Source organism: Brienomyrus brachyistius, chromosome 1 (genome assembly GCF_023856365.1).
Source record: "Brienomyrus brachyistius isolate T26 chromosome 1, BBRACH_0.4, whole genome shotgun sequence".
In the NCBI taxonomy this organism is placed as follows: Eukaryota; Metazoa; Chordata; class Actinopteri; order Osteoglossiformes; family Mormyridae; genus Brienomyrus; species Brienomyrus brachyistius.
Genome location: NC_064533.1, coordinates 43054266 through 43311772, shown reverse-complemented (window position 1 = coordinate 43311772; position 257507 = coordinate 43054266). Strand labels below are relative to the sequence as shown.

The 257507-nt window shown below is 46.2% G+C and overlaps 10 protein-coding genes and 2 long non-coding RNA genes across 34 annotated transcripts; 4 read left to right on the top strand and 8 right to left on the bottom strand.

Annotated features, from left to right (window-relative positions):
- Window positions 1–2438: 2438 nt before the first annotated feature.
- cmklr2 (chemerin chemokine-like receptor 2) lies at window positions 2439–6815 on the top strand. Its single transcript, XM_049002241.1, has 2 exons — window positions 2439–2710; window positions 3752–6815. Exon 2 carries the CDS (start codon window positions 3828–3830, stop codon window positions 4896–4898), a length of 1071 nt encoding a protein of 356 aa, XP_048858198.1. The 5' UTR covers window positions 2439–2710; window positions 3752–3827; the 3' UTR covers window positions 4899–6815.
- A 1239-nt stretch (window positions 6816–8054) lies between these two features.
- On the bottom strand, window positions 8055–10030 carry eef1b2 (eukaryotic translation elongation factor 1 beta 2). Its single transcript, XM_049002361.1, has 6 exons — window positions 9872–10030; window positions 9235–9357; window positions 8928–9048; window positions 8784–8850; window positions 8560–8685; window positions 8055–8252 (listed from the first exon to the last, which is right to left on the bottom strand). The coding sequence occupies exons 1-6, from the start codon at window positions 9949–9951 to the stop codon at window positions 8098–8100; spliced, it is 672 nt and encodes a 223-aa protein (XP_048858318.1). The 5' UTR covers window positions 9952–10030; the 3' UTR covers window positions 8055–8097.
- A 20-nt stretch (window positions 10031–10050) lies between these two features.
- Window positions 10051–22887, top strand: LOC125725124 (INO80 complex subunit D-like). Of its 4 annotated transcripts, none has more exons than XM_049002022.1 (10): window positions 10051–10257; window positions 14337–14583; window positions 14815–15581; window positions 15802–15904; window positions 16699–16902; window positions 17284–17393; window positions 17725–17858; window positions 17945–18192; window positions 18953–19101; window positions 19910–22887. In XM_049002022.1, exons 2-10 carry the CDS (start codon window positions 14366–14368, stop codon window positions 20764–20766), a joined length of 2790 nt encoding a protein of 929 aa, XP_048857979.1. In that variant the 5' UTR covers window positions 10051–10257; window positions 14337–14365; the 3' UTR covers window positions 20767–22887. The 4 variants fall into 4 exon arrangements, with proteins under 4 accessions (XP_048857979.1, XP_048857818.1, XP_048857719.1 ...); XM_049001861.1 differs by lacking the exon at window positions 10051–10257 and adding an exon at window positions 11711–12058; XM_049001762.1 differs by lacking the exon at window positions 10051–10257 and adding an exon at window positions 12080–12469.
- A 636-nt stretch (window positions 22888–23523) lies between these two features.
- LOC125725289 (serine/threonine-protein kinase 24-like) lies at window positions 23524–36018 on the bottom strand. The gene is made up of 11 exons (XM_049002134.1): window positions 35321–36018; window positions 30666–30896; window positions 29054–29110; window positions 28796–28904; window positions 28518–28675; window positions 28186–28371; window positions 27832–27977; window positions 27289–27421; window positions 26260–26328; window positions 26042–26169; window positions 23524–25280 (listed from the first exon to the last, which is right to left on the bottom strand). The coding sequence occupies exons 1-11, from the start codon at window positions 35360–35362 to the stop codon at window positions 25244–25246; spliced, it is 1296 nt and encodes a 431-aa protein (XP_048858091.1). The 5' UTR covers window positions 35363–36018; the 3' UTR covers window positions 23524–25243.
- A 1343-nt stretch (window positions 36019–37361) lies between these two features.
- slc15a1a (solute carrier family 15 member 1a) lies at window positions 37362–44866 on the bottom strand. Its single transcript, XM_048969666.1, has 23 exons — window positions 44612–44866; window positions 44266–44300; window positions 43768–43852; window positions 43510–43651; window positions 43301–43420; window positions 43014–43113; window positions 42834–42924; window positions 42579–42659; window positions 42410–42492; window positions 42121–42207; window positions 41946–42035; window positions 41746–41790; window positions 41624–41656; window positions 41419–41507; window positions 41156–41237; window positions 40807–40926; window positions 40113–40250; window positions 39728–39774; window positions 39507–39611; window positions 39234–39336; window positions 39003–39140; window positions 38692–38799; window positions 37362–38442 (listed from the first exon to the last, which is right to left on the bottom strand). Exons 1-23 carry the CDS (start codon window positions 44616–44618, stop codon window positions 38230–38232), a joined length of 2142 nt encoding a protein of 713 aa, XP_048825623.1. The 5' UTR covers window positions 44619–44866; the 3' UTR covers window positions 37362–38229.
- Window positions 44867–47193: 2327 nt separating this feature from the next.
- LOC125704684 (dedicator of cytokinesis protein 9-like) lies at window positions 47194–131101 on the bottom strand. Of its 6 annotated transcripts, none has more exons than XM_048970635.1 (55): window positions 130509–131101; window positions 125148–125198; window positions 94192–94308; window positions 87680–87769; window positions 85489–85571; window positions 84797–84866; window positions 83330–83425; window positions 83055–83189; window positions 80989–81163; window positions 79902–79954; window positions 79151–79225; window positions 78869–79009; window positions 78167–78379; window positions 77475–77597; window positions 77051–77133; window positions 76177–76299; window positions 75707–75786; window positions 75429–75613; window positions 75087–75152; window positions 74914–75006; window positions 74502–74625; window positions 73829–73947; window positions 73227–73313; window positions 73039–73128; window positions 72587–72702; window positions 72012–72081; window positions 71771–71896; window positions 71109–71180; window positions 70426–70572; window positions 70181–70264; window positions 69991–70102; window positions 69248–69280; window positions 68090–68268; window positions 67904–67987; window positions 67642–67753; window positions 67413–67546; window positions 61286–61400; window positions 61114–61180; window positions 60694–60741; window positions 59539–59675; window positions 59216–59331; window positions 58993–59130; window positions 58530–58712; window positions 58310–58423; window positions 57516–57731; window positions 57383–57440; window positions 55763–55869; window positions 54530–54652; window positions 54117–54230; window positions 50888–51034; window positions 50007–50217; window positions 49104–49294; window positions 48864–48964; window positions 48655–48793; window positions 47194–48427 (listed from the first exon to the last, which is right to left on the bottom strand). In XM_048970635.1, the coding sequence occupies exons 1-55, from the start codon at window positions 130623–130625 to the stop codon at window positions 48302–48304; spliced, it is 6309 nt and encodes a 2102-aa protein (XP_048826592.1). In that variant the 5' UTR covers window positions 130626–131101; the 3' UTR covers window positions 47194–48301. The 6 variants fall into 6 exon arrangements, with proteins under 6 accessions (XP_048826592.1, XP_048826583.1, XP_048826574.1 ...); XM_048970626.1 differs by lacking the exon at window positions 130509–131101 and adding an exon at window positions 128893–129377 and having other exon boundaries at window positions 59539–59606; XM_048970617.1 differs by lacking the exon at window positions 130509–131101 and adding an exon at window positions 128893–129376.
- Window positions 51128–52287, top strand: LOC125704738 (uncharacterized). Its single transcript, XR_007381225.1, has 3 exons — window positions 51128–51259; window positions 51304–51422; window positions 52237–52287. It is a non-coding gene; the product is annotated as an uncharacterized LOC125704738 (long non-coding RNA).
- Window positions 131102–131695: 594 nt separating the features above from the next.
- Window positions 131696–185444, bottom strand: LOC125704707 (FERM, ARHGEF and pleckstrin domain-containing protein 1-like). 3 transcript variants are annotated; one of them, XM_048970670.1, is made up of 27 exons: window positions 185170–185444; window positions 176340–176516; window positions 155320–155424; window positions 154943–154985; window positions 154355–154433; window positions 152182–152279; window positions 151471–151585; window positions 150380–150527; window positions 149592–149687; window positions 148553–148719; window positions 148372–148440; window positions 147868–147940; window positions 147406–147610; window positions 143395–143585; window positions 143141–143230; window positions 142570–142703; window positions 141292–141373; window positions 139785–140022; window positions 139529–139659; window positions 139338–139406; window positions 138212–138301; window positions 137690–137772; window positions 137347–137459; window positions 136946–137106; window positions 134486–134593; window positions 133594–133745; window positions 131696–132879 (listed from the first exon to the last, which is right to left on the bottom strand). In XM_048970670.1, the coding sequence occupies exons 2-27, from the start codon at window positions 176505–176507 to the stop codon at window positions 132798–132800; spliced, it is 3090 nt and encodes a 1029-aa protein (XP_048826627.1). In that variant the 5' UTR covers window positions 176508–176516; window positions 185170–185444; the 3' UTR covers window positions 131696–132797. The 3 variants fall into 3 exon arrangements, with proteins under 3 accessions (XP_048826627.1, XP_048826636.1, XP_048826644.1); XM_048970679.1 differs by having other exon boundaries at window positions 143395–143582; window positions 185170–185407; XM_048970687.1 differs by lacking the exon at window positions 131696–132879 and adding an exon at window positions 132892–133093 and having other exon boundaries at window positions 185170–185409.
- Window positions 185445–185890: 446 nt separating this feature from the next.
- Window positions 185891–190670, bottom strand: LOC125704728 (C->U-editing enzyme APOBEC-2-like). Of its 3 annotated transcripts, none has more exons than XM_048970705.1 (4): window positions 190459–190670; window positions 188775–189384; window positions 188014–188050; window positions 185891–187769 (listed from the first exon to the last, which is right to left on the bottom strand). In XM_048970705.1, the coding sequence occupies exons 2-4, from the start codon at window positions 189375–189377 to the stop codon at window positions 187585–187587; spliced, it is 825 nt and encodes a 274-aa protein (XP_048826662.1). In that variant the 5' UTR covers window positions 189378–189384; window positions 190459–190670; the 3' UTR covers window positions 185891–187584. The 3 variants fall into 3 exon arrangements, with proteins under 3 accessions (XP_048826662.1, XP_048826652.1, XP_048826669.1); XM_048970695.1 differs by lacking the exon at window positions 190459–190670 and adding an exon at window positions 189771–190440; XM_048970712.1 differs by lacking the exon at window positions 190459–190670 and adding an exon at window positions 189771–190437 and having other exon boundaries at window positions 185891–187739.
- A 5127-nt stretch (window positions 190671–195797) lies between these two features.
- On the bottom strand, window positions 195798–207844 carry LOC125751895 (ras-related protein Rap-2a-like). Its single transcript, XM_049031346.1, has 2 exons — window positions 206752–207844; window positions 195798–197743 (listed from the first exon to the last, which is right to left on the bottom strand). Exons 1-2 carry the CDS (start codon window positions 207063–207065, stop codon window positions 197506–197508), a joined length of 552 nt encoding a protein of 183 aa, XP_048887303.1. The 5' UTR covers window positions 207066–207844; the 3' UTR covers window positions 195798–197505.
- Window positions 207845–207931: 87 nt separating this feature from the next.
- Window positions 207932–211164, top strand: LOC125751960 (uncharacterized). Its single transcript, XR_007400823.1, has 2 exons — window positions 207932–208044; window positions 209203–211164. It is a non-coding gene; the product is annotated as an uncharacterized LOC125751960 (long non-coding RNA).
- LOC125751489 (muscleblind-like protein 2a) lies at window positions 210171–257243 on the bottom strand. 11 transcript variants are annotated; one of them, XM_049030631.1, is made up of 11 exons: window positions 257225–257243; window positions 256901–256997; window positions 240650–241247; window positions 228468–228632; window positions 227660–227860; window positions 227300–227554; window positions 223971–224024; window positions 223509–223662; window positions 220610–220645; window positions 219673–219767; window positions 210171–213528 (listed from the first exon to the last, which is right to left on the bottom strand). In XM_049030631.1, the coding sequence occupies exons 3-11, from the start codon at window positions 240821–240823 to the stop codon at window positions 213514–213516; spliced, it is 1149 nt and encodes a 382-aa protein (XP_048886588.1). In that variant the 5' UTR covers window positions 240824–241247; window positions 256901–256997; window positions 257225–257243; the 3' UTR covers window positions 210171–213513. The 11 variants fall into 11 exon arrangements, with proteins under 11 accessions (XP_048886588.1, XP_048886436.1, XP_048886345.1 ...); XM_049030479.1 differs by lacking the exon at window positions 257225–257243 and having other exon boundaries at window positions 256901–257140; XM_049030388.1 differs by lacking the exons at window positions 256901–256997; window positions 257225–257243 and adding an exon at window positions 249617–249834.
- Window positions 257244–257507: the final 264 nt, after the last annotated feature.

Below are 257507 nucleotides of genomic sequence, written 5' to 3'. Positions count from 1 at the left end.
GTAGGAGTTACACTAGAGGCCACTTGTGCATTAAAAATGAAGACTGTTTGTACTATCACACAATCAATCAACACAAGAAACAGGGATATTGTACATTGTCCCCTAAGTGATGAGACTGTGTGCCAAAATCAGTCAGCTGCCCAGATAAGCTTTCACTTCCGGGTTTGTGGAGCTGTGCGCTGAACTGGAATCATTTCCCAGCACCAGACCAGGCTGCTGCCAGGGGCGGCTGCTGCAGCTGAGCAGTGGTCAGCACTGGCAAACGCTGACAGCGGGATGAAGCTTTGGCAGGAAAAACAGCCTTTAGCAGCATCATCTGCACCAGCAGTCTTAGCTGGGCACCTTTGGAAGACCTTTCCTCATAGCCCCTGCAGATTTATACAATACCGTTTCTCGTGCTGGTGCTTAAGACTTGGCGCAGCCTTTGATTACATGTGTTGATGCTGTTGCCAGGATAATGAAAAAGTTATTTTGGAAACCAGCAGCTGCAGAAAAGACACAGTATGAGCTGAAAATGCGCCAAACCAAGGGTAATGCGTGAGGCATCGGATGAAAATGTGAGTGTGTCAGTGGGTGCCCCACCGGGAACATCCCATGACGTCACCCTCTCCGATGCCTTCATGTGTCTCTCAGCAAGGGAAGAAGGGGCCTGCGCTAGCCAGTATAAACAATGATGATATTTTAAAAGCTTGAATTAAACTTAATTTTCAAAACTTTGAGGAAAAATATTCCTTGCTCACAGAAGAATAACAACTGCAGTCAGGGACGTACTTTGAAATTCTGGTCTCCGTGACAAAATGCCCCCGTCACTCACCCTCCCATCTCCTCCCTGGCGTGGCCCTAACGTGCCACACCGTCACTCACCCTCCCATCTCCTCCCTGGCGTGGCCCTAACGTGCCACACCGTCACTCACCCTCCCATCTCCTCCCTGGCGTGGCCCTAACGTGCCACACCGTCACTCACCCTCCCATCTCTGTTCTGATCATATGCAATAGTGTTCATTTCCAGTTGTTCTTTTTAGTTTAATAAAACCCCTTTTGCTTGGCCATAATGCCTGCCTCTGTGTCCTTCATCACCTCAGACACGACACCCTGCCTATAGTTTTACATTTAATATTGCATATTCACAGGCCTCAGTCAAGTGCTTGTCCCCCAGTACCTGCCAGGAAATCCATGTCCCCACAATGTCCCTCAATATAACTGTTCTAGCTGTTTAAGTTTTTCTCTGTCAAACATCAGCGCGTTCTTGAGAAAAACAGAAAGATTTTTTCTTCCTTCCTTTTTTCATGTGTCGAGAGTAGTGATTTCCCTTGCAGACGGCCAATCATTACATCATAACTACACTGACCTGAAATAGGGGAAGTTAAGTGAATTAGCCCCCTCTTAAACATTTTTGTGTGCATATCATCCATAGCACAGGCCCACCATAAGCGACACCCTGCCATGGGTGCCCATCTCATGCTCCATGTATGGGAGCCTGAACGTCCTAATATAACCCCCTCCATAGGGTAAGAGCCTGTTTCTCAGGCAAATAGTGTAGAAGAATTGTCTGAGTTACAGAAGCCTGACTTTTTTTCTGAGGAAAACTATATGTAATGTGATACGGCTTCAGTACTGTTATTAAGTGGGGTCAGAAACAAAAAACTCCACATTTATGTTCCTTTGTACAAACAAAGTTTCACATTTCATTGTCACATGTGGTCCAAGGAACACAGTGAAACTCTTGTGCTACTGTTGCAGATTTGGGCATCAGGAGAATAGGACAAACAATGGTACAATACAGGAGAGTGCAGGACAAACAGCAGTGTAGCATAAGACAAGACAGTGAAAGAAAAAGTGCAATGGGACCTCTGCTACGCCTGCTAAGTCAGGGTGGGAATTCAAACTGGCTGTACAAATAAAGCTGGCCTGTAATAAAATAACTAGTTGCACAGGGTCCCCCCTAGACTACAAAGCAGCAATTAATAAAAAATAAAACTAACTGAACTGCAGAGATCTGCAGGACACACACACACACACACTGTTTAACCACCTGTTGACATTTGAACAACAGTTGGATTTCTCAGATTTTGGTGGAAGGCTTGTACAGAAATTGAAATTCATTGTGTTTATAAATTGGTAGCAGTAGGCCTAATTCACTGCTACTTTAACCAAATAATAGGTATACCCTAATGCTACAGGCCTACAGCGATTACATTCACAATACTGAGATATTCAGCTCTATTGCTTGAATAGAACAGTCCACACAATTTAAAGTTTGGAGATCAAGCCAAGCTTTCCATTCCTCGCTCCCTTCTGCATCCATCTTCTAACCACGTACCCTGATTGGGGGGTGCAGCCTATCCCAGGCAGTGACTATGAGATAATGTCCCTAAATCAACTCCTTATAAGGGCGCTTTCTTTCAACCACACCTTTCCCCAGTTCAACATAATGTTACTATTTTTCCCTTTTCACAACCTAATGTTGGTGGATAGCAACGGGACATTCAAGAGAAGCTATCTGTACAAAGAGCGATATCCACAGTATCCTGCCCATCGCCCAGCAGCTAGAATGCCCCCCCTTGGTATCTTACCCCAAAACCAGTTTCCAGAGCACCCCCCCCCCGATCGGTGACGCCGGCCGGAGGGACGAGCTCACCGACCGCAGGACTGGTCATCATTACGGACTGAAAACAACTTCATACTTCAGAGGAGGGTAGCCGGCTGATCGGTAAGTATATGGACGCCTGGGCGTTAGGCTTCTTATCAATCAACTGGTACATAATGTACAATATAAAACAGGCACATCGCCGTTCCATTACTTTGTGCGTTTGTCACGTTACTTGTCTCTCGGGCTTGGAAAATGCAGCGAAAATGCTGTATACTTGGAAGACTGTACAGCGGTAGTTGAATTTTTGTGAGCTGGTTGTGCTGTAGCCTCAGCTATTTTGGAGTTTTTTCGTTCTTTTATTCCATTAGCAGACTGTCTGACACTGGAGCATTTTATAAAATAACACTCTCAACTCGTCTCAGTTTGGTTGATTTCTAAACGCAATAGATCATGTTTTTAAGTGTCCGACTTCATGTGAAAGTTTTTTTTTTGTGCTTGATAGTTATTTTCACAGCTGTTTTTAAATTCATTTATGATTTTATCTTTGTTTTGCACTTAAACGTGTAGTATTATGTACCGTTTGCAGCTTGACGGATAATATTACTTTACGTGTTAATATAGTCGGGGTATGGATTATCTAATCGGACTGTTAAATTGTATCGGTGAGACGGGTACTGATTTCATTGGAAAATCAGTATCCAACCCTTGAATTGAGAATCTGAATTTTAAAATAGAAACGCCAATGCCTTGCGTAACGAAAAAGAGGAAAACAAGACGGGAGCCTGATTATACAAGCAGCCCTGTTCCACCGCCCAGCTAGTTCTTGCACGGAAAGACATGCACGCAACAAAATCGTGTGTTCTTAAAGCGGTGTCCTGGCTGTTTCGGTTTATGTTAATTACTGGCAAGAAAAGAATCAGCCCCAAGTCAAACCATCAGAATACAACACGGAGTAAGGGGTGCATTGCCGGGCGTAGGGAAAACTTGCCGGTGTTGCGGAAAAGCCGCTTGACACGTACGAGGTTAGCAGCTGCGCAGGAGCAGTAGGCGTATTCATAGTAAGCACTTAATTTTGATTAAAAATAGAATTAACTAGGAATATAAGTAAGGATAATGTACCACGGAAGTTTTAAATATGCCTATATAATCTTAATTTTCTAGGTTTTTCAGGTTCTCTGGATACGCCATAGCAACAACAATAACAAATACTTTTAAAAAATCAGAAACAAGAGAAGTGATGGAAAGCGTGACAGATTTTTTTGACAATTACAGCTACATTGACTATGAGTATGGCGGGTTTGAAGATCTGCCAGATCATGACTACAGTCAAAGGGAGGTAACACACATCATCTCGGTGGTGGTCTACTGCACCGCCTTTGTGCTTGGGGTTTTTGGCAATGCAGTTGTGATCTGGGTGACGACGTGCAAAAGTAGGCCGTCGGTGAACTCGGTGTGGCTGCTTAACCTGGCCGTGGCAGACTTCATCTTCGTGCTTTCTCTGCCCATCACCATTGACTATGTGCTGAGGGACTTCCATTGGGGCTTTGGTGTGACCATGTGCAAACTCACCTCCTTTGTGTCTGTGGTGAACATGTATGCCAGTGTGCTGTTCGTCACGGTGCTCAGTCTCGACCGCTACATTTCTCTGGTGCACCACACCTGGTCTCAGAGGCACCGCACTGTGTGCAGGGCATGGATTGTGTGTGGGGGGTTGTGGTTTATCGCCACCTGCCTCAGCATGCCCGCCCTGGTGTTCCGAGACACCATTGATGTGCACGGGAAAACTATATGCTTCAACAACTTCCACGACCATGATCCACACAAGGCTGCCACAAGACACATCATCATAGTTGTTGTCCGCACCACGGTCGGCTTCCTGCTGCCTTTCACCGCCATCACAGTCACCAGCGTGCTTCTCGCAGTCCAGGCCAGTCGCCCGCACGCTACGCACCAGTCCAACTTCTCCCAGCTGGTGTTGGCAATCATCTTGGCTTTTTTCTTCTGCTGGGCTCCCTTCCACATCTTCTGCCTGATGGAGCTGTCCATGCACATCACCTTTCACCTGAGTGAAGTTCTGAAGGTGGGTTTTCCACTCGTCACCAGCCTGGGCTTCTTCAACAGCTGTGTCAACCCCGTGCTGTACGTGCTGCTTGGTCAGAAGGTGCGGAAACTCCTGAAGCGATCCTGCCTCCGGCTCACTAAGCACTCGCTTCGGGAGCTCAGCCACTCTGTCTCTGCCACGGAGTCCGTACTGGCTAGCGGTGCCATTGCAGAGCCGCTTGAGCTGACGCTGGTTCAGAACAACTGACATTATTTTGTTTTCCCATTATTGAGCTGTACCAACGTGCACCAAGAAAGTGTTCTGATCACCATGGTTTTCTGTAAGGTCACAAAATAATTGTCAAATGTTCCTGCTTCGCTTTGTGCGAGGTCAGCCCGGGACAGAGAGTGCCTGCGGTTCACTTCCTGTCTACATGCTGTTGTATCTGGTTATATGATGCTTTTTTCACAGCACAGTCAACTCCAGAATTATTGGCACCTTTCATGAAAATGAGCGAAAATTAATATATAAAAAGAACCACACATGTAATGAGTGACATTTTGTGCTTTAACACAAATAGGTTAACCCTCCTGCGTTATTTCCAAACAGACTTTTGAGACAAAATACATTTTTCCTTTAGTCACACATTTTCATAAGAATGCGGATTCCAAAAATATTGCCCCCTCCCAATTGTCTGTATCTGGTGGAGCCTCCCCTGGTGAGAATGGCAGCACTCTGCCTCTTACTGTAGCGTTTAACAAGACGAACAAGCAGAACACTTGTGAAGCGATCTCGGACCACTTTTGCATGCAGAACATTTCCAACTCATCGAGGATCTTTGGTTTTCTCTTGTGAACTACCCTCTTCAACTGAGGTCACAGATCTGCAGTTGGGATCAGGTCTGCAGACTGAGAGGGTCACTGCAGAACCTTGGCTTTGTTTTGCTGCAACCATTTCTTTGTTGATTTTGATGTATGGAAACCCAATCGTGGCCCGGTTTCATTCTTCTCACAGAGGTAACCAGATTTTTTGCTAAAATGTTCTGGTATTGAATGGAATTCATTATGCAGCTCATCTTAACAAGAGCCCGTGGACCACTGGCAGCAAAATAGCCCCAAAGACCCGCCACCTTAATGCACCGCAGGTGTGAGGTGCTCATCTTTGTATACGGCCCCCTTACTTCACCAAACGTCATCATGGTGTATTGTGGTGGCGTCTGTTTTGATTTTGATATGGTGAAACTCCCAAGATTCAACTAAACTTTGTGGTTGTGACAGTGATCTTTGGGGTCCCCTGTGGCTCCCTTAAAACGCTTTCTAGTATGTGCAGGACTTGGGGGGGGGGGGGGGGCAGTATGCAGATGTATCCCCTTCCTGACACATTTTCACCAGCCCCATGCTTAAAGTTTACTGTAGCCCTGACTGTGCTTACTGGCAGTGTCAGCTAAATAACATGTTTGTAGCCATTCCCCAAACTATGCAGCTCTACAGCTTTTTTTCCCCTTCATTGGAGTTGAGTGCTCTTTGACTTGACCCATGTCGATAGATGGCAAAATGATTTTATCTGTGCGTTACCTCATATTTATACCCCAGGGAAACAGGAAATGTTCATAGGTTACAAGAGTTCCTAAACACTGAAGCACTATCAACACACATTTCCCCCCAAATATGCACATTCCTTTGGTTTGAATTGTAGGATTCTCCAAGAGTGCCTGTAATTTTGCCACATGTTTTTGACAGAGCTATTTTAAAGACAAAACCACACTTTTGCAGGAATTATTTTTATTAGATTTAGGTAGTGATTTCTCCAAACATTTGAGGGAAATTGGAATCATTGTATGCATTATCTATATTAATGTCTTTGCTCACTTTTTGAGTCGTGCCAATATTTCTGCAGTTGACTGTAAATGCTATATTGCGCCACTTATATGGACTTGTATCACTTCTACAAAAATTACGCACATAAATGCATTTATATTTAACTAATATACATGATCAATTAATTTTTCCACATTTGCAGTCTGTACTTTTCTATTTTAGGGCCTGACACTGAAAACATTACTTATATAATTCATACATTAAAATGCTTTAGTTATACTAAGCCTGTCAATTTTATTCGGTCTACTTTTAATCTGGTTAGTACTGTTTATGATATTTATACAAAAATAAAGGTGTTTATGCTGTTTACTGCTTTTCTAATTGCTTACATAAGCGACATTGGCTGCTCTACTGTCAATCACAGTCACTGTAGTGCGTGTGAAACTGCCGCCTTGTTCGGTGACCAGGGTTTCTGACAAAAAAAAAAAAAAACGGAATTAAACCGGCGAATGGCCCACTGGGAAATGAGTGTCCATCCAGTAAATATGCAAATCAAATGAATAATCTCTGCAGGGTTTTGTGTAGCACCATCTCAAACCTGTTTCCCTCCTGCAGAATCGGATATTCCAGCTGCACGGCGGCTCCATCCTGCATTTATCATTCGTTCCAACTGGCCTGTGCAAATTCTGCAAGCAGAAACACAAGCTACCTCCCAGGGCCCATTAAGTACCATCAGGAACATTTTAAAACGGGATCAGATCCACACCTTAAATGGTGAAATGAAATTGACGGCAGTCGGCCCAAACACATTACAACCCCTTCTGCAGAGGTGGGCTTGGCAGGCATATTGACATTTTACAGAATTCCCAATACAACAGTATTGCAGCAAAACATGTCACATCAATAGCAAATCGGATAACATCGAAACACATGGGCCCCACATGTAACCTTCCACTCGCCACACCAGGGAAAATGACCCACTGTTCTCATCCAGTTCATTTTCACCAATTCCCTCCAGGTCCTCCGGTTCCACTCAAAACCAACAAGTATGTAGTTAAGGGGTGTCCAAATTGCCCTACTGCACATAATGATCCACCCTACAGCGTGCTGCTTCCAGCCCAGGCTGCCACCTGCACGGCACCTTGGGCTCTAAGCTCACCATAATAATGTACCCTGAACATGCAGTCGGGAAGGACAGACAGCTGGATGAAGGCAGGAGATGGGCGCTGAAGGGGAACTTCGCTGATGGAAGTCTGATGTTGATTAGCTGTGCAGAGCCCACCAGTATGAAGTCTGAGGTGCCTGTTGTAAATCACATTGGCACGGACACCCCCCCCCCCACATTCTTTCATGCTCGCCATTTTGTCTGACTCCACCCACCAGTTTCCCCATCAACAGTAATTGCACAGCTGAAGTCCCTCCACTTCCAAAGCTTAATTTACCCTAAACTGGGTGGTTATCCAGTAATAAAACCCAATTTCCCTATCCGAATATTGGATTATTCCGTTCAGTCCTGACCAGAGAGGAAAGACTCCACTGTAATATTTAGCCGGAAAGGTAGACAGGTGAATTTCAGATGGAAAAACCACCAGCAAACTGGATGGGGTGTTTGCAATCCAAGTGCCTTTATTAATATGCCCAGTACATTTTCAGATCTTGTTGAAGGCAGCCACATCCATGGACTGTACATAATCCTCGAAGGCTGTGATCTCCTCCTCCAGTTGGTCTACACCAACCTTGTCATCCTCCACCACACACTGGATCTGCAGCTTCTTGATGCCGTAGCCCACAGGCACCAGTTTGGCTAAAGGCAGAAGGTCAGTGGTTATTCCCATCTCACACTTCCAGTCCATCTCTTCCCCAGTTTCAGGAATTTGGACCAGACTGAAACCCTTTTAGGGGACGATGAAATTCACATTCCATCCCGGGCAGGCCTGGCCTACTCAAAGGTGGGAAAATGCCAGCCCAACACAACCTGACCGACTAGGAACCCCCCCCCCCCCCCCCAGATTCCTCTCCCCCTATTCATTATTGTTGGGCTGTGCCCTCTGATTCTGTGACTGACATAACCCCCAGCAGACCCCCCCCCCCCATCCACACAGATGACTTACAGCTCCCCCACAGCAGCCCATCCATCTGGATGCTGCGGACACTTTCCTCCAGCTTTGTCATGTCCGTCTCGTCATCCCACGGTTTCACGTCTAACAAAATGGACGACTTTGCTATCAGCGCTGGTTCTGTGGATCAGGGAAGGAAAGACGCACAGGAGTAGAGGTGCAGCCCCGTTCAGCAACAGTCACACTCCTACAGAGTAATCTGCAAACTGACGCCTTACTTTTAGCCTTCTTTGCATTATAGGCTGCTAGTCGTTCTTCCTTCAACCTCGCGGCTTCTTCGCTTTCCTGCAAGACGACCATGTTAGGCTCGCTGCACATATAACCAACACGAGGATTGCATCCACACGGAAACCTGTCATCACCTCCTCGTCATCAGAGCCGAACAGGTCGATGTCATCATCGTCGTCCTTGGAATCTGCACTGGTGGTGTCCTCCACCCCAGCAGGACCGTACTGGCCGAGGGCCTTCTTCACCCCTGGAAGGCTGTATAGAGGAAGAGACCCTCAATTTGCAAACTTCCAAAAGGTCCTTTATGCAAGCTACTGAGGACAGTAAGGGATTACAAGTTGTGCATCATACTTCAGAGGAAAGATGGTGAGGTAGATCATCACTCATCCTGGAAAACCATTTCTACTGCATGGCAAACATGAGCATTCTCTAGGCAAATACCTTAATTTCTCTGACTGATAGGACTTGATATGGTTGTACCAGCGGAGCGCATGGCATAAGTCTGCAGGGGGAGCAGCAGAGAGGGCCTCAAATACCACAACGTCAGCCTGAGAGGGAACGAACCTGCAAAAGTAAAAAAAAAAAAAAAAGTAAAAAATTTAAAGAGATTCACCAAAATAGGATGAATATTGCTCTTTGTACACCTCTGGGGTCTTAACTTAAGCTCTGTTCTTGAGCTTTGAAGAACTCTGTGTTAAGTTATTAGAATAATGAAGTGTGAATGTAACACTTCAAAAGTTGTCCCAGTTTACCCCCAATATTCCACTCCATAGCTTGTGATTTCTGTCGCGCATGCGCTCAAAATCAACGTCAAGTTACAGGCCTTCATCCAAATGTCTTAAATTTATAAGTAAACGTTTAAATGCGCAGATGTAACCACGAGTTCTACAAAACTTTTAGTTTAATCTAGTCTTCGGAATACAAAAATGGATCTTGTAGAACGCACAACGTGAATAGGTTTGCTCATTTACAGCAGCTAGCCGTGGGCTAACATGTTAGCGTCTAGCAAATAAAACTGCGGAATAACACGCTGACTACAATAAACGATGCAACCAATTTACATTCGCAAAATACTCACCCCTCGATGTAGCTTTTATCGGCTAAAAAGTCATTCAAAACTTTAAGACCAGCGGGGGTTTTAAGATCGCCAAAGCCCATTGTGAAAGGCGTGCAGAGACCTCGTGTGAACAGGCTGAGGAAAAGAGCGCAGAGCCGCGCGGTCCGGGGATTTGTAATGGCAGCGGACTCCTCCTCCTTTTCCTGCGTATAATGAACGCAAGAGGTAGTGGGGATAATTTAAATAGTGAAAGTGCGAACTAGGAATTCCAACTTCTCTGTTATATGGAGAGGATCTGCACAAAGGCAGTATTTTTATTTTTTTTATCATAGATCATCCCTAGAGAATAAAAGTTGCACGACATCATAACTTGCACAGTAACTGCGTCGAATGTGTCGTCGAGATCGGTAAGCTACAGTAAGAACTATCTATCATGAGAGTAATTGTAGACTTTTATGGAATGTTTAACTCACCTGCATTATATTACACTTACTTATCCTGGGCTCTATTAAGGGCGACTGATTCGTCAGCCACTCGGACGTTTTCGGCTGAAAGACGGAAATGTACGAAGCAGCCTAATGTATTGACGTTGACCACTTTGAAAATGCTGCCCCCGTGATGTGTTGGTGGTAATGCAGTTGAGTAAATCTGAAATTATTTATGCTATTGGCAAGCCTTTGAATTTGCAACTTGTTTGACCTACAGTGACGGTGCTAATGTACTGTTGAAGGTGTGCGCATAGACTTATGAGTTTTAAAGCAAATTCGCCTAGAGTGGTTGTAGATTGAGCAAAGGTGGTGAATTTATATTTAAATTATTTTTCATATTATTTTTTGTCATTGTGATTGTAAATCAGCTGTTCTTTGTAGAACTTCTAGCTCCTCCTTAGCTGACTGCGAGAGACGCTCACATACAGAAATGGCTATAACGTACTGTACCTCCTCCCTGTCAGCGGCTGCCACCATCGCGTCAGACCTCCTGAAGCACAGGCAATCACGCTGAAGCACAGGCAATCACGCTGAAGCACAGACAATCACGCTGAAGCAGTGACCAAGAGTGGGTGGCGCTTAAGATGTGTCAGTTACCTTAAGCCCCTCCTACATACTCAGGAAAGGTTTCTTTTTTCCCCAGGGGGCTTACAAATAATAATAATAATAATAATAATAATAATAAAAGATAAAAATCCACAAAATCCATTATCAAAGAAATATATGAATACACAAAAACTATAAAGTAAATAGTAAAGGTCATACAAATTATAGAAATGGTAAAAACATACCTTGAAAGGCATAATCGATATTATTCTTTCTTATCCAAACCTAATTTGATCTGTATTGAACAGAACTTTTACTGCTACACGACTGAGGAGAGTGGAAATATTTGTTGAAGTTGGATGTGCAATGAAAAACAACACGAAAGGATGTAGGACATAATGGAGATCACTAACAACGCCCACTGTAGCCAACCTCAAATGTACAATAAGTTGCGTACTGAATATGAACTAAATGCAGAACAGTTGCTCCGTTAATATAAACATTTGGCTTAGGTCAAACAGATTACGGAAAAATATTTTGCCAGTATGTGATGCATCATACCATATATTTAGGTAGTTTTTAATAGAAAAACATAAAATGCACAAGAAATATTGCAGAATACTTTAGTTTTATTCACAAACACGCCAGCTGCTGTGAATTTAAAAACCCAGAAGTATTGTCGTTAATAAACAGATTTATAGTTGTCATTCTCGGGAGACGTGTCTTCATTTGATGGTAAATGATCATAAGCCTTGAAGTGAATACATCGTTAGCTCACTTGACATGGTCACTGGCTTATCCTGAAAAAGTCACTGATAGATTGGGGGGTGGGGTGGAAAGGAGGGAACTGTGGAGGAAGCGGGGAGGTGTAGGGCAATGAGGATGGAGAAGAAGGAGATCGCCGCCTTCTCTGCAGGAAGGACAGTGGAGTTTACCACTTATCTGGACTTATATCCTTGAGGCAATTTGGACATTTTAAGACAAAAAGAGTGTTCCAGATTGCAGTCTTTGATCCTAAACAAAGGCAGAGTTGATCGGATAAATCTCATCTGAGCACAAGCTTCCCCGCAGACAATTTGTCTTTAATTTTATTTTCTTCATAAAAGGCGGTGCTGCCCGCGAAGACTGAAGAAATATGACGTTAAACGCCGTCCTCTCCTTCAGCATGATGCAGGTTAACAAAAATCCACATGAGACTTTTTGCTGCGCATCACAGAACTATTAAAACACGAAATAGTGCTGCTTGACACACTGATAAGTGAAATTTTCCAATATGGTAGCGGAGGTTGTTGTTGTGCTGTTGGCTGTTGTCATGTCCCCGCAGTGCCGGTAGTGGTGCTGTAAGGGAAAGTCTGCTGATGACCGAACTAAAAACCCCAACAGCTCTTTAGTGTATTTTTATATTTGCTTGCAGATAAACCTCATTTATGTACATCAGGGAACAAAACTTAATTATCCATCGATAGAAAAACGATTATTTGCGTAGAGGGTAGTGAAATACTGTGCAGCAAGTCGCGCGCCGTTTATAATAAGCATTTCCAGACTGCCGGGAGTAAATACCGTGTACGGCACATACCAAGTGAAGGTAAGCGGACCTCCCCTGTAAGCCTAGGGCTCGAGTGTAAGAGGAAGCGGGGCTAATGTGTGACACTTAGCTGCCACGCCCGCTACGCGATGACCGGGATCACAAGAACTGTTAGGCCGCAATGAACCCTTCGATTTTTTTCGAGTTTAATTGGAGTTATCTCCAAGATCTTTTTTTGAAAATCGTTTTTACCGAAAGAAAAGTATAATTAAACATTAGGGAGCGAAAATAATACATCGGCTGCTGGCCAAAGCAGGTTTTCCACACGGTTTTGTTTTGAAGGCCTGTTTAAAGAATGGCCCATTCGGCATTCCGGTTGGTTCAAATCGATATTTTAAAATAAAAAATGTGTTATTTCTGAATTGCGTTACTGAGTCTCAAATGACGATTTTACATTATTTGTTTTAGGATAATGTAGCTAGTATTTATGCATTTTTAATTTGTATTATGCCGTATTGTATTTCCGTTTCCTGGCTGATGGCTGCTTTCTGTTTTTAGCCCTTCCCCGGTTGCTAGGGTATTAGCTTTCCACTAAAATGTAGTTTAATATTGTTATCGCTTTTGATTTTTCAGTTTTAAACGTTTTGTGGAAACTAAACAACATGACAAGCACTCCCTTAGTTTAAAGATTATTTAATATTAATCTGACAAGTTGAAAAATTAACCACCCAACTATTTTCTGTCCGTGCTGAAATAGTTCAGTATAGATTTCGGTATAAAATGTACAGGTAGCCAACTATTAATGAAGTCTATAATTTGTTGTAACTTAGCGTTGACGGTAACATCGTGTATTATTATTATTAAACATTTGCTGTAAACCCACGCAGTATTTCGCTTACTTCATGCACATCACTATTTCCCTGTATCCATTAAAAATGTTAAATCAGTATTAATCGGCTGCCTTTTTGGAAATTTGTCGTTTGTCGATGATAAAATAGCGAATTATCCGTAAAAATAAGCGAGTAGGAGAGAAGCATCTATATTCCGGAATAGCACTGCGGAGCTGCCTGTCCGGTGACCCTCACAGGCTTGTATCCCGATGCACATGTAAAGCCGGACCGGCTGTCATTCGCGGACATTATTAATGGCCGCATGACTCTTGTTATCATTTCTATTAGTGGCACCTGGATATTGTTTTATTTTGAACTTAAGTAACGCTATGAAATGTCAGGCGTTAAAAATCGGAAGCTAGGGAATTATGTGAATGTTGGTTGCAAGAAATGGCCGTCAGCCAGCATGTTGAATGTTTGTGGGATTGTGCCGCACAAGCAATGCATACAGTGTAGTAGGTACGTAGTAGTTCAGTCCCCAGCCCACCCTCCTCGTAACCTTTCGAATGCATTGATTCTCAGTTTTAGGTTATAATAGGGGCTGTAACGCTGTACTGTCATAGGACACTGAACCTCCGTCATTGCCCTGTGACACGTTTCTCTCAATAAGGGTGTGTGTTGTCTAATTTATCTGATTGTTGACCATGTCTTGTGTATTCTTGGTGTCTTAGCAGTGAAGAAATATAATAAAATTCCTAAAAGCATGTGACTAATTAAATTTTAATTGAGAGGTCCCTTCCTTATGTGGCACAGTGCGATAAATCACTTGTATTACTTAGTTTCAGTGAAAAGTTCATTAACTGTCATTTAGTCATTGTGGATTCTGAGGCACCTAGCTCGTTACAGAAAAAGCATAATTATGGAACTCGGAACCCAGAGTAAATGACTTAAAACTATAAGTCTGTGTAAAGGATCTTGCACATCTTTCATTTGACTTCTGGACCTGACTCTGTACACAGTTCCATGTAGGGTACTTTAGGCTTTGTGGTATACTGCCTGTGATATTACACTCAACTCCCTTTTTTATCTCCTGTCAGCTGATGTTCTCAAGGACCAGAGTCACGTGATGTTTGAAGGCAAACACATACACTTCTCGGAGGTGGACAATAAGCCACTGTGCTCATACAGCCCCAAACTGTGCAAGCAGCGCAGGCTCAACGGCTACGCCTTCTGTATTCGCCATGTCCTGGAGGACAAGACCGCCCCCTTCAAGCAGTGCGAGTATGTGGCCAAGTACAACAGCCAGAGGTGCACCAACCCCATCCCCAAATCTGAGGACCGCAGGTCGGTTGCTTGTGCCTCTACCTGTACCTGGAAGGTTGCTGTTTCACTGTTGGCCCTTAACCCTAGAAACTGCTCTAGGGTTGTAGGAAAAAATGGCTGCCCCCATATATATATACAGTATATGCAAATACTGAATTTCATAGTGCCTGCTACCTTTAAAATTACAATAGAAGCATTTTCTTCTGTCCTGTTCTGTTCTTTATTTGCCTGTGTCCCTTCAAAATGCCTCAGGTACTGCAACAGCCACCTGCAGGTCCTGGGCTTCATCCCCAAAAAGGAGCGTAAGAAAAAGCAGGAGGTCGTGGATGAGGTGCGCCTGAAGCCTCGCCTGGAGTCAGTGGCCCTTAATATCGTGGTTCCTTCTCTGGCCCTGAAGGCCCCCAATGGGCTGGACACACTGGCCCACTGCCTGCCCAGCGGGCATCCGCTGGAGGCCAGCTTGCTGGACCCCTTTGCTTTCTGTGAGGACGAGACAGATGGCGAAGAGGGGAGTCCGCAGAAAAGCTCAGTTTTAGGGAAGGAGCTACAGAGGCGACCAGCGCTCAACCAGCCGCAGAAGCTGAGTGACTTCAACCGCCTCTTATCGCCAACCGAGCACTTTAACCCCTCCCCTCCCCCCTCTCAGGGTCCGCCCTCACCCCAAAACTCTCAGCTTCCTCCCCAGCAGCAGGGGCTCCATCCACAGCCTCAAAGCTTCAGCCACCTGTCTCCTTCCAACCTCCCTGGACTGCAACAGGGACAGTTATGCAAACCAGCGCTGCCTGATAGCCCGCCCCAGCCAAACCTGGGGAGCTACCACAGCCCAGAAGAGGCTACTGGCCATGTCGTCACCCAGAAGGCCACGCTCGTGTCTGGGAGCGGCGCCCCCGCTCCTCACATTGTGGTGCTGCGCCCCTCCACCTTCCTTCCATCGGCCGCCTGCCTTGTGCGTCTGAGACGCCTGACCCACCTGTGCTGTCAGCGGCGACAGCTGTATGGGGACCTCTTCCCACATCTAGGTGCAGCTTCAGATTCCTTCAGTTATTTTCCGCATCCCTTACACTTCATTTGTATTTCAGATGCTTTTGTGTAATAGCTTAGGGGCGTTTCAGAGAACCTATCAGGTTTGAGATTACTTAGGGATTACTTAAAATGATCCAGTAGGTTATTGGATAATGGCTGGGATGGGAAGCCTCCTATTGGTTGCTACTGGACACCCGTACACCTGTGTATTCATAGGGTTGGACTGGTCTGAGGACAGTGAGAATGAGGAGGATGAGAGCAAGCGGCCGCTGCCTTCCGGCTGCACCCTGAGGCTGCGTGAGAGATGCTTGCAGGACAGGTGAGTAGCAGCATCTGCAGTCTTAGGCTTTGTGTGCATGGATTGACTTTTTAAAAACATTTGGAAATTTTATTTTATTGATGTAAATACTTGCTGCCGCGATCGGAGTAAACTGAGAAAAAATACAGCGATATACCATGAAACCACAAGATTCAAATAAATAAATAATACCGTTATATCACCCGCACTTGTCTGTCTGTCTCTGTGTTAGTTTGTGTCTCTCCCTGTCTGTCTCTGTGTCTGTCTCTGTGTGTCTCTGTGTCTGTCTGTTGGTGCCTGTGTCTGTCTCTGTGTCTGTCTCTGTGTCTGTCTGTGTCTGTCTCTGTGTCTGTCTGTTGGTGCCTGTGTCTGTCTCTGTGTCTGTCTCTGTGTCTGTCTCTATGTCTGTCTGTCTGGTGCCTGTGTCTGTCTCTGTGTCTGTCTCTGTCTGTCTCTATGTCTGTCTGTCTGGTGCCTGTGTCTGTCTCTGTGTCTGTCTCTGTCTGTCTCTATGTCTGTCTGTCTGGTGCCTGTGTCTGTCTCTGTGTCTGTCTCTGTCTGTCTCTATGTCTGTCTGTCTGGTGCCTGTATGTGTCTCACCTTCTTCCAATGTTTGTGTTGGTCTTTCTGAGTGATTCACTTTCTCCCCCCAATGCAGAGGTGACTGTCTTCTCTTGGGTGCCCCCCCCCCCCCCCCCCCCACCCTTTTATGCTCTTGACTTTCTGGGATGAAGGATGATGATGGACGGATGTGTGCGTGTATGGAACATATCCTGTGCGATGCTGAGCCTCCTTCGCTGCTGACCCCCCCTCAGGTCTGATGCGCAGGCACCCCCCGACTCCCGGAGCTCCCGCCTGGCCCGGCTCTGCGCTCACCTGCGGCTCAAATACAGGCAGGACCAGGCAGCCACACGCCACCGCAGTGACCAGCGCGCCCTCCGGGTTGCGCTACTGCGCGCCGCCTGCCGGGACCCCCACTGCGCCGGGCAGCTGCTGCAGGAGCTGCGGGGGCCTTCCAGGTATGCCAGGCATGGGAGTGTGGCCTCTTTGCACTTCACCCGACTCCTAGCCACTTTTCTTGGGGAGGCGGGGGGGTTAATTTAGAGTTCCAAGCCCTCCATGGTCTGGGCATTCAGTTTATTACAATACACTGCCTGTGGAACTCGCTGGGTTTAGATATTTATTACTGCTTAATAAGTCTGTATTATTTTCATTGTATTCATTGTCATTCATTGTATTATTATTTAAAATGAAAACATTGTAACGTTATATTCTTTAAATTGTTTAGCTCCCTATTTCCTTTTATGCAGTAAGATATGAAGATATATATTTGGTGTAGCTGAGCAGGGGAAAGGTCTAATTTAGCTCCGTTCTGAATTGTTGGCTTTGCTCGCCCCCAGTACACAGTCGCCGCAGAGGGAGGACGCGGTCCCAGGATCCTGTGCGGGCGGCTCCGGGGGACAGGCCTGCCACAGTCGCGCTCTGCCCTTCACTCGCCACTGCTTCCAGCGTATCCCTCTGCCGGGCCGCAGCACCATCTGCTGGGACGCCTGCACAATGAGTCACGCGTGTTTATTTTCCTCAGTTGTTGTTTTTGAGAGTTTAACTGTGTGATATTTTCCTAGGGGAATTGTGGAATGTTATAAAGATGCTAATCCGCCTGCAGAGTGTAAGACTTGGCAAGTTAGACTGTTCCTTTTTGAAGCATTTTGTCGTGCCTGGGGTATTAAGGTATAATTAGTGCAGACAACAGACTGTTACTAGGCGGAGCGTGCTGGTTGAGTTCGATGCATGGCACTCGTGCACGTCTGTGTGTGCTCCCATCCTTGACCTTCACCCAGACATCCTGCAGAATCGTTCCCAGCAGCTGTTCTCCAGCTGTACAGCCCGATTCGCGGATGGCCAGCAATGCTCCGTTCCTGTCTTCGACATCACGCACCAGACACCCCTGTGCCAGGAACACGCCAAGAAGATGGTGAGAGCCCGTCCTGCTGCCGCTCCTCGCCCCCGGGGGGGGCGCTGATGGGCTCCTCCGTGACGCTGCGTGTCTACTTTCGGCAGGATGATTTCCTGCGTGGCGACAGTAACCGCAGGATGATGCAGCAGCAACAGCAACAGCAGCAGCAGCAGCAGCAGCAGCAACAGCACAAGCCTCGCAAGATCAAGCAGCCCGCGCTCGGCAAGAAACAGAAGAAGAAGCACAGGCAGGCCCCTCGGCAGCCCCAGAAGCCCATCCCACCCGCGCTGCCCCAGGGCCACCTGGCGATGCCCACCTGCCTGTCGCTGCCCACTCCAGCCGCTAGTCTGCGGTCAGTCCTGCCGGGTGACATGAGAGGCACGAGGGGAACCTGCACGCACTCGAGGCTTCACTTTACCCTGTGTGGGCGGCTCTCTCAAGCAGCCGTGGGGTCCTGATACGCCATGGCTTTCCTGCTTATTGGCTTCTGTTTTCCTTTAAACTGAGTGTATCAGGCTCCTCTGTTTGTGTCTGCTAAGGCTAGTTCATACTTCTCCATCGAGCGTTTCTGTCTCATTTGATGTCATTGTCCGCCTTCGTGGATGAATGCTTGCTGCACTCCAGCACTGTAAGCGCAGTTCTGGACTCACTGCACATGATCGATTCACTGGCGTCCACTTTAAATACTAACATGGATGCTTTTGAGCGCTGGGGTAGTTTGCAAACCCTACAGAATAATAAAATCCCACAGAGGTCACAAAACTGTTGCATACATGTAAATGCGTGCGTATGTGAGTGCGGACTCATCTCAAATTGGAAACCTCGCGCCAGGCAGCTGGCCGAAATTGGCAACCCTGTGAGCTGGCTCTCTGGATTTGTAAAACAAACTGCCGTGGTACGTGTGCAGGGAATATCAGAATAATAATTAATATTATTAATAATAATATAAATGACGTGCGCATGTCCAAAGTATGTGGCTTGACCAGACAGCTATGAGCGTTTCCGTGTCCGCATGCGCAGAGTCCATACACACGTGTGGAGAAGTTTGGACCAGCCTTTAGTGTTCACATGGCATAGGAGACACTCACCATCACATCCTTTCCTGCTGGCAGGAGTCCTGAGCTGAGCACTGGCCAGCTTCACGATGACATCACCAGTGACATCACAGACATTCCCCACGATCTAGAGCTCAACCAGGAGGACTTCTCAGACGTGTTACCCAGACTTCCTGATGACCTGCAGGACTTCGATCTCTTCGAAGGTACTGTGCCCATGCCGTAATTGTCTAAAAGACGGTAAAGATTCAGCTGGGATCTCAAGTTCTGGCATTTCCTGTAGCGTGTTCTCCTTGTTGAATGACAGTCTTATCTACTAAATGAATATTTCAGAGAGCAAAGAATAAATATGGATGCCGTCATAAATCAGATATTTGCAGGATGTGTTGATCTAATTGGTGCTGGAAAGCATAAGGTCTGTTTGTGTTCTAATGGTATTTGTGTATGTATGTGTCGTCTGTACGTCTGTGTGTGTATGTGTCGCCTGTCTGTGTGTCTGTATGTCTGTGTGTGTCTGTGTCGCCTGTCTGTGTGTCTGTACGTCTGCGTGTGTATGTGTCGCCTGTCTGTGTGTCTGTACGTCTGCGTGTGTATGTGTCGCCTGTCTGTGTGTCTGTACGTCTGCGTGTGTGTGTGTCGCCTGTCTGTGTGTCTGTACGTCTGCGTGTGTGTGTGTCGCCTGTCTGTGTGTCGCCTGTCTGTGTGTCGCCTGTCTGTGTGTCGCCTGTCTGTGTGTCGCCTGTCTGTGTGTCGCCTGTCTGTGTGTCGCCTTGTCTGTGTGTCGCCTGTCTGTGTGTCTGTACGTCTGTGTGTGTATGTCGCCTGTCTGTCTGTACGTCTGTACGTCTGTCTGTCTGTCTGTACGTCTGTCTGTCTGTCTGTACGTCTGTGTGTCGCGCGTCTGTGTGTCGCGCGTCTGTGTGTCGCGCGTCTGTGTGTCTGTACGTCGCCTGTCTGTCTGTACGTCTGTGTGTCTGTATGTCTGTGTGTGTTTTTGTGCCTGTGTGTGTGTAGGAAAGAACGGGGACCTTCTGCCCACTACAGAGGAGGCGGAGGAGCTGGTGCGTGCTCTCCAAGCCATGGGCTCCTACCCTGACTCCCTGGCGTGTTTGGGCTCAATAGGGGAGCTGGCTCAGCCAGACACAGTGGACTCGCGGCCCATGTCTGTGTTTTCTGGCTCGGGAGGGCAGGCTGGGGCCATGGGGGACCTGCTGAACGGCCACATCGCCACTGAGAGCTTCCCTGGCCTGGACCTGGAGGACAGCCTGCTGCAGTCCCCGGCAGTGCCCCCCCATGGCCCGGCGCAGAGCCCCCTGGCCGAGCAGCCATTTCAGCCCCACCTGCTGGCCGACTCAGAGCCGGCACACTCCTCGCCACACGGCAGACACTACAGCACTGAGCCCGTGCCGTCCCCCTACAGCGAGCACATGGCGTCCCCCCGCCCCGTCCCGTGCCCGGCAAGGTCCTCCTGGAGCAGCCTTCCCCTGTCCCTCACGGACCCCCAGTTCAGTAACCTTGTCGTTCCTGATGGCCACCTGATATCCACTTCTCTGTCTACGCCCCCTTCCACCGTGCACCTGGTTAGCCTCCCTGTGCTGCCCCCTGGTGGTCTGACCAGCCTCCCCATGCCACCAGCCTGCAACTCCTCGTCATCTTCCTCCTTTTCCGTCTTGGGACATGGTCTCCCAACCTCCAGCCAGCCCAAGCTGCAGCTGCCTCAGTTCAGTGCTGCCTTTGGACACCAGCTGGCCTCGCACTGCGGAATCCCCAAGGACATACAGCCCAGCCACAGCTCCACTGCTCCCCCTACTGGCTTCTCCACTGCCAGTGCAGCAGCAGGCGGCTCTGTCCATCCATTCTCCCCTCAGTGAACTGGCGGCACGCATTTCTGAGTCATTCGTGTGGGGTGTCAGGCATGTGGATGTACGTCGTCACTCTTCTGTGAGTGTCGGGTGAGCAGGCTCCTCCACGCCCAATCAGAAAATGCCCTAATGTGAATCTGATTGGCTGCTAGCAGCAGGATTTTGCCAGTGATGAGTGACTGTCAGGGTTTGCAGATTACAGGAAGTGTAGTGTGCACTGGTGTGTGAAAGGGGGTGTGCTGCATACTGAGCAGGGCCCCGCTCCATCTGCATTTCCTCTTCAGGCCTGGCCTGCGGTCTCCGCCTCTCCATTCACCATCTGTATGTATGTGTATGATAAGCTGCTTCCTGTCATCACTGAACTGGACGTTTTTAAGCCTGAATCTGTGTGTATGCGACTCCTTCAGGGTCCCCGGCCTGAAACTTTCCCCAGTTGAGTGTCTGCATTACACAGGGACACCTTGCCAAATTGCTTTTTAATTTTTTTTAAATCAGGTGACTCGAATTTGAGATTCAATGATCTCTGTGTTGCTGTGAATCCACTGCAGCTGCATATTAAACTCAGAATGCTGGTTATTTTAAGCAATAACCTATAACAGGATCATTATAACCCCCAGCCCCAACTGCATGTTAACATGCAGCTGTACTTATGTACCATGTCACCATTTGAAGCAGTTTCAGTGACGAGGGTGATTTTTTTTAAAGATTATTTATTTATTTTTTTAATGCAAGGGCCCATCAGGGTCCTGGTTGAGACTCAGGTTCTCCAGGGTCATAGTGCCTGCTCTTTCCTACCCCTAATAAGTTTAGCAGGGTGGCCCCCGCCTGCAGACAGGGGTCCCAGGGTCAGTCGCCACAATCATCGGTGCTCTATACTTGCTAACGTTGCCTTTAAATCGGACCTTTTGATAATGACAAGGTCATTTCTCAGCAGGAACACCTAAGCAATTTCATGTCCCCCCCCCCCCACTTTTTTGTACTTGATTTGTCTTTACAAAAGCCCGATTCCATGAGACTTGACTCCCAGAGGTAATGAAACGGACGCAACCAAAATGCTGGGGCGGATGGGGTGCGCCGTCTCACTGTAGCCAAGTCCTGCAGTTACAGGGTAGCTGGCCGGTTTCTCCATTGCAGTAGACAAGATGGTATTTGTTTTTGGGTTTCTCTGTAGCTGACCTGAACTGGAAAGGAGCTGAAGACCAGTGCTACGAAATCGCTTTTAGGAAGAGTTTTACAGAAACACTAAAACCTGTTTTCTTTTAACAGCCTAATCGTGTCTCGTTAAAAGTATTTAATATTTATACTGTCTTCTGTATATTGGGTTTTTTGGTGAACTCAAGTGACGATGGAGAGAACTTTCTCCCGATAGTGGCACAGTTTTAACGGGTTTCCATCCCAGTGACCGTGTCATGGCCCGCCAGGCGTCCGCACATCACAGATTGTCTTCTTTACATATCCTTGGACAAACATGGCATCTAAGAATCACTTGTTTGCCATTTGGTCCCTTGCGGACAGCTGTGGTTGGCACTGTCCCAAAGGTGAAGTGGACCTTCAGTGAACACACTGCCCCCCCCCCCCGCGCTGCCACCTAAGCTCAGCCCCCGGTGGTTTGTAGGGGGAAAGCTGGCCTTGGTGATTGGGGCAGCCCCCGCTCAGACCCTGCACTCAAATCTGCCTTCACCTCAGGCCTGTTTGACCTTTAAGATGCAGCCAGACAAAAAAGCAATTATTCTGTCCGAGTAGCTCGAATAGTAAGGGGAGGGATAGGGGTATGTTCCATTGACTGCGAACTATGAAGCACTGTCCTATTCAGAGAACTGTGGAAGCACAGGTTAAAAGCACCCCCACCCTCGGATCAAGCATAAAAAGGGGGCTTTTAAGCAGGCGCTGAAATTCCTGTACTCACTGAATGTACTGTATTACTGTTTTTAAGATGGGGTGAGGAAGATGGTCACCTTTTGTCTTCGTCTCTTGGTTTAAAGTATTTTTTGTATCAAAGGTTTACATTTTTATGTATATTTGTGTACAAATTATGTAATATGTGTACAAACTGTATGTAATGTATATATAGTGTGGCCAATTGATCTTTGTTTTTGGATGTATGAATAAAAGTTGCAGTGAGGATTTTGACCGGCCCACTTTTAAATGGGAATTGTTTAGCACAAATATTGGTAAATTGTTAAGGGGAGAGTATTTAACGATGGATTAGAGTTTTTTTCTGGTAAAAAGATCAAGGTTGCAATCTTAAAGTTTTGTTTTTTCCCCTGACCAGCTGGAGCTGACAAACAGATGTGCTCTAGAGGGCAGCAGAATCCTCCGGAGGGTGGCAGCATGAAAGGCGTTAGTTTAAGGTTCAAATCCATCGCTTCAGGCACAGCAATAGATGCCTGGTATAAAAGGCTGTTAAATAATAGCGTTGAAGTTCCGGCGCTAGAGCTGAGCATCACTGAGCATTTCACGTTGCAAACCTACAGCAAATGCATACTGGGGTGGTGTGTGCCGTACTGGGGTGGGATAGTGCTTATTAGGACACATTAAGACACATTCAGACCATTAAATCATAGTAATAGACACTTGATGTGAGCCTGTTGTTTTGCTCAGTGTCCTATCTTGACAATTAAAATGTTTCTTTTCCTCTGCCTGTAGAATATCAGGCCAAAAGAATGGTAGGTTGGTGGCACAGCGACTCACTGCCGTCTCACATCCCAGGGACCAGGGTTCACGTCCATAGACCGAAATTCATTCTATCACCTGAAAACGTCAGTGTAAATAGCTCAGCATTTTAATATCAGAAGTAAGGATTATATACAGGACTGTAAACAGTGTTACAGAAGTGAAATTTACAATTTCTACCTGCAGTGTTTCCTCATAACTTACAATAAAGAGGTCTTCCGTAATAATCAGATTTTAAAATTTATTCTGTACTACAATACTTGCTCTTTATAGTTAGAAAAATATTGGATTTTGATTTCATACAACATAAGGGTCCTGAAGAACATCCAGTGAACACTGCATTATTGCCATACTTGCAAAGGTACAGTAGCAACTGTAAGAAATAAAAGACAAGACCTCTGGTACCTTTAAATCATTAAATACTAATAATAGACATTTGACAAAGTGCAACCGAGAAATGGAAACGAGCAGGATGTGATAAACCAGGAGGGCAGGTGACATGGCACTTAAACCACTGTGTCAGTGGATGACAGGATCAGAACCAGATCCAGTGGATGGCCCGGTTCTGCTGGAGGGCACACAAAGACAGGACAGGGATTTAAGGAGAATAATTTTTAAAAAGCCTCACATACACACACCTGTGCAAATCCTGCAGTGCCCCCAACTGAGGATTTGAGAGCTGATGTAGGCTGCTGGCAGCCAGTCTGTACAGTGAGAGTGCAAATCAGACTGCTGGGTAGCAGATGCCGGCACCACTGGAAGGTGCAGCTGGAAGACTTGGGCACCGCACTGGCACAGTGAGGCCTGCGGGGAGCGGTGCAGGGCAGGGAAGCCGGGTTGGAAAATGAAAATGACTCCCCTGGGCCAGCAGAAGCTAGGGGTATCACGCTGCCTTCCCAGGACCATATAGGGCCACGCTCTGACAACATCGACCTGCCACCACTTAGTCTCTAACGTCCAGGGAGAACCACAAAAAAAACGATGGTGATCATGACCATCATCATCCCATCTAGACACAGAGTACAGATTAAAACATTTTAGTGATCAGAAATAAAATCAGATCAAAATTTAAAAAATATATAAAAACACTAACATTGATAACGATGAGGTTTTATCTCCCCCCTTTTTAAAACTGCGGCCATTTTTATTAGGACTGCAGTTATCCTAAGAGGCAGTCGTGTGTGCACAGCGATCGCCTTCTGCAGACCCCCATGCACCATACCCGTACCCTGTGGAGCTATCCTTAAAGCAGGATACCTGAGCTTATGAAAAGACACTTCGTCCCTCCAAGCGAGGCTTCCCCAATGTGCACGGGATTCTTACGCATGTACACATGTACGTGTGAGATCAGCCATATACAAAAAACACACGTTTGAGAATTCACACTTGCACATGTGAAATGGGACCTTTGACTCGGCACGCGCGTGTGGGACGCCCTCTTGTGGAGACACGGCTGCTTCTGAGAGTCTCCACGAAGGGAGCTCTGTGGTCAGCTGCGTGTGTCTCACGCCGTTACGGGTGGAGGGGCAGCCGGATCAAGGGGCACAGACACTCAGCTGCGACTCACAGGTATGTTACAGTAGGTGCGGGGATGGGAGGGGGCCAGACGTATTGGCAAGACCCTTCACCCCCACCACAAGGATAATAAAAATGAACCCGCCGGTTATACCCCTCTCTCATATGTGCACTAGGACAAAAACAGGATGGGAAGAACGTTGGTTCCTAGCAGCTGAGGGGTTGAACACGGCTCCTGGGGGGGGGGGGGGAACCTCACCCAGGCTGTCCAATGTCTGTCTGGTGGCCCCCGCTGGTCTCACTGGGATGAGGATGCTGCCCCAGTTATGGAGAACCTGGAAGGATTTTATTATTCATGATATAATAACAATAATAAATAATTATATTATTAATAATAATAATAATAATAATAAAATTATTATTATATAACTGCAAAAACAGACAACAGTATCAGCCGCCTACCACACAAACATGGCATACTGACTAGTGTAGCTACAGGTGGTGAGCTGATCTGGCCCAGCTGGTGGGCCATCGTCATTTTACCCAAATGCTTCAAAACATCTACATATGAACACCAGCCTTTGCGGTCTGGGACTGAGAGGCTCCTTCCATTCCAAATGATCACAGGATGAATACGAAGTAGAGAGAGTCAGATGATGGGTACCAGCTGAGGCGGAGGCCGCTCTACTGCTCAGTCATGTGCCTGCACCCCAACCCAAGCCTGGATGTGTAACAGGTCAGCTGCACCTGCAGTCTGCTGAAGCTCAAGCATTACAGACAGAGGAGACCTTCTGCATCATGCACACCAGTGTCTGTCTTGTCATGAATGTTGTACCGTGGCTTCAGTGAATAGTGTACATGGCTGGGGTGAATATAAAGCTTTGACTTGGGTGACACTGGTATGGATTCCAGGCCAACAGGAACCTCTGGGAGACCAGTTCACGGCTCTGGGAGACCAGCTCACGGCTCTGGGAGACCAGCTCACGGCTCTGGGAGACCAGCTCACGGCTCTGGGAGACCAGCTCACGGCTCTGGGAGACCAGCTCACGGCTCTGGGAGACCAGCTCACGGCTCTGGGCTGCAGGGCGGGGCTCACCTCTGAAGCAGCTGGGACACCATGCTGTCCAAAATGCCGGGACAGGACTCCTCTGCGAGGAAGACGGCATCCCTCAGCTCGTCCACGGCGCCTGACGTCTGCCCGACCGCTGTGATGCTCTCCTTCAGCTACGACACAGACACATGTCACTCTCTCAGGTCTGGGTTCACCCACGGCCCCCGTGGCTGGGTGCAGAGAGCACAGCTGCCCTTTCCTACCTCCTCAAACAGTGGCGTCAATATCGCGGACAAACTCTCTGATGAGGGTCTCCTTGGAGTGTCTTCCACCTTTGGGCCAGGCAGGGAGAAAACACAAAAACAGAGAGATAAACAAACAAACAAACAGGTGCAGGAGGGACAGGTGTCAGAGTTGTGGGTGACGAAGTGAGCACCCTGAATGTGTGACCTTCACATCATTATCAGTCAGCAAGAGAATGCTGCCCCCTGCAGGACAGGCAGGCTCCCAGGCCGACAGCACACACTGCTACATGCATCTACATTCAAACACCCCGCTGCAGTTTCAAACGCCCGAGAGGCTTAGAATGCAGTACGTCTCTGTTTGCATTTCAGAGTAAGGCTGCGCATCCGGCTGGGCCTCGAGTCGGGCTGTCGAGTTGATGGTTCTCTGGAAACCTGTCAGAGCCACCAGACTGTGAAGAGGAACTCAACACTCTCGTATCCTGTTGTGAGGGGTGTTGCCCGGAGTTACCACTTCCTGAGAAAGCCTGAACACAAACCGAGCGATCAACGGAAATAACCAAACCTCCTGTCTGCTGAAACTGCATGATGCAACACAGGAAAGGAGCCCAAAAACATCAGAGAAACCGTGAAAGACAGTGCATCTCTCACCATGACACAGCTGAACATGCACTGCATTAAAGTACTGATGACTGGCCTGATTTCTAGAAGCCAGCGAAGATGTTTATCAGACACAAACAGCAGGATATTAACCTGGAAAACCCAGTGCTTTGGGGGGGGAGATGTGAAATCCGACCTTTAACATAATATGGCAAGTTTTTAAAGTGGAGCCTAAACTGGATCAAGTTGCTCAGGAATCGTTTCATAATTAATTGGAAAATTGAGGATGGATGAATAAATTAAGTGTTCTAATTAAAGATCCCATCAATGCGTGACCTTGCGCTTCACAACCTTTTCCTGTGTCCTTCAGCGCCCTCTGCCTATTCTTCCTGTCACCCACACGTTGCGGATCGAGCGCAGGGTCTCTCCCACAGGAAGCGGGCCCCTTACCCGGGTGCCCGGTAGCTCCTTGGACTGGACCATCCCGTTATGCAGCCGCTTGGGATCCTTCTCTCGGATGGTGTTGAAGATCCAGTCGTCGCCAGCCGAGCCGTCGCTGCCCGAGGCCTGGCCATCCTGCTCCCTGGAGACGAGAAACGGCATCATCAGCGGAGTTTACGTGGGAAGCACACGATATGGGGAACGGTGCCATGTGGGTGTACCAGAGGGCTGGGGGGGGAATAGCCTCAAGCACTGCCGACCCTCATCTTGTAGGCGCGTTCTCCTGGATTGGTGGGCCAAGGCTTTTGATTAAAGGTTTAAGTTCATCACCCAAACACAGTGCTACCAAATACTATTTTCTTCTGCCTCCAAACAAACGGGCTTCCTTTTCTTCCTCGGACATCACTGCTACGTAATTTTGACAATGACTGAAACCCAAAGCTCTGAATGTGGTCTGAAGGTTCTGAAGGTTCAGACCCCCCCTCCCCCCCCCAGACACACACACACACACACACACACACACACGGCAAGGAGGAGGTAGACGAGACTTACGAATCAGACTCCTCCGAACTGGACTCATCCTTGGACCGCTCCGCCTTCCACCGCTTGTACTTGTCGATGAGCTCGGTCAAGTAGGACGTCTTCTTGGCATATCTCACGATCAGCTTGTGCCTCAGGAGTTCTTTGGCTGTGGGTCTCTGGGGGGTAAGATTAGTGACGGTTACAGCACAGTCTGGTCAGGGCAGCTCTGTTCCCCTTTTCACCCCCCATGCTTCCAGAACCTTCCAGCCGATTACCATTTGGCTTGAAGATACCTTCGATACAGCTGGAAGGTCAATCACTTTCTCGTGGTGTGCCGTTGACAGCCCTGACTGAGTGGTAGAAGGGGCAGTAAGATGCACTCACAAAGCTGGGGTCCTTGTTCAAGCAGGCCTCCACAAACTCCTTGAGCGGCTTGCTGTAGTTCCCCTCCAGCGTGGGCGGGTTGTTCTTTGGGATGAGGAACAGTACCTTCATGGGGTGCAGTTCGGAGTGCGGTGGCTCGCCCTTGGACAGCTCGATGGCCGTGATCCCCAAGGACCAAATGTCTGCCTGCGGCAGAGCGAGGCAGGGATGATTCAGCAGGGATGATTCAGCAGGGCTTGCGGATGCAAGGGGCGCGCGGCTTTGCGGCCACCAAGTCCTCCTACACGACTCACGGCCATTTCAGTGCAAACCCCTGGTGAGCCGCTACTTACTTTGGAATCATATGCAGACTGCTTGATGACCTCCGGCGCCATCCAGAATGGGGTGCCCACAAATGTGTTCCTCTTGATCTGTGTGTCTGTCAGCTGACCTGCCACACCGAAGTCGGCCAGCTTCACGTCCCCTTGCTCCGAGAGCAGGACATTGGCAGCTACGGAACAGCCCGGAGCAGGGCAGGTCAGAGGCTGCTGCAGAATTAAGACTACTACAGTTAGAGCATAGCAGAAATGTACAGCCTACATAATCCCCCAAGGTGCATTCTGGATGGTACCTTTAATATCTCTGTGGATTTTCTTTTCTGAGTGCAGGTAGTCTAGTCCCTTGAGTATCTCCCGTAGGATTGTGGCTATCTGTGTCTCATCCAAGGCTCCAGGCTCAAGCTGAAAGGGCAGACAAGTTCACACCAAAAATGTAACCCACACTGGTTTGAAAATGAACAATTAAAAAAACCCACTAGCCTTTAAATCGCATGGCCCCCGGGATGGCCTATTTTACATTGTCCCTGCGAGGGGACAGAAAGCACACTCACCAAGTCCAGAGCCGATCCCCCACCTAAATATTCCATGATGATCCATAATTTTGTGTCCTGAAAGAGTGAAAAACATCAACAAGATTGGAGGATGACACCAGGAGGACTCCAACATGTGCAGGGCAGACGGGGGCAGACCTGCTATTTGCAAAGCCGCATCCTGTTTTGAATGAAGTTTAATGTGTGCATCTGATTCACAACTGTAGTTCTGTTACAGGTCAAATCAGGGTACTAAAATAGATGAACAATATAAGCACCTCCACTGCTGCACTATATGCATAAAACTCCAGACTCTGCAGCCCTTCGCAAAAGTGACAGACTGATACACCGGCCTACCAAGCAGCCTGTTTCGGATCCTACTGGACACCCAAGCCCAAGCTGGACCAAATGCAGAGCCAGATCTACAAGCACAAGGAGGACAGCTAGAAGCTGTGAAGAACCAGCTGTTAACGGAACTGTGACTGAGTGTTACTGCTTAATAACAGCAGTGACAGGGAGACCACTGGCCAATCTGAAGCGCAAAGATACAAGACCTCCCAGGAAGATGGTCGCTGCTGACGCCTAAAGGATGCTAAAGGTCTCGGGGGCGGGGGGGGGGGGGGAAGCACCCAACAAGCCAGCAACATACACCTCAGGCACCAGCGCAGGAAAATCGGTGCAACTGGCAGTGATACTCACTGCATCAGCGTGACAGACACCAGACACGACTAGTTGCAAAGAGGCATTTTGCTCAAAACTTGTCTGCATTGTCTTTACATTAGTCAGATGAAAGCAACACCTTCTACTGAGCTCTTAGGCTTTCATCTTCTTTATTTCCTTAATTAAAGGAAACCTACAGCACAAAGGCCAGGCCGGCTTCAATAGACCGCTACATCTCCTGTTCCTCCCATGAGAGGAGCACATGGGTTAAGCTTACTATTGAAAAGGCAAGACCTCAGGAGAACATTCTCCTTCCTAAAACCGAACTGTCCTTATTGGTAAGATATGGCAACCACTTCCATCTGTATTCTCCTCGAACGCCAAGGACCTGGGGTGTGCAGACTTATGCCCCAGCAATTCAGGGCCAAAATCCTAAATTCAAAATGACAAAAGTCGAGAGGTATACATGATACAATGGAAGGTATAGTACTGTGCTGAAGTCTAAAGAAAATGCTTAAAGCTATTCACTGGGACAGTATTTGTGTTTGATCAGAAAAAAAAAACAGTTTAACAACAGAACATATGCACATTAAAAAAAGCACAAACACTAACAAGTATTTCTTCCGTTCCCCAAAAATTTACTGACATCTTGCTGGATGGATGGATGGATGGATGGAAGATGGATTGGAGGGTTGTGACTATAGGAGAGGTTTTGAAATGCTAATACTTTGCCAGACACATCATCATAGTTTTACTCCAACATGAACATCATTAAATTACCATTGTCTTTGATTGCCTTAGACTTTTGCACAGTACTGTAGAAGGTCCATTTTTTTGGTGTGGAGACCATGAACAAGCTCATCTCAGAGGATGGGTTCGGGTCCTGCGTATTTGCAGAGCCCTTGGGGAAGCAGATGAGCATCACCGAGAGACCTGACCTGGAGGTTGCGTCTCGGGTGGGAAGGGTTCTCACCTTTAGATATGATCCATAGTACTTGGTTACAAAGGGACTGTCACATTGGCTCAGCACCGTGATCTCCTGCTGAATGTCTTCTATTTCATCCTCTGCCTCCTCAAGGTCGATGATTTTAATAGCCACTACTTTCTGAGTTCGATTGTCGATGCCTTTGAAGACTTCCCCAAATGAGCCCTTTCCAATCTTCTCCAGTTTAGTAAACAGCTGTTCAGGATCCGCTTTTAGGTTCTGTGGGAACAGGATGAATGTGGGGGGAAGGGTCATGACTACCAAGAGTGCAGAAAAGCACTCCTTTCTAAATCAGACAAATGTATTCTACAAAGCAAAAGACTAAATTATTACCGTGGTCATGTGGCAGGTAAAATTGAGCAGTGTACAAAAATTGCCTTTAATGCTAGGTCTCGGACAGCAAAGCATTGTGGGAACATTGCCGGAGGTCGTGAGCTCATGGCAATGGAGCATAAACTGCCGCAGGTTCGTCTAATATTTGCTCCCCTTTAACCAGGGGTGGACATTTTGGCCGACAATAACTGATGTCTTTGTTGAATATCTTGATAACCAAAACCAATAACCAGGTAACATCAGAGTTCCACAAATCTGTAGTGAAACAGAAGTCAATTATTTCTGACATTATTTCTTAAGGTCCCGTGAATGTGTATAGCGACCACACTATATAAGACAGGCAGCGAGAAATCAGTGAAACAGCACCGGCTGAAGCAAGACTCTAGGAGGGGAAGCTGCTGCTACTAACTCTGAGTATCAGTTTGTTAAAAATAAAATATTAACAATCACCAGCAGATATTGATACTGAAACTGATGCTTCTTGTTCACTGTTCGAGAGTAAAATATAAAAAAAGTCTCTGAAGTCCTTACAGTAACTGCTGCAGTAACTGCTGCAGTAACTGTACAGACTTCTAGTGTCTAGTGAACTAAGATCTTACCATAACAATCCAAAATTGTACATTACCTTTAATACATAAAGACATTACCAAGCAATGCTCATATAAATCATATACATGATCTTTTCCTACAACATCTATAGTAATAGATTCTCAAAAGACATGAATTAAATACTTCCAGCTGAAGAGTTTACCTAAAGACCTTGCAAAGACAAGCACTGTACAGCCCCACAAGGCCTGGGGAAACAGTATTCTCAATTTCATGCTACATAACTAATTAATTAAAAGTTCCCTAAAACTAGCACACGCCTACATGTTCAAGCCTGATTATTGGCATAAGGGGAGCACCTAAGATTCTCAGCACAGTGCAAGAAGCACTGCAGAACGCTCAACCAACCTGACTCTGCTGCAATGTGCAAAGAATTAACAGGAAGCCATGTTATGAGTTTTAATCTGGGCCGAGGACATTGTGTTCAGCCTTATATTTAACATTTCTAGTTTATAAACTAACAGATGCTTGCGGAGAGCGTGACGTCCAAAAACCACAGGAATCTATGGCCTTAGTTTCCCCACTGCCAGGACCTTGAGGGCCACCATCTAAAAGTACAATGCAGAGGGAGGCAGACGCAGTTCAGCCTCGACAGGGAGACTGTCCTTCACAGGGTGCCACTGTGCCCCAGTTACCACAGAAACTATCCCCAGCCCCCCTGCAGGAGACAAGCAGCACAGCGGAATCAAAGCTGACACACAACCCCCAGTCGCACATAAATGCGAAGTCTTGGTGATATATTTGGCCAGACACATTCCAGTGAGACTGGAATAAACAAGCAGATTCATAAATAGCTCAGTATGGAAACACACATGGACCACTTCTCCCACAGCCAAAATATGCATTTAAGAGCATTAATGCCACACAAACATCCGGCTAATTTTCTCATGCTACACAACTAAAATATGAGTGAAGCTTAAACCTTTAAGATTAAATCTCCAATTAAGAATCTGACACACAAAAGCCTGTACAGCGGTATGTGAAGCTTAGGAGGGGTTTGTCAGGTTAGATCTCAGGTCATCCATGGGGGGCCTAGAGACAGAATGCTGCTCAAAGGCCTCCACGCAAAGTGAAGCGGGTTAAGGGGTTGTGAGGGGGTTACTATGGCCTGCAGAGATGGAAGAGAAGCCAGCACCTTGGGAAAGCCACGTTCTCTCACAAGCCCGTACCATCTAGTATGGCTATTCCAGCGCACAGAAGTCCTGCACACTCTGTCAAGTATGGGGGACTGTGGAGGGTAGGGGGAGGATGTCAATAAACAAAGGGGGGGGGGGAGTGATTTCCCTTCCAAAACAAGAGGAGAACATACACACTGCGAATGAGCAGAGCTGGACCGGGTGATGAGACACCAGCCACAGAACTGCAATACCGCCCACGTGTGCTCATTCGAAGCATAAGGTTCGCTGTTAAAATTTGACCATTTTTAACCACGTCAAATCAAACATTCAGAAACAATGAGAATTAGCTGGGGTTAAAAATAATAATAATAAAAAGAGCGTGAGGACGTGTCAGCCAATCAGTCCTCTAATTAGTGACCTAATCAGGGAGTTGCAGCGAAAACCCACACACACACCGGCCCTTTGCGGATAAGACTGGCCACCCCCGATCTAGAAGTAGAAGTCTAGAATCCCATAACAGATTCCAGAAAATAAAACTAACATTTTCTTCAAACATGCACATATTTAAACAGTTCTAGTGTTCTAATTATGTAGAATCACATTGTGTTTTACAAGGAAAACCATGTACAGTCCTTTAGATATCCCCATAAATAGTATTTCCATATTTAGTATATTTCACTCAGAATAAGAACGCCAATCCATCAAACAAACATCACCGACTAAGCATGCGTCAAGTAAGTATGTTGTTCTAGTTGCACTTGATGTCGCAACCATTAACTACACTGCCAACGGCAGCTCAAAGCATGCTGGGATATGCACTGTGCACAGCGTTAGTTCCCTTCAGAGAAAACAGGCCAGCCACTGGCTCCTATGTGAGTGACAAAGGTTTTAAATAACCAGCCAGCTATGATAACCCTAAGACACCTTATTTCCAAATTACATTCGTTAGCAGGACAATTGTTTGACAACTTCCTTTTGGTAAGTAAACCTTCCTGACCCCACTCTTATCTAGCGGACCCTTAGAGACAAATCCTTTGTTAAGAAGCCAAACTAAAAAATACCCAGTAATGGCACCCTAACCAAAAATGTAGTCAGACATATCTGAGGAGCGACAGGGGAAAGATTACAGTACTGTGCCTGTCTTCATAGATAAGACAGATTTACAGCACATGCAACAGAACATTCAATTTACTCCCTAAAGATTATAAACCCCTGTGAGGCCTATGCTGTGAGGGCGTGGGGTCAAGTAAAACCCTTTAAGGTATCAGAATGAAATCTTGGTGTGTTACAACTACTATGCCCCCAGCGAGACATGCTGAGGCATCCCCAGACAACATGCCTGAGAAAGAAAGCTCATCAGCGCCGGTTAGCGGCAGGAACAGTGGCACCGGTGAAAATCGGGGGGCTAAAGGTTTTCATAGGGTGGCACAAAAATAAAAATATCATTATTATTATGCTCAGCTTGTTCAGTTAACAGTTATCTAAATAAAATCTGTACAGCTGCATCCATGCCTGGCTACCTCCTGGGGGTGCCCTAGGGCACAGACTCCCACAGCAATTGGTGGCCTCACTGCCCAGGGCAGCCCCCGATCGACCATCCCACACTGACCCTTGTGCAGTTGTAACTGGAAGAGCTTTGTTTTCCAGCCATCTTGTCCTCCTCTTACTGTTTATAGTAAACCAAGTAGGCCATCTCATTCTGCTGCCTAACCTGACCATGATGCCCATCTCAAACAAACGTATTAGCGGGATTTCAGCAGGGAGGTTCAGGGCCCAGACAGAAGGTTCTCCGAGAAATTGCCAAAACACCCAGCATTTACCTGTACAGTGGTCAGCTGCATCAGATACAAACACACTAATGATTAAGGCAGATATCTCAGATAAACAATAACGCGATATTCTACTGGTATCACAGTCCATATGATGTCCATACATGGCTGCCTGAATGATCTCAGAAAGATGTGAGACAATTCAAATTATTAAATGATGCTAATGTAAAATACATCCATTGCCAGGGGGTAAATGGCGTGGGAACGGGGACAGGGCGGAGGGGGTCTGATGGAATGGGACCTGGGAGGACCAGGCCGGGGGGTCTGATGGAACGGGACTGGTCCGGACCAGGGGGGGTCTGATGGAACAGGACAGGGCCGGGACAGAATGAACGGGACCGAGGCGGGCCGGGGGGATCTGAATGAACGGGACCGGGGCGGGGCTGCTCCCTTTCACGGAAGCACTTCCCGGGACTCGACTACCGGCCTAAATGCACGCACTCAAAAGCACTGTTCGGGAAGCACAGTTAGTTGGTCGATTGGTTAACTAATCCTCCATCCCTCACGTTCGCAGGCATGTAACAAAGGTGCAGAAGCTCAGACATGATAGCAAACAACGCGGGTGTAATGCTACAGCTCATGTGGCCGCGGACCGGCGGACTCGCTACGGTCACCGTACACTGTCAACACGCCGGCAACCGGCACCCGACACCGCCTAACGGGCCGGAGGCAGGAGCGGGCGCCGTAAGGCTATAATAACTATAATAAAGAGCCCTGGCGGGCTGGGGGAGCGGAGCAGAAGGACAAGGCGCCTTACCTGCATCCCCGGGAGGCCGCCCTGCACCGGGGAGAGAGCCATGTCCACCTGAGCAAAGTGGCCAGATAAAAAGAAAAGCAAAAAACGCCCTCAAATCACGCCCCCCAACGGTCCCGTGGCGTTTGCTTGGATGTCCAGTCTTGTTAGTCCGTCAAAGCAAAAAAAGAGGCTCTTTTGTAAATTACTTGGAGCCGGGGGGGTCGGAACAGCGCGTCCCGAGCGTCTCTCTCCGGATTCGGACCAAGGCGCCGATGCGCTGCGAGAAATAACGTGCAAAACGACAGGAGGGCAAAGAACAAAAAAAGAGGGGAAACAAGGGAAAGGAGCGGCGGGCAGCAGCCGCCTGTCGCCTAGGCGGGGACGGAATATCCCGGAGTTGTTAAGTTTCGCAGCATTTCGCTCTAATTCCTTGATGAAGCCAAACGGGCGCTTTGCTCCACCGCAAAACAGCCGCTTAGCGAGTCTCTCCCAGCCTGTCCTCCGCCGACGCTCGGCCCTGAGCCGCTCCGCGCTGCCCACAACCCGGGACCGCCTGGCAGCAGGCGGCTTGCGGCACCCAGGGGGTCCTGTCCAATTCTTGCTGCGTTTCCAGCGCTATAATGTGGCGCCGTGCTCCTCACTTCCCTGCGATGCCCTCCGCCATCTTGTCAGCGCTGTCACTCCGACATCGGGGCGGGTCCGAGTCTAGTAGCGCCGCGGAAACTGCAGGGGGCACAAAACCCACAGGGGCCCGAGTGGCGCACATGGGGCCACAGATCACACGGATTAACCTTTAGCTCAGGGGTCACCAACATGGTGCCCTCGGGCACCAGGACGCCCCCAAGGACCACAGGAGTCGCCTGCGGAGGCGTCCTAAAAATAGCACAACTCACAAGTGATCAACGTCTAACATTTAATTTTATCCTGTTGCTATTCTTCTTTAATCACATTTGCATTTATATAGATTTGAAAATGACAATATCTTTTTTTTTTTTTTTTTTTAAGAAAAAGCATTTAAAACATGTTTATTATACATGAAGTTTTGATAAGTTTTGGAGAGCGTTTCAAACTAGCAGCCCTTCGTATGGCTCAGTACCCGTGAAGTAGCTCTCAGTTTCAAAAAGGTTGGTGAGCCCTGCTTTATCTAGCATGAAGTCATAGACTGAAGAGAAAAATGTTTTAATGAGACTAACCTTAAATGGTGAGATTTTCTAAGTAGAGAGATCAAAAAGGGGGTGTCTGCACTTGTAATAAAAGCGTTAGGAGAGATTTTGATGATGGACAGTATTGCCTGCTTAATGTTAATTGGACCCCCCAAAAAAAAAAAAATTATAATAATCTGATATTATATCTATAGTAAAAGTCAATGACTAGAAATTAAATTTCTATCATTTATTAAACAGCACATCCTTTGTGTTGTAAAGTATTAATCTCCGAAGGAGCACACAAGTCATACATACTGGCTTTAAACCATGAATAGTAAAGCTCTGTGGAGGTGAACGAGCAGAAACATAGTCGGTTTAGCCGGCAGTAGCCGAATCTCATAAAAGGGGAGGGTCTCCTTTCTCTGGCCACCAGACCGAATGCCTAAGCGGGGCCTTTCAAAAGCGCCACGGTCAGTAGGTAAATAATGTGCTGCATCACTGAGATGGACATTGCAGGATGGTGAGAGGAGCTGTATGAGAAAAGAGCTACGTAAATGTTTTGTCATTTTAAACTGTCTATTTCACTAACTGCTTGTCCTTTACAGGTTTGCAGTGAGGCTGGAATTTATTTCAGGAAGCACAGGATATTATAAATATCATTTTTATAATATGTTTAGTGATGTATTCCAGCTCTACAAAATGTACTACTTAGCTTCTAAATATTTTGTGCACAGTCAGATGCTCACTTCAACCATGGAATCACCTTGGAAACATACTGTATACCCAGTGCTGGCCCAGTGTCTTGTATAGTTGGACACATCTTGGCTTATACCAAAGAAAACAGAGACGGGGGTGGTTATGACAGCAACACCTGTTCTTTATTCAGATAGCCAGTGCTGGCCCAGTGTCTTATATAGTTGGACACATCTTGGCTTATTCCAAAGAAAACAGAGACGGGGGTGGTTATTACAGCAACACCTGTTCTTTATTCAGAGCTCTGTTTTATCTTTCAACAAGCTACACAACCTTATGTATCCATTGTATTTACATGTACCAATACCATGATTTTTAATGTGAATTGTTTCCCTGTGAGAAAAATGTCAATTTATTTTGTTATACTGTGAGTTGGAGTAATTTCCAGTCATATTAAAGCCAGACACCATTATACATAAGACAACAATTTGTACTAGCTCTGATTAACAGACTGGAATGCGATTCGTGAAAGTTACTTGGCACGGCGAAGCAGGATAACACATCTTCTTATGGGAATTTGGGCTGTGCACAGGGTTACTTTCTAATAAAAATTAGTTTTACTTGGCTAATAAAAATATTAGAATATTACTCAAATTTGTAAATACAAACCTTATAAATGCTGTAACTATAACAGGAACCCAGCCTTGCTGCTGCTACATGGTGCAAGATTCTATTGTAAAAAATTACAATGTTTTTAACCAGTGAAGGTGAAATAGGAGATTAAAGCCAGAAGACCTGGGATAGAAAGTTTCATACAGTGAAATTAAATTCCTGCTCCCATCTGCCTTCTCCTTAAACTGGAGCAACTGGTTCTTAAGTCCTGTATTTTAATACATGTGAACCCCCCAGGAAATACCATTAACTGTTGTATGACATCTTAACTCCTTTACTTTCTTCAGGCGAGCTTAAACACAATGAGTCTTCTACCTCAGTTGTTCAAAAGTAGACTTCCTGGGCGGAGCTGCACATATTCAAGCCAACATGAAGAACACAGAGACGAGGTCGGGTGAGAAGCAAAGTGTGGTTTGCTGGTTATATTTTGGTTTTCTTCTCATCATTGTTCAGCTCAATGGAGTCCATGTGCCACCCATCCTTTTCTTTATTCTTGTCTTTCTCGTCGTCCTCCCCTGAGAGCAACTTGGCCTCTATCTCTACAGGGTCCACGTAGATGTAGAAGTAGCCCATGATGGCAAAAATGACGCACACCAGCATCAGGAGGCAGGCAAAGAGCACGTATTCGGCCCACTGTTGGATCACACACACAGAGAAAGTGATTATTGCAAGTCTGTTGTGAAAATTATCGCTCATCTTTCCCAAGCAGGAAACTATACAACCATACATTGCTCATATCACAGTTAATATGAAATGCTGGGTTTACTGGGTGTTAGTCAGGAGGGAACATCATAATTCCATACACAGAATGCCATGATACAGCGATCCGGGTTTCTGCTTGGTGAGAGGGCAGATGAAACAGTTGGCTGTGGTGACACCCACCTGCTCGGAAACTGCACCCGCCTCTGCCACAATCAGCACGATGATGTTACCCACGGCCACGGTGAACAGCCAACCTGCCTGCAGGACTGATTTCATGTTGCTAGGAGCCTGGAAGAAGAGACGATCGCACCTAAGGAGGCTTCAATATGCTGTTAGAGTTTGTGAATGTTTGTGTTTTTTAGGTGTGTGTTCAACAGCACCTCTACACACACGCTGCTCTGCTTGAGTGAAGGCATCCAAGACGCAGCCCATCGCGTGTCCTCAGGAAGGACGGGGGCACAGGACTACGAGTGAAACTAGTAAGACTGTACCTGCGAGTAGGAAAACTCCAGACCCGTGACAGAAAAGACCACCTCCCCGGTGGTCAAGATGAAGTACTGGGGGATCAGCCAGGCCATGTGGACGCTGTTGGGCTCGATGTCCTCTACAGCAACAATGGTCTCCTGGCACTGTTGAGCAGGCGTGAACCACAGGGTGAGTGGTGCATATTGTAGACCGGCTGCGTGCCCGGACTGAGAAAGGGTACAGAAACACAAACTCACACTGCTCGACTTGCTGGATATAAGGAAGGTGTAAGAGCTTCCAAAACCGAAATCCTTGGAATAAGTGCAATTCATTCTCTCAGAAGTGATGGTGAATGTCGACCTGTGAACAAGAACATCTACATGTAACTCAGAATACATACCAGGAAAAACTAAAGAGGGCACCATACAAAGCCAAAATGAAAATTCTGGAATGTTCTCATAAGATGACAAATCTGATAAAGAGCTACTTCCCCTCATCAGTCTCATTCCTAAATTCACAGCAGCACTTACTTTCCTTGTGATACCAGCGTGTAATTCGACACGCCAGCAGGTTCCATAACTTCGAGGAAGTCTCCCTTGGACACAGTGACTTTAGTAGCCAAGCCATTGACAAACCTGTGCAGGAAGAGAGGGAAACGTGAGAAGTGACCTAATAATGCACACAGTTTGACCAGATATGAGGACATCCTGCAGATTTTGGCTCTTAATGAAGACGCAGCAGAGTAACACACCTGATCTCATTTTTTCCTTGATCTGGTTTGCTGTTTAAATCATTGATCTGCAGCACAGAGAGATATTTAGTTACATTCCAATGTTCTGATTCTGTTAATCGGGGAGAACTTCACCGCGTTCCATGCGACTGTAAATATGAGTCTACACCAATGGCACATCTGTAATGACTAAAGACAGGACTTTAAAGATTCACCTTTAGGCACATTGGCTGGAAGCTTGCATGATTATCTTTGTGTGTGAAGCTCTGAAGCTTGTTATCCATTCCTTCTTACCTGACCTTATCTCCAAGATATGCTGGCAAAGCATAAAAAAAATCCTACCAAATCATTGCTTTCCGCTTGCTCTTAAAAGAAAGTATTTAAATTCGAAAAAGAAATGGCTTACCATATACGATTTTTGGAAGTTTGGAGTTATCAAAAATGTCTGCCGTTGTCCTTTTCGTAAGGCAAAAGTTTGAGGTATGTCCATGTTCAAAGCTACTGATATATTGCCTGTGTCATATGTCAGGAAATCAGCTGTAGCCTGAAAATAAACAGCTTACTCTCAGTTCAGTTTAAAGTCAAAAGTAGCATTATTACTATAAAATGTGATGCCCGGCCCGTCCACTCCTCGTGTGTGCCACGCCCCCCTGCTAATCCACATGTGCTTTCCCGATCATGCCCAGCTGTGTCTGATTATTTTCAACCAGTCTTGTCTTTTTAAGTCCACGTCTTGCCTAATGCCTTTGTCTGTCATTGATGTTAGTTCGCGTCAGATGTTACCTGCTATCCGTTCCCCCGATTCCCTTATTAAAACCCCAGTTTGCCCCGTAATTCGCCTGTCTGCCTGCTTCCTGTCTGCTCGCCTGCCTGTTCGCCATACCAGCTTCCAGCATCGCATGACATAAAACACTACAAAACTGCCCCCTAGCAGTCAGTTTTGGAAGCGCATTCTCATTTAAAAATAAGAGGATAAACTCACAATGCTGAGGCACTTTCATATTGCATCTAAATTGCTTATTGTGGTGAAAAACCACAATTTTGCCTCACTGCACGGCTAACCATTAGCTGAAACCAGTACTTCCCAGTTGTAAACATACCTCAAATGGTTTTGTCTGGAATGCCTCCATATCATTCACTTTGACAGAAACCGGGCTGTCCCTCAGGTTGAGGAACTTCACCTGGCTCTCTGAGGACGACGGGAACGTGGGCATGGTTTTCTGGAGGAGGACAGGGCCGCAGTGTGTCAGTGCACGCCTGCTCCAATTTACGGTGAACGAGATCAGGTCGGGGCTGTTTCAAGGTGTCACTTTGGAAAGGAGCTTTGCGTCAGGTACGAGCCCGCACGAAAATATGAGAGCCAGCGTTAAACCTGCAGGCCAGGAAATCTCTGGTCCAAGAAACATCTAGGAGGACAGAAGCAGGCTGCAGTTGGAGGGGTTAACTTACGTCAATCTGAATCTGGAGCAGAGCAGCGGCAATGAAAGCCAACGCTGCCAGGAACATTCCAACCGTCATCCTCCTCAGCGGCCTGTAGGGGTCAGCAGAGTGTCAGTTGTATTTGGGCACCAATTTACAGGCTCAAGACTTCGAACCGAATGGAACTGCTCCTGAATGCAGTGCGTGTCCCCTCTCTAAAACACTTGGTACTGTGGGCTTCTTTTCCTTCCTTTCTGAATTTTTTGGCAGCCTTCTGGCTGGATAGCACTTACGTGAAGTTCAGGTGGCACTTCTTAATGATGGGATACACCACATTATCCATAACTGGCACCATCACCAGAATCAGGATTGGGTTCACAGTCTGGGGGGAAAAACATATTAACATGTCACAAAGTATTAATGCGCTCATACGGCCTTTAATCGTTAAATCTTCTCTTAGAACCTGAACCACAGATGCAGTGAGACGCTGTGGTTTACCTGCATTTGATCTGGCTGGATGGTGATCGCCCCCTGGTGAGAAGGAAGAGAAGTGTAAGGTACTCTGTAAAAACACGCAAGTCGACAAAATGACAGTCTGTGCGTGTAGGAGAGAAACTCACAAAGTTTCCGTCCATAGTGGTGGCCTGGAGGGTCCATCGCGAGCCCTGCAGGGGAATAGATGGTTCCTTAAGACAGTTTTCATGGTTCTGATCATAGACATTCAATCTCCTGAACAGCCAAGCGCCTGCCAGTGATCACTAGCACTGCCCATCCTGAGATGAGAGTGACGTCAAATCGCAATTAGAGGTCTTCTCATTACCTGCTGGTCAAACAGCGCCCAGAACATTGGCAGGGGGATGTACAGGAACAGCACTTTCAGCACCATCTTGACTTGACCGATGAGAAGTTTCTAGAAGGATGCAGGTACAGTGAGTGAGACGCCTTACAAACACTCAGATTCACACTAAACGTAAGCGGTCGCTATAGGGACATACGTCATATTTTTCAGAGGCCCAGTCCATCCAGTGCTCCCGCTCGGGATACTCACTGCTCCGGTGCTTGAAGCGATTTTTCAGCGCAAACTAAAGAAAAAAAAAGTACACTTTGACATGCTGGTGTTATTTTTAGCCATAAGCTAATATCAGTCAGGGTAGGAGTGCAGGAGCTGATGACAGCTCACCATGGATACACAGGACAGTATAATCAAAAGAAACGGGGGCAGGACAGAGGGAAACTAAGTGGAATGGTGTTTAAGAGTGAAGTTCCCTGTCAAAATAGACTTACTCCAATGCATTTACAGACTTGCAGTATGATGTTCCCTTGCGGGGCAGGTTTGTCGTACATTCCACTCCCAGCAATGAACACAACTGCAAGGGAACAAGGCACAGTGTCTCATGACTGTCAGTCCAAAGCCAGGGAGAGGCAGGGCATGCAGTTGGGCTCGAGGACTCACTGAGTGCAACCAGCATGAGGGCGGCCGGCACTCCAAACGCCAGAGGGTAACACTGCTGGTGGGAGGATCCGCACTCCGTGGCTGGGAACGAGGAGAAGGGAAATAATGAAAAAGCAGGTCTCAATACCTCAACCACGCCCAGGAAGGGATGTTTATTCTGTGTACTGTTAATAAACCCATCTCCTCTGTACTGTACTTGTAGGAGAATAACTGAGAAGACATGCCAACAGGAACCTAAGGAGATCTCAGCCGCACCTCGGAGGGTGGGAGTGATGATGGTGGACAGAAGACTGCCAGCATTGATGGACAGGTAGAAGATGGAGAAGAAAGCACTCCTCTGCTTCTCCTTCAAAAACAAAAAAATGTCTTGCTTTGTTCATGGTCAATCACAATATTGACTTCAAAATGATGTTAAAATGGGTGTGAGGTGCTAACCTGGTGGTCCTGAAACTGGTCTCCCCCAAAAGCAGCAACACAGGGCTTGATGCCCCCTGTCCCCAAAGCAATGAGGGAAAGGCCCAGCATGGAGAGAATGCTGAGGAAAGACACCGGCTGCAGCATTAGCCAAAGACTCCGGCTGCAGAATTAGTAACTTGCAAGGAGATATTTGTTCAGCAACTGAGGATGAACACAGGTTTTCACTTTCACTTTTCATTTTGAACTTTCCATATAAACTTCGAGAGCTCATATTAGTGGGTAAATGAGGGACTTAAGGGACTCACACGTGGACTGTGACGTCGTTTGGAGTCCCATCGCTGTTTGTGCCTGTGATGTCACTAATCGAACTCACTGATATGACGAGCTGCCCGATGGTGTAGACGATGGACAGGTAGATGATGGTCCTGTGGAGAATGGGGAGGGGTTCACCGAGTGGGGTGAGGGGGCAAGTGTTGCCATGTTTAACTGAGCGAAGCCACCGTCAGGCACTCACTTGAACTTTCCGAGCCATGAGTCGGCGACTATGGCCCCCAGAACTGGCGTCAGGTAGCACAGAGCCACGAAGGTGTGGTAGATGGAGGTAGCCAAGTCATCATCCCACTTCAGAAAGTACTTGAAGTAGAGGACCAGCACGGCTGGAAAGTGGTGGGAAAGAGCAGGGCTCAGCTACCCAGCACAGTTACAGGCCGTAAAAGAGACTCGGCTATGTCATGGATGTATGTGCACATGCGGGTGTCATGCTGCTCCTCACCTTTCATGCCATAGTAGGAGAAACGCTCGCAGAACTCATTGATGACAATGAAGAAAATGCTGAGGGGATAGCCACAGACCTCCACCTGGGCCGGGCGAGCGGTACGACCGTGAGAAGGCAGGGGAAGCCACAGTCACATACCATACATCACTGAGACACTACAGCTCCAAGTACATTTAAAGTTATGGGCAGTTTTCCATTAGAACAACATTCCACACTATGCAGGGTTTTGGAAAAAGGATAAAACGGTAGCTGTAAAATGTAACAGAACACATTATTACATTCATATTAAAATATATGCAACTTTATGATGGCTAATGAATACACAGAGTGACACATGACTGTAAAGGCAAAGGCCTTTGCGTCTCATTAAGCATCATGGTGACCAGGAGCAGCACCTGCATATGAACTAAATCTTAGTCATTTTCCATTCCAAATCGATATTTTTCACTTTTAAAATTAAATCTAACTGTGAGCCATAAAGGCATGTCCTTTTACCTTATGCTTGGCCCTCTTCTCCTCGTTTTCCTTCTCTGTGGAGAGTTACACCAAAGTCCATTACAGGCAGGATTTAAAAACAAGAAGAGGCACAGAAATCGCGCCAGGACAGAGCAAAACAGCAACCCGACAATTTGGCTGCTAAACAATCCATCCGTATATAAATGCAGGTCCACCAAACGCCATCGAACAGGTTTCAATTCAGGAAACATTTGCTTTGTAAATACTAACAACTTAAATAATGCTGTCCATCTTACACTTAAAAAACAATAAAATTACAATGAAGGATTTTAACCAAAGTAACAGTGAACGACTTGGGCGCCTCTACAGCTGGCAGCGCACTCACCCGGCATGATGGCAGCGTGCTGCGATTCCTTATGAAGCCAGGTGCCTCAAGCGTCCTCCGGGGAAGATACCGCAAATCCTCTGGCGTCCACACTTTAAACCTGGGCAGGGGCGGTCCGAGTCTGCTTTTGTAAAGCGCTACCGATCACACCCCCACCGGCCTTTGATCCCAAGCTCCCGGTTTATGCACTAATCGGGAGTCGGTGCGCTGGGCGGACCCGGCGGCCGGGGTCCTGGGGTTGGGCAGCGGGTCTGTCGCGCCGCTCAGATCGATACAGACCCAAACAGGCAGCTTCATCCTCCAAGCTTTGTTATTGTTGCCGTCCAGCGTGTTTACCGCTGAGGCCCAGCAGGTTTCATTCAACGACTTTTTGGGAACCTGCTTTCAAATGTGAGGAGGACACTGACTAGTATCCATTGCGCTTCAGTGAGTGCTGTTTTGCCAGGGTTTATTTGTGCCAGATAATTTGCGCTGCTCCTGTCAGATCTCGGGACGGGAATCTGTTTCAAGTTATTCATCATGATTTCCAATAAATAGCATCTTTAAACGTTCAGTTGTACGTAATAGTCCTGGGTATACCGCACACAGAAATGGAAAATCATATGTTATAATAATAATAATAATAATAATAATAATAATAATGAGAATCGATCATATGAAACAGGCAAATCATATCATAGATTAACCTTGTCATGATCATAGGATTGTTGACCTTAATTGAACCCAGGACCACGTGACGGTTGGGCCAATGTCCGCAAATTCATCATAATAATATTCCACGTTTCACCTTATGAAACGTATCGCTCGGTAAGTCACACTGCTGGCAATCGGTAAAACAAAAATTTACAACCCGCAACCCTGACTATATCATATTTTATGTATGTTCGCCACTACATGTGAAATGCAAATTAATTTTGCCGCATACGTCAGTGCATTAGAACGATGTAATGTCAAATTAAAATATATGCTGTAACTTGGGGTAAAACCAGTCAAATTGAAGCAATTTTAAAAAAACCAAACGTAATAATAATAATAAATGAACGTTTATATCCCTGAAAAGAAAAGAAAAACGAAAAACAAAGAATACAAAAACACTTATGAAAATTATAAACAACGTATACCGTTACAAAGAAAAGCAGCGGAGATATAAAGTTAAATGTTTTTTTTTTTTACATGCGACAAACTCTTGATATGAATACATAATACAAAGAGGTCCATGAATGGTTTTAATAAGCCGCCCGCGCTGATTTGAGATCAGACCAGATGCCTATTAATCAGTCGTATCGTGTTCCCACGCCTGTTGCGGTATCAGATAAAGGTTTGGAAATGACGGTTCGTCACCGATTCACGGAAGTGACCTTTGACTTGCAGGGGGCATGATGAACACAATGGCAGGAAATTTAGGTTTAACTTCTATTTTTTAACTGGTTACAATGACATTCAGAGTATTATAATATAAAATATTATTGCTGGGGCCAAACAAAAGAGCCTGAAGATACATAAGAAACAGTGATACGTTCTGCTGGCAGCCAGGTAGGAGATCGGCTTCATTCTTGTTTTCTGTAACTTTAATAAAAGCATAAAACTTTTGAAAAAGTGATATTGAATTTCAACAAATTATAACTGTAATTCACCAGCCAGGATGTGACCCACCTACCTTCCGGTGACACGTCAATGGCTATAGTTGCTAAGCTGTGCAGCTTAATTTCATAGTGATTACAGTTCCCTGTTTCGATGGTCATTTCTGCCAAGACATTTAGTATTTCCATGTACACTAGCAATGTGTCCACCCTGTCCATCAGCACAGAACTACGTGTACGACGAGCATAGGAGGTAGTTTTAGAGTGCGGACTCCTGTTAAGCTGGGTTGTATCCAAGCATGATGGGCACTTGTGTTAGGGCTGTGCTTAGGGTCACGGCGGCAGGCAGATAAAAACACCAAGATGGATGGTGAGGTTCAGCTCTCATTGTCATTGTTCTTAATACCAGGCTGAAAACCCTTCTTATCAGCATGAATTTAGTCAAGGGCGGAAAATGGATTTACAGCTACTACTGAAACCTCTGAAAACAGAAACTTACAGTAAAAGCAATGATTAGTCAAAGTGAAACGGAAAGCGAGACGCTGCTGAGTGATGGAGCACCAATAAGCGGCTCCATGTTTACACCGTGTAAAGAAGGGGAAGCAGGAAGAGCGTTACATGCCTTGGAAGAGGGGCATCTTCTTCATGGACCAATCAAAAAACAGATAACTGACTAGCCCGTAATTATGAACCGGCGAATCAGAGAGCTTGTTACCAGTGGGCTGTGCCGAGATCAGCCCAAAACACATGGCTCTCTCAGGGATGTCGTTCTTTAATTGCTGAAGCAAAAGCAAATATAAATACAATTTCCTTTATAAAAACTCAAATACTAAATCCATTGCTTTTTTTTTTTTTTTTAACAAAAAACAGATGCTAATATCTAAAAAGCAATGTTCTCCATAATGATGGTGATGTGAATACTATACTAAAACATGCATATTTTCGATAAATATATTTTTCTTCAAATAATATAACCAAAAAGCAAACAGTACACAACGTATATTTGCAGAGAAATTAGTGAATTTTAATTAAAAGTGTGTAATTAGGGAAAATTGCCTTTCTTAAATACAGCAGAACTTTGACTCTGTTAAATAAAAAATAAAAAAAACCCCTAAAACTCCCCAGATATAAAATGACTTTTATTAACAATTAAACAACAGAATGGTTAAAGCTTTATCTGACAACCAGTCGTCCACAGTATGTTACTGGTTCCACATCCTGTTGCTTTGGCAAGCGGGACAAACCTCATTTTTACAGTGTATGAACTGAAGAAGACAAATATTGCACTGCATTTGGATACGAATGTAACCCAGCGTAACACCTTTACAACGTGTCCTCCAGCGTTCATCTTAACGAAAAGAGACAGTCGGCATGGTGATAGGAGCTGCGAGTGAAAGTGCTGCTGGAGCGTTTGCTTCCAGAGGGGACATTTCCCAAGGAGTACAATTTGTCTGTGTGTACAGTGACAAAAACCATCACAAATACTGCCCCTTTCACACACCTCAAAAAAAAAAAAACACTCGGACTTCATTAACAATACATGGGAAACGCTATATATACAAAAGAACTGATAAAAGTTTAAAACCTGTGAATAATACAAATGCAACAAAAAAGGACTTACAAACCTGGGAAAGTGAGTTACATGCATTTAGTGTTCTTGTGACTAAGAGAATGTCTCCACAGGAAACATGATGGAACGAGCCTGTTTGGGTTCAGTTCAGGATGAAGGCTGAGATCACCAACACCGACTGTCTGCTCTTCAGACTTCTCCCAAATTCTTCACATTGTGTTCTTTTTGTCCACTTCTCCTCAGGGATCTCTGAAGGCATTTATCCCCAGGGAGAGACTCAAAGCTCTGAGCTACAGGGTCGATGTGTGATTTGGAGAAGTCGGCCAAGTTTGGTCAACGAACATCACCCTGCTTTCCCGACAGCCACTGACTGCTTTTTGCTGGCGAGGCGAAGCCGACCATAGGGTGAGAAATGTGGGGAGGAGCTGGGGGACTTTGAGAGGGTAGCAGAGAGGCTGAAGGAGGTGTCCAGGGTTGCCCGCTTTTCTTTGGGAGGGTACAGAGGTTTGCTCTCCTTGGGTCAGAACAGCACGGCCCGCGTCACACCACGGACGAGGAGCTGGGGATTCCCTGGATGGTGGTGCCGCTGGGCGTGCCGCTGATGGCGTTGAAGATGTGCAGGGAGTCGGGCAGGACAGTCTTCACGCTGTCCTCCACTGTGCTGATCTGAAAAACACAGGCCGTTCAGAAAGGGGCAAGAGCTTTTAGCCTTCACACAAATCATGCTTGTTAAACTGAACACAGACGTCAATATTACCATCCAATCTGTTCATGTCAGCATAAATGGGGGGGGGGGAGAAAACAGTTACTCACATTGTGAGGTATGTTTGTCAGATTAGCAATAAAATTATTTTAAAACCCCTAAAAGTCTAGTGAACACAGTGCGATTTTACCGGCTCGTGCATGATAGCGGACAGCTCTCTGGCAAGGTCACGGTAGTTGGCTTTCATCTCGTCGTGATACTCCTGCTGGTCCTCCTTGATCAGGCGCTCATTTATGCTGAGGCCTTGGCCACAGGCATCCACAAATTTCCTGCACAAAACCGGCAATCAGACCCAGTTCGGCGGAGCGAAAGTGGGACTTGGAGGCTCTGGAGACCTACCTGTACACCTCCTTCAGCTGCTTAACCTTGTTGTCAGGGTACTTCTTGCTGCTGATGTCATCTAAGAACGCTCTAGCATAGGCTAGCGGACCAGCATTCACCTGGGGGGGTATAGGAGGGAGTAGGCAGTGAGTGGACAAATGGGGGAGGGGGCTTATGGAGCAGGTGAGGACATCATACAGGTAAAGAGCACACCTGCACGCTGATGCTATCGTACAGGTAAAAAGCATGTCTGCACACCTGCACGCTGATGCTGCCCTGCAGCTTGAGCTGCAGCCGGATCATGTCCACCTCACTGGCTGAGCAGAGCTGCCGGAGCTCCTCCACTTTCCTGCTCATCTCATCGATGGCCACCTCGATGGGGCTCAGGTCTGTTTGGTGCTGGTACATCACTGCGATGCGCTTCTTCACATAGGGGAAGCAGTGAGTGGCTGGGGGGGGGGGTTCAGACAGGGATGCAATGTGTTAGGGTAGCATATTCTCACTAATAATCCACCCATCTTCCAACCTCTGGACAAGGTTGATGGTGACCGTGAGCCTCTCCTGAACAGCACAGGACACAAGGCAAGTGTGCTACAGACACATACTCAGATGCTACAGACAGTTCAGAGATGCCAAACTTCATGTCTTGTGAACACAGAAGTAAACCTGCATTATATTTCATACGAGTTAGTCCCGTAAGGTGCAAAGTTGCAATATTTTGTTCACCATCACAGTATTTACATTTATGATGATCCTGTAACACTGACATGTGTGAAATCTCAGCAGGATTAATTCATGTCGCTGAATCTTCTCAGGGACCATGACTAGGGGCACAAGAGCTGCCAGCTCTGCGTTTGCCCAAACAAAAAGTTGTGATTCAAGCATTTTTTTTCAGGGAAAAGTCCATCTGTCCTCTGCAATCAGCTGCACTATTATCACTTAATGAAGATAAAGGCTGTACTTTGTTATTTCTGAAATAATATAACAATAAAACTAAGGTGGGGCACAAGGAAAAGAACATCTGACTACTGATTAGTCAAACCATATCAATAAGTAATTTGCATGAAGAATAAGGAAGGTTTGGTGAGCAGGTCTCACACCCTCTTTTTCAAGGGATGCGCTGTGTATGCAGGGTCTGGGGGAGACAGTGGTGCCACCTACTGGTAAGGATGGTGCGCCGCTTGCACTGCTCCTCCACCAGGCCCTGCTTCTTGCCGGAGACGGTGAAAGGCGTCTCGAAGACGAAGCGCCGAATGTTGTGGCTCCTCTCGAAGTCTGTCAGCCTGTCAGCCAGCTCCTTTTCCTCCAGGTGGGGGGTCACGTGAGTCACCTGGATGTATGCGTACTTCGAATCCAGGTCTTTTGGATTAATCTGTGTGAAATAATGACCACACCCCAATCCAGTGTGTACATATACACATGTACCACATTACCTTAATACAACGTAAACACAGGCGATCCCAGTTCAATCCATTATAATGGGGCTCTGTACTGGATCCAAAACTGATACACAGCATTAAAACTCTTATTTAATAGCTATTCACAATGAGATTAGACCAAGACTGTCCCTGAACTGTGTTTATCTAGCAGGAAGGACGTGATTTCCTGAAGGCTAGGACTGACATATGAGTATGCCTTCTCATGTGCTACAACCATGCTTTCGAAAGGCCATATGTGCAGATATACTCCCTGGTTATAAAACTGTAGTATTTTGGCCTACAGATAAGGTAATTAACAGGAAAAGCTTTAGCTACAATTGGCTGCATTAGTGATAATCAGTGGCAGACTCTGGCAAAAAAACTGAAGTGAAAAGATAATACACTTCACAATATTACAGGAGTGTTTTTTTCTAAAGAAGCAAGCAAATGTGTATTTAAATGACAATAAAATATAAGGAGTTATTTCAAGTTAGTTGTTTCACAATTTATTCTCAAGAAAGAAAAGAGGTACCGCCTACTCTACCCATATGGGGCAGCTGCTTCAGGTGAGAATGGTTATTAGCACAGGGAAGGAACCTCTAGGCCAAGATGAAAAGCTGTTACCCTGCCAGAGTCCTGGATCATCTTGACGTTCTCTGGGCCAAATTTGTCCGAGTAGAGCTTCAGGAGTCTTTGGGAGATCTCGGAGAGAGGGGTGAGCTTGGGCTCCTTGTAGATGTACTCTTTGCCATCCTCATCCTCAAAGAAACCCTGGCAGACAGTGACCAACAGTAGCTTCCATTACGGCCTCTTCCTCAGAGGTGTATTGTCACCTGAGAGTGCTTTATAAATCGCAGTATCAGCCTTTGGAGTAAACTTAAAACCTAATGTCAATGTTCGCATGTTGTGAAGATAAACCTAAATGTATTTGGAGGGATGCGTAAATGTAAAGTCAAACCTAAATGCCAGCATTTGGAGGGATGTGTAAATGTAAAAGTGAGCCTAAATGCCAGCATTTGGAGGGATGTGTAAATGTAAAGTCAAACCTAAATGCCGGCATTTGGAGGGATGTATAAATGTAAACCTAAATGCCGGCATTTGGAGGGATGTGTAAATGTAAACCTAAATGCCGGCATTTGGAGGGATGTGTAAATGTAAAGTCAAACCTAAATGCCAGCATTTGGAGGGATGTATAAATGTAAACCTAAATGCCGGCATTTGGAGGGATGTGTAAATGTAAACCTAAATGCCGGCATTTGGAGGGATGTGTAGATGTAAACCTAAATGCCGGCATTTGGAGGGATGTGTAGATGTAAACCTAAATGCCGGCATTTGGAGGGATGTGTAGATGTAAACCTAAATGCCGGCATTTGGAGGGGTGTGTAGATGTAAACCTAAATGCCGGCATTTGGAGGGGTGTGTAGATGTAAACCTAAATGCCGGCATTTGGAGGGGTGTGTAGATGTAAACCTAAATGCCGGCATTTGGAGGGGTGTGCAGATGTAAACCTAAATGCCGGCATTTGGAGGGGTGTGCAGATGTAAACCTAAATGCCGGCATTTGGAGGGGTGTGCAGATGTAAACCTAAATGCCGGCATTTGGAGGGGTGTGCAGATGTAAACCTAAATGCCAACATTTGGAGGGATGTGCAAACGTAAAGTTAAACCTAAATGCCAACATTTGGAGGGTTGTGTAGATGTAAACCTAAATGCCGGCATTTGGAGGGGTGTGTAGATGTAAACCTAAACGCCGGCATTTGGAGGGGTGTGTAAATGTAAACACAAATGCCGGCATTTGGAGGGATGTGCAATGCAAACACAAATGCCGGCATTTGGAGGGATGTGCAATGCAAACACAAATGCCGGCATTTGGAGGGATGTGCAAACGCAAAGTCAAACCTAAACGCCGGCATTTGGAGGGATGTGTAAATGTAAACATAAATGCCGGCATTTGTAGGGATGTGCAAATGTAAGCCTAAATGCCGGCATTTGGAAGGATGTGCAAACGTAAAGTCAAACCTAAATGCCGGCATTTGGAGGGATGTAAAAATGTAAAGGTAAACCTAAATGCTGGCATTTGGAGGGATGTGTAAGTGTTAAATTAAATGCAAATGTCAGTGTTATGTCTTTTCTGTGTATCTAATCCAAAGATGATTCTCGACACATGTATGTACATGGCATCTGGGATGTACGTTAAACATGACCAGACTCACAATAGATGCCTGGATCTCTCATGGTCTAGACAGACATTGAAACACACACCCAGCAGGGTTTGGCTGAACACTAAGCACACTAACAAAGCACACGCAGAACAAGACCTATTCACACATGTACACACTCCAATGAAGCACATATGGAAAACACACCCAAGTTTAGTGGTTTAACACTCTAACCACACGACAGAAGGGTCGGAAAGTATGTATGACAATAAGCACAATAAACAAGTAAACAAGCTGTTATTGGATACCTGTGATACCAAATTATTCAAAAAAGGTAGTTTCAAAAGTTTCTGTGCAGAGAGGTTCTCTTAACTCACTTCACATCTGTAATATTGATAAATATTTTGCCTGAGCAAGATCTCCAACCAAATACTACACGGTACCACCAAGTCCAAATCTGTGAAGTGTCTTCGCCTCTTTATACAGAAACTGGCCACAAGGGACCGTCTCTACAATGGCAGGGACTTAGTAAAATAGTAAAATAGAGAGTGCAGCATGTTCCACAGACAACAAAGATTTTGTGCTACCTCCATTTCAGGCATTTTTAAAAACAAAGTAAATTTCGTACCGTGACGTAGTTACTGTTAAACAGGTGTTTTGTTCAGTGAGACAATCGGGATGATAATGGGTCTGCAAAGCAGCAGGCTTTTCATGTCTATTTAAAAACAAGATGGCTGACGGTTGCCAGGACACACCAACACGGCTGAAATGGATGGGCTGGGCGGGGGCAAAATGGGAAAGGGATGCAGAACCGGCCACGGTGACGAGGACGTGTCGCACACCAGCAGCTTTAATGCATCGCATTTAATGCACCGCTTGACTCTCTTGCGTTCATTTACCTCCGCGTCCCTGTCAGAGTCTGTAAACTGGTACTGCTACAGAGCCGTAAAGCCATAAGAGAGACACAAAACCACCGTTATTCCAAGCAGTCCTGAGCCTTCAACGTTCACACACGGTTTCTCTCTGACCAAGCATCTTCACACGGAACACAAGTAGCAACATAGCAACCAGAGTATCTATGGAAACATAGCTGTATATGGTGTGAGACTGCTTAATGAGCACAGGCACTGAAAGACAACAAGATATTTGTAAGCTCCACAGTGAATGAGCTGCAGGCAGATGGGGGGGGGGGGCAGAGAGGCTAGGGTTGGGTGGGATTAGTCTTTCTGTCGTTTTTAGCTGCATGCACAGCTGTCGTAGAGCATCGAGCTGCCATAGTGGTGTCTATGCAACGTGAGGGCAAACTGTAAGCGATAGACACGTCAGAGACAACACAACTCAGAAGCAGGGAGAGACATCACACTCACGGCTTAAAAGCGGCACAGGAAAACTAAGGGGGTTAGGGTGGAGGTGGGGGCTACTGCACAACTTACCGCTGCCTTTGAGGAAGACAAAAAGCAGAAATATTTGATTAGGACAGACATATTTGGAGCAGGCAAATTAAGTTTTTGCATTTAATGAAATATAAGTAATAATTGCAGCAGCGTTCGTTCACCATGTCGAAGTTCAGCAAAAGATGCAAGCAGTGAAGTTAAGGTGTTAAGGGATCGTAAATCTCGAATCCCACGGGGCAGAGAGGCCAGCTGTTACCGGAGACGCCTGTGATTGGCCAGCCAGAACGTGTCCCCGCCTCACCTGGCCAAAGAACGCCACTCTGAAGAAGGTTCCCAGTAGCCTCTTGCCTGTGTGCATGACCTCCGTCACCTTGCTGTAGGCGCGATGTAGCGTGTCGTACAGGTGAGCAAGTTTCTACACAACACACATGCACAGACATGAATGAGGAGGATGACAACAGCACACTGCCTCCCTGGGTCTATGCCCATATCTTCCTGCTCCTATCCATTCACCAGCAGACAGGATCAAGAGGTTGGTATTGTTCATCAGTGATCTTTATAAGCCTTTTTTTAAAAAAAAAAAATATAAATTGCTTACACTCTGGATGCAAGTTTTATTTTGCTTGCAACACAGTAACTGTTGACGTTAAATTTAGGGGACTCATCAATGGATTTAATGCAGAATTATTTCGTTCACGCAGCCGCATCTGGTACCTCAAAGTCCCGGCGCTTCTCGTAGGTGGGGATGATGAGCTTGTAGATGTCAGCGATGAGTTCATAGCGTTCTGCCTTCCACAGCCCGTCTGCACACTCCTCCAGTAGCTCCATCAGTACATCCTGTGGGGGCAGTGAAGCGTGTGACACATACCTGCCACACGGGGGCGCCCATACAACGAGCCAGCGGCTGGGCATCATAAAAATCATAACATAAACTATTATGGATGATAATGCGGAAAGTGTGGAGCAAGCTGAAAAGACCCATACAGAAAGATTATAAAATACAGCTGTCTAAAGTACAGTTCACAGCCTTTTCAAATACTTTAAGATATCACTGATTAATAGGTTGTCTATTAGGTTAAGACAATTATACTGGTTAAATAAATATTAGGGTGTATTCATTTTGTAATGTCTGTCTGTTGCTAAGAAACGTGTAGAACGTGCTAAGAAAATAGTACATTCAGTAAAAGATGACGTGTATAATAATAGAAATATAATATAAACTTAATTATTTCACTTCTGACCCGAAGGTATATCAGAGGCCTGTAGCATGGTAGGGAAACAACTGCAAAAGAAGCATCATTAAAACCTCATCTGTCTAAAGTACCATCGTAAACGATGGACAACACTGTCACTCTCAGTTCCTCTCGGCGCGTTTCTGAATATTTCATGGGAATCTGTTCTGGGAACACAGTGGCTACGTTCGGCAGACGGAACGTTGAACACTGATGAAAACCAGTGAGAGCAGTTTCGATATACCCTCTATGGTCTATGATGGCAAAGGGGGTCCAAATGCAGATGAGTGTTTGCTGTCCTGGTGCGGCTGAGGTGCAGTGAAGCGTTTGGTCACTGCACCTACAGGGCTCAGACAGTAGCGTGCAAACCGGGCCATTTGTCAGGCGGTAGCCGGCAGAGTGGCATGTGTGGGGGGAGTGGCTGAACCGGAACGACAGTCAAAGAGTGATAAGGGTCAAGCCATAGTGGATGTGTCTATAGGTATACAGTAATGTCCCCCCCCCAGCTGTAATAACAGATGCTTACAGCCACGGTGGATAAGCACAGAAACAGCACGCAGTATCTGCCTCCCTGGCAAGGACACAACAGGCGATTGTGAAATAAATTTGTATCACCAAGGCCAACTTACTGCCTGGCCAGGTGATAATGATTTCAGAAGGCAAACAGCGGAGGATCACGTGGACCAGGGGGTGTGTGCGGGACCGGCTGCCTCACCTCATTGAAGTGGACGTCCTGCATGCCCACGTCCTCCATCATGGACACCTCCTCATCAATGTTGGGCGTGAGGACCCGGAACGCCGAACAGCCCTGCCTGAACATACCTGTCGAGTCACCATAGTAACCATGAGAAACAGAACGATGACTCCTGTGCAGTCCTGTGTAGCATAATTAATGGCTCCCCCGCGACCCTGCACAGGACAAGCAGGAACAGGAAATGGACGGATGGGTGGGAACCAACAGCCAATTGCACACGTCGAGTGGCAGTTATTTTAATGGAATTAATGTGTAATAGAGAGGAGCAAATTTGACTTAAAAACAAACAAACAAACAAGCACATAAATCAACTAGTAAATAAGTTTTCAGAACAAATTAATAAACAAATTGTTGGTAGATATAAACAATTACTATCACTTCTGTGTGGTTTTCCCACTTGGCCAAAAGTGCTTTAGAAAAAGGTCAGGGCTATCTACCTCATTAACTTATAGATGAAAACATCCATAAGTATATGAATGTGGAAATCCTTAAATCACAAAGCAAGATTTATTGGTTAGCTAGACAACTTGTCAGATTTATGGTAGTCCAGGCTAAATGTAACTGAATGAAGATAATGTCCAGTTGAGCTAGGGTACCTTTAATCTGACAAGTTATCTAGCTAACCAACAAATCTTGCTTCGTGATACACCTCCCTGGAAATATTTAAATGAATTTGAAAAAATCTTTGCCATAAATAAATCGTATTTATTTATTCATTCATTCATATATCACGTTTAGTCTTCCATAGTATAATTCCGCACAGCACAATTAAGAATTAATTAATTAGTGTCCACTATAATCCAGAATGGATTTTGCAGTGAAATATAAATACATGAATTTTAAAAGCCTTTAAATGTTTACACTGGCCGTCTTAGATGTACCCATATGGGCTGCCAGACACTGTGGCCATAATTCAGAGCAGCTTTGCAAGGCCAGAGGACTATGGCTTAGAGGACTAAGGGCTGCCTTCACTGGCTCGCCATAACGCCGCTGCCGCCCGCTGACCAATTATATATCTATAACACCGTGGTGCTCAGCGATCGCTGGCCGCCTGATTACACCGCAGATAACGGGCAGATATCGCCGCTTATCAAAAGAGCACGGCGATTCCACCACATCAGCGGTATGGTATTCTACCCTTGAACCCCGCGGGATTCCAGAGCCTCAGATAAGTGCACCTTTGCGTGCCAGCAGTCACTCCCTGTCCTGATTTTCGGCCACTCACGACTAATCATTGTGCTATAAAAATAACACTTTTATCTTAATGCAACATTGATTTTTTTTTAAATACGTTCCCAATTATTATTTCATCATTATATTATTAAAATTAAAAATAAGGGAATTAAATGATTAATCAGCAAATTGTTTAAAAATTACAAAACCTGAAAGAAAAAGAATATTTCCATTGAATTTCCTTTTACGTTCCCGTTCAGCGCCTTAAAGGAGAATTACAAATGTCCAATAAAAAATGGTGCTGTTAAGTTGCAGAAAAAAACAACTTTGCTGCCCAACAACTTTGGTGCCACCTAATGGATATAAACGGTACAACTTCTAATAATCATCCTCCTGTGTAATCAGTACCTTTTCTCCGTAGGTATTCAGCCACTAGTGCCGCCACGTGGACGTAGCACATCGCCGCCTGCAGGCATGACAGAGTACAGGAGGTTACACCAGTACGTCCAAACCACGCCCCCTGGCCTGACCTGGCACTTACCTCAGACAGGTCGCCGTTCTTCACGTGGATGCGGGCCATGCTGTCCAGCCAGGTCTTGCGCAGCTCGGGCGTGCTGGCGTAGGACTTGGCCAGGCTGTACTGCAGGTCCACCAGCATCTCTGGGTCGTGTTCGTGCTCCTTCATCTGCGCCGTGGCCATCAGAACCGTGCGGATCTTTTTAGTCAGGTCCTTCACCTCGGACGGGAAGGCTGTGTTCTGCAGCAGTAAGGTACAGAGGACTGTCTCTTCATTCACACACAAACTACATTACTAGTGGCAAACTGTACAAAATCTGCATTTACCTCAACATTACTGTACTGCGTAATATACTGTAAAATACTATATTGCCCTACAATTGCAAAACACAGTAACTACATTGACATCCATCCATCCATCCATCCATTTTCCAAACCGCTTATCCTATTGGGTCGCGGGGGGTCCGGAGCCTATCCCGGAATCAATGGGCACGAGGCAGGGAACAACCCCGGTTGGGGGGCCAGCCCATCGCAGGGCACACTCACACACCATTCACTCACGTACACTGACATTCAAACTGAAAACACAGGTATCCTGCCTTTGTTTTAGTGTGGATTTTGTCGTAACTGTAACTTTTACATTTATAGCTGGACTAAGATATTTTGTTATGAAACAAAAAAGCCATAGTAACCCGATTTCAGTCATAACTCAACTTTGATAAAATATGCGTTTATGACATTTCTGTAGGGCAGTATATTAGGACTTGACTTTACAGCACTTTTGCAATTACTGTATAAATAAGGCTGGCAGCTGCTAACCTTCACAATCTTGTCGCTATTGGCACAGTTGTTGATGATGGACAGAGACTGCTGGAACCGAATTCCTCCAATCCCGATGACATCGGCGATCAGCTGACTGACCGCGATCACCACCTGTCAGAGAGTTCAAGTCCTAAGCACTACAACAGTGACGACATCCAACCATCTTGAATCTACAGACACGTTTATCTGGATAGTTATGGATGATGCCCCCCTGTACCTGCAGGTGCGTGCGGACGAAGGACTTCCGGCCTGTGTATTCGAAGTTGCTCTTCATCAGGAAGTAGACAAGATGGGCAGCCTCACTGCGGATGGAGCTCAGCTTGGAGTTGCAGCACTTGAGGATTTCATAGCACAAGGAGGCGCACATGTCGGCGCGGCCCTCGAAGAACGTGCTGGGAAACTGCCAGGGTCGTCGTCATCATCATCATCAACATCATCATCATCAATCAACACTCAAGAATCAACATTAAAAATCAACAACCATCATCATCGCCTACCATTAACCAGTGGTGGGCACAGCTAACCAGAAAGTTAGCTTCAATAACTGCTAACCCGCTAACTCCAAAATTTGATAATGATAAACTGATAATCCACAAAAAAATTTAATGGACGTTAATGATAACTGCTAACTTTTGTTATATGAATTTAGCTTCGGTTTGATAAGCTGTCTGGCCTCTCACCTTGTAGATGAAGGTGCGCAGGGAGGTGAAGACCTGCTTGAGAGCCAATTCTGACTGGTTGATCTGCAGGAAGCACAGGTGCACCTCAAACACTTTCTTCATCAGGGGGTTGTGCCCATGGTCGGAGCATAGCTGTGTCTGCGGAAACAAGCATGCAAACACCTTACGGGGGCATCCCTCGATGAAATTACACAGCTAGACACTTACATGGTTGGAGGTGTACCTTGAAGCCCATGATGAAGATGCTCAGCGTGTCAAGCACTGTCAGACACACCTCGGTGGCAATGTTGGCCTCCAGCAGCGACTGGTTCAGCAGGTCTGCGTCAGAGTGGCAATAAGCTGTGCAGGGAGAGTCAGTGAGCCACACTCAGCAATTAATTGTGTAAATTGTATTTGAGGTTTCTGTATGCCGTGACTTCACTGACTACATGTAAAGCTCTCTAAGAGAGGAGGAAAGATAGAGGCCAGACTGGTAAGACACTGAACGGGCGTCACAAACATGACTGAAGATGAGGATGGCAGTGGAGAATGGGACAAGGGGCTTACAGTGGTTGAAGGTGTAGGAGTTGTCCAGGCTGCTGAGCTGGTGAAGGCGTGCGTGCATCATCCCTGCCCTGTTGCGGGACACAGGCAGAGTCTGAGACTTGCGTTCGTGGGCCACGAGACCCACGGCTTCCTGATTCCTGGCAGGGAAAGGCAACAGGGAACACGGTCACATGGGGCAAAGGCGGCCTGGTAGATGTTCTCCGGCAGACGGTGGCCAGCAGTGGAACTGCGATGCTCAACAGCATCATGGCCATGTACCAAGGCCTCATGGGAGATCAAAGACTCAAGCAGATTAAGGCCATGTGAGCACTGCTTGGCAGATGTATGCTTGTGTGTGCAGGTGAAGGATTCGCACAGAAACCAATACAGCAGATGGAGGTGGTGGGGGGGGGGGGGGGGGGCGGGGGCAGTGTAAGCAGAAACATGGGAGAATGAGACCGTTACAGTGGAGACATCATGTCCACCTGTACGTAGGTGATGAAGATGGGAGACACAGCACTGTTGGGAGGCGGGGTGGGGTGGAAAAGGGTCACACAGCACTCTGAGGTACGGCCAGAAACGTGGTGAGGCTTACCCAAGCAGGACAGGGCAGGGACCATGCTGCTTACTACATTAAAGCTTGTCGGCATTAACGTGCAAAAGACAGAAAGGTGAAGGTGGGTTAGAGAGACTGAAGAGAGCAGGTGGGTCCCACACAGAGGTGGAGATTTCAGGTCCAGAAAGTATAAATCCAGACCAGGATTTTGTTTCAACTAACCAGCTGAATACTCCGTGACTTGTGACTCTTTATGCTCAACTGGTTGGTTGAAACAAAATCCTGGTCTGGATTTATACTTTCTGGACCTGAAGTCTCCACCTCTGGTCCCACACTGTATGCGAGCTTTCATAGGGACTAGGTGGTGCGCTATTAACAGGATCCATCAGGTAGACCCACACGGCATTAATGGAAAACAGCAGTAATAAACCAGTCATGCCGTTTGATAGAAAAGTCAAGAGGCACAACGGATATCAGGAATTATTAAAAGGATTCAGCTACGATGACGGCAGGCTAACATCAGGAAAAACAGGAAGGTTCTTTTGGTCCGAACCCTAGATTGTGTTATATCAAAATTATAATTCATTATATGGGTAGCAATTTGCACATTAAAACATTACCTGGCAATGTAGCGTTTCCCCATGTATCTGAATTGATGAAGACACACTCTGCAAATATGGGAAAAGCGCAGTCAGTGAGCAGCCCCTGCATGTGCCGTATGTGTGCATAGTGCTGCAGTGGACATGAGAATGAGCAGTGCTGAAGGGATTCTACGTAATCTGACAATCCTAGGAGGTGGCACCCTGGTGCATTTTACTTGATCTACTCCTTAAATATGCAGCTGCATAACTTTAATTACGTAAAACCACAAGATTAACATCTAGGTTGCACTGGAAGAACTAAGCAACTAAAAAAGGAAAATGTGAAGGTATTCTTTTACTGCAAGGGTCCTTAATGCTCGCTATCAATCCTACCCTGAGGCTGATATGAGATCTGGATGGAAGAAGGTACAGAAAATACATGGAGCACCAAGAACTTACTCGACTAAAGTGAAGAAGTCCATCAGCTCTCCAGGACTGGCCTTGTTCCAATACGTAAAGAGGGCATCTGCAGGAAAGCAGATTGGGTGTCAGACGCCAAACCCATGGAAAGACAGCATGGCCAGGTCAGAGACTACCTACAGAGGCAGTGTGCCTGCTGGCGCAACCTTACCCTCTGACATGCTTTTCAGCACGTGCAGGAAACACATCAGCAGGCTTCTGACCTCGGCCTGGTCCAGTTTGTCACAGCGTAGCAGAGAGCTCCCAAGAGTGGAGGCCGGCTGGTTCTGAAACAGAGTGGCAGCGGTCAGGGGACACAAGGCTAGAAAGCGGGGAGGGGCACTCCTCACAGCAAAGTCACGCCAGGAACTGCTCCCCAGAAAGCGGGGAGGGGCACTCCTCAGAGCAAAGTCACGCCAGGAACTGCTCCCCAGAAAGCGGGGAGGGGCACTCCTCAGAGCAAAGTCACGCCAGGAACTGCTCCCCAGAAAGCGGGGAGGGGCACTCCTCAGAGCAAAGTCACGCCAGGAACTGCTCCCCAGAAAGCGGGGAGGGGCACTCCTCACAGCAAAGTCACGCCAGGAACTGCTCCCCAGAAAGCGGGGAGGGGCACTCCTCAGAGCAAAGTCACGCCAGGAACTGCTCCCCAGAAAGCGGGGAGGGGCACTCCTCAGAGCAAAGTCACGCCAGGAACTGCTCCCCAGAAAGCGGGGAGGGGCACTCCTCACAGCAAAGTCACGCCAGGAACTGCTCCCCAGAAAGCGGGGAGGGGCACTCCTCAGAGCAAAGTCACGCCAGGAACTGCTCCCCAGAAAGCGGGGAGGGGCACTCCTCACAGCAAAGTCACGCCGGGAGCTGCTCCCCAGAAAGCGGGGAGGGGCACTCCTCAGAGCAAAGTCACGCCAGGAACTGCTCCCCAGAAAGCGGGGAGGGGCACTCCTCAGAGCAAAGTCACGCCAGGAACTGCTCCCCAGAAAGCGGGGAGGGGCACTCCTCAGAGCAAAGTCACGCCAGGAACTGCTCCCCAGAAAGCGGGGAGGGGCACTCCTCACAGCAAAGTCACGCCAGGAACTGCTCCCCAGAAAGCGGGGAGGGGCACTCCTCACAGCAAAGTCACGCCAGGAACTGCTCCCCAGAAAGCGGGGAGGGGCACTCCTCACAGCAAAGTCACGCCAGGAACTGCTCCCCAGAAAGCGGGGAGGGGCACTCCTCACAGCAAAGTCACGCCAGGAACTGCTCCCCAGAAAGCGGGGAGGGGCACTCCTCAGAGCAAAGTCACGCCAGGAACTGCTCCCCAGAAAGCGGGGAGGGGCACTCCTCAGAGCAAAGTCACGCCAGGAGCTGCTCCCCAGAAAGCGGGGAGGGGCACTCCTCACAGCAAAGTCACGCCAGGAACTGCTCCCCAGAAAGCGGGGAGGGGCACTCCTCAGAGCAAAGTCACGCCAGGAACTGCTCCCCAGAAAGCGGGGAGGGGCACTCCTCAGAGCAAAGTCACGCCAGGAACTGCTCCCCAGAAAGCGGGGAGGAGCACTCCTCAGAGCAAAGTCACGCCAGGAACTGCTCCCCAGAAAGCGGGGAGGGGCACTCCTCAGAGCAAAGTCACGCCAGGAACTGCTCCCCAGAAAGCGGGGAGGGGCACTCCTCACAGCAAAGTCACGCCAGGAACTGCTCCCCAGAAAGCAGGGAGGGGCACTCCTCACAGCAAAGTCACGCCGGGAGCTGCTCCCCAGAAAGCGGGGAGGGGCACTCCTCACAGCAAAGTCACGCCGGGAGCTGCTCCCCAGAAAGCAGGGAGGGGCACTCCTCACAGCAAAGTCACGCCGGGAGCTGCTCCCCAGAAAGCGGGGAGGGGCACTCCTCAGAGCAAAGTCACGCCAGGAGCTGCTCCCCAGAAAGCGGGGAGGGGCACTCCTCAGAGCAAAGTCATGCCGGGAGCTGCTCCCCAGAAAGCGGGGAGGGGCACTCCTCACAGCAAAGTCATGCCGGGAGCTGCTCCCCAGAAAGCGGGGAGGGGCACTCCTCACAGCAAAGTCATGCCGGGAGCTGCTCCCCAGAAAGCGGGGAGGGGCACTCCTCAGAGCAAAGTCACGCCGGGAGCTGCTCCCCAGAAAGCGGGGAGGGGCACTCCTCACAGCAAAGTCACGCCGGGAGCTGCTCCACAGAAAGCGGGGAGGGGCACTCCTCAGAGCAAAGTCATGCCGGGAGCTGCTCCCCCGAAAGCGGGGAGGGGCACTCCTCAGAGCAAAGTCACGCCAGGAATTGCTCCCCAGAAAGCGGGGAGGGGCACTCCTCACAGCAAAGTCACGCCGGGAGCTGCTCCACAGAAAGCGGGGAGGGGCACTCCTCACAGCAAAGTCACGCCGGGAGCTGCTCCCCCGAAAGCGGGGAGGGGCACTCCTCAGAGCAAAGTCATGCCGGGAGCTGCTCCCCCGAAAGCGGGGAGGGGCACTCCTCAGAGCAAAGTCACGCCAGGAACTGCTCCCCAGAAAGCGGGGAGGGGCACTCCTCAGAGCAAAGTCACGCCAGGAACTGCTCCCCAGAAAGCGGGGAGGGGCACTCCTCACAGCAAAGTCACGCCAGGAACTGCTCCCCAGAAAGCGGGGAGGGGCACTCCTCAGAGCAAAGTCACGCCAGGAACTGCTCCCCAGAAAGCGGGGAGGGGCACTCCTCACAGCAAAGTCACGCCGGGAGCTGCTCCCCAGAAAGCGGGGAGGGGCACTCCTCAGAGCAAAGTCACGCCAGGAACTGCTCCCCAGAAAGCGGGGAGGGGCACTCCTCAGAGCAAAGTCACGCCAGGAACTGCTCCCCAGAAAGCGGGGAGGGGCACTCCTCAGAGCAAAGTCACGCCAGGAACTGCTCCCCAGAAAGCGGGGAGGGGCACTCCTCACAGCAAAGTCACGCCAGGAACTGCTCCCCAGAAAGCGGGGAGGGGCACTCCTCACAGCAAAGTCACGCCAGGAACTGCTCCCCAGAAAGCGGGGAGGGGCACTCCTCACAGCAAAGTCACGCCAGGAACTGCTCCCCAGAAAGCGGGGAGGGGCACTCCTCACAGCAAAGTCACGCCAGGAACTGCTCCCCAGAAAGCGGGGAGGGGCACTCCTCAGAGCAAAGTCACGCCAGGAACTGCTCCCCAGAAAGCGGGGAGGGGCACTCCTCAGAGCAAAGTCACGCCAGGAGCTGCTCCCCAGAAAGCGGGGAGGGGCACTCCTCACAGCAAAGTCACGCCAGGAACTGCTCCCCAGAAAGCGGGGAGGGGCACTCCTCAGAGCAAAGTCACGCCAGGAACTGCTCCCCAGAAAGCGGGGAGGGGCACTCCTCAGAGCAAAGTCACGCCAGGAACTGCTCCCCAGAAAGCGGGGAGGAGCACTCCTCAGAGCAAAGTCACGCCAGGAACTGCTCCCCAGAAAGCGGGGAGGGGCACTCCTCAGAGCAAAGTCACGCCAGGAACTGCTCCCCAGAAAGCGGGGAGGGGCACTCCTCACAGCAAAGTCACGCCAGGAACTGCTCCCCAGAAAGCAGGGAGGGGCACTCCTCACAGCAAAGTCACGCCGGGAGCTGCTCCCCAGAAAGCGGGGAGGGGCACTCCTCACAGCAAAGTCACGCCGGGAGCTGCTCCCCAGAAAGCGGGGAGGGGCACTCCTCACAGCAAAGTCACGCCGGGAGCTGCTCCCCAGAAAGCGGGGAGGGGCACTCCTCACAGCAAAGTCACGCCGGGAGCTGCTCCCCAGAAAGCGGGGAGGGGCACTCCTCACAGCAAAGTCACGCCGGGAGCTGCTCCCCAGAAAGCGGGGAGGGGCACTCCTCAGAGCAAAGTCACGCCAGGAACTGCTCCCCAGAAAGCGGGGAGGGGCACTCCTCAGAGCAAAGTCACGCCAGGAACTGCTCCCCAGAAAGCGGGGAGGGGCACTCCTCACAGCAAAGTCACGCCAGGAGCTGCTCCCCAGAAATGTCATTCACAGGGAGACCAAGCTGTAGTTGCACTGCCTCCATTACTATAATCCTTGGATTTTACATTATACATTTACATTTTGAAACATCCATTCATTTTCTCTACCTACATGCTCTTTTGGGTCACAGGGGTCCAGAGTCTATTCCGGAAGTTATGGGCTCAAGGACAGACCAGGATGGGGTGTCAACCAATCGCAGGGCAGGTTTGGAAACATAAAATTCAAATTTACAGCTTTACTGCACAAGCCACATTCTTACAAATTCAGTTTCCCAATTCAGGGGAACATCACCCCAGGAATTCAGATATGCATGCATACTATTGGTCACCTCTGTGGGGGCAACAGCTAGCTAGCAACTGAGTGTAATGGGAAAAACATGCATCATTGTGCATGTGGAAGCACAAGGGATGCCTGCAGTGTCGCCACGGTGCTACAGGCGATGAAGTCCACTCTGCAGGCCTGAGGTGACGCTTCTGACTGTGATACCTCCACACCCAAGACCACAGCTGGGCACCAGGCCCAGACCAGCATGTGCTACACCAGTAGAGCCAGTTGATACCTTTGCCAGAAGTGAGTTCCTCGGGGACTGAATGGAAAGAGTGAGGCCACGTCTCGCCTCAGAGGAAATGCCTGGCTGCCTCGCATGGCTCCACACAGCGAGAAGGTCCAAACGGGCCGGGCAGCCATGGTAATGAGTGGCCTTTACAATACGTTGCAGGGTCTGCTGCTGCTCCATTTATAGCAGTAGGCTTGAGGAAAGGCCTTCAGCACCCTGACGTTACTCATGCCTGCTAATATGCTTTGTGTGTCATCCTGAAGACATTGCATACCGGTGAGGTTCGATGATGAGAGTCTGTCTGTACTGTTACGATCTGAGGAGTCTCATTTTAACACTAAACACCATGAAAAGGTGACACTGTGGGTGAAACTGAAGGAAAGCCCTTCTGCTGGAGAGGTAGGGCTACATGAGATGGAAAGGACCTAAACATCAGCAGAGGGACTTCAGATGCCACTTGAGGGACCCCTGACATTCTGTCTCCTGGCAAAGAGCAGATCTCAGGTAGAGCCCCAAAGGCATGAAGGACCCCTGACAGTCTGTCTCCTGGCAAAGAGCAGATCTCAGGTAGAGCCCCAAAGGCATGAAGGACCCCTGACAGTCCGTCTCCTGGCAAAGAGCAGATCTCAGGTAGAGCCCCAAAGGCATGAAGGACCCCTGACAGTCCGTCTCCTGGCAAAGAGCAGATCTCAGGTAGAGCCCCAAAGGCATGAAGGATCCCTGACAGTCCGTCTCCTGGCAAAGAGCAGATCTCAGGTAGAGCCCCAAAGGCATGAAGGACCCCTGACAGTCCGTCTCCTGGCAAAGAGCAGATCTCAGGTAGAGCCCCAAAGGCATGAAGGACCCCTGACAGTCCGTCTCCTGGCAAAGAGCAGATCTCAGGTAGAGCCCCAAAGGCATGAAGGACCCCTGACAGTCCGTCTCCTGGCAAAGAGCAGATCTCAGGTAGAGCCCCAAAGGCATGAAGGACCCCTGACAGTCCGTCTCCTGGCAAAGAGCAGATCTCAGGTAGAGTCCCAAAGGCATGAAGGACCCCTGACAGCCCGTCTCCTGGCAAAGAGCAGATCTCAGGTAGAGTTCCAAAGGCATGCTCACGCACCCACAAAGGGGACACTCGCAAGGAGGGGTCAAGGGACACCAGGGATTGGGCGGGGGGACAGGAAGAGTACTTGGAGTGTCTGGCTGCCCTGCACCACATTCTCTGGCATGGTGGGCACTGGGAGTTGGGAGAAATCCACAGTGGCACGCCTGGGGCGGGTAGACAGCACGTAGTCCTCGGGTCTGGGCGGCAACGGCAGGGTGGCAGCAGAGAGCCTCCGAGCAAATCGCTCCTTCTGCTAGCAAGGGTGTCAGGGGTTAAAAAGGGCAAGTGAGCCACTGGTGGGCCGGTTCAGAAATCTGAGGATGAGGGTGTGCGGATAGTGAGGAGCAGGCCATCACGTGCCTATCTGATCCCACACTATCAGCACAGGATACTGGGCCATATTTTAAAAATAATCCAGTACCTTCTATAGCAGGAATAGAATTTGCAGTCTAGGCTTCAGTGAACTGTTGGTAAAAGTGATATTTATGCTAACCATGATAACATGAGTTCTAATGGCAATGCTAATGCTAACACGGATTTAAGCATTTCAGCTAATCCTAATACTGACATTAAGGCCAAAGTGGGAGTCCTAAGGTCGTCTAATGTCTCCTTGGCATGATATTACAAAAAAAGAGTAATTCTGAAACAGGGCATGTAAATCAGGGTGCAGCCAGCCAAGAGCGATGGCAAGAGGGGATGCTTTGGGAGCTACCTTCTCCAGAGAGTTAGTCTTGTCATTAGATTTCTCCGGAATGCTGTTTCCGGAATCAGTGCTGACGAGGGAGCCTCGGGAATCAGCGTGCCGCACTGCGTTGATGTTCGGTGTGGATGAGGCATGCGGGGAGGCTGCAGGACACGGAGAGCAGATGTTCAGACAGGCTTTACCAAATTACTAGCATCTTACTCCTGCAGAGTAACTCCCATGGCTAACCGATGCTCACCTGTCCCTGAGATAACACCAAACACATCCTTGTGTAGGCTATTGTCCAAGCTAACCCCTGTCTTTTGTGGAGTTGCCATTGAGCTGTTCAGTAGTGAATCATCTCTCCCATTCTGAATCCAGAAAGAATGGAAAGGAAAGAGAAAAACGCATCATATCACCAGCACTTAGCAGCATGAGGCTAGAGGGTGCAACTCTACCTCCAGCCACTAGATGTCTCCAGGATTACATTTTTGAAGTGAGTAACAGGGAAAAGGGAAGACCTCTTTCACATTGAGTCTGTGTACATTCTCCAAAAGCAGTCCAAAGAGGGGTAAGTAGAGTGTGGACAGTCTGGCCTGCTGGCTCTGAAAGACACAATGTCACCTGCAATGTCACAATGTCGCCGATTCAGCAAGCCTGGACTCTCAGGAGAAGTGCTTCGGAATTAAGCATCTGTACGTGCCCACCTTGGATGCATATCTGTCATCGAAAGTGTGCTTTATCATCAGGTTCTTGAGCACCTGGATGGCGACCTGCCGGATCTCCCGGTACTCCTGCAGGGCCCCGCCCACTTCACGCAGCAACAGCCCCACGAGGAAGTGGTTCCTGCAGAAGTCGTCTGTCAGCGAGTAATCCAGCTGCAGGTCTAGGCAGGGGATTGTGGGGGGAATAAAAACACATCCGGATCAAGGAGGGGCTTGAGTACTTCTCAGTAGGTCTATGTTCTGATGACCTCGGATAAGCTGGAATGCTTGTATTTTCATAAGCAAGCAAATTCCCACATATCTTAACCTAGCTGAGATTAATAAACACCATGTCAGAAAATGTGAACAAACCATAATCTCTCAATGAGAGAGAAATGTCAACAAATCAGAATGAATCCCTCAAACTATATTAAGCAATGGGAATGGACCCACTTCAATGAGAGGCTCAGCGGACATGCGGGCATTTGATGCCAAGCATTCCGGCATCCTGGCATTCTGGAAAGGCTAAGAGTAATTCTTAAGCTTCTTGTGTTTCAACTCCTTTAAACAGATGGAATGAAATTTCATCCAATCAAAACCAAACAAACAGGAACCACTAGAAAGTGAAAAGTCACCAAATGCGAGCATGGATGTCGTAAAAGATCAAATGAGAGACAATGGATGCTCACAAACAAGAGCCAAGCATAATTTCAAGCAGGGACTTCACTCTGCAAGCTGGCTGACTCAACACATAAATCACAGCACCTGTTCTGTTACAGTCACAACAAAATCACATTCCTTCGAGATGGCAATGAACAATGGAGCCTCTGATGCTTGTGGTTCAAGTGCTGTAATTGACCTTGTAATGCCATCACACCTGCTGCCCAGGACAGCAAATGATCTCAGGATTTAGGTAAATATTTTGCTCAATGGAGCACATCACAATTATATACGTAGTAGCCAATTACAGCCAATATTCCCAGGTCACATTCTCTGTTGTGTGAGAAATGGGTGTGATAAATTAGTGGTAATCCCCCCCCCACGATGAACACAATCCCACTGACCACTGAACGACAGACAATTCATAAAGCAACGGTATTTCAGGCCCACACCATAAAACATAAGAGCTGAGCGCAGGCAAGCAGCACAGCTTACACCTACCTGTACCACATGACTCCGTGGAGAAAGAAACAGCTTATACACAAAAAAGAGGAAAACAAAGTCTAAACAAACACCAACTCCGGTGTTAACAGGAACAAGTGAAAGTGAGGGATATGAGGCCTGAGCAGAGCTGTTGAGTGAACACCCTGACGTAGGTTGCCAGTGAACACCCTGACGTAGGTTGCCAGTGAACACCCTGACGTAGGTTGCCAGTGAACACCCTGATGCAGGATGCCAGTGAACACCCTGGCATAGGGTGCCAGTGAGGTGGCAAATACCCTGGTGTAGGGTGCCAGTGAACACCCTGGCGTAGGGTGCCAGTGAACACCCTGGCGTAGGGTGCCAGTGAACACCCTGGCATAGGGTGCCAGTGAGGTGGCAAATACTCTGGTGTAGGGTGCCAGTGAACACCCTGGCGTAGGCTCAGGAGGGCTGAAGAGATGCAGTGGTGAAGCTCTGATCCTGGAACCCACTGGGTCTCTGGTCTCCTGTTACACCACGTTACCTATTTCTGCATAAGTAATCTGTGCTTTTAGACGACCTGCATTACCCTAGTGACTCAACACAGGCAAGTCTTCACCCACTGGGAGTGATGCAGCTCATTGAAGTTCACCTCCGCTGCCTCGCATATTGCCTGCTCTATCAGTACACTCACATGACCGATATTACAGCACACTGTCAATCCGTTGCATTGGTGCTGGGAACTGAGGATATGGCCATGAGGAGGAGCGAGCGTGGATTACCTTGAAACCTCTGAATTCTTCCCTTTCCAAACGGCATGGGCAGGTTCAGAGGGATGTAGTGCTCATGGTTACATATCACGCGCAAGAAGTCAAATTTGAACTCGAACAGCGTCTGAAAAGGAAAGGCGGCATTTCACATTGAAATACCTGACAGCCTTAAGTCCTAGTGGACTCACAATGTCCAAACTACCTTGGCATCTCCGGGCAAGAAGCAGTTTATATAGGTGTTGATCTGCTTGAAGACAAAGCCTCTGTCCATAAAGGTAAAACAGCGCTGGGGAAAGACAAGGCAGGGCCAGTTAGTACAGTGCAAATTAAAATCTGCTAATCGCTTGGTACTATTAGGTATTTAACACAGTGTACTAGAAGCAAGGAGAATGCAGTGAAATGTGGGGCTAAATGCCAGAGCTGGGGCTCCCCGAGTGCCGCGGCCACCTTGATGAACACGGCCAGGCTGTGGTTGGCACTCCGGGCAGCATCCAGGTTGTCCTTGTACTTCTGGGTGATGTGTGGAGTCAGCAAGTTGACCATGGTCTCCAGGGTGTGGTGGAAGGACACTGAAAAGCGCTGGTTTCTGGGAAGCTATGAAATAAGGGAGGACCGTGGTGAATGTGTGACGGTCCCTAACGCTGGCCGACAGATCCCTAAGCTCCACCAGGAGCCGTGACCCTCCAAGGACATCCACTCATGCCAGTGAAGGACCCTCATCAGAAGAGGCCAGAAAGTTTCCACTATGGCTTTCAAATTACACTCACACATGCCAAACTTTCAAATAAACAGCTACATGGGGTGATTAGTGTTCTCTGTGGCTGGAAAACAACAGTTATTTATGTTACAAATAATCACTTGTGGTATAAATGGGGCCATCTGGAAGTTCACAGGTCATTAGCAAGAAATGGGTGTGTCATAATTTGGACTTCTATACGGTCAGCTGGAAAGTGTATGATATTATGCCGGAGAGACCTGCCAAATTCACACTGTTTCACAACTCGCACAGATATCGCTTTATTGCCCAAATTGGTATCAGTTTGTTACCCATATTGGTATCGGTTTGTTACCCATATTGGTATCGGTTTGTTACCCATTACTCATAATTCACAATCAAACACTGGACTTACTTTGACTTTACCACTTTCAATCAAGAACTGGGCCATGGATTTGATCAAGGCTTCAAAGAAATACCAGGAGTACTGAAAGATATGAGTGGAAACGAAAAAGTATATAATTAATGTACTAGATAAAGTGTTGCAGCAGTACTTAAACATCATCAATAATGCTAATTTAAATGCAGTTTTCTGCATCATAGCCCCTTGTCCACTTGGCATCTTCCACTTCTTCCTGTTTCTCCCCTATCCTCCACACTTCCCTGAGGTATTATGGTATCCCTGCAGCCTAAACACGTGACATACTCCCCCTCTAAACACACAGCCCCACCCTCAAAGCCCCCCGCACCCCTATAACGCGCCTCACACTGCAGCACTTAAGTTATGTAACTCATTTGCTTTCTGGCATCGTGCTGGAACACCGACTGCTGTGTTGATAATATTGTTCCAGCTGTTCCTCATCTTTCCTCTGCCCTGCCCTCGGGCGGCCGCTCACATCTCTGCCTGCTTTACTGACACAAAGCACTAAGAATGCCCACCATTTAAGACTGGGCCGGTCAAAAGCTGAACTGATCCAAGCACCAGGTCGATTACCTCTGACGACTCCACAATTACAGCGGACTCCATGAGACTCTTGATAGAACTAAAGAGTCTTTGCTGTTGAGGCCATGAAATACCTTTAGCAGTTTGTTACTCGTGAGGAAGTCGGTAGATGGTTTGAGAATGACTGTCATGGCTTTGGCCAGCTCCTCGTGGATGGTCCTCAGAGTGGTGTCTGTGTAGGGTTCCGTTTTGAACACATACTATGAAATGAGAGAGACCATGTGTTTGGGATTTGTTGAAGTCAGATATTCATGTGGTGCAGGATTATATGATAGCAGACAAGGTATGCAAAGAATGTGAAGGGCAGGCACCTACCTTCACATAAGACCGCAGGTAGTGCTCCAGACCCTCTTCGTGGCATTGGGAGACGACATGGATCATGACCCTGGGAGGGCAGGAGAGCAGCATAGTGCTCAAACATCCACACCAACATGACACTTTTATTCCTGCTGTATCTGTACCAACATGATGCCCAGATTCCTTTGACCAGGGAAAGGGGCACAACTGATTAACAATACTGACAGCTGCATGCAAGGCATTAGCGCTTCGCTATCAGAGCGAAATCTGTCATTACATCACAAAATGAGCTAAGACAATGCAACAGTGAGCGCTGTTCGCAGGTCTGCATGAATCATCAATCATGCAGGAACGTTGGATCAATAAATGCTTTTTATAGCCCAATAAACATTGTTCTGTCAGCATTCCAGGATTTTTTAAATGTGTAAAATGACTTTTGGCTTGAAGAACATACAATGGAATGCATTACACTCGCTCATATGATTAGTTTAAATTGGAAATGCTGTTGGGAGGAGGGAGGAGGCTGTTCAGGGAGGGGGCTGTTGCTTGTGACGCTTCCCAGAAGATATCGGAACCTTCCAGAGGCTGCCTACTTGGTGACGTTGACCGCCACATCCTCATGGGAGGCGCTGGTCAGCACGCGGAATAGTTGGTTCAGGATGGTGGGCAGGAACTGGACCATGACGTGTCCCTCCATTGCATGCAGACTCTGAGGGCGGGCCAAGTTCAGTAAGGCATACTGAGAGGATTCTATAACTCAAGGCTGTTATAAAGCTGCACCACAAATGAACTGCAGGAAAATCACAGGGATTTGCCATAATTTTTACTCAATTCACAATATTATGAAGAAGCCCATTTCTGAAGAACATGTTTTGTCACTTGTTTGAAGGTCTGAGAAAAGGATCTAGGTGGCAGTCACCAACGAAAGACGGGATGGTGGTGACTGCATGGGGGAGTGTACAGGGATTGACTCCCACTGCGTGCGACATGTATTACTAAGGGGGTCACCTCCAAGAGTTTCACCCCCGAGAGAGCCATCCCTCACCTTCAGAAACTTGACCAGCTCCCCGCCGGATGCTGGGCTGGCAGACCTGCTGCTCTGACAGTGGTGAAAGAAGTTGTGCAAATGCTGATCCTATAAGGAAGATGACAGAGTATAGCCATCAAACAAAGAGTCTTGTTTCCTGCAGCGACAGAGGAGATGCACAGCAATATCCCATCAGGACAGCTGACCTGAGTGTAGATGGTAGATACGAGGTGAGTGGACACCTTAAACAATGGCTTTCCTCCGTCAACCCATTTAATCTCGGGCCCAGAGTGCTGAAAATGACACAAAATGAGTTACTAACCCAGTATTAATACTAGACATTTCCAATCAGCTACACTAACAATCCCCAATGCAGTGAATAAGCCTGCCAGCAGATGCCCTCTTATCGACTTAAAAATGGATTCAGACCAGATTAAGTTCCTTATCATTTCAAGGGAACAGCAAAACAATCCCTCCGGGTATTTCAGCAAACCTTTGGTCCAATTTTTCACTCATTCAACTGCCATATAAGTGAAATAATAAAACCGAATTTAAACAGTTTCTTGAAACGTGAACTGGTGGAGCAGAAACTGCAATTCTATCTCCTTGTAAAAATTTGGGAAAATAGGCTGCTGCTTTGGCAAAGACCTCTGTACCCCATCCCTCTGTGACCCGCCACTCTGTGCCCCCGTCCCACTGTACTCCTCTGTGCCCCCGTCCCACTGTACTCCTCTGTACCCCATCCCTCTGTACCCCTCTGTGCCCCCGTCCCACTGTGCCCCTCTGTGCCCCTAAGGGAGGCTTTCACCTTACAACTGCTCTCCTGATAGCCCAGGTAGCCGGCAGGCAGGCTTGCAGCCACAGGCACCTGCTGCTCGCTCATGACCACTCTGCCATCCTTCAGCAAGGGCAGCCAAGCACAGCCAACTGCAGGCGGAAAGCATGAGACGCGTCACCGGGCAGCAGACTTGCTGGAGGTGTGGGCTGTAAAGGGGGTGGCTGGCATTTGTTCAGCTCTAGGTCCCACTCCACAGACATCAGCAGCTTTAGACTAGGTGAGATACTAGTTGACAGTGAGTGTTATTTATTGGTTTGCAGGCTCTGTGCTCCTCGAGACTATAGTATACTCTGAGATATTAGGACATGGCAACAGCAACCAAGGACCAGGGATTTTTATTTGTCATTGTGTAAGTGGACTACACTGCCTCTGTAATGACATAAACAACGTATTCATCATTGCATAACAATCAACTTAGCATTAAATAAATACTATACAAATGTAAATACTACACAAAGGACACAGGAATATACATCTGTACATATACATAATAAACATCTATACATTGTATTGTTGAGATTTAATATACTGCCAGTTCAGACAGTGCGACAACACCAAGTGAGGGTCGAAGGCAGAGCCTGAGGGCTAGGGGTGGAGCCTGAGGGCCAGAGGCGGGGCCTGAGGGCCAGGGGTGGGGCCTGACCTTGTGTCTCCACTGGGTCCTTCTTCTTGGTACTGGTCTTGCTGTTGCTGTCACAGCCGACGTGGAAGAATGTGAAGAGCAAATGGTGCTTCTCAGTGAGCTGGGCGGGCAGCTCCATTTTAATCTGTGGGTGCATAATGGACAAGTGTGGCTGTTATACAGAGTACGCCCTGTTGTGTTTTTCATATTTTTACTGGAGGCCCCTAACCTTGGTTCTCCAAGACCATCTCTTAACTGTTCTGTAAAACATCTATTTTGGAAGCCTAATCCCCTCATCAAGCAGACTTAACTGAAACATTCTCTCAGGGCACCTTAGAAATGATGGCTGTATTGCAGTGTGAATTTAGGCAGCTGAACCTACAAACTTGGACTACATGCATCAGTTCTGTTTTTATGGCGGTGATGCACTTACCTCGTCGTAAAACTCTGGGTTTTGCTGATGGTGCAGCACTGCAGCAAATGCATGCTTGGTAAACAGTGGCCCCCCTGGACGCCCATAGATGCACTGCAGGGACCCGACAGAACTGTTAAATATGCCAGTATGATGACTGATCCTTCAACTCACTCTCCTGGACGATGGCCTACCTTCAATGGCTGGGCCTCCTCCTCGTCGGAGTCCTTGAACTCGATGCAGACCGCGATGTTCCTCGCCTGGGGAAGAACACAACAACACAGCGGTAACCCGCAGTGGCTCTGTTCCCATTTATGGCAAAAGTGCTGCAGGCGGGAAGAACATTCAAGACCTTTTCCAGTGCAACCAGCTGAATGCCATTTCAGATAAGCACTAGGTGTGGCTGTTTTAGCATGCACCAGATCACAGTGCAGCCTGGCCTTGCATCCAGAAAGACCGTACAGACAATTAGCATTTACTGCACATACAGTATGCTAATCCATGTCCATGCTGATCCAAAGGTCAAGCCAAGGTACCTTTGTGAATGACTTTTGCCCGTCATACTTCAGATGCCTGGGGTAAATGTAGAGGTGGTTCTTATAGATGGTAAATGGCTGAGAGCATTTGGCTATACATGGAACAAACTCTTCCACTTCAAAGAGAGGACCGGTCTCACTGCCCCCAAACTGCCTCACTGGGATGTAGGAGGAGGTCACGCAGTCTGTGGAGCAGAAAGTTGGGACATTAAAAACAACCATGCGAATTACAGTCAGCTCTTTCGGATGCGGACACTTCAGCTTTTTCTGAAGCTTACTTGTCAAGTCAGGGGCGACGTTGTCGATGGTAACGTCTAGGTTTCCCAGGATTACCGGAAATTTGGCCATTTTTTCTGGCCTGGGGAGGATAGTAAGTGGTAAATGACATTGTTATCTTTTAATCTGGGCCAAATGTAAAACAAACTGAGCTGGATTCTCCCTTGTGAGCAGAGAGTAGTGAAAAAATATTTGTGTAGGTGTAAAAACTGCAGATTTATGATAGGAAGTACTGAATATGATAAAGCAGGAAAGGCCATTATTTATTAAACGTCTCCCTGCTGACAGCTGAGCCCAGGTTATGTAAAATCTATAAACCAGACCGTACAAATCTTTCCATAAAGTCAACAACAATGATAAAATTAATACTCATTACTGCTGTCATATCATTAATTTACGAGTGAATTCCTTTGCCTTGAAAGGGTCACTCTGGAATACCCTAGACAGAATGATGTTTACGGGACATACTAACTTCCTGAAATCAGCCAGCAGTTTGAACATGTCCTCGTTCGACAGCTTGTTGCTGTCTTGTCTGTAGATGGCGGAGAAACGGGCCGTTTTGTCCAAAGTGCCGGAAGCATCTTTGAAAACAGGCCTGTGAAGAGAAGCTGGATCAGCTGCTGATGCGAGACCTTCGCAGCACACGGCTCTCTTAGGTCACTTTCCACACACAGGATTCCTGCTGGCATGTCAGGCCTCTGGATGTATCCACATGGCCGGGGAGGCGAGCTTTCCTCCCCTAAAGCCTCATTCCCTTAACGTCATAGGGCAGCCTGGCCCTTTGCAGGACACTCCCACACATTGTTAAGTGTGCAGGAGCAATTAAATGGAGTTTAAGTGATCCTGTAGTGCCAGGATCCAGCAGGTTTTCCATCCTACCTGCTGTCTGATGAGCCACACCTGATCTCAGGCAGACAGTAACTCATCAGGTAGGATAGAAAACCTGCTGGACAGCAGAACTCCAGGATCAGGGCTGCCTACCCCTGCTATGGGTACTTAGTCTTTATTACTCATCATTACTCATCACTACTGCAATCTGTGATTAAAAACTCTAAGTTCTCTGGCAAGCATAAACAGTAGGGTAACGTGAAAGAGAATGTGTCTGAAGGACATTTGGTCGTAGGAGGACAGAGCTGCCCTGCAGCTGCTCCCTGTCCCTCTGTATGCAGCTGCAACACGCCAGTCTAAAGCCTCCCCATCACAGAAACATGCAAAGTGTTTATGAACCTCTGACATCTTACCACCACTCGGTTCCTCTAAAGAGTATTTGTACCGATAGCTTCTGTCTGAGGACACAATAACGCCGTCCTGAGCACGGCAGCAGGACAGGCGCAGGCCGCTCTTACCTGGCAGCCCATGCAAAAGGCATCCTGTACTGGCCCAGTCTGCTGCAGGCTAGTTTGGCATTTTTCAAGACCTTCTGTGCTGCCTGCCAGGCGACACCAGACAGCAAGTAACTCCAGAGTTATTACAGAAAAGACATTATATTCAGCACTTCGGCATAACCAGCTGAGATACCTTAGAACTGCCGCCAGCCGTTCCTCAGCCACAGGCTCCTGAAATGCTGCCTAATGCATTTCTCATTTTCAGTCTAAATTGATCCCATTGCAGGGTATCTCCTGAATGGTTCATAACTGGATTTCTAAGAATAAAGCCAGCAAGATCTGGGTGTGATTTCCAATTATGGTGTCAGGCCGACGTTTCTGAGAGTGACGAGGAACGAGGGTGATAGTTAGCGGGAGGTTATCGGCGAGTGAGGCCTTGCTGTACCTTGGCGGAGTCTGTGCTCCTCATATACGGCTCAGCACAGTGCGTGATTCCGCCCTGCAGGACCTTCTCGATGTGGGCCACCAGGAAGATGTCCGGGTGAGGGCAAGTCACGGAGAAAACGCCCTGCGGGGTGGGGGGGGGCGGGGGGCATCCCACAAAGGGAGGATCAGGCATGCAGGGATCGATGCCACAGGATAGCGCTACCCAGAGGCACTGGAGGAACATGCTGATCCTGGAAAATTCTCAGAATTTCATAGAGGTCCCAAAATTTACCATCAACCCCCTGCCCCCTCCCACGCTAGGCAAAATGTACTGGGGAGACCCTAGGGGACATAAGGTGACATTTGTCAGGGGGGCCATAATTTCCAGCTACGCCACAGTCACTACCGTCCCTATCTACCTGATCTCAACTTGAGCCATAAAAACAAGTCATTTTACTGAGAATCCCTTATGATGCAGTAGCTGCCTGCTGTCCTGCCAAAAGTGAATAAGGTGACGCAGAACTCAGCTGCCGTGTTTAAACAAATCCTCAGGCAGATAAAAGGCAAACCTAACAACAGACACAGCAGGAACCAATGAGAGATGAAAATGAGGAATGAAATGAGAAAACTGAGATGAGATAGTGGCACAGAGGAGCAGCTGCATCCATCCATATGCTGCATGAGTGAAAGGCATTGAAGACGGGGACCCACCTGTCTGGGGAAATTCAGCCCACCCTCATGTGGCTCATCAAGGCTCCCCTGCTGGCTTGGCAAGGGATCTCCACCCCCGTTCATCTGCTGCCCGCCATGGCTGGGAATCATCTGCCGGACCGATGGGTGGTTCATGTCCACATGGAAGTCGGCTGAGATCTTACGGCTGCTGTGGATGTCGAAGAGCGACAGGGTGACGAAAAAGGGCTCCACCTGGAATGCAAGACAGCATCAGATGGGTTAAAGTTGAATGGAAGCTCTTGAAATGAAGACGTATACAAACACGCTGATACTGTGTAAAACACACATAGCACTACAGCTTAGCGCTCACCAGATGTTAAAAATCACTATTAAAAAATCCATTTAAACTAGCCTGTGCTACTATAGTAACTATTACATGAAACTTCTGGAAGACTTAAAGTCTAAGGAGTGAGAATTGGGTTACAGTCGTGGGAACATGAACTAATCCTGGACAGAGAACCTGAAGTAAGCCAGAGTCTTGGCTTGGGGGGGCGATAGGACCATCCCCATGCGATCACTGCCTGACTCATGGGTCTCCCCCAGTTCAAAGACCCTCTGACAGACTAGCTATCTTCAGAATAGGCTTTTCAAGCTAACATTCTCAACACTAAAGAACATTACAGTAAGGTCCACACATAGTGCATCACAGATTCGGCCATGGACAGAGCAGGCTGGGCTTACATTGGTGGTGGGCCCCTCCTCGTTTTCCGCCACACAGCTTTGCAGGTTGAAGGAGAGGTCGTTGCAGTTCACCAGGACACGTTTCCCAAATTTCTCCTCAAACTGCTTCACGTCGGGCTCAATTCCCGAGAAGTCTAGTTTCTGCAAGCGACACAAGTCCGAAAGGGAAACAAAGATCCATTAATGAGATTCATCTTTGGTTTTGTGAGAGAAAAATAAATCCATGAAGGCTTCTAAATAGCACAAGGTACTTTATAACTGCAAAGACTGTGAATTACTGACCTGCGTGTCTGGGTCCAAAGTAAACAGCTTCAGTCGGGTCTCATTTCTTATTCTAATTTCAACGTCTCTGGCCGTCTGGCGATGAGACAGGAATCAACATTGGACCTTTCAGCTCAGTCACAAATAGCAAGAGAGTCCCTAAGCTGGGCGCCCACAGGGTGTTTGGCCGCATCACCTCACTCTGATGACATTTCCCCGTTACGGGTGTCAGTGCAGATCTAGACAGGCCCTTCGTAAACAGCAGGCCTGCGAGTCTCAAAAAAGGCGCCGCGAGCTGGACCTGTGCACACCCCCGGGGGGCGTAGCAGGCACCGATCTCCATGACGACAGCCCATCCATACTAATTTGGCTCAGGGAAGTTCATGAGAAGTTCATGGGAAGTTCATGGGCACCTTTTCCAAGCCTCCCCCATCATTGCTAAACACGGCACAAACTCTGTATCCACACTTTTATTTTATGTCTTACACCTTACAACTTACATCTAAGCTGACTGCTTGGATGATCCTCTTTTATAACAGGGTTACTTTAACAATTACATTCAAGGTTTTTGCAAAAATTTATATTTATTACGTATAAAGATTGCAGACATATGATGGCATTACACATATTTACTTTAAGAAGGGAGGTATATAGCAGTACATGAATATTTGGCTTGGGTAAGAAAGTGCTTCTCTGTCTTCAGAGTTCCCCTGTGAACCGTGGCAAATGAACGCAGAAGATGACTGGTTCGCTAACATGGAAAACAACTGACCTGATAGCTGTCAAGGCCTGCACAGGAGCTCTCTGCCTTCCCCAGGTCTTCGTCTGTAAGAAGAATCACGAACACTCTTGCTAAGACCTGTTAGCTATCCCTAATTCCCGACATATCCGTAAATTCACCCTACACGTTTGCCCACAAGTTTTCCATTGAGAAGACGACTGGGGAGACATTTCCTAAAAGAAGCAAAGTGGCACAGAGGCTGCATTCCCTGTGCTGTACGCAGACATTCCCGAGCAAACCTCAAACCGGTGAGGGAGTGTGCGTACGCAGGCTCTGGGTGGTCTGGTCTGTCGCCACAGCTTTGTGGGGGAGACTGGGGAGATTTCTGGGCAGCCTTCCCAATCATGACGGTTGAATACAGACCTCCTCCTCTCCAGCGGGCTAATTATGTGCCTAAATCTGCATTCTTTCGTTGGTCTATGACTTATCTATGACTGCTACAGAGTAACCTTCAGCTGACCTAAGCTGATTAATGGCTGGTGCATGTCTAATCGGCTGTGTCTGATCTATGGCTGTTCTATGGCTGATCTATGGCTATTCTATGGCTGATCTTTGATGGGTGTCGCATGCCTATGAGCTCTTCACCTGTTTGTAAGCGCCTGGTTTACTCCCAGGAAATGGAGCAGCTGTGTCTTTCCCTTCCAGGTCCAGGTCAGACAGAATAAAAATGAGACCAGTGACCTTCAGCCTTTTTCTCTGCCCTCTTCCAATTATTGTTCCCATAAGGGATCTCTGGCTGTTTTCTCTGTATCCTTCTACTATCGGCATGTTTGTCTCACATTGAGATCATGCAGAAGCACATTTCTCAGTGGACTGGAATATTTGTTTATCACGAAAGAATTAAAGTGCACAGATATGAGCTGGATGTGTACATTTCTGTTTTGCTTCCAAAATGACTTCTTATTGCGGATTATGCTCTATATTTCAGGTCTTTTGACAAATCAGGAGAGTAAAGGTTCCACTAACATGTTCCTTCGACTTAAGGATCTTAACAACAACATCTTACATCCAGCGAACACATCATGGTAGTTCTGGGTTCCTAGGACCTCCTGCGCCCCTCCAACCGCAGGTGACCCACCGTCATGCATGTCCCCATTGCGCTTCTCCTGCATGGCGATCTCGAAGCTGCTGTGCAGGATCCTGTTGAGGGTGCTGATCCAGTCCTCCATCTCCAGCTCGCTGTCAGCGGCCAGCAGGTACGTGCTTTTGTCCTGCATCTTCAGCTCGAAGGCAAAACGACGCACCTTGCTGTTCTGCGAACAGAAAGGGCACAAGAGGAAGAGACAATGACTGACCAGTGATCATAAAAATCATGATATAAAGTGCAAGATTTAAAATTTAACATCAAGATGGCAATGTGACATCTAAAGCATTATGTTCTGCTAGTTCAACAAAAAACAAAACAGCAAACATCTCCATACACTGGTTGTTTATAACGGTTGCGTAAAGCCCTTGCAAAAGAAAAAACTGTTCCAGTACTGAGTGAAATTACTGAGCTCGCTGTCAGAGGGAGTTCACTGCAACACCCACGAAATTCACCATGATGGCAAGGTAATTACTGGGCTGCTGAGCTGCTTCCGCAGATGGTTGGTTGACACAGCAACACGAGGGAGTGTCAGTCGGTCATGGAACAGCCAGGAGAGAGAGAATAAATCCAGAATGGCCAGAGAACGTTCAGCCATAACTCTGAAAACAACACCAGGGCATGAGAGACCTAATGAAATTTCCATCGTCCTTCCTTAAACAATAGTCCATTTTCCATTTTCTATAGCCATAGAAGTCAGGCGAAAAAAGCAGGCCTCAGTGTCGATCAGAGATGAAAAGCAGGCCTCAGTGTCGATCAGAGATGAAAAGCAGGCCTCAGTGTCGATCAGAGATGAAAAGCAGGCCTCAGTGTCGATCAGAGATGAAAAGCAGGCCTCAGTGTCGATCAGAGATGAAAAGCAGGCCTCAGTGTCGATCAGAGATGAAAAGCAGGCCTCAGTGTCGATCAGAGATGAAAAGCAGGCCTCAGTGTCGATCAGAGATGAAAAGCAGGCCTCAGTGTCGATCAGAGATGAAAAGCAGGCCTCAGTGTCGATCAGAGATGAAAAGCAGGCCTCAGTGTCGATCAGAGATGAAAAGCAGGCCTCAGTGTCGATCAGAGATGAAAAGCTTTTCTCTGGGGAGCACATCTCCAGTCCACTACCTGTGTGAACCATAAACTTTCTCTAGGATTGAATGGGAAGGGGGGAGGGGGCAGTTTTTTCAAGAATCAGTATTCTCTCCGCCTTGATGTGCCAGAGAAGCCTTCTGCACTTAATCGAGTGCAGGCCTACCTCCTCGCCAGCTACCTTCCTGCTGCTTGTAACTGCAGTTACATTATCTAGGCCGCATGACGTGAGTATCCTCTGGGAGGGTAAGATCCTCAGCAACCAGAGACACGGAACTGGGACGGAGGTGAAAAATTTGACAAAATAATTAAAAAAAAAAAAAAAAGAAAATCACACTAAAATTATGTGCAAAATCTTACTACCACAATGACCAGCTCTACATGCATAAATATCCAAAGTCCAGAATTTGCATGAAAGCACAGTGTAGATCTTTCAAATTTGTGATAGATACAGGTAAAAAAAAAGCGTAGTTATACTGCTAAGAGGAATTATTTTTTACTGAAATTCCAAAAAGACAACTGAGATTCTGAAGTTCACAAGATGGCCCATCTAAATGCTCAAGCTGGGAAGTGGTATTATACCCAAGCTGCCTCAGCAAACCAAGCCTACAGGTATCTGTGTCCTCTGTGGAATGAAACTGAGCTTCCACACTTCTGCTGTAATCTAAGGCTGAAGCAAGTTCAGCTATGAAGCTGCCCTTATACTCAGGGCTTCATTATTAGTGATGCACTCATCAATGGACTCCACAGTCGCTTGGGACTCCCAAGTGCTCAGAAATGAAAAGTCAGCAAGACAGGACGTCCTTGAAAGTGGCAGGGAGGCACTCGGACGCATGGCTGTAAAGTCGGTGCTCAGGGAGGGCTGGAGGAAGTGTTGTCTGAGCTTCTGAACTGTAAGACGTGAGCCATGTGTGACACCTTCGATGCCACACTGACGTTTCGCTTCCGTTTTCTGTCAGTTGGCACAGGTAAGCACAAAGGCAAGACATTACCTGGACGACACCCATGCAAGAGTCCAGGAATATGGTTCCTTTGGGCTCCTTGGAGATCTTGTCATCCTTGTAGAAGTTCAGGTTGTAGGAGCCGTCACCTAGCTGTGTCAGGTGGAAATACCTCCTCTTGAAAGACTGGAAAGCGGAATGAAATTTTCAAGAAAGAGACAAATATTTTCCAAAATAAAACGAAAAGAGGCTTTATTTAGAACAAGGTTAATTCATCATTGGGCCTATCACCCTCTACGCCATTATTACTGTCATTACTGACTCACCCGCATGGTCACGCTCATGGCACTGTTCATGTTGCCTTTGTACAGCCAGCCTTGTTTGGTGACTCCGCCTTTCTGTGAGCCCAGAGATGCTGTATCCTGGAGGATCGCCAAGCTGCCCGTCAGTATGCAAGCAGTGTGTACTGCATGTGCACATTCAATATATAAATTCAGCTTATTATGGATAATATCCTCTCTGTGCTCCCTCCCCCCCAACAGCCCCACTGATGTCCCGTCGCACCAAAATCGGCCAGAAGCTGAATGTCTGCTCTCTGGATGATAACCGGGCAACAGGAAAAGCACCGGCTTCCCTAAACGCTGCTGCTACCTACCTGAAGGAAACGTCCTGACGCCTACTGAGGTTCTTAGTACCAGGCCCAGTCCAGGCCCGCCTGAGCTACCAAGACAAGCACACGGCATCTAAACCAGCTCCTGCCTGGCTATTCATAGGCTGCTGAGTGAGTCGCCTTCTGAGCAGATTAAGCAGATTAGAAGGAGCCACTGAGCAAAACCACAGAACACCAGGCGGGACAAAAAACGGTAAATGCCAACCTGGACCACAAAAAAACCGAAATGGACCACAGGACGACTGCAGGGGGGGTTCCAGCGCTCAGGACTCTGTCCCACCTCCCCTTAATCATATTCTCCACCATGGCTAATCCCCTTCTTGAAAGAGCTTTCTTTTTTGCCCAGCGCTGGAGAGCTTTGATGATTTTTAATGAGAGGAAAAAATAAAAATCAATCCCCAGTCTGGGGAAATTATTAAACAGGCACATGTCTGGCAGCCTGGATTGTCTAGTGAAGCCAGCAGGACCCTGCTCCTGTCCTACCCCTTCTCGTGGGGGGACAAGGCCCACTGTGGCAACTACAAGCTGGCGCTGACGTCACTGTGGAACCGAAGACAGTTTCGTCGTGGTGTTTGTGATATTTATGGAGTAACCAGAAGTAGACAGGCTTGTTATGCAGCAGAGTCGGGAACCAACATTTTGGGGAGGGGGCTTTTTATTTACCACTAGATTCAATGGCTACATGTGAAATTCCAAGACCCAAGTTTGTCAATGACAAAAACACACCCAATATGGCCAGCGGGGTCAACAAAGCCAACAGGACCGGATATAACCATGCTGTAAAATCTTAATGGCTCATTCACAGGAGAACGCAGTGAGCTCAGATAGCCATACATTTCCTGAGCAGACCGCCAGCTAGGGATCTCTACCAAAGCAAAAGCCGTGGTCTAAGCCACAGAGTTCCTTCAGAAAATATATTCACAAATAGTACTTTACAGGCGAAACAGTCAAAAGTGTGCGACAGAAGAATCTAGCAACATTAAAGTCACAAGCCCGCTACATAACCGAAATCCTCAGCTGTGGGGGCAAATGCAAAGTTTGGCTGAAAGAGTTTATGACCGGCGACCTTCCGCGCTCTGTTCCAAAAAGAGTAGCTGGCAGGGGGACGAATATTCTGACTCACCTCATCTTTGTCAGCATCCTCATCTACCTCAAACACATGGACTGGCAGCTTCTCTGCTCTGGGCACCTTGCTGCAAAACACATGCCAAGAAAGCGGATTGGGTAACTGCGGCCTCCTGGGCAGAGGACGGATCCGGCAAGGTTGCAAAACCCATTGGCTGAGCAATGTGAGCGAAATGAAGGCCTTCGATTTGTGTTGGCGCCATGCAGCGTCCATGCCTGCTAAGAGGGAAGCACACAAGCCACTTTTCGGGCCTGAAAAATGTCACAGGTTTTTCTCAGAAAAAAATGGTCCACAGCTCAGAGGTGACATTTGCAGTTCTATGTATAGACCTCTTAGAAGCTCAAGCAACAAAATGTCAGTTTTTAAAAACAATATTTTATAGAGCCCATTTAGATGTAAAATTATAAAAACATGACACATCAGCCAAGCATCTAAATAACTGATAAATGCAAGTAGTATGATTAATTGTGAATTTAGGGCTAACAATGACCTGTAATAAAGAGAAGGCATGCAGGGTCTTTGAGGTGTAGCTTGGGTTATTATGGGATGCCTATTCCTAGAAACTTCCTGTTTGTCACATTTACTCGCGTGCCTCACACAGGATGAAAAGCAATTTGGAATCATGGTAGGATTTTCTAAAAAAAAATAAACACAAAGGAAGATAAATCAAAGCCGAACAGAAGGCTTACTTCGGAAGCTGGCGGAAGTCTCCAGAATAATCCTCATACTTGTAGCTGACAGTGTGCCAGTCTGAGGTGTAAGTCTTGATACACTGTGAAGAGACAACAGAGCGATATTTCTCGTGTTCCAAGAAACAGCACTTTATTTTGTTAACTCGTCCAGTCAAAGAGGAATACGCATCTAAATGCAGGGGATGCTGGGAGAATACACTGGTATGAGCATCAGAACTCAAAAGATGATCAACTTTTGGGATGCTTCCTGCCAGGCCGTCGGTGAAGACAGGTAAAAACAACCCCACACTCACTTGGTACTCTCTTGGTACTCTCTTTCTCTCTCTCTCTAAGCAGCAAATTTACCTGCTTAAAGACATTTCCTCAGTCATTTTTTCACTCCCTGCACTTGGACTAATCTGCCTGAGTCCTTTAGTCACTTTCGCACCTCTGTAGGTCTTCTGAGCTTCTGCTGGACTTGATCACGTCTACGAGCTTTTCAGAGGTTTGATGACATTACGCACTGTGATGGGCGCGGGGACAATAAATCTGAGTGCTTGTTTATAAAGGGAGGGGTAATTCCTAGTCACACCCAAGAAATAAAAATAAACACTAAACACATTCTTTTGGCATTTATCAATTAAGTAAATTAAAAACATGTATTAATCTTAAGCATCGTTGTAAACATCATATATCAGTCTTCATTTAAACTCCCAACAAAAGAGGCATTTATAGATCATTACATTTTCATTGGTCAATATGACTGGCAACAAAACAGTGTATAATCTGGTGAAAAACCATACACCAGGGATCAGACCTGTACTCAAAACAGGAAACAGTCACATGATTTTTTTTCCATATACGCTCGTATTTGTGTGTCTGATTTGCCGCAGAATTCCCAAACACGATTTGTAACTCAGTAAATGCCGATAAACATGAACAAACACATTTTGCTTGAGCAGGCTGGCAGGAATTGTTACAGGGAACTCGCAAACTCTTCATCAGAGAAGGCGGGAAGGAGATTCAGTAAGTGCGTGCATTTAAAACGCCGTCTGCCAAGCGCAATGGGTGTGTGAAGAGAATAAGAGCAGACTTAATGTCTTCTCTTCCGTCCTTCCGCTGGGACATCTGTTCATTGTTAGATGCTCCTGTTACACAGGCATGGGGGATGCATTTCACAGAGATCGGTTGTGCAGGTTGCGGGAAAAACCACAGAAGAGTCCCAAGGCTGATGATCACTACGGTCTGCAAGACGTAGCTGAAGATAAACAGAGTGCCGCGCTGACGCCTGCAGTCGCTGCTGATGACGCCTGTGTTGCGCTTGGCACACGGGAGAGGCTAAGCCTCCCTGGGGAGCCTCCTTAGGATCCCCCCCAACACCAGCTCACCACACCCTGACTCAAATGCCTACAGAGGTGTGCATGTGACCCTCAGGACCCCGGTTAAGTAAGGGTGAGGCCGCGATGAGCTTGAGATGGCCGCACGTCCGTGCTGCTTGGGAATTTCTGCTGTGCAAACTGTACACTAGGAGCTAACAGTTTTTAGACATGGAGTAAGAGTCTAGACATTTGGAAAAACAGGGACACTGAGAATTTGATTAAACACCCCCATAACCCCCAGATCCAGAAACTTCTGCCAGCTATGGCATAATGAAGCCTTAACCACTGGGATGGGGCTGCTGTCCGTATCTGTTTGTAGAAAAATGTTTCCATGAATTTCTATGTAAACGTATGTATGTGCCCTGTGATGGACTAGAGTTCCATCCAGGGTGTACCCAACCCTGTGCCGTGTGACGAGCTGGTATCCCATCCAGGGTGTACCCACCCCCGTGCCATGTGACGGACTGGCATCTCGTCCAGGGTGTATCCCAGCCCTGTGCCGTGTGACGAGCTGGTATCTCGTCCAGGGTGTACCCAACCCCGTGCCCTGTGACGGACTGGCGTTCCATCCAGGGTGGACCACTGTATGTGCTCTATGCCAGTGTGTCTCAGTCCAGTCCTGGAAGACCCCCAGACAGTCCACATTTTTGTTCCCTCAATCAAGAACACCGAATACCGGGTACAGGTGTGTTGGGAGCTGGGAGGGAGCAAAAAAGTGGACTGTTCAGGGATCCACGAGGACTGGCTTGAGACACATTGCTCTGAGCTGCCTGGGCTCACAGACACGTGCCTCCCACCCTGTTCTGGAAGCAGTCGGGACATGTTCTTACCTCCTGGACAAACAGGCTCTGGGCGTCTCTCTCTGCGTTTTCTGGCACTGAGGGGCGAAGCGTCCTCCCTTGGCGTTTAATGGTCGATATCTGGAAGGAGAAGCGTTGGACTCAGCACTGTGAACACTGTGGTCTTGAACACTGCATGCCTCGCACAGCTGTGGCGGTAAGGGGGGGGGGTGCTTTAGACTGCCCTCCTCATCATATGACCTTCATCCAAGTCACTAACTAATCTGAGATTACAACTGCGGCCAATAAACAAAGGCCTTTGCCTTTACAGCTTATTTGGAGAGTGGTTTTACCAGCCAACTTCTCAAATCAATAAATTAATAAATATAATGATAAATATTTTGCAGCAGTTTACTACCAATGGAATGGTAGGAGGCGGGTCAATGATTCTTCCCAACTTCACCAGCTTTTCTATTTTGCGTGTAACGAGCCCTGATGAGCACAGAATCCGTGACAACTTCAGCCAAGAGTGGATTTCCGGGAACAGCGTTCAGACAGAGGGAGAATGAAAAACACAAACGAAAAATTACTCTGGGGGCTTAACGGTCGTACTCTCGGCACATCACAATATCTTTCCATTCCTGAATGAAGAGTCAGAGCCCTGTGGAGTCACAGCTGGGGTGGGTGGCTCCACCCAGAGGGCCACTGACACACCCTGCAGCTGGTGGACCAGACCTACAGTAAGCAATGGGGAACTGGAGGGACCTGGGCGGGGTCTGGCACGGCCCAGACCAGTCATCCAATCGCTCACTACATGTCGGGAGGAGTGACGGACCTTATACTCACAGCACAGATGTATATAATTATATACATACGTCACTCTATCCATTTTCCATAACCATTATATAAGGGTCACAGCTGAAGTATAGGACACAAGGCAGGAGACACCCTGGATAGGAGACCAGCTAAAGTGCTCCTGTAAGTATTAACACCTGCTGCGTGGAGCCCAAAGCTTTCCTCATCACAGCCAACAGCTGCCAGATGATGCACACATCTCGCCAGCCTTCACCTCCTGTCTGCTCAGCCTCCTTCACACCCTGAATGTTACCAACCTGGACTCCCAGAGGGAAGATGGCCGCTCTGCCTTGGAGTGCAGGGAGGAGTGAAACTTAAAAAAGCCAAAAACAAATGCCAAGTCAAGACGATGCTCAGTGAGGGCTGCTTTGGACACAAGCACCCGCAAAATAATTAAATAGCAGAGATGCCACAGCAGGACTCTATCAGTTTATTTTATCTGTGAGCACTGGGCCGTTGGATCGAGACACGCTACGTCATTACAGAAGGGAAATAGCTGGTCACATGTTATATGATTTTCGAGGTCTGTTACTTTGATGCGCCCTGGTTCGTCTCCCGCTCTGGCACGCCTGGACCCTGGTTCATCTCCCGCTCTGGCACGCCTCTGCCCTGGTGGCTAAGCCAGGGAAAGGCCCTCAGTCACGGGGGAGTGATCCAAGCCTTGTGCAGAGCACCCCTGAGACTGCCCTGGGGTGTAGTTATTTTTGGTGATTTACTGCTCCGCCGATCAAAGGTCGGGGGCGGGTTCTCCAGTACAGCGCCCTCTAGATGACAGGGTGGGGAGGGTGGTGGACGATCAGAGATCAGAGAAGCAGACCAGCAGGGAAATGCGACTTGAGGTGTCAGGAGCATTGGAGGAAGGTCCCAAGCTGGGAATTCAACTTCCCACACCCATCGCCCCCTTCCTCTGTGGTTTCATCAAGGCACCACCACATCCACCCTGGTGATGGACAAATAAAAACAAACAAAAACTGACCAAGGAAAAAAACAACTGTGAGACGTTCCCAGTTCTGCCCCTCCTTTAGACTATCGCCGCTGCCATCGTCCAGTTTGCTTCAAACTACCATGAATGGTTCAGAGCTCAAGGTGATGCAAAAGCAGATAATGCAAATGCAAATGTATGACAGTACATTCAGTATTACGAAGAGAAGAGCTTGGGCCTGACTAACCCCCCCGCCACGTTAATGTGTGCATTCTTGTGGCACACCCCACACTGACTGCAGGTTCTACATCCCTATAGACCCCCCCCCCCCCCCCATCTGATTGACCATTTTCCGTTTTTGCTGGAGGGGACAAAAGTAAAACATGTGCTGGGGCTTGGGGGGGGGGGGGGGGGGGGGACTGGGTCGGAGGCAAAGGAACGTCTGCTTAGGGTTTATAAGAAACCAGGCAAGTGTTTCAGCAGGGATGGATGAATGATCTCTTCAATTCTGCCTTCCAGTCAGAAGGTCTGGGCACCATTCTAGAATATTCCATGTGGATCCACAGAACAAAGTCACAGGAGAAATCCATTAATCAAAGCCGAGGATGGAAATGCACACAGCGAGCTTGGTCTCACACTGCTCCACTGTTCATATAGGCGTAGTGTGCAAGAAAGTGATTTGAACGAGCTGCTAACGACTGAGCTTCCAGGTCGCATCCTTCGGCATGGAAGATTATAAAGGGAAAAACACCCCAGCTGTGTTTGTGGGGTTGTGGTTCCTGTAATGACTGTGGTGACACAGCCAGGTGGGGCTTCTCTCACAACAACATTCCCCAAAGTGGGCGGGTGAAGGGCAGGCACCTCTCAGGGGGTCGATTTAACAGGAAGGGGTCTGTTATTAACCACGCGTCCAGGACCAGGCCCCCGGCCTCAAGTCTCATTCAGGAATGCGAGTCCTCCATCTGTGTAGGAGGCCATTGTTCTCGCCCCGCCTAGCCTAGCTGCAGCAAGCACGGCCGCGGCTCCCCAGCAGCCCAACCGGCGAGGCTTGCCTTCCTCTCGGCCTGGCCGGGCTTCCCGAGGCAAGATGGCAATCAGGCTAATGGCAGGAAAGGAGACAAAGGTGCAGAAGGGCCAGCTGGACTGGCGGAGGGTGTGGGGTCAGAGGCAGGATGTAAGCTGGGGACATGTGACAAGAGTCACGCTCAGATCGATGGCAGGCGAGACACGCGGACACTGCCCTCCTTCACATAAGGAATCCTAGCCTCTGGAGATTTCCGGGCACCCAAGCGAGCCGAAGAGGAGCTCTTCCTCCTGGCCAAAATGGCCGGGGCTTGCTGTACCCTTGGCGAAAGCACAATACGTTTTAACAGTAGTATTTTGCAACACAAAATTTCCCAGAAATCAGTAGATAAGTCAGTCACGCCTGGATAAGGGTGACAGTCTGTACAAATGACAGCTCATTTTGTCACAAAATGAATCTGTGAAGGTCCCTCTCAACAGGGAGATGATGAGTTTTGCAGTCATTCCCTTTAAAGGAAGGTCTGGCACACTTGTGAATGTCTCATCAGTATCAGGTTACCAATCTCTGTGGAAATGATAATGGTGTTTTAACATTTATATCTGTGCTGTCACATCAGTGCTGTTACACTGGTTACCAACAATGGAAGCAGCACAGTCTAATGAAAATAAGGGATAAAAGAGCAATAAGTTCAACACCATAGTGTAGGTATGAAGATGATCAAAATATTTCCCTTCTGCAGGATGCGCTTAAAAGGACTCAACGGCGACTGCTTTGTAAGGCTGTGCCCGCCATCGCCCCTCCCCCCCCGCCCGGGCAGCCTAAATCCAAACAGAAAGCAGACCTGAACAGGCTGATTAAACACCACACAGTCCACTGGACTTTCCTCCATAAAGGCAATGTTTCCACAAAGACAAAAAGAAAGCTTTCTGCTTACAAAGTGGAACTCGGTAGGATGACTGTGCTGCTTTGGAAAAAGCAATCTCAACATGAGACCACTTGTCTTTCCCATAAGAGATCGGTGCCTTCCTAAGATGCAGTGCTGCAGTGCTGCAGCAGTCACTAACCCTAACCCTGTGCTGCAGTGCTGCAGCAGTCACTAACCCCAACCCTGTGCTGCAGTGCTGCAGCAGTTACTAACCCTAACCCTGTGCTGCAGCAGTCACTAACCCTAACCCTGTGCTGCAGCAGTCACTAACCCTAACCCTGTGCTGCAGTGCTGCAGCAGTCACTAACCCCAACCCTGTGCTGCAGTGCTGCAGCAGTCACTAACCCCAACCCTGTGCTGCAGTGCTGCAGCAGTCACTAACCCTAACCCTGTGCTGCAGTGCTGCAGCAGTCACCAACCCTAACCCTGTGCTGCAGTGCTGCAGCAGTCACCAAGCCTGAACCCTGATTTCCTTTTCACCTCTCAGTCACTCATTTGCAGATTCCAGTAACCTAAGTTTCCTGGAGCTCCAGTTCTGAGGACCACAGTCATCTAAAGCAGATGACAATAGAGCAAACATCAGCTTGCGGTCTTGCTTTTTGGTTCCTACCAATTGGTTTATGAAAACCAAGTTGCTGAAGAACCTACATCATGTGTCAAGGGATCCCTGCAGGCCTGGTCAGGTGAGTTTCATTATTATGGTGTCTTGGCAAATGTTCACTGAAGTAAAACCAGACCTGCTGCTTTGACCCACACATCCCTGATTCTTCACTTTAGGAATCAACCTCTGAGTGCTTGAGGACACTCAGTGTTATCTAAAACACAGATCCATGCAGCGGCTTGGACAATCTGCCTGCTATTTAACCTAAGGAAGGACGTTTCATGGTGTGATTACAGTAAAATAACTTGTAACTAACATTAATGATATGACAATCTTATTGTGCAATTTATTATATAAAAATTATACCATTTTTAAGAGTAATAATAAAAAAGCAACATTTTGATGGCATTAACACATGAAATATCTAGCGGTTCTCCAAATAAAAGACAGAGTTCTGAGCATGATTTTATACTGTGAAGTAGCATAAAACAGGCAGAAAAAAAAAATTTACTGAGAAGTAGCCAAGCCAGTGAGTGCACCTCCCTCCACGCCAGTGCGGCTCGCTCTGCGCCAGTGCGGCTCCCTCCGCGCCAGTGTTATTCAGGAGAGGCAGTTGTTGGGCCCACTTATGGAATTTTCTGTGACTTCCTGAACTGCCACCTGCACCTGCTGTAAGTGTGACAAGGTGCCTCCCAACCACGACTCCCCAGTCACACATGACGCCCGCTCGTCTCAGTGATCCACAAAAGAAGCTTCTGTGCTCGAGCCTGGCTCTCAGCTGTCCCCCCCACCCCCCCAGAAAATGGACACCCATCCTCCCCCATGTTTATTCAGTGTTTCCTGGGATGCAGGACCTCACAGGACCTTTGCTAGCCCACGGCAGGTCTGTGGAGTATGCGTATGTTTTCACAAATAAATGAAAAAACTTTGGTTTTAGCAGGAAAGATGGGTCTTTTTAACCTTTTTTGAAAGTAAGTCAGACATTAAAATGTTCCACTGGGACTGAGAAAATGAGGTATTTAATGCAGCTTGGCGTCCAATCCTGGTTTTATATAGGAAAAAACAGAGGAGCTGTCCTGATGGGACCCTTTGCCCTTTGTCTAAGAACTTTAGCGATTGTGTCACCGAGCGGCTGCAGCCAATCCCAGAAAAGAAGGCCGAGGTCACCCTGGATGGAGGCCTTCTTACACTTAGGGTTATAACGTCACATGATGAGTTTCACAGCCCTCTGCTGCCCTGCAGCGATCCCTCAACTGGAAAAACTGTTGCCTATTAAATTCCTCCCTTCTTCAATAATTTGTTCATGGAGCCACAAGTAAGATCAATAATTTAATTTTCCCAGAAACTGTAAGGAAAACGGGCAGCGTCCCTGTTGGCACGTGGCAGAGAAGGTGAGAGGGAAGGCACAGCAGAGCGGAATGCGAGGAGCAGCATCTGACCACTGGATACTCCAGCCAGGAAACAACTGGACATACATATGGGAAAGCAATGAACTGAGGGATAAAGGAAACATTTACATAAACGAGGAAGAGTGAAATGCCGTATGGCTTCTGAGATAGTGGAACGGCCTTGCGGATGTGCCTGCAGCACTACAAAAGCATTTTCCACATCCACTTCCTGCAACCAGGACAAACTCAGCAATCAGATCCTATGGCAACACTTGACTTTGGAATCATGGGACTTTCACAGCAAAAGGATGAAAGTGAAACAGGAAGCAAAGGATCTGGTCTGCGGTCATCATCTTCATAACCTTTAATTCCTGACTCTGGGGACCCTGATCAGATAATATTAGTGTGATTGTGTGATTTACAGGGGTTGGTTTCAGTCCAAATGCAAATGACCCCTTTAGTACCAATGCTTACTTTTACACATCTGTGTGTGTTTTCCTTCAACCACTGTGTTTAGTATCTGAGCTCAGATATGCTGGTCCCCGAGGTCTGACTGGGGATTACCCATCTTCTCCACCACGCGCTCCGGGCTCTATAGAGAGTCCTTAAATTAAATTACCAGGGCTCAATGCAGCCTGTGGGTTGCAGATGGCTGAGCTAGGGCTCTGACGAATAAACCGTAATTAGCCATCTTCAGACAACAAAGCCAGGGACATACTGGAAGGTATGCTTCTCTTCAATGTGCCTGGCTCACTTTCCTCTACAGTTCTTGATTGGTCACAGTTCCACCACAGCTCCTGCCCCCCACTTTTGACCCAATGACGCGATGTAACAGTGACATCACTCACCTGGAAGTCCTCCAGTGGGAACTGCAGCATATCCCTCAAGACGTCGCTTAGGATCTGTGTCTTCCTCTGGAACACCACATTCTCGTAGTCCAGCGGCTCGATGACCCTCGGCTTCACCTGCAAAGTCGACAGCGGCATCCTTAGACGTGACACTTTTCAGCGCCAGAAACGACAGATGGAAATAACATACGGGCCAAACGAAAGAAGAACAGCCGCACTTTTCCGGGATCGACCGGGCCGCCCTCTGCACTAACACACACGTTCTGGCTGGGTTAGGGACCTTATTACATGCTTAGCGTTTTCCCATCCTAACCCCCACCCAGATAAACAAAAAATACGATGCATGTCCAAGCTGTGCCAAGCCCAGCCACCTCCCCACTAGCAGAACTACAGGCAGTGGGGCCACACTGGGGCCCCATGGGGGGGGGGGGGGGGGGGGGTTGATGGGCCCCTTTTCGGGAAGGATCAGGATGCTATTGATCTGTCAGTGCAAATTACCAAAGCAGGTTTCATACATTTAGCCTTTGCCTGGCTGGGAAGTCTGCCGTACTCAGAGTGTCTGACTTCTGTTTTATTTTTTATGACAAGGCTATAAAAGTTCATATTGTACAGCTTATTGTGTGCATATCTAAGGGGTCAGAGGCTTTATTAGTTAGGCTTTGTATGTCTGATTTTGGCTTTATATTAACCCTTGCAAGGAGGCCCACTGGGGGCCATTATAAGAAGCTCATGCCACAGCACCTCCAGCACCTTGTCTGTGGCTCAGTCTCAGTGATCACCAATACCTGGCTTAGGCACCAGCAGGGGCGTGGCTCACGTTGGATTCACCGTACCGGGAAGGCGTGGCTGACCATACCCACATGCTAGGAATGAGCTGGGCTGGCAGGAACCTGCGGCGGGCTGATGGGACCCACAAACGCAAGAGGACACGCAGAAAGGCACCAGCGCGCGCACACGCACACAGACACGCACGCACACACACGCACACACGCACGCACACGCACGCACACGCGCACACACGCACACACACGCGCACACACGCACGCACACACACACGCGCACACGCACACACGCACACACACGCGCACACGCACGCACACACACGCACACACACACGCAGCGATGATGTCACGGAGCAGCCTGGTACCAGGCGTTGCCAGCCTTTGGGACCCACTGAATTCCAAATGAGATCAAATGTGGTCAAACACAAAGCCTGCCTCATTCAACAGGCGGGGTCCCACCGATTTGCAGATACAACAGCTACCCTCTAACCGATAACCGATTCTGGACAATCAAAAGTCTTTTAAAAGGTTATGCTGTAACAAACGCAAGATATTCTAAATCAGTACAAACAAAAACAAAAAACTGACGTGTTTTAAAACTTGTCATGTTTATACTTTTAGTGCCAGCCGGGTTAAACTAACTGGCATTCATGTTTGGGTAAAGCTTTACAGGACAGGACAAATATCATTATTACAAATTTAAACTTCTAGACGGCAGACAGAGATTAAGGCGGCAGTCTCCACTGTACGGCACAATTCTGTGAATGTGTATGTCACACTGTGGCAACTCGGGTGACTCAGAAGTGACATTTCAGCTCTTCAACAGTTTACTGCCCCAGTTTCATTAAAACGGCAAGACAGAGGGGCCAAAAACTCAACATAGCATGCAGAAGAGGAGAAAAGAGGAGCATCTAAAGGCTCATGCATCTAGCTCGGCGTCATGCTAACGGCCGGTACTGTATCCCGGGGAAGAAGCCAAGCCCTGGGCTATGGTCAGCACATCTGGGCTTGATAAGGCAGCCATTAGCTCATGGGGAGGACCCCGATCTCGCTGGAGCAGCGCTGGTGGTCATGCTGACGGAATCGCCTGTGAAGCACTGCGGTGCCCATGCGCCCTCATCGTCTATCTACAAAAAAATCCCCCTCCCTCAGTTTCCGGGGTGCTAAATGAGCAGCAGCAGTGAAAGGCACGATCCCATGTGATACGTAAACAGGCTGCAAACACATGTCCTCAAAATTCACAACATGGAAAGAGGAACCTTCATGTTGTTTTAATGAGGACAACACACACGCATACACACGCATATGCACACGCACGCACACACACACGCATACGCACATACACATACACGCATACACACACACACCCACGCATACGCACACACACATACACGCATACGCACACACACATACACGCATACAAGCACGCACACAGGCATGCACACACACACACATGCACACATACGTGCACACAGACACACAGACACACGCACGCACGCACGCAGGCATGCATACACACACACACATATACACACACACACACACATGCACACAGAATGAACCAGACACACACTTCTGAAGTAAGCTACATGATATTCATCTCCCTTTCCCACACAGATGAGGGTCGATAGGGCAACAGACCGCATAGATACACATGACATTGCAAAGGTTAAAAGCTGCTGGGAGGTACCAGACGGCAGTGCAGACGATGGTCACATGTCCACACTCTACAGTTATCAGACAAAAAAATCATGGAGACTGAACCTGGAAAATTAAAAAAATGCCATTTTTGTCCAGTTTCTCAGAGCTGAAAGAACTGAACTTTTGATCAAAATGAAAAAGAATTACTACAACTACTCCGGTACATCTACTGGTGCTGAATAATAAAAGCTGAAACATAAATGTCAGCTGGCGGGTCCCATGAAGACGCCCCATCCTAAGGATGGATGCCACCCATACTACTGAGCACAGCCTGCGTCGGCTTTATGACTGCGGGGTATGAATCACACCGTGGTAACATTTACACAACACTAAGCTATCAAACAACATCGTAAAACCAATGAACTCAATAAAAACCAGAACAAGTACAAAGCTTCGCTTTCAGGACATGTAAGATTACAGTATTCCAGCACCAAGTCCACCCAACCAGTCCTGTGCTCTAAAAGCCCAGGGCCAACACATCCCCTAATGATAGGAGCCCCCCCCCCCCCCCCCCCAAAGGTGTCTGGGAAACGTCTTCCAGCTACTGCCTCCCTCTTGGATGTGGCAAAGTTAACAGAGACTTTCGGCACCAGTTACTTCAGACAGCGGCTCAAGGCTGGAGTCCAGCCATGAGCTACGTAAGTCTAACAACCTCCCAGCACACCCTGACCCAAGAGGGCTGCATATTATTATTATTTTTTTGCTCTTAGTAATCGGCATCAACAGAGTTATGTGCCAAAAATAATACTGGACTGAACTGACGTGGGTCAAACCAGATAAAAAAATAATTAGCCAAACAAACACATGGGTGGATGGGAACTGGTGAAAACAATTGCTTGAACCTGATTACAGAGGAAATGTTTATTTACCTGCTTTAGGATGTTATTTCTGGAAAAGTGCTGCGGAGAAGTCCGAACAGCATTACAACGCAGCGAAAATCGCTGTTTGTTTGGTCAGGTGAGGGAGGCCACATTCAAGAATCAGAAATGGAAGACAGCACAGACAGTCAAGGATGGTGCACACATGTGCGCAAACCTGTCTACGGAGTCCCCCCTCCAGCCAGACAGGAGACAAAGAACCCCTCTCTTACACGGGGGGCCCTCGAGCCTGGCTCAGACCGCCACTTGCGCAAAGACGAGGGCACGTGGCGATGAAAGCCACACAGCGGGTGGGAAGTCAGACGGCAGCAAGGTCACAGTGGGACATAACAAACGGTTACTTCTCAGTCCCCTATGATTCCTGACATCACACTTCTTCACTGATTTTATCCTGTTCTCGACCGCCACCACTAAAGACAACAAGGAAATCACAGAGCGTCAGCTGCCACTACAGTCCTGCAGGTCAAGCTGTGGTTTTCCGCAAGATGCTTTTGCTCAAGCCCCTGTTAGCCTCTTGGGAGGATGGAGGACAGGTGAGACTCACCGTCACCTGTGGCACAGATTCCACCTCCAGATCCGCGGGTGGGACGTTCCGGAACTGCTGGGGAGACTCGATCACCAGCTCTTTCCTGGAGGCTTTGGCAGTGCGGCTATGAGTGGCGCGCGAGTGCAAGGCGGCTGCTGCCCCGGGAAGTGGAGATCCGTGCGGCCGGACTCGGGACGGAGAGGCTGCCCCTGCATGCATGGCTCAGGGGAGATGGGCCGGGCCGGGCCAGTTCTCAGTGCACAGAGTCCGTTCAGCGGTAAGGCTGCGATAAGATATCGGAGGCTCCCTTCCTCGCAGTGCGCCTGGCTTCTCACTCATGCCGGCTCGGACTCCCTGGCTTGTGGTGAGTTTAGCGGCCCCTCCCACATTCAGCTGTGCAGCTGGAGTGGGATCTGGGGGGGGGGGGGGGGGGGGGGGGGGGGGGGTCGGTGGGGGAGTTTCAAAGCTCACTCACACACCCATCTTCTAGTTCGTCCCACAGGTTTGGGGCCCCCAACTGCTCTATGATAGATCTGGAACAACCTGCCAGCTCAGCCTTAAAGTGTGTAAAGTGTGTTATTGTGTAAAGTGTGTATATTTGTTCTGGTGCATTGTTTGTTTGTTTGTGCTTGTCTATATGTGCTTTGTGTGTATGCTTCTTGTGTTTATTGTTGTGACTGTATGCATGTGTGGAGGTTTTCACGTGTGTTTTACTGTACAGTATGTGAGTATATATCACTGTCTGTGTGTTTAATTCAGTGTGTGCAAATTGGTGGATTTACACAAAAAGGTTACAATGTCACTCAGCCTGCCCCTGCCCACTCACCCCCCCACAAACCCTGTGAGTCCCATCAGACCGGTGAGATGGGAGCCTCTTTCCTCTGAAAGGAACGCAAAGCTAAACTGGGCTACAGAGCACAATGGAGCCAGTGAGGAAATGCCAGAGTGCATACAGGATGTGTTCCGTATTCAGCCATCACCACGCACGAGACCGAGCCCTCAGCCCAACTCGACCCTCAGGAGATACTGAGACGTGGACGACGGCATCTGAGGGATCGTGCCGAGTTCTGAAAGTTCTGAAATTTGGAACCAACAACGAAAAGGAATCGTAACAGGAGAGAAGCCACACTGCTACAAAGCACCTCTAACTAGCATGTGCTTAGATACGCAGGGTCACTCTTTATGAGATCCACAGCCCCCCCCAACCCCCACCTACAGCTGTAATGCACATCCTACCTCTACTGCTGTGCTAAATATGATGGGAGTCTCGAAACCAGGTCATTTGTCAGTTTTACGCCATGTGGAGCAAAATGTGTTTTTTCAGTGTGGAATTGGTTGGCACCACCTGATGTAAAGAGGACTTCTTGCTAAAAGTCCTTTTTAAAGGTCAGACTTCCGTGCACCACTTATGTCGCTACAGCTGGCGAGTGACTCGACTTCTATGATGCGGAATGGGACGGGGTCTCGACTCAGACACACCCTGTGCTGCTCCAACTCACAGGGAAAAACCTGCGAATCATTCACAAAGAATCATTCTGCAGAACCACGATTTTTTTATGAGAGCCAACAAATACTGCAAACCTTTTCTGCTCTGCGTGGTGACAGGAACAGAGTGGGGGGGACAAAGATTTTTCCAGACCCCCCCCCATCCCTAGAATATATGTGTGATAGGATGCAACAGGTGCACATTTCATTATTTATCTGTGGGAAGCGGAAAATCAGACATTCGGTGTTTACTCTGAAGCAGCTCTTACGGCCTGGGTTCTCATCACTCGCTCCTGCCGTTATTCCAGCTTCATTTTCCTGTGTGATTTTAAAAACAGATGGATGACACTGCAGTTGTCCTCGTACAAAGGTTGCAATAAGGAAGGAGTCCGCGATCCGCGCACCCTTGCTGTACGGGGAACCTTCAGCTGCCAACTGCTTCCTGTCCATCACAGTCTCGTGACATTAGGATTATGATGGTCTTTTTCCAGCGAATCCCTCAGTGGTCTTCCTCTCCAGAGGTTTTCCCATGTCTCAAGCCACTATATACCATTATATCATTAAAAACCTCTGACATGTATTGCAATATTTATCACGTTCGAAAAACCCTCATTACAAAAACCAGGCTCCCCCTGACCCTTTATTTCCAAAGAATGTATCCTCTTAGCCCCACACAGCACATGGTTTTCTATTCCTGGGAAACACCCCCCCACCCCACTCCCACCCACACCAACACCCACAACTGCTGTCCTAATGTGGACACAAGGTTCCACAGTGTGAGTCTGGAAAAAAAAATAACAGGTTCATATACCAACTAAGAAAAAAATGTTACCGGTGTCCTTGGAATCACACAATGAAAGGAAAACGAGACGAAGTGAAGCGGCCTGATGGGAATTTACAGCTGAAACTGGAGATGGTCAGCAATGAGACCAAGACAGAGCATAAGACACAGGAAACCAGGGCTGGGGGGGGGTACCCAACCATTCTGACCACATTTAACATGTATGCATGTTGGTGATGTGGCTCTGACTTGAATTAATTTAAAGGGAACGCCACAATTACCCTACGAGGGAGGACACCCCTGTCTCTCGGCTCCTGCTGTCCCCTCTGAAAGCCGCACACGCGCCCGGTTCCTCAGTCACGCCCTCTTCTTCCTGAATTAGTGCTCACGGCGTTGCCCCCGACCTCCTATGGTCACCTCATTGTTCGGGGTCCTGCCATGATGATCCTTTTACTGCAGGAAACATTCGTGCTGCTCTTCGTGCCGTGGAACTTTCGACAAGATCAGCGGCATGTGCAGAGCACGCTTGTGTGTGCGTGGCTCTCCAGAGGGGGCATTTCATTTAGCATAAGCAGCTAAAGGGATCCCTCCTTTCAGGACCCTGCGTGGCTCTCCAGCGGCGGCATTTCATTTAGCATAAGCAGCTAAAGCGATCCCTCCTTTCAGGACCCTGCGTGGCTCTCCAGCGGCGGCATATGTCAAAACGTCATATGTGACACAGCTTCATTCTCCATTCCGGATACCAAGGACTTGGTGGAAAGCAAACGCTCATGAAAGCAGACGTTCCAGATATGCTCAGTAAACATTTTGTTACTATTGGGGTCTGAGATTGTAAAGCAGGAACAATAAACTGAACAACACGATTCAGTCAATTTCTATAAAATAAGTCCCTTCTTGCCATAACTGTCCCGACAAAAGGTAAAAACCGCGTTCACCAATGCCCTTTGTTTACTGTTTACCTTTGATGTGGGCTCATTTTATGGTGTCGCCTGTAGCTGCAGAAGAAACAGTCCTAAATTCATACAATCTGGAACCGTACCTTTTACGGGATGTAAAGAGCATCCATCATGCACAGGTACTGTGCGCCTTCGGAGGCTCCACATCCCCCAGCCTGCCAGGCTTAGCACATCCAGCCACCTCTTCCAGGAACCAGTGCCATTTCCCTCAATCATTCCTCATCACAGCGACTGCACCTCCCTTAGCTCATTCGCCATCTTCCGACTCTCATACGTTTCTGTGGACTTTATTGGATTTTCAAGTGACTTGCAGTAGCTCAGCGGAAGCAGGCCGATCTTTGGCGGCAACCAGACCAGCAGTCAAAACACCATTAAAATAAATTAGAGGGAAATGGGAGACTTTTCCACATGCGTGAGCTTGCTTTACAGGTGAGTCCTCCTTTGTTACTGTTCGTCACGCTAGTGAAGTTGCTGCAGCAAACTGTACTGTTTCAGACAGACTTATCCTTCAAAGCAGCTGCGTTTTAAGCCCTTGTTACAGTTCACCTGCATTTATGCTTCACAAAGAAGTAAGAACGGTTATCTGTGGGAAGGTTCAAAGGAGAACTTGCTGATTGCTGTTCCAGTGTTGTGGAATGGATTCAGAACAGGCCATCAGTAAACAAACTTGGGCTGCATGTGTGTGTTTATATATGTGCACGTGTTAAAATATGCGCGTGTGCATGTGTGTGTGTGTATGTGTGCATATGTACGTATGTGAGTGTATGTGCATATGTATGTGAGTATATGTGCATATGTATGTGAGTATATGTGCATATGTATGTGAGTATATGTGCATATGTATGTGAGAGTGTGTGTGAGAATACTCATGTTCATATGCATGTGTGCATGCGCGTATATGAGCGTGTGTATGTGTGTGAGCACGTATGTGCGTGTGTATGTGAGTGTATACATGCGTATGTTCATATGCATGTGTGCATGCGTGTGAGCTGGCAGACATCCTGATTGGTGAGGGCTCACTGCACCAGCCTGAGTAGGCGGTGAGAATGACACAGGGAAGCTGATGCAATAGCTGGGTCCCAGGGAAAACAAAGGGGGTGTAACCTGGAATTCAGCAAACATGCACACTGCCCCCCCCCCCTCCAGACCCTCTTCCCAGAAAGCGAGTTCAGATGGGACTGTTTCTCTTTCTTCTCCACTCAGCCGCTCCCACACCCCCACCCGGCGCCCACCATGAGGTTACAGGGGCTGGTGTCATGTGACTTACAGTGGTAGATGCTGTCAGTTGGCCTCCAGTCTGACTGGCAGTAAGCCACTTCCTGCTGAAACTACCAATGCATTTGAACCTTCATTTTACTTCTCAAGGAGCTCAAAGGCCACACCGTCCCAGAGCTTGCAGACCCCACGCACCAGGGGCCGGGCCCTCCCAGGCCCTCCTGGCCGCATGCTGTGTTTTCCATTAGCACTGCTGAAGGGCTCAATGTCTCGCCACCCCAGCAACCCCCACTGGGTACATGCCATTAATCGCTGTGCCATATGCCCCACCCCTTCAGAGTGCTGAATGCTGGGGTGTGAGAAAGAACCCCTGAAACCGTCCAATCAACACCTCAGCAGATGGCGTCTCAGTTATTGGTCGCACTGGAACACCCCCGACGACACCCTGGACTGCCACTCCAAACAATTCCATGCCCGCCAAGTACCATGCAGAAAGACGAGAGTGGAGAGAGTCTCCTGTGTAGGAGGGGTCATGTACCTGTTATATATGACAAGAGAGATGGAGAGGCAGAGAAAGACAAATACAGGGAGGGACCGAGAATGGCAGAGGGGGCCAATCACAGAGGGTGACAAATACAGGGTGGGCCAGGAATGGCAGAGGGGGAGCCAATCAGAGAGGGTGATAGACACAGGGTGGGTCTGAGAATGTCAGAATAGGAACCAATCAGAGAGCGACAGATAGAGGGAGAGACTGTGAATGGCAAAGGGGGAGCCAGCCACAGGGGGACAGGGAGACAGAGAGAGAACAGTAGACAGAAGGAGAGATGGTGTGAAACAGAGGCAGACGGACAGGGAAAATCACAAAGGCCAGGGAGGGGGGCGCTATAAATATCCTGTCCAAAAGAACGATCACAGCCACTTAGAAAGTTAGGGGGTTTCACAGGGTTTAGTGGTGAAACGGAATGAAAAATACCAACATCAAAGTGCTTGTAACATGTGATAAAATGGCAGATCAGCAACAAGCATTTAAAACAAGAAACGGAGATCAATGATATGAATCCTTGTGGTTACGCACCAGCTAGTCTACATTGTTACCAATGTAGGTAAGAAAAACCCAGCATAGAAAGACACAGGAGTGTGTTCAGGCAGAGTCGGTAACATTCCGGCGTCTTGCTCAGCCAAATACTCACACTGCACTCACGGACACCCTTCCTTTAAACTGGAATTGAAACTTTGGTTCTGGGGTTGGTTCTGTGATCCGTTTCCGCTCATAAAGGATCTTGTGTGAGTCCAACAGGACCCCAGAGCCAGGAGCCCGGCACACAAGCCCTTTGGTGTGGCTTCACACAGAGTCAGAACCGTACAGCCTCTCCAAGTCATCTGAATGCAGTCAGGATTGACGCCGTAAACCATCCGGCTTCTAGTCAGGTATCCGGATCAGGGCTACAGGGGGGTTTGGAGCCTATTCCAGGCAGCATAGGGCACATGGCAGCACACGCTGGATGGGATGCCAACACACCGCAGGCCACACACACAGCAGAAATGGGCGCATGCCCAATACACTTTGGCATGATGATGGTGCAGAACCCATGGTATCAACCACCCGCTATTGCTGCCCAACCCATTTTCAGCGGGCAGTCACATGCATGAGCTGCCATAGAACCAAAAGGAGCATTTTAAAAATGAACATTCTAGCAAGGAGGCTGGGTCCACTCCATCGAGGAAGCGCTCAGCCCGACCCCGCAGAGGTGACATGTTTGACTGAGTACCCCTGATCGACAGCCACCCCAGGGCACCGGACACATCACGTGCCCCCAGGGGGGCTCAGAGTGGAGGCTGCAGGTCTGGCCTCCGCCCAGGGCATCTCCAGCTCCAATCCACAAGCCCTCCCAACAACCCTCCCGCATCCCTGCTGATTTTCCAATACCCACCCCCACTAATACTCAGCTAATGAGTATTTGACCTCTGGAGTGACTGCCAGGACGGGGTGGGGGTGGGGGCAGGCTGGGTTTGCTGAGCATTCAGAAGCAGACTGCTGTCAGCCTGTGAGGCTGCTTCTGGACATGAACGCCCACCCCCCTCGAAGTGCTTTCAGGATATCAAACCCTGGTTCATTAACCCATTTTCTGTGCTTCCCAAGCTGAATATTCTAGTCCAGCACCTCAGACCAAAATCTAATCGCGGTCTACAAATCTGAGTAGCACACTGACGCTTCTTGCTGACTAGTTTAGCCTGCAGTGTGTGAATTATTCATCTACATTCCCACACCCTGACTGACATGCAGCATGTGACTGTATTTAAGGACAGAGCTGGATCTCCTGGCTGTCCGGCGATTGGAGAATTCTTTCCCTGTTTTTTAGATATTTATACCTGGTCTCAGTGTCTGCCTTCCTTCTAGGCTGGATCAGATAATGCCTTCCAGATAATACTAGCTAAAGTTTTCATAAAGAAAGAAAAAAAAAACATTTTTACAGCTGCAAGTCCTTCTTGAGCAGATGAGGTCCAAGCTAATTGAAAACCAGCTACAATCTTCCTGGAACTGGAACTAGTAACTAAATGACTTATACATGCTGGTTAACCACTTAGCTGTTTTTCACCCAGTGAGGCAGCGACAGGTTCTCACAGTATGTTCCTCTGACCACACAGTTTGCGGGTCAACGTTTCTCCGATCTCACAGTTTGAAATAGTCTATGTTCCTCTGACAACACAGTTTAAAACAGTCTGTTTCTCTGACCTCAAAGTTTAATACAGTCTATGTTCCTCCTACCTCACAGTTTGAGAGTCCGTTTCTACTTCCATCTGTCTCTCTCTCTCACACACACACACATGCACACACATGCACACACATGCACACACAAAGGAGCATTACCGAGGCAGCCGAAATGCGCTGTGCCGGTGACTGCCTCTGGCTGGCCAGTCCCTCAGCCTCGGCCGGCTCACCCCTCTCGGTCGAGCTCTTGCTGGTGTAGCCACAGTTCCGCTCGATGACAGTGCGGAGCCCGTCAAACACGACAACACTGGTGGTGCAGCCCATCCTGACCCAATCTCCGAGGGGCCCCTTTCAGAAGGCCTGGCTGATGGCCCCACTTCCACGTTGTTCCCTGGGAGGGGCTCTCCCCATCCTGGTACCCCAACCTCTAGCTGCCCAGATCCTTGGGGAAAGCACTTCCAGGGCTCCAGGAGATGGAGAAGGGATGAGGGTAGAAGATTCCCTGGTTGGAGACGAGGTAGTCACCAGCTACAGGGCATGTCCGAGCACGAGGATGCGCTGTGGATGCGAGGAGGCACTCGCCTGGTGCTGTGCTTTGTCACGCTGCTACTGTCTAGTTGCTGCTGATGCTGAGCGGCTCCACCCCTCCCTCCCTCTCTCTCATCTCACCAGCCTGCTCATCCCTCTCTCTCTGTGAAAGTCAGAGCCCCTTTTCTCCCTTTGACCTACATCTAAAACTCGCATACGGGAACCTGAGCTCACTGACATGCCCCTTCTTGGGTTGAACGTACAGATTCTACAGGGAAACTTGCAAACAGATGGTACTGACAAAAGCAGGGGGGGTCACTCTGACCGGGATTGGGGGGGGGCGCACACAAAACCACAGACACCCCGACACGCTCCCCCAAAGTGATACATCCTCAAAGCTGTCACATGGTAAATTTAATAAAACCTCAGCTCTGGAAATACAGGAAATTCAATCTCCATCTTGTCAGCTAACATTCCTAACTAGGCCTTCTTTAAATAGTCATGGTTTTTAAAATGTGGCCAAATATTTATCCAATATGAAGCCCCAACTGGACGTGTTAACTGGACATGTTAACTGCCCATGGTGGAGAGGTCCAGAATGTCAACTGGCTTGTATCTGAGCAGGTGAGATAATTCTATTCCTCTTACTCCAAGTGCTCCACAGTGCCCTCTACTGGATGACTATGATGTTGCAGAGATGGAGGGGAGAAATCAAGCGAATAGCACTTTAGGCTGCTCAGGGAAGCCTTGAATTAGAAGAAGGCAAAACAAAGTAATCAGCTGCCAGCACACGCACACACACACGCACCCACACACACAGGCACTTTGATGAACTTTGGTTTTGAACCTCAGAAATTCCCTCAGAAGTTAGTGGATGTAAGTTCACTCAAATCCCATTTACATGTCACCACAAAACCTTAAGCGTTTGATCACCAAGTGCCAGACACCAAGACCATATGTTCAAATAAAGATTAGCAATCACTTAGATTAAAGATCTTTATCGTCCAGTGTACAGAAAACATTGCAAAGCAAAAAACGGAAATCTCACTGCTCAGGCAGTGGTAAGGTAATCAGACAGGCTGATTGGTGGTTTCAGTGAAAGGTCACCTGGGCGCCCCCACATGACAGAAATACTGTGGAGGTAAATGAATCTTAATCCCCCACTGATTTCATGATCGACATCCAGCTGGTATCTAGGCACTAAAGATGACCCAGATGACACCCCCACCCCCAAGGAGATGTTGGTGTGGGAAACCAGGGTTTCAGCAAATGATGCGGGGACATCCCCTCTGAGTGACCCCTCCCAGGGAGCGTTGTTGAGCAACATTTAACGTAGTCACCTCCTTCTGATTGGCTGAAATATTTAGCACCTGATTTGAGGGGGGGGTCAGCGGACCTTCCAATCCCAGTCACTGATCTCCAATGGGAATCATCACCCCCCACCACGTTAGCTCTGACAGGAACAGGCTGCACCACGTAAATAAGATTAGGCTGCATACTGACTATTATCTATACAACAGCACAGCTAAAAAAGAACCATTTCATTTTAACAAGAGCTTTCCAAAGCACCCCTTCAGCTATCGTGATAAAAGATGGAGCCTTCAAGAGCAAGAGAGAGGCCAACAAGATGATGAATCTCTTGCTGGCTTGAGAACAACTTTTAATACACTTCTGCCCAAACACGTCAGCAATTATACCAGGTGAATTACAGCATTTGAAGAGACGCTGAGGAATGGAGCTGTCAGCTACAGTGTTTCCATTTTCAGTCAGTCCTTGTGCGATGCATCCAATACTCAATCTGTACAAAGCAAGCGCCTCTCTACACTGAACACCACATGGAATTCAGCCATCAGTTTAGCTGTATGCATCCCCATTAGCTGAGCTGCTTAAACCTGTGGGGAATCATTTTTAATTTTAAACTGCTGTTTATTCTGCTCTCATTACATCTGAAATGAATAATTCAGAGAGAACGTGCTTTCCACAAGAACAGCACCACCCCAAAGTCTGCTTGTGATGATAATTTACAGTATAATTGGGCAGCCTGTGGCAGATATGAAGGCTGCACATTTCCAGGTATGTTACAGTCCTCAGAAAAGTGCTTATTCTGCGTTAACTTTTGGTGGAAGTAGCAGAGTTCTGGCAGCCAGGGGAGGCACAGCAGCGACAGGGGAGGCACAGCGGCGGCAGGGGAGGCACAGCGGCGGCAGGGGAGGCACAGCGGCGGCAGGGGAGGCACAGCGGCGGCAGGGGAGGCACAGCGGCGGCAGGGATGTGGTTCTGCATCTCCATGGCCAGGTGACCAAACCATACGGCAAAGCCACGACCCTCCTTTGGACAGGTCATGTGACCAACCCATATGGCCAAGTCACGACTCAGACGTTCAATCCAGGAACAAATACTGACAGGTATGAGAAGCTATGTAAACTTCTCTAGCGTTCCTGTTTGTTAGACCAGTGCATGGCTATGGAAACCTGAGAGGACTGGGGGATGGTAACGGAGGGGCGAGTGAATCAGCAGAGAGTGCGTCCATATAATAAATAAATATATATATATATATATATGTGTGTGTGTGTGTGTGTGTGTGTGTGTGTGTGTGTTTGCGACTGAGTCAGTCATTGCATAATCCCTCCCACTGCAGCACAAACTCCATGCGTCAGGGGAGGGATTAGAGATCCAGTGAGAGCCAGTCTCAGAATCCAGCCACCCCAAAGACCTCCCCCCACCCCTTACACCCTCATCGAGATCGGGATCCACCTCATTGGCCAACAGGTACTAGGTATTTGTATTGGCAATACTGGTGCATCCATCAACAAACAGCACAGAACATCATTTTAAGGAAAACATTTTCAAAAACAGAAATAAAATTTTAAATTATTTAAAGCATGATCAAATCACTATTTACAAAATGTGCAAAGAGTCCAACTAGATGGGCAAGTACTGCACTGAAGCAGGTTCCCTGGACTGTAGCGGGACACACCACATAATACTGTTTTGGTATACTATGGTTTGGTATACTTCAGTGCAAGATGGACTGTAGCGGGACACACCACATAATACTGTTTTGGTATACTATTGTTTGGTATACTTCAGTGCAAGATGGACTGTAGCGGGACACACCACATAATACTGTTTTGGTATACTATTGTTTAGTAAACTTCAGTGCAATATGCACTGTAGCGGGACACACCACGTAATACTGTTTTGGTATACTATTGTTTGGTATACTTCAGTGCAATATGCACTGTAGCGGGACACACCACGTAATACTGTTTTGGTATACTATGGTTTAGTAAACTTCAGTGCAATATGGACTGTAGCGGGACACACCACATAATACTGTTTTGGTATACTATTGTTTGGTATACTTCAGTGCAATATGCACTGTAGCGGGACACACCATGTAATACTGTTTTGGTATACTATGGTTTAGTAAACTTCAGTGCAATATGGACTGTAGCGGGACACACCACATAATACTGTTTTGGTATACTATTGTTTGGTATACTTCAGTGCAATATGCACTGTAGGGGGACACACCACGTAATACTGTTTTGGTATACTATGGTTTGGTGTACTTCAGTGCAATATGCACTGTAGCGGGACACACCACGTAATACTGTTTTGGTATACTATTGTTTGGTGTACTTCAGTGCAATATGCACTGTAGCGGGACACACCACGTAATACTGTTTTGGTATACTATTGTTTGGTATACTTCAGTGCAATATGCACTGTAGCGGGACACACCACGTAATACTGTTTTGGTATACTATTGTTTGGTATACTTCAGTGCAATATGCACTGTAGCGGGACACACCACATAATACTGTTTTGGTATACTATGGTTTGGTGTACTTCAGTGCAATATGCACTGTAGCGGGACACACCACATAATACTGTTTTGGTATACTATGGTTTGGTGTACTTCAGTGCAATATGCACTGTAGCGGGACACACCACATAATACTGTTTTGGTATATTATGGTTTGGTGTGGCAATGAAGAAAGGAAGAGCTCAGCATCTTTTAAGAGGAGATATTGTGGATAAACAAGGTAAAAAGACATCGGTCCAACACGTTCATGAAGTTTTATGTCCTCATGGCGTTCCACATTTAAGCCCAAAAAAGGTTGCCAGTGGGAGAGCACTAAGCCCTAAGCCTACAAAACCTCCACACACAGACAGTCTCCACATGCATTTGTAAAAACAGAGCCAACGGAGAGGTCTGCCTGAGTCGTAACTAATGACTCCTCATTTCCACATCTTAGAGCAAAATTGATACCTTTGCACGCATTTACAGATTTGTCTACACATGTAGAGAATCCCCGTACACTTGCAAATCTCATAACACATACAAATCAGATTATGCACACGGATTCAGAATAGACCTTTACAGATTCCGGTACACGTTTGCAAAACTCAGTATGCATTTACAAATTTGATTACGCACCCATGGGTTCAGATACAGTCACACAATTCTCCATGCACATTTGTAAATGATTTCGCTACAACAATAGCCCCATAGCCAAGCCTTAATATTAAGTATAAAAAGATGTATTCAGGACAAAAGGACACAGCAGCAGCAAATATGGAAGGAGTCCAAGAAAGATTAAAAAAAAGTGTGTGGACAGAGGATCAGAAACGTGCAACTATTATGGAGATGAACTGAAATCTGATTAATCATCAGTACTACATGTGGAAAGAAGCTGTCGATTTGGTTTTCCTTTCTTGAAAACATTTGTCAGATGGTTGTCTTTGGATTGGAGCTTAAATTAATAAGTGCCACATTTCTTCAGCATTGCCGGATTGCAGTGCCCGTCCCGGCCCAACGAGGGCACACCTGAGCAAGACGGAAAAAAACACAACAAAAAGGACTTAGAAAAATGCCTTAAATGCAGCTAGAAGCTGGGATTAAGGCCGGTGCAGACAGCCAGCCGCTTGTGGAAACACTCCCAGTGCCATTAAGTAATGCAAGTCACTTGGCGATTTATAATCCAAAGCTGCTTACGGTGCCTGTGATTTTACTTTTAGCCATTTTATAGGGCTGGTGGGGAATAATGAAGGTTTAAAACAAAGGAACAGCCCTGTCCACACCAGGCTGACAGCTTCCATTTTGTGTGTGTGTGAGGCACCACAGGGTGCCCAGCGGAGGGACACACGGACATGGCCACTTCCCTCACTTTAGATAGTTACACCGCCTCCTGTCAACCACTCTCTTCAGAATCAGAGTGAACGGCATCCTGCTTTCTGCCAATGTTTCCGGTTTTCTTTGTTTTTGGGGTGGGGGTAAAATCCTGCTGAACGTTCTTAGAAAACTGCAACTCTTACAAAGTGCCCCCCTTTTCAAAAATTTCCATACGTAGGTCCAGGGGAAATTTGTGCTGATTTCTTGTTTAATTGGTGTGCGAATGATTCATGTCAGTGTGGTTGTTTATGGGGAAAATGAAGCGATATTCCCTTTTATTTAGTTATCCCCGTGTTTGTTCAGCTTGATAAATGCAGTCAGCCTGCAAAAAGGGAGTGCTTGTCAGCGACAGTGATCATCCTTCATTAAAAAGGTGACATCCACCTCGCCTCTGCTTGGCTTTTATTTCCAGCCAAGCTCCGTCTTCTCAGTATAATTTCACTTATGCTGCCAGCTCAGGCTCAGCCCGTGTACCTTACTCTGCTTTCTTTTCACACAAACCCCTGATCTAGGATCAGCGTTCCATACCCTAACCCTAACTTCAGCTGATATGACGGGTTGATATTAATAGCATGTGACGATGTAAAGGCTTGCCTGCCTGATGGCAGTATATATTCGCACATATCAAACCCATGTGGCCATATTCTTGACACTGCACTAATACAGCTGCTTTTGCTCTCCCATCTCCTGTCTGGCAGCCACAGTCCAGATAATGCATAGGTTGCCACCTAGAGGCAGATATGGGGGCTGCAATTAAAGACACAGGCCTGCTGGCATTGGGGGACAACTGGGGAAGCCGTGCTGAGCCCAAATGGGAGGTGTTGCGTGTCATGAGTGCTCATGGGTTTAAGTAATTACTGGGCCTAGGGCAAATTTAAGTGCAGCAAATGCCTGTAATCAGATGGCCGTCAGTTCGAGGCCCAGGATTGGCAGCAATGGGCTCCTGAGTGAGGCCCTTAACCCCTGATTGAAGAAAAAAAACTGCAAGCTGCTTTAGATTAAAGATTTCACTGGACAGCCTCTCGTAGCTGAACCACTAAAATTTAAACCATTTCAAGGCAAATGGCATTATAATTTCTCCAAGCTCTTAATTTTCATAGGAACATGGCAGCCATTTGTAATTCTTCAGACAGCTCGGAGCTTTGTGGTCAGGCCAACGTTTTACAGACATTCGCCGAGCCTCTTCTGGCCCATGGCTGGCACAGGGGTCGGCTCCAGTGCCAGCAGCAGGCAGGAGACACGAAGCCACCTGCAGAGGCCAGAAAGCCTGAGATCCATGCCTCTGAGAAAGCTGTTTGACTTGGACAGTCTCGGCCAACGTATCTGTCAGTGCTGTATGACGAGGCCCAAATGAAGCTGTTCCCTAGACTCTAAATAATGAAATGCAATGTAATTCTCGTCATAGCTCTCGCCTGCCCACGGAGCCCAGTTTCTTTGTCTGTGGATATGGAGAGGAAAGGATTAGAATGAGTTTTACATTCCAGTGCTTCAGTTTTTCTTCTTCCTGAAACAGGACTGTGAAGGTCTTCATTGAGCCCTTGCATATATTTTCTGTTCCCCCAAACAACCCCCGCAGTCTTATGTCCCCCCCCAACGCCCAGCAGGTCCCGCAGAGACATCCGTTCTCTCAAAGCTGTACGGAGGAAAACAGAACCCTAAACTGGGCCATCGCAGTGACACACTGTATTTTAACACTTGTGAGTGTTAAATGTGGGCAGAATCATGTAGTACTGACCCAACAAGTAGTTTCACCCTAACTCACCTATATGATATTATCGACATCATCTCCAAAGGACCAGCACCTAACAGAGCAGGACCACGTTACTGCTAACATAAGGGTTGCTAACTTTGGTCACCTGGATGCAGAGAGATATTGAATTCGAGAAAAATCTGCACGCACATTTACATAAACGTAAGAGTTTTGCTACCTTGTAAATAGTCTGTAGGGTTTGTAAACTACCCCAAAGCTTTTTATGTAGCCAATTATAGGTTTATAATGGAATAATATAGGTTTGCCATCAGATTTCTCGTGTGAGTGTGAGAGTCTGAAAGTGTGAGGGTCAAGCTAGATGTGTGAGAGCTGGCAACCCTGCAACATGGTGAGCGTAACCACTAAGTAACCTCAGTTCATGACCACTGTGGACCAGTAAGGTGGGTGTTGGGACGCAAACACTCACAGTGCAGGGGCGAATAAGCACCTACAGAGAGCACTTTACATCACCCAGAGGTCAGACAGTGCCGCTGACCCTGTGGAGCTTACGTTTCTCATCACAGGTCAAAAAAAAGCCTTGTTGAATTGTAGATGGAAAATGTAGCAAATAACATTTTCACCATTTTCCACAACTGCTTATCTGACGCAGGAATGAGGTGAGTATGGACTCGATAACAAGAAGTTCAGGAGCTTTCACAACTTCATGCAAGCTCATCTTAATCATCACTTTAAGGACAAACACGGTAATACAGGAAGAATTCTGCACAAGCAGACACAAGTAGGATGTGACCAGACTGTGCTGCTGGTGCAAGGCTAACATGCTGCCTACCAAACCTCCACCAATCTCTGTGTTTGCTGATCTAACTGCATGAGCACGGCCTCAGTCAGAACAGGAAATGGACACGCGTGGCACAGGAATTTCAAAGCTCTGTGTTACTCTGCTCCCATTCAGGGACAAACAGTAATAGGACAGGGCAGAAGACAACACAAAGCTTTCTGGGAAAGCTAAATCAAAGGCAAAGGTACGACAGGAATAGGAAAAAAACAAATGGCTGCATCTTTCTTACCACAGAAGTCTTTAGTCCACTACAGTATTCAGTAATGTATGTATCGAGAGCAAGGTCAGCCAAGTGAATCCTGATGCTCACAAACTGTTTCTTTAAATGCTCTGTGTTCGATTGTCTTCAGCATTAGCAACTTCAGCTTCTGTAATCCTCATACAACAATGTGCTTAAAATATCTTGGCCAGTACCTGTATATAACCCATCAGTCCTGTAAGACTCTTATTGATCGAGAATGTCATCTGTCAGTCAGATCATGTTAACACAGATGGATTAATGCAAGACCCTGCCAAGGTTCGGGTCCGTTTAGCTGCCAAAATAATCTGAATACTCTCTAGAATTAGAGTGTCTTAAAAGGAAATTCACCAAAAATGAACCATAGGGTCACAGTATTTGAACTCAAACCGGCAACTGATAGTATTTTGCCCAGAGGCTTTGGCACACAGAGCAGCAAGCAGAGCAAGACATGCACAGCGGCAAGCAGAGCAAGACCTATATATATAAAAAATCCCAGTCGGCAACAGCTAACAGCCAGCAGCCTCTCTCTACCACGATAATAACAATCTGAGCAGAAGGTAGGCAGTGTATCCTTGTCACTGCTTTTGATTCCAGCCTCTTCATAAAATACATCCATCTATTCAGTTGTCCCTTTTCACGGCCGTACTGGGAGAGACGCACCCTGGAGGGAAGGCGAGGCCCTTGCTAAAACATGCAGGGCGGTTAGGATTTTGTCAGTGAGGTGTATGGCGGACACGCTGAGGGATGCGGTGCTGGTTTGTGCAGGTCAGCTTCTGTTGGGGGGGGGGGCAGAAATATACCCTGTGAGGTTTCCTGGGTCCTACTTTGTGGCTAAAGGGTTGTTAAGCATTCAGTTTTACAGAATAAAGACAAAATGAAATCAGGAGAAAGTCTGGGAGTAAACGGGTAATATTAGATAATATTGTTTCATGGGATGAACACAGATACTTTTCACGGAGGTTTTCCATCTGAAAATCTTACAATGGTGTTTAAACCCTTCAGCTCAAACCTTCACCTCTGGTCTATTTAAGAACGTTAAAGGGTCACAGGCTGTGGGTATCCGGTAGGACAGTGAAGGTGGCTTCCCCCCTGTATCAATCTGGAATGAAATTAAACCGGAAGGAGAAAGAGGAACTGGGAAAGAATAGCAGGAAGTGACACAATGTTCCAAATTTGGGGAGGCAGGGAGCTGGCACCATACAGCCAGCTGCTGCATGGCCACAGACCACAATGGCAAGAAAGGCAGCTTGTGCCCAGGTATCACTGCAGTAAGAAAGCTCAGTAAAATAAAACAGGGCAGCTGAGTGTCACTCAGACTGTGTTTATTAGAAACTGTCATCATGGAAAACACACACAGAGCACGAGGCGGCTACAAGATGAACATGACCCTGCTGGGCAGCAGGGAGAGTCACTGATACAGCGTTCAGGCCCGAAGCCTTCATGCTGAACGCTCGGGGGTGCTGCGTCGCTCTGCCTCATAGGGGGTCAAACGGACACTAGGGCCTGAGCCAATATATTCAGACAGTATGTCTGGGTACAACAGCACCCCATTGGACAGTGAAGCGGGGGGTGTCTATCAGGGTCCGCACTTTCCTTCACCGCAGGCGCATTCCTGGTTACCCATCTGTTTTACGGCTTCAGACCTGAGGTCGGTAGTCATGGCTGTCAAGGGGAAGGGGGGGTTCGACTGTTCAAATACAAAAGCCGCTCAAAACAGGGCACCTTTCCGGTGTGGCTTGCATTGCCAAACTATGGGAGGTCATTAGCAAACCAGGAAGGAATTAGGAGCCCCTAATTTTAGACTTTTGGGTATATCCGTTGGCTTAAAAAGAGTAACTCTGTTCACTTAAGACAAATCATTTCATAAAGAAAATAAAGTTAAATATCCATCCATCCATTTTCCAAAACGCTTATCCTACTGGGTCATGGGGGGTCCAGAGTCTATCCCGGAAGCAATGGGCACGAGGCAGGGAACAACCCAGGATGGGGGGCCAGCCCATCGCAGGGTACACTCACACAACATTCTAAAGTTAAATATCTCTTATCCAATTCAAATTTAGCTTTACTGAGCTCTTGTTTTGCCATTTGGAAAAATACTGATTGTAGCACAACCTTTTTAAAAGAGCCCTTAAACACGGAGAGGCAGAGCGAGACGCCCTGTGAGCTGGTCCTCCAAGGGGCCTTTAAGGCATGCAAGCTCCCCGCTTTTGGCCGTCATCCGAGCAGCTTTTTCATTTGTCTTTGTGGAGAAACTCCTCACCCACATCACACGCAAGTGTTTCGCTACCAAAAGCAAAACAGTGTTGTGCATGTAGCATGTGTTGTGATACATAACACATCATTAGGCAGAGATACGGATCGGGAAAAAGGAAGGAAAGAAACCAAATAAGGAAAGCCAGAGGACAACAGGGGAGAGGAGCAAGGAGAAAAAAAAAACCTCTGGGGGTCCAAGGTCAACTGGCTGCCCAACCCCCCCTGGGCATATTAACATTACTGAGAACAGAAAAGAGTGAACTTGCTTGCTAAAATCTCGGTATAAGCTGTGATTAAGGATCAAGACAAAGTCCATCAATGAGTCTGTTATTCATGTTGACCTGTGAAGGGTGGTTTATCACTTTCAAGCTACCCCCACCCCACATGGCAGCACTGTTTATACAACCCCCCCCATCCCCCACCAGATCCTATTGGCTACGCTCCCTCCTCTTACACAACCTGTGATCTAAGGAATGCCAGGTATGCAGTTTGGCCCATGAAAAATCATGCCTTCTGAGCTCCCCCTGTAGGTGGCATGTGAAAATGCAAACCAAAAATACTGCCCCATTTTCACGTTACACACACACGTTACAGTCACATTGATGGGTTTAAAGCCAATAACCATATGTTAGTATCAACTTTTTTTAATCCTATCAAAGACGTAAATGTGAGCATATTACACCAGTTTTAGCCTCTCTGCACCTGCTTTTGCTTTGTTTTCAAATGTTTACATGGTCTGTCCCCAAGCTACCTGGCCAATGTTCTTTTTACTCTCCCCATCATGCCCTGAGGCCCTCAGACATGTTACTGTTAGACCCAGATCTGGGCTTCGGCTGACAGGCGATCATGCCGTTCCTGAGGCTGCACCCAAACTCTGGACCAGTTTACCTTTACGTGTTTGCTGAGCTGCAACGTTTCATGTTTTTCAAGTTAGGTTAAAAATGCATTTATTTTCCTTGGCCTTTGACTAGTAAACGGAGTCTTCCGTTTATGTTTATCTATTTTATTCGCTGCTGTTTGCGGTTTGTGATGTTTGTATTTCTTGGCCATGTGTAGCACTTGTCTCAATGCGAGTCGTGTGAAATGTCCTCTACAAATAAAGATGACTTGACTGATTTTGCAGAGTATCCCTGGGTCAACTAGAAGGGGGCTTGTGTTTCAGCTCTTTAACCAGTCATTGTATGATATTACCACAGCACACAGAACCAGGGTTTTCTGTTAGGCGGCAATGTGCACAGATTTGTACCCATTTTTGTTTATGCCTTTTGTTGGATTAAAAAATAACATAGGAATAAGCATATTTACGAATGAATGAAAAGTTGCATTTATACAGCACTTGTCAAGACACCCAAAGCGCTTTACAGATGCAGGAGCCACTTCAACCACCACTGCAGTGTAGCCCCCCCGAGGAGGAGACGGCACCAGTACGCTCACCACACAGCAACTAAGGTGGTGAAGGGGCAGGAGAGGATTCACAAGTTAGATACAGCGGATGATTATGAGGCCAGACCTGATAGGGCAAAGGCTGCATGGAGTAACGTAAGGGGCGTGTCTATTTCATGGTAATGTTAATGATGACGTTCATGATAACAATATTATTATTGTTATTATTCTGATTAACAACAACAGGACTTGAAGCGGTGACCTTCTGCTGACAGACACAGACGCTCAGCCTGCTAAGCCACACACCCCCCCAGCTTGATGACTGGAAGCCTTGAGTTTGAAAATGAGGAAAAATGGACCGATGCAATGATGTCATACAATAAAGAATGTGATTGGTTAAAGCAGTAAAACTCAAGCCCCTCCTTTGTTGACCCAGGGACACGTTGAACTCGGCAAAATCAGCAGGTCCAAACGCCAGGCGTTTTATCTGCTGCAGAAGCGAGGGCCAGGACAGAGGAAGCATGGATGATGGCCCTCACTGTGCAGTAACCAATTCCACAGGCCTGTGTGGCTCACAAAGCCAAACTGTACATTTACAGAATGGTACCGTTTGACCATAGTAGTAATAGAGCATAAAAAGGGATTCTAACAGAGCTTCTCTCTTAAAATATCGGCTGGGATCCAAAGCCACTCCTGAGATGAATGACTGATGCACATCAAATCGCTGGGTCAGGCAGTACATCAGGTGAAGCCTGACTGGGGTGTTGACATTTCTGAGAGCTGCAGCTCTCCACAGACCTAACCCCCCATCCTGGAAGGAGGAGTACATGAGCATACATGTCACACATTCAGAGGGGGGAAACAACTTGGCTTGACTTGGAAAGGAGGCATGAGATTATCAAACGATCATACGTATGTGAAGTTACACCCCTCGCAGTGACACCAGTCTGATCCCAGGAAGAGCCCCTCAAAAGGGGACAAACAGACGCTTTTTATGGGGTGTGCTGGATTTAACATAGCTGACACGACACAGGATGCCCCGGATGTAGGTCCGTTCATACTGACCCGGATTCCCAGTCCCTCTCTCACAGCCCAGAGGCGTCCTGATGAGGTAATCAGCTGCGAGTGTGCAGAGCCGGGTTCTGCCTGTCGAGGCGGCAAGCCCTAGCGAGCTGGCTAACCGCGCCCTGACTCAAGGTGCCGCAGATGTGAGACTTTCCACATGTTCTGATTCATTTCCTGCCCAGGTGTCCTGAGACGATGTGAGAGGGTCTGCCCACCACAGGGCGTCAGCATAACCACTGTCAGCCGCTGCCCCAAGGGGGAAGCAAGGGGACGGATTAACAGTTCCAGTACAACAGAAATACATTCCTGCTATGAGCGACGGGAGAGGCAGACTTTCGCAATCCTGTGAGCGCACAGCCGGCATGGGGCTGGGGAATTCTGGCTGCTCTCCACACGATTAATTATGGGATGGTCCATTCCAACTATTTTTGACTGTTGATCGTTAGATCACAATTGGCAGTCATGGTGAGCAGTGCCGTCATCTCTCACTAGGAGAAAATGCCCTGAAATCTAGCTACACAGTCGACTGAGGGCCTGAGTGTCACACAGAGTCACATCTGGCAGGCAATGCAGACTCAGATTCAAATCGCTCATTCTACAGTGCCTAGAAGCCTTAAGTCTATGAAGGCAGACACCAGTGTCAAGCAGGAACCACGTCCAAGACCATATTCTCCGTAGCCGTTTTGCCACTCAAACTCGGTCCGATTGTAGTTCCTTAGAGGTAACTCCAGAACCGTTTTTTAGTCCCTACTCCAGAGTAGGTATTTGAATTCAATTTAAATGTTATAGCATTTCTTCTCCAGAGAGGTATTGTGCTTGCAGCGTTTCAGTAGTCCTTGTGCTGCGCTTAGGGAGCTATGCGGAAAACTGACATGATGTCGCTCTTTGCACGAGCATCACTGATATCCTGCTGCAGTGCTTCTTAGCTCACTTCCTGTTTAAATGCAAATCAAATACAAAATCTGCCTTTAAAAGCAGGAAAATATTTCGGGGTCACATTGTCTGTTGTGAGTAGGGTGAGGTGTTTATAAAACTCAAGGATACTTTCGAGGTGCAGGGCCCCAACCGGTGCAGGCAAACACTAACAACCACCTGCTTGCTCCACCCAGGCTTCCATCTCTGTCTCCATCTACAGCAGAGTCTTGGAATTCCGACCATGTGGAAAAAAACCCCCTTACCACCTCTCACACACAAGTGTCAGCAGGCACATGGCTTCCACGTGCTGTGGGGCCTTTTTTGCTGCAAACTGAGCTCCTGACTTTGGGCAGTTCGTGTTGTAATGAGCAATTATGCAAAACATCACCCAGGCCATAGCTGTGGAAATACAGGGGACAGCAAAACCTGTGACAGACAGCTAAGCTTCTTTAAACACATCTCATCTAGCTAATCAGCTCAACAATTCCCTTTTCCTCTCCATCCGTCCTTGCAGATAAGCCAGGCTGTGAGATTAGAGGGCTAACGTCTATTCAAAATTGTATTTTTAAGTAAGACAAGACATCATAAGAAATTTACAAAACGAGAGGAAGCCATTCGGCCCATCAAGCTCGTTTGGGGAGAATTTAACTAATAGCTCAGAGTTGTTAAAACCTTATCTAGCTCCGATTTAAAGGAACCCAGGGTTTTAGCTTGCACTACACTAGCAGGAAGACTATTCCATACTCTAACTACACATTGTGTAAAGATGTGCTTCCTCAAATTCAGTTACAATGTCCTCCCATATTTTCAGTCAGTCAGTCACATTTCTATATTGCTGGAATCCTTGTAATTCCAGGACTCCATCCCCAGAATCCCAAAAGAATGCTGCTACCTGCCATAACAACAAAACTCCTTTAACTGAGGCTACCAGCCAAGCAAAAGCACTACAGAACTATTGGGTTTGGGACTCCGACATGCACGGGCCTCTTTCTGATGGGCAGCCCTCTCTAGTGGGAAGCTGCCCTCTGTAGTGGGAAGCTGCTCTCGAGCACCCACCTAGTGATCAGAAAAAGTTGTTCCACTTGCCATTGGTTTTGGAACATCTTCCAAAGCATTGCCCAATGTCTGCTAGCACATTATTCCATGATGGCTTCCAGTTACAGTTTGTTATGGTTACCTCTGCTTTATTCCAAAACAGGCCAACCCAATCAGAGGCTATACTTCACAGCAGCCCTCCTATCCCAGCTCAACGTCTGGCTGGCCACACAGGGCACAGGAACCCCACCCCCCCCTTCATCAGGCCTGTCTACCAGGACCAGGAAACGGGAGACCAGAAGCCACCGGCAGTTCCCTTTCTGGCACCGTCTGCTGTGAGCACACCATGACAAATCATCTGTCCATGTGGCACAACATTTCAGTTACATGTACCTAGAGATGGCACCGATCCAATATGGTACGGGGCTGACACCAGCAAATATGCTGCATCAGATATCGGCAGCAATATCTGCTCCAGAGATAGCATTAGTCTGAGAATCGTGAACATGTTTGTAGCGGCAGCATAACATACTGTCAACAGAAGTGAGGGTGATATGATGGCAGCAGTCAGGTCATCTGTGTGCAAATCCAGAATAATAGCCCCCCCCCCCCGCCAACCCATAACAGTCTGTTAGCCTGAATGATAACATAACATGTCCATTTTTTTTTTTTACCAATTTCTAAAAAAACAGTACTGTGCACTCTGCATGTGAAATCACTTCGTAATTTTTTTATATGATATACAAACCATATAAATTATGCTCCTGTACGTACAAAGATACTACTGCATGCACTGAGCATGACATTTTGGACTCATTACTAAAAACAAAACTAATGGCACAAAATTTTTAAAAGTTACTGCAATAAACGTGAAAGTCCACAGACACAAAGACTGCTTGGTGAAGTGAGGCTAGTTGCTGAGACAAAGATACACAGCATATACCCAAACCAAGACTTTTAATATCAAAGATGGTCAGTAACTAAAACACTGTGTATCACTTGTATGCTCTATATATCTCACATACGATTTGAAATGATTCAAATCATTTAAAGCATTGTTTTTGGCTTTGTCTGCAATTTTCTTCTGGCAAGCCCAAAAATTATTCCCGTTTAGTTGTTAATGGGCAACTCGCAAATAACCGAAACCGTGAATGTCTAATCTTCGATTGTGAGTGAGTAGCTGTACTTTACGATGAAGGACGAAAAAAGTTAAACTGCACAGTGTAATATATGGCAGGGTAGTGCTGATTTTCCTTAAGTCTGAACACAGTAAAATTTAAACCTGCCTTCAAACTTGTATTCTTTTTAAAGTTTGGTTAATTATTGCTTAAAGATTTTATCTGCGCTCGTTCATATAACCTGAAGGCTGCTGGTTCTGGTTCAGTTCCCAGGAGTTTTACTGCACACTTTAGTGAGATGCATAAGATGAAGAGCAAAGGAGTATATATAGCAAATTCTTCTGGGGTAAAATACACTGAGCAAGAGAAATAATTTAATCATCCCTCCTCTGTACCCACTTGTTCTATTCCTAAGCTACAGGGAATAACCAAGCATGGGGCAGGAACCCACTGTAAGGCACGCGCGCGCACGCACGCACGCACGCACGCACGCACGCACGCACGCACGCACGCACGCACGCACGCACACACACACACACACCTGACTGCCAACTAGCATGGGATGTTGACAAGATTCCAACTGTCCAATCTGCAAGCTCAGAAGGGTGAAGAGGTCATCTGAGGGTCTGGTGCTTAGCACCCCTGATTAATGCACCAAACGGTGCGTGAAGCAAACTCAAGAGAGAGGTATGGCAGATGGGGGAGGTCTCACCTGAACGCTTAACTCATGGGGATGGACAAGGTTAGGTGCCTCTGAACCATAAGTGAAGTTATCCAATTAACTGGCTGATGGTGTGTGAACAACAGCTTGGACCACACATACTTCAGATGGTCCATTGTCACAGCTTAGATGTAACTCCTATATATTTAGCCAGCCCAGGAATCAGCCCCCGGCTCATAGATGCCGCCCCCTAGTGATAAGGATCCAGACTCACAGGCACATAGAGACATTAGTGGTGGCATTAAACTTGCCATGACGCAGATATGAAGGAAAATTCACCAGAGGTAATTAGGTAGTAAAGTACAGTTGTAGCTAATTAATGCCCCACCCCCAAGCTAAGTGCCATGGTAATTTGAACACTCTGTCTTGTCTGGACAGCTTACAGCAGAAACAGGACCAGTACCTGAAACCTTAACCAAATCCCCTGAGAATGAGTTTGGAAACTTGAGTCTCTCCTGCCATTAAGCCGGCTGCAATGCTGCACTGGTGAGAAAATCCAGAGCAGAAATATACTCCCTCATAGAGCTCATTTCCCTACACTGTGGCCCCATTTAATCTCGGCTATAATGAGACCCAGATCACTTCTTGCTGCACAAGTGGTAAATAGCAACTGAACCACACCAGCAATGACTGCAAACGAATGCAGATGCTCCTAAAGGAGTCGAGCGTTTAGCAGAATCCCCCCGTGCTGCCCGCCTCATCTGCACATCCCCCACTAGAACCGACAGCCCTCAGAGACCCCGGGCTGCGGGTCCGCCCCTCAAAGCCGACACCTCAGGGTCAGCCCGGGTCAAGGCCTCTCTCTGCAGGACAGCAGCTGCGGCACCGAATGGCCAGATGTGGCGCTCAGTGGCAGTGTCAGGCAGAAGGATGACAGCCGTCCAAAACGTAACAGTACAGGTTTCCCCTCATACAGCTATGCGAGGCGAAGACTGAGAACAGGCCCCCCCTCCAGTATATACGGCATGCATGCAACAACAAACAATGGAGCTCATGTGCATGGGGGGGGGGGCAATGGGGGAGGGCAGTCGCCAGTCTTGTCACCATGGTGACTGGAAACACGGATGACCCCTCGAGGCCCGTAGCCTTGAAATGCAGGTAAACCCCAAAGCACAAACCAGGTGATATTCATGAGCTGCCCCCTCCAAATTCAACCCCCAAGGATCCACAAATACCAGCACTTCCTGTGACTCCTGGCAGGCTGTCATTACCTTCTGTTTCAGTGGAAGCAGTGGAATGAGATGAGGACAAGCCAACCAATTGTGCGGGAAACAAGCTGGTTATTCTCACCTTTAGCACACAAAATACCAATGAATGCAGAGATAAACCCCATGGCAGTGGAATCGCAGTTAAATCCTCACATGGCAAACGTCCGCGTGTCACTCTTGTACCGCAGTTCATTGAAAAATGGGACAAGGGACTTCACATGTGCTTTGCATCACAGAATAACCTGTAGCTTAAGTGTCTGAAAGTGAGTAAATATGAATGACCAAGATTATTGAAATTTACTTCAACCTCCAAAAAACCTCCGTAAACAGCTGGTGCTGGTAACAGATGGAGCAGCCAGTGTCACAGCAGAGGGGAGCAGCGCCGCACCCAGCCAGCACACTGACAGCCCTCTGACCAGGTCTTCAGGCCGCCAAATGGACCTACTGTCCGGTGTGAAAGACTCTCAGAATGAGTTGGCCCAGTGCAGTGAGCATGGGGGGGGAGGAAAGTTGGTGTGGGGGGGCAGAGTCCTTCCTCCACTTCCTGCAGGCAAAGCGGAGCAATCTGGGACATCCTCCGCTTCCTTAACTGGCACACCATCTGCTGCCCGATGGAGCTTTTTAAAAACAACGGCCCTGGTCAAATAATGGGAACAGGAAGAGCTTCCTTCTGAAATCTGAGAGCTTAGTCTTTCCTAAACTTGCATCAGTTATGTCCAGTCACTGTGGCACTCAGACACGGTGCATGGGTGGATGTCACCAGCTATACCAAGGACTGGACATTTCACCTATATCCATAGCCTCCTAACCTCTAAGCCGGGCAAATCTCCAGTGAAACTCTCGCCAGTGGCCTTAATTCCTCAGATCTCATGACCCTGTGTAACAGCCAGGGCCAGTTGATGCCCATTTAGACCTGCTTCATCCCAACAGGTGTAAGAAAACAAAGATCGTTTGTAGTTTAATATAATGTAATAATGCAATAAACAATTCCAAAAATAAATATTAAGACACCTGCAAGGCAGGGAACAACCCCGGATGGGGCGCCAACCCATCACAGGGCACACTCACACACCATTCACACCTATGGGCAATCTGGTAATTCCAGTGAACCTCAGCATGTTTTTGGACTGTGGAGGAAATCGGAGTACCCAGAGGAAACCCCGTGACACAGGGTGAACACGTGAACTCCACACACATGGAACCATGACAGATTCAAACCCTGGTCCCAGCGCTAACCACTGTGTCACCCCAGTTGGCAAGTCAGCGCTGAAGCTGGTGCCCTAGAGAAGAGCCCATGTTGCTTGAGGGGATGATCTGCCCTGGCAGTCAGCACATCATCTAATACAGGCAGTGAGGCAGTGCACTAACTTTGGAGACTGGAGCGAGGGTCTAAGCGATTAATCGGCCAGCGAAATCCCACATCCGTTATTTTAGTCGTTATGGCTTTAGCTTGGGTGCTGATAACTTTAGTAAATATTCAAAGTCTAAATATCAACAATATTGACTCTTGATTTTTAATGAACACAGGCCAATAACAATATGTTAAGTGATATATCGTACAGCTATACCTTGAGGAATAGGGTTAGTGTGTACCTCAGAGACTCTGAAGGGCTGCCCAAGGGCTGAAGGGCTGCATAATTACTTCTGGATCGTCGGAACGTCAAATATTGGGGACACATGCGAGTTTAGTCCAAAGAGTCGGAATTTGAAAGGGAAAGTCTTACCTGCGTAGGTGTGTGGAGAATCGCCCTGGCTGTCGATATTCCTGAATCCACCTGTGCAATTCGCGATAAACATTGGGTCAGTAACCCAGGCATTCCTTCTCTTTCATGTTGAATTTAGCATTTTGGAGCCTTCTAGGACCTCCTACAAAAAGCCCAGTATCCACTTCTCTGTGCCTGGCACCCAGATTAAGGTATACTGTTAACTGCAGATGAAGAAACGCTTCACATGTTGATGTACATTTTTATCAGAAAACGCACGTTATTGACAGAAACACGTCTGAATTATCATGGGATTTTTATATAGTAGGGAAAGTCTCCAGGCCCCACAACCCTGCATAAGACAAGCGAGAATGTGAAACGGATAGAGGGATGGATGGATGGAGGGATGGATGGAGTTTATAAAGTGGGCTATAGATGGAATGTCCAGATTAGTATGGTTACATACAGGAAAGGAGACCAGCTGACTTGGGTGCTTTTCCACCAGGTGCCGTACTTTTGGTACTAAAACTTCGGTACTTTTCCCTTTTCCATTGATTTCTGCTCCGATCCCAGGACCAAAAGTACCAAAGCAGCCGGGGAACTTTTTCTGTACTTCGGCGGAATGAGGTGGGACTTGCAAACATGTTTATTGTTGATTGTTTATGCAAACAACCGAAATGCATCCAAAATGTAAATGAAAAAGCATAGTTACAGTATGAACTCAGAAAACAACAAACAAAGCAAAAAAATAAAAAGCAGAACTAATGGATGAACAAATGAAGAGACCCAAGATTTAATTGTGATTTGGTCGGAATAAAGGATTCAACAAGATTTGGACGGCATGACATAAAATAAATCTGCTATAATATACAACAGCTGCAAGATATTGGAAAAATCTAGAAAAATTTTACACAGGAACTTTGAAAATGATTGTCCTTGGCTTGGAGAGCGATCAACTTTAGACTGATTTTTTAAACATATACTAGGTAACACTGTCCAGAACAATCACTAAATTGCAAAGCCTGCTAAGGTTTGTCTCCTGTGACTGAGTAAAAACTAACACCCCTCTGAACTATAATGACCAGACCGTATAAAAAGCTCAACAAATGCATAGTGTAACAATAGCTGCAGTGCATTCGTCAGACGGGGGGGGGGGGGGGGGGGGGATTTGACTGGCACTGCGAGGTGCAAGGGGGACACAGAAGGGGGTGGGGTCTTTGAGGAGTCTTTTCGTTCCTGGCAATGCAACGTGCGGGCTGCGCATACAGCCAGCCTGACACACCCTTCAGCTGATTGGGGGGCGCGGTGAGCAGCGCTGATTGGGGGGGCGCGGTGAGCAGCGCTGATTGGGGGGCGCGGTGAGCAGCGCTGATTGGGGGGCGCGGTGAGCAGCGCTGATTGGGGGGCGCGGTGAGCAGCGCTGATTGGGGGGGCGCGGTGAGCAGCGCTGATTGGGGGGCGCGGTGAGCAGCCCCAGACAGGACAGCCCGGATTTACACAAGACACAGGGTATTGACTACTATACACAGCTAACCGTAAGCATTATCTAACACGTCTCCCCGCCCGCACCCACCCCACTTGACACACAGTTTGCAAACTTCACTCATTATGAAGACACTCTCTATCCGGTCCTTAAAAGGAGAAAAATGCATTTTGGGGACAGAAATCCTAAACAAAACTTTTTGTTCAAGCAAAATTCAAAGTGCAGGTATAAGCAGAAAGCAGCTGGCTCTAATCTGCCGTGGGGCGTCAAAAGAAAAAGGGAAAATGTTACCACCTCCCCCCCCCGCCACTTTAATTCTGGGCTGACTGGGCCGTAAACCCCACGGCAAACAGCAGGCTTACGACGGAGCCCAGTGGTCTGTGGTATTCACAGTGGGGAGTATCTGAACGCAGAGGAAGAGAGGAGAATCACAGCTGCAGGGGAAGGGGGGGGATGGCATGCTGGAGACAATAAACAAAGACGCACTGCCCAGCGCCTGCCTCCAGATGCCCCGGCCTGCCCATCGGGGCACACGGCGAGACGACCCCGCTTACAGAAATTAAATCTGGTCCTCAGAAATGAAGTCCTTTTATGACAGTGGGAAGGATGGTTTAAAAGGACACAGTGACAAACATATGTTGCTAAAGGGCTAACAAATCACACACACAGTCAGGGTGGCAGGGATGATGTTTACCCACAATGCAGTGGGCACCTAGCTATGGGAAGGCAGCCTCCAGCTGGTCAGCTGTGAGGAAAAAGTCAACATGGAGATGGAAGTGAGAGGATGACCGAGGTGTGATAAGTTTCCTGTTTGGGGGTGAGGGGTTTGGGAGAGAAGGGGTGGGAGGGGTCACCAGGACACTAAATGGTAAGCAGGTGTGGGCAAGTAAAGACAAGCATAAAAAGCAACATGGCCTCCTCAGAGAATGAAAAAAGACATTAATAAACTTGGGCGGCTGTGTCAGGCAGAAAATAAACCATACAGCATTTCCAGTAATTGAGAATGGCATCTCTGTTGGGGCTGCTGGGGGACAGAGTACAGCACTGCATACCTTACAGAGCCAAGTAGGGGACAGCGATCAGGGGCACACAGCACTTACACCTGAGTCTCCCCGCTGAGACAAACTTAGGCACCACGTTCCTCTAAACGATGTTTCGGTTCAAACCCCAATTTTTGGAGTGAGTGGCACTAACAGAGGATGGAACTTCTGTCAACACAGAATCGACCTGCTGAAGACCCCCCAGCTCAGGAAAAAGGTCAGCGTCATCTCAATTCACCATCGTGGCAAACTCATGTATGCTTAATGAACCCCACTTAATCTGTACATCACTACCCACAGGAGCTCTGCCTTCACAGTGGCTGAGAAAAAGCTAAGCTAAGCTAAGGGTGGAGCTAAACCAAACAAAGGCTCCAGATGGAGGAACGTTTGCGGAGCTGGGCCTGGAAGGCCTTGGTAAAGGGTTCTGGCACCAGTGTCTCATGGCTTCCCAGTCAGCAAGCCACACTGAGGTAAAATGATTGGGTCTTACTGTTACACGGGTCAGCTGTGAGCTGCTAGGCTAAGCAAGGGAAACGCAAATGCTTGTAGCAGAAAACAGAATAATCTTTCTACCCTTTTCCCATAGAACAACAGTCACCAAAGACACTCCACATGATAGTTTTGGTGGTGGCATATTTGTGACTCGCAAGGTATTAAAATACATCAGTGTTTTTATAAGTTAATGCTCAAAAAAAGCACGGTACCCACTACAAATCTCCTTTATGTTGCTCAATGAGACCCTTGTTTTCCCTGGTAGAAATTTACATGTTTCATGTAGGAATAAATTACAAGTTGCACCAAAGTCCTTGTTACACTCACATTCTTGTCCCACTGTGGGATCTGAAAAAAGAAATGTTCTCCGAGATATTGTTTTCATTCAATAGTTTCTGTTATAAATCCCAATTCTTTCCTAAGTCTGGACATGTTGAAGCTTATCTGCTGGAAGTTATTAGCATAGAGACAAGACTTTGTAACACACCCTTCCAGCAAAGTATCTCAATATTTTTTCGCATTCATACAGCAAAATAACTAAATTTGGGCTATAAAGGCAGGATCTCCCGAGACGTGTACCCCTGACCTTCATGTCAGAAGGCTAAGCTGCTGGACACTATGCCGCCATGTTTCAATAAAACCTCCAGTGTAACTAGACTATCCCTGGTAAATGTACGAGATTTAGAAGCGTAGCCTCAATCCCAGCATCTAAGTCAGCCTTCGTCCCCACGGTGTCCCTTAGATTCCTCACCTCCACCTTTCCAGAGGGTTTGGCAGCTCCACATGGACATGAATACATTGTGGAAAGGTGTGGCCATCCCCCTAGGGTCTCAGGTCTTGGATGCCGCTTCCTGGATGGTGTCCATTTCGGTTTCTTAGCAACACCTCTAGGAACGTCGCCCCTGGACACTGCCAAACAATAACTAGCACCACATCTCTCCCTCATTTTTCTTTGACTCTTGTGCTTTTGAAAAATTGATAAGGTTAAATTTACACCCACTAGCACTTGTGCAACCTCCCGTTCCCAGCTCCTAAGAGAAGGTCTTTGGACTGCATTTCCTGCCAGGAGACCCAGACGCCAGCAGTGATCGAAGGCCCGCTGCTCCACTGTAGTCTGAGGACTTGAGTCTTCAGCATTAGCTTTGGCAGTTTAGCATCTGCTGCTGTTCGATTAATGGTTTATTTTTACTACCTCCATAAAAATGGACACATTTGGTGAACATCATGACTGACACCCTGATGATAACCCTCATGACACAGGGTGGTCAATGCAATGCCCCGACCTCCAATACCAACGACAGAGAACGTCTTGCTAGAAGACGGAATAATACAATCACATTTCCCTTGCTTCATTTTTAATTCCTCAGATAAAACATATCTAAGCAATAAACCAAGGTGATGGGAAACTGTATGCAGAGGACTCTTCTTCAGTGCAGAAAGTAGTCCGATAGGAAGGAGCGTGACAGTGCCAGAGCCGCGCTGCAAACCCTTAATTTCTGATGCGTAGTAATACACAGACCCGCTTGACGTCGTATAATCTGGGCTTCAGCACCTGATCCGAATCTGACGTCTTTTACCACATGCTTCTCTCCGGCCGCGTGAAGGACAATCGCTATAAAAACGTAGCTGGAGCTAAACAAGCGTCAGTATTAGCGTCAGTGAACAGTATTAGGATGCACAAGCTCAACTGCAAAAAAAAAGCGGCAAGCCGATACGCAAGTAACAAACGTGATCCAGACAATCCCTGAATATGTCTGGAAGGTTTGAGTTTTATATGACGGTCATATATAAGTACTGAAGAAGGCTGTTTTCATTTGTTACGGCTTATGTGTTACGCGCTAATACCTTCAGGAATCATAACCCCGAAACGGTCTCTTCATAGCAAACGGCCGATATAACAGAAACGTTTTACGGGCCATTTAAATCTAGGCCACTTAAAATCGCGCGATAGGCAAACAGGCACAGGAATTAAGCCACGAAATTTTATTTTTCATTAATGATTTACTTTTTGAAAGTCCTATTCATATCTGATTCCGAGCCGCCAATGAATTGTATCAGGAAAGTTATCAAATATGTAGTTACAGCTACCTAAGAAGAAACCTTCACTTTCTTTATCACTTTATCACTTTTGACCGGTTACTACAGTAACACCTCAAACTGAAAGCTGATACTAAATAACCGAGTTACAGCCGACATAATTTGCCCGCGCTACGTGATTACCTGAAATCATTCACCTTTGGTTATCTTCTAAAAGATACAGATTTTTTACACAAATGTAAAATACTACAGGGTAATCATTTTGGGATCTTAAAGGGCACTGCAATCTACAGCATAAAACCATTGCTGAAATTAAATATGTATACTTACTACGAGCACGGACGTCCTGACGACCTCCGAGACGCTTTGCCTCAGCTCGGCCGCTGTCCCCGGCTTGCTCAGACCCCGAGTAAACTTCCTCGTCTCCGGCTGAGTTGCATGCGACATTTCCAAGCCGGACCTTTCATGAACTCACTCGACGAAATGATAAAACTTAAAAAGAAATGCAGTTTCCAGCATAAAACGTGAGCCGGCTCCTCATTCCTACCCCTTGCGTCTCAGCTATCAAGGCGCTCCTTAGATCCGATGAAAGATCATTTTATAATACGAATCCCCTCTCTCCGTTTTCCGCATAACAATAATAAAAAAATAAATAAATACTGCAGAATGTCTACAGAGCGGCACTTCGGTAGTCCACTGCGGTGCTTCAGCCTGCGGTGCTTTAGCCTGCGCTGTCAGCAGCGGTCTGCAATTCCGACCCGCGTATCCATGCCGCGCCAGCATTCACTCAGTCTGCCCGGCCCGCCGCCGTGCGAAACGCAGAAACAGCTCCGACCTTGTCGGGACGCCAGAGAAACTCCCAGTTCGGCGTTTCGCTTGGCAGCTGTGCTGAGAAAGACGCCCATCGTACAGGCAGTCACATGGATGCTTTCGTATACCTGCAGCTGACACGGAGCTTTGTAAGCCAGGAGCTGTATAATTACGGTGTGAATGATAATCACTGTATTTACTGAAGTTAATTATTATTATTTTACGCTAGGCTGCATAAGAAAGCCAAGCCAAGGTTAATACTTCAACATATCGATGGCAACGTGCACTACACAGTACTGTGACAATACTAATAATTCCCCAAGGTTTAATATTTTGAGGTGTTTGTAAGCGTATGAAACATTTACCTGCAGCGAAACAAATGCCTTTCGTTACAGATATAGCCAGTCCCAGAAGAATAAAAGAGCCACAACTACGCCGTGCTATACTGTGGATTGATATTTCTTTGCAGTGCATAAATCGTCATTTTAAATGAAAATGTTTACATTCCCTTTGTATTCCCTCACGTGAATGACAGACAAAAATATCAAATATTATAGAGCAAGTTAAAGAAACGCTGCCATCTGCTGGCAATGTCTTTTGCTACACCCCAATACTCGTATGTCACGTGACAGAATTGGAGCCGCGTCGCACGGAGCCGCCCCGCATACGCCCGTCCTCGTCCCCAAAGAAGACAGCGACACACCAAGTCTAGACCTGTGGTTTTATTGCTTTTGCTGTCACAGAGCCATCTCCTGCTCCTCAGCCCCCAGCGAGGACTGATATCACATCATTCCCATTGTCCGTTAAAACCAATTGTGGGACTCATTTCCGAATGGCGGGCGGTCCGAGCTTCGAGGGTGGTGAGAGTCGGGGAGCTGAGAGATTTATGGTTAATTTTAGCGCGTCTTACACAACATAATTACAGCTTCAGTTCATTTTTTAATCAAATTCGAATTAATGGTTAACTGTAAAATATATTTCAACTGAGAATGAAATATGGGCCATGCGGTCAGCAGTGTCTCATAGAATCAGGAGCAGGAAAAAATCTACGTGGAAGTGCCAGCACTAGCACTTGGATAAGCTTTCGTGATGTGCAGCGCTTAGCCATGGAAGCGCATCGGCGAAAGGTCTCATCCCCCTGGAAAATCTACTGCCATTGGCCAACTCTATCCATAAACTCTTATATATCATCCAAGGATATCTTGGTTAAACTTTTAGGTTCCTACCATATATGTTTTAAAGTATGTTGATTTTATATAATTTATTTATTTCTCTCTCTCTTTTTTTTTTTTTTTTTACAAATGAAGAATGATCAACATATAAAAATGGCTTTATAAAGACTGCGATACATTGGTGAAATTATGTTTGGCACTCAGCCAGCTGGATTCAAAATCTGTCTTCCTCCCAAAATAATGCAGAAAAAAAGCTTAACAACAAACCTTCTCCCTAAAACTAAACCGAAGCCTTTGTGTCTTAAAAAACACAACTGGGTGACGTAAAAATCAGTGAGACGTGGTCCACAGACCTGTTTAAAAAATCGTATAAAATGACTAGCTAGAAAAGAGATGGTCCAGAGCTCTGTAAAAACGCAGTAAAAAGAGTCTGTGATGTCATCAAAACCAGCAGTCATGTGACTTTTTAAAGCATTTAAAAGCACAGATATTGTGCAAGGAGGCCGATGTGAGTTGGAGGCAGCTCCCGAATGGCAGAGAAGGGAAGCGGTGAGACTGCACAGCCGGGATACAGGGTGGGGCCGGGGAAAGGTGGGACTTGGGATGGGGCGGCTGGGATGGCCATATCCTCCCTGGGTCAGTAGGGCTGAGGGTCCTTGCGGTTCTGATTGCGGCTGCGGCTGGGTGGGTTGGTGGCACTGCGGATGACCTCCATCCACCTGCGAGGCAGAAACGGGCCGGCAGATTTGCAGGAGAAGGGAAGAGAGCTAAGATGAGGATGGGCTGCGGGCCGCTGAAGCTGAGGAGGTAATGCAGCTGAATGCTAGCAGTGCGAAGCAGCGTGACGCCGCTGTCCCAGCACCCTGCGTCCACCTTCCGACCATTGTGACTCCTTACAGCCAGTCTCCTCTCTCTACTCATTGTGTCTGACATCTAATTGACCAAATAAAACATGTTTTATGGAGTCGTCTAGTTAACAAGTACTTTTACTAGTTATCTTACGTATTCACGATGGTCATTTGTATGAATTACTTTATATAGCTATTTTAACAATTTAAAATTGATACCTTGCCTAGTTAGCTAGCTAACTGACATCATTGTTAATCAATTATGCAAGATTAGTTTGTATCTTGATGACAATAATTCATGTACCTCCATTTAAAACAAAACCGTTCACTGACGCCAGTGTAAATATAGGTGTCTGTTCGTTGTGCTAAGAGTGTTTCATTGTGTGGTTTTAAGTTCATTTTGTAAAGCAGTTTTTACGAAAATGTGCTTTGTTAGGCTCCTGATTTTTGCACATGGGTATTTTTCATTATGATAAGCTTGCGGACATTAGGTTGCAGGTTCATACCCCAGGACGGGCATTAATTAGCATAAATCAACCTGAATACAAAGGTAAATGGCTAATAGTTGTGCGAGATTCACGTTACCTGTCGAATGCGTACTCGCTCTCGGATCTGAAGTAGTAGACATGGGACTTGAAGTGCAGCTTGAAGACATAGTCCTTGTAGATGTTCTCTGACACTGAGGGGATGGTGATTGAGTAGCCCAGCAGGGGCAGGCTGGCCAGGGGGTAGTCATCCTGGGAAGAGTGCGTTCCGACAAAAATGTGAGGAACCTCAACACCAGCTTAGCATGAAAACATGCCTTTAAGACAGGGTTCCCCACTTCCGGTCCTGGAGGGCCAGGCTGCAGATTTCTCTACTTAGACACACGTACTAAACCTGGTTGTTAGCTGATTAAGATGTGTTTTTGAGCAGTAAATCTGCAAACTGTGTTGGATTCTAGCCCAACAGGACTGGAACGGGGGAACCCTGCTTTAAGAGGGCTTGTTAATAAATGTCAAGTTAACTTTTAATTACTCAGGATAAGAGACTGTTCTCATTAGTAAATAATTACAGAATTCCCAGTGGTTCTTACATAATTAGGCAAAATGAAAGCCTCTGAGCTTCTAAATTAACTCATCTAAAGACAGATTATTTTGTGTTTTTTGACTACGTCAAGGCTTAGAGACACAAATGGTAACAGCTCACTGATTCTTCCTCATATCAGCCCCTGGTTCTAGTGTGTCCGTTTCTGAAAAGTGATTGTTGAATGTCGCCTTTCAGTTATGACTAACTTACAGTTATAACCTGTTATAGCCTTGCAATGACATGTCAAACCCTGTGGAGTCGCAGCACATGGGACACAGAACCTAACGGCACCAGCTACACGCAGGGCATGTTCACACTGTGGTCTCTAGACCTGAACATCACCTTCCTCCCAAGCCATCGCTTCACTCCAGGCTTAAACAGTGGAGGTCAGAGTGAAGCAGTTCTTTACCTGGTATGTCTTGTAGAAGAAAAGGGTAAAGTTAGTGAAGACCACCCAGAGCTTCTGCCAACCGTTGCTGTTTTTGAACTTCCTCAGCAAATTCCCTGACAGCTGGTTCTGGCGGGAGGGCAGAAAGACGCAACTGTCATTGATGCAGGTCAGTGCTAGGTGTTCGCTATATGAAATAGAAGGAACAGTGAAGGCTGTGCCGTCTCACATCAAAAGGTGACAGAAACAAACCAGACAAGTATTACATTTACAGAAGGAGCTCTATGTGAACATCAAACTAGCAGTGACTGTTCTGATGTCAATTTCAGATACCATATAACATTAACCATGTACTCTGTTATACAGCAAACAGCTTGGATCTTGTCCAGGTTAGATTATGAAGAAGGAATTAGCTAAATGAGAAGAATTTATTTGGAACTAAACTAGTGCCGCCTAGTGGCTCCGCCCATTATATTCTTTAGATATGCAGTACTCTTAAATGACTAAAAGTTCCCCTTATTTTCATTGCAGTGCTTGAGGGTGGAGGCATGGTCTCATGCAAAAGACCCCTCCCCTCTTCCAAAGCCTTTACCTCTAAACTCCTGCAGGTATCACTAAAGGAGAGGTTTTTGACTGTGTACCAGCAGACCCGAGAGAGAGCCACTGGACCCTCACCACTGCCGGGTCCAAAAAGTGGCACCACTGAGGTGCTGACAGAACTGGGGTCCTCTACCACGAGCGGACCGACAGTCCGGCAGACAGATGGACAGAAGGGGGGGAGGGAGGGAGAGAAGGAGAAAGAGATACAGACTGAGCAGGCGACACAAACAATGACAGCAGGCTGTTTGACAACACGATCCAGGTACCCCAGGTTTGCTGTAGAGTGAGACCACAGGGAAAACGCACGCACGCACACACACACACACACACACACACACACACACACACACACACACACACACACACACACACACACCCTTCAAACCCTCTCTTTACATTGTATGCAGAATTGTTAGGCAAGTACAATGGCCTAGTCCTTAGAGTGGATTCAGAAGTTTGCTTTTCAAGCGGTCATTATCAGCAATTTTATGCACCATGTTTTATGTCCTGTATGGCCACTTTTCGTCTCAAAGATCACAATGAGCCTGTTGTCCAATGAACCAATTAAGTTTTTGATTTGATCCTGTCCTATATTAGCTGGGGCAGCTAGGACCCCCTGCTCGCCATTCCGGTAAATCTCACACTTAAGTAAGACCCAGCAGTTCTCAATAGGGGTGGGGTCAGACGATGAAGGGGTGCAGGTCATAATTCAGTCACCTTTCAAGCCTTTCTTGGCCAATCTATGGAATTCTTTGATGCATGGGAAGGGGCATTGTCTTGCATTAATATCATAGCCTTTTTGAAAGCTACCGTCTTCTTCCTGCACCATTGTTTGAGAAAGGTGTCTTCACCAAACCACCAAATTGCCTGTGATGTCTGTCCCTGCTGCTGTACCACTGTTCGTCCTGCCGTCAGAAGCAGCACCAGCACCTGCCTGCCATCACCTGCCTGCCCCCCTCTTTGAGACTCAAATCTTAGATTTGGGACTGTGAATTGGGACTTTGCCATCTAGCTCATTTAACTGGGCTCCACCTTTGAGTTTTTTTCTTCCCAAGGTTTCTTCCTTCTAGGGAGGTTTTCCTTGCCACTGTCGCCTATGGCTTACTCACTGGGGGCTTTGGGCAGGGATAATGTAGTTTTGAAAAATGGTGGTACTTGATGCTGAAGGGTTTCTGGAAGTCTCCTATTTAATTTGACACAAATCTCTGGCAGTTACATTGCGGCATCTCTCTACATGCTTTTCGGTCCATTTAAATAGTAATAACAATTTGCTTAATAATTCTACACAGGAAAGTACCCACGGATTCCTTCCTTACCCAAAATAAAAAGCACTCAAGTAAAATACCGAGCATACTTTATTTTTAAACAGTTCATTCTTAATGGGGGATTCATCTGGAATGAATATATAGATCTCAAAAGAATATACAAGTAAAACACACACTAATAATTCTGCATGTGTGTACTGTAATATCGCCTTTCAACTTCTGTTTCTCCACCAACCAACATTCTTCCCAGGGGATATGTTCCTGCCTTTCAGTCCCTACCCTCCGATGCCGTGTCCCACATTTACATTAAATACCCATTAAGAGTGAGCAAATGCCCTGGGACATGTGAGAGGGCAGGCTTGTACAAGACAAGGAGGTGGGAAGCCGAGTGCCTGGAGGGACTGGGGGTATAAAGCCAGCCCCCCCAGCAGGAGTCACATAATGGGGCTAATGGATGAGAATGAAGAAAGAGCTACTTGGAGAATGTCACCTGAGCCCTGCAGGAGGACAGTGTCCAGAGTTGGACGACCTGCTTTGCTATAAGAAAATGTGAGTGAGAAACACACTGACAGAAGAGGCATGGAACTCAGAGAGAGGGCTGGGCAGAGGCATGTACCTCTACGGCCATGCTAAAGTCCACCATGGACACGCTGGTGCTCCTGTGCCAACACACGACCGTGGTGTTGCCCCGGTGGGGCGCCTGTCTTTCCAGGGAAGTACGCGATGCGCTCAGGTCGTCCTCGGACTCCTGGTCCAGAGTGGACTCCTCGGGACATTCTGGAAGGTTCAGCAAAGGAAGACATTAGCAAGTAGGGAGGCACGTCCTGATGCTTTGCCATGTTTACACGCCCCAGTACAATGAGTCCAACCAGTCTGCTTCTGGAAATGTGAAAGACCTGGATTCATTCTCTGCTGTACAGTGCGAGCAAGTGGAGACACACCCAGGTCCATCACAAATCCATCTTGCAGAGGAATTTCATGGATGCCCAGGGATGTCAGTCCGGGGTTCTCACTTACTGCTCTCAGGCCGGCTGGTAGCCAGAAGCTCTGAAGAAGGCCCATTGGACTTCCTGGCCAAGTCAATGGCCATCTTGATGTCCTCCATCCACCTCTCCATCTCTAATAAAGAGCTCCAGGAGAAGATGAACACTGAATCCACATGTAAATAGAACCCACAATTTTATACAGGAAAACTTCACAAGGAACAAGCTCTTTACAACAGACAGCAGTTTTATTCTTGGCCTTGGCTAGTTAATATTTGATACCCTCGTTTTTATTTCTGTGTGTGACTGTATGACCGTGTGCTGTCACCATGCTAACGGCCTTCTTCCACACTGCTGGGATGGTGCCCTGACCCTACCTGGCAGCCACAACCATGGACTGGCGCTGACTGGACAGTGTAAAGCAGTGCGGTACGCCCCACTCGTCCTCACTCTCTCTGATCTGAAAACAGCGGGAGATGGGAATCAGCCTCACTTCTTCAAAATAAAAGTCTCTAAAGCACTCATGTATAGCTGTAGTGGTGAAGACTTCCCACCGACTCATTTTCTAGTACATGCAAGAAGTGAAATCTCCTCTAAAAAGATGTACAAAAGCGACCTTTGTGTTTCGTGGAGACGCACACAGTGAGACAGTGGCTCAGTATGTGCGCTCAACTCAAGCAAACGTTTCAGCCAAACTTCAAGGAGTCTGAGCGATGCCACGGGGCCGTATCCGTGGGCAACTTAGTTCCAAATGACGTCACCACAGACCAAAATAAAGGAAGCAACTGACGACAAACGGCGACACTGCCTGTAACCGAATAACAAAGGTTCCCCTTGTTGCCCTGACGTCACTGTGCCAGGGCTGAACACCCGCTGCCAGCAGGGGGCGGAATACTCACTGTCATGCCATAGACAGGCAGCTGGCCATGCACTTTGAACTGACTGGAGGCCGTCATCCCACGACTCGTGTACAACAAGACGTCGTTGAACTGAAGCCGGAATGGGGAGGGAGAAAAAAATAGGCATATAAATGAATGGTTTAGTCCTTATTCACTGGAGGCAGTGTAAGTGATGGGTGTTGTGAGGGGTGACTGTGTTGCAGGGATAATGCACAGATGCACTGGGCGCTGCCTGACAGAGCGTGCTCTGCTCCGACGGTCACACAGTCACACACGAAGCCCGTCTGGCACAGATGCACTGGGCGCTGCCTGACAGAGCATGCTCTGCTCTGACGGTCAAACAGTCACACACGAGGACCACCTGGCACAGATGCACTGGGCGCTGCCTGACAGAGCATGCTCTGCTCCGACGGTCACACGGTCACACACGAGGCCTGCCTGGCACAGATACACTGGGCGCTGCCTGACAGAGCATGCTCTGCTCCGACGGTCACACAGTCACACACGAGGCCCGTCTGGCATAGATGCACTGGGCGCTGCCTGACAGAGCGTGCTCTGCTCCGATGGTCACACACGAGGCCCGTCTGGCACAGATGCACTGGGCGCTGCCTGACAGAGCATGCTCTGCTCCGACGGTCACACAGTCACACACGAGGCCTGCCTGGCACAGATACACTGGGCGATGCCTGACAGAGCATGCTCTGCTCTGACGGTCAAACAGTCACACACGAGGCCCGTCTGGCACAGATACACTGGGCGATGCCTGACAGAGCGTGCTCTGCTCCGACGGTCACACAGTCACACACGAGGCCTGCCTGGCACAGATACACTGGGCGATGCCTGACAGAGCATGCTCTGCTCTGACGGTCACACAGTCACACACGAGGCCTGCCTGGCACAGATACACAGTCTTCTGGGTTTCCACAGCCCCTAATACTCAGCATGTAGCACGTGAAACTGCTCAGATATCACAGGTAAGAGTCAATAAACCTAGTAAAGCTTAGCATTGACCACTGGGTATGATGTTATAAAAGCAGGACAGTATATAGATACAAATAGCTGTTTATATAATTTAACAACTAAATAATTATAGTGGCAGCTGAATGGCATGGAAGGCTAAACTTACCAGGAAGAACATGCGCTGTTGGAGGCCCTTCCCAGACAGCTTGCTGAGGCAGCCCAACCTGATGAACTCCTGCGGACAGACGTTTCGCTTTTGACAGAGTCCAGAGCACGCCAAAGAGTGTTCCCTGCTTGGGCCCGAAGGGGGGGCACTCTATGATGGTGGACAAATAAAAACTTCACCCCGCTTCTCACCCGTCCTGAAGCGGCCAGGTTTTCCACTCCGATCAGGTCCTTCTTGAGTTCCAGCAGCTTCTGGTAGTTCTCCATCTTGATCATGGTGCTGTGGAGCTGGGCCACCAATTCGGAGATGTCCGCAAGGGCAGCTGGGAAATTTGAAGGTTCATAGCATATACCACGAGTCACCCTGATTTAGCTCATTGCTATTACACCAAAGTCTGCTCACGTGGTCCAGTTAAGACCCTTTTATGAGAGCTCGCCCTCACTGTACCTCTGGAGTCCCTGAAATCCTCATGGGTTGCAGGGTAGTGTTTGCAGAGCCGCTGCAGGATCTGCTTGTAGTGCATGAGGCGGTGGAGAGGCCGCAGCAGGAAGATGTTGAGGGGCAGGTAGCAGACCTTCTGCAGCTCCAGTTCACGGCAGAGGGCCTCCAAGCGGCGTGAGCTCCCACACACCCGCTCCACCTCCAGCAGCGTCTCCGCGTGTTTCTGCAGGTGGCCTGTCATCTGCTGCAGGACATGCACGGGCGCTTCAGTTCTCAGGACATTGGTCACGCGTCAGAAGCATTCAACAACTAAAACTGCATGCTGGACAGCTTCCAGACAACCAGACCTGACCAGAACACCTTCATTAGTCACTGAAGTGGTTAAACTTAAAGGCCTTCATGATGGGTCCAACAGCAACACATTAAACCTGCCAGCTACAAGATTATACCTCAGAGCATTCCAGACAGGGTTAGAGATCCCCAATCTACTGAACTACACACTTGCTCTAAGACTTGCCCTCAGCACACACTCACACTGTGCTAATCTCTCTTCGTGATGCTGCTGTTATCTACACCCTTTGCAAGCACACAGTACGGAGCCACTGTATAAAAACAAGATCAGTTGAACTTGAACTGATGTCACCTAATATCACGACTGTACAACTTATGAGTATAAATCTCCAAGTTTCAGGTTGTATTGTTTCTGCAGAGCGGGAATAATTTCCTTGTGTATTTCCCGTCCTGTTCCCTGTTCCCAGGTGTGTACTGGAAGGGCCCACTGCCTGCACACAGCTGATCATCACCTACTCTGGAGGCCAAACACTCCCACAAAAAAAATCTCCATGTATGTGCAGTTCTACATTAAAACCTCTATCACAGGCATGATGGGAGCCCAGAGACCTGCTAGGCATGAACAGAGATTCTTTCACGGTGAGAATTCAATCAGGAATGTCGGTGGGCCATAGTTTTGTAAGGACCTATTTCATGGTTACGCACAGGGGCTACACATGGTGCATCGCACAGGCTGAACCCCCAAAGTTAAGAAGTACATGCAGAACGACAGGCCGAGCTCCTTCAGTTTGCAGAGCGTCTTCATAGGAGCTCAGAGGGACACAGACACAGTCTTCATAGGAGCTCAGAGGGACACAGACACAGTCTTCATAGGAGCTCAGAGGGACACAGACACAGTCTTCATAGGAGCTCAGAGGGACACAGACACAGTCTTCATAGGAGCTCAGAGAGACACAGACACAGTCTTCATAGGAGCTCAGAGGGACACAGACACGGTCTTCATACGAGCTCAGAGAGACACAGACACGGTCTTCATACGAGCTCAGAGAGACACGAATACGGTCTTCATAGGAGTTGACTTTGTCCATCCCACTCTAGCTACCTTTGTGGCATTAACAGCCCCTTCCATCGAGTGACCTGGATGTAAATTACTGGCAATACTGTACGTCTTTTCCCACTCTGTCGCCCTACATTTAACATTAACGTTGCATATGATCCTCACCTTTATGCTCTGGATATTCTTCAGCATGACATCGCCCATGCGCTGGTAGTCACCTTTGATGTGGGCGTTGGAGCGGCCTTCCCTGTGGTGAGCAAGCAGACTCCAGTTTGAGCCTCTAGCCATTCTGCCACCTCCTTCTACCAGGCACATGGTCTTGCCCCCCATTAAGATTTTGAAACAATACAGCTTTCTTCATGAAGGTCTTGGATGTACTCCTGTGTACATTTACCACTGAAACATCCAGCATGCATCAATGGCATACGCAGAATATTTTAACAAGTGCACTTCTGCAGCTTGGCCAGCAGATGTCACTGTAAGCACTGTTTCTTCTTATGGCACTTACACCAGCATCAATCTTTCCCCCACGTAGCTTTTTAATTTCCCTGAAATCACTCATTACTAATCCCAACATGAATCGATCTAAGCTTTCAAACAGAGATCGGATGCAGACAGAGAGAGTACGAGGGCCAGGTTTGCAAGCATTTAATTCTACAGGTTGCAACCCATAACCGCTGCAAACTGATCAGAGGTATTTTACTGTCTGCGTTGCTTCCGAATACATGTAACTGCCTACTGCCATCAAACCACATATATACTTGTGTCCCTCTATACTAAGGCAGTTTTAAAGCCGATTATCAAGTGCATGCTGGGAAATGGCACTACCGGCAAGCTGGACCTCTGAGCCAGTCGCGAGCTGCGTCCGTCAGTGTTCCATTTCTCAGCAGCGGCTATCATGGCATTCTCAGTCACACTCTCGAGATTTCGGGAGGAAGTACGCGAACGGGCAGAGAGGAGCAAACGCCGGGGGAGGGGGGGCGTAGGAGAGGGTGTGCGACGAGGCTATCCTAACTGTTCGGCTGTTGCCATGGAAACAACTGCCGCACGGGTCATCCATTCCCTGGGCTGCTATGATGCATCCTCTCGGTGGTGCACGAGGAGTTACGACTGAGGCCTCGAAAAAGCCAAAGCGGTCCTAGCGACCCAATTAGTGACCCAGGCCCAGGTCGGGAAGGGCTCATGGTCAAGGGAAGGGAGCAAACCATGTATGAAACAGGAGGTCCAGCAAAAGGAGAACGATCTCCTCATGGGAATCGAGGAGGACACAGCACTATGATTGCTGTTTTGATGATAGCATCATTCATTATAGCTACAGCCATTCCGGAGATACAGTCTCTCAATGTACAATTCATCTTCCAGACAATGTGTCCCAATGTGCATTAGTGTGACCAATGTATCAGCTGAAGAACGCCCACCCCAGCCCCCATGGCCGGTTCTCACCACAGAGCCAGCCTCTGCTCCACCTCCTTGAGAAAGCCAGTGTGGAATTTGTGGACAGGCACAAAATGGGAGGAGATGCAGTCCCTCACAGAGTCCGGCACAACATCCTGCTTGGCGATGAGGTTCTGAAAAGACTGAGAGGACGGGTAAGGAGATGCAGGAGATTCACACAAACACAGATACTCTGTGATTCATGCAGGTCTGCCCACTGCCTTATGATAGCCCAGGAGTCTGCTCTGCCCGCTGTATATGTGTCTATGCTGGAAGCCTCCTCATCACTGCCACAGCAGCTGTGTGGAGGGTGTGTGTGTGTGTGTGGGGGGGGGGGGGGGGTGATGGAGTGGATTGTAGTACAGCACCAAAACCACCCATTCCCTTGGTTTCCCTGCAAGTTGTTGGCAGAACTCCCAAGGATTTCATGCACTTGTTCAAACAGGAAATTCAGGTTAGCTGAGTTTTCTGGGAGCACCTAACTGACAGAATTTCTTAGGGGGGGGAGGACAATGTGTGTCTGTTCGGCGGAAAGATTATTCCAGAAAAGTGAGAACTGTCCACCCCCAGCAAGTCTTACCACAGTGATAACCTCCAGGTCCTTCACAAACGTCCTCTCTGTCATCAGTAGCTCCTTGGCAATGAAGTAGGCCTTGTCAGTGGGGAATCTCTGCAGGGAGGGGGAGCTTAGTAAAGATCACAAACATGGATGCGTGATGAGATGCATTTTGATGGATCAGGCCATGTAGGTCAAGTGGGGCAACACAGTCATACAGGCTAAGAGCACAAGCCCCAAAACACTGAGCTGATCTGGCATTCCAGCTGACCACAAACCTTCCTCCGGGCCTCTTCCTCCTCATCGGTGCGCATGCAGCCCATGTCGTTCAACTGAGGGCTCGTGAGCAGCGAAGGAGGTTTCCCGTCTGGGCTCTGACTGGCCACCGAGGCTGGTTTCTGCCCATTGACCAAGCCCTGGGAGGTCACCGAGGAGTCCGAGAGCCGAGGACTGTTTACAGCCGGCCCTGCTGGGAGGACAGGAACGGGATTTAAAAAAGACTGAATGCCTGCATTCTACTGCATGAGCTAACTAGTGCTATTTTATGAGTGAAACAGCTGAGGACAGTCTACTGTATGGGCAACTCACACAAGCGAATCTAACCGAAAGAATGTCTACAAAAGATCAATCACTCCTCAAAGCGTCAGTAGCTGAGATACATCTAGACTTCAGGCCCAATGGCATAACTTGTGGTAATATTCAACAGAGGCTTGGTCTGACACCTTTACGCAGGACACCTGCATCCACAGACAGCTACGCAACATGCTGCCATGCTACATCAGCTGAGACAGCAGCCTACATACTTGCCTGTCACTCTTTCTCCTTCCTTAGAACGGCCCTTGACAGCCTGGATGAAACAGTTATTAATGTGCCAGGTCTAGGGCTACGAAAGCAGACAGCTTCCCTGCTGTGCTCGCATGCAAATCCACACATGCATACAGATGTCCAACACCCACAGCCCAACAGACTAAAGGCAGCCGTCCACCTACGACACCGCAGGCAAAAGCGCATAAGGGGCCATGGGTATCTACTCTACATCACAACATTTGGGATACCACAGTCTCTCTGTCTCAAAGGTGAACCATCGATGTTGAACAGGGTGAAAAAATGAAGATATTTTACTGGAAACATCTAAAATATTTACTAAAAAGGATTCTGAAAACTGAAGATTCAAAAATGTGCCAAAAGCTACATAAATAAAAGGAGACTGGTGATTTGGGTACCATCACAGAACTGGGTGACCATGTGTCCTATTTTTCGCAGCCTGGCACCTACTGTAAAAATGCCTGTAATGTCTAGGATTTCTCTTTGATTCATGGTGACCTTTGCTTTCTAGTCAGAAAACTTGTGCACATATTGTCTTCTTTTTAGAAAGGTAAAATACGGTCACCCAACCACAGACGTCTTTTATGGAAAGCCAAGTAAGGTTGGACCTTTAATATCAGTCCTTTCGCTGTATTTCATTTTTTAAAACCATCTCATTGAACAAACTTCATGAAGCAAATAAGCCCATTCCACCAGCAGCTGTTAGATACAGCTCCTGCATGAAGAAGCAGATACTAACATCTGTGCTGTTCACAGTCTGAGTGTCACCTTGCAGCAAACAAACAACTGGGAAGTCCAATTATGTAACACTAGCTAATTCCAGTACAAGATTCTAAGTATTGGTATTAAATTACTAAAAGAAAACAGGTAGACTAGTACCTGCAGCGGGTTAGGTACACGAGTACCTGGCTGGCAGTGACCCCTCAACGACAGTTTAGGCAGAGTGGAACTGCTCTGGGACCTGGACTTGGTAAAGCAACCCTAAACGCGCAGCTAAGCAGTGAGTGTATAGCTGACCTGGTGCGTGTTTCCCAAAAGCATATTTTACTAACAATGGTAGCAGCTTAGCCCTGCGATGGGCTGGCCCCCCATTCTGGGTTGTTCCCTGCCTCGTGCCCATTGCTTCCGGGACAGGCTCTGGACCCCCCGCGACCCAGTAGGATAAGCGGTTTGGAAAATGGATGGATGGATGGTAGCAGCTTATATAGCTGGAACCATGCAAATGAATGGTTACAACTATCGAAAGATGCTAACAGGAGCTTTTGGGAAACATACCCCTGGTTAGCGTCTAGTCAACAAAGCAAGAGAGTAATCACTGTTCGGGAACTATACTGCAGTCTGACCCTGTGACCTCCAGGCACATATAACTCATCGCTGCTTGAGTTTAAAATATGGCACCTGACAATAAAAACAGTGATCTGCTTGATCCTGAAGCGATTAAGAGGTGGGAGAACAGAGTAGAGATCAGGCAACAGCAAGGTCTCGAACAGATGGCATCAAACACACAGTCATATAGCCACGGTTTTATAGAAATTAGACAAATCAGTCAAAAAAGTGCAAGATACATTTTTTTTTTTATGAAATCGTTTTCTTGGTCAAATCATTTGCCATTCCTCTAGCATGGCAAACATCCAGGAAGAGCTCCAACCAAACTAAAAGCAGAGCCTGAAACTGTCAACAAAGAGACAAAGCATTATGGGTATAGGAGAGTGAAGGAGGGCATTCTGGGTGATGTGGTCTAGAAACAAAGGGTGTACGTCTGAGGTTATGGGCACACATGCTTATGTACTCACACCCCTGGTGAGTATGTACTCACACCCCAGGACACAAGTGTGTCCTGATAAGATAGTAGTAAGACCTGTGCGATGCTGCCCGTCTTTGGAAATTCCTTGCTATCAGTATTTAGAGTCTTGCTTCTCCCAGATAATGAAGACTCACTACAGAGTGTGACTGAAGACTTCAGTTGTACTCCGTTCTGCATCATCCCGAAATGCAGCAGGAAACGCCTTCCCCACACTAAGCCCGGCCTCCCGGCTCAGTCAGCAGTTTTCCAAAGCTGTACACTGTCACTACCATGGCTAATGGTAACATTAATGACATTACTAATCACTCCGGACTAAGAGAGTGAAAAGATGAAGCTTTATTTAGTCATGAAAGATGGTAAGACCAATCCCAGAGCTGCAGACCCTGTCATATAACAGAGGGCCATAATTAAAACCCAACTTCAGCCTGAAGGACTTGTCACCCTGCCTAAGTAATCAGTAATTCAATACAACCTCGCTAGCAGAATTAAAACCAAAAAGGGAACCATCACGTTTCCATCTCCTGTGCCCTGGAAAAACGACACACCAGGCGTTCCTCTTCTGCTCACCATAAACACAATGGCTATGACCCTTCCCTCGTTTTTGGAAAGATGGTGCTCTGTCACTTTCACATATCATGCAGACCCTTTAAAAGCTCAAGCTGAACAAACTATCTCACTGAATATTCTCTGGCACCCTGACCCAACCACAAAATGCCAAGAGTAACTTCCTGTCAGCATCCACAGATGCCACCTTGAAGGCCTGTAACCTAAACCCTGAAGGCCTGACTGTCCTTGCTGCTGCAGGTAATGGCCATGTCCCCTTCCAGGTGCAGGTTTGCAAATGGGAGGTCTTTGCCAGCCAAAGACTGAGGGCTGGTGTATGTACAGTAAGGGCAAACACACTTGGGGACTCTGGTTTCGGAATTGCTGGACCTGGCACCAGTGCCGAGGGAGTAGTGAACCCTATGGCCTCCGCCAGGTGGGCCATACAGGTGCTGAGTGGTGCTGGCCCCCCAGCAACACTCTGGGGACCCTGTCCAGTCGGCTCTGGAGGCCTGGGCTGGGGGCTGAATAGACGTAGCATGACTAAGGATGTGGGGGTCAGAGGTGGAGGGGGTCCCCGGGTCTGGGAGCCTCCGTGAACAGGGTAAATTGTCCCGATAGCGGGGGCTGTCGCTCCAGAGGCTGGCCCAGGAAACATGCCTGCCCCGCTCATCGCTGTTGCCGAGGGGCTCGTCTCGGTAACTGGGGCTCGCAGCCTGTCTGGAGCTCCCTCTCCTGGCCATGTGATGGGCTGCCAGGGGGCTTCTCCGGTTTGAGGCCAGGAAAATCTCATCCACCAGGGCATTGGAGGTGGGGGCAGAGCTTGGCCTGCGGCCACAAAGCAAGATGTCTTGCGGCTTGTTGTCCCGAGGCAGGCCAGGTGGCCGGACACAGCAGGAAAGGGACTCGCTGTAGTTAAACCTCCAAGCAGTACGCTCCCGTCCCTGGCCATAAGCCCCGTTTATACCCCCGGACCAGGATTCCAGCCTGCCCCTGTGACGGCCAAGCATGGAGGAGGTGGAGCTGCCCCCATGTATGGCGTACTCGCTGTCTATGTCAATCTCATCCATGTACGGGATGTAGAAGCCATGGACCAGGGTGGCCCGGGATGCCGGACCTGTGCTCGGATTCTCTGTCGGCTGCCTGGTGGGTGATGCCCGTCTCCGGCCCTCCACCGCTGCGCCCCCCCCGTTCTCTGGCGCAATGGGTCGGGCCGGGCTGCCATGCTCTTGTGAGGCTCCCGAGCCATGGCCACCAGCCAAGGAAGAGCTGTGGTGATGCTGAGAGTCGGGCTGTTCTGCTGAGGAGCAGACCTCACTAAGCTGTGGAGAGAGGGGGGGGGTGTGAGAGAGAGAGAGAGAGAGAGAGAGAGAGGGAGGGCGATAAGTAGGACTGAACACAGCTAATGGCTTCAGACTAACACTTCTACTGAAACATGTAACGATGAGTTACATTCCTAACTCAGGATTCAGCACCCTGTCCTCCACAGAAGCACAGCTGAACCCTGGATCATAACAGACACAACAAATACAGACAGTTCAGCCAATGCGACAATCATGACGAAGGAAATGCGACTGACTTCGTTTAGAGCTTCAGCCTGCAGCAGGAGGGAGGTGGGCTGTCTGCTGACAGACTGGACCTTGCTGTGTTTCCTGGAAGGGAGGAGAGAAGCATACAATCACCCCCCCCAAAGCCAAAGGCCAGGCCAACCACCAGCACCTCCTATCTGCTTCACAGGACAGGAGTCACTTGGTGGCAGGAAATCAAAGGTTGTTTTTAATGCACTCTCTGCCATTGAGACACTGACAAACACACACATGAACATGTACTTTAATGCTGTTGTTTGGCATTATTAGGCTTAAAAGAAGCAGCAAACAAATCTGGCTGCTTAAATATAAGGAAGCCTGTACACAATTTAACTGATGCAGTAATCAGGACTTCAGTAAAATCGCCTTAAAGGCACATTAGTAATATCAACCCCATAGAGATCAGAACCTTTTTTAACAAAGACATAAGGTAACATTAATTAAAATGCTGAGGACTGTGCACCCCCAAAGGGGCCAGCAATAAAATGAAGTCTCACCTCTGAAAGGGGACCTTTTTAAACTCGGAGTCCTTGGCGTACTCGATGACCTGCTTCTGTGTGCGTCCGCTGGATGGGGGGAGCAGGCAGAATGAGAATCATGCAGGTAAAATCCAGCTTCACACACCAGCAATGATCTGCAAAAATGCAGGGGTCAGTCTCCACGGCCGGTCAGCTCTACCTGAACCTGAAGGAGGAGCCTCTTGTGAAGAGCACCGGCTTGGGCTTGGGCTTGGGCTCCTCGAGAAGCCGGAAGAAAGCATGGTACTCCACGCATATCTTCCAAAAGGCCTTACAGCAATCCCGGCTCAGCATCAGGAACTCCAGCACGTCCTGGCATACACTGTGCTGTAGGGGGCGGTCAAGAGCAGACACACAGACTGAGTCCAGGCAGGTACAGGAGGATGCTACAGACCCACGCATAACCCTCTTTGCCACTGTCAGTCTGACCACTGTTTCTTTTTTGAAGGTTTTACTTTGACATCTCTCAATGCGCAATCTCTTATTTTCAGACCAGTTTTTCTGGTCCACGGGGACCCACCACACAGTCCCCATATATATATTCGACTAACAGTGAAAGCTAAAATAGTTTGGCATTAGTAGTAACATTACTTGGTTGCCCTAGTGTCATATTTTCCTTAATATTCTGTGGGAAAAAAAGTTTTCCATAATGATCACGTTTATCCAACTTTTATGGGACTCCAAGTTCAAAATGTAGAGGTGGAACCAGAATAGGAAAAATAAACACACAAACAGAGCCTACATTTGGAAAGACATCATCACCGCATTGTGGTTGGTAGTTTTTTTATTTTATTCATTTTGAGTTAAAGACTTTAAATTAATTAGGAAGAATTCCTTTCCAGGATGACATTTCCAGCACACATTAAGTTCTAGCTTCCTGATTTCATCTGGGGCATAGAGCTTAAATCAATCCCAAATGCCACATGGGACCAAGTTAAAATCCAGCTGTATATGTCAACTACAGACTCTGAGAGGCACAAAATGTCCCCCCTTAACACATCCCAAAAAAACCTTTGTAGTCATGTTTAATGGGATATTTTGCATTTTAAACAGTACTTCTATCACTAAGAACGTTTGTATGGCAAAGTGAACATATTATTTTAGCAGATTCAAAAGATTTCAGACAGTTAGTGAGTCAAGCAAAGTTTTCATTCCCTCCCCCCCCCCGGCATGGTGGTCTCCGTGGCGACCAAACATACGTTGGGATCCAGTCGCAGTTTTACGAGGAAACGTTTCCTCTTGAAGCTCAGCTTGCGAACTTTGGACCAGTTGAAGGCGTTGATCTTCGTTTGCCCCTTCGGGTGACACAGGAAGAAAGTTGGAGTCCCTCACATGTCACAGGAAAATAAGAGCTCCCCAGATTTACCATGAGACCTGCAACTTTTATCAGAAACTGTATGGGAATGACAACGCAGTCTGCAGAGAGAGTAAACTCTCTTTTTTGCTTTTTTGGACTGATAGATGCCATGTTAAACCACCATAAATATTTCTGCTCATCCACCCATCCATACATAACTGCTTTTCCAGGGATGTGGTCAATCACAATTATTTTGGTCCTCTGCTTAGAAGTTGATTAACCAGAGATTTTGCAGAGAGGGATGCTTGTGTTTTCTTTCACTTACTAACGTGGAAAATCATCCTAGGAAAGGTGTAGTTTCATGTCACAAAAGCCATAAACCACAATAACCATAAATAAAACACTAAACTCTGACCTCAGGCTAAGATACAGAATAAAGAGCATATTCTGTGCAGAGGCATTGCTAGGATCTTAGGACATCAGGGGCTTAGCCCAGAGCCATAATCTGCCCAAGATCATCATGCTGAATTTCCTCTTTCTGAAGCTACTATGAACATAGTCTTATGAAGATTTTGGAAATGCAGCCCTGAGCATGTACTGAAAACAAACCATTTGAGACTCGTTTGAGAGACAATTCATTCATGGCTGAAACTGGTGATGCGTCTGGTTCTGTGAAGCCTGGGGAGTCACCTGGAAGACGAGGATGCCAGTGTGAGCCACTGCCAGGCTCAGCATAGTGCTCTCCTTGTCCTTTGCAGGATGCAGGCGAATCCCGTACATCTCCAGCCTGCGGGCGATTTCCAGCAGCTGGTAGTCAGATTCTGCTGGGTTCTGCCCCCTGAGGAATGACACAGAGGGGGAGGGGCATCAGCGTAGGAAGGCTTGCCTTCTAGGGCCTGAATCGGCACTCATAACTCAGCACAAGTCATCAGTTCACCGATTTTATATAAACTTTTCTTGGCAGAAGGAATGACTTGTCAAGCCCCACCAGATATCTGTATGAAGTTAACTTCACGATCACTTATGTGTCCAGTGAGAAGAGCACCATAGATTGAAAGACAGCCCTTTTGTTCTCTGAAATATGGGCACTTGGTGTTAATGCAGAAGAAGATGGTGACAAGGTGAGAAATCCAGAAGATTATAGAGTCCTCGTGACCGGGGCTGAAGCCCTGGGGACACAAAGTATGGAGATGAGGAATAAAACAGGAGGAAAGAGTGAGGAGGCTCAGAAGAATTCGTGGGAGAGAAGCATTAATAATATATAAGTAAGAAGGTCAGTAGGAAGTGAATACTTTGATGAAGCCAAATCGGAGGGAGAGGACTCAGGAGTTAATAGGACTGGGAGTTTGGAAAATCCTAAATAAAAAGATAAAATCTGCCGGGGTCCTAGTCAAGGACAGCAAAGACACAGTGACCAACCTAAAAAAGCAGAGGGTCATTATGACCCCCCCCCCCCCCACCGCACCACAAAGCCTGAAGTCAGTCACAAACACCAGGATATAATCTGGCATTCTGGGAAGCAATGAGCCGTATGGTATGGGGGTGTCTCCTCAGTGACGTCCTGCTCCCAGGTCATGTGTCGGGATATTTTTTCTTGCTTTCTCCAATGAATTTTGATGGATTTTTAATAATCTCAGGAGGTGGTGACAGGTGAGCCTGAAATCCAGGGGAAGTGGCTGATGCTGATGGAGCCATGCACACAAGCACACACATGCACGCACACACATGCACGCACGCACACACAGGTGCACACGCACACACTGGTTAGCTACTCAGCTCACACGTGCTTGCGGTGGAATTCCAAGATCCGGTCCAGCAGGCTCTCCTGGTTGGGAATGTACTGGTTGTCGAGGAGCTGCTGTCTGCTCTGGGCTTCATCAAAGTCCCCCATCTCGGCTGGGCAAATACAGAGGAGGCGGACTTAAGGGGAGAAAGGGACCTTCAAGGAGCAAAGGGTCCTTCGAGAGGAGGTTTTATGTTTTAAATGATCTACACTGAATGAGTTTCCCACTGACAGAGTGACACACAAAGCACATCTGAACCAGGACTAGCAGACCACCAGACCACCTCAATCCCAAGAGACTTAACACTGCAAACACCCGTTTGTTCTGCTGAAGGGCAGATGGGGCCAACTTTACTGTGGCGGTGGCTCTCTCATGGTAAATCTTTTGACTATAGTTGTTCTACAGCAGTCATCCAGCTTTCACTATGGAAGACTGGCCGTGTAACCATGGCAACTTGGAAGTTATTTGTAGGGAGTGCTGAAGATATGACCATAAGACTGCAGGTTCAAATTTTTGATTTTCAAGCAAAATACAACTGCAAGGTACACTATGCATTTGTCTTCGATTCGCTAATACAATGAGCACATAAATTACCAACATCTATTTCTAACAAAGTGGCAATCATTGTCTCAACGTTTCAGACAGGAGATGCTCATTCCAGTGTCCCCCCACCCAAACGACTGGCCCATTAGACTGGGAATGACTTACACTGGATGATGTGGGAGACCAGCAGGGCGGCGCTGCTGTCATTGCACACTAGGCGTTCACTGGCCAAGTCCTGCTTGATCTGGAGGGCAAACAGGTACCTGAGGGAGATAAGCAGGCAGATGGAGGGGGGGGGGGGGTGGGATAGTGCGAGGCAGCCATAAGATGGATGAGCAAACTCTGAATTTGCTTTCCTGACATGGGGACATACTGCCGGTCAGGCTTAAACACGAAAAGGCCACACAAACAAAGGAGTAATCAGGAGTGACCTTGTCGCAAAGGTAGCAGTTACTAATGAGACACTCACAGCACCAGAGACGAGGGTCCACCCCCCCCAGCCCACCCCACCCCCCGCAGACACGGAACAGCTGTTGCAACAGCTGGACAGACCCCCGTGATGGGAGCCTGGCCTAGCGACACATTTCAAGCTTCCCCCACATGCCGAATGAAAATGCAAAATGGTGCTACAGGCCGTGTTTAGGAAACCGTCGGGTGTTAAACTCCCGCTGAAAAGCCCTCGAGCACGAACCATGCAGACATACTTCCGAGCGGGAAACGGCGCCAGGAGGAGGCTGCTTACGGCAGCAAAAACCAACAGGATAAAGGGATAGTCTTTCATTTTTATTCAACAGCACATTTTTAATATTTCTCCATGGTGACGGTGAAGTAGAAGCATTCATCAGCTCATCTGTGCCATACTGAAGCTGCCATTAATGAAGGACTTTCATTATGGGCGGAATGGAACTGAGCATGCCGTTAAGATGTCGTCATGGGACTGGAACATAATGCGGAAAAGCATTTCCAGGCAGGACCGTGGATGAGCGGAATATCTATGTGGGAAGCTTGCGGTATTACGCAGTTCTTTATAATATATATGTGTGTGTGTGTGTTTTTTTATTCCATGACAAGTAATGTTTTAATCACTATGAGGACCAGGGGTGATCCTAGGATCTGCCCCTTAATGGAGTTCCAGTAGGGTTGCCATTTTCAAATGACTGTCGATGAGCGTGCATGTGTGTGTTGCGGGGGGGGGGGCAGTGTCCCACGTTAACATTCACTGAGTGGGTCGAGAGCGTACTAAGTGTATACGAAAATACAGGACAAACTGCTAAATGGATTTACAAAATTTTTCAGCGGGACGCTGTACAGCACCATGGCTCCTCTGCGCCACATTTAGAGAAGCTCGCAGGCCTCGCCGGACATGATTAACAACTTGTCACTCTTAAAATGCTCCGGACAAGTAACAGTTCTTTGATTCCACTAATTAAATATTCACGCTAGGCTGCCACTGGAAGGAAAAAAAATGTCTACTGGGAGTCACTAGCTATGGTGGACTGAAATCCAAAAAGCTTTGCTTGGAATACAGACGATATTGTTTTCTGATGGGAAAATTCAGTCCCCAAGCTGCCCGAAAATCCTCTCCTGTCACTCTGGGCTTCACCACATACGACAACATTGGATGAAAGTGAGCCATAAAAAAACGACTTGCTTAAAATTCTTACTAGGTTGTTGTGCTTAGATCTGCCAAAAAGCCACAGCAGAGTCTGAATAGTAGGACTCAAATCAAACAGCAGATTTTAGAAGGAATGAAAAAAATGAGGAATGGCTTCTTTAAGAAAGTAATGTCACAATTGGGGGGGGGGGTGGAATTAAACAACCCCGGAAAGACTAAACCATATCCAGTGCCTATCTGACAGAAGGGGGTATCTACCACTTTGCTATTACTTCAAATTCACCCAGAATGGACAAAAGCATTAACTAGACAAGCACTTAATCAGGGAAATCATGTACAAAACATTCTGAGCCCTTAACCGGGGTAACCTGGTATAAATCACCACGAGCCCTTAACCGGGGTAGCCTGGTATGAATCACCGTGAGCTCTTAACCGGGGTAACCTGGCATGAATCACCGCAAGCCCTTAACCAGGGTAACCTGGTATGAATCACCGCGAGCCCTTAACCGGGGTAACCTGGTATGAATCACCGCGAGCCCTTAACCGGGGTAGCCTGGTATGAATCACCGCGAGCCCTTAACCAGAGTAACCTGGTATGAATCACCGCGAGCCCTTAACCGGGGTAACCTGGTATGAATCACCGCGAGCCCTTAACCGGAGTAACCTGGTATGAATCACTCCTGTCAGCCATGTCTTCATCCCACCACCCCACCCCTCCCATACCTTGTTAGCTCCTCCAAGAGCTGGGTGTGGTCTGGGGGGAAGAACTTCACCACAAAGCGGAGGAGAGTGCATTTGGGGCCTGCAATGACACACCGTCACACACCAGTGACTGTTGAGACAGCTTTGAGGGTCTCTCAGTATGTCTTCACTGTGTATTCAAATAAACAATCCACCTTCCATGACTTAAAAAAAAAAACTTCAGCAAACCAGTGCAGGCAGGTGCTTCAAGAGGACAAACTTTCATTTGAGAGACCAGTACTACCATCGATACCTGGACATTGCTTGGATTTACCCACATGTCCCTTCACAACAGCAGACTAAATATCTTGAAAGTCATTCAGTAAAACCATAAAACTTAGACTGTAAAGACCAAATTAAGACAAAATTTATTGCCTCTAGATGCCAGTAAAAAGTGTTTATTTGTGGCAAGTTTTACATGTTAAGGAGATTCCAGCTTCCCCCAGCACATGGTTTTATACCCTTCAGCTGGTTCCTATTACAGAGTAGTTTGGTGTCGCTGCTAGAGGGATCGACTAAGCTTTCACTTTTCTGCCAGAGCCCAGGGGTTCGGCCCACACTGGTACTTACGTTTAACCTGCCTCATGATGGGTTTCACCAGGTCCAACCACACCTAAAAGAAAAAGTTTAGTGTCAGACACTTGCAGACAATGATGAGGGGTCACTAGGCTTCTGCTGATGTGTCTGGGGGTGTGGAGTGCGCTGTTGAAATAGATGGAGATAGACAGAGTCTGTTGTGGAAGAAGTCGCAGAAGATAATAGTAGCGTGGCACCTGTTGTGTGAGGAAAAATGTGGAAAACAGACCAGTAAGTTGCCAATAATTAGGCTCTCTCTCTAGCTAGCATTAACCGCTAAAACCTGTCGATGCAACCATGGCATTAGGAAATCCGACTGCTGTGGCTGTTCCGCAGCAAGTATTTCTGGGTTCCCCGCCCTGCACACTCACAGTCATCTTGCGCCGGTCCTGAAACTCCAGGCCGAAGTAGTCACCCTCGATGAGATTCAGGTGGCTGCACACCAAGTCAAAGAGCAGCTTTCCTGGGGCACGTTGCTGCAAATGAAATGGAGCAACATGAAATTCAGGAGGGCAATTATGCAGCAACCAGGCCTCATAGAAAATTTCCACTCTTCCATTTGGATTTTTATTTATGTAACTGAAGTAGTACCCAGTGGAGTTACCGGATTAATTTTTACAGATGTTCCCTATCAGTGTCTTAGATGCAAACACACTGGTCTACGTGGCTCTTCCTTCCCAATAAACTCTTCACTAGGACTTAACAAGCTTGGCCTTCTGACCTTCGTGGTCACTGATTTGCTGCAAAATGTGCCCCACTGGGTTTCCTAGCAACATGCCCCACAGACCAAGGCGGTCAATCTCACATGGAGTCTCTCTTCCTAGAACTAGGTGCGCTCAAAGCCAAACTGTTTCAGGTAGAAATTCCAACAAAATTACAGATTTCTTTGGTCACTTGAGCCGTTTCGCAGACCATATGCACAGACTGTTTTCATCCTAAATTTTTATGTAAAAGTATGCACTATTATGATGATCACCACATCGCCCAGACACTACAAGACGGAAACAAGCTGTAATTCATAATCATGAAGGAGTTCGGGTTATCTGTAGGTCCCACCTGTGGAGTGGGCTGTACAGAAAAAGCCCAGGTACTGATCACCCAATAAGCTCAGATCTGCTCAGTGACACAGGCCCACCCATGTAGATGCTGCGAAACCTGGGGGAAGCAGTAGGGTGAGATGGCTCTGACCTGGGCGGGTGGGGGGGGTTGGGGGTGTGGATGTGCACACACTACTGCATGCCTCTGCTGTGCTCAATCATGATTGATTATTGATCTGCTGAAGACAGCAGAACCCCGGCCTCTTTGGCCTCTACCTTTCCCACCAGTCCTCGGACAGTCCGGGGATGATCATGCCAATGTAATCCATACTCTCCTTACAGGAAATGCACAGAAATGATTGAGGCCATTCAAAAACCTGTGATGTCAATAGCAGTCACATGTCAGCTGCACTTAGATACAGGCATGAAAACTGGCCATTTTAAGTAACTTACAAGACACACGCTAACGGGCAATGAGGCAGACATGCGACTACAGTTTGGCTGCATCATAATGTCAATTCTGATGGGGTAACGTTCCCTCCTGGTTGAGAGGTGAAGTGTTGGGCAGAGCAAGAAAACCACAATAAGCGGCAGAGTGACAGCCGGCCGTTTGCAGTTACGCTGTTAGGGAAAGAGGCCTGACACCCGAACAGGGTTCTGAAGAACCTTGAATGAATCGGTGGGTCACCTGCTGGGTGACCGTGTGAGCAAAGAAACACCAGCACTGTGGTAAAAATAACAGCACAGAGCCTCCTCAGACTGGTGGAACGGCCTTGGGATTTAAAAAGAATGAATGGCGTACGGGTGTGGATGTGGGTGCGGTCCAGCCCGGGGTCGGGAAGAGCCGCAAAGGTAACGGCAAACCGGGAACGAAGCTGCTGTGAGTTACTCTCTGTAAGACCTTCACCAGGTATTAGGCATGAGATGTCTGGCTGTATGATCAGCGGGTAACTGCCTGTTCCATCACACACACACACACACACACACACACACACACACACACACACAGAAACATATACACACTGACACACATACACACACACACACACACAGAAACACATACACACACACACACACACACACACACACAGAAACACATACACACTGACACACATACAGATACACACACAGAAACACATACACACTGACACACATACACACACACACACACACACACACACACACACACACAGAAACACATACACACTGACACACATACACATACACACATACACAGACACACATACAGATACACACACACACAGAAACACATACACACTGACACACACACACACACACACACAGAAACATATACACACTGACACACATACAGATACACACACACAGAAACACATACACACTGACACACACACACACACACACACACACAGAAACACATACACACTGACACACATACACACTGACACACACACAGAAACACATACACACTGACACACATACACACTGACACACACACACAGACGAAAGGCGATGGTTTCCCCTCCACGGCGATTCACGTTTGCTAATTCCAACCTTTCCGCCTGACATTTTTTGAAATGTGCTTAATATGACAGCAGAAGGTCCTGGAAAAGGGCCCATCCCAATGCGAGCTACATTGCCCAGTGCCCATGGGACAGTATTCCCTCAAATGTACCCCTCAGCCTTCAGACCATTGAACGCGTCTCTCTACAGCCACAAACCATGGAGAATAATTTAACAAAAACCCCTGAGGAACCCCCCACTGGCGGGTTTCAGCAGTGGCACCTCACGATCGGCCTGCCGCTTCCTGTTTACTGGGTCAGTGAGATAGGGAAGAACGGGGTCCTTCCTTATAAATGAGGGCTGCCCAGAAACGCCTGGACAGCGAATAAAGATAAAAGTGGGGCATGGCTCTGAATGTGGGTCACATTCCCAGTGACTTCACTATGCAGAAGCAAGCCTGGGTTTCGCACGGGGGATGCCCTAGGCAGGCAGAATCAGGGAACGAGCCCCTTCAGTCACCTGTCTCCAGCTCCTGCTCGTATAAAATGCGGGATTCCTTTGTTTGCCTCTTAGCCCAGCTAGACCACACAGATACATCCAGCTCTTGTGGTCCTATTTGCCCACCCGATGCCCGTAGAGTTTTCCCTGCTTGCTGTACTCTCTTTGCCAGGACTGGCGTTTTTGGTGCTTGCATCCTCTCCACCAGTTAGGTAAACCCCCAAACCCCCACCCTCCACCTTCGTGTCACACTTTTTCTTTTTCAATCTCCCCCTGGCTCCTCTCATGGTAATTGTTTTTAGCTAACGATTTAGGCATTTAATTCAAGCGGGCAGTCATTAATCAAGCCTGTCACTGACCTTTAAGCAATGAAGTAACTTCATTAGCTTGCCAACATGAGTTGCTAACATTTATCGTCCATGAACCCGTCTCAGATACGTTAGTCCCATTAAAACAAACAACAACATCTGGAAATGTGTGGTATGCTGCAGAACTCCATTTGAAGGTGGAAGGTGAATGTTGAATTAAGAATAATCCCTTAGAGTGGGAGTGGGGGGAACCAGGAAATCTATTCCAGAAGCCTGACAAACAGTAGCTGAGAAACAAAGCAGCTTTAATAAAACTCCAGCATGTGAGGGATGACCTTCTCCCCAAAAACGTTTGTCACACGACCTCTGAAAGCAAAGGTTACAGCTCCTCCCATTCAGTCACGTTTAGTGGATTAAACGGAACACCGAGGTAAGTCTTGTGTCAGTCTGTCCTGACTATTTTTCAAAATGAATGTCAAATGTCACACAATTCATTCAAATATATTCAAATACCTGCGCACGCCCCCCCCCCCCCAAAAAAAAAAAAAGAACTACAACAGAATCATCCTATTCAGCATTTTATTAACAACCCATACAATATCACATTTGGACAAATCCCCATAAGAGGTCAAAGCGGGAAAATATTCTTTTAAATAGCTTTGTGTTCCCTCTCAATAGTTTTGTGTTACTAATAATGATTGTGCTGTGTCCCTTAAAAATACAAGACATGTAAACGAAACAGACATATCCAGTTAAATGTGCTTTAAGCATTAACTCATGGGGGACAATGCACACCATGTAACTTTCATATGTGTGTTTTTAGACATATTTATTAATAATTGCACTGTGTCCATTCACCGTCAGGGACTGAACAAGACAGTTGAGCTATTGAAGGTGAAGGACACACACAAACAGCAAAATATTAATTCAAATTCACCCATAAAGAAACCTTGGAAAACCAAGGGGTGTTGCTCGCTTTTGTTAAAAGATATTACAGCCGGAAAAATAAATGTAAAGTTAACTTTTCCGCGGTGTCAAAGTTAAGGTTTAAACCCTAACCACTTTCAGCTGCGCTTCCCTGCTATTCTCGCTTGATAGTGTATGTGGGGATATGCGGAGATGCAAGCAAAAAGGTATTTGATAATGACTTACATGTAACTGCGATAAAAAAATAATTCCATCTGCTCAATTTTTTCTCCATCACTTCTCTCTCTCTCCTGCACTTCTGTGTAACTTCCTAGCACCGGTACTTGTGGTCAACCAGTCAGAAAGTTTATCGCTACGCCATGCCCCAGTGCTTATAGCAAACTTATAGCTATATAGCTTATAGCTAACAAAAAAGTACCAAGTCTGGAGTAGGGCCCAGAAAAAGGTTCCACTACCTCTGAGGAATTACAATAAGACAGAGTTCCTGTGGTGGGAACACAACAGAAGAAAGCACCTAAAAGCAAAACTCCAGGCATCATTGTGTTTGGGCTTTAGGGATTTGAGTCCAAAGGTTGCCGACTCCCCGCCCAGGAATGTTTTCCAGATCATAATATCAATGACCCTTCAAAAACAAAAGACAGAAAAAAGAATCCCAATGGATTCCTTCGCTGACCAACGGCTCATCGAGGGCAAACAGCACAACTCCCAGTATGTCGGAACCCAACCCCTAAGTCATCTAGGCCACTGCTGGATGATTCAAAGTCTATTGTGGGTATAGAATGGCTTGCTGGTATTCTGTTGTTAATCCTGTTTAAATCCTTGGGGCTGTATAAATGCTGAATGGCAGTGAGTTTAAGGCTTAGCTTGAACAGAAGTCCACTGGACCAAAGAACACCAGTGGTCATGAGGCAGTCTGTATGACCTCCGGCAGCAGAGCCCTTTCAGACCACAAGCTTTCAGACAAGCCTCTATTAGAAGCCTTTCTTCATAGCTCTGTGTTGAAGCACCTCCCATCTGATCACCCCCACCACCTCTCTACTCTCTGCCCCTATCTGGCCAAATACAGAAGACAAATACCCCTTAAAATAAGGACTCATAAGGTCATTATAATTCTCAATCACAAGCAAATCCCTCGGTTAAAGGCTTTAAATCTTTTCAATAGCTGGAATTGTCTTCATTCAATAATTTAGAAGCATTGTGAGTCTCAACCAATGGAATCCATCTACTCTTCTGGGCACAAAAAGGGCCAGAGCTTGATGTTGCGCCATTTGGGTTCGGCCGATTTTATTGCCAAGGAATGTAAACATATTTTGTCTTCTTCGCGAAAACATGCTTGGGCTTCCTCATCTTTTGCAAAAAAATAGCTAATAAAAAAATATATATATATATTGGAAGGATTGCTTTGCACAAAGGACCAGAAACACACAGGGGCTGAGGAAGTCCAAAAAGAACACTGTATTCTGGTGACGTGGTCCTGATAGACTCCAGCAGGAATGGTGATCTGGGTCTGCAGCCAGACTGAACCAGAGATCTCATTTTTCACCAAGGTATCAAAACAGGAGGCAGGTGAAGGCACACAAAAGCAGATACTACACTCTGACATTTCAGGTCCTCGTTCAGATGGCCCTGGTGAGGAGCAGCCATTTGTGAGGAACCAATAAACAGCCACCCGTGCTCACAGGAACGCGTCTGTGAACGAGCTTAGTGTGATTGAGCACACAAAGCCAGGGAATGTCGCAGTTCAGGATATCATTAATCCGTAGATTAGCACTGGGGCTTCACTGCATGTAAATCAGCTTGGAAATAAGACCAGGGGCCAATAGTTCAAACCAATGGGAACAATGGGACACCCTTGGATGGACGGGATCATTACACAAAGATAGGCTCCATGCAAAAACCGACGTGCGATTGTAACAAGTAGCATGTGATAAACGTTAGGGTAATTTCCTGTTGGCCAGTGTGTAGAATTTGCCAGCTGTCTCGCATTTTTCCCCCAACTGTGATTCACGAAGACTCTAATTGGAAAATGCGGACAAAGGGAAGACATTAATAAGATTTTAAATAATGTGACTAATACTCCATAGCCGGTGCTGAATGTGTTATCTTTCATTATAGGGCTTTTTTTAATCCACAAACAAAAGGCAGATGAATTACTGCTAGTGCTTGAATTGGCATGTTTTTATTGCGAGCGATGTTTCCCAAAATGCACTGCTACATGCCTGTTTACGGTGCTGCTGTTACTGAGAGGGAGAAACCCTCGTGCCGTGATGCTGAATGTGTGATACTGTAGCAAGGATTAACCAGCGGCTCCGAAGCCACAGCTTAAACGTCCCGGAGTATTTACACACATCAGAAGCAGCTGTTGGGTTCGCAGGCTGACCGCGGTTTCGGGAAGAAAAGGAACTCCTGGCGGGAACATGAGAGCCTTGCGGAACACTCTCCGAATGGGAGGACTTCATCCGATACTAAACAGATGGCTGTGAGTGATGGAGAACTTACTCCGGGGAGGGGAAACGACTCCACAAAAATCACCTTAATTAAGCTACAGTAAACATGAGAGGGTTCCTGTCAAAATGAAACTCCACCCGACAGCGTGGCGAAATGGGAGCTGCCTATGGTGCAGGTTCTGGGTTGACCTCACATACAGGCAGGGTCTCCATTTCAGAGGCTTCCTTAGCCATGGCACCGTCACCTGGAATTTGGCTAGATCACTGACCAGTGACATGGATGGTGGCAGGTAGGTGACACAGCCAGGGAGGAAGAAGGATTTCCTAAGGGTATTTTTAAGGTGCTTTTGCCTTCCCCTTGGTGGGAAGACTGTTTCCACATTGTTTGTATAGTGTACTTTCTGTACTGTACTGTTGATATAGTTTTTATTCTATTGTTCCGAGTTTTTTCTGCTCTTATCTTGTACTGTCCACTTTCTGCTGTGACGATTTTTCCCTGGAATGTGGCTTCTGCCCCCCCCAGAGTGACAGCTCGACAGCTTAAGCTGCAGAGAATGACATTTTATATTTGCGATTTGACTTCTGACATTTCAAGTCATGTCATATGGTGATAAATCCCCTTTTGAAAGGCGACCATCTTTCATCACCTGATATCCCTGAGAGGAAACTCGCAACTGATTCACCAGATAAATCTAATCATGTCATGGCAGAAACAAAAGGCATTCAAAGGTGAAGGTTAAACTCAAATGGTCTTTTGCACACCAAGTACTGCAACTATGTACTGTAAACACCTGAAGCAGGAAGTAAAACCCTAGAGTCTGAATGTTCTGACCCAGTTATGAAGAAGGGCACCTACAAAGAGAAACAATATGCAAACGTAAATATCGGTGATATCAAGAGTCAAACCAGTCAAAGGCAATGTGCAAAAACACTCTCTGAATCTCAAGGTAAAACCCAAACCCACATCTGACCCACTCTAGTCAGGGTTTAGGATTAATTGCAGCAAAATAGGTCCCTGAATATCTTTAGCATGAGGTCATTAATGCAACTGAGCAAATGGTTCCTAAATCCGCAGCGAGAGGAATTCACCTGCTCATGCATTACAACCCTGGCTCATGGCCATAATGTGCCTTTGCATAAAACCGCACAATGAGAGAATGGCAAACAGATTATAAATTACAGATAATAGAATATGTTCACTTAACTCTAGTGGAAAAATACTGCACTAGTTACAAAAAAGCCTTTCTAAATTTCACTTAGTGTGCAGCTGCATACAGATCTTTGCTGAGCATATAAACAGTCATGTGGCATATTAACTGGCCCTGAAGCACATCAGCACACTATGCACACTGACGGCTTGTAAGCAGGCATCCGATTTCATGTTCAAATATCTGTTACATGATAGGAATCTTTGGGAATAAACACGGTTCCCAAAACCCAACAGCTGTGCCCCATCACGTCACATTTCTACCTCATGCACATTTCAAACTGTCACCCATTGAACATTTGCACTACTAGATAAAGTCCTTTTCAACTACAGCACCTTAAATTCAACAAGTTATAGTTCATAGTTCAGGATTCCCCAGCTTAAATGGACTTATCTTCATTCACATACATTAAGCCTAGACTGCCTTAAATATGACAAGTTATCAGCCAATCACATCGTGTATTTATACAACATCAGCCAACAGCATGACTGATTGTTGTTAGCATGTCTGCAACAGTCTGACAAGAACAAATATGTTTGATTTTAGGGTTTACAAACGTTAATTTACTTTCCCTGCGATAAAATGTTAGCGGATTTATAGTTAGCAGAAATTCTAATCCACTAACAAAAAAAAGTTATCCTCACTAAATAGCGGTTAATGGATTAAGGGAATCCTGCCCACCACTGCAAACAGCAAGCAGTATAGTGCAGTACACAATTAGTGAATGCTATAGTGCAGTACACAATTACTTTTTCTTTTTTAAAATATATTTTCGAACCGCAATCGTTGAAATCTGATCAAAAACCGTGTAAGATGCGGACTGACTGTGTATACTATGTTACATTATATTATGTTATACATAAACAGTTAACTGTCAGATTATTTGGTAGTTTAGTCGATCATTGATATAACTGATAGTGACAACCCTATTTTGTATTATATTGTGGATATTATTTATTGCATTTGTATTTATGTTTCGTACCACAGGGGGCCCACAGGGAACAGTATATTAATGCACTGTGCACTTGAACATGGATGTATTTAGAACTCTTGAGTCTTGATGGGGGGGGGCAGCACAGTGGTGCAGTGGTTAGCGCTGGGACCCGGGTCTCTGCCAGGGTTCCACGTGCGTGGAGTTTGCATGTTCTCCCCGTGTCGTCGTGGGGTTTCCTCCGGGTACTACAGTTTCCTCCCACAGTCCAAAAACGTCTGAAGCAGAATGAAAGGCATGAGCTCATAGCTCCAGGAACCGAGCCATCAGATACAGTGCAAAGTACAGAATTCACCAGCCTCCACCACATGAGTGTGACCAATATATTCATCAGGGTTTCTGTTTTATATCTGATAAAACAGGTTCTTTGAAATTTAACCACAACTGACTCACATATGAGTTTATTGCAGTGATTAAACATGAACCATGGTTATCACCTGCTCTGCCTCTTCATATGAATGTGGTTGGCAAATATTACATTCTCATAAACAATCACAGAAGCATTTTCAGTGTGCAACACATGCAACTCAACAATATTTTATTTTGACCACAAGGGTGGCATTAGTACTGCTTGATTTGAGATGCATTTGGACAGTGAGTTTTGAAAATGGTCAATCGAAAATAAAGCAGAGCCATGTGTACAAACACCATGTACGTCTCTGAGTAAAGCTGCACTACTTCCACAGGATACCCCCACCCAAAAGAAACCACCTCATTCAGGCTGGAGTGGAAGCTACTATAACAGCTGTATAACATTCAATTCCCCATCTGAGCCAACCATGGCAAATTTAAAAAGGTACCAAAATGCTTCTCTCCCAATTAGGCTTGGAATTTGTGGCAAGATTCCCTCCTCAGATGTTAGAGGCAGAGAAGCGACCTGAATGGTAAGTAGAGGGCCAGCATCACACAAACGATTCCCTCCTCAGATGTTAGAGGTAGAGAAATGACCTGAATGGTAAGTAGAGGGCCAGCATCACACAAACGATTCCCTCCTCAGATGTTAGAGGCAGAGAAGTGACCTGAATGGTAAGTAGAGGGCCAGCATCACACAAACGATTCCCTCCTCAGATGTTAGAGGTAGAGAAATGACCTGAATTGTAAGTAGAGGGCCAGCATCACACAAACGATTCCCTCCTCAGATGTTAGAGGCAGAGAAGTGACCTGAATGGTAAGTAGAGGGCCAGCATCACACAAACGATTCCCTCCTCAGATGTTAGAGGTAGAGAAATGACCTGAATTGTAAGTAGAGGGCCAGCATCACACAAACGATTCCCTCCTCAGATGTTAGAGGCAGAGAAACTACCTGAATGGTAAGTAGAGGGCCAGCATCACACAAACGATTCCCTCCTCAGATGTTAGAGGCAGAGAAGTGACCTGAATGGTAAGTAGAGGGCCAGCATCACACAAACGATTCCCTCCTCAGATGTTAGAGGCAGAGAAACTACCTGAATGGTAAGTAGAGGGCCAGCATCACACAAACGATTCCCTCCTCAGATGTTAGAGGCAGAGAAACTACCTGAATGATAAGTAGAGGGCCAGCATCACACAAAGGACTCTCCCGCCCACATTTTAACTTCTCTCAGCCAGTCTTGTCTTGTTTAGATCACACATTTCAGGTAAGTGCTTTAGTGAAACTCTTCATACACATAAAAAGATGTTTACGTTAACTTTCCCCAAACCCCCAAGCTGCAAGGACTGACTAAGTGGAATGATGCTTTGCTACAGGAGGGGAATAAACTGCATGAACTTAATGTATCTGAGACTTGATGTTTGGAGAGATACTGCGGTTGCTAGGATCCAGGTTCTTTGAAACAGAACCTTGAAATGCATTCCGGCAAAGCTCAGAGGAAAGTGTAGATACATGGTGATCTCTGCAGAAATGCTAAGGCTATACGGTAATGTCTCCTTTCAAAGGGGGGGGGGGGGTGGGAGGTCAAAGGGACACATGGAGTTTCTGGCCAACAAGGAAGACCCTTCTTGAACCTCTCCAAGTAACTACTGCAAGTTCACTTCAGTACTAAAGCTTCTCAAATCCACAAGAGACTGGGCTGCATGAAGCTGGTCCCCTACTGGATTAGGAGTCAGCTGTAGGTATAGATGATGGACAACTAGGAACACAGGAACCCAAAATTCAGCTGTTTATCTTCTTCATCATCCTTAGTAAAAAAAAAAGATTAATTACATGACCACGTAGTTGGGACCATGATGCTGTTAAAGGGCTATAGCCTTATGGATTTTAACAGCTAAAGACCTATAACTTTCCAACCATCCTTAGAAATAAAATTAAAAGCTAAAGTATAGATTTACATCTTTAAAGTGAAAAACAATGAGACCAGACCAAAAGCTAAACTAGATTTAGCAATAATATAAAAACTAAATTCAAAAAATCTGTACGATAATAGCAATGACCCAACATGCATAGGTGTACAGCACTGCAGTACAAACACATTTCATTTTCGTTTGTAACCATCTGGGAGACCTGTAGCAAGGAATCATATAAATGCCAGTATTTCCGGACAATCGGTCAAACCATTCTGCAAACCCTTTAGCTATTTTTGTTATCGTTCTGATCATAGAGGGTAGAAAAGGTGTTTATATACAATCTTTGGTCTGACTACTTTCTAGCTTCCTGCTAATTTTCCTCAAGCTAACAAACGAGTGAGGTTCACTTGTGTCACCAAGCCTCCGCATCGCAATAACTTTTCAGTGCCATGCAGCACCCCTATCAGCTATCGGCATCCAAGGCTAGCCCCTATGATGAAAATTACATCACAATCGCCAGGTCCTTGTATAAAAACCAGCCTTTAGTCACCAGAGAAGTAGGTCTGTGACCCAGGGATGCCAAGTAGAGTCATAAACCCAGAGATGTCGTCACTGGCTGCACTTACATGCAAGCAGATGGTAAAACATTCCTGCAAACCAGCCACAGATGGGGGGGGGGGGCGAAGACCATTCCATTGCAAATCAATTAGCTATACAAATCCAAAGAGAGCATTCATACAAGGAGCACAGGGTCTTGTCGTCGTAGAGACATGAGGTCAGTTACCGCAACAAGGGCTTATGGGAAAGACCAGTGAAAGCTGGACGAGAGGTGTGCTGTGTGGTGAGCAGGTTGGGAGGGGGGCGGCAAACCGAAGCATTCAGAGCTTTCAATTGGCCACAGCCATACAAGAAGCCAATCAGCACGAGTTGACCATCAGAAGAGGCCAGGATACAAGGCCATGGCCTCACAACAGAGGAGCAGTGGGAGGTGCCAAACTGGTTTGGAGGGGGGGGTGCCTTCCTGTCACACAAAAACCTCCTGGCCACTGTTCACAAGCAACCACAAGCTAATTCCGTGCAAATCCAATTTCAGAAGAAAGAGTGACTCCAAAAACCAGAAGGACTTTGCCACCATCAACAGAATAAAATCTGCATTTTTTAGCGCGTTTGACAGCACAGGCAAACTATCTGGCAGGGCACCACTGCCGTTACAAGAATCTTCTCAGTTTCCATGGAAACAGTTTTATTGAACTGCCTGGACCGCCAGTGTACCTGTGTGTTAGGCACCACCAGCCCAACCCAACCCAACCATTCACCATCTCTTGCCTCCTGGGGAACCATTATAATGATGAGACAGTAACAGCAACATATCTGTAACAAAGTGGAATGAATTTTAGAAAATATGTACTTATTTGGAAACTACAGTTATTCGTGTAATTCATGTTGCCCATACATGTCTTAGTTTACCGTTTGTTAAACTCCAGCAAGTTTTGACTTCTCAGGAGAGTATGACCAAGGGTAGAAAAGCTGCATGATACAGAGCTTGCAGGGACAACCCCTCAACTGTTCACCTCCTGAGACAGAAATGACCGAAAATGGCATAATAATAAAATAATGAACGCAAGAGGCCCTTTTCAGTTCAGAAAAAGTGTGAAGTTTCAAGATCCTCTTAAGTCCTCTTATAATGTTCCATCAGACAGGACAATTGTAGAGGTGGTTCTCTTACTGCAGAACTGCTCCATTTTATAACATCACATTAAGCATATTTTGGAAACATACGCTCACCCCCATACCCCAGCTCTTACATGGTATCTTCCAGGACATGCGGAACCAGAAGGTTCTATTCTTTCATACTTTCCAAGGAACAACACAACTGAATCCGAAAATGACTGGCAACCCATGAGCACAATAGCCAGCAAGCCTACTTAGACTCAATTGGACCAAAACACCTGCACCAAATCCAACGTACCAGGAAGGCTCATTCCACCAGCTGATCCTGCAACCCTTCCACAAGAGGAAAATGCCAACAGGTTTTACAAGATGGTGGGCATCTCTGCACATGCTCTATGGATCATGTCACTGGAATTATAGCTGGAGTAGATAGATGTGAAGAGTGAATAGCCTGACCATCTGTCTCTCAGAGACTTGAGCAAATGAACATGCCTATTCCAAAAGAAATGCATGGTTTCCTGCTAACAGAAATAAAAGAGAAAATCACTCCAAAATGCAGAAACGGGAGAGAGGACACATTTGCAGTGGGCGTAAATTCACACCGTTCGTGCCAAAGCCTGCTCCTCGCCGAGGCTTCTCGTGCAGTCATGTGCCGGAGAATGACAGCCGTCCCAACCGGTCTTTCTGCACAACATTCATCAAAACATTAGAGGATCGGTAGGTGGAAAAGGGTTTCCCCAGCAACGGATCTTTCCATTGCGTCCTGTTCTTCCCTCTTCTTTCCTTCTGGTCAGCAGAGTGTAGCATGTTACGCTCGCCCCCGCCCACCCCCACCTGTGGCTCGTGTTCTCAGCAGCTTGCCCGGAATGGCTTCTTCTGCTCCAGTGGTGCTTCAGATCTCACCCCCACCCCGGTACAACTTACACTGCCGCAGAACCGACTCCCTCGATAATCTCTACTGATGCATCCTGCGCATGCTCGCGTCACACCACTTCACTCTCAGCACAAGTGAGAACAACTCGAAATCCACACTGGCTATAGCACTCAGATTTTAAAATCTCAACACAGAAGGATGGGAAAGGTCTATATATTTCACTGGTTGACATAACAGTAAGGAAGTAAGGAAGGGTTAATGGGCTGGACAGGGGGCTGTCATCCAGGCTCCCTTTTTGTTTGGGTTCAAGGCCATGTTTGTGCATTTTCTGCTTTTTGCATGGCTCCGCATTTCATACCTTTGTTGATTCCTGCTTGTGTCTATCTTTGTGTAGTTTTGCCTGTGTTGTCAGTGTCTGCCAGTTATCAATTCTATTGCTTGCCCTCACTTGCGCTTTTTCCTACTGATTGTCGCTGCCCAACCTGTCACGTTTATCCTCGCCATGTCTGTATTTAAGTGTCTGCCCTTGCTTGAGTCTTTCAAGATTCAAGAAATTCAAGATTCTTTGTCACATATATAATCATACAAAAGTACAACCTGAACCGCTCATTTTAAGACTGTGCAAGTTAAAATCCAATTATGTAAACTAGTTAAGTCTTCAATTGATAATTGTTGCTCTGCTGTAGTTGTTCCAGTTTCAGTCTTGCTCCCTTCTTTAGTCTTAGGTCTTCCTGCTTGTGTTTAGACTTCTTGTGGTTCCTTTTGTTTCTTGTTTTTGAGTCAAAGTCTCCATCGTAACTGAGCTGCAACACGAATCATCCCTTTGTCCTTGTACCACATCCATCCATAACAAGAGCACCTTCACCAGTTCTTCCAAGACAGGGATTTCTTGTTGCCAAGGCCCGTCTCTAGTAGAGAAGGACAGGAGCGTAATGCAAAGCCATAGGTGTCCGTCAGGTTTGGCGCTCGATCCCCCTCTACATGCAGAGTGACATGCAGAAGCATGAAAACCTGCCCAGGTATCAACCATATGCAACATGAGCACTCAGCATCAACATCCAAACTATTTGCATTTGCCAAACAATTAGTCTACTGGTCATGAGTGGAACGGGGATCAAGGCACAAGCTGGGATCTGGAGCCAGATAAACGCATAGCAGTGCATCCCTTTGTCAGCAAGAGATCCATGGATCGAAGCCACAGAGATAATGGGAATCTAATTAATACAGCCTATTTTTTAATGAAAAGTGACTGTTTAATGTATTTTTCCACGTATTTCTGACAAAAAATAAACTGTACTAATGAATTGTCCATTTGTTTGGAGAACGCCAGATGTAGTACCAGTGACCTAAACAATATGTGTGTGCGTGTGTTGGGGGGGTATCATGGTGTACACCAGTAACACCTTCAGCAGACCTGCTCCCAGATGGGCTGCTCTGTGCCCTTCACCACCAGGCCTTCGCAATAAACCCACTCCTGCCTATGAATGCATGTCAAGGAAAGGAAAAGCAGCATAGGAAAGGAAGCAGAGGCGAATTCTCCCCTGGGCTCGTCCACTTGGCTTCTGCAGCTCGGACCACTGGATAGCAGCCGACTCTCTGCCTTCTCCTAAACACAGATTTTTTTCCCTCCTCAAAGGCCAGTTTACATTTAACAGTGGACTCGGCCGAACCGTGCGGCGGCTGCTTGGAGAGTCCCGGTCGGGGGGCGGCGGCTTTGCCGGCAGCATGCAGGCTGCATTTACGGCTGTGACAGTGCAGCTGGCGGATGCGGCAGTAAGTAGGTCACGGTTCGTCCCCAAGGCAGGTTATGACCGACTGCCTGTCGATAGTCGACCACTGACACTAATTACTGAATACTGCGTATTGTGTGACAAAAATGCATAAGCAGTAGCTGTTGGGTAAGATTCAGGAGTTGTGTGTGTGTCTGTGACGCTGCGGGTGTCTCCCCTCATTCCAGCTCACTCTGGCTGCTGGTAACTCTTTAGTTGCACCTTATAAACCTTTATTCATTTCATCCCCCCCCAACCCCATTTCAAACTGAAAGCTCCACAGTGGGAGTGACATTCGCAATAGATATTTAGTCACAGATCGCCCAGCCCCATAGAAAGACAGACTAACACAAATGGTTTTGCACAATAGATCTGTCAGGGTCTCCCAGGAGAATACACACCAGGCACTTCCTGAAAGTGCGAAGCTCCCTTCTTAAGGCTGACTTACAAGTCGCCATAAAATCGACGCCATTAGCAGCCACATAGCTGACTGGCCCCCAGACTGCCCCCTCCCTGGTCACCCAACAATTCAAAACGCATCATTGGCTAATAAGTAAGGTGCCTCTATGACATATGGCCCCACTTGTGACCCCACCATAAAAAATGCCACCCTGCAGTTGATTATCCTCTGTTCCACCTTCCCAGGTTTCCCCAGAGTTTGTGTATATTAGTGAATCTCATTTCACTTTGCCCCCAAAAGCTGCAGGGCCGGTGCAAGCACGAAGATCACCACAGCTTCTATCCAGAGCATATTAATGTTTATTTTCAGGCTTATTTGATCATTCCATTGTTTACACTGGTATTCTGCATCAGTGCAGTCTCTACCTCTCAGAAAGAGCCCGTTTCTGCTGAGCCTTTGTCTGTTGGCCCGACCCAAAACACTGCTGTACCGTCCGATCTTCTATTATTTATTATTTTATCCATCCATCCATTTTCTGTAACCACTTGTCCTATTCAGGGTCATTGGGGATCCAGAGCCAATCCGAGAGGCTACAAGTGCAAAGCAGGGAACAGCCCAGGATGGGGTGCCAACCCGTCGCAGAGCACTCTCACACACCAGTCACTCACACACCAGTCACTCACACGTACAAGACAGGGAACAACCCAGGATGGGGCGCCAACCACTACACCACCCCATGACTGGTCTTAACTCTGCACATCTGTTTTTTTTCCCCGGTATAATTTTCGATTCCTTATTTATTACATATTTATTATATTGTTATGTTTTATGTCTTTACTACTTACACTACAGCCTTGCATTTCGCTGCAGGCTACAGTCTGATTGCACACCCCGCATGTGATAAAGAATATGGATGTGGATATCTGGACAAATGAAGTGATCTAACCTTTAACTGTGATCTCGTCGGAAGAACAGACATACAGCCTATTACTCTCCCACAAAATATAAAACACAAAATATTATTTAGTTATCAGATCACCCTTCATTTCATTCACCCACTTCACCCATTTCCCTTTCATCTTAAATGCGCTGCAGTAGAACGCGAGGCTGTATTCACTGCCCTGAGTGATACTGGACAAACAGCTCGATAACTGCCACCCTAACATCTTCACTTTGCTCGTCTGAGAGTGACCACCCAAGATCCTCCCTCAACTAGGAGGGTAAACCACCGACATCTGTAATTCCCGAGACTGGGAGAGATATAACCATAGTCTGCAAATCGCAATTCTGCAATGCTGTTCATCTTTGGTGACTATGCAGCTTTGAAGACATACTTTTGCTCTATAGGGTGGGCGGTTTTTGTATATTTCTGTTAAAAGACTACGAGGAGGCTATATAAACCTCAAGCCTCGACCGCTGAAGGTTGAGTGTTTTTGCCCCATTTAGCGAGGAGCATCGAGGCCGTTCACAGGTTCTTCCGTTTAACTGCCCTGCCCTGTTGAGTTTAATCCCTCATATACACAAAGCAGCTGGAAGGCTTTATGACGGCCGGATTCCAAGAGGTTTCTATGTGGCTTCAGGACACAATCTCACAGTGATGAAACCAGAAATGGAAATATATGAGCACCCAGCATCCGCATTTATCGCCGAAATCACCACGCAAGCGAGGGTAGGGTTGTCATAACACAGAATTTGAATTTATTCAGATAGTGAGACTTACATTTTATTTTTGCATTTTATTTAGGAGGGTGCTCAGCAATCATGTTCTAACACAGACCACTTAGATACTCCAAAGGAAATACTTTGTGTGGTAACGGTCACTATAGATACCTGAACAATGTATTTAAACAATCAGGGATTAAATATTTATTGATTACACCCCAGCCAGCAACTTCATTCAGCCTCCTCCCTCCACGTCTCTCTCTTCCTCTCCCTCGTCTTCCGGAAATAATAATGGAAAACAGGGCTTTGACTTTGACTCCCAGGACGCCGATGGCTTATTCACCCCAGCCCCTTCTGACTCGAGGTTTCTTTGATCCACTGCAGAATCAGATGCACAAACAGCCGATAAGGGAGGCCGAAGGAAACCAGTGACAGATCAAACGAGTCTGGATGCGTCTTTCATTTGGAGTTTAATTAGACTTTCATTACTTTGCCACGCAGACACATGCAGTGAGAGGCTTGATTCTCTGTGTGTTTTCAAAGCACCACCACACTAGAAAAGCCTGTATTTCCTTGCTGATAACGACACACAATGTTTATGTATTTTTCATTTTCTCACTCTCTCTCAAGTCCTGGGCTTCCCAGCTGGAAAGACAGAACATTTCTTGTCATTTCCTCACTTCCCACCCCCACTGCAGCTCCAGCCTCACCCCCACCCCAGCCGCCTGAGTGCCTTGTGCTCAGTGCTGCTTCACAGAAACTGAAGGTAAATGCTCACTGCTCCCCATTGATCTTGGTGGAGCTCTGGCTGAAATGGCATCTCACATCCTGACAAAAGCCAGGCCGACTTTGTCACTATAGCAAGTAATGCGTGACATTCAACCCCAATGATGTTTGCAGGCATTAAGTATCTATATATCCACCACCAACTGCACCATCCATCTTCCGACTGCTTATAGTGGTCAAGGTCATGAAGGACCTGGAGTCCATCCCAGAAACCACAGGGCACAAGACTGGGTACACCCTGGGTGGGATGCCAGTGCATCACAGGGCACAAGGTTGGTACACCCTGGGTGGGATGCCAGTGCATCACAGAGCACAAGGTTGGTACACCCTGGATAGGATGTCAGTCCATCACAGGGCATGAATTACAACAAGTACCCTTAACAAGTGACAAGCCCTTACTTTCAACAGAATAATTACTTTATGATTTACATGTGTTATAGTGCTCATTGTGAAATGAAAAAATGATTTTTGTACCATTAGTAATGTTATGAGAGCTCAGGAGCTGGGGGGGGTCAGGGAGGGTGTAGCGATTCTGGAATACGAGATTGTGAACGTCCATTATATAGACCCAGTGTTTTCCACAGAATTAGTGATGGCTGTTGAAAGGGGTCTGTGTGCGTGAGCATGCGTGTGTGCATGTGCGTGCGTGAGCGTGTGTGCGTGTATGTGTGTGTTTGCGTGTGCGTGCATGTAGGCAAGGCGGCACAGCAATGTTTTCTTTAATTATTATAATGCATGAATTTCACACTTTGTTTTACGGTATTTTTTTTTAAATGCCATTGTTACAAGACCAGATGTTATGGAGCTGTCAATGACAGTGGTGATGAAGGGGAGAAGGTCTTCAAAGATTGTCTGAAGCACTGTGGAAGGGATTCCATAGGCAGGTGGTAGGATTGCATGACTAGGTGACTTGCAGGAGCTCTTCTGTTGCTATATTGGAAAATTGAACCATCGAAGGGGAAGAGAAATCATTAATGTGTAGTGTAGTGGTTGGGGTGAGAGAGAATGTCTTACATATTTGATCATTCTTCTCATCAAAGAAGTTGGCAAAATCTGGTCTGGGAGGACGTAGCAGGAGGAGTTGGATGGTTAAGTAATGACGAAATCATGTTATGGAGTTGGAGAGGATCATGTGCAGAGCTTTCCAGTTTCTCCTTGTAGAAGACAGTCTTAGCAGCAATCACATCAGATGAGAATTGACAGGAGTGTACAGTAAGAAGACAGATCCCTGGATGAATAAAGTGAGGAGAGAAGAGTGTTGGTTGCCTACTCCAGTGGTAGGGAGGACAAGGAGTCAAGGTCCGGAAGGCATGATAGGGGGCAGGAAGCAAGAGATGAAAGGGAGCCAGAGAGGAGGTTTTGTTGAGCGGGAGAGAAATATTGATAGCTGGGTTTAGACAAGATAGGTACGGTGATGGTAAAGGATACAAAGTGATGATCAGAGATGTGAAATGGGGTGAGTAGCAGTAGCTGGAGATGGATGGCTGAAGACCAGATCCAGGGCGCTTCCTCCTTTGTGTGTAGGAGAGCAGTTGTTGGATGTCAGTGAGAAGGCATAGAGAAAAGGGAGAAGGCAGGAGGAATGGTGCTTATCAGGGGGAGGCTGAAGTCTCCGAGGAGAATGCAAGGGGTGTTGTTAGTATGGAAGATACAAAGGTAATTACAAAATACTCAAAAGTAATTACGTATTTTAAATACATTTCACTGAAATGCTGCCCATCTCTGCACACTTATACACCATGAGCAATTAAGATGCCAGTTAGCCCAATTGCATGTCTAACGACTGTGAAAGTAAACTGGAGTGTGCAGAGAAAGCCCTCACAGTGCGGGTAGAACACACACCCCAAACGCAGCAAACCTTCCCTTAGACATATATTCCCTAAAGCAGCTGTTTGCCTGCAGCTTTCGAGTTCCCAAGCGGCCAATCTCTTCACAGCCAACGGCACCACAAATTCATCTGTCAAGGCTGCTCCAAATGCTTTCCACACTGGTATAAGTGTGTAACACGCAACAGGTGTTGCTTGTAAAAAAAACCCGAATCTTTTGCTTTTTCCCCGTGTTTCAAAGCTTTTACAACCATTTTCACACTGATCTTGTCCTACAAAAGTCAATCCAGTTCTCTTCAAGACTTGGAAATTCCCGGTACAGCATAGAAAGGCGTCCCTGCCTTGGCTTCAGGGAGAAGACGCTGTGGATATTGTCGAAGCTGGCTTAACATGATTCATCATTCATCGGTTTCCTTTCACAATTTAAACAAACACATTGCTCACCAGGGAAAGTCAACAGGCAGTATCAGAACAGCGCCAGCGCGGTGCGTTAAGCCGTAACGGCAGGCTATGAAACCGAGCATTAACCATTCTAACAAGCTCCAATGGGCATGGAAATGATCACTTAGATCTTTTGGTGGCATCAGGAGCAGTCAGGTCGCCTCCTCCCAGCCCCCTCGCCGTCAACATGTCATGAAATCTTCTACAAATACAATAAGGTGATGACGCACTATATATACCCATCAACAACGTTCCCTATCTCTCCAAATCCTTAACACAGAGAAGTAGTTATACTTGTAATTAAATACAAAGAAGGAAAACATTCCCCACATACACGAGACCATGACATAGATGGGAAAACACACAGAAGCCATTTTTAATGCACACAAGGCAAAGGAGACATAGATTAAAGGATCACAAGTACAGAGACGTGTACATGAGGAGAAGATAAAGCAAAACCAAAGCTTACTCAATTCCAACGCAATTATACAAATCCATTGTCAGCCCCATTCATGTCGAGAACAACCTGTAGTTACCATGACAACCTGTTACCCATAACAACAGACTTTCCTCTACAGAGTTTGCTTATTAACACAAAGCTTTCATGGAAAAACTTTAAAAAAAAAAGAAGGAATTCAAGTAAAAAAAAATTAATTAGTCAAGCTGCATTTGAATTTATGATTGGGATATGAAATATATATTTTTTTAGGTTAGGTTCTGTACAACGATTAATACTTACTCATCAGTAACAATACCAGGGGTCGTTTCTGGTTGAGAAGTTAGCGGTAAAAAGGGTACTTACTGAGACCTCAAAGACCTCCTCCGTGTCGTCCAGCAGAAGGACTCTGATGGAGATTCGGCGGCCACGGGGCATGGGGGGCGGCCTATGCCCAGGCTCCAGCGTGCTAACCCCCAGACTCTCCGGAGCGCCCAACCTGCGGCCTGCCGTTGGCCTCAGCTCTGCCTCCATGGTCGCCACCTACAGGTGGGGTGTGCAAAAGACATCAGGCCACATAAGTGCTCACCGGGGTCTCTGCTTGGCACTGACCTCTGGCCTACCTTTCCACATTTAATGGGCACCCACCCTTTTAATACTTTGGAAAAATATACCAAACAGTCAGTTTCAAACCACGTGTTAACTAGAAAACATTAATGGAACATGATGACTTTCAGTTGATGCATTCTACAGTTTAACACTGAAGTGCATCTAAACGAAAATTGAGTTGTATTTTCGCCAAGCTCACTCCCGGTTTATGGGGCAGGACTCGGAAATTCACAGAGCTGTCTCTTTGGACATGGCATCTCGTTACACTGAGCGAGACAGACACATTCAGAAGCCGCCTTTCAGGATGCTTGCCTCCTGTGCAAAAAGCCCCACTCTACACGCCCCCAGGACCCGACACACAGAGCAGCTAAACACAAGCTTAAAGATGCAGGTGCTTCTTTGTACCTCCACCATCACGGCCGTTTGTGGCGGAGGTCGGGGGAGCAGAGGTGCACTGTGATACGGTGCCAATAGCCTATTTATCCTACACGGTTACCATGGGAACCTAACAACCACGATTAGGGTACTACGAAAGACAGGCAAGGAAACAGCTGTTCCTGGATGTCTGGATAATTATGTCCAAACAAGAGAAGGAGCTCAGCTATCAAAATAAGTCAGGAAGCAGGAATGTTCAATAGGACGGGACAGAGCCTTGAACGACCATGGCACGTATCTGGTGGAATGGTGGAAAAAGAACTGCGATCAGAACACCTCCAGCACAATGTAAGTGTAGAAAACATAATATAAGAGAAGCGAAGCTTCACCTGGCAAACAAACACTGACTGGGTGAAGAGCTCAGTGTATCTTCTAAACAATAACAGCAGAAAGGCTACAGTTTGGTTTGATACAAGCTGATCAATGTATCTGGTACAACGGTGAGCTGAGCACTGATTCCTCTATGTAAACAGAGTGAACCCCATCATTAGCATACCTTCCATACCTACCATTTGGAGATGCCGCACACCCACCTGTTTACTTTCAGTCTCTGTCTAATAAAAGTGTACATAAAAGACTAAACTTAGCTACATTAGATTACATCTCCCCCTGGGAATCCAGACTAAGTTCATGTAGCGGCTGAGCGCCAACAACGTCAGCCAGGAGTCGCAGTAATGATTTTTTGTCTAGATCTCGAGTAACAGGTCACAGACCATAAATTATTTGAATCATGGTTCAAATACTGCAACACGGTCCGTGCAAGAACAACGGCTGGAAAACCTTCGAGCGCTGCTGTACTACGCAGACATGCAAACTGACTCTCTGGGGAGAATGAGATTTCAGGGGCCGTCGGGGAAGACAGAGTAACCACAGCATAAACAGGACCCTCAAACTGTGTCCAGAAAACAGCCTCCAGGATTAACGCAGGGCAAGGGTACGATGTGAGAGAGAGGGGGAGGCAATGAAGGCCGCGGCTGTCCTTATGGAGCCGTCACGTGGGACAGCACGCCCCCCCCCCAACTGTCCGGGGTCCAGCTTCATCATCACCTCCATGTCGGGGGGGAGATCACAGTGTGAAAGTTCAGCACAACACAACCGGAGGCAAATTATTAATCGTAAAAACACTGTCAGTCTGCCACACCTGTGCTCGACCCTAATCCTTCATCCAAGCAACAAATCAAGTTTGCGTGCGTGTGTGTGTGTGTGTGCGTGCGTGCGTGCGTGCGTGCGTGCGAATGGGTATAAATATCCTTATGGGGACACAATGTCCCCATAACGTGATAAATATCCGTTTGCAACTATTTTATAAAAATCAGTGACTGCTATGAAAAAACTAAAAATGCAAAAACTCTTGTATTTTGCTTGGTTACTTATGGTTATGGTTAGGGCAGGGTGGGGGTTAAGGTTGTCATAGTTAGCGTTAGCATTTTTCCCATAGAAGTGAATGAGCGGGCCCCATAAGGATAGGTACGCGTGTGCGTGTGTGTGCGTGTGTGTGCGTGTGTGTGCGTGCGTGTGCGCGCATACCTCCTCAAAAATTTGGGCTAAATTATTTAATTTATTTTCACATGCCTTGTATTTTTCATTAATGAATTAATAAACAGAACTCGATTCACAAAACATGCATCCTACTCTCATTTTTCCCCAACCTTTTTGTAAACTTTTGCATCTAACTTGTCTGAGGCAGCAATGAGTTCTACTGGAATTCCACTAGAAATGTCCACTGGAATCAGCAGAAAGACAATAAACAGGCTGATATATTAATGTTGACAAACTTCAGTTCTCAGAAAAAAAAACAGGCTATCACCAAGAAGAGCAATTCATATGCACATCTGCAACAAGTCGGGCCGCTTACGCAAGCGCAGGTTTACATTTAATTGTTTATCAGACGGTTTGACCAAAATCAACTGGCAATGTTGGTTCGTACCCATCTGGGAGCTGGACAGACTCACTCTGATAAATGTGACTCCCTTAGCACCATGCCACCTGCAACCTTTTTTGAGTTATTTTGTTAGAATTGCTAAAAACACAAATAGGTGACTGAGCTGTTTGCTTATTACTGTTTTGTGTTCAATAAACTGCGTTCTAAAAATTCTTGTTATAGCACACGAAGATTGTCACAAAAATGTATGGAACGCATTACTGTATATTGCATATACAATACATATACACACAATATACTGTATATCATCTGTAGAGTTAAGAGCCACAGCAAAGACTGTAATAAATTCTGGTAGAGAATAGTTTGAAGACCCATGAATGCTGTCTTTTTTTTTTTTTTTTTAAAGACCCGCCACCACCACCCCTCGTCGGAGGACAACTTTATATTTAATTTCAACTATGTATAAACAGAGATTTCTCCAGACAGGCCCAAATCCATGCCATCCTTAATATTGTGAAGTAAGGGGTAAGCAGTAACAAGTACAATACCTGATGGCAAGCTGAACAGAGTTAAACGGATTATATAGATGAATGCGGACGGGCAGGCAGATGGACAGACAGATACAGACGATAGACAAAGAGACATTAACAGCCATACAAACAGGCAAATCAACAGACGGCTGAACCGACAAATAGACAGCCTGACTAACAGGTAAACGGCAGACAGGCAAAGACATACATACAGACAGGCAAATATACAGTTATCTAATGTATTATTGGAGTATAGAGGTCTACAGAGAAGACTGATTGCTGTTTGTGAAGAGGGAGAAAGAGAGAGAAAGAGAGGAACGGAAAGAGAGAAAAGTTATATGTATTAGGATAATGACCAGAAAGAGGGGGGGGGGTGCAGAATACAGACTCAAAACTAATGGCATGCTACATGTTGCCAGCCCACTGCCCCATGAAGGGGTGGGGGTGTATGAGAACGTCCTCTGAAGCAGAGACACTAGGGAGCAGCACGCCTGTTCGTTTCCAAGACTTCTGGAAGTTTCAATCCTAGAGGTTCAGTCGAGCGGGACACTCCATCGATGAGTGTGCTCAGGCCATGAAGTCCACTGAAACAGCTTAAAAAACAGATACTGCCAACACTAGAACTACCCCTTTAAGTTTGTTCAACTATTAGTTGAAGGGGGGAAATTCTGTACCGGAAAGTGACCTTCGTAACCAGAACATAAAAGCTTACATTTTAGAGAAAAGCAGAAATCTGCATTTCCCTTATATGTTTAAAATCCACAATAACTTGAAAACCTCTCTTTAACCTCAGTTAAGCAAACCCCCCCCAAGCCAAATTAAAGGAGGGGCACTGACATGGAAACAAGTGGAACAGGCTCAACATGTTTCACAATACCCCCCCCCACCCGAGACATCCCATAAAATAAAGAATACATCGTATTACCCTGCTTGCAACCTTCCTCCCTCCCCAGAGATCCTTTAAAAATGATCACAACAACTACAGCAACCTATTAGTTAATATTTTTTTTAAAAAGAAAGGTAAACACTTTTTACCTGACAATGTAGAAAATTTGCCAATAAACTTAACACTGAAAAAACGGTAAAAAATGAAGGGGTCTAAATGATTTTTCCATCTGAAAACTAAATGGGAGAACGGATTCAATCAAGAACACCTGAAATTTCAAACATGCTTTTTTCTTATGTACATCCATTTTCTTACAGACTATGCCATGTAAATCTCCCCATCACAGAGTGCACACAACAAGGGTAATTTCGAGACACTTGTTGGAAAGATGGTATCCAATGACTGAGCCAAATTGAAAGTCTCTAACTTTTATATATAACCACTCATTTCTGTTGCCAGTGTTTGTTCTTGGAGATTGTATAGTTATATGTTTAATTATATACCTGTGGCACCAATGGGTGGGACATAATTCATCAGTAATTGACCTGTAATTAACCAGGGTGTCATGATAATTTTGGCCATTTAATATATGTCTGCTTTTCTCAAGACTGGACGTGACCTAGCTGAGAAGCAGTAGTTTTGCTGGAGTCCTCTGGTTGCCTTGTCAAACTGCTCCAACCTTTTAGATAGATAGACTGATAGAGGTACCTTATTTATCCAGAAAGAAATTCAGGATTTCTGGCCCTAATGCTCTGTTGCACCAGGTTCACAATAAGTTCTAAAATTTCTTGATTCATGCAAAATGAAAACACAAATAAATCCCTGACTCTCAGTAGTAAACTGTCCAGGCATTATATCGGTACACAGTCTTTTATCAGGGGGTGGGGAGGCCCCTCCCAGAACATTTAGCCGCACCAATCAAGACTACTACCACCCTCAAGGAAGAAGAAAATTTCACTTGCATTCCACCAGTATAACATGACGTCAACTTGGGATAACAAGCAGTCGTACTGGTGTGAGGGCAGGGGGATGGCAAAGGTACGTTCAAACAGAGAGCACAGGCGTGGTAATTACCATAACAGATTATCCCCTAACATTACAACAGACTCGGAAGAAGTGAGATCATTCTTTGGCACAGACACCTGGTTCAGCGCCATGCCGTTACGCAGAAGCACTAAAAGCAAGCAGTGAAGCCACGACTAGTAAGAGTTCATTTATTTTCAACTGGTCTGGAAATCCGGCCTGCTCTGTGCTTTCGCTGCTCCCCCAGCCCTCCACAAGGACCCTAATCATGTCCCGCTTTCCTTAGATCTCATGCCACACAGCTCGCACCCAGAAGGAATCAGAACCAAGCAGAAGATTTAGCCACGGACCAATGAGAAAACTCAAGTTCACAAATTTACAAGCTGTATCGTCCATTCACAGAATGCCGGATTCCTTGACGTTCCACATATAAATAAGGTGGCAGTGGGCGGTAGAGCATTCTGCTACAGGGTCCCTATAGTGTGGAATGGTTTACCAGCCTATGTTCAGGATCCCGAATCAGTCTGGGTCTTTAAATCTCGAATGAACATAAGAATATAAGCAATTTACAACCAAGAAGAGACCATCCGACCCATCGAGCTCGTTTGGAGACCTCAGTTTAGCTTATTACCCACAACCTAACACACTGTAACTGTGACTGCTGGTGCTGCTCTACATGCCATTTTAATCTACTATGCTTGTCCATTAATGTGTCAGTGCACGTTCTGATCATGCATGCTCTCTGCCTTCACACATGCTCTCTGCCTTCACACATGCTCTCTGCCTTCACACATGCTCTCTGCCTTCACACATGCTCTCTGCCTTCACACATGTCTGGGGTTGACACCATCTGAGCTGGAGTCCTGGTTCAGTCCCATGGAGAGTTGACATCACGAATGGGACATACGAACTGTATCATGGATGCAGCCTTCAGTGCCACCCTACACAGGCCAACGTGCAGAACACACTCATTGATGGATTTTGTCTTGATCCTTAATCACAGCTTATACCGAGTTTTTAGCAAGCAAGTTCACTCTTTTCTGTTTTCAGAAATATTAGTTTGCCCAGGGGGGACTGACCTTTGACCGCCAGAGGTTTGTTTGCTCCTTACTGGGGAGTTTTTGATTCCTCTCCTCCATTGTTATCTGATTTTCTTTAATTTCTTTTCTTCCTTTTTCCCCATTCTGCATTAGTCTCTCTAATGTTAAGTTGAGCTGTAATTTTTACAACAAAGGCCTTCCCGATAGCCTTATAATCTGACCACTCTCCTCTGGCTTTGGCCACAGAAATACTATTGACTGGATGGTTCTGTATTCACTGCACCCTCCTTCATAAATTGTAAATACTGCTGTGGGTGAAAATCCCAGGAGGGAGGAAGATTCAGGGATGCTGGGACGACCACTTAATGCACCAACGATCACACCAAAAGAGTTCAAAATCACGTAGATCAGCCATCCTGTCTGTTCAAACGATTAGTAGAGCAGTAGGTGAATCTCTTGACCCTGTCTGTGTGCTGTATGTATTTAAATATAAGATGATTTACAGAGCAGGTATATCTAACACACTAGCCACTGAGTGTTTTAGTAATATTACATTACTAATCTGCTAGTAGATACCTTCACCCTGATTATTAATTAATGCCATTAGCTAATGACAGTCATGTTTACACACGCTATGCAGGTGTGCCACTTTGCTCAAGGCCACACTGACAGTTTTGTTTTAGGAGTCCAATGTTAAAAATTACAAGCAACAAATCCAGTGCATAACATCACTACCTGGTCACGCAGTGCAGGGAAGATGAGATGAGAAATCTACTCATTCCACTGGACAGGCACAGTCTGCTTGATCCTGCCTAGGTGATTTAACCTCACACTGAGATGGGGATCCACGTAAGAGTGCTAGGGGGGGAGGGTCCATAGGAAGTGGCTGTTTTTATGCATACACCAGCCCTCACAACGGCAGGCCGTCACCAGAGTGAGACGCTCTCACGGTTCTCAAGGCTGAAGTGAGGATTCGCCTGCGGGGTGACTGACACGTCTCAACAAAAAAATCACCAGCCTGAACATCTATCCCTTACAAAATGCAAAATGATCGTTTGCCTTCAGATAAATAAGAGAAAAGAATGTTGCAGCTTCTTTAGCTATACACTACAACAGAGGAGAAACAATCCAGCACAGTTTGCTTGCAGTACCAAGACAGTGAGTCTTCAGTCACCAGGCACAGGGAATCGAACCTGAGCTGAACTCTGCAGCTGGATGATGCTTGATGACAATCAGCCATAAAGGCACAACAGCTCTTCAAGACAGAAGGCCTGGAAGCACCCAAGTATCTCAACCACTCCTCTGCTTGTGCCGTAGCCTAGTTCAAGTGCCGGTGGCTCTGCGAAAGCAGCTTTTAATGCCTAACACATAAAGAGATTGATCTAAATTCAGCCTCTCAGGTTCCTTTATTACTGAACAATGTCTGTGATATTTACTAACTTGACTCTAGAACCAGATCTTACTCACTGTGACCTATCTTTACAGTAGTCAATGCATATACTAGTGTGGGAAATAGAAAACGGGCACGCAGCTCATTCATGAGCACCAAGGAAACACATTTGCAATATATTATTAATTATATTTCTGAGGAACAATCAACACATGTAAGAGCGAACAATTATTATTAAGAACGACATAATACGTTTAAATATGATATTCGTTAACCAACCAGAAAATTCATGTCTGGAGCTCATCTGATGAAAGCTTATCTTGAAGCCCAATCTGATCCACCACATGCCTGGCAGAAAGCCATTAAATAATCAAGCAGAAGAAGCCACATCGCGGGCTTTGAAGCCGATTTCAAAGGGAGCCCACGGTCACACTGACAGCCCCGACAAATCCCAAGATGATCCGCGGAACCTCGCTTGGAGCCGAGACCTTGAAATACCCCCTTTCCCGCAGTACACGGCAGTACACGGCACGACCGGACCGCCAGAATAACGGCTTCATTCATTTACGAGAAGCCATACGGGTCCCGAAAGTAGGTTAGCAGTGTAATCCTAACCCTACTATGTCAGTGGGCTAAGTAGATTCACACGGGAGCTTAAGGCAGGAATATCAGACAGACTCGTTGGGCATAGAGACATACGGTGTTTCACATGTACATCGATATTAATATGAGAGAAACGTTCCGTCGCACTGGCAGAGATAGAGCGGCTCCCCGTAGTAAGTCAACGCCTCCCATCCGGCATCTTCCAGCCGCGCGACTCAAATACATTCCTCCCCAATCAACAGTTTATGTTAAAACTTAGCGGAAATACATCCCTCCAAGACAAGCATCGGATTGATGAAACCTGGTGAATCCTTCGTTTATCCTCAGATTATCGGATGCCATTCAGTATGTTGGCACAAACCCGGCGGTACTGGAGATTTGCAGTAACTTATCTAATACCTGTTTTTTTCTGACGAAAACAGAAACGACATAAGGTCTAGATAAACATGTTTGACTTCTTTTAGCCATAGATTCGTTTCCCCATTATTCTGTAATTTGCACATTTTCCCAATAGCCTATATTCTGCAACAATACGCCGCCTAACCTACAAAACCGGATTGTCTTTTGCAACAAATAGCTGGTTTGCAATTATACCAAACACGTAAAGCTGTGGTATGGTCATAAAAGTTTAAATGTTTAGCTAAGCGATAGATGGATCGAAGCAGCGAGGAACGGTAAATGAAATGCCCAGGTACGGTAGCTGAGAAGCTAGAGATCAAGACACTAACCTGGTCCTAAAACAAGTTAACTAGCAATAGTGAATATGTCTGATTCACAAGTTGCGCGCTTAATACTTACCGTTCTTGTAAAAATTTACAGAGATCCAACAAGCAATTATTCCACAGTGTTCCTGATGCCCCTGGAGTTCTGCAGCTTGGACAAGCTTCCGTAAATTGAGAAACAGTTTAGAACCAGGTTGTCCCGAAACAAGACGCCTCCACGGTCGCCATGTCGGACCAACTACCTACGAGCACGGGAACGGATTCAGCCCGTCGGAGGATCAGTGTGGAGTTACTTATCTGAACAATGAAGGCGGCACAGTGCCTCCAACCTCTCTGATTGGCATTGCACCTACAACAAGCCAAAAATGAAATTGCGCAGCGCCCTCCAGCGGTCCTGTCGCTTCGCCGCAGCCCACACTGAAACGCACGAGATCCTTCCTCACTACCGTCATCTTCATCATTATAATAATAAACGATGGCAGAAAAATAAAACAGCCAGCAGTGGTGGTAGGGTGCGTCGTACCTGCGCGAGTTTGCAGTTGTGTAGGCTGCCCCCTTAAGGTCCAGGATGGAAGTGTAACATACCATGTACAGCTGTGGGGATTAAACGAACCCCATGACTCAAAGTGCACGCAGAAATATGTCAGTCAAAACAATGGCGATATTCATGAAAATCATCACAACAATAAGCCATTAACAAAGACGTTAACACCAAAATTATGAGGTCAAAACGGCCCAGAGACATATAGACTTTCACTTCAGTGATAATCCAGTCTAGGTAAAGAGGGTGAGATTCATACCAATGACTAATATTTTATTGAACAATTTAACAAAAGTGAGATGCTCACAAGACATCGTTCATAAACGTTAATAATGACTACACAAAGCACAGTAAGACAGTAATCAACTTTAACGAGAAGATATAAATCATGACTATTCAGGCACAGGATATGATGTTAATTACAACACAAAACCATATGTGGAGAACACAATTCAATACTTGCCTGTTTTATAGCCATTTGTACACAGTAATATGTAAATGAACCTTTTTTAACCAAGCTAAGTCACCCCCCACCTTTTAATTTTGAACTCCTTATATTTTCTGAGGTGGCATGGTGGTGCAGTGGTTAGCACTGTTGCCTCACACCTCTGGGATCCAGGTTTGAGTCTCCACCTGGGTTACACGTGTGTGGAGTTTGCATGTTCTCCCCATGTCGTCGTGGGGTTTCCTCCGGGTACTCCATTTTCCCCCCCACAGTCCAAAAACATGCTGAGGCTAATTGGAGTTGCTAAATTGCCCGTAGGTGTGCATGTGTGAGTGAATGGTGTGTGAGTGTGCCCTGCGATGGGCTGGCCCCCCATCCTGGGTTGTTCCCTGCCTTGTGCCCATTGCTTCCAGGATAGGCTCCGGACCCCCTGCGACCCAGTAGGATAAGCGGTTTGGAAAATGGATTGATATATTTTCTGTCCATGGTTCTGAAACTTGTGGGACATTAATTATAAAATTCCAAATAAAAATATACTATACAAACATACCTGCTTAATTAAAATGTTAATCACAAAGAAACATTGTCTTTGTGTGTACCTTTTTAAAACACACACATCACTCCCAATATTTTCATTGATTATCATCACAATAAAACGTGGCTTAGTGAATAGTACTGTTGCCTCAAACCTCCAAAGCTGAGGATGTGAGTCCTGCTTCCTGTGCATCTTCTCTCTGTGTTGGGTAGGTTTCACTCGGGCTAATTGGAACTCCACACTTTCCCAGTCAGTATGTGCCCTGTAGGGGGATCCTGTCTAGGACATTCCCTGGTACTGGGCACTGTGCTGCCTGGGACAGACTCCAAGTACAATAATGATTTTTGCCAAGAAACACTCACACCTTAAAACAGGTTGTTTTTCTGAGTTACAAACTGGCTGCCCCCACCAGCTTCAGTCCAGTAATCCTGGGAACTATCCAGGCATTTGCGCTGGGTATTATTATGGTGCTGAATGTATTACATTAATCATCCTTTAGGTGTCACTACGAAGCTGTTAAAGAGCTAGAAAAGTTCCAAAAACTCTGCCAGCACTGAAGGCCTGTCAGGACAGCCTTAGCTCTTCAGTCATTCTGTTTTTTAGCAGATGCCCTGATATTTCCGAACACAAATAACAGTTAGTAAAGCACAGGATAAATGATAGCTGGTACCAGGGGCAAATATTTTCTGATATGTAAAAAAAATTATCTGTATTCATTTCATACCTATTGCAGCCTGTTTACACTCTTCTGATATTACATGAAAGTTTACCCTCCTGATCAAACCAATATCAAATTGAAATCAACTCCCTTTGTCCCCAAGTTGTCATTCCCACCTGTCATTTGCCTGGGGAGACCCCACCGGGGGCGACTGCCCCCAACAGCATAGCTCCTAGGATCACAGAGGCACACGGACCCCTCCACCAGGATGAGGTGGTTATTCATGGGGGGACTGTCCTAATTGAGTTATCTTTAAAAAAGTGCTCTTCTCACAGGCTGTCCCTTTGGGTCCCTCTTGCTCTCCGACACCCCACTCTGTTTCTGTGGAGTGTTGGGCCATCGAAGACCCCGCCCATTGCAGACAGCCGTTGTTGACGAAGAGGGGCTTCTCTCCAGAGCAGCATAATCTGCAGGGATGGGAAGGGCAGTGGGATTGTCTGTAACACACATCCACACATTTAACTTTAGAGCACTAAAATTCACATTAAAATGAGCATTGTGGCCTAATTTTCTGGTACCATACTGACCCTTGTCTAAAACGGTACAGCCGCAAACACAACCCTTAAGTCTTCTATTTCATACAATGAATCAAAGGCAAAAACAATATCAAAAACATATCAAATTTGGGTAAAAAAAGATACATTTTTTAATTCCCAAAATTGTTATTATTGTGTCACATACCGAAATGTTCTGGCTCCAGATGCCAATCACAATCACACTACAAGGAGAGACACGTACAATATTAACATAGCATTGAAGAAAACTTCACATAATCAAGTTTTCATGCAAGCGATTTAAACACATTGTGGAACAGAAATCTGTCAATGAGAAGCAGCTTGCAATTATATGGAAGATCTCCTCTGTATCTTATTGACTTGATTGTTAAACATTTAACCTTAACTCACTAGGATCACTTTCCCACAAGTCCCTTGTTTAAATTGCTTTTTAATCTGCTCTGTTGAACTTTCTACCTCCTCCAGCAATGTCTGGGTTCTGGTTTACTAGATAAAATGCATGTTTGAAGCAGGAATCACATGCCTTCATGGAATCATGGAAGTATTTTGAGGTAAAATGATGTGAAACATGTAGTCTCACATTTCCACTGCCACACATGAGATTCTCCGGCAACAGAAAATAAAAACAGTCGATCATTCTAGGCCTCCAATAGCTTGCGCTGAGATGAACAGGTGTCTCTAAAAGGTGTGTGTGTCTCGCGATGGACTGCCATCCCATCCAGGGCTTCCCTTGACTCATGTCCCACGTTCCTGGATTACGCTCCAGGCTCACCAGAGCCTCATACTGAATAAGTAGTTATGGAAGAACCATCCATCTTCTAAATGCCTACAAGTCCTGGACCACGGGGTCTATGGAACATGGATGTAAAAACAAACATAAACAGTGACTACAAATATGCTACAAGTACCGATGAGTGACAGACCTACCTCGTGCAGAACAGTGTGCAGGTCCATAGAATATCTCCTGCTCATTGCATCCAGCTCTGGCCATGGCTTAAACCTGGAGTTAGGGCTCACAAACAGGTAGAGGCATCGCTCGAAGTCCTTCCTACCCATCACACTCAACCTGATCCCTGACGCCATTAGCTGCTGTAGCCTATGCTTCACGGGCTGTTGCTCAATGCAGTACAGCCTGGACACCATCACATCCACCTCGACCACCTTCAGAGACTTCACGAATGCAAGGAGCTCACAGCAGCAGTCCTCACAGGGGCTATATGAGAGGTACAAGGTCAAGCGGTACCTTAGAGCCACACAGAGTCGATGTGGCGTGAGGAAGTCTGCAAGGGCCTGCATCACCTGCTTCTCTGCATGGTCACCTCCAGGAATGTTGAAGGTGTAACCCCAGCAGTCCCAGAGCTCATTGCCAGCAGTATTCAACCCGAAGCACAGCACGGTTTTGTGAGATAACTGGGTATTTTTGAACTCCTGGTAAAAATCGGCCTCTGACAGAAATTTCTTCCAGTGCAAATTGTCTCTTTGCTCTTTTTGGTCTTGAGCTGAACCTTCTGTGGCCTGTTGTGATGCCATGGAATGTCTGTAATAGGAAGAAGATATATGTCAATGAGATAAATCAATTAATTAATCGGTATCAATGCAACCAATATCCAACCAAAAGTGGATTATTTTTTTGATTACTGGGCCCTTCCACTTTAACTCAACAGATGGCCTTTGCATCACCATTTTTGATTTTGGTGATTTATACCTATTTCCAGCTCAGAAATGTCTTTATTTTTAATAACATGTTCTATTTCTTCACAGCGGACAGTAAATATATGACAATTCAGAGTGTTTTTGTCATGCCCGGCTCGTCCGCTCCTCCTGTGTGCCACGCCCCCTGATTACCCACGTGTTTTCTCCCGATTGTACCCAGCTGTGTCTAGTTAATTTGCTCAGTCCTGTGTATTTCAGTCCGTGTCTTACCTGAGTCCATTGTCTGTCATTGATGTTAGTCAATGTCTGATGTCTCCTTCCCCGATTCCTGTTAATTAATCCCCGTTGACCCCGAGTACGGCCTGCCTTGCTACTCCCTGCCCGCTCGATCCCCACGATCGCCGCTCGCTGCCGTACCGCTCGTGACAGTTTTCTTTTGAGCTGTAACTCATTTACTATTATTGCTACAGCTCAAATTTAACTTTTGCCTTGGTCTGCCATCATGACAAAAAACAGCATAAAGTTAAAACCCGGTTTTAATTAGATAATTTTCACGTTAAAACGAGTAACCATTATTGTTATAACGAGAAAATTTGCAAATTTCATTTTGGCATGAATCCAAATGATCGGGGTCTTATTTAACATAACTGAAACACAGAATTATTTTTTATAATTTTTATAGCTTAAGTAACAGAACGACGTGCACCCTCAGAGAGCGAATTTTAAACATTTACATTGTATTTGTAGATTAGCTCTTCCGATGTTTGCAGGATCGGGGGTCCAAGCTAGGTTTGTGACAGACTAAAGCGTAAAACGTTCATTTAAAAAAATTAAAAGCGTAAAACGGAATTAAAACGGTTACATTTTTCAGTTTCATTATAATATACATATAACTATTTTACGCCAGCTTTCAAAAGAAATAACAATCGGCGACATATTTGTTGAAACAGATACTCACCCCAGAAGTCAGACGAATATGTTACCGACGTTTGCTATCGAAAGTGAAAGTAATCCGTAAAACAAACGATACTGGCTGCGTTTACCCAGTCCCTAGTGGTATAAAAGTAATAAAATCATAAAGATTTATGGGAAACGTATATGAAAAAAAATCGCTGATTTTTAAGACCTTTTTTGGTCTTGATTGCTGAGACTTTATATGTGTTGGGTTATAACTGAACAGTTGAAGGTCTAAGGTTTCCACCACCGTCAAACTACATTTCCCATAATGCATCAACAAAATGGCTGCTGATCACAAATGAAAACACCTGAACAGGAATGCTAGCTCAGTCTTTAAACAAGCCAAGGAACAGCACAGCAAGCTCTACTACAAGAGTTTACTCCAAAGACACCAATGATTGGTAAATGTTATTAGGTTATATTAGTTAGAAAGAACTAAAATGCAAAAGCTTTCATTTTGATTTGATTGTCTGTTTGACGTTTGATTGTCTTCATTACATTTGATGTTTAACTGTTCTGTTGTTTGAAGCGAGCATTTAATGGAATTTATTATTTGATGTAATTTAATTCACTAGATTAATTTTATTAATTCATTTGAAATACGTAGAATGGTTCATTTGTTTACCTTAATTTAATTAATATATCTAAAAAGCTCATGTATTTGTTTTAACATCTTACAGAATGACATGGTGAACCTCTGTATCTGTGCTTTGTAGGTTATCAACCTGACGGTTCAAACATTGGTTGATTAACTTGAAACCAACAAGTCTAAGTTGGTAAATAAAACTCAACGAAAGGTGAATCAAGAGTTGTCCCGGAGTGTCCTTTTGGAGTGGAACTTAACAATATGTGAGGCAAAGCAATATGCAGAATACTTTAATATGATACGTACAGAACGAAGATTAATTTTGTAAAGTTTTTAGAAATCGCTGAGAATTTTTAAACAGACTGGATAAACAAAATCTATGGAAGTGATAAGTGTTAAGCGCAGTATTTAAGCATAATTTAAGCACGTTCTTGTCCCACTCTGCCCACTTTTTCCAGTCTCTATGAAAGGAATCCTGAGACGTGGCAATTGGGATATACTGGGCTACACTCACCAGCATGGACAGAATGTACTAGAGAATGAAAACAGAGTGGTGGCAATTGAACAGAGCACGAGGTCAGCTTTTGGGGAGCAAATAAGTAAAGTAATTTTTGTCATAAAACCAATAAATTTGTGATATTTTTGACTGAAATAAGCCAGCTTTCCATGATTTTCTGTGTGGACAGTATGTCTGTACTAACTGAAATAAAAGTGAAGTACATGTTATTTCAGGTAACATGTTATCCTTTGTTTTGCAATGACATTACGTACTGCCACAGAGAGTGTTTACTGCTCATCTCATTGCCATCCTCCAATGCAGTTGGGTGTTTGCTCACAAAGTGGCTTCCTACTGCTCTCACTCTGTGGACTCACAATTCCTATTTCTCATCTGCACTTTTGCTTTGGTTCCAAAAGAGTCTTTAGTTTTCTGAATCTGACCCTGGGAGTAATTGTGTGTGATGAGGCCACACCCAGAGAGGTCTTTTGCCAGGACATGGCTTGGGTCTGCCTTAAAGGGAAGGAGTTCATCTGCAGAGTCTCTGGAAGGGGGTGGTATTGGCTGCTTGGTGTGCTTTGCCTTTAAGGGCCTTTTGTTTCATTGGCCTTTTACCAATAAACATTCCTGGAGTAGCTCATTCACTAAACAGACATGCCATGACATGCTGTGAAATGTTCCTTTTATTCTATTATCACATTCTGTAAAAGAAAATTATTCATTCAAGACCAGTCATAATCTGAATTATTGAAATAGGTTTAAACATTTTATTAATCAACTACAGAATAATTTGAATATATAATAATTGAATAATTTGAAAATAAGTAAGATTGCTCAATGAAATACCTCATACTTAAATACCCATAGACAAAATGGATTAGGCACCCTAACCGATAATAATGTAACAGGAAGTAAAGGCACAGCCTGTAAGACAAATTGGCCTGTTACTAACAACTGGACGATCAATTCCTATCCAAATATGTGGACCATCTGGGGGGGCCCGGGGTCATAAACAATGTGTTAAGCAAGCCTGCACCAATTCAAAGGTACCTAACATGGTTTAATTTAAGGTGCTTTTACCTTATCAGAACCTTGGTACCTTACGGGTCACATTCACAGTGCCCAGGGGTTACTCTCAGTCAGAAATCCCTTCCTCATCTCCAGTACTCACTTCATAAACCAGTAATAGTTATGTGCACATATCTCTCCATTATTCCAGTACTATTCGTCATTGTTGCACCATTACAAACTGCTGTCATAATCTAGGTATTCCTGGCTTAGTAATTCATGCTGAAACATTTCCATCATTTTTGGTTCATTTTGGTTTGCATTTAATTGAAAGCAGTTCCAAAATTGCTAGTGGTGAAATTGTTCACTTGGAATTTTCTCTATCAGCACAGCCACGCAGATGGTCAGACAACCAAATGTATTTATGACTTCTGTCCAGCAGAGGGTGCATCTCCCTATACTTATGGTGACTGAAGCCACTACCTGCATCAGCTTTCTACTATCTTGCAATCTCTGTGTTCAGCTGACCTAGATAATGGAGATTCACCATGTTCTAATGATTCAGTTTTATCCTTTTCTTCCTGCTCAGCTTAGAACCATAAGGATTGTTAATTTATGACCTCGTTACACAGACCAACCCTAAGCCTTAGTTGTACCCCAGCCTTGTGCCCTGTGATGGACTGGAGTCCCATCCAGGGTGTGCCCCAGCTCCGTGTCCTGTGACGGACTGGTATCCCGTCCAGAGTGTACGCTAGCCCCCTGCCCTGTGACGGACTGGCATCCCATCCAGAGTGGACCCCAGCCCCCTGCCCTGTGACGGACTGGCATCCCGTCCAGGGTGGACCCCAGCCCCGTGCCCTGTGATGGATTGGCATCCCGTCCAGAGTGTACGCTAGCCCCGTGCCCTGTGATGGACTGGGATAGGCTCCTGCCCCCCCAATGACTCTGACTAGGAAAAGTGGTTGGTAGATGGATTTATCAGACGCTAATAAATAAAATAAAACAATGCAGATGTGAGGATCATTGATTGAGCAGATGGAAAATAAAGTGATTTCCAGAACAAACTCTCTAAAGAGTATATCTAGTGTTTCAGACAAACTTTGTGGCACCTTAGGCAGGCTTCTATCATGGGGGATACCGGTCTCCTTGAGGCTTGGGGGGGGGGGGGTACCACCATCTGCAGTCATCAGAGTTGAAGGGACCTCTGTATTGGACGATCCAAGATCATTTTCACAGAAGAAGCATTTGTTTTGTTATAAAGTTGCTTAAAGTAGGAGAGTGTATTAATCAGGTGTTTCTTAGCCACATGCATGTTTGCAGTAAATCTTCCGTAATATCGATTTTGATAACTGCTTGAAGGCAAGTGACTTCTTGGCGAGAATGGCATCACTACAGCACTGTCATCTTTGTACTCCAAGCTGTGTGCTGTGGCAGGACAGTGTTTCTGCTTCTGCATGATGGCATTAAGGTGCTTTGCTGAAAGAGAAGAGAATTCCTTCAGAAAGGAATTGTGTGTGAGGGAGGTGGGGGGGTCTCATGTAATTACTTTAGCAAGTCCCTAACAAGGCACCTGCAGTCCCTCCTAGAATTTGTGATGTTAACTGGTAGAATGTGACCTCATGACATGGCTATGTGGCTGATTGGATGGTCCGGATGGACTCCTACAGGGCTGAGAAGGTAACTGGCAGGAAGTGACCTCCTGGCATGGCTATGTGGCTGATTGGATGGTCCGGATGGACTCCTATAGGGCTGAGAAGGTAACTGGCAGGAAGTGACCTCGTGACATGGCTGTGCAGCTGATTGGATGGTCTGGATGGACTCCTACAGGGCTGAGAAGGTAACTGGCAGGAAGTGACCTCCTGGCATGGCTATGTGGCTGATTGGATGGTCCGGATGGACTCCTATAGGGCTGAGAAGGTAACTGGCAGGAAGTGACCTCGTGACATGGCTGTGCAGCTGATTGGATGGTCTGGATGGACTCCTACAGGGCTGAGAAGGTAACTGGCAGGAAGTGACCTCCTGGCATGGCTATGTGGCTGATTGGATGGTCTGGATGGACTACTACAGGGCTGAGAAGGTAACTGACAGGAAGTGACCTCGTGACATGGCTATGCAGCTGATTGGATGGTTCTGATGGACTCCTACAGGGCTGAGAAGGTAACTGGCAGGAAGTGACCTCCTGACATGGCTATGTGGCTGATTGGATGGTCTGGATGGACTCCTACAGGGCTGAGAAGGTAACTGGCAGGAAGTGACCTCCTGACATGGCTATGTGGCTGATTGGATGGTCTGGATGGACTACTACAGGGCTGAGAAGGTAACTGGCAGGAAGTGCCAACAAGACAAAGCTGGCAGAAGGGTGAACATAAGATGGAGTCCTGGGAAGTGGGTGGCCGGGCAAGTGGCAGGATTGGGGCCCAATCCAAATGCGAACGTGGGGTAAGAAATAAATCGGCGAACACATTTCTCACGAATTGTCCGAGTCCATGGCTGCCAGAATTTCAGAATCAAAAAATAATCTTAAGCCCCCAAGGACCTGAATTTTACATACAAATGTTTTTCAAGATTGGACAAGCGAGGAGACAGACAGGGTCAGCATTTTTTTAGGTTAGTGGATTCAAAGGTTGGATTCAGGATATCAGTCCTTTATGGGATACTAACGTTACAGAATATAAATATATGCTCACAGCCTGCAAGGCAGCTACAGCCACTAGCTTAGGGTGGGGACGTCTAACCTTCAGTGCAACAGCGAGAAAGAGGCCGGTTAAGCCTAAAGGGCTGATTACCAGACACTCCCGTTACCCCTAGGAAGGTGCCTCTCCAGCGGTAAAAAATATGAAGCAGAAGTCAGAGTGAAGGACTTCAAAACATTTACATGATGTTTATACATAATCAACAGAGGGCTGGAGGAAAAATTCTGCAATAAGTACCATTGCAAGTATCCAATTTACCAATTAATTTACTGGCCGATTACTACCAATACTTATTAGCCAGCATATTTCAAATACATTATTCACTGATAACATGAGGTTGAAGAAGGCAGAACTGTCAGATCATCTCAAAAACCTGCCCTGCTTGTGGTATCTGAGGGACTACAGGCCTTGGTGCACCATCCCTGTACACCACCATCTGTCACAAAGAGACTCACACTGCACTTGGCTTTTCCCGTTTCATTTATTTGTCCCAGTGTCATGGTTATTATTGACAGTTATTTCAGTTGTGTTTATCGTTAGAAAGCAGAGGACAGCAATGGTGGTGTAACGTCTGCTTTATTCTTGCTCCCAAAGCGCCGTTTTGGCTTCTAACATGTCGAGTGCATCATTAACATAACAAATGCTGCTGAAGAATTACACACTGAATCTGAGGTCAGCCCGGGAGAAGGTTCCAGAAGACCTGAAGTAAACATCGCACCCCAAGGTTAAAAATGCTCCTCCCAACCCCAATTAAATTTCTTTAAGTTGGGAAGCAGGTCGGGGTTCACGTGCAGCATGTGTGAAACGTGAATAAATTGAAAACAAAAAGTGGATGTGATTTAGCTGCGTGCTTTGCTGGCTGTTTCAAGGACCAAAGGCGGATCATGGTGTCTGAACACGGAGCGGCCGGCGTGCTCGCGGAGCGGCCGGCGTGCTCGCGGAGCGGCCGGCGAGCTCGCGGAGCGGCTGGCGTGCTCACGGAGCGGCCGGCGTGCTCACGGAGCTCCTGCCGTTTGCTAATGGCTCAGGACGGAGAGGAGCGGCAGCACATCTGGCAAATCCGCATCTGTAAAAATCACTTAGCTGCTGAATCAGAAGAAGACCTGCCTGAAAATATTTTTTTTCAGAGGCAATATGTGGGCTGGGCCATTAAAAATCCCTCCTGCCCAGAAATAATATGTACCATCGTCCATTTGGTGTAAGAAAGGGACTTAAGTTGGAAGGAACAAAGTTCTGACGGCATCAAATTCCTGAGGTCCGACTCACAATTCGATGACATAAAAATAACACACTACAGGTTTCTTTTGTTGTTCTTGCTAGCTGGCCATGCATTAAGGCTGACGACCCCCCCAGATGTGAGATCAGGGTCTTCTGTGAAGCTCACGCACTGTCACAACCAAACACACACACACGCATACACACATATGTGCCTTTGATTTCCATACTGTTAATACCATAAGAACACACAACCTATATTCCCAAATACATAATGGATGAGTTCTGACAAAGTTACAGTGGTTCTGGGGAATGTGCCAGTCAATGAGAATGCAGAAGTTACTGTCCTTCTGGAACTTCCCATAGGCAGCCAGCCCATCAGGCATTTAAAAACACTGTCTTGGGTGACCTTCGGGGGCAGGGGATGCAAGAGCAACGAACAACGTCAGGACTTCCAACCAAGACGCATTGTCCTCTGTTCTACGTCAAACAGAAAGGCGGCTGTAAGCAGAGATGGTTGTCATGGAAGGCATTACTTTTTTCATCGCCTTTTTAATTCCATTAGGAGAGAAAGGACCCCCCCACCTCCAGATCAAGGCACACACTTCTGCATGGGTATTGAGGATGCAGAAGGTGAGGAGGGCGGAAGGTAGGCGAGTTACAAGCGTGCTGAGGTGAGAGCGACCACGCCAGAGGGGACTGAAGGGGGGGTGTCATGGGGGAGGTAAATAACAATTCAGACTAATAACGGAAATTTGAAAAACTACAACCAAACAGTCATACTTCAGAAAAAACTTAAATCGAGGCCAATGACCCCCCACCCCTTAGAGCTAAATCAAGAGCACCTTTCAGCAGTTTGGCAATAATCTCTGCCATCATGCCTCCACACATGTAATGTTCCATCACCGTCACAGTTATGACTGCTTCAGCATTCAGAAGGTCACACTCATCAAGCTCCCGTTTTTTTGCACCTTTATTGTGTTTATTTGTAACTGCTTGTGGAGGCGTGTCCCCTGGAGGCGGCATGCCGCTTGGCTTGATCCCAGAGCGCTACTGCAAACTGCAGGAGGAGCAGCAGGGGGCGTCTTTGTCCGGCTGGGAACCGTAGTCCATCTGCCTCACGATCTCGGCGAACAGTTCATCCACCATGGTCTTGCTCTTGGCAGATGTCTCCAAGAAGGGGCAGCCCCACTCCTGGGCCAGGGCCTGACCCTCACCTGGTGACACCTCCCGTTCACTCTCCAGGTCCACCTTATTGCCCACCAGGATCACGGGCACCCTCTCGTACCTGGGAAAGGAAAGACAGACAGACACACACACACAGGTGCATATCAGGGGTCACAGCTCTGCACTGGGTGCTGCTGGAGGTCAGGTAGCGCTTCTCCAGACAGCCCTTCTACTCTCTTCCAGGAGCACACTGTGACTTTCCCAGGAATGCTGTAAGCAATATTCTATATTAAAAGGAATTCATTATATACCAGCACATCCTTATTGGTAAAAAAATACTTTTATTGATAAAGTCAGCATTAATGGAATAACTTGGCAATCCATGGACAATTCTTGGAGAAGCTTATATAATAACCTATTTGTGGCTTGGGTGGGGGTGGGTGGAGGGGGTTTGTGTTCAGTCAAGGCTGATACAAAATCAAGTTGGAAGTCGAGAAGTGATCAGCCAGCCTTTGGAGAACTCTTGGAGAGGTGTACAAGAATGAGTATAGAGTCTTTCTGAGGAACCCAAAAACAATAAGTTTCACCAAGCATGCCCCTCATCCCCCAAAGCTGGTAGATAAGAGAACCTGAACATAACTGCTTTAAATGCAGTGGATCAACCTCCAAACACATGGTGCACCAGCCTATTACCACCACAACCCCTTAAGTAATCAGCACTGAACACTCTGAGGAGGCACCATAACGATTTCTCTGATCCAGTGATCCTCCTCTCCTCTGGCTTCAGAAAGCCCACACAGCTTGACCTCTCCATACCCAACAGTGAGCTTTTCACTCTAGGAGGACACCTTACAGAAAGCACTGGAAACTCACAAAAAGCTTCAGGATGAGCAGTAACAAGGAGATCCAAGCAATAAGCAAAGAACAGTGGAGGAACATAATGACTGGGCTCCATGAAAAAAAAGTATCTAAGACTTGCCATCCCTGGGCTTTAACCACTAATTCTCATTGAAGTGCTAAACTAGTAAAATGGATACTGATAGAGCCAGCGTTCTGCGTGTCCATCTGGCAGGCATATCACATGAGCCAGTAGAAATTCCAGTTAGACCCAGGTCTTCTCACTAATTATGTTTCTCAGTCTACAGTGTGTTATTTTGAGAGTGAAATACAAATGATCTGTCTCTTTTAAAAGGCCAAAGAAAGTACCAGTTAATTTAGAATCTGGAATCAGGCCCTTTCAATTTTACACCACCAGTTCAGGCATTTCTGAGAAGGCTTCCAGTTAGTATTTGAGGAGCTGACAGTTATCCACCCTGCCCACCCACATAGAAAACAGCTTAAGAGGAATTCTGTGAATACACTGAGTATTCCATGTATTTAAACACTGCTAAATATCCACCCAAGTGCCAAAAAGAGAGGGTGCTGGGATGCGTGATTTTTATTAATAATCGGTTTCTGGAACTACCTCATTCAGACCAACATTCAGCAACCTCCCTTTGATAGCTAGAACAGGGTATCAAAGTTCACTGAAGACACAGTATAAGAAGAAAAATGTCAGTAAGGATTCTGTGGAATAGGCAGGTGCGACAGGACAATTCTGCCCATGCATCAAATCAGCCTTCACACAGAAGGCTGTGCTGCACTTTGGCCAGATTCCTTGCTGGAAGGTTTCAGCGGCTGAGAGTTATAATGAGAAGAGTTTATGTGGCTCACACACATCAGAGTTCCTACCCGAGGGCCCAACCAAAGAAGATGAAAAAACAATTTTTGCTCCTGTCATTATTAAATCCAGCCAGGGGTCCAGAAGAGCAAGCATAACAAACACCTCTGGCGGGTATAAGGTACCACTATCCTTTTCAAAGGTTAGTCCGTTCAATGAAATATTCACGGCGCTAAATTATTAAATGACATCTGAACAGGGGAAAGGAAAAATACCTTTTTCTTTACCTTACTGGGTTATATATTTCACGTGAAAGCTGACCAAGGACCAATAAAATAAAGACACTTTCCTGTGATCATACAAAAAAAAATCCAATTAAGGTCCTCTCTGTACATCTACCAAAAGGTTCAGTATACACAGGTACAAAAAAATCCAATTAAGGTCCTCTCTGTACATCTACCAAAAGGTTCAGTATACACAGGTACAAAAAAATCCAATTAAGGTCTTCTCTGTACATCTACCAAAAGGTTCAGTATACACAGGTACAAAAAAATCCAATTAAGGTCCTCTCTGTACATCTACCAAAAGGTTCAGTATACACAGGTACAAAAAAATCCAATTAAGGTCTTCTCTGTACATCTACCAAAAGGTTCAGTATACACAGGTACAAAAAAATCCAATTAAGGTCCTCTCTGTACATCTACCAAAAGGTTCAGTATACACAGGTACAAAAAAATCCAATTAAGGTCCTCTCTGTACATCTACCAAAAGATTCAGTATACACAGGTACAAAAAAAAAATCCAATTAAGGTCCTCTCTGTACATCTACCAAAATGTTCAGTATACATATATATACGTATTTATATGTATAAAACTGGCGGGGCCAATTTCAGCCTGACACCACAGAACGCAATTTTGTAACAAACAACTTTCCACTTCAAGCTAGAAAATGAACAACTCAAGCAGAACACTGCAATATTCCCCTTGTGAAGCCAGTACAACAGACACTGGGTATCGCAATATTATCCATCTCTAAATAGAAATACAGAATCTTTTCATTTTCACATCCTCACTGCAGTTTAGGCGGAACATTTTGTAATGTCACAAGAAATTGTGAGATATGCAATGGCATTTACAAAAGTGAAAAGACGTTAACTTTTCATCCTCTTTAAAAGTCACTTGTTCCTAAAAATGCGATATAATAGCTGTGGGGCACTCAGAGCTTCGAGGACCTTACAGCTTTACCTGATGGTAATCCAGCGCCAACAGTCCCTTAAAGGCCCCCAGTTTGCCCACAATTTAAGCCAGTTCATGCTTTCCCTCCTTCTTGTGTCACACTACTGTACATTTTTGAGAAGATACTCCACAGGCCTGACATCGCAGATGGTCTTCCAGTGGTAAAGAGTATTCTGTATTCATCCAACCTAAACACCAGTCCTCATTCACCCATGATGGAAATCAAAATTTATCTATAACTTCTCTCACATAAACCCTTAAAACAAATCACAACCACCATAGTAGGCGAAGATTCTAAAGTTAACTGGAAAAGGCACCCAAGTCTTACGATCATACAAAAGTCACAGACAGACATGTGCTGCATCGCTCTTCAGATGTAGGAGTAGTTAAGAGCCATGTTTACTTTTCCAGCCTAAATTTATTTCTGGTGAACATGAAGTTCCAGGCAGATGTAGGTGAGTCCAGCTGAAATAATGACTGAGTTGGCTGGTGGCCAAGATTGGAACTGCCCTCTTTCTCCACCATTTAGAAAAATAGAGGGAGGGGGGGTTCTGTCAGTCAGCTTAATTTGAAGGCATTTTGTGGATGGGCTGGGATGAATGGCATCACTCCACTCCTTAATGCGACTGATGAAGCCAAGTGGAGGGCGTAAATCTGCTTCTTCAAAAATGGCTAAATGGCAAGTGGGCGTACAATTCCCTTGAGGAGACCATCATAATGGTTTATCTATTACAAAGAGGCTCTTTTAAAACAGATCATGGCCAATCAGGGTGGGTAGCAAATGACTGCCTAGACAAGTGGTCACCAGCTAGCGGACCCAAGTCCGCATCTGAAACAGGACAATTCGGTTCACTTGATTGATCCCCCTGGTCAGTAAAAATTTATTGTCAGGGTCCCCACCCCCTAGCCACTATTTTGTTGGGTACAGTAGACCTTGGCTTTGTGTTGCCGATGGAATCTGGCCCTTGGAGAAAAATAGCTGAGGACCATTAGAATAGACAGTTTGCTCAAAGTTACAAACCTAAAGGCTGATTGACACTTCTGCATCGAACCGACGCCGTAAGTACGGTGTAGCCATGGACCCGATGCTATAGCCTTCGGCGTAGCCTGACTTGAACTTCCCCAGACATGTAAGTATACATTACAGTGACACAGACTGCAAGAATAACAATTAATAATAACTGATACTTTATCATCCCTGTGGGGAGATTGTTTTTACACCTCCCTTAGCATACTCTTTGTAGAGGTTCTATTAATGGGCTCTTCTTAGAGTAAGCCGTCTGCGAAGGGCAGCCACCTGTTTGAGTGCCCAGGGAGCTGGGAGTTAAGGGCTTTGCTCAAGGACCCGCAGACGTGCTGAAGCTGGGTTTGAACCGGCAGTCTTCTGATTACAGGCACACAGGCTTAATCCACTGAGCCACACACTGCCCCAGCAGAACTGTGAAGTGTGATTGGTCCACTTGGTAGCATGTTTTTTGTTTTTTATGAGAGCAAAGACAACGTATATGCCAGGCGTGTTTTTATTGCTGATTGAAACAGGAGTGCTACTTATATCTAACGTTTAATAGTGGGTTATTTAATGTTGGATATAAATTATCAGGACACCCCAGCAAGTCAGGCTACGCCAAAGGCTAAAGCGCAGGGTCCATGGCTACGCCATACTTCAACAACAGGTCTACAAAATACTCAGGATGACAGTGCCAATTTCACTAACCTCCATTAAGTTTATTCGTAAAAGACTTGGTGCCACTTTACAATAAAGCTACCCTATAAAGAGTTGAAGAATGGTTTATAATTTGGCTATTAATTAGGTTGTAACTTTTTATAAATTAAGACAATTTTAAACAAGTTATAAATGGGCTACTGCCATTTACAAGTGGCAAAAGGGAGCCTTATTGTAAAGTGGTACCAAAAAGTTAAAAAGTAGTACAGACACTAACATTAGAAGATGCATAAAAATGAACTTTGTAGCGACTCGACATTTTCCAAATTTGTCTACGGGAAGTTTGGGGCAGCACAAATATAACCAGGAGTCGATACAAGGATATATTTCAATGTTTTTTTTCTGTTTGAATTGCATGATTTAACTGAATAGGGTGGGAGGACAATAAATGCAACATGCAAACGCAGCGTTTTGGTGATGTAATTACTGACACAGACACCCCAGCATACAAGTATAAATGCTTGCACCGGCATAGGTCACTTGCATAAGTAACAGTGTAGGTTTAAAGCTTTGAAGGTGTGCAGAGCGTGGATGTATGGCTTCCTCACTTCCAAAGTAAATAACTACTCTTAGACCAAACAGAATGCAGAAATGGAGTTTCTCTTAACAATGAAATACTGGAGATACATGCTTAGGCTTTCGTGGGACCATTTAAATGTTGTCATCATACACTTTCAAAAAACCAAGCTTTAAAATGACAAAAAAAAAGAAATTCAATGGAAGTTCACAGATCTATCAAACTAAATATTCACTTCGCTTTTTAACTAACTCCAAACCAATGACCCCACACTGTGGAGTGGTGCTTCTTCTCTATCCCAGAAAAGGGGGGCAAATTCCACACCTTGGGCTCCTGCGCAAAGCATGACACAAAGTGGTGTTAGTTTCGTACGAGCGCATTGCTCGTTTTCACGGAATGCACACAAATCGTCAAAATCCTAAAGGATGCTGCGCACGCTTTCCGCTCACAGCAGTGTTTTTTTTAAAGGAGGCAGCAGCTGGGCGCATTGGCAGCGTGTTGTTGTTTTAAGGCCGCGAAATGACACTGCGATTTTCACCAACAAAAACCTCGTCTAAAGTCAATGGCGCATCGTTAAACGGTATTTAAGCGACGCGTTTTAGAAACATGAGGATGCACGACGCTCATTATTAATGCAGGTATGCGCTCAAGGTGCACTAATGGTTTTATTATTTAATTTATATACATTTATTATAGAATACATCTGGTCCTTTCACATAATCATACTGTTTAATGAAACACCAAAAAAAACAATATATATTAAGAAAAAAAAATGTACAATTAAAAAATTTTGAGTTCATTATCAGATTTAAGCACATATCGTAACTGATGGTACATTTGGATTGCTGACAATGCATTTCAGATATTTAGATAATTCAGGTGGAACATTATAAAACAGCCCCAGAAGGTCACAGCACTCTTTGTGGCATGTTGTATAACATTGCCATGCATGATGGATGTCTGTTGGACATAAATGAGAAGAAACTTTTTTTTTTGTGTGCCACTTTTTCTACTGTCAAAAGATGGAAAATAGATTTGGACATAACCGTTAGTTCCACTTTGCATTGAATCAATAAAACAGAGCTCATATTCTTCCTTTAACAGGCCTGACAGCTTCTCTCCAATGTGGAGACACTTCTCAAACAGTGGACAGGAATTAGTAGTTCAGTTCCAGCAGCTGAAATCCATGGACTTCAGCTATGCCCAAAGATATCAGAGAAACAATTACAGGTGACAAGCACAAAGCACGCAAACCGAACCACCTGAAGAGAAACACACAGAAGAGTCAGTAAAGATTTTGGTTACTTGTGTACAGCCTGATAATGACTCATCAATGGCATCTTGTTACAGGCTCAAAAGAGCAAACTTTCCTGTACCAGCTGAGGATTGGGGCACCAAGATCCCATGCAATCGACATGCAGTACGGGTTCAGTGAACTTGCGATGGGTTTTCTATATGGCTGATTAAACCAGGAACTGGCAGCTGGTATGGGCAGGTATCATTCAACACAGAAAGACATAAGCAATTAATAAGATTTCAGGGTAACGATTCAATTGTTAAATATTCATTCACAGACTGTGATCCAGGGCTTCAAGAGAGATCAAGAAGAACTGAAGGTATAAAAAAAAAAAAACAGACTTAGCCAGACAATAGCTGAGTGCAGCATGATGTCATTGTAACACGTGACAAAGCAACAGCAAACAGCCAGACTGAAGTCACTAAAACAAAGGATTATGCGGAACCCTTAATAATACTGTGGCCCTATATAATGCTAAGACTCCCCACCCTCAAGGGAGCCAAGCCGCCTGCAGAGGAAAGCTGCTGCTTAAATGCACCATGGATGCGAGGGGTCCCCGATGGTCAGTTGGGTGGGGTCCTGGCTGACCAAGAATGAAAACAAGGGTCAGCATTTTCTGAAGGTTCATGTACTTGAGGGGACAGAAAACCCAACAAAGCCAACTTCATTCCTGAAGATCGCTCCTGCTAGCTGGCGGCCAGAAAGTCACACGTGGATCTCAATGATAACCATTCTTCATACAAAGCATAACTGTCGTTTTTTTTGTCATTTATTCTTTATGAGCAGTTTAGTTTTACTGCCAGTCATTCCCATATGACAGCAGAATGACCAGGAGGTGCTGCAGGCAGGTGCTGCCTGCTGTCTAGGCAGCCCAACTTGGCGTGTCTCCTGCAAGCCACCAGTGCACTGTGGTCGGGGGCTTCATTCTAGGACTGCAGGGCACCCAAAGCAGCGGGTAGTTAAAAGCCCAAAGGCACTGCCCACTCTGTGCATCTTGTGGTATAAAGAGCTCTGCATGTGCTGCTGAAAGATTTCATGAATATCTTGGGGGTTAGAGAAATCTCAGTCATTTCTGAGGAAGGTCAGGGTGCAGGCAGCTGGAAGCTCCTTCTCACACGTCTCACAATTTCTGAGTGAAATCATGTCAAACGGGAATAATTTTCAGCCTGAAACTATTTAGACATGAAATATTTGCAACAAATTTTTGAGATAAAGTGAATCTGTGATAACAGCCCTTCATTTGACAGAAAAATATACATTACAATGTTAGTGAAAGGGAGAGACATTCAGATCCTGCATAAAACACCATTCTGTCCGGCTTCTCTATAAAAGCTGCCCCCCGCCCCCCGAAGCTGTGAGGGATTTCATGTGAACACTTCAACTTACTGTCATCATCTGAAACTGTTTAAAGAAACGTTTTTTTCCCCCAAATAGGAGCTCGTTCATCAAACAGCCAGGGGGAGCTGCCATGTTTCATGTCCCCCGACAATTCTCACAATCCTATAATTCAGAATGCTCCCTTTCTTTGGATGGGACAGTGCTCTGAAGTTAGTGTTGTAGCGTTGCTTCCATAATGGTACAGTACTGGTATTATTATGGTACAATACTGGTACAAAGCTGGGATTATACCAGTTCATGTAAGGAAAGCTCTCCTCCAAATCTGCCTGGTACACAGATTCTGCCCCAGAACAGCACAACAGTGGAAGCCAGTGCCCAATATATCAAACGACAACAACCAGAACCAGGGATTCAGTGGGCATCCACGGTGGGCATCCACGGTGGGCATCCACGGTGGGCATCCACGGTGGGCATCCACGGTGGGCATCCACGGTGGGCATCCACGGTGGGCATCCACGGTGGGCATCCACGGTGGGCATCCACGGTGGGCAGCTGCATGAAATCCTCATCTCTTACAAAACAGTGTCTCCGATTAGATAAAGAGTGCACTCCAGTTCCAGCATTCCTACGTCGAAGTCTAAAGTTACTCACATATTTCATCATTTTATTCTTTCACCCATATTTTCAGCTGGATATTGAATGCAACAAGAAATGGAACTGCAGAACTCCACACAATGGGGCTTAAACCGATAACCTACTGGTTCAAAAGGTCAAGAGCTTTAACCACTATACCATCATACCAAGTTTGAGATGACCGCCCCATAACTGAATTCGCTATTCATTTCCCTACAAACTAATCTCAAAAAGAACCTTAATTATTCCCTGCCATAACGAACCAATATCATGTAAGAAATTACACACTTCAGATCCCAACATTTCACTGGCTATACTTGACATTTCACTCTTTTCCCAACAAAGGAAGATTCCATGTTATGGAACTACACAAACAGCACATTAAATACCTAAAAAGAAAAAAGTCGGGAAAGGCTGCAAATCCAGAAAATGGCCAAACGACAATGGAAAACAATAGCAAAAAGTCAGAATTATCATTCGTATGGTATTAAGACAAAAACTGTTGGACAGAACGCAGATAACGGAATTTTCAAAAGAAGTTTAAATCAGATTTGAATCCTTGTTTAACATTTGATACTGCACTGCAGAGCCCGATCGGAATAGCCTTTTAATGACTGTGATGCTGCATGTGGGTGGAGGGGAACACTTGGATAAACTTGACAGAGGCCTTGGGCACAACCCAGCAAGGCTCTGGCACCGTCCCCGGGACCTTCACTGGTACCTACCGTTTGACTCTAATGATCTGATCCCTCATGGGCTTGATGTCCTGGAAGCTCTGCTGGTTAACGAGGCTGTAGACCAGTATGAAGCCCTGGCCGTTCTTGATGTACAGGTCCCGCATTGAGGCGAACTGCTCCGTGCCGGCCGTGTCCAGGATCTCCAGCACCGAGGGCGACGAGTCCACCTCGATCTCCTTGCGGTAGAAGTCCTCGATGGTCGGGTCGTACTTCTCGATGAAGGTTCCCGTGACAAACTGCACGGTAAGGGCGGATTTGCCCACCCCGCCGCTGCCGAGGACCACCACTTTGTACTCACGCATTTCTCTCCCAACTTCAGACCCGTTAATGCAAATTTTTTTTTAAAATGATAAAACAACGTCTAAAAAAAACAGACTCAAAATCGAAAATCAACGTTTTCTCGTGGGCATTGAACCGGGAAGTAAATCCCCGGCGAAGCAACTGGTTTATCAAAACTTGAGATTCATTTTTGCCAGACAAAAAATGGACTAAGAAGCACATGCAGCGTCGGCAGCTAACGCTACCCGTCCGGCCGCAAGCGGCGAGCAGCGAAGAGCCACCTGGGCTACGGCAGAGGGAAGCCGCCCGTCAGACACGGCGCCGCCGGACGCACCCCTGCCATCTGAAAAAATAACTGACACTTAGTAAAATTATAAACGGCCGTTTTTTTGGTGCGTTCAGCTCGCCATCCTAAAACATGAGGAAACTTGCCCCGGTGCGAAACCCTGTTATGGGTTTACACAAAAAAAACTGCTGCTGGTGCATCAGTAAAACGTCTGCAGAGGGACGTGAGCCTTATTTGATCACAAGTATAGAAAAATACTACAATGCTTGGATGGGGTGGAAGAAACATTACGATAAGTTTAGCCTCTGTGGTTCCTTTTCCACCTCCTTTCATTTCTCCCTATCGCACTCTCACACCACACACTCACGGCAGCCATACTTTCGGGTGGGGATTCGCCTCCCCGTAAACGACCAACCAACGCATTACATCTCGGCTTCCGTAGCAGGGCCTGCTCTTGTCCCGCATGACAGATGGCCATGGTGTCCAATTACTCACCCCCTTACCGCAAACCTCGGCTTTGGCCCCACCCTCGGCCCTAAATGTTAAAAAACAGGCGACGTACGCTCGGCGGGGTCGGGTTTCGGTCGACGTTTTAAAAACGCGGTGATTTGAAGGCTAGTAGTTACACATCACCCCAGCCAGCGGCCAATGGTAGCTGCACGCCGGACGTGCATTTGAGAGGAAACGTGAAAAATGCGACGGATGTTGTTGCCATGGTAACGTAAGCATCGACGTTATCATAGTGGGCATGGAAGGAATCTCACAATTGAAGACTACCGTCGACAGGGCACAATAAGCAATTGTAACTGAAGGCTGTCATCCTTATATGTATACCTGTTTTTAGGCATATAGTTTAAGCCTACAGACATTATGCAGATTTCCCAAGGGTGACCACAACATATTGCCGTAATTAAAATGTTATGTCATGATCATTTTTCAGTTAACTGGCATTTATATATAAAATACATCCAACACAAGGCGATAATATGTTTTAGGATAACGGGCATTTACGGTGCAGTCTGTTATAGAGTAACAGGCACTTAGGATGGGCTCCCCTGATGAGTCTGGTTCCTCCCAAGGTTTCTTCTTTTGAGGGAGTTTTTCCTTGCCACTGTCGCCTCCTGCTTGCTCACTGGGGGCTTTGGGTGGGGATGCTGTAAACTGTCTTGAGACAATGTAATGTTGTGAAAATGCACTATACAAAAATGTTATTGAATTGAACTGAATCGAGTTGAATTTATAGTGCAGTCTGTTATAGGGTAACAACATCACACGTATGGGCTGTGATGGCACCAGCCACACAGTAAGACCTGGGGTCAGTATTTGTATGTGTTTTCTGCATTACAGCTAAAACCTATGAATTATTGTATTGTCTTTGGGGGTAGGTGTAGTGTATGTGGATATATATTTTGATATTGTAGGGTTGTGTGGAGTGATTGTTTAACCTTTTGGTTTGTAATTACTTTGGTTGTGGGGGATGGTCTTATTCAGTATAACGGTGTGGCTGAGGGCGGACGTGTCTTAAAGGACAACCCCTGGAGTAGGCGCGAACCATGTGCTGCCATGGCAAGAGGGGGAATTGGGGTTTAGTTCTATTTTGCTTTGTTTAGTTAAATGTAGTGCTTATTTGGTTTATCCCTTTTGTGTGTGAATTGGTTTGGCCAAACCACTATATATGTTCCCTCATGTTTCCTTATTAAGAAGGTCAGTTTGCTTCAGTTACTGTTTTGCGTTGTAATGTTATGTTGACCTCTTTTATGGGCCCAATTATTAAGGTTTTGAGTTTGTGATTGTTTGTATTTTGGGGGTCAATGAAGCCCTATTTCTTTAATTAAGTTCCTGTGTTTGTCGCCTTACTGCTTGGTCCCTTACAGGGTGTTGGGGCAACAGCGGAGGAGGTGGGAAGTGAATAAATGAAATGAATACATGAAATATCTGGTGTGGCACCTACATCTGCTTCCAGGTCCATCATGGCCATACAGAGTGCTCCTTTGGATAACAGACAATCAAGTGAAATTTACAGAATTTACCAACCCTCCACCATATAACCCTCCACCCATTTTATAGAGTGGACCACCTCATGTCAGCTCCCCTGGCTGTGAGACTCCTCCATTTCTGGTGGGAGGGGTAGCGTCAGGAGGCCCAGAACTTTTTGCTACGCCCCCAAACGCACGTGACGATGTGGAGTGACACGTTGTGCAGTGTGACGTTGCCGTAAAACGACAGCAGCTTATTTAGTACATGTCAGTATTTAAATGCTGTTTTGTAAAAGTTTGCCTTCAGCCTTTTAATTCTGCCAGTCAGAGGCTTAAAAAAATAGTGATTATTTAAATTCAGGACATACTGTTTTGGCTAAGAGAAACAAATATTTATGAAGGCTCAGTGAGTAATACTCCATGCTGAAACCTCCAGGTACTCCCACCCTAACTGTGTGTGGATATGGCATGTTCTCCCTGACATGCTCTCCCACAGGCAGGTTGGGTGTCTCTTAAAATGTCTGTCGTGTGAATGTGCCATGATAAACTGGCATCCCGTCCATGGTGCACATTCTGGAACAGACTCCAGGCTTAACGTGACTCTACTTTGAATAAGTGGTTTAGGAAGACGGATGAATTTAAATCCTGAAATAAACAGTTGAAATTTAAAACATAGAATGTCCCTAATATGTATTTTAAAACTATTACTATACAAGTTATTTTAGGTATACAAGTATAAACATTTCAGAGCTCTGTTAAAGCTCTCATGGTACTACATACTATATCAAAAGGACAAGTTTGAACAATGTCTCTTATTCAAGGACACCAGTGAAATGATGGAAGTAAGGTAAATCACAGCAACAGAATCTTTGTAATGTTTTATTTGTTTCGCTTCAATGGGTTTTACACCATATTTCAGGAACCAAAGCAATTAACTATAACATAAAATGCCACATAATATATTCACAAATAAAACATTCTAAATGGTTACACTGAAAACAAATGAAATCCAATAGGGGGATCTTTATTGTATTATTTTTGCAAACTGGATGGACTACTGTGTTACAGACGGAATATGTTGCTACAGCAGTTCAGACGTGGTACCCACAGTAATGTATACTAGGGTTCTCTGTGGCACACATAACACAGGCTTTTATTCGCAGGGCATTCCAAGCAAAAGATGCAAGGACATCCTGTTTCCATGCCAGAGGTCATAGTGTATGCAAATGGCTGCAATATAAATGACAGCGTAATGGAAAAAAGTTTGAAAAAAACCCAAAGTCATATTAGTAAGATTATATACAAACTTTTAAATTTTATGAACACATACAAAGATGCGAAAAGTAAGGCAAAGTTATAACCGTTAAAGTGAGTCTGCCTTCTGCTGTCTGCTTGGGGATCGCTTCTCTGTTAGCTGTGTTGCAGCTATATCTAAGCTGTTCGCTCAAACTGAAGCATCGTCATAGCAAGTCTCCCTTACAGAATCATTGTCTTTCAAATGTCCACAAACGCTGACTCGATTCAAATAACACAGTCTTTGTTTTGGTGTGAAATGGAGGCATTGTGGATCTAAACTGAGTATTTCCGAACCGACTGAAAATAACAGGCGTTTGTACATTAGCATTGCTTGGTGAAAATGAACTTTGCCATAACCCATGCAATATGCAATGAGGTGTTTATTTTTTACATTTATGGGAACAAAGTGCAAACCTAAAACTGCCGACACAATCAAGAGCACCTTTTCTAGGTATTCTAGCTTATGCAAGTCTGTAGAATTCTAGATGTTAGACAGATTAACAGTGCATTGCAAGGGGATGAGTACTTGTTTGCTCAACTATTCTCATTCGTTAAACAAACTGATTTTAAGTTAAAATTGAACTCTATATTTAATTGGTAAACATTCATTCTTAAACTTTTAAGACATTTACATCAATACATAGGTGATTAACTGCTAGCGAAAAATATTACGGTGCGACACTGACAATGAAACAAAAAATGTCGCAATATTTGATTCACAATCTAGAGTAATACAATACAAAGAAATCTAGTTAACAAAAAACAGAATTTACACAAAATGTAATTTCAGTCATAACTAGGCTGACATAGCAACAATGAGATATTGGTAGCAAATACACGTGTACTATATGAAGAAGTACAGGTAATCTTTCTTTTTGGATAAAATTTTACCAGTACAATAAAGGCTCTACCATTAATACAAGCAAATTTTAAAGCATTTCTCAAACTGAAATGGGTTGCGTCTTGATGAGAAAGCAGTGATGAGACAAAGCTTGTTATTTGTAGCTCTCAGATTCCGCCTGTTAGAAAGATTTTCATTGGCTGACCTGAAGGGACTGTACATGTGGACAACCCCCCAATCACATGAAGTACAGCTGAATAAATTACATTCATTTTCAAATATAACAGGTTACAGCATTGTCGTTTACTAATATTTAACAAAAACTAAATTGTAATGACAAATATATTTAATCACTTTCCACATCAAAAATTACATTAAAACTGTAACTTTTGTGAAGAAAATAAAAATCATAATGAATGAAAACTTTAATAGCAATAATTAAAAAAAACACGAACAGTAATTCATGCTTAACGAATGGATTGTCTGTTAATCAAACATCATGAAAATGTCATGATTATAACTAGGTTTTTTACAACACTGAAAAAAGGTAATAAAATGCTGTATTAAAAAAAATATATAAAACATATTAAGTAATAGTATGATGTTTCAACTACACAATGTTATTGTAAGTGTTATTGTAAAAAATCATAATAAAGGACAAAATAAATGTTAATAAACTCCATTATGGCCACCACACAAAATAAACACTCGCCTGAACTATTTGTCTCAGTGATGAATTTGAGACAATCATCGTACAACTACTTAACATATAACAGCACATTTCCTGTATCGCAGTAATCAGTTTCCCATGTAAACTACCTGCAGTAGCTTTAATAGCTGTGAGCTGTGAGGCTTTGCTCATAATGTGTCTGAGAAACAGCCAAACAGTGTAGTCCAATGATGAGAACCGAAACAAAAGAACATGACATATATATATATCATATATAGTGCTTTTCTTCTTTCCCCAACGTAATCAAGCAATTTGGGCAGGTCAGCTAAAATGGTATGCATTCCGGACACGCTCTCCTCAAGATGCTGTTTCATTTAAAAGACTTAGGCACTTCTGCGGTTTTCTCAGAACAGAACAGAACAGAACAGAATGTTTATCAAAGAGAGTGCAGCAGGGGCTGGCAGCCACCAGGGGGTGCTCTTCTCCAAAGCAAATGCAGATCATTCCACGAGAACTGCCTCACACGTCTGATAAGCATGGAGTTGTGTGTCAGTCACCCACCACCTCACTTTGCACCCTGACTGTCACTGTGGCCGGCTCAGCAGAGTCGGGTGAATTGGTCAGAACCAGGCCCCCCACACGCTCTCTGCTAGTTTGGGGCTTCGGTCACATCCTATCAAATCACAGGTGACCTGGCTGGGTCGTGTCGGCCTGCTCACTCCGCTATGTATGCCTTTGGCACAATGCTGGAGACCACAGGATGCTCCCTGATGGCCAACAATCCAAAAAACAGTTTTTTATATAACTTTTACACATATTCATATTATGTACTCTATATGGATATATCATTTACATTGAAGGAGACTTCATATATATTTTTTTCACTTTAAAAATAAAAGGTCAGTACAGGTGCACCGGTGCTCCAGTAACCAGGGAAAAACCTGCCCCCACTGACACATTCTTGGGACTTTTTCTATAACCCATTTAAAACAATCAAGCACTTTAAAATGATTAATATTTTCTCTTTTCAGTGCAAATCAGAAGTATTTTCCTACAGGGTGAAGTCTGTGCAGAGCTTAACAAAAATAATCATAATAATAAATCAGAGAAGGAGATAAACCTACATTACTTGGAGAACATCTGCAAACAATTATTAAAATGAGATCTCCAGCTTCATCTATATATATAACTATGTACAATACTCTCTTCTGATTGTGTCTGTATTTTCCTGGCATCACATACACACCGCTTGTATAGTTTACAGCAGCACTCATCCTTAATTACTCGTACTGTTAGCATGCAGTTTGCTGTAGCTCTAAGGAGATGGGCAGGTAGTATTTATAGAAGGGCTGTTTTGACCTTCTGAGTGCAGCGTCTTGACACTCCCTCGCCTTCTTGTAGTTTACTTCAGGATAATCTGTGTTGGGAGACACACCGGAGACCTGCACATTAGTCTGGAGGCACAGTGCTTTCGGAAATTGTGCCGTGGACCTACCGTGCCCAGACGCGTGCGAGAGCCACCAGCGTAAATGACGTATATTGATCTGGAGCATGGAAGAGGGAGCTGCAGGGCAGGATGGGGGAAGCTGGTATGGGCTATGGTCATCATGACAATGGTAGATCTGGGGATGTTTGAATCACGACCTGGTGGTGATTATGGTATCGGTAATAAAAGCAGGTAAAGAGGCTGAAAGGGCTCATTTATTCTGGTGAAAAATCATATTACAAATAAAAGGAATGACACAGATAGGGGAGTGTGCTCCGAGGGTAAGAGTATTTCACTTTACACCAAGGGGAAGGGTGTGAAATGAGGCACAAAAAGCACAGAGAAGCAGCTGGGAGTCGCAGTGGCCACGTGATGGCTGGGGCTTCACAGCATGACACAGGCAAGCTGGGGGGTGGGGGGGGGCACTAATGGCAGGGGAGTTCTGAGGTAAAGCAGCAGACATAGGGGTCTCAGGTGGGCATGTGGGGGAACGCCGGGGGGCACGCTGTCAGTCAATCAGTACTGTCTGCTGGGGTGGGGGGTTCTCCCCCATATCTCTATGGAGTATGGAAACAGGGACCAGCTGTGGCTGTGGTGAGGACCTTAGCAAGTACTGGGACACACCCGTGCGACACAGGGCCTCACCATGAATGATGGGGAGGCTGCCTTTTTATGGGGGACGCTCAAAAGGCTCAGCGCCCAAGGCCTTGGAAGGAGAATGACAAACATACTCTAAGCCACTGGGGGCACTGCGAGGCCAGGGCCAGGATGCAGCACAGAGGATACTGTCCGAAGGCGTCCACCCTAACTTATGATGCTCCACCTGCTTCTACTCTGTGACGTCCTACTGTCATCTTATTATAAAATGTACAGTACTGTGCAAAAGTCTTAGGCAGGCAAAGAAAATGATGTTTAGATTATCCTCATGTTGGTGTAAAACTATGATATTATGCCTGTCAAAGTGTGTCAGCTTAGCCATTTCAGAACCTCTGCTAAAATCATCCTAGTATTTGCAGCGACCGTCCAGTGCAGGCATGTATTTCTTGACTTGGCCATTAGCAGACCTCATACAGCTAGTCAATCTGTCACTGACTTTTTAAACCAATATATTTAATTGAGCTGTTGGCAGAATTTAGCAAAATCATGGAAAGGCTGGGGTGCCCCTGAGGAGAAGTTTGGGAACTGAAGCGGTGTTCATCTAGCCATCCAACTAGATATCAGTAACTTTTTAGAAAACAGAAGAAATTATTACTAGTTTTTATTGTGTTACTTTTAATTTGCACATGTTCTAATGTTAAATTGTGTTTTTTGTTCTAAGCCAAAGTACACTTGCTACCCAGATAAACAGTTTTAAACATTTCTTTGGACTGCCTAAGACTTTTGCACAGTACTGTATATCATCTCATAATACATATTATGATTATACAAAGGAATGCACATAACTGGTATGCAAGTACGTATTTACCTTTAAAAACGATACGTAAGGCAATCAGTTGTTGTGACACTACAAAATTGATCAGATTTTACATGGTTTTGCGCTGCTATGGCAAAAAATTACCGTGCATTTTGACCATTATATATTAATTCGTTCTTCATTTGAAGGATAAAGGTTACACAAGCACAGTAATTTCTTGTCATAGCACACAAATGCACATAAAATACAAACACATGTCCTCAGTTACAACAATCGATTGCCACATATATTGCTTTTAAAGGTGAATGTGTACTTGGGTACCAGTGATGTGCATCCCAGATGTCAGTGTGTTAGACAAAAACTTTGCTAACAAAAGCTACCAACAGTTTGTTTTTACACTGTATTTCATTTCATCTTTCCCATGTTTATCTCTGCAGACAAACAGATGGGATAAGGTATAAAATATATATATAGATGTTTGTTTTAATATGTGAGTTACAGTTAATTCCTGATCTAGCCTGCTGAGGGAGCTAAAAGAACACACAGGGAGCCCTGTCACACAAAGTCACACTTTTCATTAGCCGAGAGGGATTTTGGTTGCAGGCTGGGCTAAGGGTCCTTTCCGCACACGCTGACAGGTAGACGAGCATGGAATACACTGAGGATCAGCACGCTGTATACTGAGGATCAGTATGGAATGCCGTGAGGATCATCACGCTGTACACTGAGGATCAGAACAGAATACACTGAGGATCATCACACTGTATACTGAGGATCAGCACAGAATACAGTGAGGATCAGCACGCTGTATACTGAGGATCAGCACGGAATACAGTGAGGATCAGCACACTGTATACTGCGGATCATCATGGAATATAATGAGGATCAACACACTGTACATTGAGGATCAGCACGTAATACAGTGAGGATCAGCACACCGTATACTGAGGATCAGCACGCAATACAGTGAGGATCAGCACGCTGTATACTGAGGATCATCATGGAATACCATGAGGATCAACACACTGTACACTGAGGATCAGCACGGAATACAGTGAGGATCAGCACACCGTATACTGAGGATCAGCACGCAATACAGTGAGGATCAGCACGCTGTATACTGAGGATCATCATGGAATACCATGAGGATCAACACACTGTACACTGAGGATCAGCACGGAATACAGTGAGGATCAGCATGCTGTATACTGAGGATCAAGATGGAATACAGTGAGGATCAGCACACTGGACACTCTGATATGTCACATGCAGAAAGGTCTTCACAACAACAGTTGTGACACTGAACTATTTGATTACATCTCTACTGAGAATGTGCACATTAAGGAAATGTAGATATTCCTAATGGATGCAACTGAATTCCATAGCAAGACAATACAAATAACTGAACCCTAATGTTCTTGGGCAATTATAACCTCCAAAGAATTTTCTCCAAGCGTGAAATAAACACAGGGTCCCTTTCCTGCTGGGGGGGGGGGGGGACAGGCAGAGGTGCTGTAGCTAAAGCCTTCTTTCCATAAACCAAACATTAGCCACTCACTCACTCGCCTTGCCCTGGGACATCCTAATTTTGCCAAGTTCAATGTGTCCCGAGGTTAATGAGAGAGGGTCTCGCATCTCACTTCTGAGTCTGCGGCTCAGTGGGCTAAACCTCTGTGCTTGTGATCAGAAGGTTGCTGGTTGAAGCCTTATTGTCATTATTACTATCATCATGATGAAATAAGGACACATACAGCCTTTGCAGGTAAGCATGCTCCTATGCTTTGTATATGTTTCTATGACACGTCCCTTAACAAAAGGCTTACACAATAAAACAGTCACCTTAGAAATCTCTGTACCTTGATGCTTTTATTTTAACAGAAAATACTGGCTTTAATTAATGTGGTGATGTCAAACAATGAAGACTGATTGGTTAAAAAAGTGAAACACAAGCCCCTCCCATGTTGACCCAGGGACATGCCTAATCCCTGACGGTCCCTTGCCAAGTGAGTAATTGCTTTTTAAACAATATACCTTATTTTCGATACCCTGCTGCAGATTTTTCAAAGGTAATGAAAAACTAGCATATGCTAAAACATAAACTCAAAAGAAACATCTACACTTATGCCATATTTAATAAGATCCTCTCATAATTGGTTGTTAAATATTATTATAGTTGAACTGCACCTTGCACAGGGGTACAAGAGCAGACCTGACATGTGACCACCTAGTTATGGGTCTATCTTTAAACATTTATTATGCCGTTGGCCTGGAGATGGAAGGAAACGAGAAAGAAAGGCTTCAAAGCAAGCTAAAATGACCACAGAAACACCTTGATGGATGACATGGCCATTTTTCAACATTTTAAGAGACACCATGGGTTTTAAAATTTGCTACCATTTGTCAGTTAAAGCATAATATGTATTTCCGGGGATTCAGTGGGTGAACATGTTCTAAGCCTATTTAAGGCTCAGATTTACTACGATTTATCTGATGATAGATGATATGATGAAGAGCCTCAATATAAGTTGGAGGGGATCATAACATCAGTCAGGTTGTAACCTCATTATTATAAAAACACTTTCTCTAAAACAAGAAGTGTACTGCAGGACAGGAAGGGGCGGAGCACCTGCACCACCTGATCCAGACTCCTTTGAGCATGTTCAGACGGGCAACACACAAGGCAGCCATGTCAACCTGCTGCCTAACCCTAACCCTAACCTGCCACAGCATGCCCAAGGCACAAACAAATTTTCCATGTCGCTTTGATGCCAAAGGCAAAAGCTGGATATCTAGTTTATATGAATATATATTTCAGATAACCCACCTTAATTACACTTTGCCTGTAACTAGTAATTCCTCACAATAAGTGTAGGGGGAGATGGCTTACAATTAATGCTGGACAAATGATAACATGATATGTACATTTATTTTCATGTCTCAAAAAATAAGTAAAGATTCTGATGTATTCAGGGCTGATGTGCAGTACTAACTGCAAGGCAGGTGGCAAAAGGGCAGCGGTTTGAAATGAAGATGGTGCTGCAGTTAATTAGATTGTTGCTCCCCTGGCGGACACATAGCCCTCTGGCTCCAGCTAAGGCAGCAGGAAACTGGCCATTATTCTCTCGTCTCAGTGTGTATGAGATTTAGGACTGGCACACTGCTCTGCGTTATCTCTGTGTCACCTGGAGCTCCCCAGCCACTGGCCTTCAGAGAGAGCTGCTATACGGTATCTCCATGGCACCTGGAGCTGCCCGGCCACTGGCCTTCAGAGAGAGCTGCTATACAGCATCTCCGCATCACCTGGAGCTGCCCGGCCACTGGCCTGCAGAGAGAGCTGCTATACGGTATCTCCATGGCACCTGGAGCTGCCCGGCCACTGGCCTTCAGAGAGAGCTGCTATACAGTATTTCCGCATCACCTGGAGCTGCCTGGCCACTGGCCTGCAGAAAGAGCCGCTATACGGTATCTCCATGGCACCTGGAGCTGCCTGGCCACTGGCTTTCAGAGAGAGCTGCTATACAGCATCTTCGCATCACCTGGAGCTGCCCGGCCACTGGCCTGCAGAGAGAGCTGCTATACGGTATCTCCATGGCACCTGGAGCTGCCCGGCCACTGGCCTGCAGAGAGAGTTGCTATACGGTATCTCCATGGCACCTGAAGCTGCCTGGCCACTGGCCTTCAGAGAGAGCTGCTATACAGTATCTCCGCATCACCTGGAGCTGCCCGGCCACTGGCCTTCAGAGAGAGCTGCTATACAGTATCTCCGCATCACCTGGAGCTGCCCAGCCACTGGCCTGCAGAGAGAGCTGCTATACGGTATCTCCATGGCACCTGGAGCTGCCCGGCCACTGGCCTGCAGAGAGAGTTGCTATACGGTATCTCCATGGCACTTGGAGCTGCCTGGCCACTGGCCTTCAGAGAGAGCTGCTATACAGTATCTCCGCATCACCTGGAGCTGCCCGCCCACTGGCCCTTCAGAAAGAGCTGCTGTACGGTATCTCCATCGCACCTGGAGCTGCCTGGCCACTGGCCTTCAGAGAGAGCTGCTATACGGCATCTCCATGGCACCTGGAGCTGCCCAGTCACTGGCCTTCAGAGAGAGCTGCTATACGGTATCTCCGCATCGCCTGGAGCTGCCCGGCCACTGGCCTGCAGAGAGAGCTGCTATACGGTATCTCCGCATCGCCTGGAGCTGCCCGGCCACTGGCCTGCAGAGAGAGCTGCTATGCGGTATCTCCGCATCGCCTGGAGCTGCCCGGCCACTGGCCTGCAGAGAGAGCTGCTATATGGTATCTCCATGGCAGTGCTTGAAGAAGTGAACCTCGCTGTGCCAGTGTGTTTGTGCATGCCTGAGTTCCTTTTGATGAACATACATTTTTCTAAGGCAGATGAAGAGGGACACTTGACATTAAAATAAAAGTAAAAACATGCAAAATAAACCAGGAAACAACACAACACAACTACTATTTGCAAATGTGAGAACTCTAAATAAGTGCTTTCTTTTAGGGACAAGGCAAGGAAGCCTTTTGGATTTCTTATGATATCTATTTTGCCTATAGCTCTAAGCATATAACAATGCAGTGGAACAGCCAATTCTTATGGTGATGAGAACTTATTTAGAGCTCGGGGATTCATGAAAGAAAGCTTTAAAAGGAGCAAACCTGATTGGCTGGTGCTGTTGCTGCGTAGGGGACACTTGTGGCAGGAGTTGTTGCTGCAGAGACAGTAGCAGGCGTAGCACTGTACATCATGGGTACTTTTTCAGGAAGGGAACCATGGAAGCAATGAACAGGTAGGTGGGGCATTATGGTAACCATGGCAACAGGTGAGTTTTTTTTTTTGGCAAGGTGATTATTACATAGCGGCAAGCCATCGTCAGGTTAGACCAGCAGATGGCGAGCGATCACGATGCAAAGCAAAGAAAGCATGGTGGAGAAAATAACAAAACAGAGGAAGAAGCCCATTACAATCAAAGTGCAGGAAATTGAATAAGACTGAAAAAAGACAAAAAGGAAAATCAGTGATACCCAGAAAGCTTTTGTCCCAAAAATGAAAACAAATCCGACTGAAGGATAACGGCTTCACAGATAGGCTGTGTGTCACGAGCACTGATCAGATGGGGATGGACATACCGAAGACACACATGTCTAAATGCTCATACTGATTGCACAGCCCTCATGTAACAAACTAACGGCAGACCCATGATATATTTCAGATCAACGTTAAAACATTATTTGAATTTTTTTGTGACTGAGGAAAACCAAGGGGTAAAGTTTGACTGGAGGGGAACATTTTACTACATGGTAGGAAGCAGGAAGGTAATACGTAACAGTGACACTGTTTCAGTTTGACTTTGTTAGAAGGAAACATGAGGGGAAAGGGAGCAACCAAAGGACTGTTTTAGGAGTAAACACTCTCTTACAGGTGAGCTAAAATGCCAGGGTACCCCCGCCCCGTCAGAGGCCAGCTCATCTGGCATCCCGGGTACATCAAATGGAGGCGATCTTTTAAGTACTAAAATTTTATTTTAGCTCAACTGTGAGAGATATGTCACGTTCTCCCGTTTCAAGTGGTATCAGAGAAGAATACAGAACCTACCAATGCTGGTAGCAGGAGTCATGCACAAGAGAGACCCTGTGAGGACATGCAGAGGAAAGTGAGCAGACGTTAGCAAAGGGGATGGAAAATAAAGGGAAAAACAGGTTAAAGAGATTATCAGATTCACAATGTGACTGCCATGGGGGGGGCACCCATTTGTAGCGGTTACTTCTGTCTGCTGTATACGCTGTGGCAGGGGCATGAATTTGGGACCCACACTTCTATACAGACAGGCAGGTGCATTCGAACGGAGAAGTAACAGGGCTACAAATGACGTCCGCCAATATCAAGGAGAGGTAATGTGCTGCTGGCAGAGTTAACTGGGTGGGGGCTGGGGGGTGCTGTCTGTAAGCCACCAGGTTAGAGGCAAAGTGCAAACGGGTTTAGCAGGTTAGGTGGAGGTAGTGAGGGGAGAGCTAAGGGGAACGGCTTTGTCATAAACATCTGATGTCAACAGCAAAGCGGCACACGCACTGTGTGGACCCCTGCAGATTCAGAGGTCAGGGTTTCTGTGGGGACTCGGCTCTAGGGTCTAGTTACAGGGCGATCCTCCTCGTGTGAGCCGGGAGGGGGTTTTTAATGTGTGCTGGGTTATGCCAACAATCACTTACAGCAGTCACACTGCAATTTTATACACGCACACACACACACACACACACACACACACATTATATAAATATACTAGGACTGGAATATGTATTGCGTTAATTTTAAAGTAAAAGGCAATATATCTTTGACTGCGTTAATAGATGCCAGAATGTGTTATCTAAAAGGCAGATTAGCATGAGCACAGACACCTATAATATTCCTTCATCTTTGCAAACAACATGAGGGTTTAGGTTGTAACATTGCACAGAATCCTAGAATTCCAAGCTAAAATCTAAACATTCAGGTAGCGTCTCACTGGGAAGCTGATGTCACCTGTTTTACTTTGCTTCAAAAACTGCCGGAAGGAGACGCGCATACATTACATTATTTGTTTCATTATAATGAAGGACTAATACCTTAAAATCTTAACATCTTTCATGTTATAAAATATACTTCTCAGTGCTTGTTAGGCTTCTGTTTAGAGTCATTTGCCAAACAGGTTTAAGATTTTAAATTGATCCCTCAATTGGGATTAAACAGTGTTTCGATTCGGCTGTTGAGTAAATGCAGTTATATGTACATGTGGCAAACGCCATTAATTGCCAAGGAGTGTGATTTAAAAAAATCTACCATCCTTCCATATAATACAATGCCATCTCTTTTTGTAGGGCCATCTGTTCATCAAACCTTTTTTAAAAGCATTGATATTCCACTTCTACTTGCTTGCAAGTAGTATTTTTGTTAGAATTGAATAATCTGTACTGATTAAGTTTACGTTAAACCATTAAACAAGTACTAAAATATGGATCATTTTCACAAACTTGAAATTTTTTTGGAAAAAAAAGTTATGGTGAATTACAGTGTTTTTTTTAATAGAGCAATTGCCATTAATTTAACCTTTTAGGTATATTAAAATGATATAATTTGTTTTTCCCCAAATAGGGAGAAGAAAATTGGAAACACAAAAATACATAAAATGTTTTCAAATCTTTCTTTATTGCATGTAAGCCACAATAAACGATCAAACTGTATAATAAATTATATTTTTGGTGAGTTTTTTGTTTGTTTTATTCATTTTTCTAATCTCAGTAACCCATGGATCTGACAAAATACTTCTATGTATTACAGAAATAAATGATAACACAACAAAACTGAATAACTACCCCAGAGCCAAAATTGAAGTTGTATAATGTGAGTCTAATTTCAAATTAATTAAAAAAATTATAGAAAATTTATATAACAATAATTTGCGGATTCATTGTATAAATATTTATTATTGCAAGTTTCAATATAAGGTACAATTAATTGAGATTAACCAAGCAAGTAGTAAATTTTTTAATTGATTCACAGCCCTAATATATAAATATATAATATGTACACACACACGCAAACACACACACACACACACACGCACGCACACAAACATACACGCAAACACACACACACACACACACACAAACACACACACACACGCACACAAACATACACGCAAACACACACAAACACACACGCACACACACACGCATGCACACACACACACACGCACACGCACAAACACACACGCACACACACACACATAATCACGCACTGTTGTACAATCTGCATATTTTATAAAAAACTGATTTATGACATTGTCATGAAATTGGGCCACGAGATATTTCTCCTACCTACCACACACAGTCAAAAAGCTCTGAATACCTTTTTCTCAGTTTCAGTTTCAGTGCAGTCACTGTGTTTTGCCTTCATATGGCAGAATAATGCTGCGGATTTCGCACTTATATATGATTGGTGACTGATTTGACACATTACCTGGCTGGCAGCTGTTGCCGTTGCATTTTCTGACGTGTGACTAGACGTGTAGAGTTTGAGAAGCATTCTGTCACACACATGTACGCACACACATGTAGAAGTACAGCCATGCACATACACATGTACGTCCCCACATACACACACACATGTACACGCAGACACCCTGTCACGCATACACACGACATAAGCTCACAGTACACAAACACAAAGCTGCTCGCCCTGGCAGCACCTGGCGCTGCTGCTCTTTATACACACGAGCTTAGTGGGCCTGAGTAGGACATGGCTGCAGCAAACCAGTGGACGGAGACTGTACTGCTCAGGTGAGACAAGGTGATCCGGGTGGACGACTGGGGGGGCAACACGGCATGAGGAGGCACTGATACTGGGGTGGGAGGGGCACACTCTGACTGGTTAATGAAGCGGTTGCAGTCTAAGGAGCCTCCCTCATGTTTGTGGGGACGGCTCAGGTTGCCGTGGCAATGTGGAAGGGCGGTGACTCTACCTGTGGGGAAGAAGGCGGCGGGCGGCTGTAGCTGTGCGCTGGCCAGGGCCTGCTGGTAATGCAGAACTCCGGGACTGAAGAGTGCGGCGGTGCCGTTGGTCTTCTCCAGGGCTGCGCGCTTGGGCAGGGGCTGCAGCATTCCATGCGGGAAGGCCTGCGGAAGGGCAGCACATCACAATGACACATGGAGGACAACCTGGCAGATATGCTGAACATCCATTATCAATAAAGTATTCAGCAGTCAGCATTTCAGTTAAAAACATCACAGTGCCTTTACGTCTACTTTTACTGAAACAGCAAAGTTTAAATAGATTAATTATTCATATATCATGGCAAATGAATCCACATAGAAACACTAGATGAGTCTAATTGATTTTAAAAGAAGAAGCCAAATTAAATTCTGTGAGATGCTACGGTACATAAAAAGCTACATGCAAAGCATAAGGTGAAAGGTCAAAGTACCAGATCTACAGTTGCCTCGAGGGGTCGCTTCATTGCTTTGGCAGTCGACTGAGTCTTTAAATAGCAGGCAGCGAGCACATGATGGCAGTGGGCCAATGGGATTCAAGCGTATTAACATACAGGTAACAGCAAGCAGAGGTGCATCATGGGGACAGCATTGCATTGTGGGTAGGTGAGAAGGAGGGAGGGGGAAAAAAAACAAAATAATCTGAATGCAGTATACCACATACAAAACCATAGGCATGCACAAACAAAAGGTACTGTTCCAAGGAAACGAACTGCTAATTTCTGAATTAGTACAGAAGCAAAAAGCAACTACTACACCTTTGTTAAATGCGTAGGAAATTACATATTTTAATATTAATATTATATCAAAATTAAACATATTGCTTGCATCGCAGTTATTAGTTATGTATAACTTTACACTGTTTTTTATAAGCTTAATACTACAGAACAGTATACACACTATTATCATCAGCTGCACTGTATGAAGGCATGCGCATCAGCAAAGATCTACATTACACTAAACAATGTCACAAAAAAGCACGTGAAACTGCTTTGGATAAAATAGCGAATGGCAACTTTAAGGTGCCTTTGCTGTGCGTAAAGGGACCAAAATTACAGAGCTGAGAAAAGGGACATTATTACTGAAGGATACAATGAATGCCACAAACATAAGACAATAGGTTTTGCTTCTAGAACCTTTTACTCGAAAAAGAGGTCTGATTTCAGGGGCTGAGACGTTAATTTGCTGGTTGCTATGCTACGGACAGCTGCTTGCACGGGGCCGCCAGGAACGGAAGCCATATTACCGAGTAAGACCATCCTCTGAGACAGACTCTCTGTTCTATATAGAATATTCTTTATACCATACTTTACACTTTCTTCTGTAATATGAATATTTCAGCCACATGCTAAATGAAAGTAATCTTCAGCCTCCCAGTAAGACCTAGACAGGTATCTTTCAGGAAAAAATGTTCCGTGTGCATCAGGAGAAGAGGCTATATCACTCTGGAGCATAATTAGATTTTCAAGAGTTTCCCATCTCCTCTGGCTCGAAATCACACCTTCATCCTGCCAATATCACAGTTCTGCTGGTAGGTAAGGGGACAGCGAAGGGAGGAGAATGCTGAACGCTAACGGCGCTGAGCACAGAATGTGGAGCTCTGTTTGGTCGCCTCTGATTAGTACTGCTTACTTGGTGTAAGGTTTGTCCTTTAGACTTACAGAACAAAGGCTGCAATTTATCTACATAAGAGCTTTCCACAGCATTCCTGTCTCCAAGGAGTCTGTCGCACCTGTTGTGATGCCACGGTGATCGTTCCGGGCCTTTTCCCAACAAAACCGATCCAAATCATAAGCATCAACTCGGGCATGAATTTTAAATGGGGGGGCGCAGGCGTACAATGTCATCGCACCCCCTCCGTGAAGCTATAATGGCATGCAAAAGCAACAAAAACAATGATGCCACACAGACAATGCAAATGAAGTGAGGTGAACTGGGGGTGAAGAGGGAAGAAGGCATGAGATCTGGCTGGATAAACTGCAAGAAACAAAAACTGACTTGCAATACATGAAGCCATTCAAGAAGTGCTGGGAATCAGAAGCTTGACAGGGAAAATACACTGTACATGGGCTCAGATTCTTATTGGCTTTCGGTCACAATATGCTAATGAGCAGATAAGCATTACTTCCTGAGGAGAGAGGAAGCTGTAGGTGAGCCAAGCAATGCGGCAGAAAACAACAGACGCCAACAGAAACATGACAGCAGCTTCAGGGCGATAAGAAGGCGGCAGCTGAGCTTAGAGACCGAAATTCAAACCGGCATCTCGATAGTTCTGTTACTACGGACTGCAATGCTTGGCTATAATTACTATCCTCATTTTTTTGGTTGTAAATAATACAGCTGAATAATGGAAGATTAACTGTCCTCCAAGTAACTAAATGTAATGGCTTTCTATGATGTTCTAGGATTGTGCAGAAGTGACAGGATTGAGGCATGTATCTGACAGAAAATGCCTGGCCTTCTCCTCCTGCACATACTGAGATGACGTCTTCATGAAGGACATCAAAGCAGATACCTTGCAAACGTGGGCGAACATCAGAAACATATATCATACCTACACTGTTCCTCAAAAAAACACCAAACATAATTACATAAAAGTGACTAGATTCCAATCCTTTCTATTCCTTGATATAAAATTATGTTATTGCTAGTAAACTGGATTCCGGGGGGTTAATTAAACACCCCCAGATGGCTATTTTCATTGGTGGTTGATCTGGAAAATGCCGCACATGCAATTTGAAGGGGCTCTCAGCTGTCCTGCTGTCAGATGCTAGGGACAGGGGACAGGGGACAGCACTGGGCAGACGCAGAAAAGTTAGGCTCTCCCAGTCACAATTGGCTGTCTAAAACCGTCCCTTCCATATTACTCGAATTGATTTTTAGATTGAAGCGAAAGTAAAAGATACCTCCCTTACAAAAAAAACGTACTAAAAACTGATTATTTGTCTGTGTCTGTGTGGCCTGCTTATCCCTCAAAGCATCTGCTAGGTATCAGTGTGGTCATGGGACCTAGTCTGCATTAGCGGCGTCCCCCCAGAAACTCCACACATTTGTCGTACCGGACATTATCACTAGTCTTATTGGAAAAGGCTCGTTCTGGATCAGGGACTCACAGCCAGCCTATGTGCTCCAGGAATTATGAGTCGGATCAGGCATGCTGCTTGTGGAATGGAACAGACACACAAAGCAGCTGGGAGATTATCCAACAGCGACTGGAGGACCTGTGCCCCAACAGCGGCAGCAAACTCACTGAATGAAGCCGTCCCAGTGCAGGGCACACTCACACATGCGCACCTACAGGCAATTAGGTAACTCTAGGTAACCTCAGCATGTTTTTAGACTGTGGGAGGAAAATGGAGTAACTGGAGGAAACCCCACGACAACTTGGGGAGAACAAGCAAACCCCACACACATGGAGCCATGGCAGAAACTCGAACCCTGGCCCCAGTAGTGTGAGGCAACAGTGCTAATTACTGTGCCACTGTGTCGCCCAAGCAGTTAAACAGTGCTCCACATTCCATGTACAAAACAGCAGAAAATAGCACACTTTTGACTAATGTCTGCAAATAGCTACTATGTTGGTAACCATGCAGCGGATTCGGAATAGTTTTGACTCACGGTATGACAAATGACTCTACAGAAACACTGGTCCTCATACACCATTGGAGAGCTGAAAGTGGGGGCGAGCCCAGCTCTACACTGGCCCGCTCAGGTCCCTTATGTGAGTGGACGGGCGTATGGGGCAGAAGGGGCTGGAGCTCACCATGGCTGCGGTGGCCGTCTGCGCTGCGACAGCGCTCTGACTGGCCTGGTGCTGCGCGGCCTTGATCTTGGCCTGCAGGTGTGGCGGAGGGTGGAAGTACTTGCACTTCTCGCGGGAGCAGCGGCTCTTGATGTAGTCCATGCAGACGGTGACGGTGTTGTCGCTCGTGTCGATCATGGGGCTCTCACTGGGGTGGGCGAAGCGGCAGTCCGTCTCACCCCGTGCACAGTTGCCCCGCTGGAACTCGCGGCACACCTGAGACACCAGAGGAGGGGGGAAAAAAGCAGAAAGTCGTGCATGAGATACTCCACACATGCGTCTCAAGCGTCTGTAGCGCCCTCTGCCGGTTCCTCCACATACCTCTAGTTTATCGGTCCTCAGCAGCTTCTGGGAGGAGGAGGAGCTCTGCACCGAGACTGGCGGGCTTCCCGGCATGATGACGGGTGCGCTGGGGAGCATCTCCGTGGGGACGAGGCCCATTCCATGGGTCACAGGTGCCAGGTACGGAGTGTAGCTGATCCCCGGGCTGCTTCCCAAACCTGGGCTTACAGGAAACGTCGGCTGGGGAGGGGAAAAAACAAGCCAAGTGTGACCTCCTTGACTCAGCTGTAATACACACACTGAAAATGCTGTGTTTTCACAGGAATACAGAGGCTTGAAACGCATGTTAGCGGAGATGTTTTATGGGACTGAGAAATGTATCCGCAATCAGACCGAAAGCCCAGTTCCACCCTGAAAGCTGTTTTAGGATGCTGTCAGTTTCTAAAATTACAGAGACCTTAGGGGTTTATTGTGTTTGACCTTAGAAGTCACTGTTAATTAACCATCAATACCATATAGAGAATATTGACAAGCACCTCATCAAAACTCATGGAGATAATGATCTGATGATCTGACCCAGAGACACATGTAATTCCTGAACTGGGGTATATACAGGGGCAGAACCAGAGGGGCAGTGACCACAGCTGAGAGCTGATTGGCTGTCGAGGTGTCCCCTCTCTTGTCACTCAATAATTCAAACCACATCATTGGCTAATGATATGGTTCTCCCCCTCCTGTATAAATTATGGCTGTATAATGTATGGTGTAATTCGCAGGCCAGCAGGTCCTGGGCTGCACCTGGCTCTGGATTAGATGGTGGCAGGATGGTGTGGGGGTGGGCACTCACTACTGGCGGCATGGCCGTGCCCGGGATCACAAACTGCATCTGCTGGGCCAGCATGGCTGCCGCCGTCTTCTGCTGGATGAGGTTGTTGCGGCCGTTTATTTCCAGCTGCGTCTTCAGGTGTGCCGGAGGGTGCAAGTACTTGCAATTCTCTCGCGTGCATCGGCCCTGCAACGGACGGGGGTGGGACAGAATGACAGCATGAAGGTCACCTCATTAATATGGAGCGGTGAGTCAGACCTGCAGATGACATAACTGCAACGGAAGGCATCTGGCAGAGACCGGATCATTTCTGTGCTGATACCCTGACAGCTTATTAATAAGAAGTGATTAGGACCCGCAAAGGGAAGACAAAAGCAGCTGTAAGGAGGGTGCAGCTCATCGCTAACACCACGGAGTCAGTGCAGTAAGGGGGCCAGACCACCCCCAGTGGACCCAGAAGGAAACGGTGGTGCATCAGATACTCAACAGCAAAAAAGGGATGGAAGAAGGGAAAATAGAAAAGAGAGAGTATTGTCACAGCCCAGGCGGCAGGCCGTTCCTGGAGCGTCTCACGATCAGGATGGATGGGAAGCATAGACACCTCTGACGCCATCTTAGCTATACTGCCATGCGACGGGCCTGTGCTGATATCTCACAGAGCGCAGCCAGCGGTTCGCTGACTCCCCAAACTAAATGATTCTGGAGTGAGGATTAGAAGAGGCACGATACTCCATCGATCCGAGTCCTCATCTGCTTCCCTTCCGTACTCCTTTATCGCATAGAGGGGAGCAAATGCGTCAAACATGCGTCACTGTTAGGAACATCCTACGTGACAGGAGGTAGTGTTGGTAATAAGCAGAAACATGTAGAGTTATGCGTCTGCACGACCTTACAAATCACACAGCAGCCACATCCGATAAGGGGGAATGAAACGGGGGCTGCAGGTGCTAGATAACATAGAAAAGCACCCTGGGAACACAGATGGAACTGCACACATTTTAACTGAGCCAAGGCCTGAGACCAGATCATTCAAATCCGGAACCAGCATTTAAAGGCAGTGGATCAATGGACCAGAGGTACCATTTCGGGAAACCTGCCGCTTCACGTTTCCATCCCTGTTGAAGGGTCACAGAAAGAGGTCTAATAAAGAGCCGCTATCCTCAATGGAAGTGCATAAAGAGAATGTTTACAAATGGCCTGCAGGAGGGGTGACTGCACTCCGTCACAAGAAAACGCAGCCGCTGTCATCACCGACCTCCCCCTGCTGTCCACGTGGCACACAGCTTGGAGCAGCTCTGTCCATATCTGTCCACACATCAGTGTACATCTGTCCTCATCACTGCACATCTGTCCAGACATCAGTGTACATCTGTCCTCATCACTGCACATCTGTCCAGACATCAGTGTACATCTGTCCTCATCACTGCACATCTGTCCAGACATCAGTGTACATCTGTCCTCATCACTGCACATCTGTTCACACTTCTGCGAATCGTTGTGGCTCCTGAGTGGGTTTTTCTAAACCCCAGGCTGCCAGGTCCGTTTGCAGAAACATGAACCAACAGCTCTGCTGTAAATCCCCAACATCATACTACCATTAAGGTGTCCTCTCTTTCCTTTGGGGCAATTGTTTTTTCAAAAAGTATGAAAAAAAATGTGATGAAATATAACTATGCATGGACAGTTTAGTGTAACAGAACACAGTAAAATATATAAATGTTACAGGCAGAAATAAGAGTTGACTGCAGTGTTCAGAAGGTCAGCCATCACAGAGGAACTTCACGATCCCAGCATGGGATGGCTGGCCCCCGACCTCCACTGGACCCCCCCACCCCTGCTCAGTCCCACACACTGGCACCCCCAGTTGAAACACGGACACTGTATATGCCCTTCCTGCGTGTCTAGGCCAATGCCATTATCAAATGACAGGAAAACTTACTGATTAATGATGTACTAATTGGTCTTCATCCTTTGAAGTACAATTCCCCTGGATTCTGTGAACTGTGCACATTGCTGAATAATGGGCATGCCCTACATATACTGCACACCACATAGGATTCCTGGGAAACTGAGAATGAAACACTAATTTCTTAAATAGATTATGCCTGTTTTCATTTAACCTGCTTAAGCTTTGCTCCCTAAAATCACACAGCAGCACAGACGATTTCGATCCTTCTGTCACTCACACAGAGAAATGATTTGATAGTGAAACTCCACAACTGCTTTGCATATTGCTGTGTGGATTTGCACCTGTACACTAACATTTTTATTCCAAACAGAATATAAGCCACAGAAAACCCATTGTGGTCCCGCAGTAGTACACAAAGCGTAAGCCCTCCTAACGAATATAAGCATCCTTCATAACAGGCTGTGGATCAATTGTTTTTTTTTACTTTCAAAAGACATTTTTCTTCATGAACAACAACGGGTTAATTGTTTATTCAAACAACGGAAGATCAATTCAAAACGAATTCAGGGAAGCCCCTGAGGCACACTAACGAGGGACTGGCATCCTTTCTGACGTGCTATTTTGTATGCAGCCTTATCTCTATCTTTCTGTTGGGGAGGGACATCCTGAGGGCTGCTCGCCAGCAGACAACCAGCTTATCACAGCTCACTTCATTTCATCTTCTGAACCAAAACGAGTGATGACTGCTGACTGGAGCAACAACCCTAACCCTATATGAAAGGAGCTGGGACATGTGTGCATCAGGCACCAGTGATAGAAATGTACCATTCACCTAGAGTGCTGGGACATGTGTGCATCAGGCACCAGTGATGGAAATGTACCATTCACCCAGAGTGCTGGGACATGTGTGCATCAGGCACCAGTGATGGAAATGTACCATTCACCCAGAGTGCTGGGACATGTGCGCATCAGGTATCAGTGATGGAAATGTACCATTCACCCAGAGTGCTGGGACATGTGCGCATCAGGCACCAGTGATGGAAATGTACCATTCACCCAGAGTGCTGGGACATGTGTGCATCAGGCACCAGTGATGGAAATGTACCATTCACCTAGAGTGCTGGGACATGTGTGCATCAGGCACCAGTGAAGGAAATGTACCATTCACCCAGAGTGCTGGGACATGTGTGAATCAGGTACCAGTGATGGAAATGTACCATTCACCCAGAGTGCTGGGACATGTGCGCATCAGGTATCAGTGATGGAAATGTACTATTCACCCAGAGTGCCCCCTACCCGAATCGCCACACTATTCGGTTATCCTTCTCACTCCACTTTGATGAATTTTCACAAAAGCCTGGTGATGCAGGCAGGCAGAAACACACCAGTGCCGTGGAACACAGAGGCACAGCACTGGACAGGAGGCATGTCCAGATGGAGCTCATGACCATATGTGTGAGTGTGCGAATGCAAGTGCACATGGAGCTTGTCCTTCACTCCTTCCTGGGGACCATCGGCACTTGAATCCATTGCCTGCAAATATGATTGTTGGCAGACTGCTGACGCGTGGAAGAGCATTCGTGAACATCTGTAATCACGTGGTCCGAGGTCTGTCATCTGTGGCCACATGCACAGTGTAAGTTATGTGAAGTAATTAAAGTTGAGCTAGATCAGTCCACCCTACAGATCATGAAGGTTGTCATCCTGGTGTACAATACATACATACATACATACATACATACATACATACATACATACTCGCTCGCTCGCTCGCTCGCTCACTCACTCACTCACTCACTCACTCACTCACATACATATATGGCCTTCTTTCTTGCTTTATGGGTCTTCAGTCCTGCCTGATACAAACTCTCCTAGCAGTGCACTTCACACCTGCACTTAGTGTTTCCCATTCCTTCTGAAGGTCACTTGATCTTATCCTCCGATTCATGAGAAACTGTGAGATAAGTTGACGTCATCTCTGCCATTAGAAAGTCTCTTCCAACTGGTTTCTGGTTGTTCACAGTGTTTCCTGCTTCATCTTGTTCTTCTGTGTTGCTGTCTTAGAAAGTTTGAACCTGAAAGCAACCTGCTGCTCAGCGTAGCCTTCTGCCAGCAGAACCAGGATTAAACCAGGATTTAAAAATGCAGATTTGTTTAAAAATAAAGACTGTTCTCTTAATTTTTTCCACGGCTGTATATACTACTATGGGTATTGAATGTCTGTTTACTTCTCAGGGAAGATGGACATAGGGGTAATAATTGTAACTACACAACCTAGCAGACACAGTTTTATTTTCCTCATACAAAGGGAAGCGGCCTTTGTTTGGCATTTGGGGGAAACCATTCAAGCAAGTCAAACTCTCCCTTTTTGTTGTGGCCCCGGCAGGCCCAAATATTGAAATGTTTGAATTATTAATGTACCTCAAATGAAAACCAAGTTATGACATTTTAAAGTCTGATGTGGTCAAACTAAAAATGGAAAATAAATTGAGGGAAAAATTATCAGGAAGAAAATAATGCCTGAATCAATGATGGCTTATTCTTCATCTGTAAAACTTTCGTACGTTACTGACAGACGAAACGCATCTGAGGAGGAGATTCGTCGCACCCTGCCACTCACTAACAGCTTGTTAATACCATCGTCAGCCTTATTTGGATGTGCTGTAAAGCAGCCATCTACAAACCCTTTTTAATCACATCCGCTCTCAGTAAAACAAACCAATCCATCTCAATAACAACTGACTGGAGCATCACCCTCAGAAATCAAACTTGGCGTCGAAAGGCAGGACGGGAGGTGTGGTAAGCATTTTGGGTGGTGGGTCTGTGGGACATCTGCCTCAATTTTAAATGTCAGAAACAAAAAAACGCAGAAAAACAGTAAAACAATGTCAGAAATGTCAGAAAAACAAAAAAAGTACTGTGACAGGTCCTTCAATGACACTGTTTCCCCTAATCCTCCAACCTCCAAACCCACGCCAGCTACACGTACATACCTCAAAGGGGCAGTTCACCCCAAAATCAAAAAACATACATTTCAGATATGTCATAAGGCTATTTGTCTATCTTGATGTATCCATTTAGCAGTATCAAGCCATTATTACTATTAACAAAGCTAGTATTGTTGCTATTTCTTAGTACTGGTAGCTGATGCTAACCGGTACCGCTAGCTCATCTAGCACCACTGAGCTAGCTAACGATAGAGATGAGCTGAGGAGAATGCCATTGATGTTTGCATCCGGTCACACTGTCAGGAGCATCTTCTGTGCAGCAATATGGCTGGTATGTGGAGTTCAGTAGAAAGAAAATAGTTCCTACATTAAACTGCTCACTACAAAGTCTGCCCATTATCTTGAGAGAGAGAAGATTCCCTTTCTACAGCCGACATCTCCAAAATGAGACAACTCTCTCCACAACAGCCTAAATGGATAAACAGCCCTGAAACACATGCTTTTATTTTGGGGTGAACTGCCCCTTTAAGTTATGCCATGGCTGGCTATATATGGAGTGCGTCACGAAAAACCTAAATGATCACAACAAGCACTGAAGTCTGCCTAAACTATACAGCTCTGCACTGTGCTGCCTGGCATGAATGCATGGATAGGGATCTTCCAGTACTTTCTAATACTTCTGTTACAGCACGTCAGTTGTGGGCTGGGGGCATGTGAACGCCGGGTGAGGCGAGATGTGTGCATGTTTGGCTCCGCCCCCCATGTAGGTCATGAACAGAGGGTGGCCTTTCTGTCACTGTCAGCCTGCCCTTAAACTGCCATCACAAAGAGACAATGGCCCCGTTGTGAGGCGGAGTCCATTTCCGTGAGCCCCTGAATCAGCCCCGGCGTGCTCCTGCTTGGCGGAGAGTGAATAATGGAAGGTGCTGAGTGACTCACATCACGAAAACACGTCATCCTTCCTCCATTTTCGGGGCATGCAGACACCCATTGCAGGGGGGACGATTCCATAGCCAGTGGCATGATGGCACAGACATGGAGAAGACGACTGTACCAGACATGTTAGACACCCCAAGCCAGGACAGCAGGCAGCCGCAGTGGCTCAGGCCATACACAGATGGGGTCCCAAACTCTTCCAGTCCCTCACACTCCATTTTTCTGCCACCCCCGCTTTTGTGTTATGGTTTGTTCTATCGCGTCTGTGAGGATGAGCAAGGTGCCAGGTGGTGTCAGCGGCTCAGTAGGGAAGTCAAGGTGGGAGCGTGTTTGAAAAACATCAGTGTTTCACAGGGGCTGCAAATTGATCGATGTGGCTAGAACTCGCATATCCTCAAACCCCTGATCTGTAATAGAGCAGCTGCCCCACTCTGGCACATCACAACTTTGGAGAAATACAAAGCATTTGGCTAAAGGCAGCACTGGGAAACCTGGAATGATATGAGAATCAGTCGGACAAAATGCGTCTGTATGGAGATGCTATGAAAGATTTATTGTGATTCTGCGGTAAAACCTCCATAAGGTCTCCATAAGAGCGTCTGGGATGTGAAATTAGCTCGATAAATGGAGCTGCTATTTCTGTAAAGTATCTGGGGGCAGCTCTCTGGATACATCTTCAGTGGCAGAAGATTTCAGTTGGATGAATTACACGCTGGTGCTATAACATGCCTGCACCGGTCATTGCTGAACACACTGAACGTTCAGATGCAAGGGCAGAGGTCTCCCACATCACAGCTGCCGGGCACGCTATATCTCGAGGCAGCATTAAAAGTATGTTTACACCCACAGTCATGACACTGTGCGGATTTTCACAATCCAAATCCAAGCACAGAAGAAGATGAAGAGAGACGAGGCCACTGTCAAGCCATGCTACCATGGGAGGGAGGAGGATCAGGAAGAAGGAGCATTAACGAGGGCCCTCAGGAACATTGGTGTTGGGTTGGTAAACAGCTCCCAAGCAGAAGCACGGCTGCGCGAGCCTGCTGAAGGGACCACGCAGCAGCTGTGGGGCTGAGGCTAGTGCAGTAGAAGGTGCAGAAAAAGCGTATTGTTTGTTAACTGTGGAAACAGTGGTGCGTTGGGTCTAAAAGGCGGTGAAGGAGATGCCGGCTGGTCATGGGCTCCAACATCCTGCCACTAGTGACGCCAACAGGGATTAAAAAAAACACCATGTTCTGTGAACTCGCCACAGTGACCATGAGCGTCGGCCAGCATCTCAGCTTTAAAGGTTAATGACTCATTACGGCAGGTTCCTGCAAGCAGAAGCCAATTAGTGAGCCCTACCTGCTCCCTGTATCCAGCTGCACGCCCAGCCATCGATTTCTCTCCTCCGTTTCATTTTAAACGTTAATTTGACATATGTATGAAAACACAGGGAAGTTCAGGCACAATAAATGATGCATTACATCCACTGAGAGAAGGAAGGAGCAAGAGAAGCACAAAAAGAGAATGAGGGAGGAGAACAAGAGCCTCACAGTGAATCAGCTGAACAAACGTAAAAGAAGCGCAGCCTTTCAAAGCCGAGCACTCGATCGCATCAGGGGCCCTTCATCCATGTGAAGCTGGCTGAGAGCCACCTTCTCTGTGCCACATGAGCGGTCCAGAGAAAAGCAAATATCCAAAGCAGCAATGTGATGCTGGGCCGGGGGTCATGTGGTACTGAGGTCACCATCACAGGGGGGCCCTCAGACGGGCAAAGGCATCAAATTCATGCAACTCATGTAAAATCTGCCCTATCATTTAATAAATGCTGGGTGATTTGTATGTACGGCTTTTTGGAACAAGGAAAGTAAAAGATGAACATTCGTTCATCCATCTTCAAAGCAATCATGTGGGCCTGGAGCCTATCCCGGGTAATCTATCCTTCACACACACACACACACACACACACACACACACACACACACACACACACACGCACACACACACAGATCCTAGAGCCCAGCGGTGTGCCTTGGGGACGGGAGTTTAACTGGGAGTGCGGCCTTTTCGGTGCAAGAGGCCTGCCTGCCCACGGTCCCGAGGGCTGCTCCTTATGGGAATCCCGCGCATCCCCCTTATGGGACATGTGAAGCCGAACCAGGCAGCATGCAACCGGGGGTGGGGACCCCTCTGAGGGCAGCGCCTCGCTGTTCAACAGCTGACACCTCCCAGCTTATTTCTGCAGGAGGTGAAAACGGTTTAGGGGTGTAACCAAAAACAAGAGAGACGTCTGCTGACTTCGACACTGCAAGGCAGAACCTGAATTTCATGCTCCCCACCCTCCCCGAATGCAAACTGCGAAATAAGCCGTGCGTTCTATTCTTGGTTGCCCTAACACCGAAGAGACACAGGACAAATAGGAAATCTTCCTAGTTAATTAGGACTCCCGTCCCTCAGAGGAGCTCTTACCACCAAAAAGGTGAGTGCTTCTCAGGCTCTGCAGTATGTGGGGCATGCCGCAGCCCTCCTGTTAAACACACATACAGCAGTGCCGCAGAGCCCCCTCAGTGCAGAGCGATGGTCCCAGCCTGTGGTGTAACGGGAGCTTAAGTGACACCATTTGAGATGTCAGCTTTAGATGCCTGGATACTCCGAAATGCTCCGACATGCTCACAGCCCCAAGACAACGCTATGAATGCCTAGATAGTGCAAATACGCTATTAAACAAAAGATCTGCATCACATTACCGATTAATAACAGCATAAGTCAAGCTTAAAAAGAGAGTTGGATGTCAAAATGAAGGATACTGTACAAAAGGCACCTTTAAAACGGCATGTGGTTAAGAGAGAGAAACACCCAAAGAAAAGAAACTGAAAGCTTCACTCAGGCAAGAGTGGTTTTACTCTTTAAATGTTCAGCTGTCATGCCTTCCCGCGGGCATCTCCTCTGCACACCGACCCATGTAATCGGTGGTGATTTGGTGAACGTTACATGTGTGCATTCAGGCCGGCACATCCCTGCCATACGCTCCAGCAGGAAAGATGGAAATCTGAGGTATGGAACTGCAAACAAAGCCAGTGCAGCTCAAGCACAGGACGATGAGTGAGCGAGCACGATGCAGACAGCAGAAGGCATGGTGAACAGGCGAGCAGGGTAGTAGCCTGGCAGCCTGTGTGCCAGCCGTACCAAAACATATATCTCAGTTTCGCATGCTCCAGGGGGTGAGGAAGCCTCTGCACTGGCAGTAATTCTGCAAGGAGCCGGCATCCACTCAGACAGAGAGAATCACAGAGAGAGACCCCGGAGATGGAACAAACATAGAATTTATAAAATCTTAGGAGTTTAAAGTACACCTCCATAAAGCTGAGAAACAACAGAGCAAGACGTTAAGTCAGAGGCTCCATCCTAAAATACACGAACTGCTGGCGGCAGATTACAGCATGGGTCGGGGACGGAAAGCCCTCGAGCAGAGACCGTGAACGGGAGCCCGTCAGGCGGCCCTGAGCGAAGAAAGCAGCTGCAGGGAAGCAAAGCCGCCCGCCAACTGCTTCAGCGATAGCCGAGGATGGCCTTTCTCCTGCGGCCCGACACACCGGCTTTAAAATAACGGGCTGTCTTCCAGCGTGACAGCTGGGAGCACCATAAATACAGCTCCGTCGACGGCCTCCGCGTGCAGTGACAGCGTGCCGGCTAAAGCGCTCTCTATTAAGTCAGATAGAAACCATTTGCTGGGGATGGTGGTGAGAGGAGCCGTGAAACAGAGATCTGCGCCGATGAGCTGGGGGGGCAACGCAACATGCAGCTTCCTGGGGGGGAGTGAGGGTGCTGCCCGGACTGCAGCAGGTCAAAGCGCTGTGTGGGCTTCGACAGGGAGCTAAAGGAGGCTCCAGCGTTTTGGAAACTTATGCAGTGTTCCATTTGAACTCATAACTCGTACATTCCAAGTTCCAAGTCAGAAATTTCAACTGGTACGCCTCCTGAAGTCAGAATTCCAACTCGTGAACTCGGAGAAATCGACACGATCCTGCGTACAGAATTCACAGTGTTAAAGACATTAGAGCTGTAGTTTTACACTGTTTATTAGAACTTGTGTCTTATTTGTGGCTCATTAAATCGGTCGTACACACAGTACTGTCCAAACTCTATCTGTGGACATGTTGCTACGCAAAATACTGCGTAATGTGCTATCCATAGATATTGCTAACAACAGCTAACAATTAACCAGGCTAGAACTGGGGCCCATTTCATTAAGCAGGATTTCTTAATTTCCCAGACAGCTTGTTGGATTTAAGGTAATCTGGGCTAGATGTAAGTGAACATAAAGGCCATTTAAACTGGAGTAAATTAAATCTGACAAGTTATCCAGGTAAGCAAGAAATCTTGCTTTTGCAATGGGTCCCTGGTCCTACTAAATGGCTTTCCGGGTTTCTGTACTGGAACACTGTTAACATGTGTGACAACATTCCCAGTTCCGAGTTCTGACCTCCAAGGTAAATGGAACGTAGCATTACTTCTCTGCTATCTTGGTCCAACAACCAAAACAACACTCCAGTAAACCTTTATAGGATGAACTCTAACCCTCAGATACGTCACGGTGACACATGTCACACACTGTGCAGGACCTCCACAGAGCCAACAGATACCCAAACTCAACCCAACCACATTATCACTTTAAAAACACCCAAGCCCTGCTATGTATCATGCCCATTAAGTCTATTTAAAGGACTTCAAATTCTCAAAATGCACCCCAACGTGCTCATTAAAGATTATACACTCATCCTCCGTTTACCTCTGAACTGAAGCATGAAAGACTTTCCGCACTGAGGCAAGTGATCAGTGTTAACACCAATGCATGCAGCTATTCACAGTGCTCAGTCAGGTCACAGCAGCAAATGACAGGTTTTGCTGTTAGCCAGCACAGCAGTAATGCTCTACATTTAAGCAGCACTTCATAAATCTCCCCGTCAGGGTTTCCCTCTGACTTTTCATGTTTTGGGTCAGGATTCACTCAGCCAACAGTCGCACCAAACTGAAGGACAGGAAACATCCCACCTCATAAAGGGTGCAGATAAATTCAGAGAACAAGGAGTAACTGGGCCATGCTCATATCTTAAACTGTTGTAACATGAATCCTAACTGTATAACTGCCAAGCCTGAATGTGAGACATCTATATTATTTAATTATAAAAAAAAACCTGTCCACTTAGAATCCTGTTTATTAGGTACATCTGCTCATTAGGGCAAAAACTTGTTCTTCTAAACAGAGAATCGAGCGCCTGCAGCTGAATATATACAGCATGCAGACCGGGACAGGAGCTTCACTTACTGTTTGACTAAGCATTAGGACAGCTAAGACACTGGATCTAAGCCATTCTGAATGTGGTGGGATTGCTGGTGCCAGGCGTGGTGCTTCCACCATCTCAGAAATGGCCTACTTCTTTGGATGTTCACATGGAAAACCAGCTACACCGTCAATAGATACAGAGGATGGTGTGATATGGAAAAAACAGCCAATTCATAACGGGTCAAGGCCTCTAGATGCACTCAACTTACCTACCCTTGAAGGGGTTCAGGAAGCAAAAGTGCCAAGGTATTACCAATAAAGTGGGTCTTACCCAGTACTATTTATGTGTTCCCAATAAAGTAAGGCATACCCAGTACTAGTTAGGTATATTACTATACAAAGTATATTACTATAAAGTAATATAATCTGTCCACTTAAGATTACATTACACTATGCACAGGTACACTTGAGGACAAGTGTAAATTGAAAATTAGACTTTAAAAAGGAGAAACATACAGCACTACGGAAAAGTCTTATGTCAAAGAAAATGATGTGTTAGATTATCTTCATGTTTGATGCAGAACTATTTTTTGACGTCCTTTCAAAGTCGGTCATATCAGCCATTTCCAAACCAGTACACCCATGTATTTTTTCACTCAGCTACTGGCTCTCCTTGTTTGGCTAATCAATACCTCATTGAGTTACTTAACTAATTAAGTTAATTAAGTGAGCTGATTGTGAAATTTAAGGAGCAGATGGAATGACACAGGTGCCCCTGAGGAGAGCTTTGGGCGCTGAAGTCATGTTCTTCTACCTTTATCAATAACTTTTTGGATATCAGAAGCAGTTCCTTCTTGGTTTTATTGTCTTACTGTTATTTTTCACATATCCTAATGTGAAATTGTGTTTTTTTCCCAAGCAAATAAATAGCTTTAAGACTTTATATAAAAGACTGTATATAAATCAGCACATGACTGGGCATTACAAACCACATAAAGTTTTGGCATGTAAACCAGGCACTAAATACCAGGACAACCAAGACAAGTTGAAACATCTCTAATTGCTGTGTTATCAGCTTTTATATTTGCTTTACTTTAACCAAAAAACGGCCATCAACAGGAACAGCATGCTTGGCAGTACTTACCTTCAGGGAGTCAAAGCAGGCGATGACTCTACCATTCTCCACCTGGCAGCTCTTGGGTGGGTGTGCGAATTTGCATTCCTCGTCAGTCCGAGAACAAGTGCCCCTCTGGAACTGGCGGCACACTTCCAGTGTCAGCCATTTTGTATCTCGTATAGACGCGATGTTTAACGCCATGTCGAAGGCAGCAAGAGGCGAGGCTACCAGAGAGGATGGCTCCTCCAGGGAAGGCTTTGAAACTTTAGGAAAAGCGTTGAACTCTGGCGGCGAGCGAGAAAGCGTCAGTAAAGGCAGCTAGCCGCTCCTGCTCGTCCGTGAGCAGTGCAGTGCCCTGGCAAGACCAAAGGGCAGGCTTGACTGCGTGCACGCAAGGGAATGACAGGTGGCCTACGTGTGACCGGCAGACGTAGGCGTGTCACCCGAGGTTTCGAGCCACTCTCTCCAAGCGAGTGTCAGCGACCCCTGGAGCTGGAGATCTGGAGAAGTCGAGGGTGGCGCTCTCTATACGGCTATGGCTGCCAGCCGGGCTGGGTGCTCAGGCTCTGCACATGTGGGCTGGACACCCAGGACAGCGGATGACAAGGCACTTTCAGTCCTGGATCTGTTGGGAGGGGCAGGAGTTGCCTGTTAGCATATTTCATATTTTTAGCACAGACACAAACACCCCAGCAGTTTCAGTTCCTTAAGTCTCCAATGCAACTGTTCTTCTCATTGCACTCAGTCGCTAAACCTTCTTACCCATTACCTCATCGTATTAAACAGCTTCGTGTGTGTTTAAATGAACAAAAACCTCCATAAAAATGCTAGCAGCTGGAGTTAAGTACAGTGCTATGGGACAGAGAGACCAGCAAAGCTGCATCTAAAAAAATTAAGTCTTTCTTCCTAGGCTTCTCCCGAGAGGCCTCTCCTGTTCAGGTCAAATTCCACACTTCAAGGAATCCAACAATGAATTGCTGTGACCTTTGCCTCCTGGGGGGGGGGGGGGGGGGTGATCACCGCTACTGGAATCGGTGAGGTGCCGAACCAGGCGATGGCTTCATCAAGACAGTGCCACTTACTGGTGTAACGGCCCGTCCTCATGTAATCAGCTTTGTAATCTTACGAAGTGTTAGAGAGAAAATGCACATGCTTCAAACAAGTTCTGACTTCCTTATAGAGAAACATCACAGAATTTGGCTAGGAGAGTTGGGGGGGGGGGGGTGTTCCGGTATCCTGGGATTTTAGGTGAAGTCAGTGGTTTGCGGGCTGATGCGGCGGTTGTTAAGAATGGTAAATGGTAAATGGACTGCATTTATATAGCGCTTTCTACTCCTACGAGTTTACAATTCATGCCTCACATTCACCCATTATAGAATGCGTTGTAGTTGCTGGACACAAACAACGTGCAGCTCCACCACAGTCATGGAGTAGAGACGCAGGGACGGCACACAATGAGACAGCATAATGCGCAGATCCGCCGTGGCACGCCGCTCCGTCTGCCTGCCTTGTCCCCGACGGGCCCGCGCATGGCTAGAATATCCAATTTTAATACTTACTGCAGCAAGACGCGAGACCCATGGAGCAGCCTCACACAGACAGACAGAAATAGCACTTATTATTTTGAGCGTCCAGGAGCCGGAACCTCAAACGGCTGCCTCAAATAACAATTTTACCCCTCTATTGTTTTCGTCGTTTTAAATGAACATTTGCAAAGATTGTAGTGAAGATTTTTCACGCCTCCGAAGGTATGACATCAGAGAGTGTGTTAATCTAATGACTGAAGGACCAACAGCTGATTCACCATCAGCCCGCACAGAAAGACAGTGGTGCTTGGCTGGCCTCCTGAACCTCTTTCAGAAACCCACCAGCTAGAATCTTTTCCTGAAACACCTGGAAATATTTACATGTGTGAAATGGAAGGAGGAAGAAAGCAGAGGGAAAGAGAATAAGTGGGTGATCGGGGGTGGGGCAAACAAGCATAAGGACACACCACTTCTACAAAATTCTCCCCCAGAGCAAGCGACTATTGCTCCTGAAAACCCTGACTTCCCTCTCACCACAGTGGGTGAGCGACCCAGAACTTTTCTTCAGTCTTCAAACTCCTGAACCCCATGAGATCGCCCCGGTGCCTGCAACCACTCGACCCCAAGACTTTACCCGGCGCACTCAATCTGGCCGTACCACAAAGGTGCAGGAGCTCCAGCAGAGCATAGAGACAGACCCTGGCAGCTGCACAGGCACACACCTTATCTACCAATTAGTCACCATGAAATTGATTATCAGTTCCAGATACCAAGAAAGAGCAGAATGACAGTGTCAAGCTGATCCAGTCTCTTAAAGAGGGAGTACCACACAGGGTGTAATTAAACTCTCCTACTGAATCATCCTGTCCGCACCGCCGAAATGTGGAGCTACAGGATTGACAGGGGATATTTACTTAAAAGTCCTCATACCACAGGAAAGCTCTATTAGAAAATGCTCCATGCTTTTAAAACTTCTTCACAACCACAAGATAATCTACAGATCAAGTGTCGAGACTGAAAGTGCATCTTTTCTGACGTTAATAGTTTTTTCTCGATTGATTCCCGAGAGAATCTATTGCATTTTACAAAGCATTTTACAGTGCACCTTTCAGACTGCAAGTCTGCTTCTAGTAGCTAAAGCAGTTAGCTGGCCATTCATCCATTAAGCCTCATCTTACTAATTTCACTGAAACATGCATGCATACAATTACTTATAGTATATAAAAAGTCAGCTGCCTAACTCTGATTCGCAAACAACTGGCAGAACCCTTCTGTATAATAACTTTTTTATGTCACATTTTGTACGGTGGCCGAGAATGCCCAATGCAATTCAAAATAAAAATCAGAAAGCCAAATGAAAATAATAAAAAACGCATGTCTAACAAAAAAAATGCACTGCAAAGCAACGAAGGATTTTATTCAAGTTCACACCGCATGTGCAAACACACTGCAAATTTAAAGACGCTACATAAATTCAAAAGACACTTTCGTCAAAAGGACAACACGTTCGAACCACATTTTTACAAACGCCCTGCAAATGCATAAAGCAACCGCAACTTCGGAAATGCGCTGCAAATAGCCACAACACAACGGAAGTGTTTCCGGAGGACACTTTTTTAATTACAGTTTAATAAAGTTTTTAACGTAAGCAATTAATGGCAAATTGTGTTCGTTAGGAACTTGAATAATATGCTTTGATGCTTTGCAGAGCATTTTTCTATTCAACGTGACTTTCTTTATTTTGAATTGTATTGGCCTTTCTCGGCCACCGTGAAGGCTGCGAAAATGACATTGAAACTCCAGGGGGGGAAATGCAGACGCCCAGCAGATTAAACTGTTAAGCCACGCCTGACTGTCCCGCATTGGACGCCACAAGGAGACACGTCCCACACACGGTCACACGCTGAAAAACACACAGCTGTTTACACCGACGTTAATACAGTCTAATATTTAAGGTGACTTTAATCTTTTAAAGGAAGATAATGGAGTGTGTTTTATTTTAATAGCAACAACCATATTTTACCGTAATGCAAAGAATATAATGTGTCATTATTACCCTAGATTCTCATTCCACTATTGCTGCATTTTGGCTTGTCAACATTAAAAGTGACACAGCGTGCAGCATACTAGTTTTACTGTATAGTGCTGTTGCCAAGAGTCAGAAACACTTTTGCTGTTGCTATGCATTATAAGCCTAAAAATAGAAATTCCATCATGACCATTTCACAATAGGGCAATGCAGAGTGTCTGGTTTGAATGATAATTCCGGTGATTTTATTTTTCAGCCACAACGAAAACTATAGCTGAATGCCAATCTCAATGAACCAGCAAGTTTTCTCCTCTGAGTTAGTTAGTCAAATCCAACTGAAATACACTTATTTTATATGCAGTGGAGCATTATGATCTATATTACTAACAAAATTATCAGACAGATCTAATGCAAGAAATGTTGCTTATCCTTGTGGTAAGTAAAAATTCAATTAACAAAAAATTGATGTCAGGGTATTTTTAAATGGCTAAAGTATTTTGATAACATTCTGTAAAATGGGGGTGGCTTGTACAAAGTCAGTTCAGATCAGCTGTCCCTGATTACCGAACAAGCACTGTTCTTCCCACAGCCCAGAACCCAGATCCCCTCGTTCCACCAGTGGGGCTCCCCATGTGACTCCCTGTGCAGATCATTCTCATACAGCTGCCTGCTGCTTTCATTCCGCTCCTCTTCCCTCCCTATTTCAGCTCCTTCTCCCCATCCCTGTGTTACCCTGCCATCCATCCATAAACTCACCTGCTTTTACAGGTCAGGGGGAACACTGACACATTGCAGAAATATTTACTTTGTAGACGACTTACTGCATGTCACTCTTCTGTTTGCTCTTATATAAAAACATCAATATAAAAAGAAACTAAACACAAATTTCTCCAGCCCCGATTTTGGGTTTTCAATTGACCAGAAAGTTATTAGGGACATGTTGGTTGCATCCATGCCAAACAAGACCAGTCCCATGATTCATTGCATCCCAAGTTAGTTCTTGGGAGGCAAGTTAGCAAGACCAGTCTTGCCAAGACCAAAAGTACAATCTTTGCATTCTTGGTATTGAGTAACACTGTGTGTCTATTCAGGAAGTGACCTGTTCTGCTATGAGGCTGAGCTGTGTCCAACTACATGACTGTGTCCATTCAGGAAGTGACCTGTTCTGCTATGAGGCTGAGCTGTGTCCAGCTACATGACTGTGGAAGTGACACCAAGGCGACCTGAAGGCTGTATATTGTTACGGCACTCAGTTGACACTCGTGCTTGTTATGCTCACCAAAGCGTTCAGGTTATGAGCCTAAATCTGGCACAAATGCACTACTGGCATTTTAAATGGCAGGTTCTGAGTCTCGAGCACCAACTCCTTCAGCAGCCGAGCATCTGTTACTTGTAGAGTAATACCAACATACAGGATAATGCAGATAAGCCCCCCACCAGGAACCTCTGCCCCCCAGCCTCTCCTGGACAGAAGCTCCCAGGGCCCGTTTAGACTGCAATTATAAAGCATTCCAACTCTCCACCCGCTCTGAGGCAGGATCCAATTTAATGCCCCCCAGGGGGGAACCACCGGCCATAAAAGGACCTGGCTGGAATCATGTGAAACATGACCTTCACCAATTAAATCTGTTTTATTTTAGCTTCTTAAATAGAACATCTATTTTGCACGTGTACATGTAAGGATAATCAATTAAGAGATTAGCTAACTGGACGTTCTGTAAGTACTTCAACAAATAAATTCATAATATAATAAACAACAGCACAGAAAAGAAAAATCAAGCTTTAGAAATACACATACATACATTAGCCTAATTAGATTATTTTACAGTTCCTTGCAATGTCTCATTTTTATTCAGTACCAATCTCTTTTCCAAACAACTTTATTTCCAAACTGGAAGATACCCATTCTCAATCAAAACTTTGCACTTAAAAATACCTGGAAAAAACTTGTGCCTTTTTAAAGCTATGATTTATATTCAAAGGCTGCTCACGTTGCCTGAAATGAACAAGATCCCACAAATTAAGCATTAAGTTAAATCTAGACTTCCAGAATAGATACTGAGACTAACTACTTCAAATTAATGATAGTGTTTGCATAAGGCTTCAACGTTAATTTGTCGATTTTGGTTCCATCCTCTTCACAGTTCTGCATTGGACAGGTACAGTCCATTGTTGAGAATCCCTACAATCAGGGCGCTTTTGAAAGACTGGGGCACAGCTGGAACAAACACATTTAAAAGCTCTGTCACTCTGGAATCTAGTTTTAGCATTTAGTGGTATCAATCGCAAAAACGGGGGTGATATGGAGGTTGCCGCAGACGCAGTGGAATGTGCTGGTTGTCCAGCCGGTCACACTGCAGCTTCTCCTTCGAGCGGCATGTCTGAGACTGCCCCACGGGGTCACCCAATGAAGAGTGACAGATGGCACATAGGTATGGGGTTAGCTGCAGCGAGTCTGCTGTGACCAGCCTGGATTAATCCTCCACTGGAAACGGCCCACTGCAGGACAGGATGCTCGCCGGCGAGGCACCCAACCAAGCCAGATGCCAGACAAATTGATGAGCAGGACCAGCTGGTTAACGCACAGCGACAGCCCCGTCCACCAATCGCAGGGGGACATTCGAATGATTAACGGCACTGCAGTCCCACAGCCAGCCTCAGCCACAGGTTTATGGCATTTTAATTTGGCAGAATTTATGATCACTAGTATATTTATTTCACTCACAGCCTTTCAGGCAAATCATATGAACACAGTGGCCAGGAAGTGGGGAGAAACTGAAGAGAACGGGAGCACCTACCCAGCAACCTGGGGGACGAGGTCCCAGAAACCTTCAGCCCCATGCCCTGACAACAAGGGACAGATGCTGAACTCGGCAGAAACTCCACCAGTACAGAGGAACGCGAGGGGAGAGATGGGACATCAGGAGCCCTCGGACACAGGGGCAATAGCAACACTTAGCGACCCGAGTCTTCCCGTACGTCACACTCACACCAGCAGGCAATTAGTGGTTCTCTGTTATCTCGGTCATCCCCTCGTTTAACAGGAGGGGATTCCTAGATAGCGAGAGTCCTCTGTTTGACCTCTAAACACTGCAGTGCACTCTTTTTCTGGGCCCTCCTGCTGGATCCTCCTAACCTGGCAGGTCTCTCTCCCATCAGCTCCCTGCATTATTTTCATATGCAAGTGAGAAGGGAATCTAAAGTGACCAAAAAGCCCTCTGAATTAACAAGCATTTTCTGTGTTAATACTATGGTCTAAACACTACAATTAACTGTGTTTTTGCATTGAAAACACTAAGCATTAATTTGCCGAATGAAATGTAGCTGGATTAATAATTCAATACTGTGCAGTAATTACTGTTCCTCCCTAAACACTATTAGAATGTAAGACATTAATTGATCCATGAGCATAAGTAATAAGAATTTGGGATATCTTGCATGATATACAAAATATTCAGGCATTTAAATTCTACCAGCAATCAGCAATGAAATGTAGTCACTATTATCTTTTGTTCATTGTGAGATCTGCAGTGAAACTGCAACAAACAAACTAACTTTACGCCAGGCTGTTTTGGTGGGACTGCACCGTCGCCATCCTGCTGGGGCCAACAGGCTAATCCCTGTTTCACAGCTATAATAATTATCTGAGCGTCATGTAAGTAGTATACCTCTGAAACCCCGGTGCAGTTTCAGCAGCCTAACAACAACCCTAAACACTCTAAAACATTTGCTGGATCATATCAAGAGGAAACTGTGCTCAGTTTTAGGTTTGTTTCCGGAATTACATCCACTGATTCTGAAAATCTGAACCAGAATGTGCCTCCAGGGATGGAACCTTCAATGGCCAGGACTCGATACCCGAACAGTGGCACAAACTGTGTCCAGGAAGCGGTCGATCGACTTCAGGTCGACACCCGTGCGGTATTACTCTACACGTCACATAAATCTATTTGAAGGAGACACTCAGTTTACAGTAATTGATAAAAATGTATTTAATGTGTTTTCCATGAGAAAAACACCTGCTTCTATACACCCTATAGGTTGCAGCAAAAGCGTTCATTAAGTGTTAAGCTGATGACGGTCACTTGGCTGAACAAAAGCTGATAGACGACTAAGCAGGTTCCCCACCTTGTAACTGAGTCAGCAAATGAGTGTCCCTCACACAGTAAGAGCCTTAAAGGAGCCCAGCATCCCTGACCTGAACCATCTCTTCACCTCTGATGCAATCTCACCGAGGGGAGCCGGCCGCAGCTTCGATCCACAGGCAGACCCAGGAGGGAGCCAGCAGAGCTAGCTCCCCCAGTGCACGGAGTTAGGAAGTGCCTTGTAATCCAGCTACCTGTCCACCCCGCTAGTGAGGTGCCGAGGGCCAGCGAAGCTCATGCCGCCCATGTGCAGTCCGCTGGTGTTACCCTGTGGCAAAACGCTTCTGTAAAAATACCGACTAATCTCACAACCATGGATATGCAGATGGAAAACCTCTAGAGCAGCATACACATTTCAAGAAAACATTGTTAAATTGTTAGAAAAAAGGTGTCAACTGACTGCTGGCTTAGAGCCACACTATAGTTCTGGCCGAATGATTCAGCTTTTTTAAGCTTGACAGACTGCACAGCAGTAAAGTACAAAAAAGGGCCATTCTAACCATCAAGAGAGGTTATAGCCCGGGACCAGAAGGAGGACAAGTTTAAAGATATTCTATCCTATCTAGGCCTTCCACTGAATGGCACTGGTTCTGGCTTTGAAGGTCTGTTTTCTGTTTTTAAATGGCCTGGGAAAAGACCACCTTCCACACATTTCCTGTCTATGTCATGTTCACAAGGCGAGTGAAGTATTTTTTTCTCGGACAGCCCTGCTCACTTCAAAATGACTGTGAAGCACAGGAGCCCCCATTAAAAATACACCAAGTCTTTTATAACTACATACACTTGCCTTTAACCCATCACACTTTCTTGGACATAAATTAGACAAAATTAAACTCTTTCGAAACACTAACAACATGATTACTAGTGAATTGTTTCTTATCAGGACTAAAAACGTTCGGTTGGTCTCAGAAGGACACGCACATGGACCTCTACGCGGCAGAGAGAGAGAACGAGGGAGCGAGACAGATGGAAGACAGATGTGAAGAACACACACACAGCTACGGGTAGAAAAAGCCTGATACCAGAATTCCATGGAAACAGAGCCGCTGGCTGGCTGCTAATGGACGGCCGCTCTTTCCTTTCCTTCCCTGGACGGAGAAGCAGCAGCCTTGCTGCATAAGCTCATTTCCGCACGCAGAACTGGAACAGCCACCAGCGCAGCTGCTCCGCGCCGCGATTCCCAGACGTAAGCTGCTGGATGGCCCCCCCCCGCCCCCCCCCACCCTGACATGGTATGCACCAATACTGCAGCAAAGTCCTATTCAAACAAGTCATAAAAAAACAATCCTCCTACCTCATTGAGCTGAGCCTCGGAGCTTCGTACGCACACCGGTGCTCCTGACGCGGCAGTCTCTGCTGATTAACGGCTGTCTAGAGGTGGCGTCTGAGCAGACTACTGTCATTGCCTGCTCCTAGCTGCGTACGTCAGCCCGTGCCTGGACTGGGGCTCTCTCAGCGACAGTGCAGGAAACACAAGACTGCCTGCTGAACTCCAACATTTCCAGCCACCACCCCCACCCACTCCCTCCCCCCCTTCAACTCCACTCCCACCCCCCCCCCCCCCCCCAAATATGCCCCTTCTTCCCGACCCAGCCGTCCCCTTCCTGCTTGCCTGCCTCCAGCTAGGTCCTCCCCGTCACCGCTGGCCAATAGCAAGGAACACTCTGCTCCTGCTACCGTATCATTGGCTGCTCTGCAGTGACGGACTGTCTGACTTCAGAGACTCCGCCAGAGATCATCAAAGACTAACCTTAAAGGTTTTCCCCTACGTTCAGCTCAGCAGGACCAGCTGCTATTGTTCAATTTTATATTTCAAAAATTCACAAAAAACAGCAACTGCATTCAAAAAATTAACCATTAACAACTTTAAATTAGTAATACAATGATTTCGAAATGCATTCAAAGGGCAGTTTTAAAGCTTGCTGGAAATCAATATTTGCACACATCCTACCTCAGATGTTCAAAGGAATACAAGTATATTGTTGATGATGCGTTACTGTTTTAGCATGGAGATGCTGGGCACTCAGGTGCCATTCATTTTTTTCAGTTTCTCTGAATGTGGAATACTGACACTGTGCAATATTAATATTACCACGAAAAATACTGATGCTCAGAGTGACTACTGTGAGTCCAAAATGCTTGTTATCACACACTTTTGCTGTACAGCATTTTACCGAATTTATCTTTCACAGTGAACTAGTCACATTGTAAAGTAGTTACATAATTATATATAGTAGCGTATAGAAAACAGATTATATATCTTTTCTCCTAAAGAGTTTATATTGTAGTTTATTTCACAGTATTCTGTCTTTTATGTTTTATTTTGGCTATTTAATTTTGTTTAATTGTATTTAATTTTGTTTGTGGTATATTACATTTATATATTGTTAAGCAGTGTTCATTGTGTCCAATGGTGTCTCTGACTGTCTGTGCAGTTATAGCAGAAGCAATTTCCCTCCAGGATCAATAAAGTTTTTTTCCGATTCTGATTCTAATTCAGGCCACAGTGCATTAAGGTCTGAAATCATACAGGCCACAGAGCATTCACTCAAATACACTAGGGATGAAGCAAGTGAGAAGCACAGACTGGCTATGGAAGTGTGACAGTGGCAGGCTGGCACAGCAAGGACTCTCTAACTGGGACTGCAGGGGCCAGAAGGGAAGCACATGGAAGGAGCACTGCGTGGAAAAAAGAGGGAAAGTGGGTTTCAGTCTGGTAGAAATGGAACAAAAAGATAACATTTACAGAGGATGGAGATGCCAAACACAAACTGTATGCAGCCAAGGAGTGCTGTAAAGTACAAAACAGTGAGTGTCCCGGAACAGCCAAAGTCCTGATCTGAATTTTATTGTGAATCTGTGGAATAACTTTGAATGCTTTTATAAGAAATCCCTAAGCAACTGACAGAACCTGAGCAAATGTGCCAAGCAGGCAAAAAAAAACCCACTCTTGCCAAAGTTTGTAAAGGGACCATTTACCATTTAATGTTTGTTATTAATGTATATTAAAGCTGCTAAAGTATGTTAGGATGTTGAGGTATACAGACGCTTGTCTACTTACGAACGAGTTACGTTCTGAATGGCCGTTCCTGCAGACAGGAAACGGGAGCCCAATTAACACAATTTGGACTTACAGTCCTTTTCGTTCATATGTCTGAAAATTCGTAAATTGAAAGTTGGTAAGTAGAGGAGTGTCTGTACTTACATTCTGCTTCTGAATGCTCTATGAATGCATTATGAAGGTGCACTGAATATTCTATGAATGCAAAATGACTGCATGATGAAGGTGCAGTTAAGGTAAATAATTACCAGATAATCTTATCTATATTAAATAATGCCCTGAAATAAAACCACATGTGCCCTTTGTCCATCTCAAGGGCTACACATAGCAGCACAGTTATACAAGACAATAAAACCAGTAACATCAGCCATGTCAAACAATGATCAATAAATGTTTTATACATGGATCTAAACTTACAAACAGGCAAATAGAAAGTATGTCAGATTTGTGGTAACAGTCTAAAAACAATATTCCACCTTTACATTCACTCGTACCATACTTCACATCATCAGTAACAAAAAACTGAGCTCAATAACCCTCTACATATTCGATACAAAGGCCGGCTACGAAAGCAGCTACAGACGGACTCGCCAGTTAGATTTAGCTCTGCCTGGTCATGGAGAAGCTAAATGGAGGCTTGGGAAAAGGCCCCTCCCGCAGGCTGGGCACACTGCTGCAATGCCTGCCCTGTGACGCAGGCCACGAGTCAGAAAGCACTGCGTCACTCAGGATAACAGGTGGTCTCACCTGTCTCGAACTGTGGAGTCGTACAAAACACGTCTTTTTATTAGCAACACTGGGCGGTCATGAGCATTGCTGCAGCGCCCTGTTTGATGTGAAATGCCTCACATGAAAAGATAACACGACGATACAGAGAAGAGAGACCTCATATTACAGGATATGGCTCTGCATTTACCACGGAAAATCCTAATGGGGTAGGTTATGCAGAAAATGTACCTCAAATTTGCTTTACAGGCAGCACAGTTGCAAGAGTTATGGCTACTTATCCCCAGTTCAAAGTCCAGCCCCAGATGTGTGTGTGCAATTCTCCCACTGTTCCCGTGTTTATCTACCCACAGTCTACCAGGTGAAGTAACTGATGTTTCTCCATGGCCTTCAGGGTGCATGTGTCTGCCCAAAGCATAACCAAACTTGCTCCTTATGATCCCAAAAAATGTTTCAGGACCACCCATTGTGCGCACAATAGGGGGTCTAAATAAATATTGTAGTGCCGGCGAGCTGTCTTGTCTCATTATAATTTCCCAGCATGCTCCGCACGAGTTGTAAATAGCTCTTGTCTGCAGCCATTGTAAATCCTTGTGCTGTGTACCCGGTTGTCGCGTGTGTCCTTACGTGTGTTTGTGCATGACCCCTGCTTGATCCTTGCGTCTCTCTTTTGTAACTGCTAACTGTGTGTGCAACCTGCTGTGTGTATTGAAACCTCCCCACGTTTCCCAGTCATGTGGGGTAGAAGGGTAGAGTGGCATTGGTGGTGGACAGAGAGCTTCACTGTTGTTGTATGTTGGACAAGAGTCCTTTTAAGAGCTGGTAATAAAAGAGTCCGCTGTTTGCAACGTGCTGCCTCATTTCTTGCCTGCTGCTCCAGAGCCTGGGTGAGCTGAGCATCACAATAAATAAACATAAAATAATCTAGATAAACAATCAGACTTGTATAAAAAGCCACATCACAGACACTGCTCAGCAAAAGTGATTATTCCACTAAAGAAAATCAACACCGGCTTGTCAACATGAAAGTCGACATGATGCCTGATTTGAACATCTGCTCTGTTATGTAGGACATTCAGTCCCAAAACTAAATGTGCAGCCATATAACTGGGCAGTATGAGGAATGGTACATGTTGTGCTCTACAACTGCAGCTGCACATCAAACAAGTAATTTTACCAAACTCAAAACAGTGACCGTCCCAGATACCAAATCAATCTCCTTAAGCGGCTGAGAAGGGTCATCATTACAATTTTATGAGCGTTCAGCAATAATACTGCATAGCCGTTAGCACCTGATCTGCGATAATGCTTCTAACAGTGTTCTGTATGACACCAGTAGCATGCATTCACCACACACTGGAATAACATAGCAATTCAATAGCCCTTAAATAGTCTCCAATCAGATTATTATAAAAAATAAGTCATTCTTTATCATTGCAATTGTAATTATACCAACCCCACTAACAACAAAACTGCAAGTCATTAGCTAACTTCAAAACAAGTGAAAGATCTTTCCCCTGAAGCTTCTGTTGAAAAAAAACAAGCAAATGCTTCCATAATTTTTGTTGACACTTTCTGAGCCAAATGGTTAAACCTGCATAAATTAGCCATATGACTATTTAATGGGCAAAATCAGCTGAGGCAGACTGTTCAATGGCTTGCAGACATTAGTCAGTTTACCTGCAATGGCGGCTTTTCGCCTGTGAGTGAGAATAGGCAGGAGGTGCCAGACAAGGTGGGATAAGCTGTACCTCACCTAAGAATTGCTGCCAAAACCTCTACGTATAAAATGATATTCAAGTACATTTAAAAAAACAACAACATTTATACATGAAGTCCATTGACTATTGCTCTACAATTTATAATGGTAGTTTTTCCAAAGACACTTAAAAAGCTTGCAATCCTGAGATGCTGGAAATTGACTGAAGCGATCAGACTGGGTTATTTTTTCAGGGGAGATTAAATCAGGCCTCGGGTCTGTTGGGGTTTCGTTTTCTTGTTAAATTTACGTCGGGTAGAATTCTCCTTTTAAATACAAGTTGGTCAGACAAGCTTGGGGCTTTAAATTGGCCTCATTGTGTGACTATGTGCTTGTGAATATGAGAGAATTGCGGAACGTGATGACTGTCTCAACCTCAGCTTATACTGTCTTGTGAATTACGCTTCCTGGAAATAGTGTTATTAAAATCTTTATTTAGCTAAACAGTTCTCGAAAATGGAAGGTCTTCAAAGAATTATAATTTTAAAATTTTTTTAATTTCATTTTATAAATTTAAAATACCATACCTGTTAGGTACCAAATTTCAGCCAACAGTCTAATTCACTTGTGAAATGGTAAAAACACATTCACAACAAGGCTGATGTAGCAAAACAAGGCAAAACTTAATGCACATTATGATTTTCAGATTCTCACTGCCATACAATAACAGCACATTTCAGATTTATTTGTATAAATATAAGTACATCCAATTTTGCCCTAGGGGGAAAAATACTCTACATTCAAATTATATGATTAAAATCAAAGAAACAAGTCATGCGAAAATGCATCAAAATCATAGCACATATCAGGCAACATAAAAATATGGAAAGTGGGGGTAAAGGAAGCTTTCATTATCCAACAGCAGACTGAACTGAAAGCAGAATGCATGTAGCTCGCGCTGCACACTGTTAGCACCAGCAGTTTGGCACTTCATGCTTCGAGTAGAAGGTTTCCAAGGCTACAGCAGAGGAGGGAAGTGATCCAGACATATCTGTCAACTATGAATCTTATCTGTAATACATTAAAATGCAAATCATATCTTGAGAACCTCCTTATTCCAAATGCATGTGATATTTAGGTGAAAAACAATAAAGACCCATGGATGCTGATATACGCTTATTACGCAACCACTTGGAGAATATGCACACACGAGGTATGTACCTCATCACCGCACAGAATCATCCAGGTGCAATATATGTGGGTGTGTAAATGTGTGTGTACACACACATATGTGTGTGTGTGTATATATATATACATATACATACACACACTTATACACACACACAGCTCAGGAAAACTTAAAAGACCACGGTGTTTTTCTTAAATCTGAATTTTTAAATCCTGATTTAATCCCAGTTCTGTTGGCAGAAGGTTGCTTCCTGGCTCAAAGTTTCTTGCAGTACACAAGAACAAAGTGAAGCAAGAGAGACCGTGACCAATAACCAGCCAGGTAGATGGCAGAAGCAACTTTCTAATGCCAGAAATGACCCCCAACTTATCCAACAGTGCCTCATAAATCGGAGGATGACCTCAAGTGACCTTCAAAAAGAATGGGAAGCATTAAGTGGTGTGAAGGGCATTGCTGGGAGTCAGGGCTGCTAGGAGAGTTAAAGACCCATAAAGCAAAAAAGAAGACCTTCTTCAATGAGAAGCAGAAACACTCTCATAAGCTGAGGTATAAGTCAAACAAAAAATGTTGCTATGCTCTCAAAACTTCTTCCAGAGCTGTTTTTGTATGTATGTGTGCGTGTGTGTGCATGCGTGTGTGTGCATGCGTGTGTGTGCATACTACCAGTTAAAAGTTTTTGAACACACTAACATTTTCTACCTTTGCATGTTACTCACTTTATACGCTCAGAATTCTTTGCTAATACGTTTACAGTATGTTCACCATTTGAGTATCTTTATCAGCAAGAAAATGTCACATCTTTGATTCATCAAGTAGCCCCCTCTAGCAGTTATAACAGCAGAGAAAATGCAAGGCATCCTTTCTACAAGGGACATTAAATACTGCTCTGTTTCATGGGATGAAACAGTTAATAAGTGTATTTAACGTTAAAGGACAGCCTAGAATGTGACTCTGCCATTACCATACAACCAGTTAATAGGATGGCAGACATGCACTGTTACATACTCTTTCCAGGTTATAAAGGAAACTTGTTTTATTTGACTTGTATTGTTCACTCAACTATCCAATGCTTAACAACAATAAAAAATCTGCAGTTTATGAAATAAATGGAAAAGTGGTAAAAACCTGTACTGTGCAAAAACATTTGACTAGTAGTGTATATAATCCTTATATACTTGTTATATATATTTAGAGGGCACCATAATGTGTGTAACCGGTTTTCGGGAGAGTTGTATTTACTTCCATTCCCAGATTACACACCTTCTTATCTCAAATCAGATTAGTCTGTTGGATTTTACTTTGTGCATTTTCAGAATTGACAAGTCCAAACCTGGGGAGGTTTCAGTGTTATTTTAAATTGAAATAGTTCTAAAAAACTAAAATTCATAGGTAACAACGACCCTTTTAACTTACATCTTACAAAAACTACATTAGCCTGGTCAATTTTTAAAGAACACAAATGTATTATTATTATTATTATTATTATTATTATTATTATTATTATTATTATTAACGAAACAGAACATCGACAATATCTGTAGTATTACGGTGACGGTAATAGAACTGTTACCTTGTATGGGGGAGCGTGACATGTCATCAATATTGTGCGCATTGGCCGGTTCGTGTGAAACGCATATTCTGCATTAAAATGACTGAAAAAAACGGCCTATAACACACGATTAGCTGCACTAGTTACCCGACAACGGTTCAGTAGTTGACTTATGCAGTTGCAGTTTAAAAATGAGCCGGCTGTCCTAAGGGATTTCTCGTACACCAGAGACTTTCTGACGGCATACTAGTGTGACCATAATCCACACAACGGATGTATGCCTGAGCATTTATGTTGGGAGCTTCGGGGGAATAATCGAGTCGCTGGTACGGCGGCTTAAGCAGTTCACCTTACCTCATCACTACCTGCCCAGAGTCCTAGTCATACACAGGCAGCCGCCAACTCCGAATCCGGCTCCTCAGAACTGCCATAAACAGCGCTTCAAGTGAAGCTGGAATATTTAAATGGAACAGTGATCGACGCTAATTAACTTCACTTAAAAATAATGAAATACATTTTTCAGAAACAGTAAAAATTCACTCCCTTAGTATTACTTTGCGCTAAGCACAGAAAAGCAACAAGCTTTTCTGACAGCTCGCAGAAAAAGGCAAACATATTTTCAGGGGTTGATTTCGCTACTAGAATTAATCCATTTAGGGTAGTTCCTTCTTTCCGTACCTAGAGGATCGATGTGTGCGCCTTTTAAACTTATTGCAGTTGTTTATTTACATTTATTTTCATTCATACTTTATCGGAGTAACCAAAAGAGCCGAAGAAGTAAACACCCATCTCCCTTCTGACAATCGCATTTTGGTACGTTCCAAATAAATGTCCCCGGGAAGGGCAAGGGTCTTCTTGTTACCTTGGAAACAGCAGCGAGTGTCCCAGGGGTTACTTAATATATACTGCCATTTTAATCAACAGGCAGTTGTGATGAGTGGAAGTGCTTTGTGGTTCACTT

Bases quoted from the DNA above. Each gene is read 5' to 3' on its own strand.
- cmklr2 (XM_049002241.1), top strand. From the start codon at position 3,828: ATGGAAAGCGTGACAGATTTTTTTGACAATTACAGCTACATTGACTAT.
- eef1b2 (XM_049002361.1), bottom strand. From the start codon at position 9,951: ATGGGCTTTGGCGATCTTAAAACCCCCGCTGGTCTTAAAGTTTTGAAT. The intron at 9,049-9,234 runs GTATTTGCCTAG...TCCTCTATACAG, and splicing joins TATCAGTCAGAGAAATTAAG to CCTTCCAGGGGTGAAGAAGG. The intron at 8,686-8,783 runs GTAAGGCGTCAG...CCTGATCCACAG, and splicing joins TAATGCAAAGAAGGCTAAAA to AACCAGCGCTGATAGCAAAG.
- LOC125725124 (XM_049002022.1), top strand. From the start codon at position 14,366: ATGTTTGAAGGCAAACACATACACTTCTCGGAGGTGGACAATAAGCCA. The intron at 17,859-17,944 runs GTGAGAGCCCGT...TACTTTCGGCAG, and splicing joins AGGAACACGCCAAGAAGATG to GATGATTTCCTGCGTGGCGA. The intron at 18,193-18,952 runs GTCAGTCCTGCC...TCCTGCTGGCAG, and splicing joins ACTCCAGCCGCTAGTCTGCG to GAGTCCTGAGCTGAGCACTG.
- LOC125725289 (XM_049002134.1), bottom strand. From the start codon at position 35,362: ATGGCTCTCTCCCCGGTGCAGGGCGGCCTCCCGGGGATGCAG. The intron at 30,897-35,320 runs GTAAGGCGCCTT...CTGTTCCCACAG, and splicing joins GCGGCCTCCCGGGGATGCAG to AACCTAAAAGCGGATCCTGA. The intron at 26,170-26,259 runs GTAGGAAAGGGC...TCTGTGTCGTAG, and splicing joins TGACGCCACTGTTTGAGGAG to CTGAAGGAGAGCATCACAGC.
- slc15a1a (XM_048969666.1), bottom strand. The intron at 41,791-41,945 runs GTAATGAGAAGA...ATTCCCCTGCAG, and splicing joins GGGCGCTGTTTGACCAGCAG to GGCTCGCGATGGACCCTCCA. The intron at 41,238-41,418 runs GTAAGTGCTATC...TGACCCCTACAG, and splicing joins AAGTGCCACCTGAACTTCAC to GCCGCTGAGGAGGATGACGG.
- LOC125704684 (XM_048970617.1), bottom strand. From the start codon at position 129,087: ATGAGGGAGAGATGTGGTGCTAGTTATTGTTTGGCAGTGTCCAGGGGC. The intron at 73,314-73,828 runs GTGAAAGCCTCC...TGTCATTTTCAG, and splicing joins ATCAGGAGAGCAGTTGTAAG to CACTCTGGGCCCGAGATTAA. The intron at 57,441-57,515 runs GTAAGTGCCAGG...TCATGCCTGCAG, and splicing joins AGAACGGCGACCTGTCTGAG to GCGGCGATGTGCTACGTCCA.
- LOC125704707 (XM_048970670.1), bottom strand. From the start codon at position 176,507: ATGGAGGCAGAGCTGAGGCCAACGGCAGGCCGCAGGTTGGGCGCTCCG. The intron at 147,941-148,371 runs GTGAGACTTCAT...CCTCCCTTCCAG, and splicing joins AAAAAGGTCCCCTTTCAGAG to GAAACACAGCAAGGTCCAGT. The intron at 140,023-141,291 runs GTGAGGATCATA...CATGTCCTGCAG, and splicing joins AGAATATCCAGAGCATAAAG to CAGATGACAGGCCACCTGCA.
- LOC125704728 (XM_048970695.1), bottom strand. From the start codon at position 189,790: ATGACAGACAATGGACTCAG. The intron at 188,051-188,774 runs GTAGGTCTGTCA...CTCTCCTTGTAG, and splicing joins TGCACACTGTTCTGCACGAG to TGTGATTGTGATTGGCATCT. The intron at 187,770-188,013 runs GTATGTGACACA...TGTGTGTTACAG, and splicing joins TCTGGAGCCAGAACATTTCG to ACAATCCCACTGCCCTTCCC.
- LOC125751895 (XM_049031346.1), bottom strand. From the start codon at position 207,065: ATGCGTGAGTACAAAGTGGTGGTCCTCGGCAGCGGCGGGGTGGGCAAA. The intron at 197,744-206,751 runs GTAGGTACCAGT...TTCCTTTCCCAG, and splicing joins CAGATCATTAGAGTCAAACG to GTACGAGAGGGTGCCCGTGA.
- LOC125751489 (XM_049030631.1), bottom strand. From the start codon at position 240,823: ATGGCGTTAAACATCGCGTCTATACGAGATACAAAATGGCTGACACTG. The intron at 228,633-240,649 runs GTAAGTACTGCC...CGTCCGTTGCAG, and splicing joins CCTGCTTTGACTCCCTGAAG to GGCCGATGCACGCGAGAGAA. The intron at 220,646-223,508 runs GTAGAGTCACCG...ATGTCCTCACAG, and splicing joins CGCCGCCTTCTTCCCCACAG to GGTCTCTCTTGTGCATGACT.